At 47.7% G+C, this 219,778-nt stretch overlaps 14 protein-coding genes, 3 long non-coding RNA genes and 1 pseudogene across 21 annotated transcripts; 9 read left to right on the top strand and 9 right to left on the bottom strand.

The window, feature by feature from the left end:
* The first annotated feature begins 2,433 nt into the window (after positions 1-2,433).
* LOC1281308 (uncharacterized) lies at positions 2,434-110,912 on the top strand. 3 transcript variants are annotated; one of them, XM_061645278.1, is made up of 5 exons: positions 2,434-2,716; positions 3,712-4,169; positions 74,650-74,716; positions 101,295-101,927; positions 106,824-110,912. In XM_061645278.1, exons 4-5 carry the CDS (start codon positions 101,645-101,647, stop codon positions 108,284-108,286), a joined length of 1,746 nt encoding a protein of 581 aa, XP_061501262.1. In that variant the 5' UTR covers positions 2,434-2,716; positions 3,712-4,169; positions 74,650-74,716; positions 101,295-101,644; the 3' UTR covers positions 108,287-110,912. The 3 variants fall into 3 exon arrangements, with proteins under 3 accessions (XP_061501262.1, XP_061501263.1, XP_321253.4); XM_061645279.1 differs by having other exon boundaries at positions 2,434-2,693; XM_321253.5 differs by lacking the exons at positions 2,434-2,716; positions 3,712-4,169; positions 74,650-74,716 and adding an exon at positions 94,967-96,088.
* Positions 110,913-111,317: 405 nt separating this feature from the next.
* Positions 111,318-141,138, bottom strand: LOC1281307 (relaxin receptor 2). The gene is made up of 22 exons (XM_061645277.1): positions 139,413-141,138; positions 135,811-136,205; positions 127,056-127,331; positions 126,849-126,935; positions 126,643-126,754; positions 126,253-126,324; positions 125,524-125,589; positions 123,412-123,483; positions 123,251-123,322; positions 123,080-123,151; positions 122,831-122,971; positions 122,680-122,751; positions 122,512-122,583; positions 122,338-122,409; positions 122,150-122,266; positions 121,484-121,669; positions 120,930-121,403; positions 120,662-120,735; positions 114,438-114,550; positions 113,761-113,828; positions 112,385-112,439; positions 111,318-112,269 (listed from the first exon to the last, which is right to left on the bottom strand). The coding sequence occupies exons 2-22, from the start codon at positions 135,854-135,856 to the stop codon at positions 112,228-112,230; spliced, it is 2,361 nt and encodes a 786-aa protein (XP_061501261.1). The 5' UTR covers positions 135,857-136,205; positions 139,413-141,138; the 3' UTR covers positions 111,318-112,227.
* A 19,738-nt stretch (positions 141,139-160,876) lies between these two features.
* LOC1281304 (intraflagellar transport protein 56) lies at positions 160,877-162,945 on the top strand. Its single transcript, XM_061645284.1, has 3 exons — positions 160,877-161,034; positions 161,103-161,243; positions 161,306-162,945. The coding sequence occupies exons 1-3, from the start codon at positions 161,032-161,034 to the stop codon at positions 162,818-162,820; spliced, it is 1,659 nt and encodes a 552-aa protein (XP_061501268.1). The 5' UTR covers positions 160,877-161,031; the 3' UTR covers positions 162,821-162,945.
* Positions 162,946-164,858: 1,913 nt separating this feature from the next.
* LOC1281303 (dnaJ homolog subfamily B member 12) lies at positions 164,859-167,692 on the bottom strand. Its single transcript, XM_321247.6, has 7 exons — positions 167,367-167,692; positions 167,008-167,175; positions 166,706-166,880; positions 166,234-166,630; positions 166,034-166,149; positions 165,778-165,941; positions 164,859-165,692 (listed from the first exon to the last, which is right to left on the bottom strand). Exons 2-7 carry the CDS (start codon positions 167,132-167,134, stop codon positions 165,583-165,585), a joined length of 1,089 nt encoding a protein of 362 aa, XP_321247.5. The 5' UTR covers positions 167,135-167,175; positions 167,367-167,692; the 3' UTR covers positions 164,859-165,582.
* LOC1281301 (uncharacterized) lies at positions 167,381-177,072 on the top strand (annotated as a pseudogene).
* On the bottom strand, positions 167,832-172,112 carry LOC11175470 (uncharacterized). The gene is made up of 8 exons (XM_061645283.1): positions 171,946-172,112; positions 171,365-171,867; positions 171,208-171,308; positions 171,021-171,143; positions 170,738-170,946; positions 170,456-170,667; positions 170,205-170,358; positions 167,832-170,144 (listed from the first exon to the last, which is right to left on the bottom strand). The coding sequence occupies exons 1-8, from the start codon at positions 172,079-172,081 to the stop codon at positions 169,777-169,779; spliced, it is 1,806 nt and encodes a 601-aa protein (XP_061501267.1). The 5' UTR covers positions 172,082-172,112; the 3' UTR covers positions 167,832-169,776.
* Positions 177,073-179,010: 1,938 nt separating the features above from the next.
* Positions 179,011-181,301, top strand: LOC1281300 (ionotropic receptor 75a). Its single transcript, XM_061648090.1, has 5 exons — positions 179,011-179,652; positions 179,720-179,767; positions 180,090-180,617; positions 180,688-180,844; positions 180,922-181,301. The coding sequence occupies exons 1-5, from the start codon at positions 179,011-179,013 to the stop codon at positions 181,299-181,301; spliced, it is 1,755 nt and encodes a 584-aa protein (XP_061504074.1).
* A 1,077-nt stretch (positions 181,302-182,378) lies between these two features.
* LOC5667421 (cytosolic carboxypeptidase 6) lies at positions 182,379-188,591 on the top strand. Of its 2 annotated transcripts, XM_001689269.3 has the most exons (6): positions 182,379-182,815; positions 182,926-182,991; positions 186,459-186,952; positions 187,023-187,391; positions 187,492-187,807; positions 187,882-188,591. In XM_001689269.3, the coding sequence occupies exons 1-6, from the start codon at positions 182,755-182,757 to the stop codon at positions 188,502-188,504; spliced, it is 1,929 nt and encodes a 642-aa protein (XP_001689321.2). In that variant the 5' UTR covers positions 182,379-182,754; the 3' UTR covers positions 188,505-188,591. The 2 variants fall into 2 exon arrangements, with proteins under 2 accessions (XP_001689321.2, XP_061501266.1); XM_061645282.1 differs by lacking the exons at positions 182,379-182,815; positions 182,926-182,991 and adding an exon at positions 185,853-186,183.
* Positions 183,172-186,159, bottom strand: LOC1281299 (histone H3.3A). The gene is made up of 3 exons (XM_321242.6): positions 186,020-186,159; positions 184,314-184,595; positions 183,172-184,188 (listed from the first exon to the last, which is right to left on the bottom strand). Exons 2-3 carry the CDS (start codon positions 184,593-184,595, stop codon positions 184,060-184,062), a joined length of 411 nt encoding a protein of 136 aa, XP_321242.1. The 5' UTR covers positions 186,020-186,159; the 3' UTR covers positions 183,172-184,059.
* LOC1281297 (NADH-cytochrome b5 reductase-like) lies at positions 188,484-189,545 on the bottom strand. Its single transcript, XM_321240.6, has one exon. The coding sequence runs from the start codon at positions 189,543-189,545 to the stop codon at positions 188,514-188,516; it is 1,032 nt and encodes a 343-aa protein (XP_321240.5). The 3' UTR covers positions 188,484-188,513.
* A 159-nt stretch (positions 189,546-189,704) lies between these two features.
* Positions 189,705-190,814, bottom strand: LOC4577108 (RNA transcription, translation and transport factor protein). The gene is made up of 2 exons (XM_001238452.2): positions 190,639-190,814; positions 189,705-190,529 (listed from the first exon to the last, which is right to left on the bottom strand). The coding sequence occupies exons 1-2, from the start codon at positions 190,703-190,705 to the stop codon at positions 189,805-189,807; spliced, it is 792 nt and encodes a 263-aa protein (XP_001238453.1). The 5' UTR covers positions 190,706-190,814; the 3' UTR covers positions 189,705-189,804.
* Positions 190,815-190,971: 157 nt separating this feature from the next.
* Positions 190,972-191,517, top strand: LOC4577106 (uncharacterized). The gene is made up of 2 exons (XM_001238451.3): positions 190,972-191,314; positions 191,388-191,517. Exons 1-2 carry the CDS (start codon positions 191,158-191,160, stop codon positions 191,453-191,455), a joined length of 225 nt encoding a protein of 74 aa, XP_001238452.2. The 5' UTR covers positions 190,972-191,157; the 3' UTR covers positions 191,456-191,517.
* On the bottom strand, positions 191,457-192,882 carry LOC1281294 (RNA transcription, translation and transport factor protein). The gene is made up of 2 exons (XM_321237.6): positions 192,333-192,882; positions 191,457-192,257 (listed from the first exon to the last, which is right to left on the bottom strand). The coding sequence occupies exons 1-2, from the start codon at positions 192,391-192,393 to the stop codon at positions 191,566-191,568; spliced, it is 753 nt and encodes a 250-aa protein (XP_321237.4). The 5' UTR covers positions 192,394-192,882; the 3' UTR covers positions 191,457-191,565.
* Positions 192,883-193,234: 352 nt separating this feature from the next.
* On the top strand, positions 193,235-194,389 carry LOC1281293 (uncharacterized). The gene is made up of 2 exons (XM_321236.6): positions 193,235-194,075; positions 194,158-194,389. Exons 1-2 carry the CDS (start codon positions 193,523-193,525, stop codon positions 194,298-194,300), a joined length of 696 nt encoding a protein of 231 aa, XP_321236.5. The 5' UTR covers positions 193,235-193,522; the 3' UTR covers positions 194,301-194,389.
* Positions 194,390-194,435: 46 nt separating this feature from the next.
* LOC1281292 (TATA-binding protein-associated factor 172) lies at positions 194,436-209,770 on the bottom strand. 2 transcript variants are annotated; one of them, XM_321235.6, is made up of 6 exons: positions 208,444-209,770; positions 202,389-202,500; positions 197,018-202,288; positions 196,790-196,930; positions 195,678-195,921; positions 194,436-195,582 (listed from the first exon to the last, which is right to left on the bottom strand). In XM_321235.6, the coding sequence occupies exons 2-6, from the start codon at positions 202,397-202,399 to the stop codon at positions 195,046-195,048; spliced, it is 6,204 nt and encodes a 2,067-aa protein (XP_321235.5). In that variant the 5' UTR covers positions 202,400-202,500; positions 208,444-209,770; the 3' UTR covers positions 194,436-195,045. The 2 variants fall into 2 exon arrangements, with proteins under 2 accessions (XP_321235.5, XP_061501265.1); XM_061645281.1 differs by lacking the exon at positions 208,444-209,770 and adding an exon at positions 202,661-203,043.
* LOC11176120 (uncharacterized) lies at positions 209,770-211,405 on the top strand. The gene is made up of 2 exons (XR_009764877.1): positions 209,770-210,230; positions 210,296-211,405. It is a non-coding gene; the product is annotated as an uncharacterized LOC11176120 (long non-coding RNA).
* Positions 211,406-211,913: 508 nt separating this feature from the next.
* Positions 211,914-212,836, bottom strand: LOC133391371 (uncharacterized). The gene is made up of 2 exons (XR_009764878.1): positions 212,704-212,836; positions 211,914-212,499 (listed from the first exon to the last, which is right to left on the bottom strand). It is a non-coding gene; the product is annotated as an uncharacterized LOC133391371 (long non-coding RNA).
* A 4,880-nt stretch (positions 212,837-217,716) lies between these two features.
* On the top strand, positions 217,717-218,639 carry LOC133391604 (uncharacterized). The gene is made up of 2 exons (XR_009765096.1): positions 217,717-217,849; positions 218,054-218,639. It is a non-coding gene; the product is annotated as an uncharacterized LOC133391604 (long non-coding RNA).
* The last annotated feature ends 1,139 nt before the right edge of the window (positions 218,640-219,778 follow it).

Consider the following 219,778-nt stretch of genomic DNA (forward strand, 5'->3'; position numbering starts at 1 on the left):
TACCCGATGGAATTTGGTGCTTTTGTGGCAGCGAAATGATGTTAAACATTTTCGGTAAAACAAAAGCGTGATGAAGCTATGTTTAGAGTCTTTTTTTTCTGTAGCACCTAAACATGATTATATATTTAGCGCAACAAAAGCTGAAATTGTCCCTTTGAGTTGAGTTTTATCATTACCCTTCGGATTGCCGGTATGATGGGTTCGATTCCTTCGATCAATTGGGTTATAATTTTCCCTAAATTTTCCCAAAAATCGGAGCTTCTTCTCCTCTCCCCAATAATAGCATCCTCGCTGTTTCCAATTAAGCAAATGAAATGAACCCAATCTTCACTGTTGGCCCCTCATTTACCACTCATAAATAGAAAATGCAAATAGGCATCATTTGGCATCACCGAATCATGCAAAATAAACACACAAAAAAAACCACCGCGAAGGACGCAGCTCCATTTCATTTCAAAACCGCCAGAGACGTGCTTTATCCCAAAGAAGAGAAAAGAACGAATAATACTCCGACATTCCATTAAGTATCGAAATGGGGGAAGCCGAGGGTACTCCCCGCCCCATCAGGCTGAATGGCCTCATCAATTCTGAAAGCTGCGTTTTGCAATTTCATTCATTCCTCACAGCTCATCGAATTAATGCGTGATTTTTTGCTCCCCACCACCAGCAACCCAACCCGACATATAGCTCCCTCTTTTTTTTTGGGGTCAACCAAACCAAACACACTTTCCGATACGATTCTGCTACCGTGGACGCGCGGTCGCGATCGATCAAAAATCGGTGATAGAATGTCAAAGTTTCTGGAGCACTTTTACGGTGGCGCGTTAACTTTCGCTCATCTTGATGCAAACGGTGCTGCGCTGTCAATCAAACGGTGCCGCCGATAATACCGCTGGGGGGGGGGGGGGGGAAAGTTCAGGAGGAGAGAAGCTGAAGTTTCGTAATTCGTAAGAATGGTGCGGTTCGAAAGTTCAGCTTCGGTCGCGAGGGAGGTCGGGTGGGTTGCAGAGGAGGAATCCTTACCATGATTCGGTTTCACGCGTCCGTATTTTATTTCCATCCCTTCGATCGAAATGTTCCGCTGTCTAGCGCACCGCACCTCCTGCCCGTCACCACTGGCCCGTGTGTGCCGATATCGCCGGAGTGTCTTTCGAACGGTGGATCATTAACAGTGCGGCGTGCACGAGGCGTGAAGGCTGCAAGCTCTCACGAAGTTGCGCTTTGCTCGATCCGATATTCGTACCCACGAGGCCTATCAATTAATCTCGGTTCGTTGTCGATAGTGAGGCACTCGCCGAAAAAAAAACAAGCGAAGAAGAAACAATATTGCTGTACGCTTATATACTGCAGTGATGCTTATTGCAGTAGAGGAAATGATACTCTTGTAGTAAAAATGAAACATCACTATTCAATTTCCTCAAATCATCCAGTGTAAAAGTTTTTCCTTTTGCGCCGCATTTGTTTAGTATGTTTAAAATGATCAATCTCAACCATAAACCCACATTTTCAATCATCTTTACCTTTACCTTTACCAAAAACCATTATCTTATCTTAGATGTCGCTAAAAATACACAGTGAAACCCCGTTTACCGCATCTGTTCAAAGAGTTATGCTTTGATCGGGACCGCCGCGTTGTTGCAGCATTAACCCTTTTCTGCCTCGCCTGCTTTATGCTCACCGAGAAAGCATAACCCACCCTGCCTTCCGTGTGTTGGTGCGTATCGAGAGCCGGCGTATTTATGTGCCGATGCTGGCGGTCGGTCTCTGCACGTTCGGCTTCGGCGGTTCGGGCATGAACGCGTGTTCTCTCGCTCTCTGGCTTTGCGTGTGTTTTGTGACTCTCGCGTTCATTTTTGTTCATTTCAATCAAATCATGATTTTGATTCATTTGTACCCACTGTTTTCTGTTTTATTTTGTTGATTACTTCTTTATACTAACTATTATATCAATGGTTTATACTTTAATTTTTTAATTAACGTGTAATATCATTTATGTTGTTCTTCAGATGAAAGTAGACTATGCTTTCCTCGTTCATTTAATGGAATATTGAAATGCTTGTTTGAAGTCCGATGCTAGTGCACTATTAAGCCAATGACAATCTTAAACGGACGTAACATTTAGTTTCAACTTGAAAGGCATTTCAGATAGTTGCAATTTGCTACCTTCAAAGGATTTTTCCTGTGCAAAATAATTTACCATTTAAACAATATTAACATTAAAACGATTCAAATACGCTAACAAACGTGTTGGCCGGTGGTGCAGTCAGCGTTCGTTCACGCTTTCCAGCGTCGTGCAGCCCGAGTGCGCGTGCCTTGGCCGAACGGAACACGGTTCCGTTCATCGCGCGTTCATCGCGCTGCTCTCTCCGCGGGTCCAAAAGCGCGTGGTGCGGCCACGCCGGTGCATTCCGTTCGACTTCTTGAGCATTTCGCCAGTGCATGAAGAAATGCGCGTTCAGTCTACGTAAAACAACCGCCAGGGAAGGTTGCCGTCGGTCCGCCCGTTCGCAAGCGAAACAACGCGCTGTGTGTGTGTTTTTTTTAAAGCAGCCGCACGAGTTTCGGAACTTGGTGGCGAATGTGTTTTGAGCGTGGGGCGCTTGTCGTTCGTCGTAGCGATTGAAAGCATGCTTTGTGTGATTGTGGTTTTGCAAGCGTGAACGAGAAAAATATGCATTTTTGTGTGGTGTAAGGTGTGCTTTGAGTGTATTGCTAGGTATTGCATTTGTTTTCATGTTTTTAATAACCATTAAGAGAGTATCGCAAAAAACAACAAACAAACATATGTTGTTCTCTCACCACTTCTTCAGCACGGTTTCCAAAGTTTCCCCAAGTAAAGGAAACGATCGTGAAAGGGGAAACTCGAATCAGGGTGGCAGTTAAAAGCTTGCTTTCTTGCGCCAACGGGTGGAGATCTCGATCAACGGGCGAAGGTAGCTAGTAATTTTTGTGTGGATCCGGTTTATCCCCGCCGCCGAAGAAGCTCACCTTGGTGAAGATCTTCCGTGAAGGTGTGTTTGTGGCGATGGTTCGATTTATGCTTTGCACGGTTCCCCATACCTATCGCGCTCCCAAGCAAACGTGTGTATTGGTGAGAGTTCCACGCCGGGGCACATAACGCTGCGATGCGTACACACTGCGAAGGAAGAAGCGCTAAAATCCGTACACAAACATCATAATCACTCGTCGTCGCAAAGGGAAGGGCTGTTGGCTGATAACGATGATCGCATGTTAAACTCCCCGTTTCGTACGATGAAGTTTTGGTAAAATCTGCAACGCAAGCAACATCTCTGGCGGCTGCTGGCGCACACAGTGCAAGCGAGTGTGTAATGTGCAGTTTTGAACCGGAAACCGGATTGTAGCTGTGCTTCGTTTCGTAGGCGCATGGGGGAGTCGCGGCTTTTAGCCCGAGACAGTTCCAGTAGGGAAAACCGGTTTTTCTCGACCCAACCACTCGTTGGTTGGTTGTTGCTAATTTCCCCCTTCGCCGTCGATCGTCTCGCGGGGGGTGTTTTTCGTTGTTGCATTCCTGTGGGAGTTGATAAAGCATAAAAATTGCAAGCAAACGTGTAGCTCACCTTCCATCGAATTGCACTGATTCCACCCACCTTTCGTGCGGCAGGAGAAAGGCGTTCCATCCTGTGGCCCGAGCACCGAAAGAGTGCGCATAGTTTGGGTGTAGTTGTGTTTAATTGTTTCTCGTTTTTCCAGTTGCTGCAGTGTGCGTGGTTTCGTGAGCGTGTGAAATGCTCCTTGTTTTGCTAACCGTGCAGGACACGATCGTCCATTGTCCTGTTAGTGTGTTTCCCCCCCTTCCGTGTGTTCAGTGTGATTATGAGCTGTGTTGAAGGCTGATTATTGAATGAAACGAAGTGCTTAAAGGTGACGGGTGGCAAGTGTGAGAGTGTAAAGCGAGCAAAGCGAGCTCAGTGCCACGCCATAGTGTGCCGGGAAGCCTTGTGCCGGGTGGAAAACTGCATTTTTAGTAAACCTGATTCTGATCCGCCCGTCAACTACCGGCTGGAAGTGAACCAACCCCGTTCGAATCCGAAAGACCCTTTCCCCCCGGGGTGTGGAACGAACCCCGAACGTCACCATCGCAGCAGATCAAAAGGCGCAGTCTAACAACAGGACAGCGCTGAGAGAGAGAGAGTGCTGGACATCACAAGGTACGGAAAAGTTGATCGTCCTGCCCGTGCTGGCGTACGTATGGAGTGAACAATTATCGCATTACATTTTTAATTAACTCTACCATCCCCTCCCCCATGGTAATGGAGCATAATGGCGCACGGCGTCGAGGTTGAGTGTGTGAGGTAACCGTTTCTTTCTCGTCGGCGGGTTCTTGTTGCCTCTCAGTGCAGCGGAAGGAAAGGACCTTTGCGCTGTTGTGCTCAACAAAATGAACCGACTGCGCTTGGACAATCTTATAAACTAACACACTTGCACTCACACACAAGTAAAGCTCAGATGACTACCTAGGTTGCAGGGTTTGGGTTATTTCTCTCTCATTTCCCGGAAAATACCTGTCCCTCCCAGTGAAAGCCCCGTGAGCAAAGAAAAGATTCCAATCACTACCACTAAAAGGGGTTTTCTTAGCAGATGAAAAGCAAAAACCAGTGGCAGCAGCACTCCATGACCACCCTCAACCAGCTGGTTTGGGTAGTACACTGCACCCCCGGCATGCCGGAACGTCTATCCAGCGCAGGGAGAAAAATCTGCCACGAGGTGAATCAACAAGTGGTTCCCGGGGATTGCTCGCATCACTGTGATCGTTTGGAGCCCAAGGGCGGTAGCCTTCCTGCTAACGGTACGGTAGGGGTTGAACGGCAGACAGGGACGAATGGAATGGAATGGAATGGAATGGGAAAATCGAAGGAACAGGGGCGATTGCGGGAGAGTTTTGTTTGATGTGCTTCGCACGTTTTATCAGGTGTGAGGTGAAAGTAAAGCAGCCACTGGTGGCTGAAAGATTTGTTTGTTTTAGCGGGTTTAATTAGTATTTGAACTAAAATGTTGCAATATACGGTATAAAAATCATACTTTTTAGCACGATCTCTTTCATGAAGTGGCTTTTTCTATTTTAATTTCACTGCCATGGGGGTAATGAATATGGTATGAAAAACAGTTTCCTCTCAAGCTGTTTGCCGTATGTTGTTCTTTATGATTTTGCGTGCTGCTCTTTCTTTCCTTGCCTGTGAAAAATTATTTATTTGTTTTTTGGTAAAACATGTTTTCGATCACGGTCTCCCCCGTCCCCCGCTGTTGCACTGTCCCTTGATTCGTCCCTTTACTTCCATTCCCATCGGTCATCCTGTCCATCGCCGGCTGCTCCATCGGGGCGCACTCTTTTCGGGGAGGCACACGGTTGAATCTTCTCTGCTTTTTTCGCTCTCTTTGTACGGCGTTCTGTCGTGTTTGTGTTTCCTGCTCTGCTTTCGAACCTGCATCGAACGGCAAATTATGCTAGCACCACCATGTTTTTTTTTGTGCGTGTGTTTGTGTTCAGTTCCGCAAAGCTCAGACGAACAAATTACGCGTGAAGAAGAGCCACAGTAGTTTTGGTGCGTTAGTCGAACTTTTATTTTTGGTTCGTTCGTTTTCTGGTGCTTTTGTTTCGGCCGGGCGGGTCAGATCGTTGAACCTTTTGGGGTGAGCATGTGCTAGCGGCTCGAGCAAACGCGCACATACAAGCATAATTGCGGTCCGCGGTGTGTGTGTGTGTGTGTGTTGCATTATTCGCAGGTACGCTTTGTTCGAAGTTTTCGGTGCCCTATCCGGTTCGGTGCTTTTCGCCCTGCGAGGGGCGGAAGTGGGCAAGACGCTCGATTTTGGTCGCTCGGTGCGATAAATTAGTGGTCATGCGTTGTGGGCTGGTTGGATGGTTGAGTCCCGTAGGCCCAAAAACCGGTCCCCCACCCAGAACGATGGCACGCGGTTTCGGCTGGACAGCAAAGACCGCGGCTCCGAAACGCGTGTTGGAAGGTGTGTATTGGACGCTTTGGACAAATGGTTTTCACCTTCCAGTTAAGGGAAGTGGCCAGTGTCATTGCACTTCCATTTGGATTTAACAACTGGATGGGAAGGTAGCCGACAAGCCACTGAACATGTCACTTCCAAAAGATGCATTGGACAAGATTAACTAAACATCATCCCAAAGGTGTCAATATGTTTGGGATGTAAAATCCTATCTTCTTATAGGTTCTGGACGTGTGTACCGATGCAGGGGGAGTGTGACTTAACGCACTGCACTTAAATGTGCCGATAAGTTAATGACCCTATAAATACGGCATCCGTACCTAGATGCCAGAGATAGATCGTCTGCTTTTGACCGCTTAGACATGGCGAGCATAGTTGCTGCTCCAAAATCGCTTTGATTTGATAAAATTGAACGTAGAATGTAAACAATGAAGTGCTTTTGCCCATATTCAACTCCAAAAACTTTCCCAAAGTTCAGCCCAGGTTAGGGAATGTTCAACGAAATAGATTATTCAGCACAGTACGGGTACATCCGACCCGCCTCTGCTGCCGACGGACGGTGTTGTGTACGGGCGCTCGGACCTGGCCCCGGCAATAGATCAAACTTTGCCATCCTACCGCCACAGTCACAGTCGTTTAGCTAGTCAAAAGCTTCGACTTTTGACTTTATTGAGTGAAGTGCGCTTCACAGACACGGTGCAGCACGTTACCGAAAAGCGCTCCGAAGGTCAACCTGTCCGATAAGACAAGCGTGAACTGGACGGGAGCTGCACGTGTCGCTCGAACGTCCAGTGTCCATCTCCGCCGAGCTTAATGGTAGAACCGCTCACGAACATGCTGCGCTAGAACGGTGCAGAAGTTTGTCCGTGTTTGCCTGTTCCCGTTCCCGGCGAGGAAATAATTGTATCCGATTTGTTGTCATATTGAATATTGCATTTCTTTCCGGCGCGGGTCCGAGAGACGAGGACTATCCTCCGTCCGAAGTTTTTCACTTCCGGCCACAGTGTCGGAAGTTTTCAATCAACTTTATGGAACTTTATCCTACCCGCGCTGGCCCGTGCAGCATGGCCTGTACGCTGCCGTCCGTCTGTACGAGCATTGGCACGAGGCCCCAAATGGAGTAAAAAGCAACCAGGAAAGCTTTAAATATTTAGCCACGTCGGCTCTTGAGGGCAGAGCAGCACGTTCGGATGCCATTTTCCTTTGCCGATTTAAGAGAGAGAGAGAGAGAGAGAGGGAGAGTACTGCAGCACTGTGCGCGCGGGCTGATGTCCGTGTTTGGTTGAATAAAAGTCCGATCCGGAGGAAAAGTACACTCCAATTAAGACATCTTAAGTGAGCGCAATAAATGTTGCCCAAGAATGATGACTCCCGCGTAACGTCCGTGCAGCATCGTACTGGAATCCTGCAGCGCGAGTCAAGTGAAGTGAAGTCAAGAACCGAAGAAAAACTGAAAATGAAAAGCCATACCCGAAGATGGACGAAATGCTGCTTGGCCCCAGCGTAGCTGCCGGTTCGAGTGCTGGTTGCAGATCTGTTGTTGAATATTTCATTGTGGCGCGCTGTTGGCGAAATGGATTTTTCACTTGCTTGTTCATCGAAGTTCCCGAAGCGTTCGCCAAGCGTCGTACTGCCCCGAGCCCCTTTCCGCTCGGAAACGGGTGGTCCTTTGGTCGGGCCGTGCCAAGACGGGACAGTAAGCTTTGCAGCTGTTGTGAGTGGGAAGTGTTTGCCAGTGGACATACCTTTTCGGTTGTCGCGAGAGACTGCGTTGCTTTGTGGCTCCAAATCATTACTTCTTGTGACGGGACGCTGTGCCGTGTGGGCATCCTATGTCCCAAGATGAGCAGCCGACTCACACTGGGATGGAAAATCGACTTTACTAGTCAGCCAGTTTGTGTAACGAGAGGAAGGAGAAGTTTTTCAGAAAAATAAACTCGCCGGGTGGAAACGTTTTTGGGTGAAAAGAATTGCAAAATTGCATTTCCCGAACTCCCCTGGTGAGGCACGTTTCGTTCACCATTTTTGACGTTGCTGCGTTCCTGCCACGTGCCGGGTGTAAAAGCTACAACCTGCTGGCACGGGTTGCCATTTTTCTCTCTCTTCACTTTGGTGCTTTATTTTCTGCCTGTTCCCCAACCAATGGAAAGTTAATTTCCCCATCAAATTGAGCGGGGACTGCCGGGGTAAAAAAAACACGGCGCATCAAATACGGGTAAAGTGATGTGTAAAGTTTTTGCACTTTCCTTCGTTAAGCTTGCAGCGTATTTCGTATTTCGTGCCGCGGGAGATTCCGGGAAGCAGCTCCATCGGTGATCATGATCGTTAGGTAATGAGAATAATGACGATTTCCATCCCGGGAGAGTAGAATGGCTTCACACTGACACTGACATTCCACCATTCGCTCGATGTACGTTTTAAAGCGCAGCGAGTGGCAGTCTTTAATTTCTCTCCACCGCGGGTTAATTACTTCTGCACATTTCGCAGACCCCACGACTCGCGGTCGCGTCTAATTTGGTGCGATGTTGCAAACGAGTCGCTCGTTGATGAGTTCTTCTTGTGCCACAATCACTCTCCGCCACAGAGCAAGCACAGAACTTTGCTGCGCTGTGTCGCAAACTGTGTGACGACCCGAAATGAGATAATTTCCCGTTTGACGTGCCATCGAAACAACTTCTACCTCCCTTTTTTTTGGCGTGGCGTGAACACCGAGGGCCGAAGAAACCGCCAACCGCCGGTCGGCTATTTCGGTGTTGCAGTTTTCTTCTCGTCTCGAATTTTAAGATGATTTTGAAACCACAAAACGAAAGAATCAAACCCAAATGAGGCCACGGCGGAGCGGTTTGTGAAGAACTGCAGCGTTTGTGCGACTGCTGCACGAGTCGCCAAACCGATGGGCCGATTCTGCGTTGCCGCACCGGTGAGCATGGCGAACTTAAAAGGTCCCTCTCCTCGTTACGGGCGCATATTCTTGAGTGCCCTTTGGTGGCAACAATTAATGCTGGATGCTCTGCGGAGTTGTGGATAAGTTGCTAGAACTTGGGAAAGGTGAAGCTGTGATGGTGCTTACGTTTGTATTGAGTTGGCCGTGAAGAGACTTGCGCACAAACTTATCAACTAAACTGAAGGGGTTTGCCTCAGAACATCAGCGCATTCGAAGTATTGCTTCACTGCAAACCCAAACCGTGTATAGAGCGTTGATCACGACGCTTCAGTGTTTCAGCGCTCTTCAATTGCCGCTCGTCATTCTTAAGTGTTTGTGCTAAGAATTTTGCATAATTAAAACAGTCACCATCGTTTCTGCAAGTCTGCGAGCGAGTGAGCGAGCGTGAAATTTCAGTACCATTTGTCACGACCGAAAACGAGGGGAGGTGGGTGAAATCAAACACACTTTTATCGAGGTTTTGTTGCGGTTGATGAACTGTTCTTCTTGAGTTCGGGTAGGGTTTGAGGGTTATCTTTCCACCCCCCCCCCCCCCTCGGAACGATGTACTCGAAAGGAGCATTCGCCAGAGAGGACTTTCAACAGTCGTTAAGAGTTGCGTTTTGTCTCTAACGAAGTCAACCGGTAAACGTGGTAGCATTCGTTCCGTTTCCACCTGATTGGAGATCTCTCCAAGAGCGCGACAAACTGGAACGCTAAAACTCGCTAGTTTCACTGCGCGCGTGCTCTATCACGGCATTCGGATGGTATTTTCCCCCTGGGCGGTAGGATGTGTTATGAAGTTAGTTTGAAAAGCAAAAAAAAAAAGAACCATTTGCGTAGTGTGTGTTTATTAAAACCGTTCAGGCTTAATTAATCGATCTGTGCTGGGGGGGAGAGGGAAAACAGTGCACCGCTAATCTCCGGTAGTCACTCCAGTTTCCCGTTTATGACGGGTGCTGTTGCCGTCTTCGTACGCTCCGGTTCGCCTCGCGTACGGGCCGCGTTAGGCCGAATGCAAACACAAGCATCCGGAGGAAGGCCACAGTGTGTGTGCATTTCGCTCCATTCGCTCAATCAATCATGGCCGCAAGCATAGACACAGCCCGGGCTGTTGTGCTGGTCCACTGGTTGGAAGCGAGCGAAGTTCCGGTGTTTTCGACCGTTCCGCGAGTGGCCGGCCGGTTGTCAATTAGTGGATCGATTTCAGCAGCTTTCCAGTGAAAATTATAGGCTACTTTTATGCTGGTAGATTTTCTAGTGTTTCTGCTTGCTACGAGAGGTTTCGATGCGTGTTTGCCAGTGTTGTTTTACTGTTTGCTGGTTACTTGCAACGGGAGTCAGTTGTCAGATGTAACCGGTAGGGATGTATTTTGGACTGTTTTTTCCACAGTTCCAACACTTCACTGCCACCCGAATGACAGAACTAGACGCAGTGTGTTGACTGTACCCAAATGAAAGAAAAATATGGTTGACTGGTTTACATTCATCTCCATCAAAGCGTACAGCAGCGCTTATTTAGCTTGTCCGGTTGTCCGACATTCCTTCGGAAGCTTGAAAACATTTAACAATTTGACGGATTAGCGATTTTTCTGTTTTTTAGCTACGGTTTAGGACAAAGCATTACAACAAATTTCCTTAGCTAGCTAGCTAAGGGTAGCTTTGAACAATCGGTAGTTTTTGTATGAGGCTAATCGATTTTGTAGTTCATAATTTCGCTCAAAGTAAATTAAGCTATGCGCAACAACGTTATTAGGGGTGCATCTGACACCTTTTGAATTAAACAAAATAAAATATAGCTTGCGAATCATAGCGAAAATGTCGCTTTTTTCCATTCTGTAGATAACAAACGCTAGATAAAGTGCCCCCCCGTGTACCCAAAAACACATACACGTCGTTATCGATGTTACGCACGAAACACTGACAGTGGTTTGCTGCTTCTGGCGATGCAGTGTCCCAGTGGACAGCGACAGGAACCTTGCTGACAGGACATAATAGTACGAGCGGTGTTTGTCAATTTCCCGTCGCTTTCATGGTTGTAATGGTGTACGTGGCACGTGGTTAGCATGGTTGACCTCTTTGGCGGTTGTCACCGCTTGGAACGAGGGTACACTAGACACCGCAGACTAGCAGCGCTGGTTGGTTCGGCGTGTTTTTCATCGCCAGCCCATACCAATCCGGTTCCGGGGTGCTTTCATTTCATGGTTTAGATTACTTTTCGTGCTGCTCTTTTGTCGGGGAGCTGGGAAATGGCTGGTATTTTTCAGCCCGATACTTTACGGGATGAACGAGTAGGGAAAATGAATTGTTGTGCGCTTGGATTATTCGTTAGTGCAGTTTTATATTTAAAAAAAGAAACATTGAGGAAGGATCTTAAAAAAAGGATTACTTTTTTTTACACATTTTGGTCATTGTTTAAATATGTATACCAAACTTTGACTAGGATTAACCTGTAACATTCGCAACTAAATTACAGACGATTTGAAAAATAAAAACCTTCTCTATCACTTGAGGAATCGTTTACATGTTGCCTACTAATGATCCAATAACCGTGTGCCGTTCCAGCAATCCATTAACCCGACGCTGGAAGCTTATGTAACACGTTTGTTTTTAAGGAAGGAAGACAAGGAAGCGAGAATCAACAGCCTCTCTACCTCTTGCTTTTGGGAGTTTGAATACATTTGAAGATTAATCTGCCGGCATCGGTGGCATCGTGTTTAGTGGACACTCCATTAGCGCCGATCATATCACATCGGCATTTCGCGTGGTGCCGTTTCTTTTGGGGAAAGATCGAAGAGGAAGCGAAAAAACAAAGAGCCCACAACAAAATCAATCTTCTCACTTGCGATGCGATGGGTGTGAGATCGAAAGTTGCTTCCCGCCCGTGTCCATTGATCCAACACGGGGGTAGACACACGATCAGCGCGAAGGCTTGGTCGCGATCGCTTCGATGCACTTTACCGAACGAAAGAGAAATCCCGTTCCCGGGAATGCAAGTGAATCGATCCATTGACTGAACCATCCCAACTGTTTGGAAGAAAGCTGTCGCGCGGGGCAGGAAAGCAAAAGAAAGAAAAATGACTAAAGCGGGGTAAAAAAAAACAGTAAGATTGACACTGTAGAAGCCAAACCTTACGTTTGTCTGGCTTGTTTTGAAGCGCAGTCGCTTGTAACGTCACAACAGCAAGGCTTTCGTTTGTTGGCGTGTCTCCCATACCCTTCTACACGGGACGGGATCGGGAAGGAAATGTTCCATCCCCCCAAAACTTCCGAATGGTCGGGTGTGTGGGTGTGTTTTTGTGATCGCTGATGAAACCGGATGGCGGACAGCGACTGTTCGAAATGGTCGTGATCGCGAGAGCGCACTCGTGATTGCTCGTAAGTCATGGGAAACTGAGTGTTGGCGAGAGCCAGCCCTTCGGAGGTTCATTTCGATTCCGTAACGTGACATTCGATGTGTTTGCCGGTATGCCGGGCTCACCGGAGCGCAACATGAAGTGAAAGAACTCACACCTGAAGAGCGCGTGGATAGGGGTGGAAGCAAATGCAGCTCATACAATTTTTGTTCGCCGGGGAAAAGAATGCCGGAACGACCGTACGTAGCATGGGAAGCGCCCTTAAGAACTCATTCAGTTTTGAAGTGCTTCTTTTTTTTCATTCTTCACGGTGTAACGACACGTGCTTCTTCCCATCAAACTGGGCCCGGTGCGTTGTTCGTGTTCTGTGGAGTGGAGTTCGTTCACGTGGCCACTGCTGCTCGTTCTCGATTGCGCCCTGCTTGTTGACGGGCTCGGCACGGTGATGATGATGATGTTGTTCTCGCTTAAAACCCCTCACCAGCCATGATATATTGGCAATTTATCTTCACTTTTATGTGCTCCGTACCGGTTCATAAACTTCGCCCGGAATGGGAACCTTGTACAGCGCAAGGGGGGAGGGCAGTAAAACACAGTAAAACAACTGGTGCCAAATTCTCGGTTAAAATCGGGGCGGCCCCGGGTTAGAAAACAAAACCCCGTGTCGTTAACCGCGTGCACGCTTTTAAGGTGCTGCCAATTTTTGGGGGATGAAATATGTGCCGATTAGAAGCCGTCGTCGAACGGTCGTAGGCGCATTGTGGATCGCCAGAAGTGTACTGCTGGAACGGAGTGCGTATGCATGCGTCTTTATTAGCGGCGGCAGCTGCTACCATTGGTGCAACAACGTGAAGGAACCCCTTTGCATGTGGGCCGACCCGTTTCAGGCCCATGTTGTTGGTGCGTTGTTTGACAAGCATCGGCGCATTGGGTGGCTGCACGGGTAATGCCGGAAATGTATTCCCCGCGGATCAATTAAGCGTGTCGCGGGCAGGGTGACAAATCGGTGGGTGACGTTCACCTTTCAACAGCTGCGATACATTTATAATTTGTTTTTCTTCGAAATGAAAATTCAACATGAACACACGCTACGAAAACGGGGGTGTAGAAAACAACTCCAAATGCAACTGTTTTTTTTTGTTTTGCTTCAGATTTTGTTCAGATTCAGAAGTTCAGATTTTGAGTGCAGCTCAACGGTCGTGTGGCGAAGCATTGGTTGTACAAATTGGCGGCAATTTGAGCTCATCTGTCTGCAAAGTATTAATAATTGCCACCTTCAAGGTCTCTTGCGGCGTGCGGTGTGCGCGTCTGCAGTTTCGTACCTCCGGTGCGCGACCGTTGTGCTCTGCGCCTCGCTAATACTACATGCAGCATTGAACCACATTTCACTTTTGGTTCGTTCGTCGACTCAGCTCACAGAGTTCACCCAAAAGCAGATGAAATGGGCGCGCGAAATGAGTTTTTGGCAATTGTGCAACGGACCCGACCGCCACCGATTGAAGCGAAGGCGCACGGCATGGCCATTCGGGGGGGATTATAATTTCAATTTGCCGGTTCGACTTTTACCCACCATAGCGGAATGCGGGGCTTTTTTGCTGTTGTTACGCTGACTCACGGCTGGGAAAGAAAATGGTTAAACGATCTCAACCGAGCTAGGCGCGTTGTGCCAATTGTCTTGCCGGCTGGTAGCGAAAATCCCTGCCGTGCGGGCAAATAACGGGCGAGCAAAATTGGCCACATCATTGGGGGATTTTAAGGGTCTGTGGTAGTTTCCCAGCCGACGTGACCTCTTCAGGCCGGTTCCTCTAGACGCGGTTGACCTTTTCCGGCTGGAGGGCGGACGGTTTGCCGAATCGTGTGTGGAGTGTGTGTGTGTGTGGGATCTTCTCATCCAGACAAGCACGCATCTTGGCGGCGTCCAGTTATTAAGTACCGTAAAGCGACCGCTAATGAAGCCACCGCCAAACGTGCCCGCTAATTATGCACACGAAGTAGTTGCAACGTTTTGACAGTTTGCTGAAGGTGCATCCGACGCAGCTGCTCCGTACCAGACGGGGAGGATGTGAGTGAGTGCGTTTGGGAACAGTGCCACAGTGCACAGGCCCGCGCAGTCGCTTCCGCCATGTGAACGATTTCCCATTCGCACGCAATTAGGCACGACCCGTTGGTAATTTGCTGTCGAACGGCATGGGCCAACAGGCAGTGGTCGGCAACCGTACCCAACCAACAATCGCCCAGCAATGCTGACGTTGCATCTTTTCAATGCCAATGCGTGTGTGTGTTGCTTAGTTTTATTTTGTTTTGTGTGGCGTTTATTTATTCCGCTACCAGCCGCACACCGGTTAGGGATTGCATGATTCGGTCGATTATTATTTCATATGTTTTGTGGGCGTGTGTGTGTGTGTGCATGTTTTTATGTTTTTGCCTCGCGGAAGTTTTCCTTCGGCACTGGCGGGGACGGCGTGGTGGAGCTGACAGTTGGCAGACAGGCGCTGTTGGCGGACTGTGGCTGACATTGCCGACGCCTTTTGGGACGAATTATTTATTTTGATGTTAATGACCGTGCCTGGCTGTGATGGGAGGATAGTGTAAAGAAAAGAGAAACAAACCGTTCACGGTTACTGTTGATCGACGAAATCCGAAATTCGGTGGAAAACTAAAGTTTTTTTCGTTGAGTTGATTGCTTAAGGGCATCAGGGACGATGAATGAACGCCAGAATGCTGAAAGAAACTGTTCATGCATCAATTTGCTGCCATCGAACTCCAACAGTGATGTGGACGTCTGAAAAGTGCGTGAAGAAGACGCTTTGGATTCGCAGACACGTTTAAAGTGAGCCGGGCAGGAGCTGCTTTACGATTATTTTTACGAAACCTTGCATGTCCTAAATTGGCGCTGAACGTGGCAGTTTTTGTTTGCAGGGTTTTACGGAGAAAGGTAATGTGCTTTCATTGTGAAAGTAGTTTTCATCAGTGCATGTCAGGGTGGACTGTCAGAATTGGTTGTTTTTTTTTTAGGAGCATTTTGGAGCTCTCTGGACCTGGCAAACGGTCCTAACGGAGACGCTCGGCACGTTAACAACAGGTAGCCATCAATCGCCACTCGATTGAGCCTATTATGAAAGGTATTGCAATCAGTGTTACATGATGCTCTCAAACCGGTGTTGAATGAGCTCTGGGAAGACAATGCTGTGATCGCACCACCAACAAAAAAGCAACCATCCCCAATTCCCTTGTGCTGTCAACAATGCACCATTCCAGCCTTGACTGGTTCGCCCGTTGTTTCCCCCGGTTGAGCAACTGGGGTTTGTGCTGGAGCATTTTTGTTGCGGCTGTTTGACAAGTCGTTCGCTGCTGCTCTAAACCGATAGTAAGATTTATTAGCGAAATTTGTGCCAATTATCAACCACCAAGTTAGGTGGCAAAAGAGGCAAGGCCCGCTCGCGTGAGCCAGTTTCGGTCGCCTGAGTATTAATGCGTGTAAGGAAAGGAGTTGTCCATGTGCTGTAAAAAACAAAACTTGCCCCAGCGAAAGGTACTCGCCGTTGTATCAAATCGCGTTGGAAATGCAATGAAACGGAGAGAGAGAGAAAGAGAGAGGGAACAACATTGAATGTGAAAAGTGGTAAGAATATGGCCAAGGTAGACGAAAAGTAGAAGCACTCGGCCTGTTGTAGATACCGGTCTTCCCAACTGCTCCGCCGACCGACCAGCGCCAATGGTCTGTGGCGGGACTGTCTGTCAAAAAATCCATTTTAGAAAGGAAATTACTCTCGTTACCAGCAAACTAGATCTTTGCCCCTCCACCAAACGCACAGTGTGCCGTCCTCAACTCCAAGACTGAAGACCAAGACTCTGTTTACCTGCCGCGCTATGCTTTCGTCAGTGAACGGTTTCGGGCCGGGGTTTAGGAATTTCGGCAACGATTTGAGACTCGAGACGAGTAAACAGTCTGCTCCGTGGGCCGACCTTGCAGAGTACGGCGTGGTACGGCCGCTACGCAAGGGACGCAGAATGTTCGAATTAAAGAGGAACGATCTTAATGAAATTAGAGATGAAAAAAATGTACCATCTCACGCACACCGGAACGCGGAGATGCTTTTCGAGCGCTGTACATTTTCGAGTTTAATAGCGTGTAAAACAAATTAACTCTTCATGCCCGCGCCGGGTTGATTCGTGCCCGGCACGGCTCGGCAGTGTCCGTGAAATGCTGGCGGATCATGACGGGGTCGATGATCAAATTCGCTTTTTCTCCTCCAGCGAAGGCGCGTAGACTCGATTTCCTTCCGGAGCTAGAGGTGGAAAAAGTGTAATAATGCCCCCATTAACGCACCGGCTCGGCCTCGGTTCATTAATCATCGATTTCTTTCTCCCCTTCTCGCCGGGCTGCGTTGCGCGCGTGACGTTGGGTTCGTGGCTCTACACTGTCGCAGCTGAAGGACGTTGGCAAGGTAACGGTGAAGGTGCTCGCCTTAGCGCACAGGTCACCACAACAAACCGCGTTGCGTTGCGGCCATACCATACAGGAAGACGCGAGCGATTCGTACAATCCATTCGCCACGACCTTGATCCGGCGTGTTTCACGGATTTCCAATATGGCAGCGTGCGCTGCATGAGCATTAGTAAACAGAGCGAGCTGTCAAGTTTGACAGCTTCGGTGACTGGAGGCGGAGGGTGCAATGGGCAATGTTTACTTAGACACCACGTGGAAGCAATTGATTATCATTACGGCGCACGGCTGACATAATGAACGATCTGAATAATGTGTGTCAATGTGTGCCGAAGGGGGGGTAAGATTGCCATCGGCCGTCAAAAATCGAGTCTTTATGAGTCATAAAACGCCGCTTGAAACGTGTGGTAAAAAGGGGGGCAAGCAAATAAGTGAGCGACCGTATCTGTCCGCCCGGCTACGTCAGCCCCTTGCAGGTCTGTGCTCAATTTCGATTTCCACTTCCACTTTTTTTCGCCTCATTTACCAAAAAAAACGAAGTTTGATCTAGGCCGTTCAGATATTAGCGCTGCTATACAAATTGCGACGAAATCTAAGGTATACCGTGCTTTCAGAGCGCCATTTGCTGATTCGTAAGTATTTGTGGGTGAGCTCAACCCTGCCGGAAACGTCAATGGATTGTGTGCCAGTGGGCGATTTTATCTGGCGTGGCCGAAGGTAACGCTTGGGTAGAATTTCTGCAACGCACTCCGGCGGCATGTTGCCTTTCCTTAGGCGAGACCTTACACCTCATTGAATTGCTTCCACGCGGCGAAGAAGTTTCGGTGTGGTGTGCTTGTTGGGACCCTTTTTTGTTTGTTTGGAGCTAGGTTGTGAGAAGCAGCTGAGAATTGTGTTCTAAGCCGGATCCGAAGTTCCGGCGATGCGTTACACCACCACCACCATCACCAGCATCAGCTACAAAACTGATGTCAATGTCGGCGTGTTAGGTTCGCTGTTCCCAAAAAAAAACGACCCAAGACAAAGGGAGGAAATAGCGCGTTGAATACCAATTTAACATCAGCCTTTGCCACGGTTCCGTGAACAAGCTAGTGCGGAGATGTTACTACTATCTTACCGGTGTAGCCACCGTCCCGCGATTTGCCGATCTACTACCGGGCTCGTGGCAACCCTTCTACAGTTGCTGGTGGGCAAGCTGCTACGGGCAAGAATTTACGAGCGCATGTGGGAGCATGAGAATCTCATCGTTTTGACAACGGCAGATAGGCAGCAGTATGCCTAAAAGTAGCCGCACCGAAGTTAGCGAAGGCAAAACTACGCAGCTGTTACATGCCGGCCGGAAAAGAGAGTAAACTTCCGAACGGAAACTTCCTGCCCCTGGTCAGGTGCGTTAGAAAAATTAGAACTTCGAGTAGATTTTTGTTGCGAGATAGATCCGTAATGCTATCTCCTCCGCTTCCATTGGCGGTTTCCGGATGCGTCGATTTATCTGCCGCGATCGCAAGCCGCATCTGTGGGGAAACGCGATAAGATCCGGCAAGCCTCGCGGGAACCATTGTCTATTTGTTCGCAGCTGCGGCAGCAAGAACTGCAAATGCTTCAACAGTTCTTTCGATCTCAGTGGAGATTTGGTGAATTGCTTCTGCGGCTGTATGCAGCCGCGCGCGGTGTGATGGGTTGGATCGAAAGCGAAATCCGCTAATCCGTTGAATAATTTAAGACATTCTGAGAGCTCACTCAACCGTGCGATAAAATGCGGTGGATGACGTACTGACGAGTCTTGGCTGTTCCGCTGGCCTTCCACGGGACGGCCAATGCCTTCAGTTCCCAAGCGTGGGATGTACGTACAAGAGTGTACCGTGTGTAACAAGTGATTTTCCCATCCGCTCCCGACTACGGTGTTATGTAGCGCTGTCAGTCAGCCCACACCCCGCAATCGGCGGGGAATTTTGTGCGTGTGGTACTACCCGCGTGTATGATTCTTGTGCAGTGAAGTTTGTAGCATAATTTCTCCTAATCTCTGACCATTATCACCATCGTCGGAGGGGAGGAAACGAGTGGACCGACGGCAGTGAGAGCCACCGAACGTAAAGCTAAAGGTAATGATGATCCGACCGAATCGAGCCGGGACACCGAATCACACGGGACTTCACGTGCGGATAACTAGAAGCGAGACTTCTCCCCCCCTACTCGCTACCCAAATGTGCCAACTCAGAGCTAATTCCCGTTGCTGATTAACGGGAAACTTTGGGGCGTTGGAGTGTTTTCATTTGCACCTGTAAGAGCAACCATAGCAACACATACCGAGAACATTACATGGGAACGCTCCCACCGCCGCCCTGCTTTAGAATGGGTAGCGTCATAACAGAGCGATCCAGTCCAGAACTGAACGAACAACTGCCATGGAAGGGGGCACGTGGGAGCAGCATAGCAGCAAACCGGGACTGAAAGAGTGCTGTAAAGCTGGTGCGTGGCGTTGCCCGCTTGCACAAATATAACCCCGAGTGCTGGAATGGGTGATGATAGTGTAATGCGATTAAATGTGTGATCGTTTACTCGGAAAGCTTAGCCAGCACTGTGTCAGCAGGTGTGCCAGCACCGTGCGTCACCCATCCAGAAAGGGGGGTACATCACTCCCGGCCGGTCGTCATCTCTCACAATCGATTGGTCCGATCCATCGGTCCGCTGTCCATCGGCTGACGGGCTGAAAGTCGGCTGGCACTGAAACACTCACACTCAACGTCACCACGCATGAACTGGACGGCGCACCTTCAGCGCCAAACCGTGTTGGAGTGTTTAGTGACATTCCACTCGCCGAGGGATTGCCGAAGAATGTGTGTTACCGGTCAGGGTAGGGAAGGGATGGCTGAGCGAACGTGTCATGTTCCGACGTGCTGGGTGCAGTTCGACGCAATTTCGCATATTGTTTTGCGGTTTGTCTGTTGGCGTCCGTCTTCAGTGGTGTAATAGCCAGGAGCGGCATTAGAAAGGCAGGCAACACTATACACATATACCTGAGCTGATGCTTCTGAAACCATCAAGGAGCCGGGATCATTGTTGCGCGAGGGAAGTATAATCGCGATAGAAACTGGTAATGCTTTTAACTTTATTGAGAGGAGTACATGGGGGATATTATTATAATTATGTTCCTCAGCCTTAAACTAGACGAAGATTGTAAGCATTTCATGTAATAATTACATATACCAGAATGCTTATGGATATTCCATTTTTGGATGATCCAATTTGATGATAAAATGAAATACTTAACATCTCCCTACCATGTATGTTGAACGACCATCGATTGCTCTCACGTGACACTGCTCGGTCGTGTGAAAGCATCGCTCGGTCCAACCACACCTCCAACACGGCCGACGTGAAGAGTACACAATTTGTCTCCAAAAACGAAGCAGCAATCGACCACTGTTTGCTCATGTTTCGATTGATACGCATCGTTTGTAGCGGGCATTTGCTAACGTAAACATTGCGCGAGCTTATGCGGACGTGTACGGTATGGCCAAGCCCACAGCCGGCAATTGGGTACACTTGAAATCAACCACCGAAATTGTGCCCAGTTTTCTTTGTTTTTGTTTCGTTTCCATTCGAGTATCGTTGTGACCACGTATCGTACCTCAAAACCCATCGAAACGTGTGTTGTGGAAAAAGTGCCTTTCGATGCGGGAGGATGAAACATATCCTATATTTTAGCGTGGTTGGATGGAGACTGGTCGGGTGCGCGGTAGTTTTTTTTTTACGAAGCACCACAAACAGGGCTTGGCTTTCCAATGGTGGCATAGTGCCAAACAACTGTGTGCATTCGACAACTGTGCATAAAAACGCGGGGCATCGTTTCGGTAAGCGAGCTAACATTACAGAGGGCAACAAGTGGCAATTTTTCACTCCATGATTTGGATGGTAAAACCACACAGTGTCGTAAAAAATACTGTTTTCCTCTCCCCTGATACAGATATCACTAAGCAATGATTCTAAGCTCTTTACAGGGTGTTAGTATTGAGCGATGGTAAAATAATTGCAATCGTTACAACAATCTCTCATGGTATGTAAAAAAGCAGAATGAAGCTAAAAAGGTCTCGAAAAGAGCATAGCTTCCAATCATTTTACGATGAATTTTAAAGCGCTTTATCATAACCCCCGCGCGAGTTTACAAGCACCACCGCCGTGTGCTCGGCGGACAATCAAAGCCAGCACGTGCGTTCAACACGCAGACAGAGCGATGTCCCTGCAGCGAGTGCAACGACACTGTGTTGCGTTCTGGCGCGCGCAGAGCGACCATATTACCGCCAGCATAGAATGGTCTATGTTTGTCCCCCCTTCTTGTCACACAAAGCATAATATGACGCGATCGTACGGCAAACACGATGTCAGTGAGCGCTGTCGGTCGGATCGTTTGTAATTTTTTGTAGTTGTTGGGCCATCCCGACACCTCATCCTGCGCTCCCCCGGCCGGTCAACCGGTCGCACAAGCGAGATCGAAAGCGACGGCAAAGGGTGCGCTCGGTTGCAATCGAGTTAAACCCGGTGCCGGTGGGTTTGTTTGTTTGCATGTTTGTTTGCCTCCGCGACTGTTCTTGAAGCGTTTGCTGTGAGCAAATCAAGCTGTGGAGTCAGCGGGGTAAATGGTTAAGCATTGAAAGGGCCCCGCGCAAACGGATGCGAGCAGAGGAGCATTTGCGTGCAATTGAGTGTTGGCAGCGTCGTTTGTTGGTTTGGACGGTACATCGGTAAGAGGGTGAATGGATTTGCAAAAGGAAGGGTTGAATAAAATGCATTAGTTTTGTTTACATTAGTACATGGCAGTCGTTTGCTTTGCGTTCTTTGCTTATGTTAATCATACCCAAAGTTGAGCGAAAATCTGATTTTAGCTGTTATTGAAGATAGTCATTAGTTGTTTGTTACATTTTGTACAACTTACAGCATGAAAAACATAGTAACAGAAATAAATTCATATTACATGTTATCTTGTTCACTAACACGTTGGTTGTAGTTGTACGAACAATGCATGATTTAAAAACAATAATCATACAGCAGCAGCAATGCTATAGGCAGCAACGGCCACTCACACCATCCGCCTTAGTAATAACATAAATATGAACCACAAATGGGATGATTAAAAAAGGGCACAGCAGCAAACATCTCCCCGTTGCCACAGCTACTTCATTGCAACATAGCTAATAAACCGTTGAAAGAGCTAAGTGATCGACGGGCGGGAGGGTAGACTATCGAACCCTGATGGGGCAATGCAGTTTTCCATGTGAAGCGGCACTGCAGCTGAGCAGAGATGGTTGACAACAAGCGCAACCGACGTATCCGTATCCCCTATCAACCGACCCACAGTCGGTGGGTGTCAAGTGCTGTTTTGAAAGCATTTTTGTGTAACGAAATCATACCCGATCGCTCACACAACACAGCACGCCGTATGTATGCCTTTTTTGTTGTTGTTGTTGTCGTTGTTGGCCTTCCCTTTGCTTTCCCGTGTGTGTGTGTGTCAATCGTCGATCTTGTTGATGGGGGGGCTGCACGCCGCTGAAATGTTGGGTGCAGCATGAAACTATATGCTCAATCGATGACAGCGGCAGGGAGCATAATGGCTGGTGGGGTGTGGTGGCGCTCGAAAGCGTTACTCTAGAGCTCGGGGCTGCGATCGATCTCAGATTGAAAGAATGCACAAACGAATGACCCCGAACGGGTAGTGTGAGCTGGTCGGCATTGGTCGCCATTGGTCGCCATGATGATGGGAAGATGGGGGGGTTAATGCTTCCGAGGCCCATTACGCCACATGTGTGCGATGGATGCGATTCGCTTCGTGATGGGTGGGTGTAGTTCTGGGCGGCGAGCGGTGCCGTTATTAAAGCCACTTTGTCCGCACAAGGCCGGATGCTGCAAGGATGGCGGGACGATGCGCTTGGCAGCAGTTTTCACACTTTCATCACATTCGAATGGTTGTTGGAAGAAGGTCCATTGGAAATACGCCAATTATAGATAGAAGGCATATTTGGGCAGATTGGGGGGGCTTCGTGTTCGACGTGTAACAATTATTGTGAAGTTTATGGACGATTAAGGGTAACAACACTCAAGAAATTATGGTAAAAAGGTTATTTTGAGATACATTTTAAAACTAAAAATCAAAAAGTGTAATAATTCCGTCCGTATCGAATGAGTTAAACTCTCAAACAGCTTGACGATTGCACCCGACTTACACACACACACACTGAACTGACTCACCCGCAGCTCAGCGTCTCAAGGCCTTTCTAAAAGCAGGAAATGCGCACGGCAACAAAATGCGCACGGGAGTACAGTCGCGCACGTGTGTCGCGCACTCGCGCTCGCCTCGTTGCAGTTTCCCTTCGATCGGCGCTTTGGGGTGGGTTGTGGAACTGGTCCTTCCAACCCCGTCCAACCGAATGCACCTGAGCCAATTGCCCTGGGCGCGTTCACCACCAGTTCACCAAAAAAAAAAAAAAAACGACGCCACCACCGCCAGCAGCAACGACGGAACGGAACCGGTTTCACCGTGTCGGTAGAAGGGTTTTTTCGTGTGTATTTGTGCCTAGTTTGTTGTTTTTTTTTAACTTGCTCCCCATCAACACAGTCTGCGTGGAGTTGCTTTCTATGTGGTTGAGGTTTTGGTTCGATTTGGCTGTAAAAAAAACAAACAACAAACACACAAACACATCAGCCTCCGCGTGGCAAAGCCCTTATCGCGGCGCAGTACAAACTTCTTCGCCCTTTGGAAAAGAAACCTTTGCGACCGTGTGTGTGTGTGTCTTCCTCGGTAAGCTGTGGGCTTGTGTTGGGTACGTGTGCCACGGTGGTTGACGTGAGTCTGTACGTCCTGAGCATCTGAAAGCCGGCAACTTTCGCTGCTCTGAGCTGGTATTGCTTAGTCGACACGTGAATGCAACTGTTTTTACGCCTTTTATTTACAATAGTTTTTTTGCGGGAGATTCTTTACCATTTGGAAGCTTTAAGGTAAGTCTTTGGATACCAAATAAGCTAAGCTCTACTGGGGGTTCAGGTAGAATGTTTGCTTCTTGAAGGCAAGACATTAATTGAATTTTTCAATTACAATCAAAAGCGTCCCCGGTGAGCTTAATTTTTCCCCCGCTTGCGAGATTATTTTCCCCGAAAGAGGCGACAATGCATGTTTTTCGCGCATTTTCCTTGCTTGCTTCGGAACGACATCAATTTCCCGTGTGTGGGTGATGTCGGCTTCTTGCTCGCTTTAAAGTGCGGAAGCGTCGCAGACTAACCCCCGGACACAGCGCGAGCACAACCGGGAGCGGGAGCTCCAACAATGTGAAATAATTTTATTAGCAAATTTATGATAATTACCCAGCCCACCCAAACGGCGGCACCCCTTGGCGGAGCAAAAAACGTCGTCCGTTTGCGATGGGGGGAACGTTGCTGGTGCTGCAGAAACCGTTCGAAGGTGTTTTCCCTGGTTTCACTTTTCACCGGTTTTCTGTTGAAGTTTGCCATGGGTTCCGTGATATGTTTGTTGGTTTATATTTGTGCTGGCTTGCTTTCCTTATTCTTTTGCCATTTGCGGATGTCAAAGGAATGGAGGAGATTGGAGCAGGTTGGTTTGGGGATGGTTTCGTGCAGCAAAAATGGCGAAAACATCGCACCGTTTTATGAGGTGTCCTACGAGACTCTTTAAAGGATGTAGCGAAAGGAAAAGTGCTATGAAAACTGGAGCATTTATTTATTATGAAACACGCTTTAAACCTGCCTGAGCAAGGCTGGTGGGTAAGAATATATTAATCGAACGTTTGTCCTAGTATTTGCCTCATTTTCATCTCTAAGCAGCTTCATTGAATCGTTTTGTGGACAAAGTTCTTAATTGGCCTGTTATTAAATTAATGGAGATGTTGTTTTTCTCTCTTGGGGAAACAAAAAACTGTCCCGATACTCCTGCTCAACACGCTTAATAGGCTAGAACGATGGCAATTTTTCAGCAAAAAAACCTCATTTGTTTGGATTTTATTTAACCATGTTTGGTCGAATTCAAGCTTACGCTGCTAAAACGTAATCCTCGCAATCAGTCTTCGTTGTGAACATTTTCACGGAAAACACAGCATCCATGGAAAATCCTAAAAAAATGTTCTCGGCTTTTCCAAGTAGGAGTGTGCTTTATATTGTAGTAGAGAGTCTGAAACATAATTTTGTTTCCACAGCGAATAAAATGGGAAAATTGTCCCCCGCCGAACATGTAAAATGTATAATCCAAATTTTTAACAAATCGCCCACACAACCCCACACAATGTGAGCTCGGGAAGGGATAAAACACGTGCTTTCTTTGAATGATGGCATACTACGCTGCAGGCAAGTTAGCAAACCATGTACCGTTCTATCGTAACGGTAGCATGTTATAGAAACCGATGGCGTCGTTTTCTTTTTTTGGCGTCTACGTTCCACAGATTGCATATTTCAATAGTTGAGTTTTAATTAATCGCCTCTCCCTCTCCCGTCACTTATCTCTCACGGTTTCTGTTTCGGGTGGTGATAGCAGTAAGTTACAATGCGTTGAGTAGAAGTAGAGAAAAATCCAAACCATCGCGACGTTTCCTCCCAAGCCATCGTGCCAGCTTCAGCGGGTTGCATTGTGTCGCATTTGCCTGGGGTGGGGTGTAGTTTCAGCTACAGAAAAGTATGACGAGACCTGCGTTAATTAAAACACGCCAAAAGCACAACGTTAGCATAACACAAATTCATGTCTGCACCTCGATGCACCAAGCATTGCGGACCAACAATTAAAACTTGATTCGGGAACTGAAAGCAAAGCACAAGAAGCCGGGTTGAAAGGTTAGTTTCGAAAAGACACTCATTTTCCAACAACAAACACAAAAACAACCATAACGTAATGAGTTGCTGCGGGCTGGCTGAGCTTTTGACACTTCGGTGCGGCATGATCACCCTACCCTGCCAATCGGGCAGTGGTTCGATGGGAAACGCTTCTGGGTGGGAAAATAAACCCCACCTGCCAATGACACCGGGACACGGGCGCAAAGACAAAAGACGACCTGTGCTGTTGCTCCCTGATGGTATCACGGCGCACGTTTCCAGGTCGGTCGGTTTATGTTGGTCACTGTGGTTGACTGATTTCGACATCGACTCCGGCCCAACGTTGGTCGTCTCAATTTGGGTCATTGGGTTGACCATTTGATAATGCCGCCGACGCCTGGCGGTGAGCATCGGGATGTTTACTACAATCGGCACTTTACGCTTTAAAAGGCAATGCCGAAGAAAGCTGAAATGATGAAAAGATCATAAAATTGGACCGAAAAGAAACAAGCAAGATGGGGGTCGATTCTGTGATGAGCGGACCATTTTCCCGCTTTTGCGGCCTTTGCTGCTTACCGTAATGAGCGTGTGTGTGTGTATGTGAGCTTGACCTTAATTGAGCCCTTTTTCCGATCATACGGCCCCTTTCCGGGATGGTTTTCCACCCATCAATGGTGATCATCATTTTCGGCTGCGGAGGAAAAGTTCCCGCAACTTCTTGGGGTTCCTATCACATTTTTCGGAGATTCTCTCCCTATGAACTGCACCACACCTCAGCCGTGGACAGCGTGTAGTGTGAGAAAGTGGACTGAAAAAAAAGCATCAGCCCAAACTTTGAACCGGTAGAACCCTAATTATTGTGGCCGTGTTTTGGAACAAACCGCCTCGTCCATTTTACCCCCAGGCCCTAAGGCTTTTATGGTTCGTGCCGGTGGAAAAGATGACGGATACGGGACGCCACGGTGGACGCTAATTAGTGTGGTTAGTTCCGCTGCACCGTTCGCGGGTCGCTAATTGTAAACTAATTTGGTGCACTTTTATTCGCCTTTCTCGACGCTTTTCTCTAACGCTTCAACGTCAATTATACAACGGTAGTGTTGTGGTTAGGTCGAATTTTCTTTGTACCTGCGGGCAAGTGGAAAGATCGCAAGACGCTGGCTACGCTTTGGAGTCCAATTTATTAAGGGTCTGCGCTAAACAATTTTCCCATTCTCGGCTAATCAACCCTAGAACCGGGTTGACACAGTTTTAATTCAATTTTCAACCTCGCTCGAGCATTTGCTAGGTGTTTATTTGTTTGTACGTCTTCACTCCACTCCTCCCGTTTAAGTCGATGTTGCTAAACTTTGCGCAGCGTTTTCTCATTTTAATTTCACATTCATTCTACGCTATATTACCACTCTTACCACGCTTTCCTGCCTTCGACCCACTTGTTGGGACCGTTTCCGCTTTTATCTTAACACTTTTTCCAAAACATTTTCCATTCCGCTGCCTTGGCGTACATTTTGCGAAACGATTAAGCCGTTCACGATTGCCCAAGCAGCTATTTTCTCGCGTTAGCTTTCGATGCTCTCGGTTCGTTGTTGTTGTTTTTCTGCCACGCCACGCCTTCGCGCCTCAATTTTCCACCTCATCCATTTGCCAATCAGCCAGCCAGTTTTCACAACGTCGTTTTAAACGTATTAATGATTTTCGTTTTACCTGTTTCTTTTCCAATCTGCTTGCAGGTGAGTTCGATTTCCTCATTTCCAGTGCGACCAGGTTCCATCATCAGATGTGTCCGCCGGTATCGGTCCAAACCGTCCAGCTGGATTTCCCAAGCGAAATCCCCATTGCGCGCTGGTTGCATCGTGCGAGCTGCAAATGCCGGTGCAGCGTCTCGTTCTCGTTTGTTTCGCCGTGATTCAATGCAATAGCGGCGCCCACACCGTACCGACAACCCCTCCTGCCTCCTTTCCACCCAACCTCTTTGGGTGCTCCTTGGGTCAATCGTGAGGTCAGGAAATGAACTGTCGAACGTCGTTAGCAAAAGGTAAGGCCGTTCTGCGTGGTAGGAGGATGCGCCCGTGCGCTGGTTAAATTAGAAACTCGGAACGGTCAACCAGCTCACTGGGCCCGGCAAGCGGGCAGAAATCCTACGGCCCACACCGGTTGACCGGTTGAAGAAGATTTCCCAGGCACATCGCAACGGTGCAAAGTTGGGCATGCGGAAATCGGCTGAAATTCGTTTCGCCGCCATCGTGTCGGTCGGATTCCCGCAGACGACAAGTTGACGGACGGTTGGCTTCGAGAGCGATTTGATGCTATCCTCCCACGGGAAAGGTGTGTGTGAGAGGGAGAGAGAGAGGTGGTAGAAAAACAAACGCAGAGCAAGGTGGCAAGACTCAGAGATGCTCAGGGCATCGTCACCCGGCACCGTAAACTATCGTGACCGTTTCGCGAAAATCGAATGCCACGCTTAATGTTGCAAGGCTTTTGGCCCGTTTGTTTACCTAAACCCCTGAGAGCTGTTTGGGGTGCTGAGCTTGGAGCCTGGGGTTGGAAAATGCCAAAGGAACAGCATCACCCTCCCACATGATGCAATCATGGTGGCTTTCGGGTGAAACTTTGGCACCGTTGGTGGTGTGGGATCGCTTTGTGGGATAACTTTTTCGATCGACTTTGACGGATTGACTTTGGTGGGTTTGTTTAGGTAAAATACACCTTACTGTTGTACATTCTTCGAAAGGCAAACCCAACAATTTGCTCATATCTAATTAACTTTTATAAGAAATTTTCCAATTTGAACTCTTAAAAACCCACAATACTTAATGTAGCAGTTAATAAACGATTTGAAAGCGTTCCCTAATTGCGCCCAATGCGTTGGCACGCATAAGCGCGTCCAGCGGTTGCGCTTATTGACTTCGTTCCAGAAAGGAAGTCGTGAGAGTGCTGATAGCTGCGCAAGACCCTGCGCAGCGTTGAAGGGAAAAGCCTTGCCTCGGCACTCTCCGCCGAATCCACAATGCGTGATTTGCAACCGAACCGGAAAACGCGGTCACTCGGCTGGTCACTTTCCTTGCTTCGTTCTGCAGCGGTGCGCTTCCGGCACATTCGCCACACATCTTTCCCGGGAAAACGAGCGCCCTCGCGGGAAAATCGGGTCACTTTTTTCACCGCACATACGGCATCCACACACGGCAATGGGGTGTGTGTGCGTTGATATCAGGTGGAAAGTTTGAGCGAAGCAGTTTTGTGAAAGCGAATCGATGAACACGCTGCACGGCTATCGGTAATGGAGGATAAGCAGATGGAAAGGCGAGGATAAAGCGGTGCTATATTGGGTGGGATGGGGAACGATGTGACGGAGGGAGAAATTCGAAAATATTAAGCGCAGAGCAATAACAACGAGGCCCTTGCTATAAGTGGGTGTTGTATTTAAAGCAAAATAAATAAATACGGCAGGGCGTCCCGATGCGTGCATCCCGTGGAAAGCGTGGGATGAAATTATCACCTGCATCCCTGGTGGACCGATGGCAGGAAGTATTGATCAATTTATAGAGGAAGAGAGAGAGAGAAAGAGACGAAAAAAAGCACCGAAAGGAAAGCCCAATCCACGATCACGATTTTAAACACTCTCACACACAGAGGCAGTTGCACGTTCTGTTCGGAGGGAAAATCGATTGCCCCCTCCCCGACATCACGCCGATCTGTTGTCAAGTGTGGGTAAAGGGTAGGGTGGGGTGGAATGTCCGGTGAAAGTTTTTGTTGTTGTTGTTGCTCCCACCTGTGTGTGCATTTTTCAGCAGCAGTGGGTGGGTTTTTGGTTTGGTTTTGGTTCGATCAAGCACACTCGCTCTCTCCCTGCCTGTCACACCTTCTCTCGTGAAGGGAAAGCCACCGTCGGCTGACCGGATCGAACCGGCAGGGTGGGAAATCTCCTCTTCGGGTGCGTTTATTCGCCACACTCACACACAAACACTCCGGTGCAGGTTAAAAAGCACAAACGAAAAACAAAAACAAAAAAAACAAAATGCCTCCCAAAACACAGCACAGGTAAGCAAAACAAAATCATCAGCGAATTTAAGCGCTACGTGCTGCCGGTCAGCGATCAGCGATTTGCGAACGGGCTTTTCCCAACCGTTCTTTTCTCCCCCCACCGCAGTGAGCTTTCTTTGCCACGGGACGGAACTCTTTTATTGTTGCTGCTGCTGCTATGCAGTGAATTATGCGCCATTAAAGCGAAACACAACTAATTACCAGTGCGGGGGAGTGGAATGGCGCAAAAAATAGGGTGTATGTTTGTCTGCTGTGGCTTGCTGTGAGGGTGGTGGGACATTGGGGGATGCTGTTACGGTTGCTGCCCCCTTTCGGACCCGCTGGGGATGTTGCATTTAATGATTAATTGCATGTGCAAAATGTGAATTTCGTGTTTCAATAGCGTATTTGCTCGGGCTGCGAGAAACTGTTTGGTAAGGGAAAATCTTTATTCTTGCCCTTTTTTGTTAAATTGTTAAGCGTTTTTTCATTGTATTATTAAGGAATATCTTTGAACTGTTCTGTTAAATGGTAGGAAATTATAATAATTACCAAACGATGCATGTTTGAATTGAAAGCATATGCTTGGTTAATGGTTTTGTATGCTTTTAACCGATGTAGTGCACGCTAAACAGGCTAAAATTTACATACAATACTGTTAAACTTCTCGGGCATCCTTGTGTCTCAAATATTCAAAACAGAAACAAGCCATCATAACGCTTTCGTTAATGCTCTGCCAATGTTCATCCTCTCTGTCTTATCTATATATCTCATGCGCCAAAAAAAAGGTCTGCAACATTAAACAAGAACTCGCTAACAACGCCCGGTAATAACTGGGTTGACGGTAACTATACCCAGCAAGAACTTTGTCCAAATCCATCCTAGGAGATCCGTGAACGGGGTTGCTGATTGGTGTTGTTTTTGCACCGGTAGCTTCATCTTGATATCGTCTAGTTCGCTTCGCGAGCTTAACGCGCTGTACGGCGCTGATGGTCGATTGAGTTGTTCGGTTTCGGAAACACTTTCATTGCGATCCGCCTCACACACCGCTCCCCCGTTGCGCTGCGGTGGATAGTTTTCGCGCTTCATTCTTTAACGAGTCGCCTTTGAGATGGAAAAAACACAACGACTTATCGTTCGGACGAGAGTTTTGCAAAGTCGAACAATCAGAGCGTGCAGACCGTGTTCGACGCCATCTGCAGGTTGTAGTAAGGGTGAAGATGATCGTCTTCACAGGGAAGGCGAGCTCTTGTGGGCGGGTGAAGAAGTTCGGTGTGTTTTTCTTTCCAGCTGCAGCGAAACACATCTTCTCTCGGTTGGAGGAGCATCCACGTTTCGAAACAAGCGCCAGTTGAGGTGGAGGATAAGCAAACCATTTCACTGGGTTATTCGCTGGTTCCGTTTTTTTTTGTCGGTTGTTGTAAAGTCTTCGTCTTCAAGCTCTCGTCCGCGTGTCTTTGGCTGTAACGCGTCATCGCCCAAGCGTAAGTGTCAGCATGGCACTTTTTGTTCGCGCTCCACGTGCGGCCGGGTGCTGCGCAAGCGTTTGCATTTTATCACCGACACATGTACAACAGCGGCAGCGTATTCTTGCGTGTACGGATGGGATCAAACGCAAACAACAGATTCATAAAAAAGTAAAAAAAAAAACAAACAAACAAACCGCCACTGAAACTATGCGACGTGCAGACGATGAAACAATTTATCTACATTTCTTTCTAAGAATTGTGAACGAGCGGGTCGGAAGAACGCGCGGTGCTTTCGATTGACGCGGGCGAAAGTTTCTTGGCCCGCAGCCAAACTCGACTTTCTTGCCGTGCTCGATGTGGCTGGGTGAGAATGCACCGATGCTTCTCTGCTTCTCGGGCCGTGCTCTTACGGTGGATTAGGATGTTTGTTTGGATATCCTTTCGTTTTATGGTTGGTTTTATTCGGGCGTGGAGCAAAAATTAGCACCCATTAGCTGCATTGCGATGGGAGGGTACGCGTTCGATACTGGTGGGTTGGTGGGTGAGTGTCTTGTTGCTGTTGGGAACGATAGCCGTAAAATGGAATTCATATTGCACTACTGTTTCGAACAAGTGTAAGAGGGAGAATTAGTAGTATAGGAGAAAGTAAGAGAATAAAGTTGACACTTTGAGACGATATACTCACTGATGATTTTATGAGAGGGAATAAGTTACTAAGAACTGCAAACTGTTTATTCTTTGATTTTTTTTTAAATTTTATAACAATTATCCTGAAGGCATTAGTGTATTATATTTATATTCAGATAGATAACAGTGGAAGTTTTTTACTGTCTGCCGAATATTGTTTAAGGCATCTTGCAATTTTTTGACATCGTTACAAAAATCGTTTTTGAGCAATTGAAACAATCAAAATGTCGTGACTCATATCCAACATATTTGAAAATTACTAGATAAATGCTATGACGAAACCTTTTGGAAGCAGTAAAACCCTTGACAAGGTGCCAAAAATTCTTACGGAATCGTATACCATGTTTAAAACAAATACTAATGGGTAATTTTGGGTTTTATTCCGAGAAAGAAATAAGCTTTTCTTCTGATTAATAATTCTAGCCAAATAATATCTTTTGCTATTAAATTATTACTGAACAAAAGCTTTACTGCTTCAGGTTTTAATCTGACACAATTCTCGTCTGTGCAGCTCCTAATTTCCCCATTCTTTATCACACAACTCTAAAAATTTCCTCCAAATCATCAATAGCCTTTTGGGGGAGCAAAATCCTACCACCACAACCGGATGAACATGGAACAGCCAAATGCCCGAGCGTGATTGAAAAAGGAAATACATATAGGCTGTCACGAAATATGACCATCGTTACCACCTACCCCAACGCCAGAGATGCTCCAATGTGTTTTTTTCACTTTTGATCTTTCCTAACACCTCTTCTGTATTGTGTGTGTGTTTGTTGCCTGTACGCTGTTGCGATATTAAACACCTCGTACCCGTGCACTACACCATGCCTTCTCTGCCTTCCACCGGGCGATCCTAACCGCAAGCTGTACCGCAACATGCTCCCCGACCCACCGGACCGGACGGACACACGTTGTTACAAATGTGCGGGCGGGTTCTTGCCAAATCGCCCGCCGAACCCAAATTCGGACACGTCGGCACGATAAATTTACCCCCCTCCACCCCAAACCTCCGGGAATATGTGTGTTTTCACTGCCACAAAACGATGTTCCATCGCTTTGCGCGTTGTGCTAGGATTTTCCTTCGTCATTTCTTTATCTTTTTTTTTCTCGTTTCCCACTGCCCTGTGGCGACAATTATCGGTTATTCGATAACATTGTCGTTTTGAAGGCGTCCTCTGGCTAGTGACATTTTCGGGTTTCTTTTTTCCTCGCCACCGCGACGTTTACCTGCTCCCGCATCGCTGTGCCAGGCGCACGCTGGAGAGCAGCAAAACTGCTGACACGTACTGTGGTCATTTTTCTCGCAAATGTGCCCTCTTTTGGGAATGTCTTTGCAGATGGCAGGAGCGCACAAAAGAAAGAAAAAATATCCCGAGATCCTGAAACGATTCCGAGCACACACTTACACACACACACACACAGACACAAGTATGCAATGTGCAATGGGAAAATGGATGGTAGTACGGGCAGGAGACGGAAAAAGCTGCCAGGAAATGGCAAAAGAAATAGGAAAGAGTTACAACTTGTCGAGCTGGTTCCGCTTCCTATCAAGGCGACTTTTTTTATCGAGCGATCATTTGCATGTCGTTACGGATGTCGTGAACAACTAGCCAGTTCTTCCATGCTGGTCCTTGCGTGCGTGTGTGTGTCCTTTGCGCCCTTATCGGCTATTCTGTTGCTCCTGGTCGGTCGGAGATCATTTCGGTACCATTTTGGATTGATTCATCCGGGAGACACGGCTGCAGCAGCAATGCTATTAGAGCTGCTTTTTCTGTCCACTATTTCTCGTAGGAAAGGGTCCTACTTTTTCGGAGTTCCCTCTCTATGGAGTGCACTTATGGACGGAACTTCTTCCGACCTATCTCAACCCGCGCCCTTCAGCTTTTCCGGCAGTGCACGATAACGGGGCCGCACCAGAACGACCGAACGAGGTTCAGAGAATGGTTCTTTCCACTGCCAAGGTGCTTGGGTTACTTGGGGGGCACTGTTGCCTTTTTTATTCGTGGTCCCACTCCGGGGGTTGTTGTATCAAGCATTTCCGTTGGAGGTTTTTCGATCCAGCAAAGGTTCTGGTGGAAGCTCTTTTTTTTTTTCGTTGTTGCTATTGCTGCTACTAGTGTTCCGTGTTCGTTCGTTTGGACCGGAAGTCCAGCTGATGGGCGTTAGTAATGGGTTTGACCAACTTCTTTTTTTGTATGAACACTTTACCCCGTGCACCTCCGGGTTGGAAGGGAAAATGGTGCAGGAAGGAAGGCATAGAAAGGGACTAACGGGCTAAAGTTTTCCCGTCCATCGCCTTTTCTTTCGAACGCCAAATGAACTTCCCATCACTCGGATGTGGGTATATGTGCGTGTGTGTGTGGAAGGTGTTTTTTGTTGTTACAATATTTTTTGTGCCATTTTTTTCGTTCATTTTTTGACCACCTCCACCACGCCACATCCTCATTCTTGAATGTTCACAGCCCTGGTGTGCTAGTCCGTTCGCATGTGCATTGAAAGGAACTGGAGCTGGTCGAACCGTTTCGGCAAAATGTCCGCTACAGCGGAGTGTGCACGTGTACGCCAAGCTTCAGCGGAGTGCTAGTGGGTGGAGTCGTTCGTCGGGAAACTTTTCTTACGACTATTTCAGCTATGAATGGTTGAAAGCTGTTAAAATTTATATTTATTCATAGTGTTGTGGGGGGACCCGGGGAGCAAAAGTTTGCTTATTTTTCAGCCCCGTGTGTGTGTGTGTACCGGTCGTGCCTTTTGCTGGATCGATGATGATGGTCACTTTGGACGGGGCAGCCAGCCAGTTTGAGCTCGAGTTTGAGCCACGGCTTGTTTGTAAATCAAGCTAGAACCACACTCTCACACACAAAGGACACATTTTCCCACTGTGCAAAGTAAATTTGTTATTGTTGTTGTTGTTGTTAGGGCGCCCACGCATATTTACCGGCTCAAAAATTATTGAAAGAGACACGGAAAAAAGGCACAGCAAATAGAAAATGAAAACATTTTCCTTTCCGAACCACAACACTCCGCTGTGGCAGGCAGGCAGGCAAAGAAGAAACAGCACCATCACCACTCAGGTTTACTTTCGGAGAAGCTTTCTGCAGTGAGAGAAAACAGCACGGCCCCGCCGATCTGCGTTCGGGTGGAAAATGGCCGGAAAAGTAAAAAACTTTCACATCAAACGCACGATTCGGCGAATTCTCTTCTTGTTATTTTTTTGTTGTTGTGTGCGGGTGCCAGGGGAATATACTAAACTAGAGAAGGGGGGAGGGGGGGGGGGTTGGTAAGACACACAAAATAAATGCAAGTGTGGAAAAACAGTATCGCTTGCTGTTGCTGGTGTTGTGCTTAGAAGTTTAGTTGTGGAATGAAAATTATTTAAATACAAAGGCGCTTCGGACAACAACAACTTCGGCGGTTTCGGTTGGCTTTCTTATGAGCGTGTGTAGGAAGTTACATCGTTAGAACAACAAGCAGTCAGAGCAAAACAACATTAAATTCCTAATAACGTTTGCGCAACGGCCAAACGGTCCAAAGGTAGCGGGTAAGTTCTGCACCGGAGGGAGAACTGCTTGGAGCGAGAGTGTTGGTTTGTTGTTTAATGTTTGTTTTTACTTTTTTTTCCTCCGGCACGCTACTGACACGCGTCCGAACCGTGGTCGGGGGGAATTTAATTCAATCATAGTTGCACCACGGTCCGACGGCCACTTTTCATTTGCGATCATCACTGTCGCAGTAGGCGCTGTGGTGCCGGTGCCAAGCGATGAAAATGGCAGCAAGGACGATCGGCGAAGGGAAAGTTTTTGCAAGGAAAGTCAAATACAGAAAGGAAATGAGAGATGTTGAAAAAAAAATCGTTCAGGTAATAAAACATTACCAAAAGAACTAGGATTAGGATTAGAAGGAAACGAAGATATTGTAAATTTGAATTGCTTTTAATTCATCAAATATCCAAGCTGCTTCTCAAGCTTAAAGTAAACAAAGAGATTACTATCCATAGCACTAAATCTAAGTAAATCAGTCGCTGGAATTTCTCTTAGCATTTGTTATGAAATTTTGATCCCAAAAGAATTCGCCCGTGCAGAAAGCTGGCTACCGCTTTCACGCTGATTAATTGTACAAAGGAAGCTTTAGCGCTTAGCGACACACTGATCGAGCATCGAGCCGGCAGCCAGATTGAAATTGAAATCGATGCGGAAGGAAAAAGCAATGACCGATCCAGTCGGGCATAAATTAGTGCCAACGGTCGGATTGATGGGGCAGCATGCTTTTGTGTGATGCAATCGTCTGCCAGTGTTTGCCCCTCAAATTGCAACGGGGCAGAGGGTGTTGTTCTTCTCCGCACCGGCGGCAAGTCTGGTTCGGGTTTTATGTTGCCTTTACAGTACATTGATTTCATTGAAACTTATCGCGGGATGAAAATCAGGGCGCCCGTTTTCCGTTCGGCGTCACCCGATAGTATCTTGCTAAACAGCGGACCTTCAGCGACGGAAAGTCACAAAAATTTGTTGTGAGTAAAGATGGGCTTCGCTTTTTTTATGACTATTGTATGCCAATGAGGCAGAAGGCCCTGCCGGGGGGAAGGGAGTTTTATGTCTGCATACTACGCACTGCCGTTTGTTTTTCGTGCGCATACTTCGTCACAAAGAAAGCTTTTCCTTGCAACCCTTTTCTCCACTGTGCATGGAAAACCGCTTTACCTTTTCGAGAGAGGGTGGGGTGATGATCCTGTTCAATACAATTTGGCGTAGCTTTTCCGCCAAAGGGACCGATTGTTCAAGCGCTCCGGTCGAAGGAAATAAACAAGCGCAAGAAAAACTTACCAACAAAAAAAAGTACGACAACGAAACACAAGGATTAGCATAAACTATAATCACGGCTTTCCATTTGTGCCCACCTTCTGAGCGGAATACGAAATGAGCGGATCGGGTTGTTTCATTGACGAGGTTTTGTTTTTCCCTGTTTTATTCTAACCCTCTAAAATCTCCATCCCGGTCCGTGTTCGAATGCCGTCAGGATGGAGATTGTGCGGGATTTGTTTTGACATTTTTCAATCGATTCCTGTCGAACCGGAAGTCGAGCGTATGGCAAAGCTCACCGTTTTAAGGGTTGGCGAGGCGAACGATTCGTGTCGAGGGAATGTCGGAATTGAATTATGGGTGTAGGTAATTTTCGAATCTACTCAAAGGATTGCCCGGATTGTGTGTATGTGTGTGGGGCGGAGGTGTTGTTTGAATATCAGATTTTCATGCTTTTCATCGTGTTTTCCCTATCGCACACTCCATTTCCCGCGTTGCGCAAGCAATCATGACGCGGCGAGGCGCCAACAGCTTCCAATTCATGATGCAAATTTATCACGCTCACGGGGCTGTGCTGTTTTTTTCTCTTTCCTCTTTCCCTGGGTTCTATCTTCGGCCCGTCGTTTTCCACAGGTGCGATGTGGAGAGCGAGACAAACACAGCAAAAAAAAAAACAAATCCAACTTCCAATTTTATGCTCCGGTGGGCCTAGTTTGCATCTTCGCGTCAGCTGTGCCACCCGTCGGTGAACGTCACGATTTTAGGAGCCCGCTTTTCTTGGCTTTGATTGAAGGGCTGTTGGAGAGGAAGAATTTTCTGTTGGAGTTGTTTTTCTCCCCCCCTCCCTGGCCTGTTCATTCCCTTTCCCTACGCCTGAGATATCCACGCGATTCCGTAGGTCGAACGGACGGCGAAAAGAAAACACAGCACACGGAATAGGGAAAAATTGTTAGAAATTGTTCAATCGGAACGAACCCCGAACGAACGCCCGGGCGATATGGCTGTTGTCAGCCGGGCTGGGATGGAGTTCGGAGCCCGAAAATAGTCTGTCACAATCAGGAATCGTTGCTCATTCCTCTAGGGCGCTCAGGCAGGGAGGGCAGCAGCGATGCGATGGTTATCGTACGAGTGGCTGTTTGCTTGCCGACTCGAGTGCGCCAAATTCTTATAGTTTCTCTGCCTTGCGAAAGATCGATGTGTTTGCTTAACGTTTCAATGGAAGGAAATGCCGTGGAGGACATTAAGTAGGGGTGGCAGGGCACCGTAAACGGTAACATTTCTCTACACATAAGTTGCATAGGAGATTTGGGCCAACTCGTTTACTGCAAGCGGGAAAGACTTATAACACACATTGATTGCTTTTTTCGTTAGTTCGTTCGTTTTGTGTGTGTGTATGTATGTCCCAATACCTAACATGCATCCATGGTGGGGCCGTCCAGCAAAGGACATACTCAACAGAGAACCAACCAAGCCTTGGGAGAAGAATGCAGGCCCTGCCAGAGCAACCAACTGGAATGGTGATAGAAAAATATGCTCCCAGCTCTAATCCCAAGAGGAGTTTGTGTACTTGAAGCACTAGCTTTGCGTTTAACTTATTTTTTATCCACCACTCCTTCCCTCTCGGTACACTTCCCCATTCCTTCGAGCAAATTTATCTGGATTTTCCACCTCCTTTACAATATCGCAGGGCTGAGATATCCCGGAAGAACCGTTTAGTCGAGGCTGTCGAACAGGAAGACCTCTGCTTCCGATGAGCCTTGCCGAGGTTCCCGTTTGCCTCGGGGGAGCGTTTCTAACCTTCTAAAAAAACCCGGACCACCGTGTACCCTCCGTCATGCCGAGACATTTCTTCTGTTCAACCTTTCCTCCATACTCGAACAGCTAAAGAAGACAAACGCCTTACCCGGAACGGAAACTCACGGAAGTGGAATAATTTATACAAATTTATTGATTACGATCGGTAGTTCCCTTTGGAGCGCGTATGTGTGTGTGTATGTGTGAGCGGGTATCGGTATAGCAGCACGACAAAGCAGTTGAGGCTGGCAACCGTGGGGCGGGCACATGTGATGAGTGTGTTCCCCGAACACAAAAGCGTCTCGAACTACATTGTAAGACGGAGGTCCTCGAGCGCCCACATCAGCCTGATCGGTAGAGCTTGCACTTCTGCTGGAATTTCTTCGCTTCCCGCTCCCCAATCGGCCATTGAATGCAGGGGGGGGGGGGGGTACAGGAGCGGGAGGTCACGTTCGGTCGTGTCCTTAGAACATACCACAGTAGTGGTACCACTTCCACCCCGGGAGTGTGTAATTTGAAAAGGAACAAGTCAACGATACGGATGCGAACAACAATGGTACCCTCTGCTCGAGCACTGGGACGGTTCGATTGGGAATCGGTTCTTGATTGAACGTTACAATGTTTTCGTTGCTGTTGTGCATAATTTATGAACATGCTGTTAAATGTCAATGCGCTATCAGGTTACCGGAGGCGAAACCGGAGGCGGTGAATGGTGGTCGAAGGCGAAGGCGTACGGAGTCGTCGAAATACAAAAGCTTGTTCACATTGCTACCGGAGCGGAAGGCGCATGCGACGATGAGGGTGGTGAAACATTTCCAACAAAGCTTGATGGTTTCTAATCCTTTCGTCGAACAAAACTGGGGACCACCCGTGGGGCTCGGTAACGCAAAAGCCAAAACCCGTTTGCAGATGTATTTAATTCACTCCTACACTTGCATTTAACTGGGTACACACAAAAGCATGCCCTTCGCATTAGCGGCTCTGTGTTGGTTCATTCAGCCAAATACTGATGGTACATCGGTAGAAAGAAGCCGAACACCAGCAGTAGTCGTCGCACACGGTACAACAGCGGTGCTCCAGCGTGTTAGATAATAGTTATCTCTGATGATGCGCGTAACAAACGCAAACACGGACAGAATAGCGCCGCCGATTCCCAAACTCCCATGGTACATCTGGTACAAACGCCAAAACGACAGCGGCGCGTGAGAGAACGGAATGGCTTATCCCCTTCCCAGTTATTGTAACACAATTGTGAGAATTTACCGCCAGGTGTCGCTGGCGGGTTTTTGGTGCGGGTGAACTGTCAAAACAGTGCAGTGTGAGCGGTTACATCTGACACTTTAGGCTGCTACTTGCGGCTGCTGCTAGTGATGCAGGTTACGATTTGTTTTAATGTTACGAGTCATGTTTTCCTTCGCTACCGTTTGATGGGAGGGAGAAAAAGTGATGATGAACAATAAATGATATATCTTTAAAAACAGCGTTCAGTGTACTTGTGTAACCGATCACACCAAAACAGAGTGTAAGTCTCTCGGGACATATATTTGTCTGTGTCCGGATCGATATGGGCGATGTGGCTACCTTGATTATTTGAAGATATAGATCATTGATATACTGATTATTATCAGAGATAGATATGTTTTGAATGCTTGCAGCCCAACATTTTGACAAGGTGATGGAGTAATTTAAAATCCATGTACCCTGTTAGACATCTCGTGAGATCTCTTTCTGTGCGTGTAAGTTCTCATCACCCATATGACACGGCTAGACAGACCTGTAGCTTTCACGGCAACCTTCCGCGAGCGAATGAACCACAAGCCCAACATTGATGAATGTTAGATTGTATTTTATGGCACCACCGAAAAAGAGCATCCATAACTCATGATGTGTTCATAACGTCACTAACCAACGGTCATACACCCCTTTCCCCTTGGCTGGCAGCATTGCGGCTCGGTCGTGGAATGAGTTGTTTTCCCACTCTCCATTACTCGCTGGGGTTTTCTCACTGTTTTACGTGTAACGCGACCACAATTCCACACAGTTCCCCGTCTGGGTCTGGACGGCAGTGAGTGTCCGGGTAGTGGTGAAAGGTAAAAGTAACCGAGTCCATTTCACCACTCCAGAACATCCCGACCGGTGTAACGAACCACATTTCGGCCACGAACCGCCCGCCCGCGCCCCCATCCGGATGATGAATGGAATTACTTATTCATAAATCTTTCACTTGCCCTGACATCTCGTCAGGTGGCGGCACGCGTTCAGCGAGACGAAGCTGGATGTTGCGTGTTGCTGCAAACGCGGTCTAGCCGTTTTACGGAGTTGAGCTGGCTGTGCGCAATGTTAGATTTGTGTTTTTTTTCTTACTGCGCTTTCTTGCTGCTTATCACTTACAGAATACGTGTGAAGCTCACCAGACTTCACCTGAGTAGCGTCAGGTGCAATTTTCACCATGACGAATCATCCGGACATCGGGGAGGACGAGGGTACCGTTGAACGTGGGGCTGTACGGGATGCAGGATGCAACAGTGCATCCTCTCCTGCACAGGGTTTGCACAACGGAAAGGTGGCAAACGGTTGATGGGTTGAAATTTAATTTATTTGCACCGGTGCGAGTGCAAAAACCTTTCGGTTCTGTGGGCAAATAATAACCTGTCTGCTATTGCGTTACGGAATGCTACCCGTCGGCAGGCAGCCAGCAAGCACAGTTTGCAACACGGGCTCCGGACGGATGAGTCGGAATTGCGTAATAAAATTTCATCTACTTGAGCCGCTGTATCCCTTTGCCGGAATATCCACATGGGTGTGTATGTATGTACGTGTGTATGTATGTCTTATGATATGCTCAGCCAGATTGTACACGGCCGAGGCATTGCAATTTCATTTGTCGCTCGGAATCATATTGCCGGCACACTTTCATTTGTGATAAGCATTTTTCTGATTGCGTACAAAATCAGTGAAATATTAAATCCAGCTTCTTGACTGATTCATTACATTTATTCTGCAATGGATCCAGGCCTTTTTGCAGGGTTTTTATACTTCCCTTACCTGGAATTACCCTTAGAGACCTTTCAAAGAATGGGTAGAACAGGTACCTTTTGCTTATCGATACGATTTCATTTGCTACATCATGCACCATGAAAGGATCAAACAGGGGAAATTCCAAGTTGGCTTGAATATTATGAGCACACAAACACACGCGATCCAGACATTGCTTCAGGGGATGCACATTAATATGAAGTCCGTTGGCATCAACATACTCTATATAGAGCATAGTGTTTGCCCTGCCGTAAGCGCTTGTCTAGTCAAGTCGCCTGCATTTCATTGCGCTGCAAGACTTCAAAGGACACAGACACGTGTGACATAGGCTGTTTGGAAATTGAATACCCCGGTATCGTGCTGGGAGTTGCAAAGGCACAAAAAGTCCACACCAACGCGTTCCATACGTACTCCGCAATCTGTCTTCTGGGGTCTTCGGGGTTTGCTGAAAGTTGTCCTGCTAGCCGGTGGGTACAGTCGATGATATGAGGAGCATGTCACAGTTAGCTGCAATATTGATATGATGGATTGACAGCTAGTAGCCGGAAGCCTGTTTTGAATGCTGAATAGTTGAACCTTGTGCTGGACCATTCAATGCATTCTATGGAATGTATGTTACCTTTGATTGGGCGAAAGAAGCCATGTTTAGACAGATGAGTTTGTTGATTATTGGTTTCTTTGAATTTACGGCATCTTTAACTTGGCTGAGCTCAAGCGTCTCTTGATTGAATGATATTATATTTCACACTACAAAGAAACAAACTAATTTACTTTCCAATGTTCTAATCTTGTTTTCTGCTATTGTTCCTTGGTAAGGTAGAAAACTCGATCCTGTTGATGCTCAATATTTTGCAACCATATCACAAGCAGCTTTGGTAACATCGGAAAAGACAGGGATTCCAGGCTCTCAACCCCAAAACATATGACCTTTGTGACAGTAGGGGAAATGCTGAGAAACGATTTTCTATCGTATCCATCCTGGGTACTATTTTCGAATGAGTGTGTGTTTATGTTCTGACCATGTCAACTGACCATGTCCTCGAGCACAACGTAACGATTGAAGTGCTCGTGTATGCCACAGGTCAAAGGCGATCGGCTTTTTCCGCTTATCCATTTTCAACAAGAATAGGGAACATTAGTTCAAGTTCGATGAAGCGCATGACGTAGAAGGAACGAAAAAAAGGCCGGCAAGAACCAATCGTTTTGCGTAGTTTTTCCTCCACCAGTGCTTAAAGGTGATCGTCGGCTACTGAAGGACACGAAAGGACACGGTGCACACGGTTATCCCACATTCCGGGAAAGTTCGAGACCGTTCGAGATGACTGTCAACGAAGCAGGCACAATACTGAATAAGAATGGAAGGAAGAGGAAAAGAGAAAGAGGAAGTGTGCATAGTGCGGAGTCAAAACATCCGGCTCATCGTTCTGCGAACGGTTCTACTAGTTTTGGGCTGAGCCCGGTGAAAATTGCTTTTCAATCGTGTACCACCTGCTCGGCGTCAGTCACAGGATGGGCAGGATGAAAGTCCTGCCCGGTGAGGAGAGGAAGATGCTCTTGTTTACGAGTTTTCCATTGCAAAGCAGACGCTTTGCCTCGCGGGTCTGGGTGGGTTCGCGTACAGTCCAACTGGGCGATATTTTTTTATCAACTCGCTATCTTTGTTGTTCCGGTTGGACGAACGTGGTAGGTTGACTTTTTTTCAGAAAGTGTATCACCTGCTAGAACAAAAGTGAACCAACGAAGAAAAAAATGTGTCATTGTTCTTTCAACGTTTATGGAGAGTTTTGCTATGTTGCACTATACGAGTAAAAAGAAGAAGAAAGAAAAACATGAGCTTGCAATAAAAGAGAGTTGTTTTAGCTCTTGCATCCTTTCACTGGAATATACAGCCATGAAACACATACACAATAAATCGATCTATAAAGGGTCTCCAACACAACCCTCCTCTTCATTTGAGTGGAAAAACTTGATGGTAAACCCATACAGTACTGCTCTTATCAAAAGCTTCCTTTGAAGTTCGTTTACATTTTGTCTGCATCGCGAGCAAGGGACGAATTGACGATCGACAAAGAAATAAACTTACGCCTTTTTCTTGTACTAATGCGACGGTTTAACGATGGATGATCAAATTCCATCCCGGAAACCTATATCGTGCGGTCTTTACCTGGCTGCATTCAGCATGCTGTAGCTCCTCGAAAAAAGAAATGCAAACTGGAATAAAAGACCACCTTGATGGAAAATATGGTGTTCGTGGTAAAGAGAAAAAAACCCTTACTACTATGCGCTTCCTACCTATTTCTCTTCCTAATGGCATGATCCATTAGTATTCCACTGGATACTGCTGCACCTGCAGTGCAAATGGCAGTCTGCCAAGTTTTGCTGTCTCCTTGCTGTCGCCTTACTTCATTTTCGTGTTCTTAAAAAAAAAAAGATTATCTTCTTGCTTGGCCTTCAGCAGGAAATGGGTGTAAAAGAGGGCGGAAAATGTACGTGCTGACTAAGACCGTGCCGGAATGACCGAAACACGCGGTACAGGGAGCAAGTTTCCCACACTCTGGTATAGGTCAAGAAAAAGGGTAAATTTAATTGTAGAAAACAAAAATAGATGATGGCTTAATGGAACCAGCTCATAGGGGAGATGTATGTTGAGATGCTTTTGTTGCGTTTCTTTTGAGTCTCTACAAAACTTATGCAAAGTTATGCGCGGAAACAGAGATCCCGGTGACTCTCCCACTCTGGTCAATATGGCGAAATACTGCCAGAATTTACGCGATTTGAGCTATGCTGCAAATTGAAGTTCCATTTGCATATATCAGCTGTAGAGTCAGTGATGGATACATCGAAAGTTTTTGCAAGCACTTGCAATTAAGCTCTTAAACGTTATGTTATAATATTACTTAAAACTTGACAAAGCGTATTATGGTGGCCGCTATGTTTAGTAATCTCTCCAAGAAACTATTATCTCTCGAATAGATCCACATACACACAAGATTGTAAAAAAAATCTTTTCCAACTCTCCCGGTAGCACTTAGAAAAGCTTGAAACATCGAGGCTAAGCCGCTTATAGTTCCATATTCTCACGCCGCGCCATTTCCGCGATCTTACGACCTGACCATGCGGCGAACTTCCTGCATGCTACCATCGTCAAAAGCCAGAAGAAGCATCGGATGCACTACGTGCCTAATGGTGTCCAGTTTTTCTAATGTTCACGGCACCCTTGCACCGACCATTGTTATCGAATGTATCGATTACCATAAATGCATATGCAGCCAAAGTAAGGGCACAAAACGAGCCAAACCAAAGGATGTCTTTCTTTTCCCCGGCCCCCCCCCCCCCTGAGTATCGGGTGCAATCGAACTTCAGCTTCATTGTCGGACGATGTGCAACAATGCAACCGACCGATACAACCGGTTTTGCGATGCACAAACGTTGAATGCACAAACCCATCCGGCCGGTGAGCTAAGAGCAGTCCCGCGTACGGTTGCGAGCAGGCGGCTCTCGGTGAGCTATGAACATTGTGGTCCCGTTTTTGGCTTTTATGCAATTAAAAGGACCATCTGCGGGTTGTGCCTTGTTGTGGTTTCTTGGTTGGTGTTGGGGATTTTTGGAGTTGGGGCGTTTTATCGAGAGGATTTATTTTAAGCAAGACCTTTGTTTAATGAACTTTAAAGAGCACAGTAGTAGTGCTTAATATGTTTGAAGTTTCAACGGGGATTAATATTTCAAAAATATTTTCAAGAAACAGCATAACACGAGCTTCTCAAACAGGGAATGCCAACAACACGAAGGCAAATATCCCACAATTTTGATAATAGCAGCACAGCGGTCAGTAAAAACGAACAGAGAAAAATGATTGCATTTTCATTACTTGCAGAGGTCGCCCGGTCTTTCTCCCTGGGCAGAGTTGCATCGTAAACAGGAGCTACAAAGGATGAATTATTTTTACCGCCCGTTGTTTCACGGAAGGAATATCAATTTATGACTTCCGGCTGTACGAGGTGAACGTAAAATCGTTCCCTATTCGTCTCTGTTTCTGTGCATCGAAATGTTCCGAAACGGGGTTTAACGCCGCAAGGATACGCGGGCCGAAGGAAGCTATACAAAACGTTTTCCGTTGATTCGATTCGAGAGGGCTGGGAATTTGTACCCCAGCCAATCCGGGGAGTGGGAGTAGGGTTGAGTTAGTCCAGGTGGCATTGAAGCTTCCAGCAATTGCCCAGGACTAGCATCTCTATCTTGCAATTTCGTTCCTCTGCTCTCTTTATCCATGTACAGACACCCGAGGAGTAGTGTTTTTACTTTCGGATGAAGGTTTGTTGCTCCCCGGGAGCTGTTTTTTTTTCAAAAGGCTGGCTAGTCGGTTGGTACAATCTACTTGGATGAGTCGGTTCGTACAATTGCTTCCCTTTAGCCACAGCAATGTAAGCATTGCTGCAGCACAGAATCGAGAAGCAGCTTACCTGCGCTGTGCTCCATTTATCACCACGTTTCGTTGAGTTTTGCATCCCAGCTTGTCCCAGCTGCAGGCCACAGTTAGCAAGGTGGCTTGCAAAGTGGTAAAAAGGGAAATGTATTCTATGCTGTAAGAGCACTCCACGCTAAACGCCTGCACGGTAAGCAGAGTGAAGAAGATTCCTACTGCCAGATATCGACCGTGCCTCATAACGACGGTGCAAAGTCCCCGAGTTCCCCGTTGACTGCAGCTGCACCCCGTCGACGGTTGCCTGCCTGCTTTGTTCGCTTTGGTGTGCGATTCTTTGCAATTATTGGTAAATAGCAAATTTACACAATTAGCATGATTAATGGCTTCCTTTCGTTTTCAAACGCTCTCCGGTGCAGTCGTTCGCATCGGAATGCATTCGAGCGGCCCCTCTCGATGCATCATCATCATCATCATCATTCTTCTGTGGCCGTCCAGCGCAAGTGGAGTCCGAGGGGAGGATCGTAGAGTCGTTGCTCCCAAACGTTTATCGTCTGTTACGTTGCCCGTCTTTGCTCCGATCGGTGGCTCATGGCTTGGCAAGTCTTGCCAAAGGGGAGCTCACCGAGTGCCTCATGCCGAAGAAAGCATACCGTGCTATTGTTCTTTGTAACGTGCGCAAACACTGTGTCTGTGTGTGTATGTGTATGAGTGTGTGGGTGCAAAATGTAGAAAAGTTATGAGCTTTTCATTCATTCACGCGCAGTTGCCATCGATGGTTGACGAGCTAGTGACAAAACGTCCGCAGCATAATGATGCGATGTGCGGGCCATCACGGGCAAATGTGAGGTGTTGGCGGCAGATTCAACTCTTGTTTGGCATAATAAATGATGCGACATGATAGATGCTTCGCTGTCACTAATCGGCTGGTTTGAGTGCATGCACCAGGGAGAATATCCATGAAACTTTAATGCTTACTGGCATAGGGAATACTGTGCAATGTTCACGTCGTTCGTGTGTGTCGTCGCCGCATTGATTGATCATATTTTCCATCTAGTTTTTTCTTCTGTTCGATTCCTAATAGGAAAAATTTACAAGACTGCACTCGAATCATGCGACAATCGTTGCTACGAACAGCTTTGCTATCAAATGAGCTTTTCCTTGAAATTGGCGGCCTGTCGTGAAAAGCTTGCAGTCGTCCCTGGATCGTGCAGATTGAGCTGCCACCCAGGGAACAAGCTGTCGCATTCATTCACTTTGGCACTGTTGGCACTGGCATGGGTATATGCGCATCTTCGTTTCATCCCCGTCCTCCTCGAAGGGTGAGCTAATATCGGTGAAAAATCTGTGCAGCATATATGTATATATGCACTATATAAACCTCACACCCTTTCCAATAACACATTCTACTGCAGCCTCAAACGTCAAACGAATTGTGTGCTTACGTTAGGAACTAAATCGTTTTCGTGTGTGCAGCGTTGTGTTTTTTGTCGTCTTGTTTTATATTTTTTCCCCTACCACTGCCCGGCACTGTCATTCTGTGGCCCAAAAGTGTGTCCTCTGCCGGCGCTGTATTATGCAGGCAGGCTGCAGCAATCAGGTTTCACTTGCGACGGTACCTACATTATCCCACCGGGTGCCGTTGCAAGATCTAAATATTTATCCCTTCATCCTTTCTGCTTCATTCCCACCGTTTTGCACCGATACAGAGTGCCGGATTGCAGCAGTGTGTGTGTGTGTGTTTTTTTTTCTGTGCTCCTTTCGCTTAAAATTGTTGTTGAAGGCTTGGCTCCTGCTGCGATGCGAGTGTACATGAGCAAGTGGGGGCAGAACGATTCCTTGAGCGAAGCAAGAAAGACCACCTCACCAAATGGTTTGCGAAAGAAAAGCTTCCACAGCCCAACAACGGACCATTTTTGCACATTTTAGCCGTGGTGTGTGTGTGTGTGTGTGTGTGCCGGAGAGCATAAAATACATCAAAAAGGATATAAACAAATCTGGAGCGCATGAATAGCGATAAATAACCGAAATAGCAAGCGATATGGTGGCGGAAGTTTGTCTGGGAAGGAACCGAAAGACGCGGTAGAAATGTGCACGAGTGCAACGAAGCGTAGACTGTTTGTTTGTGAAGCATCTGCAACCATGCCCCTCCGGACACAGACATTCACATACACACACACAGTCTTGTCCTACTGCCGCTTTCGGAGCCGAATGTCTTGGGCAAATGGAAGAAATGGTTCCTTTATGGATGCAGCAGAAGACGAAGGATTGCGTTTGAAAATTCGTTTGATTTATCTTATCTTATGCAAGAGGACAAAATCTCTGCCGGGTTGTTTGATGAGATTTTGAAGCCAAAGCATCCGTCTCCCCAGAGGATAGTTGAGCGAGTCGCAGGGAGCGGAGGTTAATTTAGTTTTGAAGCAGGGCAATACGCTGGGACGAAAAACATATCTGGGCTTGATTAAATCTTAAACGAAGAACGAATCACGAACGGGGTAAGATATGTCAGAATTGCAAATAGATTGAATATTGCGTATTGCAAATGATGAGCTGATGGAGATATGTGGAAGTTGTGATTGCACTGAACTTGGAGATGCTTGTGCAAGCTTTGCCACGGCAAAGGAGTGCACTTGTGTTGCTTGTTCAAGTATTGCTACAGGACCATCCATACAAAAGAGTTTTTGAATGAATTTGTTTCCTTTCTAGATCTAGATGCGTATCGAATTGTTTTTGTTTTATAAATTTCATATAAATACTTCATATTCTTCAGTTTGTATGATGTCTTAGACATACCTCTTGGCTGGGTAGTTTGAAAGAGCATCTCATTATAAACACAATATAAAAATCCTTCCGTCATCCATCATTTGCAGTTATATCTCCAAACAGTTGTACTGAACAGTTGAAACAAATCTGAAAACGATTCGGTTAAGCATCCAGCCATCAGTAACAAATGGTTTAAAAACAATGCAAAAAAAGTGTACCATACTAAAGTAACATTCTTGGGATTGTGCAAAGGCAAAGAAATGTCGGGTTTACCATTGCGCTCTGCCCAAGCTTTCCGCACTTTCCAGCAGCTGAAAGTGTGTCGTGAGCGTCCCCGCTGCATGGATGACAATTTATAAGGCACCCGGCACAGACGATCACCTTCTACACAGGACGGCCGCAGCTACACGGGGCTTGTGCTGTGTGACAGACAGCGAAGTTTATTTATTTACTGTCATGCCGTGTGTTTGCTAGCAGGCGAACGCGAAGCTTTTAGAGCCTTTCGCTGCTTTATTTTCCGGCTTGACTCGGCTTGACTGATGCGGCTGATTGGGAGCAAGTGAACAAGTTGTAATCCGTTTCACATGTACATTATTTAATAGTTTTGCAACACATTTTCTGTTACGGTACACCGGGGAAGTCTTGACAAAAACTTTCCATCTTCAAGCTAGTAGGTCGCTTACACGACGGAAGGCGAAGGAAAAACACAATATCGCAGAATTGTATTGAATTAAATTATCAAGCAGGCTCCATTTGGAGGGCTTTTCGCTTGTTCTTCAACTATATTCGTAAGCCTTTTTCCTTTTTGTCTTGATTGCGATTGTACCATCCCTTTGTTTTCATCCGTCAAAAGCAGTCGCTTTCCATCCAATCTGCCCCGCTCGATCGCGGCGAAAAACCTTTGCGTGCTTTCATAAACAATATTTTTACAATTTCATCTGCTCTCACTTACGGCGAATCAAATTATGTCAAAAAGGGGCGGCGGCGGCCAACTGACCCGGCCCCATCCCGGCAGAACTCCTTGATTGATTGTGCCGTGCCGTGCGCTTGGCGCGGGTTGCAAAATTGCGTGTACCGTCTGTCAAGGAAGCACAACGTCTTAACACAAACAGAAACCCTTGAATGGCGGTGCCTAGATGCCTGTGACAAATTGTGTCACATTGATGACGAGTTGGAGGGATTCTGGTTGTTGTACTTTCGTGTTTTTTTTCGTGTACTTTGCCGTTTGAAGGAGAAAAAAGGACATTGACCCCTTACCGGCTCGTTGGCGGCCAGCATCCAGCAGAGCGTATATTATGCTTTCATCGAGCTAATGCACTTACGATGGATCCGGGTGTGGACTGAGGCCGTGGCCGTACCATACTGCTGACGTGACTATTTTTCACAAACACATGCACACACACACAAAGCCGTAGAAAAATATTGTTCCTTTCATAGCAGCGCTTCTCCAGACTAACTGGCTTTGTTGTTTCTTCCCATCCTATTTTCTTATCTTCTTTTCATTTCACTCGTTTGCAGGTAATTATCGTAGATGGATCTAATCGGAAGGACAACGTTTGAGGACCCACCCAACCCAACTGGAAGTCTGCAGCCAACACATACATACATACACCCAAGTATGTGAGTGAATGGGCGCTGCTTAAGTGAATGGTTTTCCCTTCCGGTATGTCACACCCGGCCGTATCCGGCCGGGGAAATCGGAAGCCATTCCGATGAGCTCATGGATACTGGCTTCCGTGGTTCACAAGCTTATTGGGAGGTTTTGTGTGAGTTCTTGTGTGTATGCTTTTTTTCCGTCCATTATATATATTTTTTTTGGTTTCTTGTCTTCACCATTCAAAGCTTTTCCTTGTTAGCGGCACGTCCCTGTCCTCGATGCTCTAGTGAATGTGAAGTGTTTGAACGACCACTCGAACCGGCGGGTACAGCGGCTTCAGCAAGGCGGACGAAAAATTGGACGCTAGTAAACGGGGAAGGCTTTCAGCCGGTTGGAACTGTGTAAACTGGGCCCGCTGGCAAAGCCCCGGACGGTTGCAGGCTGTGGGAAAATAACTCAGCTTAAAAATATGATACGCTTTCCCGCAAACGTGCCCTTGCGCAGGTTTTTTTTTTGTCCTATTTCTGGTACGGACAATTTTTTATCCTTCTCGCAATTCAACCCTAACCTTAACCCCTCGGTTCTGGACTCGGTTGAATTCGTTGACCGTACCGTCCAACCTCGGGATGGATTTGATTAGAGAAGAGCCTTACCCTCTGTTCAAAGCTCCAGAGTCTTTTCATTTCAAAACAGCAAAACAGAGAGTCGAAACAGCAAAAAAAAAAAGGGGGCCATGATGGACATAGGACACATTCCTCATAATGTCAGTCGATGATGGGGAGAGCGGTGAGCGGAAGCCAGTATAAACATGTAGTCCTCCCGGGGCAGCTCGAGCAGCTAGCCCCAGAACGGCAAGTCAATGAGTGGCAGAAGTTGAAGCATTTTTAACATCACCGTCATCACCGTACCCCGGGCACCGTTCGTCACTGGCGCATGTGGTTTATGCTTTGTGTCCGTCGCTCGCCAAGTCGGGCTTTTGTTGCTGGTCAAATTTGTTCAGCGTCCAATTTAATCACTCGTCTCGTGTCAGGATACTGGAACCACTGCGAAGGTTAGCACGGCATCGCTGCCGCGCGTTGCGAGTGGCGCACTGTTCAAAGCTAGGTGAAACATAAATATCCCGAAACCTTCTCGCAACTGTATTGACATGCTTTCATGGCTGCCTACCGCTTTAACTGCGACGTTTGGTAGGGTTGGTGCGCGAGGACCGAGTACGCTCTGCCAAGCGTCTCTGCTCGTCTTTTTGCACTGTTGAACGAGCTGGAAATTGTCACATCGCTGGACACAGAGCCGAACAAAAGACTGACGCTCATTTTAGGGGCGCACGGCTTGTTTTCCTTTTTACTGTCTCTAGTGTCCGAGAATTCGCTGCCTCAAGACGGTTGGAATGTTTCTGGGCCACTGCCCAGGATGGCGTTTCGCTTTAAGCTCGTTGGGAAGTTGATGACTGGTCGCAGTTCACAGTGATATCAAAGCGATACACCCGAGGACTTTGATGTCTATGATGATGTGTAATGATTAGGAGACAAGTGGCTTGTCCTTCTAGAGATCATTCAGGACTTCTGGAATGGACTTCTTGGAAAGAAAGATGTGTACACGAATGTTGATGCCTTCCTTTTTGGGATATGAAACAAACATAAAAATGGCCAACCGTTCCACGGAGATACAAAAAGCTAAATGCTTTAATAATGTATGCTTCCCTCTATCTGATATGGTCTAAACTGTTATCAAATTCTTTGCCTAGTTTAATTCAAATGTTTGGTGCAATTGGGTGCTCGATGTTCATCGACATTCAGGGCTTTTCAAGCAGTGAAAAATATTGCCCTAGCACAATGCTACTTTTCATCTCATGCTCCAGCGAGCCAACGATTTTCTCTCAAACTCTGTAATAAAGCGGCAACATTATGTTTGCATCAAGCATCAACAAAGGTTATCAGGAGCTAGAGTTTATTTTAGGAATTCATCAGTCCCGAGAAAGTGCTGTATTAGTTTGCACCGGTGGAAACCCGTCAAGAGTGTTCTGTTGTGTTTTTCTCACTCATTGAAGTATTCCAACTGGAAAAGGTACTTGAATAAATGGGAGAAATTTTCGTTTAACTCTAGTACAAAAAAAAGAAAGACGACATCAGTTCTCTCGCTTTGAATGAGGAGGTGCCAGCTAAACAGAGCATAATGCACGGATTATTTTATATGATTAAAATCGTTGTGGAACCACGGATAATTTTTATGGACGTGAGTAAGACGCCATTCGTGTAAAGGTGCATTCAAAATGGTTGAATGCCGGTTCCTGCCGTCGTCGTAGTTTTCTTCGTGTTCAACGCTACCGCGGTGTGGTTTGAGTGTGTCCATAATACAAGCTAATGGAAGGAATGGAAACAAATATCGTAAACCTAATGGGACCATTATCGTACCACCATACATTGTGATTATTGAATCGTTATTTTTCAGCATCACAATGATCTTTCCAGCTTTGTCCATGTTTGTGTGTGTGTGTGGAATGTCCAAACGTACGTAGGTCCGAACAAGCCAGCTCCATAGCGAGCAGGTTATGGGGCGAATGTTTTGAAATGTCAACGAGTACTTACACTTTGGAGAGGTTGTTCTGGCGCTCGAGCAGGTGCTAGCGTTGGCCCGAAGGTGTGATATTCATTTGCAGTGAAATGGTGCTCCGAGTTGTTGTTATAACAATGTCCACTTGGTGGGTCGTTCAAACGCAGCACTCCCCGACCGACGATGGAGGCGCCTGTTGTTGTACTTCTTCATGGAATTGGGAGCTGGAGTGTGTAAACTATGAAGTTTCACTACCGAGAAGCGCTGGTATCTAACCATGAACGAAATTTGGCAAAGTTCGTTCTGGTGACAACTATTTTCGTCGTTATTTACTTTCGTCAAAATTTATTAAATTGTATATGAAAAGCAAACAATTTTCGAGGAAATTTGTATTGCTTTTTAAGTGAGGTATTTTATGCGTTTTTTAGAAAACAGAACTAATAAAGTTCCGCGAACAAAATGGCACAATTTACCTAACAACCAACGGTTGCATTGCAAACCCCCGTGCACAATTGGCAAACGTTTGCGTTTTTCCCGCTGAGTTATACTGCTTCTTCAACCATCCATTCCCATTTCCAGGCGACAAACGCAATTTAGTGCTGCACCGAAAGAGCAATATTCGTCCCGAAAATTCATTTCAATTTATTGCCCCGCTTTCAATTAAACCTTTCCCCATTGCTGGGTTTCGCAATGGTGCACCCGTGTTAGTTTGTTTTTTCCTTCTCTCGCGGCAACCCAAAACGCTACTGGAGCGCCAGCTTTCTAAACATTTTGCTACAGCTCACCAGCCGCTTCACCCGTGGCTCCAGTTGACGCGTTCTCGCTTGAACTGTCGCTCACGCCCTCGCCCGGAGGCTGGTAATAAACAAAAAACAAAAGCAGGAGCAATAGCACCAATATTACCTTCTATCAGTTGGGATAAATTTGCGAACGAATGCAGACGAATGTGTCGCACGACTTGGGGGAAAAAAGGTAAAGGAGAGCAAAACAAACAAAAAACGGTTAAATTAATTCATCTGTCACGCCACGACAGCCGTCGCTCAGCACGTCCCGTGCTGGAAGCTGGAACCCTGGTGTTGGGTTGGAAAATTTGGCCCGCTTCCGCTCGGGCTGCAATTGTTTCGTTCGGTGCAGTTTCAACGGCACCCTTTGCTCGTTCTGCTTGCCGCCGGGATAATGCTTGGCTGTTCAGGGGTTTTTTTTTTCTATCGTCCAGTGCCATTTTGCATCGCTTCAATGTGTCGTCGTGTTCGTTTATAATGCACAATTCGGCAGCCAAGTGGGACTTTTTGTGGGTGTAGTAAAAAGAAACCAACTAAACATTCAATCCGTTTCTAGTCAAAATATTGTGAATAGTATCCAAAAATCTAACTTGCATGCGGATAAGGCACGGTCGTGCTGGGAGGGGCTTTGGGAGGTGAGCGTTAAGCGTTTTTCGCTTTTTCGTTCGCTACCAATTGTGTGCTAAAGTTTCCCCAATTCCAATGGTGATGGACACGAGCAGGAAATCAAATTTTCCCAGAAAAGTTGTTACCGTTTGTTTCATTAGAGCGTCGTGCTCTTTTTTTGCCTATTTTGTATGAATTCGTTGGCATGACTAACCAAAATGTGTGGCTGCTCCAACTACTGTACATGTGTGCAACGGTGGAGCAGGAAAGCATGTCATTCAATTAGTTTTAACAATCGGTGACAGGCATTTTAACAAAGTTTTAATGACGCTTTCTGCCATGGCTTGGAGCTTTTGCAGCGACCCGAAATCAATTAAACTAATACACAGAAGTAAATTGTCCATTAAAATTGCTGATCGTTTTCCACGCGAAAACACAAATCACAACAGTTTCGATTCAAATGTAACCTAGAAACGTATGGCGGAATTGAAAATTCAGTTTTCCACATCAAAGACAAGCCATTAGAATACTACAAAACAACGCACAGGTTGACACCCGGCAGCGGGTGCTTTTGTTTAGCCAACAAACACCGATCCTTCATGAATATGTAACATTGTAAAATCCAAGCGCAAGCCCATAAATCCTCCCACACGAGCATGTGAGCCTGAAAACCTCAAGCACACTGCAAGCCGCAAGTAATCACAAATTATCTAAACTCCACACACACACACACACACACACACACACACACACACACACACACACACACACACACATACACAACTCTTTTTTTGTGTGAAAAAAAAACAGGAAAAGGTAAGAAAATGCATTGAACGGTTGCTTCACTTCGTCTCGCGTTGCCGTTTTTGTGTCGGGCAAAATTTGAACCACTCGCCCACCAAAGCCATACCGCGACACCAGTTTGGTGTAACAATGTTTGCCCCTCCGCATCGTGTTGATAGCGGAGGCGAAAAAGGTGAAGGAATTTCGTACCCATGCTTCTTTACCACATCGCACAACACGGCAGGATGGCTGCTGGTACGTGGGAAAAATGCCCTGCCCTGTACACAGTGTGCAGCTTCAATCTTCAATTTAAATTTAAAATTTTATTTATGAATTTATTCATGATGAAAATTGTTTTTCATTCCGTCCAATCCGGATGTTCCTGTCGGTGCTCACTGTAGCCGGTGGTAGTGGAGTGTTATGTGTCCTAGGGTGTTGGAACGGGATGTTGTTTTTTTCGCTTATTCACTGTCTACCGTTTTGTTTTCCCTCTCCCTGAGTAATATCCCTTGCGGGTGCTTTGACACTGGGTGAGCTTTGTGTTACTAGGGAAGCTCTTTACACGATTACACTAGTCTGTAGCAGGGACGTCCCAAAAGAATTGTTTGCAAAATTGGATAATAACAACAAAAAAAGCCCCACAGAAATTCACACACTACCAGGAGAAACGAGGTAGAGCCTTCCTCCCGTGGGAAGAAATGGTGTAGGTGGAAAATAAAATTCCCTCCTTTCCTTTCGCCTTCCTTGCTCGCACACTATTTTATTTTTCCGGCTTCGAAACAAAACTGCATCGTGTGAGGTTTCCAAAAATTGACGCCACAGGGAAACATAAAAATGAACCCGATGGCATCGCCCGGAAAAATGGCCCCTCGGGCGTACAGCCGTCCAACACGGGCTGGTACCGCCACAACCCGGGCATGCAGTGGTATGGCCGTTGGAATGAAAAGTATCGCCACGACCAACACAAAAAAGCGCTCTACCCTACGAACATTGTATTGTCGGGCAAATAAATTACCACAATGGAATTGCTGCACTGTCCGTGCGGCTGCCGCCGGTTGGTGCTATTACTGGCCGTTTTTGTTTTGCATCTCGTAAGCTGCCGTGCTTCGTCCGACCGGCACGGAATCATAACGGATAACAACATCCGGTCGGGGCTGAACTTTCCGCCCGCGGTGAGCGGCAAAGCCTCTTCAAAGGGAACAAAACCATCCGCTGTAAGCTCGAGTGGTACACTTGGAGGATTGCACCACTATCTTATCCCGCTGGGTGGCTTCCCGGGCAGGTCCTTTGTTTCCAATCTGGGTGTGCAAAAGAAGCTGCTCGTGATGGGCAGTGTCGTTATTTTTTTTGTTTTAATTCTAGCGTTCGCATTTCCTTCCTGGTACGACATTTTCAGTTATCTCGCGTGAACAAAAGCTGCTGAAACGGATGCAACTTTGCAATAATCGAATCATACGCCAAGCTATACGCCGGGGAGGGCGAAAGAAGTTGGTCAGTCAATTCAGATTATGGTGAGTTTTATTTTCTTGAATACATAGATTGAGCTGTCAGCTGATAGTGTCATAGTAGAGCGTGGAGCGAAATGTAATGAGAAAATGTAACAATAGGATTTTTTATTGGGTGACATGGTAGAAAGAACATATCCAATTGGAAAGGGTCTAGCCTTAAGCATTCAAATGGATTATTATATGACGATCCTTGGAAATGGAATCAGTCGTACTTTTTTAGTGGAATTTACTCTTTGTAACTCTCGTATTCCGCACAAAAAATCAATTTTATTTAAATGGAAAAATATGTGCCCTAGAAATCGTTTCACGCAATTCCGTACCACATCAATCAAAGGTGATAAACAATCCGATAATGCGTGCATTTGTGCCCTCCCTCCAACCAATGAATTAAGCATCGGACGCTGTTGTACAATTTAGCATATTTCTGTTGGATCGTGCCGGATTTAACCGAGCATTGCACGGTGGCAGGATATCGATTGTAAATGTGTTTTGTACAGCTGTAGTACAGATTGCGCAATGTGAAAAGAAAAACCACAGATGAACACATGCAAAAATGGATGCAAAACAAGCAAATTGCATCGTCCGTTGTAATGCTCTTCGTGCTTCATTGTAACACAAGATTGGGATCAACCGATCCGTCCAACTACTGGGTATGGTGAGAACATTTCATGATTTTAATTTTATGGTTTGAATAAAAATAATTTTGTTGCAACTGCAGAACCGGATGGTAAAGAATTGTTCATAAAAAAGGAACAAATGTCTAATAGATAAGGACACTGCTGGGACTCATTCCTGTCGCGTGTGCGGCGTTATCAGTTAATAACAACAAAAATTGCCCCATTTTGATCCGACATGAAACGTATTTTAAAGTGGAATTTAACGAGCGATGGTATAAATATATTTTTGTTGATATTTAAATCCACTACTAAAGAGTATATAAGCTAAATTTTGTTTATAAAAAGTGCTTCAATTTTTTAAACAAGTTTAAGGTCGTGTAATATATATTAAAAAAAAAGATGAAAAAAAACTTGGTTAATTTAAGATGAAATGAATCACAAGCCGCAATCTTAACATGCCGCGTCCGATTTCAATTTGTCATCCGATTTCCGCTGCTGGACCACTTTTGCGCCCCCCCTAACCTTAACCGTGACCGTCATATATAATCACCGGCTTACGCCCAACACGAGCTTGGTGACAAAAGCAAGCTCCCCCGTAAGAGGAACATAATGCTGCGGCATGGTGAAGCGGAAAGATTTCCGGTTCGTTTCGGCTCGTGATGGACGGATTCGGTGGCGTGTGGATGGAATAAAACTTAAGGCTGACGGTACGGTCAGGTGAGGTTAAAAATAACCCAATCCATGGCCATGGTCGACACGATACGATCGGTTTTGTTTTCATTCAATTAAAACGGAAACTAGTGCTAGTGCTGTCTGGCCAAATAGGATGTAACAGAACGTAGCACCTCGGTGCGGTTTGTACTGTAACCATGTACATCCGTTTGGTCGAAAGCGCATTGAGTGAGGTAAATATTTCTGCATGGAATTTTTAATTAATTCTGTTCCGGTACACCTTCTGTGGGTTTTACGGCATTCGGCTACCTGGCTATCCTTTGCTAGTATATTTTTTATTTCAACGAAAATAAGCCACATGAACCTTAACATCGGTTCACCTTTCGGTGGCACTAGCAGACCGGTTGTTAAAAGACTTCCCGCAGACGGGCTTCCCTGAAACACAAGGAATGCGACCTATGCACATACTTTTTGACGAAAATGTACCGAGTGCATGAATGCATGTGTATCGTTTTGAGGTTTAAAATTCATTTGCAAAAGCATCGGAAGAGCGAATTCTCGGTATGGCCCGCTTTGCCGAAAATAAACCATTGTACAGTGTGCACCGCTGCTGAAGGATGGTTCAGAGCCGAACACGTCCTACTGCTTGCTGGTTCGTGTGCTCGTCCGCTCGTATGCAGCCGTATTTAGTCTGGAAAAATAAACGGACCAGAAATAATGGCTATGGTCACGGTGCAATCAAGCCGCTCTCGCTAGCCGGCAAGGAGGGCCGGGCTCAATGCTTGTTATCTGGTAAGGCAGAGCACAGCCACCCGCATCGGATCGTGTTACTCGCTCGTGTACGTTGATTAAAAGTCAACTAGACGGGAGACATCCTTTATGGGAAACGGGAATTGATGTTTATTTAAACGATTACTTTAGCTGAGAAAGTGGCCAGCTTCGGCAGTGGCAAGGGGTCACTCTTTTTTATCATCTCTGCTCATGCTTGGGTGTGGTGCAAGTTCAAACGAAAGCCTTAGAATGACACAGAATGCGAAGTCAAGTAAATGGAATCACTTCACAGGACCATGAAGAATGAAGCTTTATGCTATAGATCCTATTATATCCACCCTTACAACAAAAGAGATCCTAATCACCATAATGAATAGCCGTAATTGAATCCAGCCGACGGTGATTTCTTTATTCGCACCTTCATGCCTATTAGTGTACCTGTGCTGCGTGTGCACTAAATTAGATTTTCCACCCACGGCCCAAAACAAGCCCAAAAAACGGAACCCCCGGTAGGCCCCGCTACTGCCGCTGCATCATTAACCACGTGTCGATTGGCCCCCTGACTTTGAGGATTCGAGTGTTGCGGGCAAATAAGGCTAATTGTTGTTTACTGTTTACCTTTTATCCTTCCATCGCCGTGCTTCCGATTGTGCGCGGCTCCCGCGCACGCATTGTGGCGTAAATGGTGGCGAACGCTCCACCAGGTACCGAGATTTCCTTTCGCAAGACAGAGTGTGTCTATTAATCCGCCCATTAATTTGCAATTATAATGGCCTCCGCAGTTTGGGAGAGGGGAGAGGGAAGCCATTGCTGGGGACGCATCATTACAGCCAGCGCACCAAATCGAACGAGCCCCCAGTGTTTCGTAGTGTTTGCTGATGGCCACACAAACCGGCAGTGGGCAAAACCGCATACCGGTGGATAATTGAAGCCCTCGCCAGACTGACGCGTTGAGCCTGGGGCATGATTCTTAATTCTTTGTTGTTTGGATTTTGTTTTTATACGTAGGATTTTTATTTTTGGAGGAGCGCAGGGTTTGGGAAAAACAACTCCCGGAAGCCAGGTGGCACTGAAGCAAAGTAATACTTACAGTTCAAATGGAAATTGCTTGTGTTTTGTTAAACTAGTAGAAATTACTACTACTAAAACTGGAACATGTCACAATTGTATCATACATTTTAAAATTACAGCTTAATTCAAATGCCAATTGAATGCTCTTCGTTTGCATTTTCTACATAAGTAGGTTGTTTAGACAATATTTTCAATTTACAAAATTACAAAGCTGTTATATCCATGTATATATTGATATCATTCGCGACATTTTCAATAACTTCAATAATTTCAACCACTTTTCATGAATCGCAACATTCGCATATGTTTTATTAATTTGCTTTCAAATATTTGAAAACTGCCAAAAATGTGCAACCCTAGCCCGCCACATCACATAAGTGAACCTGCCTGCCAGTAATCTACCTCCAACCCGTCGGTCTAATTAGTATATTTACGACCGACTTTGTGCCATTTGGGCCAAACACACATCCAGCGGCCAGTGAGGCCAGAGCGCACCGTACGCCTAACCGCAATCAGCTCGTTAGCTGCACGGTGCCGGGCAAACAGATTGACCCTTCTCATCCAACCGAACGTTGGTCACAAATCGGGCCAAACCACGCGCGAATCCACCGGAACCAACCGTGCACGCCGGGCAACCGTAAACCGAACGCTGCCAGGAAAATTGCGCCAGGCAAAGCCGGAAACGGAGCAAAACTAATTTAAATGCTCCCTCCCCGAATCCCCAGGAGCAATGCTGCGGTTCCGTTGAAAACTACCCCCGAAAAGTCGCCCCTCAAGCAAGGCTGCTGGTACCGCCGTTAAAATGCAGAACAAATTGTATTTGCATGGTTGTTGTGTGTTTGTGTGTGTGTGTGTGTGTGTGTGTGTGTGTGTGTGTGTGTGTGTGTGTGTGTGTGTTTGAGTGTATGTGTGAGCCGGGATGGGATTAACTTGCTTGCGGTCGCATACAATTGTCATCGCGCTGGCCAACTGGGCAAGCTGTGCGTAATTAGGCATTAGTGGCACGTTATGGTCGCTAATAATAATTGGCATCTGATCCTTTGGCGTGGCTTTATTTGGACACAAGTAGTAGGGAAACTGTACTTCCAGTCACGACAAACTGCATGGCGGGTTTTGAGGGTTAGGATTACGATTGCATCTAGTTGGAATGTGGAAATGTAAATCAATTGTGTTTACCAATTGGAAACGTTCATGCCGTTTTTCGAATTCTTATAGTAGTTTCTGAACCTTTTTGTCCAAAACCCTTTGAGATACGTTTCCTTAGATAGTGGGTTTGAATTGAAATGAAAATTCAAATTTGACACATTGCACCAATTAAACTCAAATATATAATCAGATCGACAGTCAATTGAATCTCACACGTGCTAGCAGAACTCTGCTGCAAATATATTCTTAACAGCCTTCTATACACCCAAGCAATCCAACAAACCTAAAACAACAACAACAAACTCATCATTGAACTCCTCCTACCCCCGTTTCCTACACCCCGACTAACGACCCAAAATGCATTTGGTTAGTGTTCGCGCTGGGGAGATTTATTCCTTTTTATCCGATCTCAATTTTCACAATCCCTCTGAGCGTGCCGACGGTACATTCGTTTTATTTGGTACAATTTAGACCAATCCATTAGATGTGTGCAAACTACCACCGACTACATACACCAGCAAAGAGGACGATAAAAGGAAGGATTGAGCCGTAAGGTGGGAAAGAGGTTCGCCTTGGGTGAAGGGTGTGCATCCCCAACCCGGGAAAAGATTAACGTTTCTGTGGTGCTTGATAAAGACATGACACGAGAGCAGGAAATTAAACACAAGTGTGAATGGAAAGCTCCCCTCTGCTGCTGCTGCTGCTGCTGCTGCGGCCAATAAATTCAGGGAGCACACACCCACACACACCACCGCCAGTCGGCAAACGTTTCCGATTGAAACTGACGAAATAAATTCTTCCCAAAAAAAAAACGAGTGCAAAGCTTTCCGACACTTAAAAACGGATTCCATTTCCACTCCCTGTTTTATTCCAGCCCAAAATGACAGGGCGGCTTCCATGAGGTGTCGGAAGCTTTTGGCAGAGTTGAGAATGCTTATCTTAAGATCATAGTACTTTCTGGTCGCAAACTGCTCCCCCCACGAACCAGGCGGGAGCAAATTTCCCGGAATGGGTAATTAACGTACTTTCGACGAAGTTGCACCCCGGCAACCCCTGAGGAGAAGTGTACGGAAGCTTTTGTTTATTGTATCGAAAATTTTCCAAGAATTTTCACCAGTTAATCCGTGATCCAGAATGTCCTTCGTGCGGGAAACTTTTCTCCATTTCCAACCGTTTTGGAAGCAGCTCTTGTTTAGGACTTGTTGTGTAGAGGGGGGGGGATATATCGGCCCGTAGGCTCTATAGGGGTAGAAACGCGACTGCCACCGCTCCTACTGCCCCGTGCAACTTCACCTTCCAAAGTGTCTAAAAACTGTCGTTTTTACAAAGATTTCCCCAAAAAAGATGTTTAATTTTAATTAATTCCCAACTTGAAGAAATTAGCAAAATCAACTTTATCCGACGCGGGCGCAGCGAACAGCGCGAAAGTTCACCCCCCCCCCCCCCCATCCCTGGGTGATGGTGAGCAGTGCTATTGCCATTTAAACAATTTAATTTGCTAATCTCGGGTGTCGTTTTGTTTTATTTTATTCAGCGTCCGTGTACTTAGCCGCGTCCGCTTTATCGCCGGTAGAGCCGGGATTTTGCCCCACCCGGGGGAGTTGTTTCGCAAAGTTTCGGTTCGACCAGACACGATCGGGACCCACCAGTATGCCGTATGGTTTCCGTGGATGCGAGTTCTAACAAAATCCGCCCGACTCCACTGCCGCCTCCACAACGCACAATAAAACGCTAAAGTTTTGCGCCCCGAAAATGTCAAACTTTGACAATGCGTGCAGTATGTGTGTGTGTGTGCGGCGACCATAAGATGCTGTGGGAAATGCGGGACACATTGCATTGTTTCGATCGTTAAGCATCGCTCTAAACGAACGCCATTCGTTTGTGAGGAGTTGTGATTTCTTTCATCGTTAGTGGAAAAGTTTTGCCCCTCGTTTGCTTTGCACCCCTCCGCCTACCTCCCTTCCCACCGTTTCCCGTGTGGTAAGGATTTGCATAGACGCAGACTACTAATTGAGGGGTACCGAGGTTGCTGTATTCGAGAGGTTTAGATTTACGGTGCAGAAACGATCGACCAGAACACGCTGGGAAGCAAATGCATCGCGCAACCGGCGAATGCTTCTTGTCGGTGAAGTTGACCGGGGAGCCTTGCGAAAGGACACTAAGAGCAATGTTATTTATTTAAAATTTGCATACCATTTCAAATCAACCGGGGGGGATTCTGCCCACCGTCCGCCCGTTCCAGCCGTGCTTGAAGCTTCGACCCACTTTTTTAGAGCATGCAAAAGGATTGTTTCTTTCGCCAGCAAGAAGCATGCTCCTTTTGCCGAAGCTGCGCTGTGCGCGCAGGCGGAAGCAAGCAATTGTTTTCCCAGCGCTTTTTGTTTAGTTTATGGTACAGCGCGCGCGACACAACGGTGACAAATGTTTCGCGCTCTCTGTACAGGAATATTTCGTAGCTGAACCCGAACGGCAAACTAATCCGCTGGGCAAATAAAGGTGAGCAGCGGAGGGTGGGGGGGGGGCAAGAAGGGGAATGTTAAATAAACACTTAGTAGCATAAATAAATGAAGCATTTTTCCTTCCGATGCAAGCGCGCTGCTGCGTCTGCTGCAGCATGATTGGAGAGTGCATTGGAATTATTTGCGTACCGACGGTTGTTGCAGCTGGTGCAGGCGCTTTGTGGCGCTTGGTTTTGGTGCTATCATTTATTATGCAGCTTTTGCGCGGTAAAACAAACCACTTATCATAAAGGGGAATGTTGAAGGGCAATTCGCCAACGGAATAAAAGAGTTGGGTCGTCGCAAAACTTTCATCGATAGTAAAATAATTCTAACTTAAGAAAACAATATTTTTATTCCAAAGTTGGTTCATTTTGCTCTAGTCACAATAATTCTGGTTAAAAGTAGTCGCTCGTGGAATGGTTTTCATGCTCATTTTCACAAAAAATGGCTGTTTGAATTGTGTTGTGCCCAACCTGAAAGGCATTAACTGAAAGCATTCAATTTCTACTAATGTAATCTCATCTCGCAACCACAAAATATCATTCCAGCCACTGTTTCGGATTTGGCCAACCATGCCCATTCATTTATTATCGGATTACATCGCAGTAATTCTGTAAAACAACTCAAACTGCCGGAATGGCAACGACAAAAAAAAAAAAAACTCCAACATCCAAAGCACTTCTGCTTGCGCGAGACCATCATAACGCTGAAGAATTATTACACCATAATCCAGCCGCCAGCCATTCACTTCGATGCGACTGGCTCGTCGATCGCGCGCACTTACACTTTGCCGGCAACACGCCCCACCACGCCAGGGACACATTCCAGTCCATCTCGAACCAGAATTCCACCTCCAGAACTCGACTGTTGTGAGGGATTTTATTCGCATTTTTCTTACCCCTTTTTTCCACCCCGGACACTACAAAGCCAGGCCAACGACACGATTCGAACGAAGAAACAAATAGGAAGCCCGGCCCGCGAATGGAGTGTTTTTCTTGCGCCACCTCACCGCACCGGGAAGCGGCAAGTGGAAAATTAATTGATGTAATCCGTGAATTTATTGGCAATTGATAATTTCACATGTTTCATAACTTCCGCCCCATCGTCTGGTCCCATCGTCTGATAGTAGCCTGAACGCTGAAAGGTAAGCGCCTTCCAAATGCCATTCGTTCGGGTTCGTTCTGTTCGTTGGGGTTTTGTTACCGAGACGAACGACGGAGGCTTTCCATGTACGCAAGCAGTAGCAGCAGGCAAGCAACAACAACAACAACAATAAATATGGACGACAGGACAGAAGAATTTTAATTGGCGGCATTTTTCTCCTGACTACCGGACCGGATTCAGAACGAATGGAGTTTATGCTTTTTTTTGCTGTTCTTCTTCTTTTTGGCTTTCCTTTTTTGTTGCACTTTGTTTCAACAGTCTCTCTCTCTCTCTATGTTGTGTTTCATCTTTTTGCACGGTTGTAAAACACGACTCCACGACCCTGTTCAACCCTGGTTGCAGCCAGCGGCAGCGGGAGCTAAGCACAAAAGGCACAAGACGGCCGGAGCCGCCGCTACGAAACAACAGCGCCAGCCCAGAACGGAACTGTAATTTTCCGGCCCTGCGGGAAGGAAAAAAGGCTCGTTCTAGTCCGCTTTCCCGAACAAACGGGTCGGCGGTACTTGGTACCGTGTACAAAAGGAACCAAAATCGGTAACGCTGGTGTAGTGTAGTGCCATGTTTTTGTTTTGCGCTAACTCCCCCCCCACCCCCGGCGGGGCACACATTCTGTTTCACTAGACACAGGTGTGTTGTGTAGTTTGCGTTTGGTGGGAAGGATACTCCACGCTTTCAAAACCAAAGCCGATCGAAACTGAACTGAAGCGAAACAACAGCAAAGGGAGAAACAACAGCAAGGACTACAATTAGAGCATGTTTCGCTCAATTCAAATCAGTGAATGGATGAGTTGCCTGTTGTTTTTTTTTTTTCGTTGGGATATATTTTTAATTTGCTTTGTTCTTTGCTAACATAGGCACTAGCAATAGCTTTTTGGGCGTGCCTGTTTTTTTGATACATTTGTCAGGCTCAATTTTCCGCTCGAAAAAGGACCATTTTTGCAGCAGGTAAACGAGGAAAAGTTGGCGTGTTTTTGGGGGATCTTTTTTAAAGCATCGAACCAATGAACAAATGCCCCACAACACGCACATCTAACCGATGGACAGCACCCACCGCTCGTGATATTCTTCGTACAACCCAACAAAACACAAAAATGGACTCTCCGAGGGAGGTCTTTTAGGCGCAAAAAAGAAAAAAACGCGAGGCAAAAACGAAACATAAATCTTCCACTCATTTAGGCTGCCACCGACAAAACCCATTAAGTGAAACATCGGATCTCCCGCTTTCGAGGTGGATGTGGTTTTCCTTGTTCGTGTTTCCGTTTTCTTGACACACAGACACACACCCGCATTGCCCTTCTCGGTGTGCTTTGGTTTTGTGCCGACACTTCGATCCGTGTGTGTGCAGCCCTTGCCGCCACACAGCATGAAATCGCTCTTAATCCTTGACACATGAAATTCGGAATGCCGGGGTTTCCATCCGGCACCAACCGTGGCTGCCCAGAGCCAGAGGGTGGTGTGCTTTTACCTGTAAGTGGGAAACATCCCTCGATCCCTTTCCACTACCGTCCAAAAGTATCGCTTCCCATCGAAAAACAGGGCTAGAGCTTGGGAGGAGATTTTCACACGATCCTTCTCATCCTTTTCCGATTGAAGTGTGAAGGAGCTGTTCCGGGCATGATACTGCACGGTTGCGAGTGAGTAAGCTTATTTTAGACGAAGGCAAGCAAAGCTGGCCACAAGAAAAGTAACCAAGTAATTGAATTGAAATGATTCATTATTTAAATGTTGTTCGTGATAGTTTGAATTAGTAGCATTATCATTGTACGATATGAAAAGTAATTAGAATAATCTCATTCAACAATCTAGGTGTAACTACCTTAAACTACCCACAGAGCATCTCAACAATAATTCCCAGTACTTCTCAATCTCTGTCCAGCAGCAACCCGCTTGTTTTTCCTTTCCAAAAGTCACCCTTCATTCCTGCTAATACCTCAACCGGTGGCAAAACAAAACAGCGAGAACCTTTAAACGGTCCCCGAACCCCCGCAGCCACGCAGCCACCGCAAAATCTGGGCCAGCAGTGAAGTGTTTCGTTTTGTTTTTCGGAAAAACAACCCCCATTTCCATGACACACACCCACACACACGCGCATTGGTGGTGGGGATACTGTCTGGCCCGATGAATCACGGGGGGGCCGCCCCGTTTGGAAGAAGGGATCAAGCTCGGCAGCCAAAACAAAGCACCGTCGGCGACGGGTGCCACAGACACAACAGCGCCCGGAAACAAAAACTCCATTCGATGCGGTTGGATGCTAAATTGAATGTATTTAAAAGGATTTATCGTCTGAGTGTTCGCGGGTGTGTTGTAAATGTTTTTCAGTGGGTAACAGTCGCCTCCATCCAGCTTTTCCCTTCATTGCCTCGCCTCAATTGCATTAAGCTGACTCACTTTCTCGCTCTTCTCGCTTTCTCTCGCCCTTTCTTGTTCGGATACGACTTGCTCGTAAACCCTGCACTGTCGGGAAATCCTTTCACCGAACTTTTGCCTCCGTTCGTCATCATCCCAGCAACAAGCGCTTTTCCCATCGGTTTCAGTTTTTCAAAGTTTCCCGCCTGTGTTAATCCTGCCGCTCCTCGTACCCCACCAACTTTGGTTCTGCGGTATGTCCTTACATGAGCTGCGATGGAATGAAGACAGTGTAAAACCGAGGGTGAGAAACAAAAATGTCCCGATTAAGATTCTCCCCCAGCACAGTTTGGGCACAACGCGGGAGAGAGAAAAAAAAAGGAATCAAACCCATCCCAGTGAGCGCCTCTTAGCTTTCCATTCCCCGTTTCGGGAAAAATGTGAATAGCGTCCCGATGTGTGTTGTGTGGTTTGCGTTGTTCGAGGCGAGGGAGAGGAGCAATAAAGTTTTGATGCGAAATTTCTAGGGAAAACTTTTCACACACTCCCTTTTTACGATGGCGCTGTCTTGCTTTCAAGGGAGAATGTTTGCTGGTTAGCGCCATTAGCTAGCGTGCTGGATGTGTAGCTGAGAAGGAGCTTTGGACGGGCCGCGTAAACTTTCAGCGTAATGTATGAAAGTAAATACAAAACAACGTCTTGGAAATGCACCGGATGAATTAAGGCATACTTTTTCGCCGCCGGAAATTGCTCGAATAAAGATGAGGATGGTGACATTTTTTTAAGGACATTTTTTTGCTTCTTCGGAATTGTTTGGAATTTTAAGGACAGCATGCTTTCCCCCACATGTAATGCACTCGTTGTAGGCGCGAAAGTTGAGCGCTTCAAGAGCTTTCAAGCCAGGTCTCAAAAGAATAAAGACACCACAGAAAGATCATTTCCATTTTCCACGTCGGGCCGCCCGATCTTGATGAAACTTTTTTACACAATCCTAAACACAAAATTCCATCGCATGAAATGAAAATTCTTCCCCGCCTGGGCAAAATTTCTCACTAATTATCTGCTAGCGTTCACGGCACAACCAATGAACGGCAAACCAATCGCAAAACTTTTACATTGCTCCAGCCGAACTCGGGTGCGTAAAGAACGTGAAAGGAATCCTATTGTTGTTGTTCGTCCAGTGACGTGCCTGCTGTAGACATTGTGATTGGAAATGGCTGGCCCAACCATCGCCGGCTTAAAGCACAACCGGACAGGGACAGCGGGGTTGGGGTTTTCCGGTAGCAGCAACCACTGCCCGGTAGCTGGAAATGGAAATTCCATTAACACCTACGACCACAATGTACCGACCGACACACGGCACACGGTGTACATACCATTGAACCCCGGGGCGCGTAAGGATTATCAATCAAAGCTGCCCGGTCCGGCGTGTCCCCTTACGATTGCTTGCCTAATTGAGATGTCACATTCTGCGGTCGGTTTGTGTAATGGTTTTTGGGCAATTCCTGGTAATGTCATCCATTAGCTGCGGTTTTTGGTTAGACTATAGTTTAATGAAGCAAATTATTGAAAGCGTTCGAAACTGGGCTAAGGCACAAATTGGGTGCATTAATTAGCTAAAATTTAGGTGACCAAAATTAAAGCACAATCATATCCATTTCCTATCCTTTGTGGCAATGTGAACAACTGATTACGCAATATTTCACTTCACATTCGCTTTATGGTTTCAAATTTAAAGTGCAATGTGTATCCTTGCGCTCTCTCGTATCGTTAATTATTTCATCAGTAAATAATAGCCACCAGCGAACGTGGTTCATCATACACTCACGGGTGACTGTGAATGTGATGTGCACCATTCCGAGAGGTCTTCCGCTCGATCAACCTTGTTGCACAGGTAGCAAAAGCAATAAATAACTAGCACAATCTCCCACCGGCCGCTCGCTTTAAAGGTCACGTTCCTGTCATAATGAGCAGTCGCTCACACCACGGTTCAGTGTATTACTTTTTTGCCATTTGACAGCTTAAGTGACAGGAGAAGAAGACACTAGGATAAGCGATAAAAATGTGGTAGGCTTTGCCCGACTTGCTCCATTTAAATTATTACATTACTTTTGCCATGTTCAACAAGCACTCTTCTGCCCCATTTCACATTTCCCCCCTGCATCTTGGCGAGTCTTCCAAGTGGACGGGTTGTTTCCGTTTTATAATCAAGATAATTGATACCACAAAACCACCAACACATGCTGGCACGGTAGCGACGGCAGTGTTCGTGCAACCATCGGTTGCGGTGTCTTAAAGTGCCGGTAATTGGTTGCAATTAATTTGCGCACCGCAAACACACAAAAAGAAGAATGAAACTATCTCCACGCAAACGGTTAGAATAATTCAAACCCCGAAAAAGCCAGTCCGCCTGTGTTGCCCCACCGTACAATTCACGTACAGCGGTTGGTTTGCGCAACAACGACCAAACAACGCCCCTCCGAAGCAAGCGACTGTCTCCAACCACCGGGCACCAGCAGAGGCGAATATTAATGACATACAATTTGTGGTGCAATCGGTGTATCCGAAGCCAAAAACCACTTCTGACCCTTAGGAACACACGCACACACACACACCATACCTTAGAACAGCAACAGGCCCGGTGTGTTTGTCGCGTGAAAGGCTGGTGCCGTGCCCGGCGGAAGAGTGCCATTTATTTATTAGAGCGCTCCGGTCTAATTTGAACCCGCGAAGGAAACGAATCGTTGAGTGGGGCAAGTGGCAAGATTTTTGGACGCTACACGCACACTTGAAGATGACGACCGCAGACGGCGGCACTTCCTTATTGTACCCGTTCGGTTGCGTCAGGTTAACAATCACGGGACTGATCACGATGGCAAACGATGGCAACGACCGTCGGTAAGCAGATGATTGACCAGCCAGAGAAGCCCGTAACCGGGCCCCGGACAATGGAGGTTTGGTTCTGACTGGTCTCTGGCGGTACGATTCGAGGTGTTGTAGCTGGCTGGCGCAAAGCACACCCCTCGCAAGACACACACACACTGCTTGGGCGACAGCTCCATGGGGCCAGTGCGCCACCGGACCGGGTAATAAATCGGACTAATTTCAGTGTGCGGTTAAGTGAAATGATAAATCATTCGGTGTGCGAGGAAAAAGACCAACGTACACCGTGCGCGCTTCTTGTTGGTTTTTTAAAGTTGTCACACCCGCTTCGTGTCCCGGGCAGTCGGTCCACACCGTGGTCTTTGCAATGGTCATCGTCGAGACGGGTAGTTGGTCGTTCGAGCGATAATGTTTTACTTTCATTCTCCGGTCGAGCTTGCCACACTAAAACTAGTTCCAAACGAGAATAAGGGTGGAAGCTGATGGCCCAAACCTGGCTGAACAGCTGTTACTTCGTGCCGTGGCTAGGAGCTTGCTTGAAAGTTGAAAAAAACAGGCCACAATGCAACATGAAACTAGGAAAGGCAGAACCAAACTGCACAATAACAGCTGATCGAGTTGTGTAGTTTGCGGTTTAGCGTAGGTTGACAATGGTGAGTTAGTCATCGTGTGAGTTATTGGGTATGCTAGACAAAATATCGGGGATAGAGCACGTTCGAGAAATGGGTGTCTTGAAGACAACGATTGAGGTCCTCCGCCACTGCTTCTCGCTCTATTGCACAATCCCATATGGTCAGTTCGCTGAGTCACTTATACAATTGGCCATCAGCCCTTTGCCAAGCGGACCAACCAAGAAGCGGAAATAAACATCCAGTTGCCAAGCTCAATTACCGCGCGTCAATCATCAAGCGTCGGTGTCGACGGCTGAATAGCCTCCATGTGTGGGTTGTGTGCGGTAGAACTTTCTCTGTAGCACTTTCTATCGACTCGCTCCCGAGTGCGGCCTCCCGATGGCGATAGAATGAACTATGGGGACACATTTACGCGCTGACAGTTATTGATAAACCTATCTTCAACTCATCAACTGGTTTTCCCCCATCATGCCACCGCACATTGAGGCGCTCCGCGCGCGCTGTATCAATACTTATCTATCCTGCTATCTTTTGTCGGCTTCTTCTTCCGGCTGGTGTACTACCTCCCGGCATGGGCGGATGTGATTTATGATTTGATTATAGCACATGATTAGTTTCGATTTTCGATTCATCTGTCCCACTCCGCCACGGTCCGGTAAGTTGGCGAACCAGTCGGTGCTGTCAGCAGACAGATTAGTTTTGGGACTGTCACTTAATGTCACACCGTCACGCCGTTCGAAGGTGACAAGGTGGCGTTATGGCGTGACGCCGGATGGACGCGAATAAAGGCTGCTACCGCCTAGGAGCCGAGCCGAGTTCCACGAAAGCTATAAATGCTGCTAGCCAACGCCACTAACAGCGACTGACGGTGAAGTGTCTATTATGTCTGCAAGGGATGGCTTTTTTTGCCAACGGCAGCGATGTGCGTGGGCTATTGATGCTTGCAGCGAGAACAAGCTTGATAAGCTGCCCCTTGGTAGAACAATACATCCCTTCGCTGTTAGTGGGGCTGGATTCTAGGAGAGACATATTTACTCGCAGGCATCAAATTTCCTCCCCTCACCAAACAAAGCCTCGCCAAACAGGGCGACGTGAGACAGGCGGTGACAATGGCTGAAAGGTGCCTATCTTGTTTGTTCGTATCGTACCGAAAGCACCGTCCGACGTCAGACGTCAAAGGACGCCACACCGTCAGCGACTAAGCTTTCACCTCTAGCTGGGGGAGATTATGTCCTTCATAAGAAGATTTCCGATCTCAGGGACGTTTGATGGAAAGTTTGTACTTCAAAAAAAAACAGAAGCAGCGCACACAATGCTGCGCTGTGTTGGCGACCCATTCTTTGGACCTTTCCGTCTGCTCGTGCAGCTCTGGATGTCTCAGCAAAGGATGTTAGGTCGCAATGTACGAGTCCGGGAACGGCTTAGCTCAGTAATCTGAAAGCCTGCGCGTGTGTGTGTGTGTGGTCCAAGGAAATGACAATGCCAGCACGTGCCTGCAAAAAGAAAAACATATCAGTGCGTGCAAAACTAGTCTCGAAATAGTCGACGCTGCTGAACAACACGTTGTTGAAATCGTCCACAAATGCGTTACATGAGACTTCAAACTGTTCTAACTTTTATTGCTTCCGTGTGGCTTCTTGCATGCCAAACACAGCTTAATTAGGGTACTTTAAATGGTAAAAAAAACTAATACAGACATAATTTTATGCAAAATGCCTCATATTACCTTCGTTTAACGTTCTGCCCCAAAACCCCCAAACTTTGCACCCCATCCCAAAAGCTCATTACATTCCACTCACCCAAAAATCCACGGATCACCGCCGTATTGGGACGAAATTAGCTATTCACCCATGGTTGGTGGTGATAAATTTGCCATCCTTCTACCCTATTACCGGAGGAAAGACACCTTCGGAAAGGTGCTTAACGTCTGCTCTAGAGTAAAGGGAAATCTCTTGTACTCAAACGAGGTGCAAGATGAATCCAAGGATCCAAGGAAATATCATGGAGACAGGCTGCTATTTGCATAAATCTTCGCCTCTAATTACTTTTCGATTCAATGATCGTTTAAGCAAAGATATATATTGTACAAATAATGAAAAAAGGACGGTGCGACGGGAGGTGCTTCAAGTGGAAGGCTTCCACGGAAACGCAAATGAATTGAATAATATTTGCATTTATCGGCGCACAAAGCGGGATTGATAGTGAAGCGAAAACAAAAAGGGCAAAACGGATACATTGAGGAAAGGTTTCGGTCCTGATTGAAGTGAAATTCAATCAAACCTTTCAACCCGTAGAGCACACACACACATAATCTCTAATGGTGTGAAATCAAGCGTAGTGTGTTAAGCTGCCTGAAGCGCTTCGTTGCATAAAATGTACAATCTCAGGAGAAAGATAAAACAGCTAAACGAGATTTGAACGAGAAAAGGACGAACGACGTCCGGTTGAAGCGACGTACCGAAGAGACCGGGAACGGGTTTGTATGCTGTACCGTAAAAGGGTAAATAAAATCTGATTTAATGCTGGCAAACACAAATTATTCCACACAGGAGGTAAGCGGTAACGCACCAAGTTCGACCGAAGCGTAAAATGGGGGTTTATCCGGTTTAGTGTTCATACGATTTTCCGTGCGATCCGTGTTGCTTGGCGTCACCGGAACGGCTTCAGCGGCTGCTTGTCGAAGATTGTCGGTACCGCTGCCAAGCCCAACACCAACTTGCTGATTAGTGTTTATGTTTATGATCACCGAATCACCGCCAATTACTGGCAGGTGTTTGGTGAAAGTTTTGCTCATTCTACCGCCCTCCGTACCACCACACAGAGCGTAGAAAACGTTCTGAAGATTTGCGGATGAGGGCAGGATCCGCATTCTACAATGCAGCGGGAGAAAGGGCAAGTAATGAAAAACACTCACCCACTTGCCAATCGTAAATAGAATCGTTTTATCGGTTCTGTTTCGTTCACGGTTGAGTTGCTAATCGCCTGCCCGGAAGGGAAGGGAGAACATTGTCGCTCGTGATTATTATTTTATTGCACAACGGCAACATTGACGTTCATTATCGACTCGACACGGCTATGCCAGTTTTATTATCAAACATTTCGACCGTAGACAGCAAACGGTGTCAATCACGGTGGTTATAAAGTCGCACCAGCAGATAGTGCCAGGTGTCAGTGCTGTAAACTGTGGTTTCAATTACAGACAGCAGATATGTTAACCGTTTTATCGGCGTTTTCGATTTACTGCTATCTGGTGTGTGTGCGTGATTTAGTGCCCTTTAATGCTCCAATTCTCTACCGTGTTTTGCTGTCGAATGTACGTCTCTTCTGCTGTCGAGTTTCATCCCCTAAAATTTGGTTCAAAAATAAATCATTCATACAGTGCCAAGGGAAGCCGAATCGAAAATAGAAACTGCTCTACAAGTGTTAGATACAAACAAAATCTCTTTCAAAAAATGCCACACATATTCCATGACATGTTTCGTTATCTAATTCGACATTGGCACCGATCCGTGAAAAGGGCCATCCTACGCCCCCTAGCGAACGGATGGAGCATATGATTGAGGGTCCTTTGGCACGCCAACCGTTTTGCCCGCTGCTTATCATACGTGCAGTTACTGGCTTCCACCGGTCTGGACATAATTCTACCTTGTTGCTTCCGTCCATTTTCATTCCCCCAACAACAGCATAAAAAAGCCAAGGAATTCGTTTCCACTATCAATAATTCACTGCAGGGTAGGCGGATGAAAAAGGGAAAGCCTCGCCACGTTTTTTTTTCTCTTCTATACACCACCTGCAACTTTCCGTTGAAGCACAGTTGGAAAAACAAATTTCATAAAGTAAAGCGACGTCGTAATTTTCGGGTGCCGCCCTATCGGGAAATATTTCTGTACGTTCGGGTGGGTATGTGTTTTTATCCCCTCCCTACTCCCCCCCCCCCTCTCTCTCTCTCTCTCTCTCTCTCTCTCTCTCTCTCTTTGATAACGTTTAACACTCCATTTCCTGTGTGGACTGTGTGGATTCCTTCGTTCGTTCCCACTTCAGACGGCATGACATCGAAACATAACCACAGAACGATACGTGTCCCCTCCCCCAAAGCAGGATATCTTTCCGCGCTTTTCCACCCGAAAAGCATCGGGAAATTAATTACCCCGTGAAAAGTTACTCCATAACACATAATTTTGCCCACCCAACGATTAAAGGAACGGGAAATGAAGCACAGCGAAGGGTGCGGAGGCGATTTTTCGTACTGGCCATATCGGAGTGTGTTTCTACCAGCAAACACACACACACACACACGCAAACCCCTCCCTCGTTAGCAAATGTCTGTGACGTTCCGGGTAACGAACGAGAGGGATGGGGAGGAATGTTTTACTTATCTTTTCCATCATCACGCCATCATACATGTGCGGTCTTTATTTTTTCGTAATATTGTATTTTTTCCATCATTTCCCCCAACTTCTTGCTATTCCGTTATTCAAGGTAAATACTTCTGCTTTAACAGGTTTGTTTTTTGTTATGTTTTGTTTAATTTCAGTCCCCTTCAACAGCAGCCGGTATACATTCGACGAGGAAATAAAAATGTCATAAGCCGATTAAGCGTGGTAAGTGCGCCTTGATTTATGCAAAACGCAATCCACAAACCCTTATTGTAGAGCATTTATTGGGGAAACTTTTCCCGTTTGCGTTTGCCGATTCCAACTACACTGTTGAACAAAAGAACAATTATAAAGTTGCTTCTTCAGCCGGCAGCTCATAAACCAAAAAAAAAGGAAATCATTCCCACAAAGGACGATGAACCAAGTCTTATTGAAGAGGGAAATGAAATTATTTTCCTCCATAATGCCCAATAAATTACGCGTTCGTCGGTTGCACCCGTCCAACAGCGGCAAAACGTTAAACAGTCGTTCCGCTCGTAAATTGCTCTCGATTTGTCCTTTATCGACTCGGAAGCCACCGTTTTACACGTAATCCACCGGCGTCGCGCCACTGAATGATTGGTCCATTTGTATGTCCTTTCTGCACAGCCAAACGGTAGTAACAACCTGTATAGGGGTTTCTGCTACAAGTTCGCCTTCCACTCTCCCATTCACACAGAATCGATTTGCACCGACATAGCGACAAGCCAGTTGTAGTTCTTGGGAAACTCTCATGAAATTCCCCGGAAAGAAGTCATTAAAAAGCTTTAAATATTAGAGCACTCAACTCACTGGCTCTGCTCAGCGTGTGTGTGTGCGGGAGTTTCTTTTTTGTATCGGGAAAAAATACACACCATCGCACACACTCGTGACAACATTTCACCAACCTGATGTCTTCTTTTTTTTGTAAATCTCCATTCGGGTAGGCGACTCCCGGTGGCATCGTCAAGTGGAACGCTCCATTTCCACCTTTTTCCTGTTTATTTTTCACCCCCACTATCCAACACTGAAGCACGACGGTGCTTTCAGAGCTTTTCCAACTGCGGCAAAACCCGTGTCCGCCTCGCTCTTCATGTTCTGACACCGGCGAATTAAATTATTGCCTGTAAATATCGTTTTCTGTTTGCTTCCGGTGCTTACGACGGCAAGCAGGACGACCACGAACCGGGGAATCGACGATGTCTGCTGAAGAAGTCGCGCGTTTGTTTGTGCGATAAAATGCGAATCGATACGACACGAAGGTGGAAAACCGTTTAGAGACGAACAGAGGGTGAGCGTTGGATGGGACCGGCACCTCTCCAATGCCTCGGGCACGTTATACCCACGGGCGCTTCTGTTTATTTTATCACCTGTTTATTTTTTGTTGTTTTTTATTACACTGTCGTTGCGAGATCCTGGAGGATTGTGCTTTTGTATGTTTGTGTGTGTGTGTGAGTTAAACCAATGAAGCCATGAATCGAATAACATCGGGCTGGGAAAATGCGCCGGAAATGGGGCTGCGTTCACGGACTATCTTGCCCGTACGGCACGCATCGGATGCGTTAAAAGGCAACCCCTGGGCCGAGAAGTGATGATGGGTTTGCTGATCGTCCGCAACCACCTTTTACGCAAACGGTTATTGTAATGGGTCTTTGATATCCTTGCGTTAGGCGTGCCGAAGAAGGCGCTTGCTTCCTTGCTTTGGGAAAATGGAAGTAAAACATTGGCACGGAAGGGGAATGCGATAAAGCATCTGTGTGCTTGTGTGATTTAATTAACTGCGCTCGAAAGGTGGCCATTTCTTTCGATCGGTGGGGGGGAGGGGCATTGGAACATTTCTTAGGGCGTAGTTGCAGCTACAGGGCTCCTCGGTCGCATTCAGAGCGTTTATAAAGATGCTAGCTTATTGTGCTTGCTTCATCGTTTTGTTGAAGAAAATGGATTGCTATTTGGTTTTAATGTATCCTTAAATATCTTTCCAACCTCGAGAGAGAAAGCAAAACTACCCCTAACACACCGAGAAACCCTACACGGTCTCGCACCTCGGCGAGGACTATAGTGCGCAACCCCCACGGCGATAGCTAATGAATTAAATGCCATTTCCGATTGCGAACGTCAACGTTTAATGGGAGTATTTATCAGAAAGAGAATTTGGAGCGGGGGTTTAATATTTCTTGCCTGCTCCTTGAAGCGCCGGCTTCCCTCCAGTGCCTTCGTTCGCTGCTCCACTTGCGTGCGGAGCAAAATGAATTGTTCAATCGTGCGCAAATACTGCTGACTCTTACCCGTCCATCGGCACAATCGACGAAGCATCACGTACCAGCCAAGGCTCCTTAACCGTGTGTCCCACTTCATACACACACACACATAGAGGGAGTGAGGGTGAACCTACACCTTCATGCCATCTACCCCGGCTCCGGCTTCTCCCAAAAGGCGTCCTCAAAGCTCTGGTGCGCTCCGTCATCGTTTTCCTTCGGCCGTGAGATGATGATTTGCACCACTCCGTCTTTTTTTTGTTTGGCTCGTTGCCTTCGTCGTCGTCGTCGTCAGCAGCAATGCAGCTCCAGTAAAGTGCACGCTTTATATTCCTCTTCCGTAGGTGCCACGGCTGCAAAATATAAACTTGGAAGGGAAGCAAACAGACTCCCCGAAGCGGAGGAAGCAATGGGATGAAAAAAAACGGGCACGGTCAGTGGGCAAATAAAATTGTAACATTACGCCCGCGTGACAGTACACTCAAGGAATGTACTAATAATAAAATAAAAATCCCACCATTCACACACACACACACACACACCCTGTCGTTGGATTTGCCCTACTTGCTGCTGGTTCCATTTTTGGGGGTGCTATGGGTTTGCATTCAGGTTCCCCGCCCGCCAGTGCATTCCGCCGCGGCTGCTGCCTGTTGACTCATTGCAGCTTCGTTTCGGGAGGGGGGGGGGGGCTGCAAAAGGAGTTGCCACTGCATTCTTGTGCACCACTCCGGTGCGGTTCAAGACGTGCCGCACGGCCGCAATGAAGATTTAATAGCGACGTGCAGCAGCCAGTGCAAATGTGCACCGAAATGTGCATTCCCCGCGGATGCTTTTACACTTTCCCCTGTTCTTGGCAGCTGGAGAGGAGGTGGCGTTTGGCTGCGGGATAAATAAATACTCTATGGTGGGGTGGGCGAAATGGGTTAAGATGTTTGCTAAGAAGGCAAAGAGCTTCACAACACACAGCGAAAGCATTGGCCAGGCTTAATGGGAAAACTGCTACGGGATGATTAATAAATGAGCTAAACCCCAGGCCCGCTAAACCTTTTTTTATATTCAATATAAAACTCCGTTGGCAACTGTTATAAAGCGGAAGTTTTATATGCTCCTTTGTTGTTGTGGTACCTTTAATTGAAATTTATTAGTGCAGATTGTGTCATTTTTCTTAGCCTAGACTAAACAACCCACATAACATCGCGCTTGTTTTGGGTGCATAAAAGAGTAATTACTTTTAAAGCTTTCGAGGGGGATGTAAAAAAGGGAACCATAACAATGTGATGCTGTGATCAGTGGCTTTAAACATTTCACTAAGCCAAACCTGACCACGGATTACGGGTTTTATGCATGTCCGAGTTCCAGAACACCAAAATGACCTGCCCTGAGAGTTTATGCTCCAGATGGTTCTGGGCGATAAACAAAAGGCAAAGTTTATGTCACAGCACGAGCATAACGATTCCGGAAGGATGGGAGGAGAAGAATATTGCACAAAAAGACTCGATGCAATGACTGGCCAACAAGGCTGGACAACAGTGACTTGTGCTAATCACAGAGTGCGATAGAAGTAAAAAAAGCTCTTCAATCAGTTTCGAAAATTTCAAGCTCCGTGGTACTTCCTGCAATGGCAGGAGATATCACAGTTTCCAGCAGTATCAAACGCTGTGAATCATGATTAAAAGACCCAACACGACCAAGGCTTGTTGTTGTTGTTGACTTATAAAGCACTATGAAATATGCCATTGCTCTACATTCGTGCTGTGTGCTACCCGGCCGCAAGACGCATGTTCCACATTTTTCTAGCATTGAGTGCATCGCTGCGATGGACACTCATGGTGGAAGAACGCAAACGCCGGCCGGCAGGGTGCCGGAAGCGGGGAGAGCATGAAAAGCCATAAAGTACACTTTCTTTGATCAAGTGAAAAACCGGTTCCGTGCCTTGCCACAGTGGCCACATCTACGTGACATTGATATTCGGTTCACTCCTCCGTTTCCCTTTCCTCCACCCCCAAAGGGAGCGCAGAAGCTGCTCGCGCGCGTTTGCCCGCCGGCAAGGCAAGGGCGAGTTATGACGGTACTGCTACCACAAAATGCTGCGGAACCGCATTCTTGCCGACCTGATGCAGCGGCAGCCCTTCCCTTCGGGTGTGTGTGTGTGTGTGTGTTGGGGTGGGATTAATTTACGACCTACCTTATGCCGGCAGGCAGCTACCTACTACATGCTTGAGTTTGTGCTGCTGCAACCACCGCCGGTGCCGGCGTTTGTGCGCACCAAATGATAGGTTAAGTTGTGCCATACTGCCGCCATTGCAACGGCCCAAGATGCGCACTGCGTGTCTGTCTGTCTGTGTGAGTGCTGCATCCCTTCTCCAAGGGGGGGGAGGGGAGTTGTCCAACGGCTTACCAAGCTACTAGCCCCCCTTAGGTAGGTTGATGTAATCGAGTATCGACGATTGAGTCGTGCCGGAGCTGTGCTCGAGCTGTTGGGTGGGAAGCGCGAGGGAAGAAGATTACGTGTGTTGGGCGTCCCAATCGACGCGTATCACCCACAACAACAAGCGAAGGTTTTAGTGTGTCCATCTCGAGGCGGATGTAAACACTGTCTACCTGCGACAGTGACAGCTGTCATTGGAATCGTCCCGGCCGTTGCACAATGCAAATGCTGCAAGCCTCGTTTCCACGCTAATCTGACAATACTTTTGGGAGGAAAGTCTGTGTTTTTTTTTTTCTTTAGCAGCCTTCAATGACGATCCACGTGGGAAGTACTCGGCGCGGGAAGAGCTTCATTATATGTGAACGATCATTTTCTTCTTATGCAACTCGGGTAGGGGCGAAAGAGAAAGGAAGAGCTTTGCGTTGTGGACGGTTCTGCTACAGTCTGCTGAAAATATATTCCATCGCGTTTCTTCAATTTTAATAAAGCTCCCTTTTGATAGTGATCACACTCTCCAAAACACATCCAAGCTGATCGATTGCATGAAGATAGATCACTCAAAATCCGAAAATAATGCCTTCACCCTTAATGCCTGTCAACCTGAGGTATCACAAATCTAGCATTCCCACTCGTTTATCCAGTGCCGTACTCGATTTTGCATACAATAGTTGATTTCAGCAGATTTCTCAACTCTCTTTTAGCTTCAAAAGTGCTGTGTCAGTTTGCTCCAGCCGCGGGAGCGTGTGTGTTGGGCAGAGTGATGTGTTTTTAATTCATTTCCTCCGCGATTTTTTGCATCTCTTCCCATCTAACGACTTCATTTGCTTTGATAATTATCATTCTGATTGAATGATCAACGCGTCATCCGGTACCGGGGTTCGATCGCGGAAGGCCGTCATTCGGGAGATGATGCAGCGCGTCATCGCTCGCGTCGTCAGGGGGTTTTTTTTGTTGGGCTTGCACGGTGGTTTGCTTTGTTTATGGAGACGGTTCCAATCCGGACGTTTGGTTGGCTGTGCTGTAAATTAATTACCTCTGCTCGTCCGGTACAGCGAAGCCCTACGATCGTATGCCAGTCGGTTGCTGGCAGAATGATTTTATCAGAATCGCTGCGTCTAGCACTTTAGATGCCAATTATAGTTTTTAATAGCTTACGTACAAGCCATCAAACCGGCACGATTGCTCAGTGTAAGACTGTACCTTCTAAGACTGTTGCGGGTGGGGTGTTCATCTGGAATGTGTTTTTTTTTTGTTTTTCCACCGGCTATCTTCACCCTTCGTATTTCGATTCCATTACGATGTCCATCGGATAAACGACTCGTGCTTCCTGTTTCGTCAACGTCGTGATGTTCCATTGTAACGCCGTGTCGCCATAATCGTCGGACAAGACTTTGGAACACATCTCGCTCGATTCGCTAGTCTGAACTATCTATCTCCAGGCGGCGTTTAGTGGTTCCATTGTTTAAGCGATTCTCGACCAACGTGGAAACTCCTCCCCTGGTGGCGCAAATGCACCATTCATTCGATTCATTGCTCTTTTTCTCCACCTCCACCGACACCGCGCAGGCTGTGTGGCACGGTTAGTGATGATCGCACGTGGTTGAAGGTTTTTCCGCGGTCACTTGTCATGGGGGCATGGGAGAGCGAGTGCACGAGACGCAACCCGGGGTTCAAATTTTGTCTGCACACCAAAAACTTGTTTATCGACTTCGACTAAACACGGCCAGAGCGGCCTGGAGCTAGCGAGAACAGCTCGCTCATGACACGCCAACTTTTGCCCCATTATTAAGGCCACATGCTGATGACAGTCTGGACTGTGCGCCGATATGGTGCCGCAGATGTACAGCTTCCCTCGGGCCCCCGTAGGCACCAATCAGGCGAAAGTTTGCAAGTTTTGCCCCGAATCGACTATGGCCCTACGCCTAATCAGCATCCAGGTTGGGAAGTCAGCCTTGGGCCTTTCCCCTGCCAGGATGTACACGGTGGGAGTCACACAGTCACTGCTCCAACACTGACTAACCGGCTGTAGGAAACAATGAGCCGGAACAGAAGCGCATCGCTGCCGGTGGTCCACGTCAAACAAAGTCTCGCTGCCTCGCTAAGACCTCACGCTGACAGTGGCAAAAGGTTTCAGCTGCGAAGGTGACTTTAGCTGCTGCCGTTTCGTGATGATCCAGTCTAGCTCGCTGGGGATTTTGCTGCGTAGAGCGAAAGGGCCGGAACAACTGCTGACTCGTGTTTGCTGGCTCGCAGGGCAAACGTTTTCGCACTCCCGCACTGCTGTTTGGACGGTTCGCCAACTCGTTCGCTTCGATCGACCAGCCAAACAAGGTCGAATAGGTTACGTTACCATCCAGTGAGCCATAATGGAGCCATCACATTTGATTTTAGGCAAAGTACATTTCAATTTTAAACCCTGCGTCCGGTACAACCAGCGAACACATCCATCTGGCCTCCATCTGGGAGCAGAGGAGCGTCGGAGTTGGCTCGTGCCTTCACACAGCGGAAGCCATCGGATGCCGTTTTATCTCAGTGAAATTGACTCTCGCTGGATGGATTGTGTGGCAAGTCACAGGAAGTTAGCCTGTGGCTTGGTGTGCGTGTGTGTTTGTGTCCTGGAGTGGTACCTTTTTGGAGCAGCCTGTTCCACACGCGCCTCACACAGCGAACGCGACCCAGCAAGTGTTGCGGTCAATGCGGTGTGGTTTTTGGAACATTTATCATCACATCCGTTTCACGCTTCCGCTGCACGATGAAAATGGCACGTTGGGATGGTGGTGGTGATGGTGGCGATGAAACTATTGTGTAAGAGAAAAGCCTTGCTGGCGTTAGATGGCGACACGCAGCGAACCGAACCGTCAGGGAATGCTGTGTCGTTGGGGTCGCCGTGATTCTAGCCGCGGGTTGAGAAGTGATGAAGCGAATGTCAACTTTGCAATGGCGCCATAGGGCGAACAATACCTTAGAGCCCTGTATGTGTGGGTGTGTGTGTTTGCAATGCGTTACTGACATGACATCGTGTGGCCACAAGATCAGTTGTGATTTTTGCATGATGTTCATGCAAGAAGAGCAGTTAAATAATAATAAAAGCTAGGCCATTTTGCTCTTAAACATAGAAATAGACCCCTGAAATCGTCTTAGTCACGGAATATGTAATCTTCTTTCTATTTAACCTTTCGTGACATACTGCTGCTAAAGCATCCTGTAAGCAGCAGCTAGTTTATGACGCTCATCAAACACTGGCAAGCAAACAAGCGCTCTTTGCTGCTCCAGCCACAAAGCCAAATTTCAAACAAACACACTTCACTCCACCAAACACACCCATGTCCGCTTCATCCTACATGGGATTCAAATTTTCGAGACAACTCTATCCTTCCTGCCAGGCAGCATCCCATCTCTTCCCCATTTTAAAATAATAACTCGTCATTTAGCACCCATCATCATCGTTCCGTCGCCCCGACACCTTCCTTTGCACCAACCCCACAGCAAGCGTTCTTGGAGCTGCAACCAACAAAGCACCACTTCCGCCGACCCGGACACAATTTGGGATGGTAAAAGGGATCCCATCTTCAAATTCCTCACACCCACACATACATATATATAAATATATGCTCGTGTACGTTGGGGAAGGTTTTCTCCTCTCAAGAGCGATTACGGTGTAGACCTTTCTTCAAAGCGACCAAACCGTCCGACCGAGTGCTTTTCACTAGCAGCACGGGGGGATTCTTTTAGACGAAACAGGCGCAACGTCCCACACATCCTGACCTCTGTCTCTGTGTGTCTCTCTCTCTCTCTGTCTATCTCTCTCTCTCTCGGATCCAAACGCTCTTCCCAAGAAACTCTTTAGCGCCACTTGGAGCACCAGACGATCCATTTCCGACCGGTGTAGTGCGTCCGCTGGCAGCAACCAACCAAGATGCAAAGGAACGCGTTATGTACGCCCGGGTGTGTATCGTTTTTCTTCCGATATGAGCAGCCTTTTTCCGACAACTGTTCGTTCTCTTTACGTTTCTGGATGTGTGTGTGTGTGCAGTTTTCTTTCAACCTCCACACTGCCAGAGAGTATGCAGTTTCACAAGTGCATGATGCACGATGCCATAAAGGAAGGGCACAGTGGGCAATAGTCTCCGGCTGTGATGAGCCAGTGGCAGTAAATCATGTGAGCTTTTCGTGTGTGGGGAGGATATAATTTATCTTTCACACTCGACGACGGGTAAAGATGCGTTCTTTGCCAGCCATTTTTCACCGAGATATGCTGCACAATGCACAAGCAGCCGTCTGTCAGTGCCTAGGCATCAACACTGAAGGGAAGGAAGCCTTGTTTCACACGAGTGGTTGGGTAATTTTGCAAAATCAACTAAAAGCCCCGGTAAACGGTTCCGCTCTTCCGGCCCTGGGTCACACAAAACGCTCTCCTGTTTGGACAAGGCTTAAGCGAGCTTTACATTCTTGAGGACATTTGATCGTAGAGTGGGCTGTTTTTTCGGCAGCTTTTTTACGTACGTTGCTATCGTCTCAGTGGAAGTTGCTTTAAAGCAGCACATTAAAACGAGTGGGCAGAACCTCCCAGCAACGGTGTGTCTTATGAGAGCGTCTTGTTGTTGTCGGTACAGAAAAAAATCCGGCAAGATCGTTTAAAGTGAACATCTTCACAAAGCCAGCGATGTAAACCGCGGAAGTGAGCTTTAGGTGAGGCTCTTCTGTGCTAGCGATCTTGGTCCACACTTGAAGGTCAGTGGCTTTACAGTGGCTAACATTGCGTATCCATTCCACAAACACAGACACAGAGAGAGGCTCCAACGAGAAGTACGGTCTGTTGCAGAGGCACGTTAGTTACTTCAGCCTTCAACCCATCAATTATCAACACCTTTTTGCACTATCCGCTAACGGTGCTGCGCTCATCGGTTAGGCATGAGCTCATCCACTGGTTCTAGCTCGCAGCAACAGTTCTTGGACAGGATGTTTGCTTCCTCTTTGCGTTTGCTCATTCGAACCCTCCCCTCGGAAAGGTGGAAGGTAGCGTCTTCACTCGCACATCGGCGGGGTTCGTCCGATTATCGTCATCGTCTAATTAAGCCGTGTTTATGAGGCATCGCGATGGCTGACCGCCGTATTCCGTTGCGCCAGGGTACATTCCATCAGTGCGCTGCAACAGCCAACTACAAACACGATCTTGAACCTGAACTTGCCGCTTCGGTTCGCCAGCCTCCAAACAAACCTTGACCCGCACGGTTGCCCCCTAGCAGCCTGACGATCGGGTTCGATTTTAGATCTTCTCGAATCGTTCTCAGAGTGGATTGCAGGTTGTAGCTGCTGCTAACACGATGGTCTCGTTGATGTCGGCTGAAATCGTGAGTTCGCACAAATCATACACTCATCAATCTACGCCGCATGCTGTATCGGTCCAGGGATGAGTCATCGCTATTTTGTCTTCAAACATCCGACGATGACTCGCTCGCAAACTGTTCCGTTGCTCAAGCAAAGCCTTCCGAAAAAGATGGCCACATTATTAACGAACTCAGTGGTGTGCTCAGTTCCGTCAACACAAGGCTCGCTCCTGCTCCAGCTTCCCAGCCAAGGGACACACAGTCCTGCTGCATCTGAGCTCATAGGCTCAAGCGGAAGGCTGTCGCAGGCCTTCCATACAGTGCTGACTGTAACAATAGCAATTAGCACCTTTCGGGGTTTCGTCCCGCGACGTGCCCTGGCTAAAGATTGATGATCGTTGGCGGCGTTGAAGGGGGGGGGGGGGGGAGGGGTAGACGCACGTGGAATTGCGCCTTGCGATGCGATGATTAAACGGTTTGTGCTTCACGTTTGCGAAGGACTCACCAGACTGGGCCGTGGATTAAGAATCAATTTGTTGCGACGCGAACGGGCCTAATGCCCGGTAGCTGAGTTATGAAATCGTAATTTGATGGCTATCACGATATGGATGGTTTGTGTGTTGATCGGCTAATAACAAGGCTTACACGCGTGCTCTTAATTGGTGGGCCGGTTTTACCGAGAACAGGGCAATCAAATTTTGAATGATAAACGTTTATTATGTTCGGAGTCTAGGTTCCGGGAGTCTTGCGTTAATCGCTTCAACGACGCTCATTCTCGCTTGGCTCAATGTCTATAACGTTGTTTGCTTTCCTTGAACAGATGGTTACCATTTAAGAACAAGGAAACAGCATTTTTTAGTATAAAGATTCAGTTTGAAGCTGAAATACATATATTGCGGTTAATTTCTTTGATTTTGAACTCCGCTTTGAAGAAGATTAATATGATTTGCACGACATCAAAGCATGAATGTACCACGTTTGCCTATAAACTATCTCCTAACCTTACAACCAATAAACATGTCAAGCCGTCCATAAACGTGTCACTGCAACAATGTTTTCATTGATTCGCCTACAATGTGCCGCATAATGTGTGTAGTGCGGGCAACGCGTTACCCAACCGATAATGATGTTTTAATTACCGGCTCCCCAATTCTCGTGGCTTTCGGCGTTATGAATTTTGCTTCCCCGATATATTCTTCTTACGCTTTCCACCATCAGAAGCCACGTTTGAGTTTTCCTTAGCCGGGTTTGTTTTGCCGTCGTAAAGCGTTAGCATAAATGTTTACATTAACTGCCCGGGAGTGAGAAAGACGAAACACACATCGGCCACACATCAACAAAATCCAAAGGCTGCGTTTGTGAGCGTTCGTTTTACGCAGTGATGGGCGCCAGATGTTTTCCGAGCATTGATTTTATGTTCATTTTTTGCCTTGTCGCTTTCAGTTTCTTCCATTCTACAAAAGCCGTTTCTCGTTCGGTTGAAGTTCGGAAGTTACTACGCTCGTTACTTAATTTATCAACAATTTGCCATCCCGCTGCACTACCGTCGCCGTTCCGTTTTACATACCTCACGAAGAGGGCTACAAAAAGTGACAAATAATTGACATTTCAACGCTACGGTACAGCTCCTGCCAGTGCCTTCCGTAGGTGTTTTGGGAGATGAAAAATTGAACAGATTTCAGCCTCATTTTTCCAGCCCGCTGATATGATTATTGAAGTGGCAGGAAATGAGTGTGTTTCATGTGATGAATTTTTGGACCCTACAGCAAGCGAACTGGTATGAAAGTGTTAGCGAAAACAGCTTCCCAACTGTGCCGGTGCCGCTTCGTAATCAATCGAATAAATGCTCCTTTTGATACGCGAAGGAAATTCCACGCGTAAATGCACCCTCCTCCCACACGCAGCGAAACATAACCGTTCACTTCAGTTGGTACAGTAATTTTCCACCATTTTCAATTTCCTCTGCTCACGTTTCCGTCCTTGCCACTCGTCGGTGCGTGGTGTGAGCCATTCTTTTAACCCGCACCTTCATCACTTGTCATCGCTACCGATACGGAGCGCCTACAGCCGATTTCCATCAAGGGGAAACAGCGGCAAAGGATAACACTCCTCCAGATGTAGCACCAAACGCAAAGAGGAAGTGTGAAGTCGTTTTTCTTCGGTTTCTTGTAGCCCGGGTGGTTTATTATCCCAGCCTCCCAACTGATTCTCCCCAGGTCTTGCGTCTTGAGCTGGAGCTGGAATTTCTTATCGACATCTTGAAAAACTCGATTGCTGCACGATTGCTCGTTGGGAGAAAAATCGAGAGTGCGACACTCGAGAAGTTGGAAGATCATTCGACGGGGCGCACTTAAACCGGTAAGCTTTTTTTTATCGCACTTCGTTCTAAATTGTAAGAAAAATTCAGACACCGAATGTGGTTACATTTTTTGAAGCGAAATTATTGGAAAATAAAGGAATCCTAGTGTTCAGCAGTGTTTGTCCCAAGAGACTTTACTCTCTTTAAAGAGTGAGCAAAGAATACAACCTTTTCAATGCTCTCAATGTGACTTTTAGCTTAAACACCTCACTCGTTACCATCCACTCGTCCAGCTTAGTACACAGTGCTGCATACAAATTTAAGCCTTAACATCCTGTACCAAGCGAGATAGGACATGGCGCAGATTTTTTGTTTTGTGTATTCGTTACAGAAGCGGGAAAAGTTTCGTTGAGTTATGCGGCGAAGTAAATATTAAGTACCATCTGTTCCTTATCGGTGCGACTTTATCAAACAGCAGTTGAGCTTGTCATCCATCGAGTTCCATGGAGTCATCCATGGAGCAGAGGTACGGGCTGGTGAAAACTCAATAAAGCAATGCAACAACAAAAAAACACTCTCACACACCAAGCCATTTAAGTGGATTGTACTCCGGCTGTACTCAGGTTGCGAGGAAAAGGGGGCAAACACCACCATCGTCGAAAGGCGGAAGTATGATTTATTCAAACTTCTTCATGCGATCGATTCGGCCCGGCAAACACTTGGGTGGGCAAATAAAACGAGACTTCAGCACTTTCGCAAAAACCTCAAAAGGCTGCTAGTGGAAGTTGATCAGCGTGCGCCTGGCTGTGGGGTCTGCCAGGACGGACAGGATAGGCTGACACTTGCCAGGATACTGCCTGCCCACATGCTCGGTCAACCGAACCATCCGGTATGAAATCCGATCTTCATAATTGAGGAAGAAAACTATTATCATTGCACGAAACTTGCTCGACGCAAAAACTCACTTCGGCAGGCGTATTCGTACCAGTGCAAGGACATTCCAGGCGGATGTTATCGCCATTGTCTTTCTCCTCCTCAACACTGGGCTTGTCTGACTGAAGGGTGCTTGCGGAAATGGAGATAGAACAACTTTTCTTGCACAATTTTCTAATTGATCAGGTTTTACTCCCTGCCCTGCACTGATGTGTCCGCCCACATGCTCACGGTCTTAAACGATTCTGTGCACTGCCGCCCAGTTGACACTTTGATGGGGTGAATCGATTCTTGCGGTTGTTTATCCATGAGTATGCGTGTGTTTAACTACCGGACGATGCCGAACGATGCCTTGCAAATCCGTACCAGCTGGTACATACGGATCGGTAGCAGCAGCATGAAGCGATTATTTATGGATAAAGTTGTCAGAAAAGTCAGATTGTTGAGTGGATGAGATTAATGGTGGATGAGATGCTTTGCAGCTCGGCACTGCAGTGATGTCTCGCTGCACAGTGTGGAAAGCTTTACTTTTGCAATGAAAAATGTCACAAATTTTAGAACGAGGTGAGGGGGTTTCGAACTTCTCCTCGCCTATCTCGAGATAATCTTGTCGTGCCGAAATTAAATCATCTTGCTCCGAAACATTCCAACCGATTCTCGCCTCAGCGAATCACATTACGTGATTAATGCGGTCGTCGAGCAGCGCACGAATCGCACCAAGAAGCCCGTTAAGAGGTGAAGGGAAAGAAGGATAAACTTTCTAATTGATCCAAAAGCATTATCCTTTGCGGGTTCGTTAAATTAATCCCTTTCTCCATCTAATGTTTGCTCGCATTAGAAGGCGGCCATTGCACCAGCAGCAAGCCGTACTCTTCGGCTAGCCAATTTTATTGCGTGTCCTGAAGGAACAATGAAGAACGCCGGGGTCATAATTGAGTCGGGAAGGGGCGGAAAACTTATTATCCGCTTTCAAAAGGGAAGCACAACATAAAGCACAAAAGAAACAACCGTTCCACCAAGCCCAACCTCCTGGCCACCCAATTCGTCTCAGCTGCAAGAAGTTTCCGTGCTTCCGGGTTTTAAAAAGTAACGTACCCAGTGGGAGCTCCTTCTCAATGCTTCAATTGCGTCCGCTCTATTTGTTTGGCTTCGGACGGGCTGGGGATTGGTTAGAAGCTTCGACCTCGAATGCTTACTTAGCTGCATTTTGCACAAAGACCGAAACGCTTCTAATTAATTGAGTTGCTAAGAAGCTTCCCTTGCTGCTTCGCCGCGGTTACGATCGAGACTCTTTGTTGTGGGCCTTCGTCGTTCGTCGAAAGGGTGCGGCCGATCCGGGCCGGACTGCCACCGGGGCGAAAGCATTTTCGATTGAGTGGAAACTCATTTACGCGGCCGTAAGCGTCGGGTCCATAGCCCGACCGCATTGAACCCCGTCCCACCTGCCCCGGTGCTGGTGGTGGGCATCTCGATTCTCCGGAATTCTGTGTACGGTGTGTAGTCGATTTGCCGGTTTGGAGCCTCGCTTTAGTGTTGGCCCCAACGAAGATGAAGCACTTTCTTCATGCCCGTAACACGAACCCGTAACGTAATGCGCCTGATAGTTATCCGATTATGCGACTGAAGGAAGCATTGAAGCAGCCCCAGTAAACCTACACTACAGCTAGTTTTCCAGCATCTCCGTACCCCGGAAGCTGGCCAACTTTTTGGTGCGAGCACACGCCAGTATTCTTCGGCCCGGGCTTTCGCAAAGAGTGGAATGCATCATGCAAATGCTCTTATCTACAAAATACCTCGGGAGCCGGCACAGACATTCGTGCAAGGAATGAGGCTTTGCGTATCGCTCCAACTGCGGAGTCTCGGCTTCCCTCGCTTCCATACAGCGCACAAACAGTCTCACCGAGGTTGTCTGATAGAGCGAGATGTTTTATCGCATTCAGTTGCTAATGAAATTAGTTTCGTTATGACAGTGTGGCTTTGGTTTTGTGGCTCTGACTGCACACTGTACTTGCAGCTCGGGACTGGGGTAATCCGGATATGAAATGAAATCGACCGGCTTCTGCTCGTCATCCCCGAGCCTGGGCCGGAGGTTTGCTGTTTGAAGCTACTGCTGCTGCTGCTGCTCCTCGTTGCAGCTCGTTTCCAGGTAGCTCTCGTTTTGTGTCTGGGACTGTTCCTCCTTTACTGCCATCACACACGGAAGCGTGTGGCGTGAAATTCTGGACTAATTAGAAACAATATGCCAAACCTGGTCCTACCCGCCGTGCCTCCCGCAGCACGGTGCTAGTTAGTGCACGTAACGTGAGAAGTTTTCTGCTTTGCTCATATCGTACCGGATGCAGGAATATTTCAATTTCCACACCGAACACAAACCGAGGATAAATCTATTGCTGGCTTGTGCATCCTCACACACAATCCAACATCCTCCAGCTTCCGATTCGGGCCATCCGGACCAATGTTTGCTCATTTATAATGAGTTCCCTGGCTAATGTCATAGCCTTTTAATTACACACATTGCGTTGGCGTGCGAATCGACGGGATGCGTATTGTTTCAGCTGCTCCGGTCCGATTGTCCGGTCCCAGTGTCGGTTTTGCTCCGGTCGCCAAACGCCGTCACCCAATTATTTTCCCGCGTAATTATGTATTTGCAACCGGGGAGGTAGCTAGAATAAATTCCGATTTTGCCACAAACTGCATCAGCGGTTGCGCGCAGTAATTGGAAGTGAAATTTAACCTGCTACCTAGGGGCTGATTAGAGTGCGTCTCGCGTAGATCTGACAGAAATAGTTGAGAGTTTCTAATTGGCTCGTCAAGCGTCTACCTGCTGTTGCTGCAAAAGTGACCGATAATCCGCGGAACACCTAATGAGTTCATCGAGTGGTTTAATTGGAGCTCTCGGTTCAATGGGACACATCTCGTTTAGCTCACGGAATTGCGAAGGTCTGTCTTATCTGTCTTTTGTAATTCCAACATGCTGCCACTACCATCTGACATGCTTAGTTGTCAATTCATACTTTTTAATATGCCTCTTCACACATCACAGTGAAGATATCCCAAATCCGGTAGCCACCGATCGAGCGCCCAATCCAGCAGATCCTCTCCGGTGCAAGGTCACATCGAGTGGGTACTTGCGAACAATGGTTCCCAAAAAAAGCACAACCCACAAGACGTCAGTAGCTTTATTACCGTCAAATTAAGACTGAGTTGCCGTCAGTCGGTACTACCGTCGGTGGTGTCAAGTGGCTGCTTCCCCGAGGCGCTTGTGCAAAAGGCGCATCAAGTTAATGCCATCACTGGGCCACAACAAGCCACCAACTGTAATTCTGTATCATTATGAATGCGTCGTCTTATCCGCCGCGTCAGACAGTTGCAATGCAACAGGAGAGTTATCTGCAAATCACACCGGATCCTCTCGCAATTTCGCAACCCTCCACCGGCGAGAAGAACGATAAAATGTACCACCAAGGTAGCAGCACTGACGAAGTGTGTGTGTACACAACGTGGCGAAGAAAAGTGAAAGAATTTCTTTCTCCCCGGTGGCCTCTTGCCCTCCGTTTGCACGAGGCAGCTGCCACTTGTTCACAAAGCGTCAAGTGTGATAATCACGGGGCTTGCTTGAGGGTGCCGTATTTTATTCCCACAGCCACACTTGAGCACTCATCGTTACGCCTGATGAGAGTGGCTCCGAGTCTCCGTACGGAGACGGAGATACGGATATAATGAGGCACACTGGATGCGCTCCCGCGCCAAGTCCCGCGCGATATGCAATCCACGTAAGAGGTATACAATCCTCTTGGCGGTTGAACACGTGCAGCAGGACGCTACAAAGGAACCATACCCGAAAGAGGGTTTCATATCTACCGGTCGCAAGGGCAAAGCTAGGTCCCGACTGTCAGGTGAGCTGAAGTTTATAATTTTTAATTTAATCCTGTCACGACCTTTTGAAATTCTTCCAGCACAGCGGTGGAATGAGCATTCTGTTGGAGTGAAGTAATCATTTCCTCTCTAATTGCATGGAAGATGATCATTTGCATACCCTGGTGACTCTTGTGTTTTATCTAATGAGGACGACCACACACACACACACACACACTTAATGGATGTGGGGAAGACTGAAAGTGGAATGTTTGAAATGTGCCAAATTGTGGACAGATCCACTTGTTTTTGTTCCTTTCTGAAGTATTCGTTCCATACTGATTAATTTTTCTCCACGGCACGAAGAGGAACATGATGTTGACTACTAAACGGCTTGTTATTCTTGAATCGTTATCAGCAACCGTACTGTCACTCAACTCTGACAGGTGCTAAAACCATCCCTCTCCCATCATAACACTGTCTAAATCACTATCCCAGGCCACTGGTTGCTACACCGACTGTGTATAAGGCTTTATTTTGGAGGATTGGGAGTTCCGCAACAACAAACGGCAATGAAAAAGAGTCCACTCATCATGCTGAATGTTTTGAAAGAAGCACGAATACGCAATGAGAAGGCTTGTTTGTCTTGCGTCTTCAGCGAAGGAAAACAAACAGCTCATTCGCTTTGTTGTTGTGGTTGCTCTTGCAGCGAGGTTTTGAAGAGCGCCTAATAAACGAAAACATAAGCAAGATGAAGAGCGATTAAGCAAATCTTATCTTTACCGAATGATATCATGTACATTTTAAGCCCGTAACATTGCGGCCCGCATCGGGGCTCGTTCTCTGCTTTTCCGCTAACCTCCTGCCACTTGGCTGTGTTCTACACCGTACTGTGAATAATGGTACGAGAATCTGCTTAACCTTCACCGGTTGGGTCAAGTTTAGTCGCACTCGTGGATTGGGTAGCCCTTTTTTTGCCCTTTCGCGTGCCCACCTCGAGTAGGGCGAGCTGTTCGAACGCTGGGAGTAATGAGTCACGATCATAGGTAGTGCAGAGTGGAGAAGAGCCCAACGCTCACCACAGACCTGATCGTTCCTATGATTGATGATGTAAACGGAGATGATGGCCGGGAAGTGAGTAAGAATAATGGGCCTCAGTTGGCCGAGAACACGGCACGGCACACGGGTACAGCAAAAACTACATCCCCGGGGCAGCCCAAAGCACCCAGTCATGTCAGCGTGGTGTTCTTGGGATAGGCACCTCCTGCGGTGGTCACCGCATGGTCCAAACGATGGCACAACACAGTAAAAAGGCCTCAAACTCACACATACACACACATACACCGAATGGTGGAAAGAAAAAGAAAAGAAGGGAAGCGATGAGAAAGACTCACAAAGAAAAGTTTGTATCAACAGGGTATAGAGTAATGTGATTTGATGTTGAAAATATCCCTATTGTGGGTTCGCTTCTCTTTCGGAATTTACGGCAGTGTATGCGTGTGTGTGTGTGTTTGTGAGAACGAGATGTGCTGACCGGTTTCTTGTAAAACTTCCCGTAAAGAAAAGTCATCTTGAAACAGATGCCGAAAGATGATACATCGGACTGGGCCGCATTCTGGCTGTTGACCGGAGCATAAGAGTCAGGAACGCATTTTGAAACTGCAACCGACAGGCTGTGTTGCCTGTGAGCGTTTAAATTGCGCTCTCATTAGCACTGTGTTGCACATTTTGACTTTTGGCATCGAGGTGCATTGAGCTCGCCTTTATCGGTTCTTTTGTGTTTGATTGCTTTCTTTTATTTTCCTTCTTTTTTTTTATTTCTTATCAAAACAATTTTCGGAATGATCGGTATTCGTTTGGCTGCCATGCGACGCCTTCCCGCAAGGCGATAGAAAGCCAAACTTGCAAAGAAATGGAATAATTTGCATCCGATTATCTTTCGCTCCGATCACTCCCGTCCTTCGCCCGCCTTGTCTGAACCGTTCCAACCAGATCCCAATTACAACCGATATCATCCTCACCCGGGATGTGTGGGGCGTTGGAGTGGTGACGCGTTTATCGGCCGTTACATAACGCATAAACAAGCGCCTCCCCCGTCTCGGGACCGATCGCTGAAGTTCGATTATTCAACCGAAAGCTGTCGCGCTTTCGAATCGAACAACTCACCAACTAATACACACACACACACACACATTCAACTTCAGCAACATGTTTTTTCCACCCTTGTGTGTAACTATCGCTGGCCGATGCGACATCGTGGTTTTATTTGCCTAATATTTAACGCCCCTTCGATGACACTGAAATGGAAACGAAGCCACACAAAAATCTGCGGCTTAAACGGGGAAACGAACGAAAGATACGCTGATGCTAACGGCCCACTGACGACGAGCGTTTGCTGGACATTCCCGGCATCCATGGATCTGTGTCATTACGTGTTGGTTGAGTCAGTTGGTTGGCGTGATGTTAGTCATTTGCTGCTCAGTGAGATACATTTGTGGAACTAGAGGTGTGGTAACCATGCGACATCAAGACTGTGAAGATAGGAATGCAAAACTTGCTTATCTAGATTCAGGTCCGATACGCGTTTATCAACGGTTTCCATGCGCACGGGTGCGCTATGCGCAGAGGCTAATTTCGTACCGCTGGACAAAATAATGCCGATAAGGTGTTGTGATTGTGAAGCGTTTTCAAGTGCAACTACGGCACTGCGTCTAGACGTATGACTCGTGACTATTGGACCGAAATAAAACAAAACACAAGCTTCAAACTGCATCAAAACCGTTGAAGCCTACAAAAACCGATTAGTTCTTGATCGATTTGTAACGCATAGCGTAGGTCAACCCTGTAAACATCGCCAAGGTGATGAACCAGAGTACTCATCACGGTTGCGTATTTGCTGCTGCTCGCACGACCCTGGCACGAAAGACACAGCATACACAATCCACTCCACACGCTTTGCACCTGACGCGTCCGAGAGGTCGTCTCTGGGCTCCGCGTTTCCTTTTTGTGTCCGAACGCACTGCAGAGGTCGCACGCACGATCGCGTCGATCGTTCGATCGGTTCGACTAAACGCATCCCCGCGGGGTGCTGTCCGTGAGCGAAGCCCAAAATCAAAGCCGAGACCGCGGGCAGGCTAAGCCGGTTTTCTTCCGGGGACTGGCTGCAGGAGCGGACCAACCGAAGAGAGCGAGAAACTTTAAGCCACTCTCGCACCGCACTGCGCAGCGCTTATAGGTGCGGGGGTTTCGAACGTCATCGTCGACGTCATAACGCTGTAACGGGGAGGAGGTCAAAGACGAAGACCGTGTGATCTCCGTTGCCCGTTATCTCGCGCTTCTCTCGCACGATGCGTGATTTCTCCCTCTCGAATGCCTCTCGCAGTGTGTCTATGTGGAGGTCCCTTGTGCTGCAGCGTATACACGCGCCGCGCAGCAGTGCGTTGTCCCGAGCGTGTTCGAGAGATCGTCGATTCCCTTGCCGTGGCAGTTGTGTGCCGTCTGTCGGTAGGTTCTGTTCGTGCGGTTGACGCAGGGTACGGATTTGTGAACGTCGCGTTTTCTGTGCGCGCCCGACGGTGTAAGCAACAAAAAGCGAGATAGGAAAGAAGAATAAGCGAGTACCAAAACACGATTTCAGCTAGCTCTAAACGATGCGCCAATCTCACCGGGAGCACGTGAGATTTGATTTGTTAGAATAAAGCAAGAGCAGCAACACAAGATAAGCTCAGTGGATAAGTGGAAGAGTTTCTTGCGAAAATGTGCTCTTACTTACGAAGCGGGAAGCGGTGAAGAGGAGTGAAGAAGCTGCATGCACAGCAAATCAACCATTGATAACGTTCATCTTTGCTGCTAAAAGAAGAGCCGTTGAAGTGATTTGCTCGCAGCCGTGTGTGTGTGTCTGTGCGTGCGCGTGTTTGTGTGTAGCGAAACGAAGCAACGAAGAATTAGCGCGAGTGCTGGGTCTGTGTGAAGGGAAGAGACGGCAAAGGGAATGATCTTAAGCATCGTAAGATTTTCTTCACCTTTGCCTGCGTCTCAAGTGTGGCCGCGAGCAGCATAGAAACGCGAAATTCTCAAAGCAAAGTCGAGCGATGAGTGGAAAATTGCAGCATCCAGCGGCGGTTGTGTGTGTGTGTTTCTGTACGGTGAAGGAAGATCGTTCTGATCGTCTGCCCATGGGCCATGCAAGCTAAGCATCGGAGTGTGCAAGTGTCCGTGTGTTTGCATTGCCATCTACGTGTTTGTGTTTGTTTTTGTTTTTTTGCTGCTAATGATTTTTTGCACCATTTTGAATGCTCCGTGTGAATGATGCGATAAGAGTGACGGGCCAAGTGTTGGAAAGAAGAATTTTAGGATTTTTTTAAAAGAAAAATTCCAAACACATACACACGCACACGCATCGTGTTTCGTGAGAGCGGCCTGCCGAAGGTCGAGCCAAGCCGTAAAGGATACGTCTATCCCATGTCAGCAGTGAACCTGTAGGTACGTCTCATGTTGCTAGGTAGAAAAGCAAGCTTTGCCGTCAGTTTGGCTTTTGTGGCCCCCGAGGCGTAATCGATAGCCCATCATCCTTTCTACTACCCTTCGTAAGGTTTCCCTCACATCAACCCAATTGTTTCGTAACACACACACACACACATGCACCAATAGAAATGGACAAAAGGAAAGGATCTCAAGGACAATAGTGGGATGTGGCGGTGAGGCAAGAAATGATCATGGAGCGAAAGATGGAATGAAAAAAGGGATCACCAAACCCCGGTTTATGAGTCCACAACAGCCGTTTGTTAGGAGCGCTTTGTTGCTGCAATGTCTACTCAACAGGCCGATGATGTATGGTGGTTCCGTTGTTCGGCGGGTTGATTGAATTGTTGTGGTGTTTTTGTGCCCGCCACCAAGCGAAGAGTGTTCAACCTAATCGTACAAGTGGAGAGCTGATAGCGAAAGGTCACTGCGGCTGATTAACAGCGGGCAGGATCGATTACACGTTACAGCTCGTCCATGGTCGAAAAAACGCACCCTTGGAATGCAGTGGAATGCAAAAAGATTGTACCAAATGAACCACCGCACAGCCATTGGCCAGCCATTTGTTTGGGGAAACACGGTCAAGGGTTAACAACGTTGAAACGGTTTTGTATTTCGGAAACCATTTAAACGATTAAATCAGTTTCACAACAAAATTGTTGTGCCGACCGGGCGGAAGAACTGTTCATCCCTGTAATATAATTATCAGCTTAGGCTACTCTATTCCAAACTATCTACGTTTCCGGGGCGTTGGTAATCCGATAGTCCGACCGGGACCAGGCGTTATCCTTCCGGGAAGGATGTTTCATTTAAAAGTTGCTCTTTGCTGTCTCTCGGTTCAGTTCCGTTTCAATCTCTTTTTCTTTCACAATGACTCTCTCAGATTCTCTCTCTTCCTCTCAGTAACAATCAATGATTCATTATAATTGTTTCAACAAGCCGCACAAAGAGGCAGGCATGTTTCCATTAAACAGTGAAGATCACTCTTTAATGCAAATCACACTGTATGATAAATCAGCACACACACACATACACGCCAACACATCTTCCCATTTGCATGAATCATTAATATGCTTCCTCAGAGTGGCGGGTGGAGGGGAATAAAATTCGTCAAAACCCTTCAGCGTGCGGGTATAAATAATTCCTCCTCTACCCCCTCCTCACGAATGGTGATGCTATAATTATCACGTGAATGAAATTGAATTGCGAGTGATAAATATGGCACAAACACAAAAAACAGCTGAACATACGGGACTGTTCCGATTAAAGATTTTTTACACACAACCGACAACAATACTGATTTGTTCAGCCGGTAAAGCACCGACCGTGTGCCCTCAAAACATCATTTTGCGCTCGCGCTGGTACCACCGAAAAGTGGCCTCCTTCACAGCGAACTTGGGGCCGTGCACAAGGGGCCGTGGGTGGATCGTCCGAGCCGATCTTCCACCTGTGTAAACCAGCGGCTGGACTACGCGCGAAACTAGCTCCATCGCTCCAGCGTTGTATGGATGTACACCAGCATGTGTGTGTGTGTGTGAAGACGTGCCAGATCTTGTGCCGATCGGACAACTTTTTCGCCTACTTTTACGAATTAATAATTGGCTGTAAACACATCCGGACGAGAAAGCCCCGCCGACACCGGCAAAGCAAAACCAAAAAGGCAGACAAGAAGGGGGGGGTGTGACTTCTCCACCATTCCGTACTGGTCTTTACCCCTTCCGCCAGTGCCATGCTTTTCGGGTGGGTTTGCCATAAACAAATAAATAAACAACGGGCAGAGTGAAATTTGAATTCAAACATGCCCCGCACGCGCATCAACCGGACCGATGTGACGCATGTTTGTAGAGCACGCTGTGACTAAGAAGAAGTTCACGGTGCACGGTTTGCAACATTTTAGTTCAAATTGTGCAACTATTTAATCCAAATGCGTCACTATTTTATTACTTAGTGAATTTGTTTCTACAAAAAAGACTGTGTGAAGCTTCTTTTAAGCGATTTTAGAATAATTTCTACAACCAAAAAGAACATTTACTTAAATGGAATTAATTAGCAAAAGTTTTAAGCAACCTTGAGCACGGTATCGCAAAAGAATCCGTGCAAATGTTTGCCATTCTCAACCATCCACTGCCCTTTGCGCTGCTGCTATCAGAAGGGAAAGGAAATGTGTGTGTGTGTTTTCGTTCGCAAAATCCACAACGCGAGCACGAGTTCCAAGGAAATTGTAAACCCCGTACCGTACCTTCAGCGAGGCCGAACGGCATTGGAACGTGGACAGGGCGGACAGGGGGAAGCTGTAGCCAATGCATCCTCCCGTGCCATCCTCCTCAGTGCCGCAACTGCAAACGGATCCAGATGCAACCCGAACGAATGCAGCCAGGCGAGCAGGAGGGGGGGTTTTCTTTCGCTCGACTCGAATTATGCTTCCTCTTCTTTGGGCGGGTTGTGCTGTCTGTTTGCTTTTAAAATTTGTACTGCCCCACGAGCGCGTCATACACATGTGCCTGTGTCTGTGTGTGTATCTGTGTATCGGCTTACATTCGGTCTCGGGCCACCTCGGTCCGCCCCGTCGGTTATGTCAGTGAAACGAGATATGGATGCAACGCTTTCCATGGCCAAAACCCGGTTTGATAGGTAAAGCAGAAGAGCGAGATGGCCGTGTACAGAGGGAGTAGGATGCTTTGCTCTGCCGGTGCAGCAGTGTTACAGTTTGTCGTTTTTCGTCGACGTCGTGTGCTGCTTGCATATGGGACGGGCAAGCTTGTAACTTCTTCCCCCCCCCCCCCCCTTTAACTTACATGTTTCATTTGCATCCAATCCAATGGTTTGTACATAGTTGCAATTGCACATTGCCAGAGGGAAAACATACAAAAAGAAATAAATCGGTAATGATACTTGCACACACACACACACACACACACACACACACACACACACACACACACACACACACACACACACACACACACACACACACACACACACACACACACACACACAAACACAAACGGAAGAGGAAAAGTTTCAGCCACTTTCCTTCTGGACGGGCGAGCTCCTACCGAAGGCCAATGCTAATATTTATGTAATTCCGATGCACTACAAACGGCACCGATTGGCGAGATGCTGTGATTACGAAATATCGAGGATCAGATTGGGTGTGCAAGGAGGTGGGAAGGTCCAAAAGGATTCCCACTGTGTGGGTATACTAGTAAAGGAGATTAAAACCTGAGCACGGCTCAAAGCTGGGCCGTGCAAGGCCGTCTTCATTTCCCTATTTGGAGGAAGTCCGAGCCCGCGCTCCAGCAACCAGTTGAGCAATTTTTATTGGTATCGAAGCGCGCCGGTAGCTTTCAAGCTCGTCTCGATTCCCCCGAAATGTGTGAGGTAATCGACAGTTTTGCATACGGACACACTGGACTGGACTGGACACGGGTATCATTTATCACCTGCCTGGTTCCACTTTCACTTTCGAGTGAAGTGCCAAGGGAAGCAAGCACACAGTTATTATTTGGACACATTTATACCGGTCGCAAAGGAGCGTAATCCTTCAAAATCGGATGTATTAGTGCCGTGCAATTTAAGGTCCCCTATAAGCCATTGATTTATTTTAATTTGTAAGCTGGCATTAACTGCAATCAATTTGTTAACAATCAGCGTGCAATTAATCATAAGTAAGTAGGCTTATCGTTGCACGGTATCGTTCAGACTTTACACCGATCAATGGGTCCCTGTAAGTGCTAAGAAATATGTCCCAAGAAGCTTCCCCAGACCGTCCCCCAGAGTGACCTCCGGGCGAGGTGAAACCGTATGGCATTCGATGTTCAATGCGTTTCCAGCGTTACGCACTAACTCACCTGTTCCGTAAATCAATCGTTACCCTGAACTTGTCCGATTCGGACAATTTGGGGACTGCAAAGCACGTACCGCGTGTACAGCCGGACACGTTTTTCCATTACCACCTTAGGGGGTTCATTACGCATGCACCGATTGACGCCGTGCCAACGATAATATTGTATTGCCCTTCCGCCTTCAATTCCACCTATCCTCCCCCCCGAAGGCTAATTACTATCAATCGCGTCCGATCGACGTCAAACAAATGGTTCGGGTCCGTTCTTGACATTGACATCGTTACGAGCGATAACCGTCCGGGCGACATGTGGCCACCGGCACCGGTGTGATGCAACGCACTTATTCTGCCCTTCACATGGACGTTTGCGTTATGCAAATGGCTTACCGCGCGGCTACATGAGGTGAAATATACAGCGAAATGAACTATTTGACAGGTGAAATATCTGACAGGTACAGCTAAAGGGTTGGGGGAGACACAACATCCGCTTTCGAAATTCTATTAAAAATAATATATTCATAAGTAGAACATTCCCTAATTAGAAGAAATTATGAACTGTTGACTGAAAATTGACGAAGTACTCGATATTGAAGTTATTTAATGGATTTAATTACGATTTTGTGCACGTTATTTGTTTACATTGCACATCAGCTGGTTGCTGTGATGCTTTATCCGTCAGATATTTCGCCTGTCAAATAGTTCATTTCGCTGTATATTTCACCTCGTGTAGCCGCGCGGTTACGGAATGATTGCAATCAAAGTAGGCGGTTTCGGCGGTGGACCGTCGTTTCAACCCCGATCCTTGAAGCGCTGTTGTCAGCAGCACATGTCATCTAAGCCGGCCTTGGGCTCGGCACGAGATGCACTCTCCATGAAAGGACAGGTGTTTGGCGGGCGATAAGGTGGAATTTACCGTAAAGGTGACTGGCATCAAATTCGCCTTAGAAGGCGGACCTTCTGTCCCAGACCTTCTGCCCAGAAACGTCAACGCCAAATGTGAAGCGCACCCGCCAAATGGTAAGATACCGTGGCTTTGGCGTGGACGACGTGTACAGGCAGCGGGCCGCGGGAATGGGTTGCGTTTTAGTGGCCAGCAACTACCTTCACCTGTCCATCAATCGGTTTCATTTACGTGCCCGTCACATAAACGGAAGCCAAATGCTACAGCCCACCCCGCGAAACGCGTAGCGTCGCAAACACGTTGCATTTTAGTGTCTAATTATGTCCGCCGACAACGGGCCAACGGGCCGATATGGCTATTCGTCGCCAAACAATGCCGCTAGAGATTGCCTATTAACGTGCTGTGTTCATTTCTCGTTGCAGAATTCTGCCGCTATTTGTCGTCGATGTTGCTGCTAGCGAAGAGCATCAACCCGCCAACAACCGAGCCGGTGCGATGAGCCAGCTGCCGCCTTCCGATGCTTCGTTCGAGAAACAGCAGCAGCAACGACCGCAGCCTCACGTCTGAAGGATTGCTTCAACCACAACCATAAGGCCGCACACGCACATACGCCGCGGAATTCGCTGCAGTGCAGCAGCAGCATTTCCCCCTTTTGCCGATTAGGTGTATCAATTTGGCGTTCAAGCCTCCCTCCCCCCCTCTAATTGTGTGATAATCACACACACACTTATATACACCGGTCAGCCATACAGGCACGCAAGCAGGCACCAGCATGTCGCACCGAATGTCACCCAAGACGCGGGTCGTGTTCAAGTTCATCTTCGGCCTCGGCATCTGGTCGTTTCTGGTGCTGGGCTTCTTCAAGCTGAACGGCGACCCGGTGATGCCGCACCAGTTCCAGCAGTCGCCCATCAACGGCCGGCTGCTGCTGAACAAGGACAACCGATGGACCGGAAATGAGGCCACCTCGACCACCACCGACCGCTACCTGTCGCCGGCCGGGCTCGCGGGCGCAATGGCCGGCGTGGACGAGGTGCTCGTCGATAATCGTGCTGGTAAGTCGCTGCTGCTTCTACACCCTGTGTTTGTCTCTCCCTCTTTCTCTCTGCCTATCTCTCTCTTTCCCCTATCCAATCTCCGTCGCATCGTGGAATTGCATGCATGATTAGCATTCTTTAGCCACATCGGGCGAGGTAATAAAATGCGAAACCTGTCCGGCCCATTATGGCGCTGCACGGCCCGGCCGAACTGTCCACACGGTGACGAAGAGTGAGACGAATCAGAAGACGGTAGCTAGCACTCGTCAAGAACCCCTCAACCTCTTGATGTGCTGGAGTAGTCTTCTACAGTACAGCAGAGCTTCCTGTGGCAAGTGTAGCGCTTCTTCTTCCCTCCACTCCCGGGGGATGTTGTGCCCGGATGTTTGATTCGTGATCGTCGGTATGCAAATGGTCTGGCTGGGGCTTTTTTTACTGCCTTTAAAGTTTGCTTGCCGGGGAGCTCTTAGACCAATCAGCTATTCTGAGTTTTGTTGTGTTAATAATTGAGAGTTTAAACCATCTGCAGAACAGTGTTGGCTCCTCCACTGGAGGAGTGTGGAGTACACTTGCTTGAATGGCAAATCTGGGAAAACGATTAACTGCGAGGCTAATAACTTCTTGCGTTGCGTTATGGTGCTTCAGTTTTTGCTCCGAGAACACTGCACCAGGAATTTCCAGCAAAAATCAACTTTGATCACACACATGCTCTATCCACTCGCTTAGCTCGCGCTACTTCAAACCAGCGAATCGTAACGTCTGTCGTGTGTTAATTGATCAACTGATCACACATCTGTTTCCTTATTGATGCTATCACACGACGCTGTAAACGTTCGCAGAAGAGTTGCAAGTTCAAAGAACCTCACCGCACATTGGCACATTTATCCACTCGATCTGGTTGACGGTGGGATGGTGGTGTGGTTTCCGTTCTTAAAAAGCCTAACCATTGAATTCGCTGCAAAGTTTGTTTACCCTCGGTAAACATCAACTTCCCGTGACTTCAATCCAGTGTGTTATTTCTCCAGCAGTTCTGGGAAGCGTCGCGAAAAAGAGACGGCAGAAGAAGTGTCCCATCTTACCGTTTTCCTTACCGGAGGTGTGGTTGTACAGATTTCAAGCGCTTAGCAAACAATAAATAAAAAAAGGGATTTAAATCGAATCGTTCGATCCCAAAGCGTTGGTAAACTTTCTGCCACTTTTGGAACTGTATTGGAACTTGAGCCTCTGCCATAAAGAAAAGAACGTAGCCGTACTCTCACACGCGCTGTGATTGTAGCAGTTTTGTTTGCTGGTGTGAAAACAAATCCCGATCCCCTCGTGTGGGGGGTACGTGTTGCTCTCATCTCTATCTCCGCGTCTGCCTTTGAGCATCGAAATTTATTGCGTCTGTCATCTCGGAGCAATTTAACGCCTACTTCGTCTCGCGACGCGGTTGTCGCTGTGTACCCACAACACAGCAACATGGTGTAGCCGTCCTCTCTGCGCCACCTAAGCCACCGATTATCGAAGATGTCACCCAGCCGTTTTGGAGTTTTCGGGCAAACGGACCCAGCGGAACAACATCTCGACAACAGTCGTAAACTATGCCGACAAAAACATTATTTACATACACACGCTTCTTCCAATCACCGAAAACTTATGTCTTCTAGCAAGTACCAGCAACAGGACGTTCGTTCGTGTTTGGAAATCCCCCGGAGTAAAACCTAAACTCCCCACTCCGATGGATCCATCCGAGCAATATCTGAGCGTACTTAAGCTTGAAAAGTTTAACAACCGATCGATCGTAAATGTTTAATGACACTGACGAAGCCTATTTACAGTCTACGTTGGAGAATCGATGGAAAAGAAGACCAGTTTGAGCTGAGGCATGATTGCAGTTGGAAGAATTTCTCTATATTTTCTTTTTTTTATTATGATCACACAAGAACATGTTTAAAACATTTCCTGTACGTCTCCTGGATGTCTTGAGATATTGATGGCTTGACCTATTTCTGCAATGGGGACAACCGCCATCTCCTGATTTTTGTTTGGTCAGGTGTACCTTGTTTTCCATAAATACAAGATTTATAAGCTTCTTTTAATATATCCCTTGAATGGGAAGTAAGGCAATGAATACTCGCAGGAAATTTGCATACACAATTTGCATAAACAAAAACAAAACAAAAAGAACATAAATACTACCTTACATGGAACGCTTTTGGTTAAAAATGATGCGAAACCAACGGGTGGACACGATGGCTTGACCTCAACCACTGCAGCGAAGAACCTACATATTGATCTTTGCTCGTAAGATGTCTTGCGTACACCTGTGGCAGAGTAGTTTCTGAAGCGAAAGACCACACAAAACATCAGGAAACTAATCGGCAACTCGGGGATTGGGGAACTCAAAATACGAAGATAAACTACCGAACCGATCTCTCCCACGTTGGCCGGCTACATACCAAACTGTGACATTCGGCACATCGATGCCAAAGCATTGGACTCCACTACCAGTGGAATGCGTTCCTAACTTTTCCCCCCGGCTTCGACCCCCTGGAGCCCTGGAACCTTTGAATAGAGGCCATCATCTTTTGAGGCCGAAGCGATCAGGCTAGAGGATAGTGATCGTGTACCCATGGTCCATCAAACGATACGATTCGTTCCCGATTTTCGCCTATTTTTGTCCACCCGGGTCCATCACCGTCATCGTCATCGTCATCGGTGAGCTGGCCGCGCATGTGAGTGCTTTCGTCGTGTGCGTTTCGTCTATTGATTTATTGCCCGGTTTGCCTCTGTCGGAGGCAAAGGCAACGGGCGATCGCACGCTGGCCCCGGGCGGCCCGCGGCCACGAGAAGAAGCCAGGCTCGGAATGGGTTTGGGATTTAGATCAAGTAACTGTACTTTGACTGCCGAGGACCGTGAGTCTCCACCCCCTTGCTATCGATTCTGATGGCATTCTGAAGGCGTTCGGCCCCCTGGATGCCCTTGGGCATGGGAATGTTCGGCGCCTAGCTGCTATTAGGCGAGGCAGAGTCCCGGGTCTTCGATTTCGTTTTCGATTCCCGATTCCCGTACGTTGAGACGGACGTGCTTCTGCTGCCGCTGCTGACCTGTGTAAAGAGGACGGCAAAGTGTGTTGCATACGGACGGAATTGAGGCTAGAGATCGCGGTCGGGGTCGTCGTGCCTTTGTGGATACTTGAACACCTACAACACGTAGCTGAAATTCAACACGTTCCACATTCATTCAAATCACAGACACACACTCACACACACACAACTCTTGCAGATATTCATACGCAGAAACCATACCTTGACCGACGCAGTTTTTTGAAGAAGGAACAGAGCGATCTGCATCTAGATCTCGTTGGCCAATTCCAAGCGTCTTTGGTAAATAAAAAGTCCCGTTCTTCGATTTGCTCTTTATAATCTGTTCCATGTCGGTCAGCGTTCAGCGACGGTGAAGCGAATGGCTAATTAGCCGGCGACGGTTGTTTTGCGTTTCCTCAAACGTGTTGGTCGGTTGGGGATGGGCTAGCGGCAGCAGAAGTAGAACGGTTGACCGTATCGGATGCGCCATATGATCTTCGAAAGGGACAACACACACACACACATACACCAGAACGGCTAACGGTACAATGAAAAATGATAATTCCAGTGTCCGAAAAGCATCGTTATCCGGTCGTGTGCTTTTGCAAGGTTTGTTGCTTTCGCGCAAAGTGCACGGCGTTCCGCGGCGTATCATTTACACGCAGTTCAGAATTGGCTGCTGCCCAGGTGACTCGGCACATTCGAGCGAACTACGTTTTCGTACGTTCTGATGCGGCTTGACAAGCTCAATTAGGTCCTTAGCGATCAACTTTTTAGCGTCGTCGTATACTTTGCTTGCTGTTTCACCGTATCAAGCACGCTATGTTGACGTGGGTGTTATTAAAAGGGAACGTTTATTTTAAATTAAATGTACATTGTGACATTTATTTAATTTAGCTAACTGTTCATTTTGGTAGAAATGAAAGGAAATACTTGATAAGCGTATTTTATGCGCATTTCTTATTTTGTTGGAAGAGAAACCCAGAACCATTCTCTTGTTGAACAGGTGAAAGCATTCTCATTGTTTGAAAGCAACTTTCCTTGTATGAATTGTTGCATTTTCAACGTAGCTCATGTTTCAAGAAGCTGTTACGAACACGAACGTTTATTACGCGAATTAAGCTATACTTTTTCTTGCCGATCACTGATAACACCGGTGAGAATATAACAGAATTGCACTCAAATTCTTTACATGCGTTTCATGACCTCTCCCTAAATTTAAACCTAAACTTCCAACCGAGGCGGAAAATAGTTCACAAATACGCCGCTTCCCCGTGCCATCCTACGGCGTACGGACCGGCTTATCGCGTAATACGTAGATGGTCACGTTTGGTCATGGTCACGGCGTTTGAGTTTGCTTTCCGTGCGTGCGGCCTAGACGGAGGCGTTTATTTGCAAAGTTTTATTTGCTTGCATCAGCACGAACTATGTATGTACACACACTTAATCATTTGAGTTGTAAAGTACAATTAAAGTAAGGATTACGTGCATTGTTTGTTTGTAAAGGAAGGAAGTTGAAGGTGCAACTGAATATATTTTCAATCCCCAAACATGAACGAGTAGCTCAATGCCGTTTCTTGGCAATCACATCACATTGCTCAAATTCCTCACATTCTCCTTTCAACTTGACGTCACGCATCGCGGGCTACGGACAGTGTCGCGTACGTGACGGCACTCCAATCTTTACAATGTTGCATATGTTGCGCTTAATCCATGTTCTTGCGTATGTCGTCTTTCCGCGCAAAAGGCAATTAATATTCATATCGTTTGATGGTAAAATTAATTTGCTTTTCTTGACTTCTCCGTCTCTCTCTCTCTTTCTCACTCTCCTACCGTTACCAACAGTGATCGATGATGAGCAGCTGGTGCGGGACGTGGAATCACGGCTACCCTCCCTGCCGATCGCGTACTGGAGCAAGCACAAGAACGTGGTGCAGAAGAAGGCATCCTGTGCCCGCTACCCGTCCATCTTCGAGCTCGAGTTCAACAACATCTACTGGCAGACGCTGCGCAGCACGAACGGCACGTTCCAGTTGTTCGGTGCGTACTACGACATCCGGAAGCGGTCGCGCATCGGGCCGGCGGTCCGCATCCTCGGCATGATCGACCGGATCGAGCCGCGGGTCAAAACGTTCTGCCAGCTGTGGTTCGACGGCCAGAAGGAACCGTTCATCGTGAAAACGTTCGAGTACAAGTACATCTGGTTCAACAAGTGGGGCAACTACAAGCAGGGCATCTACCAGCCGTACCTGATCGCCTGCCAGATCCCGAAACCGTTCCGCGGGCTGGTGCCGGCGTCGGTTTCGCTGGTGGAGAAGCAGTGCGACACGGCGACCAACAATCTGCGCGTGCTGTACAATCGGCCGCTGGACGACGAGAAGCGCGGCTTTGCCGTGTGCGTCAAAGGGCTGGACTTTCTGTACGACGATCTGTCCGTGCGGTTGGTCGAGTGGATCGAGCTGCTCGGCATGCTCGGTGCGGACAAGGTGTTCTTCTACGAGCTGCAGGTGCATCCCAACATTTCCAAGGTGCTGCGGTACTACGAGGAGCAGGACCGGGTGCACGTCACGCCGCTGACGCTGCCGGGCGGGCAGCCCAACGTGCCCGGCTTCCAGCATCTGTTTCTGTCGAAGAAAACGACCCACAAGCGGCAGAACGAGCTGATCCCGTACAACGACTGTCTGTACAAGAACATGTACAAGTACAACTTTATCGCGCTGCTCGACATTGACGAGGTGATCATGCCCCGCCGGCCGGAGGATCGCACCTGGCACGACCTGATGGAGCGGGTCGTCGCGAAGGGCATGAAGCTGAAGAACGACACCTACCCGAGCTACAACGTGCGGAACGTGTACTTCTTCGACCGGGGCGACCAGCACGAGCACGACTGGGCGAAGGATACGCCGCGCTACATGCACATGCTGCAGCACGTGACGCGCGCCAAGAACTACACCAAGCCGAACCAGTACGTCAAGTGTTTCCACAATCCGGAGCGCGTGCTGACGCTGCACAATCACTTCCCGATCGCCTGTCTCGGCGGCACCTGCCACTCCTACCCGGTGTCGACGGATGACGCCCAGCTGCAGCACTACCGGGCCGACTGTGTGCGTACGCTCAAGAAGAGCTGCGAGGAGTTCAAGGAGAACCAGGTCCGGGATACCACGATCTGGAAGTACAAGGACGAGCTGATACAGCGCACGCGCCGCACGCTCGATGTGCTCGGGTTCTTCAAGCCGTCCACGGCGGGGGGCGGTGGCGGAGGTGGGTCGCTGTTGCGCGGTGGCAAGGACTCGCTCTACAAGCGGTGACTGTTGGCACGGGTCCGCAGTCTGTTCAGTCTCTAGTAGCAGCGCGAACTGTGAGCGGTTTTGTGGCGCATACACACCACTGTTACTAGTACTTTCCTAGTGTCACTACTATTACAATTACTACTACTACTACTTCGACTACTACCAGTACGAACGTAAGGCTTTTAGGTTAGGTAGGAACGAGATCGAGTTCGTGCGGAGAAGCAGGCGCAATTGTATAAAGTGAATACTCCATTCGAGGGAACGGTGGGTTCGTAGTGAGAGGGATAGTAACTATTGTAAGTGCTCCAGAAGAATCGTCGGGGCGTGTTCTGACAGTTCGAACCTGTTCAGAAACAAAACAGTAGCCAGAGACTGTTCGAAACGGGTTGAACCTATGAGGCCTTCCCGCTAAACCTGCCTGGCTCGGACTGTATGAGTGTATGTTTGTTGTGAGCGTTCTCGTGTGTGTGTGTGTATAACCTGTGTGATCACGTAGCTAAGTAGGTTTGTGATAGTCACACTGTCATCGTCTGTTCGATCGTCCGGGGGAATGAAAGAGCTTGTATGGATGAGTATTGCGTGGTTGCGAACTGTACAAAGTAATATCAGTATGGATGAGTGTAGCACAGTACCAGAGGACTACGAGTTAGCAAACGGACTGGAGTCTCATTCCAGGTTCCTCACCACCAGAGGGAGGGTCTCTCCTACTTCATTTCGATGCGGCTCGCTTAAAAAAACAAACCCAGATTATTCACAGTAGGCTGGTGCTAGTTGTGACAAGGAGATTTCCTTCTTACCCGTACTATGGCACCGTCGAAGCCTGCTTTGCTCTACCCAGTAGCTTCGTTAAACGCGCCCATTGCCGGTGATACGATTTGGGCAGGCGGCAGTAAAACCCTTCCACAGCATCACCCAGTTCACTGAATCGATTCACTCACCCGCACTAGAGCGCGGTGCACGTTAAAGCATACACACACAGGAGCGCACTTTCGCTCGCGCTTCGTTAACTCCTTTTGCCTCGTTGTTCTATTTATAAAGGCTACACATAAATAAATATACACATACGAAGTAAGTAAGTAAGCAAGAACAAGGTACAGGGACGCAGGGGCACGTGGTTCAGCGTGGTCCCGATCACCCGAAACGGGATGAAAGGCAATGTTGGGGATACCGGCTGCTGTCTACTACACCACGCCGGCTAGAGTAATACACGGTGTGTACGGTGTCGGTGCTGTTTTCCGGGTTTATTGGGGTGTGAATAAGCGCTACCGAACCGTTGAGATTGTTGTATAAAAAAAAACTGCATACTAGGTAATACGGTAAAAATGGGGTGAAAAAAAAACCGCCCAATAGTGGATTCGAGGCGCAAAATGTGACAATGTTACGCACGCACATATTAGCTAGGAATTTTGTTAATTAGGTACTACTATTGATGCTATTGAAAAACAAAGCAGCACACTAATGGCTCTGATCGAATACCTTTGTACATATGAAAGACTGAATTCGAGAGGTTAATCGGCACGCGGTGAAATGGGTGCGAAATCAAGGAACGGGCAAATATCCCCCTGGTTGTATGCAATCTGCAGCACATTAGGCTCCCAATACGGGGCAGTTCATTCTGATTTAGCGTGCTGTTAAATAATTGTTAAACCAGGAAAGTGGCAATGATTTCCGATAAAACAGCAAGAAAAGGAGAAGGCACATGAAAAAGAAAAAAAGACAGTTACGTATTTAAAAAAAAAAACGAATCACGTTCAAGGCACGACGCTGATGGACGCTGTAGATGGAGTTTGTTATTTATTATGTGAATGTGGGAATGTACATTCCTCCAACTTAGCTGTTTATTTCTTTCGTTTAAGTACGTGTAGCTGTCTCATTTACTACTGTCGTGGTGGTGGTGTCGTTTGCATGTGTAATAGAAGATCAAGGATTAAGCCGTTAGTCGCCCACACACCGATCCCGATCTGACATCACTAAATGGGCAGTAAATGCGGCGTAACGTGAATCTCGTCGCTTCCGTTACCAGCCAGTCAGTCAGTCAGTCCTTACCAGTCCTTTCCTTTGTTTTCTTTTATGATTTCCCCCACCATGAGCTGTGCATAGTTGGAAAGAGGGATAGGGGGAAATGCGGCAAAGGAATAATGCGAACTTTAAAAAGATTTCCTACCTAGAGAAGATTGTTAAGCATTGTTTGCGGAGTGGTACCGCCCGGGCGCACACCGGTAGACCTCCCGATTGGCGCCAGTAATGGGTGGCTTATTGTTAGTGGAAGGTGTTACTAAACACACGGTTGAAGGGCGCATCGAATGCGACATATATAGTGTGACAACGCGTTGGGAAGAGAAGAGACAGAGACAGAGCAGCAGAAACTGCCCTACGGTTCGGACTGGAGTTCGTTGCGGGTCTAAAAGTTCCTCGCACGGAAGTCTCCGGGACAGGAGTATGATGGTAGCGGGGTATACCCGGGGTGTGAGGTACGTTTGTGAAGCATATCCTTAGGCGCGAAAGCAGTCATTTACTTGTAAAAGCTAACGTAAACAGTAATCTAGGCAATTGGGACCGAATCATCACCGGAGTTGAGTGGCCGGCAAATCCACCAAGTGTATTGTGAGTGATCTGAATCAATAGAAGAAGAAGAAGAAGAAGACGCGGGGGGAACAGATGGGCCGGGCATAGAACGGAATAAATTATGAAACGAAGAAATGTGTCGAAAACTTAACCCGTTTGTTAAGTGTGTTTTTGTGTTGCATGATTATGAGAAAGATATCACCTCTTTTCCGAAAAGAAATCAAACAAACTAACAAACTTTGCCCTTGAACTTGTTTTAGTATTAACAACACCTGTTCGTTCCACTCGTTTCCGCCAGAGAGCGCTAGCGTAAAGAGTACACTAAATCGAACAAAGAACTGTCCGAAACGTATTTTACTTATGGTTCTAACGGTGTAGCAACATTTCGATCCTGAACCTTCTTTACCATTACATGTTTATGTATGTTTAGTCAATTAAAAAAAAAAAACAATCAAAACACACGAGCATTTCATGCTCGATCACATCGAGTTCCACTTCGAGCTTTACTTTACACTTTGGTGTACACAACAGTTAAACTTTTTTTTATAAAATTAACTTTTCTTTCTATTCAACTATGCTCATTTTGTTGTAGTTCATTTCATCTGTAAAACGTTCAGCACGTACAAAGTGTTGCGGAAGTGCAATTCTATCCGCGACCTTTGTTTAGCGCCATCTATCGTTAAAATGTAAGCTCCTTGGAAGCGGTTTGAGAAAATATGGAAACAGCATTCGACCCGAATGATCGACGTAACGACGTGTTTCGGTAGGCAAATAAGCTTCTCCTTGTTGGGTTGTTTTTCACCGCTCCTCCTCCTCCTCCCTCCCGCTCAGTTTCAACCATCCACCAAACCAAAGCGGCTAGTTTCTTTTATCACAGTCATTTCTAGGCTTCACTTCGCCCCCTCCCCCGCGGCTCAAAAGTCAAACGTTTCCGTGCTCGAGTTCGAGCAACGTTCCATCAGCATCAGCACCGCGGTGGCCGATCGATGCTTCCGGTGGCCACAGCTGCCGGATCCTCCCTGTCCCTGCTGCGGGCGCTCGTAGCCAGCGGGCGGTCCGGCACACACAAACCGGTTCTGGTGTTGCGGTCCATGCTGCCCATCAAACACAACCAGTGCGGCCATCTCCATCGGTATGTCGCGTTCCGCCCGATCCTGCTCGATGTTGGTGATGATCGTCGAGGGGGAGGAGGGCAACGAGGAAGGCACACGCAGCATACCGGTCCCGCAGCCCGCCGCTGACCCCGGATGGCCCTGCTTCGATGGGTGGTGCACACTGTTGGGCAGGAAGCAGTGCCGATGGTTCCGATGGTCGGAGGTATCGGACGCGTCGGAGGGCCGGTGCCGAACGCTGCGGATACTGCGCCGGTCTGGTGCACCCCCGTTCGACAACTGCTATTTAAACTCGTACACCTTCGTGTTGGATGACATGCGTTCCTGTTTGGTGGTGGTGTGTGAGTGTGTGTATGAAACAATGAGGGAGCAAAACAAATCACTTTAATCTTAATGGGTTCTTTTTTGTTATAGCGAAACTGTAAGGAACGCTACTTACCCTTCGATTCATCATACGTTTGCTTCCGTTGTGCGAAAACTGTGCCATCGAGTTCCTGGAAGGAGCGAACCGGTTCATCGGGGAGTGTGCCAAAAGGAAAGGACAAACATATTAAATGTATTAATCGAAGCGGGTATCGTGTAGCTAGGGGCTGGACGGAATTCTACGAAATTTGAGGAACAATTTAACCCACTTTGGCAGCGTTTTCAACTCAGTTGACATTGTACGTTAAGTAAAGGCTGAAAGCAAATGCTGAAACGGCAACCTTAGCAAGCGAGCTGCATACTTTCAGGCGCTTTAGTTCAGTGTGGCTGTAAAGTATGCAATCCGCACGTCATATAAAGCCGGTTTGTTTCTTTTTATGCAATGCTAACCAGCTTTCAGTCCTTTCGTGCTTGAGTGCGTTTGGATGGAATAAATTTCTCCGAAAATATAGCACCCGTGTTATTGTGGGAATAAATTCAAACTGGCCTCGGTGTAGCAGCTAGAACAGTTTCCCAGGAATATATCCCTTGAACAAGATAAATCGAAAATACACTTTCAAGAACAGGCTGGTCTCCAGTCAACCATTGTGGGAGGGACTCTCCTTCTAATGAAATACAATATGTTGCTCTATCTTTTTCCCAGAGGTAAGAACTCTTCACTGCCGAGAGTCGATCTCACCGGATATATGCCATTACGCCGCTCTGATCCATTATTACTTCCGCAGGTAGGAAATTGAAAGCGAAACACTGGTTGGTGGACATAAAAAAGGATTAAATACATCCGAACGCCGTACCCAATCTTTCCCGGCTGCTCTTGGGATAATGAACCGGCCGTGAAAAACGAACTCATTGTTCACCTGCTGGATGCAGCTGAGCGGTAAAAGGCGAAAACGGAACAACCCTTGGTATCCTTTACACCTGCAACGAAGGTAAGGATTTTTTTGCCGCTATCAAACGTTAATTATCCTTCGCCTTGAAGAAAAGGTGCTGCTTTCGCGCGCTTCCCATCCCGGGTCCGGGTACGAGTTCTGATCTTCATCCGGACCCTTGCAAATTGATGCTCACTAAATCATTTTATTCGCGTTTCGGTTACGCTCCATGCCGTGCGTTTACAATGTTTGCGTCGTCCCACCAGTCATTAAAACATCATTAGCCCGATATCCTTCCCCCGCGTGGTGGTCTTTTAAGGGGAGGGAGGGAGGGGTGGGAGGAGGAGTGGCAGAACGATACCGAGCGCTTCGCACGCTACGGAACAGGAAAGCGAAGAATTGGTCACGCGAAATTTGTAAACTAACTATGGTGAGTGAAAGCAGACGTTTCGGGAAAGCTGGCCGGATGAACTAAATAGCAGCAAAGGAAGAACATTTAAAATTCATTTAATCCTCAACTTACCGCGAGTCGATTGCTGAATCATATTCGGGATGAGCGCCACATGGTAGCGAATAGCAGAAGCGCGCTAGCTGTGAAATGAAATGGGAAAAAATATAGTAGCGCCATCTAGCGGTGATTAGTTTAAGCTTATGTATGACAGTTGTAGCACAGTTCGAACAGTTTTCTGAGCACTGTGGTATTAGTTTGGAGATTTTGTTTTTTTAATGATAAAATTGTAAACTAAATATTGAAACAGTTATTAAACGTTTTACAGGGTTTCCCGCGATTTATTTGTTGGATCCCATAAATTTTGGCGGGTTTCCATATTTTTCTTGGTGCGTTCCCACGGTTTTTTGGCCGTTTGCCAGAGTTTTTTTAATCCAATTGTATTGATATCCAATTGGAAAATACCAATAAATTATGGGAACGAACCAAAAATCGATGGGAACCCACCAAAAAATCATGGGAACTGACCAATTAATCGTGGAAAACCCTGTATAAGCAACTAAATCGAAAAATTGCCATTCTTTGCGGGATGCCGAATTAGCTGAATCACGTATCTTTCTAATTACGCATTAAACACGATATTTTTTTATCCCTGATAAAAGCTACCCTAAATAATTTTAAATGTTTAAATCTCTCAGGCAATACATTGCACAGAAATATACTAACGTTACTCCAACGGCAACAAAACTTACCTGTTGCTTAAACTGTGCCGTCGTCAATGTGTACAGTACCGGGTTGAGGGCGGAATTGATCGGTAGTACCAGCACCGCTAGCCACGCGTACAGGGACGGGGAAATTTCATACCCTAAAAAGGCAAAAAAAAGAAAGGAAACAGTATACAGGATCACGTATGGAGCGAAGCTCAGCGAACGCAAAAGCGAGCGTGACTGAACGGTTCGCTTATTTGCATTTCTTATTTGATGTATCCGCACAGCTGGTACAGCAACACATTTCCAGTAGGAGAAGGCGATACGACGCGACTGTCAATGGTGTAAAGGAAAAGTTTGCAGCTGATGGAGAAGGTTCCTAATGCAATAAATTCAATTTTACAATTCATATGGAACAGCACCTCGCGATGAATTTGCTCAACACTGCTCATCAACAATCGGTTTCGTGAACCGCAATGAATTTAATTAAACATGAATAAAACCATACCAATCCTTACCGACTATCGTGAGCATGATAAATGGTTCCGTCAGTCTTTCCCAGTGGCACCCTCAAATGTCACTCGTTTCTCACATGTTCCTGCTTTTTTCACACACACACATCCTGCTGTGATCCTTTCAACTGTCACTCAAAACTTATCGATGGAACAGAACTGCGGTCTATTACTGTGAGACCGCCCGCGCACAGCAGCCGTCAAAAACCATGGTTAAGCTTATTGCAATGCAAGACGATGCTGTCATGCAAACCTCTCCAGGGACACTGTCTACCACTGGGTGGTGGTGTGTTAAAAGCTCCGCAATAAACCTTATCCCTTCCCATGGAAACTATTCCCCCCGCTCAATGAAAGAGAGAGAGAGAGTGCGACGAGATTAAGAAGTGTGAACAAGGATAAACGCGACACACTCGCATTGGCAACCATTGCGTTGCGTTCATCATTAATCATTCGAAATGTTTCCGAGCGACTGGCCGGTGTAGATAACTGGCGCAATTTCGGTGCGTAATTGTGATGAATGCTCGCGTGCGGAGTTTGCGAAGGTTTCGGGTGCGAACAATTGTCTTCTTTATTGAGTGCTACTGTCTCACAATGTTTACTAGAATAAGGCAACTATGTGTCATAATTATGCAACCAAAGCTTTAATGTTATAGAATGCACTGTAATATCGCACGGAAATGAATTCATAAATAATACGCAAAAAACAAAACAAACAAAACCCATAAAATACCATCAAAATGTGCACGGTGAACGGAAAATTCGCATTAAAAAGGCAAAGCTCAAAAACACGTAAACTATCCGATCAAACGAGCTAATGTGTAGGTGGTCTTGTAGAGCAACTAAAAATAATAAAATATGGGTAAAAAACTCTACCCAAAAAAAGAGACCGAGACCGTGAGTTTCCACTTTGGCGAACCGCCAAAAAATATGCCACCGGATACGTGACATATCTTGTTTTGCCTAACGAGATGCTGGGCACCCCCTCCTCGCGGTAGCCATTGCCGGTTGAATGGAACAAGAAGGTTAAAATAACTTTAAAAAAAAACACATACACACTGCCCAAAACTCTCAAATAAGCATGAAAAACAACCAACAAACCGATCGGTGGTTGATGATCAAAGGGCAGAACGTGAAGACCATCCTAGAGCCAGGGCTGGGGGTATGCGGCAAGCATCAAAAAGTCAACTACACACTCGACCGGCAGACCAAGCGAGTCCCGTGGACCGGTCGAGTTTCGAGCAGCTCGGAGCAAAACCTCACATTACACGACACCAGGCGCCTCCATTCAACCTTTCCCGTACACCTTCTACGGCGGGATAGGCGGGACGGCGGATTGATCGTGCCCGTGGCTGGTGGTGTAGCAAGAACAACAACAACAAAAAATGTTCCAAAACGATGCCAAACGGGGTAAACGGGGGAAAAACCACAGAAGCCGTGGGCCTTGGGGCACAAACCCGTCGTAACACGATAATAGGAGTAATGCCATTTTATTTATGGTTCGGGGTTTCGTCGTCCCGGCTATCCATGACATGGCTTTGCGTGGCGACTGCCCGAACGGAGGACAAGTTTGATGAGCAAGTGAGAAGTGAAGAGAGGGAGTGTCTGTGAGAGAGAGAGAGAGGCTGTGAAAGGAAATGAATGTGTTAGAAAGACACGGAAGGAAGGAAGGATCTGTTCCAGCTTCCGGTTCCAGCCCATTTTCTCTCACGCTCGCTTCCTATCACTTCCAATCCCTCTCACTATCGTCCTACTTGAACAGTAACGTGCATGCAGAGGTAATGGGACCAGCTTCAGCGTTGGTGGTTATTTCCTTGTATCTTTTTTTGCTTTTGCTGCTCCACTGCTGGGAAATATTTCAAAATGCTTTATAGTAATAATGGTCTGATTTGTACTTTGCCACACGGCGAGGGGCGTGAAAGTGTAAGTGCAGCCAATGCGCTAAAGCGACCGTAAGTATGACAAAATGTTTCATCCACATTTCACAAATGGCGTTTAATATGAGAAGTGGTTTGCCAGCGTTGCGCCATGGATGGTGTGCGTGTTACAAATGGAGGTGGAAATGGGTGGAATGGAATTGGTTGGCGTCTTAATTTTATTTAGAATTTTTATAAGATATATAACAAATCAGCCGAAAAGCTCTCCGTGGGCTGAATCATAACAAGGCACCTGTAACCGACGGAATCGCAGCTGAAGTGGTAAAAAATGGAGATGCACACTAGCCAGCTGAAGGTGGATGGAAAATTCTCAGGGCCATTTGCAACTACTAACGGTCTGAACCATGGGGTTTGCCTGTCTCCTATTCAACTTGGCACTAGAAAGGGTCACCCGCGACTCGAGGGTGGAGACTACGGGAACCCTCTTCTATAAGTCAACCCAGATCCTGGCATACATCAGCTTACCAAGCGATCGAGCAGGCGACAGAGAGCCTCGGACTTCAGATAAACCAAACTAATGGTTATAACATCAGCGCCCCTACCAATAACTAATCCAAACTTACGCAGGCGTGACGTACAGATACGTGAACCCACTTTTAACACGTTAAGCGCCGTGTCATATAAATTCGCATGACGGTTGTGCTCGCCGTTCAGCTTCGCATCTGACGCTCAGTAAATCTCTTGAGAACGAAAGAGGTAGGAAAGAGAGAACGAGAACGACATGTGCTACGCCGCTTATCGCAATGAAACAAAAGAGTGATAACAATGGCACGAGAAACTGTCGCTCTCATCGCTCTCTTGCCATGCGCTACGTGCTCACTCAAAAACTGTGACGTCAGGCCGGTGGTCAAAGTGTTAAAGTCGTCCCAGAATTTACCTATCTCAAAGGTCAAAGGTCAGCAACGACAATAGCATGGTGGTAGAGTTGCGCGCAAGGTTGCTGGCTGCCAACCGGTCATTCTACAATCTGAGAAAGCAATTCACCTCAAATAACCAATCGCGACGGACGAAGCTGGGACTATATAGCACCTATATAGTACCGGTACTCACATACGCCTATGATATATGGACACTGTCCAAATCTGACGGAATCCCATGTGTGTGGAAGGACAATGATGGAGGCGATATAATGACGAGCTATACGAGATGTATGGCGATCTCACTGTCGTGCATCTAGCTCGTCAGGCTCCAGTGAGCATGGAAACGAATGATCCAGCCCGTAAAGTCAGAAGTTTGGAGAGTGGTAGGCCCATTCTGAGGTGGCATGATGGCGTGTAGGCGTTCACCCTTAAGGCCGGGATAACGGACTGACAAATGTAGACGCGAGACCGTGAGCGGTTTCGGACACTCCTGTGGTAGGCCAAGGTTACGAAACAGTTGTAGCGCCGGATAAGTAAGTAAGTAACATAACAAATATTGAGCTCAGAATAAGAGTTCCCCGAAGTACGACTCGGGTAGTTGAGAAATCTTCAGAATTTTTTATGAAACGGCTATCGGTAAGAATTAAAAAAAATCAATCAATCATAGCTAAATGACAGCTGTAAATTGTCAAAATGAACAAAAATCATGTATGCGAATTGTCGTATCTTGTTGTAGCTCGAGGGTCGCCTGTAGATTAACAATGAATGGAGACGCATGGTTATTGATGTCACACTCCACACTTGAATGAAATGGTGAAAATGCTAGCATTGCAACTCACATCGCAAACTGACTCGGTAAACCCTGTAACATATTGGGCTATGAACAGATTAAATGGAATAACACCGATTATAAACGACTGCAGAAAGCTTCTTAAACTATAATGTGTAATGGTTAAATTTAAACATTTCAACAAAAACCAACGATCTCATCAACCGAATTTCGGCTCCATTGAGCCGCGAACGAACCACGAACTAGGTCGGTCCCCAGTTCGCCTCGCTGATGCACATTTGTAGCCATTTCAAATGCATTCTGCCCTACTGCCGTGTTCCAGAAACCAAAGCTCATCCTCCAACGAACCACACCACACAGCGAGTACATGACCAACAACCATTGCGATCGAAACGTTCGCGCTACTCCGGAATGGTGTTTGCCCGCCTGTTTCCCTGCCGTTGTATCATTGTGACAGTGTGTGACCATCTTCAGCTTCAGCTGCAACTGTGTGCGACGGGATTGGTAGTGGTTTTTCCTCTGATTTCCCTCACACCAATCGCGCAACGACGAAATTCAATTAATTGTAACCTCATCAGTGAACCAGCGGTAGCGGCAAGCCACCCAGCGGAAAGGTAGAGCTTAAATGCTTTAATTATTTCGACGCAACGAATCGGAAAAGTGAACGCCCGTATAAGCCCCCGATCGATTCGATAAATCAAACTACACACAGCTAGTTCGCAGCTAAACACGGCGCCTTTCCACCGAAAAGCTTTTCTCCACCGTTTTAATGACACTGTTTGCATATGGAAACTCCAGCACTGGAGCTGGCGTTTGTGTGTTGTAACAAATCATAGCCTCGAGCAGACCACCACTGACACAAACAGGGCACGATTGTTCGTGTCCCATGTGCCGAAAAGGTTGAGTGGCTGTTTCGAAACGTACGTTCCGCCCAGCTTCTCGATGACTTTCCGCGTGGAAATAAATTGGAATACCGTTCTTACTTCGATGCACAATCCAAACGATGCAAAACCACAACACCTCACACAAACAACAGTACGAGAGCAAGAGGAAATGTTTTTCTCGTCAATCGAACAAAAAGCCATGCCCCGGTGGCACGTTGTTCTTGTCATGGTAAATAAATTGAAAAACAGTCTGCGCCCAAGCTTGTTGTTTCCCTTGGACCCTTCAATTAGCAGGCAGCGACCAGTGCTTCAGTGTGATACAGGCTGGTCCAATGTCCGTTTCGTCTGGCTTGATGAAGATTAAATTGTTTCACGCCCAGCGCCAAATTTCGAAATTGTAAAGAAAAAAAACTGTATTTCTATCCCCCACCGCCTGACTTGGCATCGTCTTGGCACCAGACAGCCGAGGCAAGCGATCGAATAAAAGAGCCACATTTCTTGTGCGGTTTTTGTTTGCATTTTTTAATGTACATTTATTCTTCCAATCTGCTTAGAGAGGAGAAATAGCAGCTTCTTTGGTGCTGTGTGTGTGTGTGTGTGTGTGTGTTTTCCGTAAAGCTGCTTTTTGCTAATGTGGGTGAGACGAAAATGAGATTTTCCATGAAAGAAATTAGCTTCAAGTTGCCTTCCAAGGGGCATGCTGCTTCGTTTAACTGTGGCTAATTCTTTCACCCACCCCTTGACACGATTCTTCCATCGGCTTATTTCCAGCGGTCAGCCGTAGGCTAATTGCTTCCGGATGAGGGTGCGCTGTAGACGCAGTGGATAAGGCAGCAGGCCTCGGGAAAGCCAAATCTTGTCGATTGGAAAATTGAATTAAATTACAGGTGCTGTAAAGTGAAGTTGACCCGATTTAGGGCGAACGGCGAAATTAGCAACACCGAGACGAAAATGGTAGCTTTCGGTTTAACTGGTTTTTTAGAACTTAAAGCTACATTCTTAGCGCAACTAGTTGATTCATTAATCACCCTTTTCCAAGCACTCGCTATTGGGGCTTTTCGTTACAAAAGAGCTTCAAAATAGCGACTAGATACATTCTTTGATTACATCAACTCCAATTATCGTATGCATAAAGCAGCTCTCCCTTTACGGCATCCCGGTTACACTATCAACATATGCAAAGTGATCTGCCCATGCTGGAGATGTTATCCTTTCCCCCTAGAAACCAACAAATAACATTCACCCTCCCCACGGTACACCGAAGCAGCGTCCGGCTGTGAGTCACTTACCTGCTAGCGCAACTAATTTCACTACAATCACCGGCATCCAGCAGACACAATCCGTTGCAACGATGATGGCGAACCTGTAGGACGGGGTAATAAAAGAGAACCAAGCAGTGAAGAGTGTATTGGTTAGAAAGAGAGAGAGAGCAAAACTCCACAGGACGATGCTTTGCATACTCCGAACGAGTGCTGCGTTGCGGAGTATCGCTAACACTGTCCACAGGTGATGTCTCTGTCCACCGACTGTGGAGGTGCAGGGGCTCGTACCACCTACCTTCTCGCGACCACCTTCTCCCGGCAGTTCAGCGTGTTGCGCGTTTCGTTCCGGGAGACGCGAATGGCTTGCAGCATCCGCAGGTACGAGATGCCGATGAACAGCAGCGACACCGTGTTCACCAGGATGAACAGCCCGGCCGAATACTCCCAGCCCATCGCGTACGGGTCGTGTATGTGCACCGACAGGCACACCCCGTTGCTGCCGTAAAAGTGTGGCCCAAAGTACTCGGTCGCGGACAGTGGGGCGATGGCGGCGGCCGTCGCCACGCCCCACAGCACGGCCAGCCGCAGGATGACGCGCGTTTTGCTGCTGGACCGTTGGTAGAGCGGTCGCGTCACCGACACCAGCCGGTCCCAGGTGACGAGCGTCAGCAGCAGCGTGGACGACTGGCAGCTGAGCGTGCTGAGAAAGCCACTAAACGCACAGATCGAGCTCATGCGCCACTCTTCGTCATGGGTAAGATATTCACCTCTGGGGAGAAAAAACCATGCAAAAAACCACCGTTAGCCACTGTAATTGTGCAACAAAGTTTGGTGCTTACAGGGACCTACCTGAAGATAATGTCAGCGGTTGCTATGATGCCGAGGTACACGCCCATCAGCAGATCGCTGGCCGCTAGATGGCGCAGGTAGAGCGAATGTTCCGCGTGCGCTTGGCTGCTGCGCGACCCGACCACATAGCGCCCGAACAGGACTAGCAGATTGCCCACGATACCAATGGCCGCCATTATCCACACACTGTGGAGCGCGCGCGGGTGGTGGAGCAAAAATAAAACAAGCAAAAAGCAAAACAAAAAAAAAAAAAATGCACGTGATGCACCGTGCAGTCGAAAATGAGAGATGCGCAAATAATGGAAAGAACGATATTAATATCTCGTTAAGAAAGCCATCGGAGCTCGCATTCGCGAACACATCACGCTTCGGGGTACGTGTCGGCGCACGAAAATGTACTGAACCGTGCCCCCCAATCAACTAGGCAACCTTAGCGCGAGAAGATAATTAAAATTTTAATTAAAGAACGTTCCACGTCTGAAAGCAATTTTCGTCCCACTCTATCCCCCAAATCTATGAGTAATTCGTATAAGATTCTAATAAGTACATTGCCAACAGCTTCTCTAGCCGCGCTTCTTCATTCACAAGCTTAACGCCAATTGGAAAACACTCATCGGTGTCGCGATGTGTCGCGACCGAACAGAGCTTTCGTACGGCCGTTCGTACCTTGCACGCAGCACGGGATTATCGAGCAGATGCCGGTTGCTGCTGATGCCGTCACCTTTTGGCTCGCAGACACGCACGTGCAGGGCCGCCTTGCAGTGATGGAACTCGGTGAAATGGCTGCCAAAAAGGGGATTAGAAATGAGGGATAGGCATTTTAGCAGCACACGTCCCGTTCACGCCATACGTACATGTGGTGCAGGTTGGTAAGGTTATCCAGCACGCGCCGATCGATCCGGTCAAATTTGTTCCCCTGCAGGTTGCTGTGGTTTGCGCAAAAAAGGAGGCGACAATGTGACAGCAGTGTGGCAATGATAATGGAAACCTATTTCCGCTCTCTCTCCCCTTCTATCAACCATACTTACAGTGTTGCCAGCTTGGCTATGCCGCTAAATGCATCCAGCTCGAAATGGGTTATTTTGTTGCTATTTAAAAATCTGTTCACAGGGAGCAGAGAAGGAAGCAAAGAGAACGATTGGTTAGCAAAAGTGTTGATGCCGTTTCCGGGTGCGCACAGTGGAACTATTACGTACAATCCTACTAAATTCGTTAAGTTGCCGAACGTGTCGTTTCGGATCACTGTTAGCAGGTTCTCCGACAGGTAGCTGAAACGAGCGGTAGGAAAACTTTGTATCCTTTGCGGTACGGTACGTGGGCGCGCCCGCGCCCAACCCAAATGCTTACAGATGCTCCAGCGACGGCAGATCCAGCGCACACACCTCGATCGTTTCGATTTGGTTCCGCGCGAGCGAGAGTGTTTGCAGCGTTACCAGCGCCGGTATCATGCCCGGGACGAGCTTCCGCAGTCGGTTGTTGTTTAAGTAGCTGCAGTGACACACACACACACACCCACACAAACGCATACAGCGAATGTGAAAGCACAAACTTTAGCATCTTAACTATTCGCAGCGATTAGAAGTGGGGCTTACGTACAGTATGCGAAGATTCGTCAGCGGCGCCAGCACATCCTCGGTGAGTGCATCGATCTGGTTGTCTTTCAAGTCACTGCGATGCGGGGGGGAAACGAGGTGGAAATAAATCAACAGTGACAGATCGCACCGGTGGCTCCTCATCCATCATGGTTTGTTTGGGGTGTATACTTACAGCTCCTCGAGAAACTCCAGATTGACAAAGTTCGTCCTTCCCAGCCGGTTAATTCGGTTGCCGCTCAGTACACTTCAGGAGGGGAGTAAACAAAACAGTACCTCATCCATCATTGGAACGAATGGTTGTTGGGTTTTTTGAAATTTATAGAAATCACTTACAGTATACGCAGCACCGTCCCGGGTGGGAAAAAATCGTCCGGCAGCGTCGTCAGCCCGTTCTGGTCCAAATGTCTTCGAAGAGGGAAGGAAGTATTTACAAAGAAAGCTCATTTCGTATTGTAATTTTTAGATCTTTCTTAAAAATGTGCATTTTTGTAAACGATTGCACACATTTAGGCGTTAAATACATTTTTAAAACACCTCAAGGTATGCAATGCATTTATACATTAGTGTTACCCGTATAGTCAAATCAAAAAACGCCTAAATCTATTCAATCTGCGATATAACTGACTCCCATTTACAGTTTGGTTTGATTATGCGCTCTTGAAGTTATTCTTAAAATTATGTATGCAATTGCAAGAAGACACATTGAGGAAATTACGTATGATGTCGTATGAAAAAACGCCAAAATCTATGCAATCTACGATTCAATTGGTAACTACTAACTAGTGATGTGCTCTCTAGACCGCACTCACGACTACGTTCCGACTCCGACAAAATGAGAACCAGTAGTTCCGCCCGGAATCAGATTCGTTGGAAGTCGTACGGAGTCGTTCGGAGTCATCCGGAGTCGACCGGAGTCGTCTGGCTACAGTTGACTGCGACCGGCTCCGATTCCAGTTGACTCCAGACGATTCAGACACTGGAGGACTCTGGACGACTCCTGTCAACTCCGAATCCAAAGGACTCCAGGCGATTTCGGACGACTCCGAATAATTTTGGGTGGACCTACCTTCCGGAGTTGGTTCAGAAATTATCGGAATCGAATTGGAGTCGACTCCGGATTTTTACCAACATTACCCATCGTTACTACTAACTGCCGTTATGTATCTTACACGTTAGCTATTGTATTCAATGACTCACAACGCAATATTCAAAAGACCAAAAACGACCTAAGCTGTGACGGTGCTTCCGCATTCCTCAGTACTGAGCGAACCACAAATTGCCACTGGAGAACATGTGTGCGGTTGCATCAGCTAACCAAACGTCCGGAGTAAGTGCAGCTGAAGTTACCTTTCCCCATTTACCGGCAATAAAAATTGCACCAACAAACTGCAACAAACCCCACTTTTCCATTCCACCCGTGGCCGTCTTAAAACATCCTATCGAGAAACAAATAACCGCACCGGCTGGAGTGGGTTGCAATCGAATCAACGGGCAGTAACGATCACTACGACCCCATTGCAAACAGTACCTTTGCAACGAGTAAGCTGGTGAAGAAATATGGCACCAACACCCCCCGCCTTAGCCTTAGACCATCTGCATCACTGGCAGAGGGGCTGGTTTGGCTGGACAATAAAGTAGCACAATTTATTAGACACTTGCCACTTCGACCGTGCGCAAGTCGGCTTTTTATTGTGCTGTTCAATAAGACACCCCAACTAATGGTGTGGAGCATTTGTGGTGAGCGAACGCGCGAAGGTAAAGATCGAGCGTATTAGCGCGCCGTAATGAGTGAAGCCAACGGTAATGGCAACAAACGGCAGCAGCGATAAACAGTACTAGACAGCCTGAAGACTTCCTTCTTCCTTTCCTTATGTTTGCAAGGGAGCAAGGGAAACACGGAAACTATTACTAGCGCTTTAGGCGCTTAGTTTCTTCGTTTCCTTTTCCCCGAAAAACACATGTAAATGAAATGAACATACTGTCAGAAGTTCCAACCATTCCTACGAACGGTTCGAACGGTCGTTATCTTGCGCACTGCAGATAATTCGCTTAAGCTCTTGTGTGTTTTTTGGGTTTCGTAAGCTCTTTATTCTGGGTTTGACGGACACATCCAGACAAATCAACCAACTCCACACTCTCAGACGGACATTATCAGCATTTCTTGCTGCCAGTAACGCTACCCAGGACTCCGGAGAACTTCACGCGCTCTACTTAGCCTCCCACTAGCAGCTAATGGAACCGCGTTCTCTATCCTGGCGGCATTTCATCCCGCCCGTACATACATACGAGCGTTCTATTTGTAGGCAGCAATCCTATCAATTAACCCCACCCCAACAAAACGTTCATAAACTCAGCGTGGCGGAGCCTTACACTTGACGACGACTCTGGGGCAAACTCTGCTCAACGTGTATGCACATTCGAGGCCCCCTGCACACCCATACTTACAGTGCGTCGATGCTGCCGGCCAGCTTGACCGGTTCGATACGCTCGATCGAGCAGTGCCGCAGGACTCTGTATCCGGTGTTGATGGGATGGGACATAGAAAAGGAAGCAAACAGACATCAGAAGTAAGTCAAACAGTGGAAACAATCAAGCACACTTAACGGGAAAAAGTAATTTATCTGACGGAAGCGGCGGAAGCACACTCTGGGTTTGGTGCAGATTTAATTAAGCCCTTTCTCGTGCTGCTAACGATAATGAACGTGGAAAAGTGGATAGGGTGAATGGGGCTGGATACGTTCTATTTGTGTCCCCAGTGTCTCTCTGGGAAGCAACAAACAAACCAAAGAAGAAACAGAACGCTTAGCGACACGTCCAAGCGACAATAATTGTACGTGATGTAATTTTTAACGTAATTGTTAGCCGTCCGGGATGAGCTGCAGAGCTGCGGCATAAGGGTCGAAATGCATCCATGTGTGCATTTCCGGCTTCACTGATAATGTGGAAAGCAATGGATGAAATTGATTTCGGATTGACGGGCTTTTGCGGTGCCATTTCCCATATTTCCGCCACTCTCCCACACACGCGCGCTGGGTCAGTGCTTCAATTTGATTCCGACACAAGCTGGACACAAGCGGAGCAATGTTACTACGGTTGACGCATGACACATATTGGGACGGGGAATGGGGAAGCAGGAATGTGCCGTGGCACGTAGCCCACCCGGGCCATACTTACAATGTGCTGAGCTTCGGGAAGCGCTGGAACACATTCATATTCAGCTCGATAAACACATTCCCAGTGAGATCGCTGCAACGACAAACACGAGAAAAGCATGAAACGAAGTGTGGAGTGGTGATTTGTCATTTCTTTTTTGTTGCCAATCACAATGCATTCCTAACCCCCGTGCTAGCAAATGCACTCGGTGGCGCACGAGCTAGGACTATTACACCCGTACGTGGACCCGTGATCTAGCCACCGCGTGCTGTCAGTTCTTGCTGCTGCCCACACTCAGCGGAGCTCGAATGATGATATTATCACATTCGAATACAACCACAAAAAAACTGATTGCAGCAGAGCTTTGATTCACGACCCCACGCTCCCGCTGTACAGTCAACACCCACTTACAGCAGCGTGACGTTCTCCGAGGTCAGTACCGATGGCAGCCCGGTAAGGCCCTTGTACTCGCACAGCACGTCCGTTCCGCGACATTTGCACGTGTTGTTGGCGTCGTTCCAGTCTACACCCCGGAGGGCCCAAAAAGGTGTTGAAGGATTAGTGTGTGTGTGTTTTTTTCCTTCCTGCTTGCAACAACGCTCCACTGGGCTACTTACTGCACGGTGTGTAAGGCAGCTGATCGTTGATGGCAGCCGGTCGCTTGCGGAAGTAATGGTCATAATAATTCCGTCCCACGTCGTCATCTGATCGTGTTTTGTGGCGAAAGAAGGGGAGGAAACAAAAAAAAGCAAACAAATCAAAATTGGGCTGATTGTAAACAGGCGGTGGTTTTCTCGGTGGCTGGCGGGTCGAAGATTCCTTACCACACTCCAGCTCGTCCGAGCCGTCGTCACAGTCGGGAAATCCGTTGCAGTTTTTGCTCTGCTCGATGCACTGGAGCGTGTTGTTGCACCGGAAAAATCCATCCTCGCAGCGGAACGTCACCGTGCCGGGTTCCGCCGGTTCCGCCCCGTCCACGGTTACGGTGTTCCGGTTGAACGAGCCGCCCAGCTGCTGCTGCTGCTCGAGAATTCTTTCGTATTCCGTCTCGGGCAGCACCAGTGCCCGGCGCAACGTGCCGGATGCTTGCGCCGGTGTGGCTTGAAGAGTGGGAAACAAAATTCAATCAGTACAAAACCCATGGCACGGCTGTCACGCGACGCGATGGATGTATATTTATGCGATTCTCGTTATGTATTGGCCACGGCGAGCCGCGGATGCTGCGACTACGCTCCCGAGTAAGCTCATTCAGCACGAGCTCGAGGAATGCGCGCTCTGTTTTCTTTTCTGTTCTTCAAAAGAATGACATTTTGTCGCGCTGTGTTGGGTGTGTCGCTATAGTAGATGAAGTTACAATGAAGAAAAAAAAGCGAAAAGTGCAGAAACAAAACTATGTTTCTTAGTAACAATGGAGGAAAATCAATACGACTGAGACAATTTGTACGACATCTGTACGACAAACGAAGCAAACTTGAACGGTGAATTCATTGCCCGAAAACATCGTTCTTAGAAGAAGTCTAAAAAAATATAAATAATCGAAAAGTTATTCTGCTCAATTTTCCCGAATGTTTACACCTTGAGTGATTTGTACCAATTGTTACTACAACGTCAATCAAAATAGTTATTTCCATTCGCGTCCTTCACATTACTATACCGCTTTATAGCGACTGCAGACACTTGAAGCACCTGCAGAACACACCTGCCTTGTTCTGATATAATAAAAAAGCATATTTTTTTACGACTCACGCACCGTCCCGCTGTACAATGTTATCAAAATATGATCCTTGGTTGCCACACACTTGGTGTGTGTGTTTCATACCCAAATTCAGGTCAACAGCTGGTGCACGGATTTGCGAACGAACGTACGCTGCACTTGATATCCTCGCAGCAGACAGCAAAAATGAAACACGAAAAAACGAACCCGAAACACCGCGATGCTTGCCAAAGACACACACACACACACTGGTTTGATAAAGCCAAACCGATCCAAACAGTACGATCCATCAGTAAACTTTACGAGCACGAGTATGGTAAATCGAAAATCGAATCGAAGCGAGTAAAAAATGGAAGAGAAGAACAGCACCAAAGAACAGCACGCAAACAGCCGGAAAAGTCACATGACTGGTTTTGGCAGTTAAGCTGCGTTCCAAGTCGGAATGTTTGTTTAGCCCCACACACGGAGGGGATATAAAATATTATGTTCCAGTTGGGGTAAAGCTAAACGAAGCAAGATGTTTGTTTTTTTCTTTGCAAAACTTGTCGTTTCTTGCCGTAAGCCCTTAGAGCCCCTTAAGGTTCAATCAAATCATCCCAAAGAGTCAATTAGTTAAATCTACTGCTGCTTTTTTTGTTGTTGTTGGTAGATGATGCTCATTTCTTAATCAACTTAAACACTCTCTTCCACTGCTTAATCTAATCAACGATCCAAACGAACCGTAACGCTGCTTTCTAAACACTCGTTTGCGTGTTTGTAATCCATCGCTTTTGGTGGCTGTGCCGAGCAGAACCAGAGGGGCGCCACCCCCCTAAACTACTTAACCCAGAGACACACTCATCCTGGTTGACCCACTTTACCTCACTGATGACAACAAAGCACCCAACGACACTTAATGACATCCGAGGCCCGTGTTTCGAACGCATCCCTTTAAAATCTCATTTATTCACATGCGCTACATTAGCTTCCAGGCTTCACAATCGCTGTGTCGGAATGCTGTTTATTTCTCAGGAGAATTGACACCAGAAGGAGCAACGTGAGATTAACTTTTTAGCCTCACGGAGTGGCCTTCCTCAACTCAAAACAGAGGCAACATACGTTGCATTGCTCGGGAGTGCTTTTAATCATGACCCATGCGTATTACTGGGCGGTCACCGCGGCCCTACACAACACATTCCAATGAAGGAAAGTCACCTCGAAAACAGAAAGACCCATCCGCCTGGCTATGGGTGCAACACTGCATTCCGGTACAGCCTTTACCCGGGCCAAAGTTCCGTACCTAGATAATCAAACTCCTGTGACCCACCAACGTGGAAACACTGGGGCTGACCTATCTAATGGACGAAAGAAGTTCGTCGCTGACTGCACGACGGAAGGAAAACTACGTGCCACGTCCATGCTGGAAACGAAACGGAAGCGAAAACTATGCACCGCCCTGTGCTTATTAGGCAGCCCTGCCAACATCTTATCGGTGGGTCATCCATTTGCGGTCAAGGTTTGGGTTTGGGGTGTCCCTGTCGTCCGGCCGTGCCGTGCACCAAAAGCTCCAGGGCTCTGTTTTATTGCGCTCCGGGAAAGTTGCATCGTCGTCTGCGTCTCCATCGGCTCCGCCCGAAAGGCGACAAAGTGACAACCACAATCAGTTTCTGCTTAACGTCCGGCATCCGGCTGCTGTGGAGTCTGCCGCACAGTGAAAACGTCTAATGTGAGTGATAAATCAGAATATCCATTTTATACATGAGCATTTGCTTCCGATCGTCCACAAAGCACAAAGCGGAATAATACACCAGTACTAGCGAATTGGCTAATACTCCTACGTTGAAAAATTGCTTCCGGGCAGTGCGTTTTATTTTTCATAATACTTTGACCCCCCCCCCCCCCCCCCCCGTACAATACAATACACCCAACAATTGACTCCTGAACTGGGAAAAACCCGCCCGAATTTACCACTTCCGTAGTGGATTTCATCTACCGATTTGGGAGTTGTTCTTTTTTCTGTGCGGGCAAGCTGCAAGGCACAAAACAACAATTAACGACTAAAAGTCTCGCACACTATCTTGGGGAAAATTTACGACCCCACGCACACCACACACGCTCCTATGCTTTGCTTTGCTTGCCGGGGTCTAGCTTTTGCGTGCTTTAATTGCTGTTTTGCTGGACGCTGACCTACGGCGCTGGATCCACCCCCGAGGGCCGGGCACGATAAACGAAGAAAAGGGCTCGAATTTGGCTCCCCGTTCGGTGCGGTCAGCGTAATTATGCTCGTAAAAACGCAACCTGGGACCAATTTCCGACTTCTTGGGAGGTGGGGGCAAAGTGTGACAAACTGGTACACACGGTCGGTGTACGGTATTATGGTTGTTTGTTTGCGGTTTGTGATATTGTAGCGTGGGCAGCAGCCTCCCTCCCGCCTGCTCCGTGTGATGTACGAGCGTGGCAGATAATGGGCTAATTTATTGTTATGATCTTTCTTTAGAGGACAGTTTTGCATTTTTGTTTGAAAGATAACTGGGAAAGCCGGAAGCTGTACTGTTACTTCTAATAAGCTGGTTTTATGTATTTAGATTGGTTGCAATTAATTACCATGTTATGTTTTATGAACTACGTGAAGTTACCTTACGGATAGTGGCTTTATTAACAATAATATATAATAAATCTAATCTGAGCTGATAAATGGGGAAGGCAACCTGTTTAAAAAGCTTTTAATTAACCCTCAGCAACGGTCTAACATGGAATCTTGGCTCCTTATTTACAAATCGTTTGCACGCTCCACTCCCTTTGGCACACTATCTCCAGGTACTATCAACCCACACCGAGCTTAAAAACAAGTAAGCGCCCATCCCCATCCAACAACCCATCCAATAAACTTCATCCTTTAAATACCGTTTCCAGCGCACCTGCGAAAAAGGCGCACCGTCGTTTGGTATTAAAAATCATAAATATGCAAGCCACCCATATTTCCGATCGGCCACACAGCACCGCCTGTCAGCCACCGGTACGAAGATAATTGAAATATAAAGGCTACCGCGTGCACACAAATAAAAAGGGCAGTAAAAGGCCCCACAACCGGCCCTCCCACCACGGACAATCCAAAGGAACGTGTGCGGCAAACGGTAATGCTTAATAATGCATCCATTACCAGTCGGCCCGGCTACCCGTTCAAGGGGCTCCGGGCGCTCCAGGCTAAGGAAAGTTATCGCTGGCACGAACGAAAACCCGGCCCGCACCGAACACTACCCCAACAGGTCGTTACAGTGACCGTGGTCATGGTCACGGGCGTAACTTGAACTCCGTGCCACCGTCGAGCGAGCTGTCCACGTCCACGTGTCGTCCAAAAACCGGCCTGAAAACGATGCTCGCCGCCGCTGTGCGTCACACGCGTACCCGTAATGGTGATGAACGCGTTCATTCCCGGATCCCGGTGTTTACCTTCCTTCGGGTTACCCCGATGTGTTCAACAAGTTTCAAGTGCGTCGGCCTGCTGATGCTATTCTCCGCGTTTGACGCGTGTTTCAGATTACGCACCAAGCGAACGGAGATCCGCGGGAAACGGAATCGCAAAGATGGAATATATTACTTACACTTCTTTTACATCCTCATCACTGTAGCTGGTGGTGGTAAACAATGCTTGGCGACCGACGGCTGCAGGGATTATCATCTCATCCGCCATTGCGTCTGAATATGCAAAATGAGACACCGCCGACCGCACGGCACAAACACACCGCTTCACCGCGTACTGTCTGTACTGTAGTGGTAATTTGCAAGTCTCGGCTGATCAGGATTAGGTCAGATCATGCTGGCCGCTTAACTTTCTCGTTGACAAGGCGGTACCCGTGTTGATGGGTGGGATAATGAGCAGGCGCTCAAGAGACGCGCAACACCCATTCTGCCTTCTGAGTTTCTTCCAGCAATGATAAAGTGTTAGTTGAATCTGTTTCGCAATGCTTTGCTTCGTTTTAACCGTTTTTTTTAAATGACTAAAACTTGTATAAATCTTACGACAAACACAGTATGCATTATGCGCCTCATTCCAGTAAAGCTCTTTCTAAAGCTTACACCATTTCCTTTCCAAGTACAGTATTTCCCTCTTTTCATATCATTATCATCACCGGAAATGCAAATAGCAACCAACTGTCGTAATGATTGGCAATCAAGATAATTGGAGTGTTGCTTTTTTTTGACAACGACGTTGCCACCCAACCTGCTTCAACCACCACCTCCTTTCGCCACGGAACAATCATTATGGGGTTTATCAAACAGCGCTCAAAATACGCAACAGCACGCAGTACCTCTGTGTGGATGAAAACAAAACCCATCCATTACTGCAACCTGTTGTGGCAACCTGTTGGTGTGACCTGAATTTCCCTGACAAAGAAACGCACCACCATTCCGGCATTGGCGATAAGATCAAACCGATCCGTTTCAATCCACCCGTCGTCGGCCACCCTGCTGTTGAAGGCTGATAATTTGGCGAGGTTTACCCTTGTGGCGAGGTTTCCTCACTACACGGTTTTCCTTTCCGACCATTTATCCGAACGACCTCCAGGGAACGGGGGAGGGGAGGTAGGTCATGCAAATGGGTCGTATTTTAACCCCCATCGCACTATCATCGATTCGGAGGGGGGGTGAATCCCCACCCAACGCCGGATAAGCCAATAAATGATAATCCCACCGTTCGATTACGTGGATAAATATTTACATCCATTAGTCGGAAGGCCGTCCCTCTCTCTCCCAACAAAAAAGAAAACCATCAAAGGGGGTTCCGCATCCATTTCTTTCGCCCTTCCCATTTGGCGCTGCCCCCCCCGAAATGGGGGAAATGAATGATAAATTGCTGTGCAAATGACGGTCGAAGGAAAACTCCCTTTTTTTTTTCTTCTTCTTCTTCTTCTTGTACCAGACGGGCACAACCAAAGGTCGGCCAATGAAGAGTAAAAAAGCAGGGGGGATGCAATCCATCGTCGCTCTTTTGCCAGGTGTAAAACGGATTTCCAACTCAGAAAACGGAAGATCTCACTGGATTCTATCGTGTTGGAATTTCGAGGCCACGTGATTGGCTCCGATCGGTGGCGCGTTGTATATATCGTTGTGAAGGAAACCGCGTGCGGATCCACCGAACTGTTTATTATTTCGGTGCGGTATTTCGTTCCGGTTATCTCACCCCCACCCCCCCGCGTCATGATCATGCCAACGTTTCATCATTGAACAAATACTCAAACGATAAATTTGGCGTGGTTAGGGGGGCACCACCAGCCGCTTATCTGCACCACGCCATGCTGCGCCACTTGGCAACGGGAAAAACCCTTTCCATTTGCGCGGGTATTTTATGTCTCCACGGAAATGGCTCACGATGTGTGTTTTCTTTGATTTTTTCGAGCTCGTGTTGGCTTAGTAATCAGACGTTGTTGTGTATTTTCTGCTGAAAATCTTGAGAAGTTCTTAAGGTGGAATGAGATCAAAACAGACAATTTGGAGAGTAAAATATTACAATCACAATATTCTACAAAAGACGCATTGATTGGTTTGAACGATAATTGATAGGAAAGGTAAATATTGCGTCGTTTAAAGTTCTAAACAAAAATCGGGAATACTTTCTTGATGTTTGCATTGATATTCTTTCGCTAATTAATCAAAATCAACAAAAGTGGTTAATTATTTAGTCATCAGCATTCCCAAGAGTATAAATATAACCCTTTTTAATTGTTTGAAAAGGTTCACTGCAAACGTAATGTCTGTTTTTAGCTTTTTACGCTACACCCTAGCGTAATTCTTCAACCGTTGTGCTATTTGTTTTCCATACAATGATTTCCGAGAAGGAAATTCCCTTTTTTGTTCGTAGGTAAACCTTTCTCATTATGCCATTTCCGTCTGTCATTTTAGCAAGTGGTGCCTACACCGCCACTCCACCACACTTTCCACATTCACTCGTGCAATAATCATACGATCGGTGCGCTATTACATACCCTGCCAAGTAGGTGAGCCCAAACCAGGTACCGCAAAAAAACCCTTGTCACGTAGCATGGCAGACGATTGCAATGAAAGTGACAGTGCAATCAAACCACCGATGGGACGGCAAGGGTAGAATTAACTCCACAAATTCCAAATCCATATCCAAGAAAGAAAGAAAAATGTGGTTCAAATTTGTATGATCCAGTCCCATCGCTGAACACGTGACGTTCCGTGCAGATGAATAATTGAGGACGATGAAGCAAACAAGTTCTGCCAGCAGAACTTGTTGATCTGGGCTAAACATGGGCAGGAGAAGTCGTCGTGAGAAATGTTGGAAAATAATTATACAGGGCTTGTGTGTTGTTTCTCCTCCTTCTTTTGGTAAAACAAAATTATACATTCGGCTCGGTATCGCCGTTGAGCCACCCACATCCGTCAATCATCTACAGCTAAAAGCTTACACTTTCTGTGTAGCTCTCTCTCTCTCTCTCTCTCTCACACACACATACACACACACCCGTACCGGAGTAACGGAACGCAAATTATGTTTGCTTGCTGCAAACACCGTCCTGTTAACGACAATGGAACCGGCAGCAGCAGCAGCTAACTCTGCGTTGGTGAAGAAATAAATCGATCTTCACAGCCAGCCAGGGGGAGTGCATGGAACATGAAATTCAAGGCCTACGCTCGTTTTTTTTTCACACCCCTACGGCTGGGTGAAGCTGCTACCCCTGCTTCCCGTCCTGTCCAGTGCAGCTGCGACATGATTGAATGTCAAACAAAGGTATCGTTCGTCGTTTTAATGGAATATGACGCGATGCTGTCTGACGCTGACCAAACGCTGTTTGGCTTCTGCTTTTGTGTGTGTGTGTGTGGATGTGTTTGTATGTGCGTTGAACCAAATGGAGTTCATGTTCGGGAATAAATTGCATAGCCGGTAATGACCTCATCGTATCATCCGTTACACTGCCTCACGGCCAGCAGGTTCATGGTCAGGATGGGTTAAAATTATTACGCTCCATAGTCGTGAAGAATAAATAGCAGCGTGTGTAATGACATTCGTACTTTTGGAACAGTTTCCCACAAACCCAATCATTTCTATATAAAACATTCAGCGTGCACTATGCCACCATTATCAGTCTCCAAATAGTTCAATGTACTGTAATACTTCAACGAGAATGAAACAGTTTCTCTAAAAATGAAAAAAAAAGAAAAGTTTCTCTATTACTCTCCCTCAGCAAAAGACTTTACCAGTACTATCATTGGAAGGCAATTTAAAACAAAGCACAGAAAGCCGTAATAACTCCACCGGCCGTACTTGGCTGCAGTTGCAAAACAATGCCACAGATTTTGCCTTTTCCCCGCGAAAGCATTATTCAACCTCCGCGCACTACTTCCTTCGCTTCACGCTTCACACTGGCCGAACCTTTGGCCATTGTTTTAACCTAACCGAACTACCCGAACAGATCCATATCAGTGCAAACAGTTTCCCTCGATTTTCAAAAAGCCTCATAAAGCTGCATCTGTTTATGAGCGTCTTGCCTTCCGTAGGCGCGTTGGCGCGACCCGCAAACCGCGCGTACGCCGGAAATGAATTGCCACCGATATATACCGTCGCTTTTCGAACCCCAATTTCCCCAGTACCGTACAGTTGGAGACGGTGAAGAGAGAGAGAGAGAGAGAGAGAGAGTTAGAGAGAGAGAGCGAGAGAGAGAGAGAGAGAGAGAGAGAAAGGGCAGGATTTGCCTTTAACGGCGGGTAAGCTTGTGTTTTACTTCCACCGACTTATTGAGCTTACGCGCAGTGTAGCGCCGGGCGCCTACACTCAAAGCCTCAAAGCGGGCGAATGATCAATATTTTCCACAGATTGAATCTTTTGTTTCCTGCAACTGGATGTGGTAGAACGGGCAACTTACCAAAGTTGACTGCAGAAAGGAACAAAAGTCCCACCAGTAGCTTCATGGCAGGAGTTACGATTATAACCAGCAAACGCGCTGACTTACGCTGAGCCCCGTCTGTTTCACTAAGAACTCCGCACGAAGAACACACGCGCCTCTAAACACTTAATTGCGTTACTGCTGGCCGGGCGGAGCGAAGCGTGAAAGGATTAATTTTCTTTTTTCCGATCACTGACCGACCTTCCGGTAGGGCGTCAACGGGATTAGTCGTCCGGTCCACTTTCACACCAATTCGCTTTCCCTTCCCCCGGTGAGCTTAATCCTTCGCAGTGAGGCACAAAACAGTGACGTAGAGCGCTGTCCTTGGAAGTTCGTTGTTTAGCGTGAACACAAACACGGTCGTATCGAGTCCGCTGCAAAGAGATAGAGGGAGAGAAAGAAAGAAGAGACATAAAATTGAATGAGTTTTGAACCATTAGAGAAGCAGGGCAGCTTTTCAGCACTGATTTGATGCGCGCCACCTCAATGAGGTGGAAGAAAAGGCACCATTTTACTGCCACCAGCCGGAAACCGAGGGAGCCTCCATTCCCCATAAACAGTAATGAATGAATGAATGAATCAGCGCAACAAAACAACGTGGAATAAACGCGGACTGGAAGTGGAAAACGATTTCTTGTTTCTTGAGCGGCAGCCAAAACTCTTTCGCCCATCTCTGGAAAGGGGGAAAATGCATTTGCGCTTACTTTGATTGCTTTTCCGTCCGCCCGGATTGGTTTAGCGGTAGGGACAATGAGTCGTGTTGTTGCCTTGCTGATGGGGACCGCGCGATTCGGGTAAATGTTTTTGGTGATCGCGTCTCTTATCAGTGTTTCGTTATCGGTTGGCATAATCGTTTTTTTGTATCTGAAAAATCGATTTTTGCATTCACCAAAATACGCTTTTCGCTTCGGTGGGAGCGAGTACTTTTCCACCATTTAAACATAAAGATGCAAGATATGCTCCCGTTGTAGTCGACTACCCAACAGCATCAACCGCAACACAGCGCAGTGAACTTTTGTGTACGTTATCGTACCATCGCTTCGTAGTTCCAACAATAGGGGGAAGGTTAAATCATACGCTCTTCAAATTTTTCCCCATCCACATCCTGCCCCATCCTGTGTGTTTGTGCGTTTAACCACCATCATCAACAAAACTCCACCAAAGTAAGATTGGCTTTCTTTACGATTATTAGTGCAGTTTAGTAACCTCTTGCTTTCGTACATGTGCCCCGGGAACTTATGCTGTAACAAGCGTGTTTACAGTGCTCGCGCAAACCCCTTGCCCGTACATACCCTTTCCCGCGCGTGAGATATCGCCGAGCGGCAAACCACACACACACACACAAGAACGCAACTTGTTCGCTCAACAACCATTGAACTTCTTATCTAAACACATTGCTTTCACTGTGTCCGATGACGCTGACGAAGCGATGCGCGTAGTGGTGCGTTACGATCGTATAAATATTTATCATGCTCGTCTAGACGGCCGCGTACTAGCCCGGACTAGCTACCTCCAGCGCCCAAGGAGGTGAAACATACATCGCTCGAATCACCGGCACACACACACTCCTCGCTCTCATTTTTCAAACCGCTAAAATCACATTTTTCATCCAATTAGTTTTCAGCGCGTTCTTATTGGTAACGGTCGGGCGGCAAAGGAAAACAAATAGCCACCGCCGGGCCAATCGGGTGGATTAATTTGATAACGTTCGCCCGCTTTTGGTTCGCTGTGTATCGCTAACACATTACACTGGCGCGTCATTTGCGATCCGCTGAAACGGTGCGGTTGTAACCAGGCATTATGTGCAAATGTACGATCACGAATTACACCGGTACAACTGGAAGAGTCGCACCACCTCCCACCTTTAGCTCCCCAATCACCCAGATCAGTGCTGGGGAAAGGAATGTGCACTTGCGAGCGATTTTGGCAGGTGTTCAATTTTTCGCGTAGCAAAATCGAATAATCGTAATCGGTTGTTTATTGGATAGTATGCGGCACGCGGGGGCTGTGTTGGGCGTATATTATTGAATATACGGCTGAAATTATGGATCGTTGTACTTGCTTAACGATGTGGCAGATGTTTCGACAGGGGTCACTGTTAAGGTGCCGATAGGAGGCGTGCAAGCAAGTTGGTAAGTATTGTTGCAGAACTGTTAATTCAAACAAACTCTTGAATGAGCTGTAAATCAATCGTAATCGAGTGATAAAGAAAGCATTAATAAAAAATCTCACTTACGCTTACAGATAGATTGAATCTGAACCAAATTCGGATTGGAAAGTTATCTGGTTCAAATGTGAATTGGATGCGTAAACATAATCCATTGAAATTAATTACAGCTCTGGTGATTTCAATTCCAATTAGAAGCAAAGCTATATGAACAGTATGTTAACGTTTATAAATTGCATGAGCTTTATAATATTCTAGGATCATTTCATATTGGTAAAGACCTCTTCAAACTGAAATTCAACTGATTAAACATGGCTACACAACTATTTTAGTCACCTTTAACGCTAATTTAAAATTCAATCAATTCATTTCCTTCAATGCCAAGTGCATTGAATGAATATAACGTTAATAAACTACACAAAAAGTACAGTTTATTAAGCTTTTCCACGAAAAGTTTATTTCCCTTCCAACTCGAAGCAACAGTCAAGTGCAGACGAATATACGAATGCAATTGCAATCGGGAAAAAGTGGACTGTGGATTGTAAATCAATTGCCGCTATAATCTTCTCAACAAAACTTCTCAAAGCAGGAAAACCTTTCCGGTGCACAGCCCCACCAAACGGTCCCGTTCTAGAACCATCTCTATCGCACTAGGTTCGTGAGTTTGAAAGGTTCAAGTGTGGGGAAGAAATTTGCAAAGATTCATAACCGCGAGAGCTCTCTCACCAGCCCTCCTTTCCACTGGTCATCCGACGAAGTGATGCTTTACAGCTGGTGTGAAATAAGTTTGCCAGTGACTTGTGGGTTTTCTTATTCTTTTTTTTTTGGTTGATTTGGTTTGCTTTTGTCTGCCTCTTAAAAGCCACGAAAAGACACAAGAAGTCAGCTAGCAACAGCAAGTCCAGCATCGGCACGAGTCGCTTTTACTGCATTCATCGCTGAACATCGAGACCGTTCCCATGGGGATGGGTAGTAAATTCATTGGAAAAGCTTTACATAACCGCAACCGTTGTTGGAAGTTTTCAGCCCAACTTCCACAACCGCACAGCGTGGAGGCTTCCTGGCAGCCCCGGGGTCACCGTACAGGCAGTGTTGTTTAGTTACGGCTTTAAGCTCCAGAACACATCGCCCCGGTGTCTCGTGCGGTAAGGAAACATTGACCGAAAGTGCCACTAACAGGTGTTTACTGATAAGTTAAATGTCTCAGAGCACCGCATGATGGAGGACGTTTGTTTGTTTTTTTTTGCTTTACATGGCAGTTTTGCTATCACTTTGCGTCGGTCCCGAACATGATCGAGTTGCCGTTATCTAACAGCCAGGTGGGTCCAGGTTGAAACATTTTAACGGTGATAAAAGGTATCTGTAGTACACACAATCGAAGTGTATGAAGCAAACTAGAGACCATTTTACCTACCTTTTTCTCGTAAGGTTGGCGACGTTTGTTTTACGCTTAGCGCCAAACAGTCAACAGCAGGTGCAGCTCGATGCAACCGAGACCGATTAGCTCATAAATTTACAAACAATCGGATTAGAATGGCACACTCTGGGTAATTAATTTATGACCCACTCGGCATGGGTGCAGCAATCGCTTAATATTTGACTCCAAAACGGGGATGAAGCTTCAAACTAGTGCTTTAAGCATCGGATCGTTTCTTTTGTATATATTTTTTGTGTTTTCATCACACAAAATCGATTCCGTTGGTGGATTTAATTTAATGGAATGGAAGAGCTTTCGCTACAGTGCACACAGTGCGTGTTGTTATTTTACAACGAGACAACGAGTCATAAATCTATGCAAATGCTTTATCCTCCTGTCTGCCACACCCGGATTTGATGCTCTCAATTTTTGTTCAATCAGCATCAACAATAAACACACACACACGCAGCTTATCGATCGTACTCAATATGCTTTTATTACACACTACAATTCGTTTTACGATTACAAACAATTCACACTCCATTTTGTACATTAAAACACGCTTTGCACACATACACATACACACGCACTTTACAAAAAAGGCTGCTGTATCACATTATAGCTCCTCGCAGGATGTAACACGCATTACCACGGGCACGGTAACGATCAACTTCAATACCGCACGCTCACCAGTTGCACCCATGCCAGACAGTAAAATGGCAATTTCACAGCACCAATTTTGACCATCTTTTATGCGTGCGCCGTTAAATTATGCTCACGAGTTATTGCTCCTGCATGTAGCGATAAATTCACACCAGGACCCCCCCCCACACACACACACATCCACTGATCACACTGAACAATAATCGCATATACACACACAGGTCGTATCGATACGAGATGCAGGATGGTATAAAATGGTAGGATGAGCCGTGAGGAGAATGGTCGCCGAAAAACTCTCGACAGCGAAAGTTTGCGGTTAGTGGGATGAAATTGACATTAAGATTTGCGGCTTGCACGGTTACCACGCGGCACTGCGTGGACGGTTGTGGTAGGACAAAAGGAGAAAACACACGCACACACACACACACACGAGAGAGAAATGGCGAAGAAGGTTAGAGAGACGGAGAAACATTGGAACCGCTCTAGGGACTACATAGGTTTTAAAATCTTACGATCGTCTGTAGGTTAGGATAAAAAATACAGCACACTCATATTTACACGCAACACGGCACTCTTTGCACAAAACTTTTGACAAGCACAGGTCGCGTTTTGGGCATTGGTAGAGGTGTTAAAACTTGTAGCAGAATATTTACAGGCCATTGGTACTACCAGTGAGGGCGAGCGAGGTAAAAACTACGACTACATTCACTACAGAAAACACGATGTTGAAGTTGGAAAATAGTGCCAGAAAATGGCATGTATAAAACACACGCACACACACTAGCGAAGGACACGCAGCGAGTGAAGTAACGACAAATGTGCAGCGATGCACTTTCTACACTGCCATCCGGATCGGTGGTGTTGCACTGGTTTGTGACTGTTGCAACCGCTCGTAACCCTCCCGAACGTATCCATGGAAACGGTGAGTCACGCTTCCTGTGTAGTGTACGGGTAGTGTGTACAGCAAGCAAGGAAACTGCGCCACGGCCCAGTAGATGAGGGCGAAAAGCCGTCAATGCTAAACCACGGTCACGAACGCACTGAAACGATGGCTGTGCCGCTAGAAGACGCCAAGGTTGGACCGGCTGGTTGGTTTGGCGCTCGTGTTTTTGGTCACCGTGAGTTGAGTGCGTGCCGGCAGCACCAGCAGCAACAGCATCAGCACTCATGTCGTGGGTGAGTTTCGTGAGTTCCTTTCCAATGCGTGCGAGTGAGCATAATCGAGTGGGGAGTGGTTTTGCTTCCAAGTGAGTGCAGGAATGTTTACAAATAATTGCTTCATTTTGGCCAATTGGATTTAGTTTAGTAGAAATTAAAGATTGAATCTTTACAAAAATTAACATTTAATATTACTAAGAATGAGAAATTCTAAAAATATTCACACGTGTCCTCTCTTGCATCAAAACATAAGGAATTCCAAAAAGTGATAATGATGGTGGCCATTTGCTTAATCATTAAAACCATAAAGTTCAAAGCTTTTTGTAGACTTTATTCTTTACACAAAATTCTGCTATGATGGTGTACTAAAAGCAAATAACATTGTAAGCTATACAGTATAACACAAATTCAATGTTAACAATTTTGAAGATTAGTCAAACCAATCACAAACCTCACTATGTACGCACCTTGGACATGTTTTTCACATATTTTTTAATTTACTTTCAACATACCATATCTTATCAATATGTTTAATTATTTTTACCCAAAAATCTATCATTTTTTAGATTACATTAGATTTTTGATCAATCGTGAGGACCACCTCAGCTTTACCCAAAATTAGCTAAATTTTTTGTGTTTGGAAAGCAGTCTTTTTTACGCTCAACAACGAAATCAATTTCCTATGCTTTCCGCCGCTCATATATCAAAAAGTAACTGTAGATTTTAAAACAACAACACGATAAAGAGGAGGCTCATATTAGCAAATGATCATTGCGGCCAGAATCATTTACCACACACCTCGCAAATGAGAGCCCATTAAAATAACACACAATAATTAAGCCGCTTAGCAAAAAGACCTCACCTCCTGCACTTACACTCTACTGAGCCGTACCTTCGCCATAATCAACCAGCGCTGAATTATGGCGTAAAGTATTAACCATAATTTTCGCTACTAATCTGCGCACTAAAATCAGCACCGTGTACGATTAGTTTTGCGGAACCAAGCTGTGGAAAGGTTTTCCCCCCAATGACACCCCCAGGTGAGATGGCCCCCGCTTAATGCACTCGACATAAACCAGACGATGATGCCCGTGATAATGATGATGACGGTAGTAATAAATTTCGCTCCGGCAGTAAAAGACTTCTGCTGGGAGATAAATTTTCTTCTCCCCTCCCCTCCTCGCACCCTCAGTTTGGCCAACTTTCAGCACCCGGTTCGTGGCTGGTACTGCCTAATCCTGCCGACTTTTAACAGGTGGTAGTCGGTCGGGTGTTAAGCGGTCGAAATCTGTGCGCCTACCGGGATTGGAACTTTCAGATGGAAATCAAATCGGGTACGTTTAGGTGCATTTGTTTGCATCACCCGTCAACTGGGTCATGGCAAAAATCAAGCACGTGTGCCTGCTGCCCCCTCCGGAATGCATCCAGCCGAGCGGGGTATCATTTGGCATGGCAGCCTCCGCCAGCGCCATCGCATCGTGATTAATGGCTACGAACAAACGGACCGTGTGCCTTCCGGGACTCATCTAATTTGTCGCATTTAATCATGGAAATGAAGAGAAAAAAAAACCACCTCACTCCCTTCGTCAAACCTCGATGTGGGGGCTCCCCCAAATGCCAGCTGCTCAATGGGACACTGGCTGTGCCGTTTGCGCTGATAATGAAACCATTTTCCAGCGATGGCACGAGCCATCCGGTGGACGCCGTTCTCCCAGCGGTATTTAAATAAACGATTATAAACGATAATCGACGAGCGAGGCGAGCCGTTTTTTGCCGACCCTTTAACCGTTTTGTCATCCAATTGGAACATCATTTGATGGTAGCGTTTTTGTTTTTTGTTTGGGGCAGAGTGGATTTTGTGTCGCTTGCGTGGATTTAATTAATAAGCTGTGCTGATTACTCGCATCACGCCAATGGTCGTGGTGCGGTGACAAATGGTTGCGGTGAACGAGCTCTAGCGTAACAAATACGGTTCGGCACTTAAACGATGGGTTGCATTGGTTTGTGCCGCGCGGAATAAAGGCAGAGTTGTTTAGTGTCCCGATTAGTGCGTTACAAAATGGCTTTTTAATATTTTGAATTGTTTTTGCTGCAGCATCCATGAGGGCGATAGGTTGTTTAGAGTAAAGGCAAAATTTGTTTAGAGAGCTTGAAGAAGCGCCCGCAGTTTCTCATCAAAGTGCGCCCAAAAGTATGCAATTTGCTGCACAAAATAGCTTCAATTTTAATTTTCCAAGTTAAACCACCACTTTCAAAACAGCTGGCCACAATTGCACTTTGTATTTATTAAATGACTGCAGAAACTTTTATCGTACTTTTCTCCTGTTCAATTACTACGATGAAAGTGGTTCTCTCTGTTTGCGACAAAGTTCCGTATCGGGCAGATTTCCCCTGTTTTTTCCTACACCAGTGCCATTACACTCCATACATATGCATGAACCGGAAGCTTCACATACTGCCCCAATAAGCAGCCCGACACTGGTGTACTGTCTTACTAAGAGGCAGATTGGTGACTTTTGGCACCAACTACTAAGCTAGAACACGCTTCATATGGTAACACCGTCTCGCAATATACCGGCAGGGATATTCGCACCGTTGTGGAGAGTGGGGCAAACCGTACGCCCACTTCTAATCTATTTCCACTTACGCTTCTCCGCGGGTTTTACGAGCGACTAGCGTTGAGCGGGTGGAGCGATATGAAATATGGTCGCATATAAAAACGAACTGCTTCCCAAAAAAAAACCAACCTTCCCACCCGTACCGCACCAAACACGAACAAAAACGGCTTGTCTCGCCGCGGTGCAAATGGTTCGGGCCGTCGGTCCCGGTGGCGCCAGCGACAGCACATGGTACTTGGCCCGTGCACTTGGCGGAAGAAAATACAGGAAGTAACACGCACATTGACAGCGAAATCAATCGAACCAATGTTCGCTTGCTGCTTACGTTTTTGGCGTAACCAGTCAAACACGTTACGCACGAAAATCGATGTGCCGTACGTGCCGGCTTTAACATGCCGGCAAGCAGGGCAAACGGGGAGTCACTTTAAACTTGATCTACTACCTCCGCATTTTGCACCATTGCATACGAATCGCACCAAGCATCGTTTGTTTCTTCCGATACATAAAAATCTAACCGACCTGCCGGTGTCGGTGGCATCAGCAGCAACAAAAGCGGTCGTCGGCTTATGGCGTCCAGCGTCTGCAGATCTCCTGACGATCCAGACAGAATATTTATACGCTACAGCTACAGCTCGCTAGCTAGCACATTCAAAGGAGCAAAAAAAAGGGATACAATGATTTCGTTGCTTTCGTTTCGGGTTTTTTTCCTTGCTTTCCTTCGCTTCACTGGTGCGATCCGGAAAACAAAGTGCTTCATTCTAGCTGCCAGTGACCGTAAGCAGCTCGAGCCGGTATTATATCGTAATTTAAAGCTGTACGACTAGCACACCGCCCAGCCTGCATGTGGTCCGGAAGTGTAAGTAAAGCTACAGACGACTAGCTGCTTGGCTGCTGGCTGCACGAAAGGGTGTGGTTTATTTTGGTTTACGATCGTCTGAGTGAGGATGCTGCCACTGCTTGCCACGCACCCCCTCGGAAGAAAGAGGTCCTCGCGTTGGCAAAAAATAGGGAGAGAGCTTTTTTTTTAAAAGCTCACAGGAAGATTAACCATGTGGTAGCAGATGTGGCAAGTACGACAATCACGTCAGAGGCGGAAGATGTTCCTGGAAAATGTGGTGAAATTAGTACTTATTGGGAGACGGGAGTACCACGGCAACAAGCAACGACAAACCATAGATTGTACCTTTTTCGTAGAATTTATGAATGAAATTGTGTATAAAGCAGCATCGCAAGTCAACGTTCTTCTTGTTTCGAGGGTCAGCTTAATCAGCGTAGCGTAGAAAATCATGGGTTTTTTTTCAGAAACCAACTCCTTCCGTGTACGGTTTTAATAACTATGCCGAGCTTTTGATGTCAAAAAAAAACAAAATGCTTCCAATTATAAAGCTTACAAGATGTTTCCAGTTACAAGATGATGCCATTTAATGAGCAAACATTTTTATCCCATCCTTAACTAGAAAAGTACTTTTCCTTAAAAAAAAAGACAAACTGACGGTCAACCGTCCATCGCTGCTGTTCATTTCTGTTGAAAGAATTTCAATTAAAATTTTGCAAAAGCCTCCTTGTACTGATTTTTTAAACTATTTTTGTACGAAAACAAAAATGACCAAAACTGTAAGTAACCACCGAGCTTCGGCAAAACTTTCTGCCCCAGACGTCATCTCGTAAAGCTTACCGTAATGAACCTTTTACCGGTACCGGTAAATGGCCGAACGGAGCAGTTTGAAACCATGTTGGCACCCCGTTTGCCTGCTCCAGCTTAATGGTAAGGTAAGTCAATGGAATGAGTGCACTCTCTCTCTCTCTCTATCTCCCTATTTGGCTTCTCCATGCTTGTCCCGAATTGCAGCAAAAATGTGATCGTTTTCGTCGTAAAAATTTAAATCCTCAAGCGCTACATCCGCTGCTAGCAAGCGTAAAAATCACTTACCCTCAATGTCCCTTTTAAAGCCAATTTCTCCATTAGCTGACACGGTGCAGTGAATGAGCTTTAAAATGCAGAGCATGGTGCCAGTGTGTCAGGTTTTTTTTTGGCTTTTTTCAGTATATTTGCCCATTCCAGCGGGTGGAACAAAAACTCATCCCTCCGATCTGTTAGCGATAGTGAGACCGTAGTACCCACGATGCGCGATGGGAAGGAAAATGCAAACGAAGCGTAAAATTGATTCTTTTACATTCATTCCACTGGCGGGGGAGGTACGGGTGCATACATCCAAGTGGTGGCCTGCCGGCTAGTGTATGCTCCACGCCGTCATTCTTTAGAGCAGCATCATTTCTTTTCGCTGCTGCCATGAAACCCATTCAATAATTGAGTTTAAAAACCGATTTTCATAGCTTTATCGTAATGGATTGAGCGGTGCTGTGGATTCGCCTAGAATACTGGGCACACTCTGTACATGTGTTTAATCAACAATGACAGCAAAGTGTAGCAATCGCTTTCAACGCGCCTGTAATGCCGCAGTAATACAATTATCTTCGCCCCCGGTTTTGCTGATCGCACAACCCGTCCGTGATTTATTATAACATCACACCCACCGCGCGTAGTAAAATTATTACATCTGTCACGCGGAGGAGTTCCGAGGCTGGATGTCCTTTTCGCACGACGTCCTTCTGCATCCTTTGCCCTATCTCGCGTGCACCCCGGGGACGGAAGGGACGAAACTTAATTTGATTTTAATTCCAGATTGCAATTGCAAGTCACATATCCCTTGCCTAGTCGGTCCCTTTTATGGCTTTGGTAGGGCTCTTCCCATAGAAATTTCGCCTGCTTGTGCTTGTGCATGTATGTGTTTGTGTATGTATGAATGAGAGAGACAGAAAAGCCCATTTTCAGCTATGACGATCGGATCCAGCCGGCCCTACGGTCAATAATCTGTCAAGCAGTACGGATCCGTTTAATTACATTATCACTGGCGGGCACCAGCGTAACGCACGCCGCTTGTGTTCTGTTCGTGCTTCCCCGTAAGCTTCCCTTTCCGCTCGGACATTAAGGGGTTGTAAAGGCGTTCCGCAGCACGACTGTTACCTGACTGGCACCGATAACGAACAGTCAACTTTTGCAAACTGTCCGATAATTGACATCTGGCTCGAAAGGGCCTCGGACCGGAGCCGTTCCACAAGCGAATCTGGTAGCTGTAGTGTTTCGATGTGCCGAAACGTGAGAGCGTAAATTTGTGGGTGCAGAATGGTACATTAAATGTGTGTCAATGTTACCATGTTTGGCTTAGGGGAAATGGAACAAACCAAACGTTTTGACAATCTAAAAGAAAGGCATTATGAGATGGAGCTTGTAGTTCAGTTCTATGTTTGGAGACACTCTACGAAACTGTTAAACACCCAACATACAATATTACTCATATCGATTAACTGCATATTGCAATGGTTTGAGTTGAGCGTTCCTTTTCTATTTTACATTTTAATTGCATTTCTGAGCAGATATGCGCAAGCTTTTCGAAACAATGCACCACAGCTTGTAGCTCAGGAACAGGCACAGGAAGACATCATCGCTGTCATCTTTCCGCTCCGAGACGAAATGCCAAACGCTCCGGTTCGCCTAATGCTGGGACAAAATTTATCATTCATTCCATTTCATCCACTCAGAATATTCCCATTCGAAACTTTGCCCAGGCAACGGCAAACCGTCGAGCAAAACTTTATCCCTAATGCCCGCTCCAGCATCATGGTGTATGTCGTGTGCCGTGAAGCAAACCAGCCGCCTGGAACTGGAATCTAATCCTTTTGCCCTTGATTCTATTTTGCACGCTGAGAAGAAACAAGACAAGAACATCCTGACAGCTACTGAAGCCTTCTGAAACAGTTTTGCAAAATATGCCCATGCACGGTCGTTTGTTTATGAGCAAACTTTTTTTGATTTTGTGACAGGCGCAAGAATTTCATCACGACGTTTGAGGCGACAGCCGAGAGCCGGGGTTTTTATTTTTCCGCGACATAACTTTTCCAACCCTTGGCCACCCTGGTACGCTCTAGAGTTTGCTGGTTGCAAACTGTTCAATGAAGTGGTAAAACTATCCCCATTCTTAGACGCTCCCGGCTTGGCCCGGTTGGAGATGTCTATTCAATTTGAAACGCAGTCTGAAACGATGGATTTTCCAACTGTTTGCTTCGCGTCCGGCATCCGGTAAGCTTGATACACATTGAAGCGATATGCACGTGCGATACAAACGTTCCGGGCTGGTTTCGTGGGACGATTGCCAATAGACGCGCGTAATTGTGGGCGAGAAACAGCAATCGAAACGGACAGCTACTTGTGCAGTTGTTCGTGGTCCGAGCGCTTCGGGTGTGTTTGGAAGATATAGCTTGGCATGTTCCACCCGCTCTGCTGACCGTACACAATCTGTAACCAGGTTCGGTGGGAGCGCCTTGCCAACGGTAGCTACATTTAGAAACACAAGTGAAGTGAGGGAAACGGAACCGTTCCAAGAATGCGGTGCAGTGCTGACGTATTTGTTTAAAGCTGCTGGAACACGGACGAATTAGCGGAACAAAGTTGTAATACCATACCGCTCTGCTTTATAGGAGACATTGTACAACAGCAAAATAGGCGATATAAATGTTAAATATTTCTAAATTTAGCCCTTTTCTACTTGCTATAGATCTCTTGTTGATTCTATCCTTAGCTACCCCACCGACTGCTACACCTGGCGTTCATCGTCGTTCTCAAGTGGTTTCCCTTGAATGCTTCACCTTTACCGGGACACACCTAGACGATTGACTCCTCAGGCAAGTACTTGCAGCTTTGCTTTCTTCATGAATATTGGTATAATCCAAACATTCAACCAAAACTGCTCATATTCCCGCTGGCATGTTTTACCACGCTCTACAAAATAATAAACAATCCACGGTAAATCTTCTCCTCTCACGTGCTGGAGCGTACAGGTCGAATGAAGTGAGTCTCACTCACACGATCGTCATCCAAACTTCAAACCTCATCAGCACTGTCTCGACAAATGGGAGAGAAGAAGACGAAAGATGATTCACTCGGGCGTGAACGGAACCACTTCTTTAGGGGCTTACCCCGGGTGGAGGTCGTACTGGTGGTCATTTTATGTAAATATATCGTTCACTACTGGACCATCATCACTCTGCCCGCACTGTGACCGCGCGTCCGTTAATGTCGGAACCATGTCGTGCCTTTAATCAATCACTGGGGGAGAGCATTCCTGGTTCGCATTACACCGAGCAAGCGAGCGACAGCACGCTGTAATCAACATTACAACGCGTTTGTGCAATTTTAAATTAATGTGACGCAAATAGGAATAATTACAGTGAATTTTGCGCTTCCTTTTGTGGCATGCAATTCGGGACCAAAAAATGTACGATAAATGGGTACCATTTTTCATGGCACAAATAAACATGACTGAAGCCTGTCCTTGAAATGTGGCGGTTACTAGCAAAATCCACCGCAAAGATCAACTTTATTTCAGCAACATTGACAAGAATAGCACAAACTTGGCAAACAAAACTTCTCTCTGCCACTCATCATCTACTCTATCATCGTAGCCATCAGCGTTGGAGGTATCGCAATCAAAGTTATCACCGCCATTAGGAGTCGTAATGCTTGCGCATCATTCATCAATTTACGTGGAATTTTTCTACACTTCCAGGTAATTCGTGGCAGAAGGTATTCAGCCACAACAGAACAAATCGTTCACAATCTTAGCAAGATGAGGCCCAGGACCGACGTAAAGAAGCAGAAAGTTTCGTTGTTTGCTTAAGACGTAATACATTCAACCATCCAAACGGTCGCGTTGATCCTCAACACCAGCTACTACTTTATGTTGCACTTTAAAGCATTGTCCTTTGACCTGTGTTCACCGTGTTGGAGCTCAATTTCGAAAAGAATTTCGAATGCCTTAATAATAGTCAACAAGTTGCGTCACGCCGCTGGCGGTGAAGCGTTTCGTTGAATTTCTCGCTTCAGAAGCAATTGCAGAATACAGTTACTGTTTATGGTTTAATGTTTACTGATTCAACAAAACAACTACACACTCATTAACGCTCGTTTTCATGTTTGATCAACCCGCCAAAGTCCCATAAACAGGCTCAATCCATCACAGAACGCAGCATCATTGCGCTTCATTAAAGGAAACAATAATTTCATCTTATTATCATCGCCCCACTTAGCTTTGTAAACGGGAAAGCGTTCCGGAAACGCGGCAAAAACCATCTTTAACCCCGAACCCCCCGTACATTAAACTCCAATTTCTCGATGAATCAGCAGCACATTCTGGCCAAAGCAGCGAGAAACGGCTCGCATAAAGCAAACCCGTGCGCCTAAGCCAGCGTGTAATAAATATCGGCCTAATGAGATATAGCTGCGCACAGTATAATTCATCTGTGATTCCACACAAGAATGTAGCTGTAAATCATGAGCCACCGGGCGTCTCCATGGAAAGCTTGCCGCTTCCCGAAACCTTGCCGGAGACGTTCATTGGTTCATCAGATTAATCTGTCGGTTAGCGCCTTTTGACTGCTCCATATGCACACTGGGCACACAGGATGGTCCATCGAGTTGGGCAAGCAAACGGGTCCGTCCAAAGCGCTTTATCGCACGCAATTCTCCCGGGAGAGCAATTTTCTTCACTAATATGCGTTTGTTTTGATGAAAACTCTTAACGATAAAGCTAACGAGCCAGTTATGATTCGGAGCCTTCGATTGGTTTCATTGGGTCACAGGAATTGCGTTATTTTCTTATCTTGAAGGACTGGGAATTGGTATGGTCACGGAAGGTCCAATGGGAAAGAAACTTACTAAGAATATTAAGGAGTTGGATCGTTACGGTGTCCCTTAGTTATAATGGTTAGCCTACGAGAATTTTCAAACCACTACAATGTGGACAATACAACCCACTGCATGCCAAAACTATGCTCTCTGGTCATGAGTGACTTTTGAACAGAGTCAGCAGTTTACAGGATTCTCATTGAATTTTAAGTGGTAAAAAATGCTATCCCTTGAGGCAATCGCCAAGACTCAATTCAAAGGTGAACTAGCGTAACGGAGATAATGGAACTTTTAATTGAATTTCACCGTGTCCGGCTTAACGTGTCCTCAGTGTGTGTAATTTCTTTTTCTTTCGTATCGATTGACTTTCCAGTCCAATAATCCTATCTGAATCCTTCACGTCACGAATTCCCTTATATCTAAAGCAATCCACAAAGTGAACAATCATTGTAGACTCTGGAGCATTGCTTAGCCACTTGTAACTTACTCAGGAAGATAGGTATACAAAATAAATCACATCTTATGAAGCTTAATTATGTAAACCATTTTCGGAGATGTTTAATGTACAATCATTTCGATGTGGTTATTTGAAATGTTCAGATGCTTTAATAGCTTCATACTGCCCATGTTGCTCTCTGCTCTGCGAACGTTTCAGAAAGCTCTTCCGGAAGAGCATCTACATTGTACGAAAAACTAATAACCAAACCTTACGCAATCACACATTCAGGGTGAAACAATAATTCACCACCAGTTCCACCACAATGTACCCCGCCAGGCATCTTGACGGTGTGTTTGTGCAGCAGTTTTGATTTGTTCCAGTCGATGGTCCTACTTTATATGCTACATCATACACCCGTCGAGTGGCAATGAAATGGCAATTGCAATCGCTGCTCGGTGCTTCTGTGCATTTTCCTCATGTGCACGTCGCGCCCGGAGCAAAGGATTTCAACGACCCGAACGAACTTTTATTGACTCCCATGGAATCCCGTCCGATTCCATTACACACTGTTGACCTTATAAGCGTACCTTACCATTACCATTGCCAGGAGCTGGGAGGAGCTTCAAAGCGGCAAGGAAGAACCGAATGGGTCCGATTGGAAACTGTTGAACTAGAAATTCAATAGGTGGCAAAAGAAAATGTGAATGATTGATTAGTAGTTGATTAGTAGCATAAGCACTTCGAACACTATTTATTGAAAGCTACAATTATGCATGAGGAAATGAAATGGGAAAATTAGTTGCTTTCAGACCTATGTCGATTTAGGAAAAGCATTACTGTTTACGCATGAGAATTGAAACATGAACCTCAACGGCCTAATAGCAAAAGAGAAACATTTTCTTTCCACCTTATCTCGGAGACTATCGCGCTATTGCCTGAGACTCTTCCGGCAAGGTCAGCACAACGACCCCAACCACACTGTGTGCTGCAACAGCAAAACCAGTCATGTCTAAGCAAACGGATCCGCAGAAACCGCACTGGTTATGAGATCTCGTTTACACTACCCCATAACAATGTCCTTCAACGAGTGCGATGGCAAGAAAGCTACAAAAGACTTCTTCCTTCCGATGCCATTACATAAATCAACAGTCGTGCCTGCATCGACGAAGCACGCTGCACCGGCACAGGGAGACTTCATTGTTAAGTATTATTACAAAAACCGTCCAAACCAAACTACACAGCAGCCCTGGAACGGACGAAAATGGTCCGTGCTGGTAGAGCGGCGTACATCACATCACGGCGTATTATACAATCATGCAATTTGCCAGCACTTCAAATGATGCCAATGATTAATTTCTCACCATCAAGTGAAACTTCAGGGCAAGGGGGTCAAGTGAAGGGGGTCACTGGAATATTTCATTCGGGCATTTCATTCAATTTTAATTGATCTTGTCTCACCCTTGAATTAATTACATTCAAATTAACTTAACTGACCATAACCGTGGAGGATTCTTTTGTGAATGGGGATTGGTTTTTGCTCTTATTCAGTGATTCATTATATAAATAATATAAAAATATTGCTTCGTGTCATAACGATGACGGAAAATGAAAAGGTTGCAAAAAACGATTCAAAAATAGGCACAAAATATAACAGAATTCAATAGTTCATGCACATAAATGTATCTCATGCACGCCTTCCGGCGCTGCTGCTTTGTAATGCAAATGCGTTGTCAAAGCCCTCGGTACTGTAGGATAAATCTTACGGCCCCATACGCCTCTCAATCTCAATGCGGAGCCGAAGTGAATGTGTTTGTGTATAGTGTGAGTAAATCATTATTCCAATTCGACGCCAGTTAAACCGACCTTACTGAAACCCTAAAGAAAACCTTTTAAAGCCTGTTACCATGGAGGTAGACCGAGATCAAGTTGCGGCTGGATGAAATTTCTTTGTGGCGGAGTAAATATTTTACCAATACCAACAATCAAACCAATTTCAAACATCAATCATGCAACCCCGAACCACAATAAACAAATGCGTGGAAACTAAAGCGAAGGTGCGCTATTTACTCTAAGGTCTAGTGTTTATTTCACATTTAACGGTTAAACTATCCCTCTCGTTTTTATGAGATGTTTATCGGATTTCGGAAAACCGTTAAACATGGTCGATAGCAACGCGTAATCGGCAACTAATTTGTTGCCCGCCGATTGCTACGGTTATGTAAGTGTGCTTTTTTAAACTGTATTTATGTATTTATTTATTGTAAGCCTTTTAAGCACGACCGAAAGGGAACGAACAGCTGTGTTGTCGTCATCGCAGAGTTAGTCGCTGCTCCCACTCTGAGTGTTTCAGAGCAGCGCGTGCTCTCTCTATCTGATTGAGTGCCTGGAAAATGAGTGCCACAAGGGTATGCCGCTCACATACGCGTGGCCCTCTCACATTTTCCCGCGTTTTGCAACAGCCACAACGTTCAAAAACAACACCTGACTCATCAAAAAACAGGCGAAAACGCACATGTTTATGAATGCACAAAGTTCGGACAAATGTACTACACGGCACGTCACGGTCTTAAAATGGCTTGTACAAATTCCTCCTTGACTTACGTTTAGCGTAGAAAATCACAAATATTTCACACGAATTGTCTGCTGATGAATGAAACCGTCTATCAACTGGTTTCGAGCGTTACTTTAGGAAATGTTTTGCACACAAGCAACGATGGTTAGCGGCACACGTGAACGAACGCACGCGTCCATTACGTCAAAGGCCGGTGTGCGCTGTATGGTGGCAAAGTTTAAAAACGATAACAGATCATAAATTGCAAACGTTGGCCATAATTTTGCACCTCCCCGCCCCTGTGTTATTGCGCGTTGTCGCCCGACGAACGGTTGAACGTGGCCGTAAAGCGTTCGCAAAGTTTCATAGTCACTCATCACACTCTTTGCCAGTTTTTGACCTCGTTCGAATGCGGAGATGTGTTCTTTGCTTACTTTTGCATGTAAAAAAATGGAAGCCACCACTTACGATAGTGTTGTTTACCCACACGCACAAAGTTCATTCTCTTGCTTTGCCTTTGCCTTTCCTAACTAGAAACCTACTTTCTGCATCCAATCGAATCATTCGATGAAACATGAACCCTTTGAACCTTCATAAGAAATCATTGCTTTCCATCAGCGTGCAGGAATCATTGAAAATTTCCCTGCCAGCAGTGTTTCACTCTCGCAGCACTCTTTCGTCCTGTTTTAAAATTTGGGTTTAAAAAGCTTCAGTTTTTGAGACCAATGGGAACCAATGAACTTGCCTTTTGCTCGTGTACCGCACATACAAAAAAAATCATATTTCACAACACACATTTATGGGGGCTTTCTGTTGGTGGTGTTGAAAAATGTGTTCAAAACTTTTACCCTTCCGTCCTACTCAACCGATTGCCCAATTGCGGAAATGCAAAGTTCAGCCTGTTGACCTGCTCTTGCAAGTTGTCGAAAACGGTCACCAGCACTCAAAAGCGTAAAAGTTTTATCGTTTAAGGTTGCCATACATACACGGTAGCTTAATGGTTGGGTGGACAACGTTGCTGGAAAGCATTACATGTTGCTAATTCATCTCTTGTGGCAGTGCATTTCGACGGAAGGGTAAGCGATGGTCCCCGGAAATGTATTTTCCGGTGCAAAAGAGGTATCAAGTGTGAAAATAATGCTCTGGGTGCAATTGGTGTAAAATAACTAGAGTTTGGTTTTAGTTACGCTCACAATTCCATACTTTAAATAAGGATTTTGTTGTATTGTTTTAGCGAATACATTGTAGCTACTTGTACAATATTTGAACTACTTGAACAAAACTACAGAATATAAGGGAATAAATATAGCAAACATTTCTCCCAAAACTAAACATCACAAACAAATAAAATAATATTATTTCCCTAAAATCACTCTATCCATTCCACACAGCTTTTTTTACAATTGATTTCAACCCCCCACAAATAATCCGCCGTAACAGCAGCCGTTTTCCATCAATCTCCGCTGGAACACGCTGGTGATGCGTTGACCTGGATTATGCGTCCCTCGCACAAAACCCGTTTTCTATTTGCATTCTCGTTCCGCGCATGAAAAATACGATTCGCATCAAAACCGGTCACCTGCAGCTGGCAGATGGGCCGGAAAACATGCAAAACGGATACACAAAATACTTCTGGACAGACACCGAAACAAAGCAGAAGCAAAAAAACAACGTATCCCGTCACGGTGACTAATTGATGCTGTGGAAAGGGGGCATGTGCATGTGCGAAAGTAAACATTTAATTTGCAACGTTTCGATAGGCAGTTGGCGCAGGGTTTGAGGGATAAAAAGTGAGATAGCCAGGCAATGGCACACACAATCAAAACTAAAACTCAACATGGCAATATGCGTTCCTCAGCTTATGGCAATGGCGTCGTATTTACATCACCTATTAGCAGCGGCAAGCGGCTTGACGCGTCGTGCACTAAACCCCCCTCTTAGTCGGCTTGCTTGTTCTCCCATCTCTTTGTTCTCTGTTTGTGGCTCACATTAGGGCCACCCAAAACATGAACTCCAGTTAAGCTCCCGTGTTAGTGCCGACGACACAAAACCCGAACCCGAAAACGGTACCTATCTAGCAGCTGGCTCCGGAAGTGTTCGGTTGAATTACACTCACTATCATGTATGCTGCCGGGCACCGAGAACACCGATGTAATGGGGGGGGGAGGGGAGGTTTGCTTCAAAGTTTCCAAAATAGTTCCTTTCCCTCCGTCTATCCCTGCTTTTTTTGTGTGCTGTGTCCTTTGTTTCCTGAGGGCTGGCCATGCTGTGGGCGACAGTCACTCTATCTGTGTGAGGAGACTGAAAGCCGAGCTTGTTTCATAGGCGACATGCCGATGAATCTCGAGCATGGTTGCCGGATCAATGTGAATCAACAGTGTTTGTGTGTGTGTGTGTGTGTGTGTGTGTGTGTGTGTGTGTGTGTGTGTGTGTGTGCGGCCCCCTTGGATGGTCCAACATTTTCTTTCAACCCGTACAAATTTTGTTGCCGAATGGTGCGAGACGTTCGGTGCCAAATTAAGGTAGAATCGTTCATGAGCGTACAGCACGCACCTAAACTAATCCCCCACAAAACCCCTTTTCCGCAGGAAATTCGCACTAGAAGCCAACGTTCCACGGGAGAACAATTGGTTCCTGCTGGCCGGTCACCGGACATGAGCGTGTGAAAATGATTCCACCGGATGCATTTCACCGACCGGAGCTGCAACCATCGGCCAGTTTCGATGAAGGCAAAAATCAAGCTCAACCCTTGCCGACCCAACATGCTGTTTCCACCTGTTCCGGTAGCCTTTATCACCTTCCTCCCTCTGGCACATAATGACCACGGTGGGTTGCCCTGCTGCAAACAACGTTTAATGATTATAGCCCCATCGTTTAAAGCTGGTCGCACGAAATGAACAGGGGATTGAGTAGTTTATAATGCACATATCGTAAAGTCATGACTTTGTTTTTCCGTGCTACCTATTATCAGAACGTGGGCACTGTAGCGTGGACAATATTTGGTGAAATAGTCTCTCCATCCACCGGGGAAAAAATCGGGTGATGGCTTTCATGCTGGCATGTTAATCCTGCTTCTATAATCCCTAACAAGTTGCTGTTGTACCGGATTTTGGGGGGCATTAAAAAGCACGGCTGTCAGCTTGGGGTAAATTTGATTCAATTGACAAAACGATTTATTTTTCTATGCGTTTTTTTTTTTTCGTTCAACAGTCACGTACTTGGAATCGTTTAAAAACAATACGAGAGTATTATGAACATCGTCACGCAGGAAATTAATCAATCCGAACGTGGTAACTGTTTGAGTTGAGTTTCTTCCAATTACGTTCATTAAATTGCCATTAATTATATATCAATTATTATTTTTGATTATTATAATTGATAAATTGTATTGAATTCACGCCTAGATTTTCAAAGAACAACTGTCGGGCGTGGACCGGGACTGGTTCACGATTCATTCCTAGATTGGGTTTAAATTGGGGTGTAATTTCAGGACCGAGATAAGTTCAAGGACAAATCCAAGAATTGTGTAATGTACGATATCAGTGCCAGGAGCGATAGGTCAGCATAAGTTCCAGAATCAATATGGTTTGTAGAATTTTTTCCAGGATCGGTATGCGTTCAAGATTAGCCCCAGAGTAGCTTTGGGTACAGGTTATCTGTCCCACTGGTAGGAGATTTGAATCAGTTCAACAATCGACAAAGGTCCAAAACCAGTATTAGGGTCGGTATGAGTTCTGTATAAGTTCCAGGAACGGTGTAGGTCCAGGACCAGCTTTAGGTTAGTTATTAAATTAGTATCTCTTACAGAACCGATAAGGGTGCAGGAATAATTTCAATACCGGTATGGATACATGGCCAGTTCCAGGGCCGGTATGGGTATAGGTCCATGAAACAAAGATTCATGAATCTTCAACGACTAATGAATCTTCAACGATTCATGAATCTCAAAACATACCTGAATATCAAACAAATAATATTTTCCTATTATCGTACCACGCAGTCGGATAGCCAGTCCTAACTAGTATTAAGTGAATCTGATTCAGATTCATGAATCTTAATTGATGATTCAATGAAACTGAATCACAGTTGAAAAGATTCATGAATCTAAAAGATTCGTGAATCTCAAAAGATTCAAGAATAACATAGGATTGATGAATCTCTTATGATTCTTGAATCTTAACTGATTCATGAATATTGAAAGTTTTCTGAAAAATGAAAGAATCTTGAAAGAATCATGAATATTAATATTCAGATTCAAAATTCTGCTCGTGATACGAATGAATCTTCATGAAAAATGAATCACAACGCTAGTTCAGGATCAAATCAAGAACCGGTATGGTTTGGAGATGAGTTCTAGGAATGGTAGGAAACCAGGATCAATTCAAGAACTAATATGGGTTCAGGATCAAATGTATGACTGGTATAGGTTTGGGAACAGCTACGCGATCGGTTATTACCCTGGATTTAATGTATATTCCCATTTTTTGCGTTTCCCCTTAAATTCACTAGTAATAACAAAAGCCACCGTTAAGGCCGGGCTACATTGACCGTACTCGCAGGTGTAATTTTGATTTTCACTAGCGCATCTGGCGGCAGCTGGTGGAAGCTTTTTTTCATCTTCAAGGGAATGGTCGTGCCGGATCTCAAAATTAAGTAGTTTTTCCATCGGTTTTTGATGCAAAAACGGCTTAAATACTTGCACAACATATTCATCTATCAATTACAAAGCTTTTCCAGTCCAGTTAAGGTAAAAAACATGGAAAAATAACATATTTTCTGAAGCGGCTCCAAATTGTTTGGAAAAATGCTTCGGTCAGCCGCCGCCAGATGCGCTAGTGAAAATCAAAATTACACCAGAGAGTACGATCAATGTAGCCCGGCCTTAAGGCCGGGCTACATTGATCGTACTCGCACGCGTAATTTTGATTTTCACTAGCGCATCTGGCGGCGGCTGACCGAAGCATTTTTCCAAACAATTTGGAGCCGCTCCAGAAAATACGTTAATTTTCCATGATTTTTACTTAAATCGGAGGAGAAAAGTTTTGTAAAACGTAGATACACATGTCTTGCACGCATTGCATCCATTTTTGCAATGGAAAACGATGGAAAAACAACTTAAATTTAATATCCGGCACGACCATTCCCTCGACGACCAAAAAAAGCTTCCACCAGCCGCCGCCAGATGCGCTAGTGAAAATCGAAATTACACTTGGGAGTACGATCAATGTAGCCCGGCCTTTAATTTTTATATTCACTAGCGCATCTGGTGGCGGCTAGTGGAAGCTTTTTTTGGTCGTCGGGGGAATGGTCGTGCCGGATCTCAAATTTAAGTTGTTTTTTCACCGTTTTTTGATAAGAAAACGGCTGAAATACTTGCACAACATATTCATCTATCAATTACAAAGCTTTTCCAGTCCAGTTAAGGTAAAAAACATGGAAAAATAACAAATTTTCTGGAGCGGCTCCAAATTGTTTGGCAAAATGCTTCGTTCAGCCGCCGCCAGGTGCGCTAGTGAAAATCAAAATTACACTACGGAGTACGATCAATGTAGCCCGGCCTTTAAATGTTAAGGCCGGGCTACATTGATCGTACTCTCTGGTGTAATTTTAATTTTCACTAGCGCACCTGGCGGCGGCTGACCGAAGCATTTTTCCAAACAATTTGGAGCCGCTTTAGAAAATATGTAATTTTTCCATGTTTTTAACCTAATTTGGACAAGAAAAGTTTTGTAAAGGCCGGGCTACATTGATCGTACTCGCAAGCGTAATTTTGATTTTCACTAGCGCATCTGGCGGCGGCTGACCGAAGCATTTTGCCAAACAATTTGGAGCCGCTTCAGAAAATACGTTAATTTTCCATGTTTTTTACTTAAATCGGAGGAGAAAAGTTTTGTAAAACGTAGATACACATGTCTTGCACGCATTGCATCCATTTTTGCAATGGAAAACGATGGAAAAACTACTTAATTTTGAGATCCAGCAGGTCCATTCCCTCGATGACAAAAAAAAGCTTCGACCAGTCGCCGCCAGATGCGCTAGTGAAAATCAAAATTACGCTTGCGAGTACGATCAATGTAGCCCGGCCTTAAAAAGTAGATGCACATGTCCTATAAGCATTGCATCCATTTTCATGGCAAAAAACGATGGAAAAACAACTTAAATTTGAGATCCGGCACGACCATTCCCTCGACGACCATAAAAAGCTTCCACCAGCCGCCGCCAGATGCGCTAGTGAAAATCGAAATTAAGGCCGGGCTACATTGATCGTACTCGCAAGCGTAATTTTGATTTTCACTAGCGCATCTGGCGGCGGCTGACCGAAGCATTTTGCCAAACAATTTGGGGATGCTCCAGAAAATACGTTATTTTTTCATGTTTTTCACTTTAACTGGACTGGGAAAGCTTTGTAATTGATACATAAATATGTTGTGCAAGTATTTCAGCCGTTTTCGCATCGAAAAACGGTGAAAAAACTAATTAATTTTGAGATCCGGCACGACCATTCCCCCGACGACCAAAAAAAGCTTCCACCAGCCGCCACTAGATGCGCTAGTGAAAATCGAAATTAAAGGCCGGGCTACATTGATCGTACTCGCAAGCGTAATTTTGATTTTCACTAGCGCATCTGGCGGCGGCTGGTGGAAGCTTTTTTTTGTCATCGAGGGAATGGACCTGCCGGATCTCAAAATTTAGTAGTTTTTCCATCGTTTTCCATTGCAAAAATGGATGCAATGCGTGCAAGACATGTGGTTCTACGTTTTACAAAACTTTTCTCCTCTGATTTAAGTAAAAAACATGGAAAATTAACGTATTTTCTGGAGCGGCTCCAAATTGTTTGGCAAAATGCTTCGGTCAGCCGCCGCCAGATGCGCTAGTGAAAATCAAAATTACGCGTGCGAGTACGATCAATGTAGCCCGGCCTTAAGGCCGGGCTACATTGATCGTACTCCGTAGTGTAATTTCGATATTCACTAGCGCATCTGGCGACGGCTGGTGGAAGCTTTTTTTGGTCTCCAAGGGAATGGTCGTGCCGGATCTCAAATTTAAGTTGTTTTGTCACCGTTTTTTGATGCGAAAATGGCTGAAATACTTGCACAACATATTCATCTATCAATTCCAAAGCTTTTCCATTCCAGCTAAGGTAAAAAACATGGAAAAATAACATATTTTCTGAAGCGGCTCCAAATTGTTTGGAAAAATGCTTCGGTCAGCCGCCGCCAGTTGCGCTAGTAAAAATCAAAATTACACCAAAGAGTACGATCAATGTAGCCCGGCCTTTACACTTGCGAGTACGGCCAATGTAGCCCGGCCTTTAAATGTCAACCTTCACACCAAGCACGCTTGCGCCAGCATTCGGATCCGTAACCATGGTAACTTACCAATAAACCAAACAAACCAGTTCGTCTGCTCCTGGTCATTACGGTAACGTATACCATAACGCAAACATGGTAAGAACCAAAATGCTCTCAAATATTTCATTCCCTTGAATAGCATCTCAAAATCCGTACCCTTTCAGATACTTTCCCGCACAAAGTCCGAGTCGGCCAAGGGTAACCGCAATTCTGCCGGCTCCGGAACCGTGCGCACCGTCACCATCCCTTCGTTCGAGGAGTTCCTGCTGAAGCGAGACTACATCGGTGCGAAAACTGTCCTGCAGGTACGAAAAGCTCGAGGTTAAAATTGACTTCGTCTAGCTAAACCCCGTTCCCTCTCTTGTAGTGCTCCAAAGATTACGATGAAGTGCCGGAGCAGCTGAAGCACATGTGGACGGGATTTTGTGACTTTCACGTCGGCGAGTACAAGCGAGCGCTGCAGCTGTACGAGAAGATCTACGCAGCGGACGGGTCGCTCAAGGACGTTGCGCTCAACATCTGCGTGTGCATGTTCTATCTCGGCATGTACGACGAGGCCCAGAAGCTGGTGGAAGAGCTGCCGCAAAGTCCGCTCAAGATACGGTTACTCTTCCACCTGGCGCACAAGCTAAGCGACGAGGACCGGCTGATGGAGCTGCACGGTTCGCTGCGGGACGTGGTGGAAGACCAGCTCAGCCTAGCCGGGATGCACTACCTGCGCTCGCACTACCAGGAAGCGATCGACATCTACAAGCGCGTCCTGCTCGACAACAAGGATCTGCTCGCGCTGAACGTGTACGTCGCGATCTGCTACTACAAGCTGGACTACTACGACATCTCCCAGGAGGTGCTCGATCTCTACCTGAACCAGTTCCCCGACAGCACGATCGCGATCAACCTGAAGGCGTGCAATCGCTTCCGGCTGTTCAATGGTCGCGCGGCCGAGCAGGAGATAAAGCATCTCGTCGAGAGCGGCACGTTCGGGGCGGACCTGATCCGCCACAATCTGGTCGTGTTTCGCAACGGGGAAGGGGCGCTGCAGGTCCTGCCGCAGCTGATCGACATCGTGCCGGAGGCGCGCCTCAACCTGGCCATCCACCATCTGCGGCGGGGCGAAATCCAGGAAGCGCACCATCTGATGAAGGAGGTGCAGCCGACCGTACCGCAGGAGTACATCCTGAAGGGTGTGGTGCACGCGGCGCTCGGCCAGGAGACGGGCTCGAAGGAGCACCTGAAGAATGCGCAACAGTGTCTGCATCTGGTCGGCGGTTCGGCGTCCGAGTGCGATACGATCCCGGGCCGGCAGAGCATGGCGTCCGCCTTCTTCCTGTACGGCCAGTTCGAGGAGGTGCTCGTCTACCTCAACTCGATCCGCAGCTACTTCGTGAACGACGACACGTTCAACTACAACTACGCCCAGGCGAAGGCGGCCACCGGGTACTACAAGGAGGCGGAGGAGCTGCTGCTGCAGATCCACGACATTACGATCAAAACGGACAGCACGTTCTCGATGGTGCTGGCCAAGTGTCACATCCATGCCGGCCATGCGGACCAGGCGTGGAACATCTTCCTGACGAAGGACTCCACGCCGGACGCGTTCGCGCTGCTGCAGCTGATTGCGAACGATAGCTACCGGGTGGGCGAGTTTTGGATAGCGGCCAAAGCGTTCGACACGCTGGAAAAGCTGGACCCCAATCCGGAGTACTGGGAGGGCAAGCGGGGCGCGTGTGCGGGCGCAGTGCAGGCCATTCTGGCGAAGCGTGGCAGTGGCGCACCGCCGGGCGGCGTGTCGGAGATTATTTCGCTGCTGCGGGACTCCACCAATGCGCAGGCGGAGGGGATGCTGCGCGTTGTTCGACGGTTCGCCAGCAGCATCAAGTAGGAAGGGGCGTTTTTTCGTGTTGATTTTACCTTGATATTGGGAGAGCAGCATGCAAATAAAATAATGTTTTCTTTGGTTTAACACACACCATTGCTGTGGAGTCGATCGATTTATATGCAAATAAAATGGCACACTGAACCGGAAGGTGTATATTGTGTGTGCATTTAACTCCCATTCAACAAACCACCGTGTAGCTGTAGCTCTTCCGACTCGAATATGGATTTTAAACTCATCTTTTATCGCTTCGTTCGGTCGAAAACGCGTAAAGCATTACAGCACGTTTTTAACGACCGCTCGGGGCTCAATGAACTGGCTCAAACCTAGCACAGCCGTTGCAGCAACCATTTTTCACCCGGCAGGGATGCAATCGATGCGACCATCCATTCAAAAAAGCCCGTGTCCGTTTGGCCATGCTCAAATTTTATCACATTTTTCGCGGTCGATTTATTGTCAAGCGTATCTACCATCTCCCAAGCGGGTCTGACCACTATGAGCGAAAGGGATTTGTTGCTTCTTATCGTGGTACTTTGCATTTGACGCAACTACAAAAAAAGAAGGAAAAAATTAGCATTTGTTGCGCAAAATTAATTAAAACTTTTACCTAATTAGGTTCGGTTGTAAGGCAAGAGAATATTTTACGATCCCGCTTTCAGGGAAGTTGTGGGCAAAGAATTTATCTGCGACATTTTATCATTTCTACAAACAGTTTTCGGAAAACTCTCCCCTACTTACCTTTTTTTTATGCACTGCTTTGCTGATTCTAAAGCGATACTGCATTAAATTTATTGCTTTTGTCCAGTTTGTGCCATAATTTGTTTAATTACCTGAACTTGAAAACAATTTACTCGATCGCGTTTGTTAATGTCACGACGAAATGAGACGATACCTTAAATGGTGGTGACATTTACTTCCGGCACCGGTTTGCCAGTTGCTTCACAATTCCGCACAAAACGAAAGGAACACTTTTCTCTATACACACACACACACACACACACACACACACGCACACACACACACATTGGCAGGAAGGAAGCCAAAGCTCACCGAATTTGTAAAGAACCAGTACCAGAAAGCTCTTTAACCAAACGGACGAACAAAAAAGGCAGGAGAAAAAACACTCCCACGACAAAACCCATCTGCCACCGCTAGACGATGAATGGAGAGTAAACTTTTGCCCCACACAACCATATCGGCCAAAGGAAAGGGGAGGTGGACAGAGCATAAAGGAGCTAAGTAAGATGCAACCGGTACGGTACGGTGCATCGAGCTGTGCATAACAAAGAAAGCAAATAAACGACCACCGAAACGACCTGGTGATCAGTGTGAATTGGGAGGCGAACTTTTCGAAAAGCGAACCGGCACGTGGTCGCTGCATGGCATGATTTTGTGAAGGTTTACGAGGCGGAAGAAAACATGCTCGAGAGGAGCACATCGGTGCAGGCCAACTTGTAGATGTAATTTACGGTGTAATGTTTAGCAAAATTCAATACAAACTGGTGGAAACACTCGGGTAAAGGGTACACCAATTTCTTGCACTGAAGCAATAACTGTTCGAATTGTTTCATATAAATCATGCATTTCACAGGTGTTGTGCAGCAATGCAGCAAACTGGCAAAAGCGTAAGTATTTAAAGTATATAAATAAAAAACACTCAGCACTACATTTGGCCACTGCTCGCTGTCATTGGAATTGCTTGACAAACACAATCGCAGACACATTCCATTAAGCAGATCGCGTAACCTAAACCGTTCTCGTTTTTCTTCTAATAGTCTTCCACAGCCCTTCAGAAGGTTAACAAGAAATTAGGACGGCGCCAAACGGTTATAGACACATTTGCTTGCTTTCTTCCACGCCCCGGTCAGGACAATTAGTCCGTTTGGTTAATTACGGTACAAATTGTGCTTTACGACAATCCCGCAAGGGGCAATAGGGGGATGTGTTTCACAGCAGTGGATGGTCGTTTTTCCTCTTCTCTTTCTCTTTTGCGTTTGCCAAAATCAATAAGGTAAAACGACAAATAAACGTAAGATATGTAGGATTGGTTTTTTTGTTTTGTATTTATTTCAAAGAAGGAAGGTTTTGGTTTTTGCATAAATTAGACCGCACCCGTGCATTCGTAAGACGGGGCTGGTATGCGGCGGTTTTTGCTGATAGTTTACGCCCTTTTACGCGTGAAGTATTTCTATGTCTTTGCCACCGTGCGACCGGCTTGTGTTGTTAAAGAGTACCCTTCGTTTTTTTTTTTTTTTTGAGAATTGCTTCTGAATTTCCTACTACAAAAATGAAAACAACAAATTTGCCTATCACTCACCATTTTCATCCTAAAAGCCCCACTTGCGCCACGCGCCTTTCTACAATGAATTATCTAAGCTGCCGGTTGTAGCCGGCATTATCGTCGTGATGAAGAAATGCCGTACCTAAAAACTGGGACGAGGAGAGGAGTCTTTAAGCACAATCTAAGCACGGTCAGGCACGTGCGTGCGTGTGTGTGTGTGTCTGTGTATGTCTTTCGTGCTGAACCAATGCAATCATCGATAAAAAAGGGGGAGAGGGGAGAAACATAGAACAAACTACTGCGTCACTGTAGAAAAACGCCGCCACTGCACGAACACACACACACACGCACCGACGCTCTTCCCACGTGCTGCAGAATTAGAAAAAGGGATGGTGGTCCGCCCGTATGCACACACACACACACGTACATTGCACACGTACATTGCTCAGCTGTCGTGGTCGAAAAACCACGATTTGGCTGCATTTGACTAGTTGTGTAAACTTTGTAATTTATCACAAGACGGTGTGTTGATGCTTTGCGCCTTATGGTAAAGCTCTCGGTCGCCAAAGTTCCGTGCCTTCATTAGCATCGTGTCTTCTGCGATGTGGGAAGCGTACAGGAAGAAAAAGGCATACGTTAATTAACAAACGGAACATTCCAAAACGTGGAAAAAGGCTCTTACTGTAGTTCCGCTCTCGGTAGCAGGAATGCTTTAGATTGTTCAAATATTCCTCCTCCACCGATGCTTCCAGCCGGCCGACCGACCCCTGGTACTCGGAGTGAAAGTTATCCTTCACGTAGTACGGTATCTTCAGCTGGTTCGTTTTGCGTGCGACGGAGAATTTTCTGCACGAGTTCGAAGAAGCAAGAGGAAAAAAACAGGGGTAAACGGACTGCACATGACAAATTTATCAGTTCGAAAGAGTGCCGCTACTTACTGGCTCGGCGTAAGGCTGTAGATGGGATCCGAAATGAAGAACGACGACATCATCGACAATGCGATAAGCAGTATGATTGGCAGCAGGTTAATAAAGGCGGCAATCCCTGACTGGGGCTGAAAAGAGGGAGCAAAACCAGAACCGCAATGAAAAGCGAGCACTTTCCAACGTGTACTTGTGGACAGCCCGCACCGCCGTACCTCCCTGTACTGCTGCTGTTCCGCCCGGTGAAACCGTCTCTGGCGCGTGTACACGTGCTGGGTGTTAATTTCGGCCCCGAAGAACATGTTGAACAGCTCCTCCGCCGTAAATTCCGTCTCGAACCCACGCGAGTACGCGTAGTCGTGGTGGTAGCGCGCTTTGCGCGCCGTCGCCGGCTGATGGTGCTCCTCCGAGCCGTACAGATCGTACGAGCGTCGCTTCTCCGCGTCGGTCAGGATGGCGACCGCATTGCCGATCGCTTTAAATGCTTCCACCGCGCCGGGCGCATGGTTTTTGTCCGGGTGGAGCTGCAGCGCCAGCTTCTTGTACGCTTTCTTGATGTCCGAATCGGTCGCATCCTTCGCTACGCCCAGCACCTCGTAGTAATCTTTGCACCTGCACCAAAGGGGACACACAAAAAAGGGGAACGATCAGCGTGTGCTCTCTTACATGCTCGCCGGTACCACCTACTTCTTAATCCGCTTCACCGCCTCCAGCTGTTCCGGTGTGTATTCCGCCTCGTTGCCACTTTCCGCCTTCGGTGCTGCTCCCTTGGCCGTGGTCCGCTGCCGCACGCCGTCGTCCGACGTGTTGCCGGAGGTGGCACTTTCCGCGTACGCTCCACATTTGATTTTATTTAGCAGCTCTGCAAGAGTACAAATCGGATCAGCACTGCCCCTCCAACGTGTCTGTCTGTGTTTGAGTGTGTGGGTGGGTGGGTAGGTACGGGTCAGGGTTGAACCATGCACGCAAAACCAAAACCCAATACTCACCTTCGGCCCGTTCCGTCCGATGCAGAGTAATCGATTTGTTTAGTAGTTTTTCCGCTTTCTCGATTTTCCCCTCGGCCAGGTACTTCACCGCTCGCTCCACACAGTCCTCGGCTGCTTCCTTGTTCATGGTTTATTTTTATCCACAATCCGGGTGCTATCCCGAACCACCTTTAATTGGGTGATTGGGAGGGGGTGAAGAGGGAAAGAAAAAAGCGCACACACACACCACCACAGTCTGGTTAGTAAAGAATGGCCCTGTCAGCACACGCACTACGCAGCACGCACGGTTCTAATACGCCAACAAATCGGTGGCCCCGAGCACCGACCAACGGGGACCAACCTCGGGGTTTGCTACTTACCCCGCACAGAAAAGATGCCCTGTTACGACGACACGACGGCTGCAGACGGGGAACGGCGAAGGAGGTGTCTACGCAACGAAGCGGCAATACACACGACGGCGACGGCGGTGGCGGAGAAAAAAGGTGGAAATCAGCTCAAATCTAATCGACACAGTTCACAAACCGTGTCATTATCTTGCCACTGTTGTCTTTTTCTTGTTCTTCTTTTTTGGCAGGCAAATTCGTGGGCCTTCCACCGTGTATCCTAGTTGCTGCTGATAATCCATGGATTGCACTACCTTTCTCGTTTGCTCCTATAGGGTTCGGTCGGCTGTGTTTATGTCGTGGCGTCACTGTCTCGCACTGTTCGTTGTTGTTGAAAACGTCAATCGACGTGTTTAGAGCGGCTGGTTGAGTACTCTCCCATTGCGAATGGACACACGCGCGCAAAGATAAACAGCGCCAAAGGGTGCATTTACATTTCGTCTTAAATCTCAACAATTGTACATTTGCTGTAAATGGAAAGCAAAGCGATTCGCTCGAAATAGTTGCGGAATCAACAAGAAACTTGTGTTTTAATCGAACATAATCTTTTGTTATCTTTCATATGCTTCGTTCAGTGTGAAGTGTTCCTGCTTGAAGAATACAAACGCTCCTTGGTAAAAGCCAGAGAACAGCCGCTATGATCGCCATGGTCACTATCCGCTTATGATTGTCTATTATTATGGAAATTAAAATTTTACAACACTAATTTTCTATCCATCTCACTATAAGCACGAAGGGCAAATGCCATTTTCTATAACGATCCCCTTGTTGCAACACGTACTCCACAGCGCACATATCCCATGCGCCGGCACCCGAAACACAGCAGAAAATGATGTCAATGCTCACCCGACGCGGCAACGAAAGGCTAAAGCACCTTAGGGCACCCCCATATGCACAGCCTACACACGTTTCGATACACGCATTACTTCCGGAGGCATCGCGACAGTTCCGTGCTGTCCCGGTCGGTGCAACACGGGAGTGCCCGCTATCGATCAAACACGGACGGACGGACGGACCGGTTCGGTGCCGGTCGCAATGAATGAAGTTGCTCGAACACCCCCTGGCTGATAGTGACCTGAAGCACCCCTTTTCGATGGCGTGCCTGATTTCGGGGCCAGCTTCTGGCACACTTCCCCTTTTTTTTCGAGGTTTTGTGGCCTGTCTTGCGCCTGACGACTGAGCGTGCAACTTCCCCCCGCCCAGAAAAGGCCATTTGTCATACCCGTGTTGCCGGCATCATCAGACGCAAACACACACAAAACGGCATGCCCAAAACTTTGACTCCACGGGGGCTGGGTGGAACTTTTTTATCACCGATTTCGTTCGTCCGATGCGAGCTAAGCCAGCAGACGGGTGTAGCTAACGCCATCAGTACCGTGATACCACTGATCGGATGTTGGTGGGCCGTATTAGAAGTTGGGCTGAATTATTTATGCAAAATTAGAATCTTCAAATAGAATCTTAAGGTTCAAGCAAACAGCAGGACGGCAAGGATATTACCTTTCGTTGATTCTCTTCCAAGCTTTCTGTGCAACCCCGTTAAAGGCCATTCTCTCGTACAGTTTGTAGTATCCCAGTACACTAACCTTAGCGCGAAAGTGAAACACCTAGCAACGTGTACAAATCCTGCGAGTGCTCCGTGCTCAAAGCTCATAAATCATACAATTTTCTTCAAATTATCAGTTAAGCTACCAAGTGCGGGCAATTCGCGGCTTCAGATAATCTCGTGAAGCCGGTCTACTACCCCGGGAGTGCTTTCCTAGTGTCAACTTCCGTTGCGAGCAAGTGTGTGACATTCGACAGTAGTGCGGTGGTGGAACGTGGCATTGATTTATGGAATGATGAGTAACGATTGACGGAAAACGATGTAAACGTCTGTTCCGTGTTACAACTGCGGTCAAATTGGTGTATCCGGCACCCCTGGGAACGCGACTAACAAAACGCAAAAAATCACTATGGTGTCGGTCGTTGTTCCCGCTTCCTGTTCTAACCGTGCCCGGTGTATCGATTGCGTGTAAATCGGCATCGTAAGCTTTTGCGCACAAAAAGAGAAACCCACAAGCCAGCAAGCACTGCCACAGCATGGGTGACTTCGGATCAGGTGAGTAGCGCTTTGGCCACCTTTTTATGACGTCTGCACGCGGTGTGCTTTTACAGCTTTCATCGACTAAACGGAGGTGGGGTGAAGCGTGAGCCATCGTGTCGTATTGCCTTTTTTTAGCCTTTCCTGGATTACACACGCCAGGCAAGATTTTTTGTTTGGTTTTGTCTGTCTACTATTAAAAACGGTCTGCTACCTTTTTCTGTGTGCATGTTAAGTAGCACAAACTGTGCAGCCATTTTTGCCAGCCGAAGAATGATTGATGTTTGCTATGAAGAGCAGGTGTTAAAGTTTCCGGTTTATGCCGCGGCTCGGCACGACTCTGTGTCGCCTTGGCCAAACCCGGCTGTGAGTGAGCTCCAGCAGCAGCACGGCGATACTTCCGACAATCGCGCCCAGCAACAGCACCATCACCGAGGACACCTGATCTAGGTTAACCTCCGGCATTTTAACCTCATTTTCGGCACACCTTGGCTTGTCGGCGTAGCAACGGCTCCGCTCGTACTGCATCACACCGTTTCCGGCGATTCGGTGCACCGTGACGCGAAACAGCTCCCGCAACGGATTATCCTTCGCCAGGGCCAGATGGGTGGATTTTTTGCTGATCAGTACCACTTCCTGTAGTGCGCACCGCTGCTCGTCCGTGAAATGGGCTAGAGAGGGAGAAAAGTCGGTTCACGAGATAATCGACACGTTTTAAAGCTTCTACTCACTCTGCATCATTTGATAAGCATGGTGTGCATCGCACAAAAACGCAACCCTTCCGCGAAGAATGAGTTCAAGTCCTTCCGCCATGTCGTAGTACAGAGTGTCCGCCTGTGTGAGTTGCTTTTGTACCAGCGCTAGCAAATGCTCATCATCCGTGGCCTACTAGATCAGAGAAGGAAAGAGGAGCAGAACACACTTCAATGAGTTGAAATGTGTGGCGCCATCTAGTAGCAAGCGATGCTCCCGAGTACGCTACATTTAAATATTCCACGTTTTTTGGCACGTTTTCCAGCGCTACGGCAAATCCATTTTCTACTAGCTGGTGAAGCGTGTGGATGGTTTTCGGTGGTACGACCAGCAGAAAGCTTACAATGTACGTCAGATAAAATTGATAAACCAGCATGCTAAAGAGTATCATGGCGAAGACCGTGATTCTGCTTGCGTACGAGTGGAACGTTTCGATGAAGCCTGCAAGACATTCGCTCAAATGTGTTTTAAAAAAACGAAGCATTTCTTCTATGCCACTTTCTTAACAAACCTTGTTGGCACAGTATTCCCAACACTAACACCAAAATACCATTTTCTCTATCCTGACCCTCCAGCCGATCGAGGTGTAGTATGCAGCACATTAGTAGTAGAAACGCAAGAAATAGCGCAGTGATTCCCAGCCACGAGAGAACAGTAAAGGGGCGCAAAAACAAATTTCTCGTCCAGTCCACATTAGGATGCAGGAAAAGAAGAATTGTCCTGTGCAAATAAGAGATAGGGAGACATTTTAATATAGCTTGAATGTTAATTCAACCCTTCACAGTGAAACATACTGGGTATCGTGAACAGCAGCAGTATAGTGGAGTTTGGAGATGTCTTGCTGTTTAATTTCGACAGGGTTGATAATTAAGTCAAACGGTTGTTGGTTCCCTTCGTTAACAGGATTCTCAGTGATGCTGTAGGAAAGGTTAGTTTAGGTTTAATACTCGCATTCACTTTTTTCCGCTATAAGTTGAATACCTTAAGTTGTGCATCGTAGACAATACATTCCACAGGCGCAATCCATAAGCTCGACCACTCTGCAGCTCACCAGTCACCGTGCTAGCACCTATTGCTGTTGCCTAAAAAGCGGAGTTAGTACATTCTAACTAATTCTAGCACTTGTCCAAACACTTACCTTCGCTATTCCAGTCAGTTGCATTCCGAGCAAATTTTGTCGCCTCTCGTACACGCTCCGCTTATCCCACATCGTCAAACCGGCTGACGTACTCCAGGCTCCGATCTGAAGAAAGCTTAACTCCCACCGAGTACCCACACGATGTCCACACACGTCAAGAATTGCAAAGTTTGTGTCATTATTGCTAGTCCTCATAGGCAGCGTGAGAAGCACCATAGAGGACGCGGTAATATTGAGCTTCTCCAAAAACATCCTACTCTGCTGCAGTGTCCCCAAACCGCCCAACAACCACCTAAATCGTGCACCATTAAAGAAGCCCCTTACGGATAGCGCCTTCAGTACACCTGCCAGCCCGTCACAGTTTAAATCGGCCATCAAACCAACGCCAACATGCAGCGACTGAAGTGAGGCCTCGAATTTCGACCCGCTGAAGCTGGCCACATTCAGGAAGGACATACTTGCTGGGTGATTTTTCATCGCACTGTGCAGCTGGTGGATGAGCACTGAAATTGCACAAAACACGAAGAGAAAGTTTTCGATTGTATCGCCAGTCGCAACTTTCCGTTCCGTTCCTCACGAACCATCCTGCTGGTGGAAGCAGTGGAAAACGTACACCACCTTCAGCTGTTGCCATTTCATTAAATCGAACAACACAAGTTCTTTTTGTGCCGCGCTTGTAAGCGCAAGGCAAGTGAAGGAAAGGAGCAAGCACCTCATGTCTCAAAGCTTCTTTAACAACTGATCGTATTGCACAGAGTGAGCACAGAGTAGTGCTATCTAAAAGTGCAATCAACAGCAAACTATTCTCCATGCAAGTATGGCACACAATTATCCTGTCCACCCAAGGATAATTAGACTAATCGAGACAAAAGCGAATGGTTGAAGGTTGCGTACGCTCTCTTGCAAATTGTGTTCGTATTCTCCGTTTCTACCTTTGTGCAAAATAATTCGTGTTTGTTTTCTGGTGCTTTCAACGGCCTCTTTCGTCATTGTCATTGACAACAATCATCATTGTTCACGTTTCGATTGATGTACAGTACAATAGAATGATGACTTTTTGTCTGGTAACTGGTCGCTGGTGAAACTTCCGGACACAGTGTGGTATATTACATTTCGGCCTTCTCCACCCTCTGAACCATTTTCCAGGGAACGAAGAACCCAGTAGCGATCAGGCTCGCCTTTGTCCGACAGGGTAGGCATGCCTTCCACTGTGACACGTCTCACGGAAACGCAGACGTGCTGGGTACGGGGTAACAGTAGCAATTGTGTAGAGCACCAACAAAACGCAATTCTATCCTTCCCCTTCGTGCTATTTCTAGAAACGTTTACCGAGAGACAAATTTACGAGCTGCATAATGTCATGCGCAACCCGCACCGCGTCTCCCACCTTGATCAAGGGATGCCCGCTGAAGGACCTGTTCAAGTTGCAGCTACAGATCATGCGAGAAACCGGCATATGTACCGGGGAGCAGAATTTTACCGATAGGGTTTGTCTGAATGGATTGAATCTTGTTACGTGGAGACGGGGTTTGGAAGTAGAAAGTTAAAATGAAATTAAATAGTATTACTTTGTATGTCACCTTTACTGGTTTAATTTCTTGGTTTCCGGTCTCGTGGTACAGTCGTCAAATCGTACGACTTAACAACATGCCCTTCATGGGTTCAAGTCCCAAATGGACCGTCCCGCCATACGTAGGACTGACTATCCTCCTATGGGTGGTATTCCATAAGTCACTGAAAGCTATGCCCACAAGTGGTACAGGCAGGCCTTTACCAACAACAGGCGAAAGAACTCCGTTGGAGCCAATGCCTTTCCAAACTATTCGAACAAACAACTTCACCGACAACGGTTGTTGAGCCAAAGAAGAAAAAGAATTTATTGGTATCTTTTAGCGAGAGATAGGTACACGTAGATCATGATTATATTTGAACTCATGAGCACCATGTTTTCAAACAACTTGTGCCGGGAATTTCGTCGAATGTCGGGTTCTTTGATAGAGATCAATTCCAGGACATGTATGAGATTAGGATCAGTTCCACAAGCGGTGTGGGATCAGCTCTAGGGCTAATATGATTTCGTAATCAGTTCCCTTCAGGATTAATTCTCAGAGGTGTATGGGTGCGGTATCAGTTAGAATACCGGTATGAGATCAGGATAAATTCCATCTGTATGGATTTATTATCTTTTCGATTCTGTTCATCCGTTCCACAACCAATTCTCAGACCTGTATGGGGTTGATATTAGTTCCTGGAGCGGTATGGGTTGTGTAAAAGTTTCAGAGTATGAAATGGGTTTAGGATCAGTTCTAGGATCTGTATGAGTTCTGAATCAGTTTTTGATGACATACCCTTTGGAATTAAGAGTCACCAGGGAATTGGCTTAAAAAAACCTTGAGTGACATACACGCACGCTGGAGTTACTTCTTCTTCTTCTTCTTCTTTGGCTCAACAACCGATGTCGGTCAAGGCCTGCCTGTACCCACTTGTGGGCTTGGTTTTCAGTGACTAATTGATTCCCCCCATAGCAGGATAGTCAGTCCTACGTATGGCGGCGCGGTCTATTTGGGGATTGAACCCATGACGGGCATGTTGTTAAGTCGTACGAGTTGACGACTGTACTATGAGACCGGCTCGCTGGAGTTACTACATAGTATATATTCAAAATTTATTTGCGTAGCTCCGTAACCAGGCAAAATATCCAAAATGAAAAATATGCAAAAAGGCTAATAAATTCACCATATGAGCAGCGTTCTTTTGTAGCCATATGTAAAGTAATTATTACATAACGCTGATAATATCTAAACATTTTCGTTGGAATTAAGTTGATTTAGTATGGTCAGTTAAGTGTTTTAATAGCATATTAGCTCGTTATTACGTAATTTTATTAAATACCCTACTCATCTATAATACCAAGGACACTGCGTGCTATGTACCTCTCACAGTCTTGTAAGATATAAATTGACTTTCATTATCTACATTATCCACTTTAAGTTGGCCTAGAAAAAAGGGCCTAAGTTATAATACTCGTATTATGGTACCATCGTCAAGGATAACCATAGTCCCTGGAAGATAATTATCGCATTATTATGCCTATCGTCGTTTGAACCAAATCAAACAAGCGTTTCATATCCTAAAAATAACCATTTTCTATATTTTCTGTACCAGTAATTGAATTCCTCTTAAGTGAGGTTTATACCCCTTTAATGTGAGTTATTATTGCAATTTGTTAGGTCTTACGCTCACCATACCAAATCACAAGTGTTACCTCTCCTCTGACATGATAATTGTATCAGCAAAGAATTCATCACAGCGAATATTTAAAGTGCTTCAGTCCGAACGTGTGTCTCAGTGACGCTTCAACATGAAGGTGGTTGTTTGTGCCCTGTTCCTGCTAGGACTTTTAACTCCAACTCGATGTTCCTCACGAACTCAACTGATCAAAGAGTTTCTGGAGCAGCGTTCCATTACCAGCTTGCTGTTACTCCACTGTGTCCAGGAGCTGGTTGATCAGGATGTGATCCGCATCGCCTCAGCCCTTCGCCAGTCATTCCATGGCAGCGTGTACTACCTCGACGTGACCGGCGCCCACTTTCGACGGCACTTTCAATGGCACATGTTTTACGAGCGCTACAAAACGGCCATCACTCTCAACCTGGAGTGCTCCGGAATGGAGTCGGTGTTGAGTCACCTGTCCGATAATGCCTACTTCAATGATACCTTTCATTGGCTTATGTTTGGTGGACGCAACTTTGAGCAGGTGACCTGTTTGCTGTCGGCTCAGAACATTAACTACGATGCCTCCATCATGCTTGTGTTCGATCGTGGCGATCGTGCAGATGTTCCCAGGATTTTCGAAGTGTATGATGTACGGGGGACCGTTAAGCGCCGTGGGGGCCGGGTTAGTTTCGATCTGTTGGGAACAGTTTCTTCGTTGAACCAGCTGCCCAAAAGACGGGCTCGCAGCCAGGACCTGGAGGGCATTGAGCTGTGGACAGCGCTGACGGTACTATGGAGTCCTCTTCGATGGAATTGGGTTGGAGGATCTAACTGCTGTTTGTTCCTTTTTTGTAGACCATTTCCAAACACCAGCCACGACCATTAATCGAGTATCTCAACACTGTAAAGAGACAGACATCGTACACCGCAACCATACACAGCTATCAGCTGGTGAAGTTGCTTGAGATGAAGCTGAATTTCAAGTAGCTCACTTCACTTCCTAGAGTTGGAAGAATACATTGTCCTAATAGAATTATCTGTTCATGGTCCATCTCTCTCAAACAGGCTCATAGTGATATTAACCGAAGATTGGCGGTTTGATCTGATCGGCAAAAACTCGTCACGAGGTGTAGTGGGCCAGATACAAACCAAACAGGTCGATTTTGCGACCACTCCCTTCGCAATCACGCCGGAGCGTATCGCGATCTTCGAATACACCATCGAAATAGCGCACGGAACGTACGAGTCTTACGGGGCACTACACTGTGCACTGTTATCTCCATCTCTCACTCTCTCTGTCTTTCCCGCAGCTTCTACACCGTGTTCCGGCATCCGAAAAGTTTGAACAATAGCAACATCTTCATGCTTCCGTTCACAAATATTGTTTGGCTTGCTATTAGCCTGATCTTTGGCGCGGTAGCACTACTGATCGCGCTGCTGATCGTCTGCATTCACCGGACAGGTCGCAGTAGATCAACTCTCGACTGGCTGGTGGAACAGTCGCTGCTCGGTACGCTGGGGATGGTGTGCCAGCAGGGCATCCACCATCGCATCATTAGGTGGAGCTCGAACCGAGTGCTGGTACTGGTCGCGATGTGCTCCTCGATGATCCTGTTCCAGTTTTACTGCTCCTTCATCGTGGGCTATCAGCTGATCACACCGCCAAAGACGATCAACACGCTGGAGAAGCTGGTGGACAGCGAGATACAGATGACGGTCGAGAATCTGAGCTACCAGCATGACTTTTTTCGCGTAACGCCTTGAGGGAGCGGGAGTGTGAAGGGTTGTTATTGTTTATACGACTGTTTGCCTACCTTTTTTTGCAGCGTACCAACAATCCGACCGCCTTGAAGCTGTACGAAACGAAGATTCTGCCCAACAGGTATGGAGGATTCGTGAACCTTTCGTTCGGTATGCAGCTGGTCCGGCAGGGCGGGTATGCGTTTCACTGTGAAACTTCGTACGGCAATGCACTCATCATAGGTGCGTGTCCGGACCTTAGGAGATCCGTCCACCTACAGAGCTTGACTTACCTTATACGGCCCAAAACGCCTTTACAGAAACGTTCACCGAGCGGGAAATCTGTGAGCTGCAGCAGGTCCAGCTCTATCCCCAGCGTCCCGTCCATCTGCCCTTGATCAAGGGCAGCCCGTTGCGGGAACTGTTCAAGGTGAACCTGCAGCTGATCAAGGAAAGCGGCCTGCTGGCGTACCATCACGCTCGATACTACACGCCCCGGCCCAAGTGCAACAAACAGAGCAGTACGCACACCGAGCAGATCCATCTGGCGGATGTGAGGTTCGCGTTTGTACTGCTGGCCGCTGGTATGGCCGCCAGCGCAGCATTACTCGGGTCGGAGCTTGTATTCTTGCACCTACGTACCTGGTGGCACGAGCAGCAGATACGAGCCATTCCGGCGGGGTTCCGTTGGCTTAATTAAACAGGCACAATGACGATGTGCGAAGAGGGTCGACTTCCAGGTACCCCTTCGATATGGGATGTTTGGCTCAACATGCAACTATCCACCCATCTCAAAACGGAAAGAAACTGGCATACATTCCAGCACCATATTTAACAAACTCCTGCGGGTAATCACAACACTATGAACTCGTCAGCACATGTGTTATCCTTAGAAACTACCGCACCACACTTTATCAAAACCACTTAATCGTTGACTACCCCGAACAAGCCCGTTGGAACACGTTGCATGTTAAACGCAAATACACGTGAACTAGTCTTCAAAGCTGCCGCTTATTTCGCACTTTTCCCCGGAGAAAAAAAGGTAAAACTTTCTCAAAATTTATTTCCTACAACACTTGCTGTACTTAGCCCGGCTGCAACGACGGATCGGTGGTAACTGCCACATTCTACCTTTACTGTTTGATGGTAATCGTGCCGAGGGATTGGTTTCGTTTATCGTCACACGGTGTAAAGGCTGGAACGTTTGGAAAACGTTACATCCGTTGCCACGCGGGAAATGTTGCACGAAGGACGACGTACCTTGGAGGAGCTTCACTAACTTGACGCGTCGAGGCTTGGTTGTGTGCATCTGGGCGGTCGCCGCTCGGGCCCCTTCCCAGGAAGGTTCATGCATTTCCACCGTTGCTACTGTACTAGAAATGTGTGATCAGATCCGGATCCGCTCGGATGGCCCGGGTCTATAAAATGAGCGAGTGAAACATGGATCAGTTTTTGAAAGATCCGGTTCACCGCTTTGCTGAGGGAATTTGAGGCAAATAATCGAATGACCAAGTGAGCAAGAATCATTTTTCCCTCTTTCTAATTGCCCAATCAACTTGAATCAACATCAGCCCAACACCATCGACACGTTCCTCAGGACGGCCCCTGCCAAGCCGAGAACGTTTGATGCTACTACTCGGAGCTACTCCAAACCCAGGACAACAGGACCTACAGGTTCTTTACACGGTATCGGGTATCTTGGTTCGGTATCTTTTGGATACCGGTATGAGATCAGGATAAATTCCAGCATCTGTATGGATTTAGGATCTTTTCGATTCTGTTCATCCGTTCCAAAACCAATTCTCAGACCTGTATGAGGTTCATATTAGGTCCTGGAGCGGTATGGTTTGTTTAAAAGTTTCAGAGTATGAAATGAGTTTGAGATCAGTTCCAGGACCTGTTCTAAATCAGTTTCTGTTGATATACTCTTTAGAATTAAAAGCCTCGAAGAAATTGCCTTTAAAAAACCTTGAGTGACACGCACGCTGGAATTATTATGCATCATGATGCGTAGCTCTGTAACCGGGTCAAATAAACGAATTCTATGAAAAGCATGCAAAAAGTATTACAAATTCAACATATTAGCAGTGTTCTGTTATATCCATGTGTAAAGTAAATATTACATAAGGTTAGTTATGCATTAGCATTTTCGTTGGAATTAAGTTCATTTTAACTATTTTAATAGCATATAAGCTCATTTCTACGTAATTCAATTAAATACCCTACTCATCTATAATACCAAGGACACCGCGTGCTATTTACCTCGCACAGTCTTGTAAGATATAAATTGACCTTCATTATCTACATTATCCACTTTAAGTTGACATATAAAAAAGGGCCTCAGTTACAATACGCGAATTGTGGTACCATCGTCAAGGATAACCATAGTCCCTGGAAGATAATTATCGCATTATTATGCCCATCGTCGTTTGAACCAAATTAAACAAGCGTTTCATATCCTAAAAATAACCTTTTGATACAATGTTGCTATCAGTAATTGAATTCCTCTTAAGTGGGGATTATTCCTCTTTAATGTGAATTATTATTGCAATTTGTTAGTTCTTGCGCTCACCATACCAAAGCACATGTGTTACCTCTCCTCTGACATGATAATTGTATCAGCAAAGGATTCATCACAGCGAATATTTAAAGTGCTTCAGTCCGAACGTGTGTCTCAGTGACGCTTCAACATGAAGGTGGTTGTGTGTGCCCTGTTCCTGCTAGGACTTTTAACTCCAACTCGATGTTCGTCCCGAACTCAACTGATCGAAGAGTTTCTGGAGAAGCGTTCCATTACCAGCCTGATGTTACTCCACTGTGTCCAGGAGCCGGTTGATCAGGATGTGATCCGCATCGCATCAGCCCTTCGCCAGTCATTCCATGGCAGCGTGTACTACCTCGACGTGACCGGCGCCCACTTTCGACGGCATTTCCAATGGCACATGTTTTATGAGCGCTACAAAACGGCCATCACTCTCAACCTGGAGTGCTCCGGAATGGAGTCGGTGTTGAGTCACCTGTCCGATAATGCCTACTTCAATGATACCTTTCATTGGCTTATGTTTGGTGGACGCAACTTTGAGCAGGTGACCTGTTTGCTGTCGGCTCAGAACATTAACTACGATGCCTCCATCATGCTAGTGTTCGATCGTGGCGATCGTGCAGATGTTCCCAGGATTTTCGAAGTGTATGATGTACGGGGGACCGTTAAGCGCCGTGGGGGTCGAGTTAGTTTCGAGCTGTTGGGAACAGTTTCTTCGTTGAACCAGCTGCCCAAAAGTCGGGCTCGCAGCCACGACCTGGAGGGCATTGAGCTGTGGACAGCGCTAGCGGTGAGATGGAGTGTTCTTGGTTGGAAATTGTTTGGAGGATCTAAATGCTGCTTCCTCCTCTTTGTAGACCATTGACAAACTACAGTCGCAATCATTCATCGAGTACCTCAACCCTGTAAAGAGACAGACATCGTACACCGCAACCATACACAGCTATCAGCTGGTGAAGTTGCTTGAGATGAAGCTGAATTTCAAGTAGCTCACCTCACTTCCTGAAAGGCATACATTTGTCCTAATAGAAATATTTGTTCATGGTCCATCTCTCTCCAACAGGCTCATAGTGATATTAACCGAAGATTGGCGATTTGATCTGATCGGCAAAAACTCATCACGAGGTGTAGTGGGCCAGCTACAATCCAAACAGGTCGATTTTGTGACCACTCCCTTTGGACTCACGACGGAGCGTATTGCAATCTTCGAAACAACCATCGAAATAGCGCACGGAACGTACGAGTCTTATGGGGACACTACACTGCACACTGTTATCTCCATCTCTCACTCTCTCTTTCTGTCTTTCCCGCAGCTTCTACACCGTGTTCCGGCATCCGAAAAGTTTGAACAATAGCAACATCTTCATGCTTCCGTTCACGAATATTGTTTGGCTTGCTATTAGCCTGATCTTTGGCGCGGTAGCACTACTGATCGCGCTGCTGATCGTCTGCATTCACCGGACAGGTCGCAGTAGATCAACTCTCGACTGGCTGGTGGAACAGTCGCTGCTCGGTACGCTGGGGATGGTGTGCCAGCAGGGCATCCACCATCGCATCATTTGGTGGAGCTCGAACCAAGTGCTGGTACTGGTCGCGATGTGCTCCTCGATGATCCTGTTCCAGTTTTACTGCTCCTTCATCGTGGGCTATCAGCTGATCACACCGCCAAAGACGATCAACACGCTGCAGAAGCTGGTGGACAGCGAGATAAAGATGACGGTCGAGAATCTGAGCTACCACCGTGACTTTTTTCTCGTAACGCTGAGGGGAGCGAGAGTGTGAAGGGTTGTTTTCTTATACGACTGTTTGCCTGCCTTTTTTGCAGCGTACCAACAATCCGGCCGCTTTGAAGCTGTACGAAACGAAGGTTCTGCCCAACAGGTATGGAGGATTCGTGAACCTGTCGTTCGGTATGCAGCTGGTCCGGCAGGGCGGGTATGCGTTTCACTGTGAAACTTCGTACGGCAATGCACTCATCATAGGTGCGTGTCCGGACCTTAGGGGATCCGTCCACCTACAGAGCTTGACTAACCTTATACGGCCCAAAACGCCTTTACAGAAACGTTCACCGAACGGGAAATCTGTGATCTGCAGCAGGTCCAGCTCTATCCCCAGCGTCCCGTCCATCTGCCCCTGATCAAGGGCAGCCCGTTGCGGGAGCTGTTCAAGATTAACCTGCAGCTGATCAAGGAAAGCGGCCTGCTGGCGTACCATCACGCGCGATACTATACGCCCCGGCCCAAGTGCAACAAACAGAGCAGTACGCACACCGAGCAGATCCATCTGGCGGATGTGAGGTTCGCGTTTGTACTGCTGGCCGCTGGTATGGCCGCCAGCGCAGCATTACTCGCATCGGAGCTTTTGTTCTTGCGCCTTCGTACCTGGTGGCACGAGCGGCAGATACGAGCCATTCCGGCGGGGTTCCGTTGGCTTAATTAAACAGGCACAATGACGATGGGCGTAGAGGGGCGGCTTCCAGGTGCCCCTTCGATATGGGATGTTTGGCTCAACATGCAACTATCCACCCATCTCAAAACGGAAAGAAACTGGCATACATTCCAGCACCATATTTAACAAACTCCTGCGGGTAATCACAACACTATGAACTCGTCAGCACATGTGTTATCCTTAGAAACTACCGCACACAGCACTACTTCTTTATCAAAACCACTTAATCGTTGACTACCCCGAACAAGCCCGTTGGGCTACAAACAACACGTTGCATGTTAAACGCAAATACACGAGAACTAGTCTTCAACGCTGCCGTTTATTTCGCTACTTCCTCCGAGAAAAAGAAGGTGAAACTTTCTCAAAATTGATTTCCAACCAACACTTGCTCTACTCAGCCCGGCTGCAGCGACGGATCGGTGGTAACTGCCACATTCTACCTTTACTGTTTGATGGTAATCGTGCCGAGGCATCGGTTCGTTTATCAGCCACACGGTGTAAAGGTGCCGTTTGAAAACCGTTGCATCCGTTGCCACGCGGGAAATTTTGCACGAAGGACGACGTACCTTGGTGGAGCCTCATTAGCTTTGACGCGTCGAGGCTTGGTTGTGTGCATCTGGGCGGTCGCCGCTCGGGCCCCCCCAGAAAGGTTCATGCATTTCCACCGTTACTGCCCGTTCACACCGTGACATCACGCACCCTCGCTCTCTTTCTCCTCTTCGATAGGCGCAATAGAATATTGCACATTATGTTTGATAGACAGGCGAACGCAAACGAGGGGATTCCCGTAACCCATAACGTCCCCAAGTGGGCCTGGTTCACCACACCCAAGCCCACCCAAGTGTGGTTCCAAGCATAGAAACTCGCACGAGACCACGTGGCCAATGTACGCAGCCATTACCACCCCAATGATGGTGGTAATGGTGGTGTGTGCATGCATTATGGGCCTGCCACACTTCACACACACTGAGTGTGGCTGAGTCGCGTTTTGCACCCAACGTATGAGCTCCATCTCCCTGTAATGGCCCCATAAAGGAGGAGTGCGTATGTGCGGGTGTGTGTGTGTGCTGTGCGGCACACCTTTTGCACCAACATCTCCATCATTCCCATCTGTGGGGCTCCACACGGGTTAGAAGAGAAGGTCCTGCCTTCTTCAACTTCACCAAGAAAAATGGGGGCTTTGGCCGTTGGGGGTGGGGGTGTGCGGCTTTGAGATACCCCCGGGCTCGGCAAGACACATACACACACACGGTCGGTCGTCTTTGGTGTGATTTCGATCTGTTGGAGGGCTTCAGTAAGTTGCACCCATTCGATCCCGACGGACCTCCGGTGCAAACATTGGAGAGTGAAGGATCGTCGTCTCGCGAACAGGGGAATAGTTGTTTTTATCGACGTTGTTTTTGGGTGGCTCCACGGACAGGCACACCAGCCCACCCCTCCCAGCATGAATCCGGATGCGTGTGATCCGCTCGCCCATACGAGCATGTATCAGCGGGCGGAAGAAGGTGTTTGCCACTGCGCTAAAATCGAAAAGTTCTAAATGTAGTGTTTTCCCTTCGCTGGCAAACGCTCTAATACGTTTTGTGTTTGTGGTCTGTTTTTCATCCTTTTTCAGACAGTGACGACAGCGACGGTGAGGGAGGACTTGGAAATGTGAGCCGTGTAATCGTTCGACCTCCAGGTAAGTGGTGCAATGCTGTAGTAGTAGTAGTGGTAGCAGCAGCACTCACTCGAAGGAAACGCTTTGCACTCAGGCTGCAGTGAATTACTAATTACTATAACACCTTCATCTCTTTGCACCATCATTTTTCGGATTGGAATTAGCTGACCGTACTTCGGAGAAAAGAAAGTGCCACCGAAATTAACCATCTAGAAAATGTATTTTTCCATTAAGATTTTATTACGAATTACTGTGAAAATAGGGGGGCCTCAATTATATACGGTTGACGAACTGCTAATAATTGTGTGTTATAATTAAGCCATCGATTGCCGGTACTATTTACTGGACACGCATGGTTACGGTTAATTTGCTTCGGAAACGCATCTCGCCATCCCAGGCAACGACAAATCAAAAGCTTGCTTGCTCTGTCAGGTTTAGTGGTCTGTTGGACACAGCAAGAAAGGATGACTGTGCTCCCAGGGATGAAATACCGGGGTTTCCGAGAATGTAGAGTAAAAGTGTTTGTGTTGTAAGATGAAGAGAAATGCAGAATATGTCTAGATAATTGTTGTATTCTTTTTTTTTTTTGCTGTTTGCATTAATATTATCGATAATCGTATGTTATTGTAATTTGCAACATCGAACGTTGACCTATTTATTTTTCCAAATACTTATGAATGTACGGTTCAATCAATCCAATCAATCAATTGGCGACAGACGGAGCCTGTGCGCCACATATACGTGCAATCGCATCACCTACCCATCGCAACTCTTTCGTTTGCTGCCCATTTCAAGCTGATTTGGGAGATCGAATCATGTTGGAAAATATGCAGCGCCAAATCGATCTAACGATCGTTTTTCGTTTTGCTGATTTCATTTTTTTTCATGTTTTATTTTTCAATGTTATGTGTTTTTATCAAAGTTCTGGTTCATCAAAGTTTGTGTTCAATGTTTATCAAAGTTCTGCTTTGCTCTCCTCCTTCTCCCTCTCCTCCATCGCGCATTGTACGCATATGGTAGTTGCATCATTTTGTTTAAAATTATAATATAGTGTTTTAAGAAAATTTTATTACTAATCCAATATGCTTCTTAAGCACGTTCGCCGCGGATGCGGCGTGCCAGCTGAATGTCCTTCGGCATAATGGTGACACGCTTGGCGTGGATCGCGCACAAGTTGGTGTCCTCGAACAGACCGACCAAGTAAGCTTCGCTGGCCTCCTGCGGGTGGTGTGTGTTGTTGTTGGTTGGGAAAAATGAGTATTAAAGAAAGGTATTACACTACGGAGGGAAGAGTTCCCCCCCCCCCCCCCCCCCCCCCGGCTGGCAAAAGAAACGTTTCCTACCTGAAGGGCGCCGATGGCGGCCGACTGGAAGCGCAGATCGGTCTTGAAATCTTGCGCAATCTCACGCACCAGCCGCTGGAACGGCAGCTTGCGGATCAGCAGCTCCGTCGACTTCTGGTACCGACGGATTTCACGCAGCGCGACCGTACCGGGACGGTAGCGATGCGGCTTCTTCACGCCACCGGTGGACGGGGCGCTCTTACGGGCGGCCTTGGTGGCCAGCTGCTTGCGCGGAGCCTTTCCTCCGGTCGACTTACGGGCGGTCTGCTTGGTACGTGCCATCTACACCGTATTATTTACCGGGGGGATTCGATGAAAAGGAAAAAAGAAAAGTTTCATTAGAACAAAACACCAAAATGCAGTAGTAGAAACGGTGTGGTGGTGGATACAACCTAATCGCTCTCCTTTTCTCTCTCAAACACGCGCTGAAATTCTCTCTCCCTCTCTCGCTTGGCATGAAAAAGAAGGTGGAAAACCGGTTTCTGCTTCTTCGAAAGTCAGCCAGCCGCTGCTTGTGAAACGGGGCGACATGCGCACTGACGCTCCCCGCCAAAAAGCTCGAGAAAATCAATAACCCAAGCCAACCAAACACATACTTTTCCTCCTTAAACCACAAGCGGTGGAATTAATTCCAGCCCTATTCTTGCACGGTGAAGAAAACCCCTAAATCCAAGATGTCGGCTGCCCTTTATCCCAGCAGGCCATAACATTCAATCAAAACAAAAACATAATTCCAATAAAACGCGGTGGTGTGCAGAAATTAACAATAGAAAATGGGAAAATGTCCTAAATGATATTAACACGCAAAAGTGCAAAAATCGATGTTTTCAATTCGCTTTTAATCTGATAAACTAAACAAAACAAACATAAAAATTTAATAATGTTGTTTCAAAAAAAATATCAAAACAATGCGAAAAGATAGCAAATTTATTAAACAATCATTCTTTGACAATCAAATTCTGCACGTTGCGTGTGTTGTTTAAATTTCATTTCATCAAACTTCACACGCACACACACACACTCGAACATTCTCTCAAAACAACGATTGCGCACAATACCTTGAACCGTTTTTTTCCGTCAAGCAAATGCAGTTAAAATGACGCAAAATTCAATCACACGAAACACAACATAATTTTGTGCTTCAAATTGTGAGAAAAAACTCAACTCCACTTGGTGGGTTGGGGGGGAGTTCGACAAAGCAGTCCACAGTTGAAACGCATCAGCACCAGCGCCTCCTCAACCCCCTCCCCCTACACAAACTACTTCCAGCTTAGTATCGCTGCTCACACAACAAAATGGCGTCGCTGGCGGTGGAACATCGCGCGCGCGATCGAGGCACATTCAAAAATTGCTGCCCAACATCATGTTCATTCATCGCCCCACCGTGTCAATGTTCAAGCGCGCGAGCCTTCACAACACATTGCGAAGCATATTACCAGCACACACACACACACACCTCGCTAGTGTCCCTTCTGCAGTCACATACACACACACACACACACACCAATGAAAGGGTGAACAATTGCCAATAGAGTTTTCACTTTTCGCTTCACTCGGGGACACACGAAGCGCGTTCTTTTCTTCCCGGGAATAACGCGCCTTTGGTTGACCCTTGTGGAGCGCTAGCGCTACCGCTCGGAGGGGGCAAGCGGACGGGCCCACCACTACCCATCGAGAGTGAGTGGGATGGGGGGAACACTGCTTACCTCTCTCTTGCTCTAGCTGCTTTGTTTAACGCACAACAATCGTAGTTCACACGGGCAAAAGTAGCTTCCGCTCGTCAAGAAGATCCAAGAAGTAATGACGTCTCTGTGTGTGGTGTGGCTTTTCCCGACCTGCAAGTGCGCACACCAACACACCAACGTGCGGGGTGGGTAGATGGTGCTGTTTCGCTTGCGCGCACGCGGCACTGCCGGCGAGTGGGAGCGCTATCGTGCTCGCTCGCACTCTCCCGCGCTAAAACACGCATGCGTTTAGTAGGTGCTGCTGTGTTCTCAGCCCGTGTGTCTTTGCTTAGTTTTCGGCGTGTTTTTGAAATTCAAAAAAAAAAACAGGAAAATGTTAAAATTTCTATTTCAAACGATGTAAAATATAATGCAACTTCCCTCCTTTTGCCCTCTTTTTCTCTCTTCGCCCCCAAACCAGGACACAGTGGCAAAGCGAAACGGGGCCACCTGTGCTTCGATGCGGCGTTCGAAACGGGCAACCTCGGGCGGGTCGACCTAGTAGGCGAGTTCGAGTACGATCTGTTCCTTCGGCCGGACACGTGCAATCCGCGGTACCGCTTCTGGTTCAACTTCACCGTGGACAACGTGAAGCAGGACCAGCGCGTCATCTTCAACATCGTCAACATGAACAAGAGCCGCAACCTGTTCAAGGACGGCATGACGCCGCTGGTAAAGTCGACCAGCCGGCCCAAGTGGCAGCGGCTGCCCCGGTGTGAGGTATTCTACTACAAGTCGCCCGTGCACCAGAACCACTACGTGCTGAGCTTCGCGTTCGGGTTCGACAAGGAGGACGAGGTGTACCAGTTCGCGCTTACCTTTCCCTACTCCTACTCCAAGATGCAGGCGTACCTGAACGCGGTCGAGCTGAAGTTTCCGGAAGCGTTCGAGCGGTCCTCGCTCGGCATGAGCATCGTAAGTGTGGTTTGGGACTTTGTTTGGGGAACATTTCTACTTAAACAGGGCGTTCGTGTGTTGTTTCTAGCAAAATCGCAAACTCGAGCTGATCACGTTCGACGACGTGAAGAAACCGGACAAGATGGACCCGAAGAACGTGATCCACATGGTCGTCATACTGGCGCGCATACATCCGGGCGAGTCGCCCGCCTCGTACGTGGTGCAGGGGCTGATCGAGTTTCTGGCCGCCGCCAACCAGCCCATCTCGAAGGCGCTGCGCGAGCACGTGGTGTTCAAGATCGTGCCGATGCTCAACCCGGACGGCGTGTTCCTCGGCAACAACCGGTGCAACGTGATCGGGCACGATCTGAACCGCTCGTGGAACCGGCTGTCCCAGTACACGCACCCAACCCTATCGGCTGTGATGAAGATGTTGAAGGAGTACGACAATTCCAGTGTAAGTCCGATGGGGGGGGGGGGGGGGGGGGGGGAGGTTAGGACGAGGGGGTCGGGCAGACCAGTGGGTTTAATATTGTCGCGTTTCCCCTTTCGGGCAGTGCTATCAGGTGGACTTTGTGATCGATCTGCACGCCCACTCCAGCCTGACCGGGACGTTCATCTACGGCAGCACGTACGACAACGTGTACCGGTACGAGCGGCATCTCGTCTTCCCGAAGCTGTTTGCGACCAAGTGCGAGGACTTCTGCCAGGAGCACATGATGTTCAACGCGGACGACCGGAAGTCGGGCACGGCGCGGCGCTACTTTGTCGAGGCGCTCAGCGACAACGTCAACACGTACACGCTGGAGGTGTCGATGTGCGGCTACTTCCTGAACGGGACCAACATTCTCACCCAGTACACGGAGGATGGGTGTAGGTGTCGCGAGCAACACACTTTTTTCTTTTACTGACGCGCTGATAATCCATTCCGTCTTTTCTGCTTTCAGACATGCGAATCGGAAGAAACCTCGCCCGCACGTTTCTGGAGTATTACCGGTTTACCAACATTCTGCCCATCCCGCCCGTCGACGAGCTGCGGCCGCGCAAGGGCCGTCCACGGACGCACCGCCCGCGGGCACGGTCGAAAACGCGCAGCGAGGTGCGGGTGCGCCCCAAGACGACCCGCGCGTACGCACCGATCAGCTACACGGACCTGTCCATCTGCTACGACAGTGCCACCTCGGAGGATGGGTCGCCGGTGCGGTACATGTACGGCCATCCGGGGCACGGCGGCGGTGGTGGTGGACTGCGGATGCGGCCCCACATCCACCAGGACCAGTTTTCGCTGTCCAACATACAGGCGGCCCGGTTCAGCAATCTCGACTTTTCCAGCGACTTTCGGCTGAAGGTGGGCAGCAGGGGCAAGGGCCAGGCGGGGTCGACCGCGGCAGAATCGAAGATGCCACCGATCGAGATGCTGAGCGTGCCGCCGAAACCGCACCTCACGATCATCGACTTTAACCAGCTGACGCGCGGCGGCCTGGAGGAGGCCACGGCCGGCAAGACGCTCGAGCGGGAGAAGGAAAAGATCCGCCGGCACACGGTCAAATCGTCCTCGCGCAAGGCCTAGACCTCGGTGCTAAAACGTGTAGCAATTTTCTATTTCCAACTTCTCCACGGTAGACTTAATAAAGCTAGTGAACGATTCGGTACCGCAGAGTAGCACCAGCAGCGAAGGTTTGCCATCGGCTAGGGGTCGCTGGAGCAATCGTTCGATTTCCGCCGCTGCTAGCCGCCGGTCGTGGATGGGTTCGTTGTAGCGCAGGCGGGCGGCGAGACAATTGCATCGCTCCACCCCGGCCGCAGCACACGCGCAGGTACGCCGGGACAGGTAGATGGCGTACGCGAAGTTCCAGTAGCCGGCCAGTGAGCGCAGTTCGTCCCGGAGCAGCACACCGGCAAGGTTGCGAAAGCATGCGCAAAGCGTCAGCCGGGTCTCGTCCCCTTCGTCGTCGAGAATCGATCGCAGTGTGCTGTACACCGGCGCTATGGCAACGCCCTGCACGAAAGCGACCACATGGCGGTACCGATTGCGCGTCCACAGGAAATCTCCATACACACCCTTCCACTCGGTGCGCGATCCGGCCGACAGCGTTACGAGGTGGTTCGTCATTTGACCGCCCGGTTCCAGCTTTATCAGCACATCGAATGTGCCGTGCTCCTGGTCGAACGCAATCGGTGTGTAGGGCCGGCTGAGGTACAGGTCGTCTTCACTTTTGTCGTGCTTTTCAAGCGTTTTTTGTTTTGCATGCTCCTCTCCTCCGGGCTGGACGGGATTCGCTTCCCACCAACGTAGCAAGGGGTTATCTTCCGCACTCCTGTCCGGTTTCCGGTCGGGCTGGTGGAGGGCGGATCGAAGCGCTCGCAGCATTAGATGACATCCGGGAGGTACGATCAGCTGCTCGCGCTCGTCACCGATGGCCGGAACGTAGCAAAAGCGAAACCGGAACACATTGTCCGCTGCCGGGGTAACGCACTCGCACCGGAATTGTTTGTACGTTCGATCGAACACGTTGACCACATCGGGTGGGAGCGTGTGTTTGGATGGTTTCACGTCCAGCACACAGTTGGTACAGCCGGAGCCACAGCAGGTCGGATCTTCTTGGCTCATTTCGCACTGTCGGTCCGAAAGGATTGCAAAAAACTTTGTTCCATTTGACAGAAGACGGCTCTGTTTACACGAAAACACACACACTTCAACAATGTGTGTGCTGACGCAACTCGACCACTCTACCAACACCCAAGGAGCTGGAAACGAACAACCTTTCCATTAAATAGAAACAATGATTGACCGGAGTTTTATTAATTAATAACATAGTTTAAGTATGTACGCAGTTGTACGTATCACAAGTATTGCTTCCCGCTGCCCACTACACGCCCACCTTCCCCAGCGCCGAGTCCGTCTTCGGATCGGCGGTCACGTTCTGCACCGCCACGATCGTCTCGTTTATCGTCGTCTGCAGCGAGCGCATGTTCCGTATCTGCAGCAACCGCAGTATCTGGGCGGCCTTTTCCACCTCCCGTTCGGTGGGCGCGGGCGTCGGCGGTTTGCCAGCCGGCGTTCCATTACTGCCGACGGCGGCGGCCCCAACCCCAACGTACGGTTGCCCGGTGATGAGCGGCTCCTTCAGCGCTTCCCGGTTCAGACAGTCGTGAATGACGCGGCCGGCCGCCCGCAGCGACACCAGATGGTCCGGATGGTAGGCTATGCCGAGCCGGTCGGCCAGTTTGCGCGCACCCTCCTCGAACTGGGCGTTGGTGAAGTCGAGACTGTCGAACGGGTTGGTCGACTTCACCTCCGGCGCGGTCGCTTTCTTCTGCTCGGCCTCCGCCTTGCGCGCCCCGCTCAGCGGCCGGTACGTGTCCACGTTGTCCGAGTACTCGAGCCGGACGGCGTGCAGCAGCAGCCAGGTCAGCTGCTCCTGGCGCGTGGCCAGCTCGTACGGCAGACCGACATCGGTCTTGTACTTGTCGTACGCCGCGTCCCACACGTCAACCGAGCCGAGCTGCTTCAGCTGCTCCCGGTTTTCGATCGTGTAGTGGCGTATCTTCTGGTCCTCCAGCCATGAGATCAGCGAGCGAAATTCCTTCGGATCTGCAAAGAAGCAATGGAAGGAAGTTTTCCGGAGGAACGGAGCGGTTAACGGGCATATCGATGTGTGTGTGTGTGGGGTTGTGGAGGCCAAGCAACGCGTTTCACCTACCATCGATATTGACGGGCTGGGTGCCGGTGTACTGCAGGGCAGCTAGATACCGTTCAAACATTTTCATTCGCCACGAACAATTGCGAAACAAATAAAACACCGTTGAAGGGAGTTGCTGAGTGTGTCTTTCTTCGCCGCGGGCCTTGTTTTGTATTGTCTGCGATACGTCAAATGGGTGAATGACAGTTGGGGGTTGCGTTTAGAAGAGGGAGTTCAAGGGCGCACCTTCTTGCCAAGATGAATAGAGAAGAACAATGCCACAGTTGAAAAAGCAAAACAAGAGAAAATTGATCAAAATCAAATCGAATAATCGTTTTTTGATGTGCCAATTCGATAATTGTTTCTAAAAAACGAGTTGGCTTATGATGAGGACAATTTATCATCCTAAAAAGAAACAATAGCGAAGCGGCACTTGACAGAACGTGACTTGTGGCTCGGTGACAACACGAAGGAAAACAAACTCCTGCAGAGCAACATCTTCTAAAACCGGCCGACGACCATCTCGCAGAAGAACTAAAAATGACCGATTCCGTTGTTTCCAACCGACACAAGGACTGTTTACCCTGTCGCCTAGTTAGCGGGTTCGGTGTAATCGGCATGGGCGTCTACATAGCAGTGCAGGCACAGAAAAGAACGAAACCTCTTGGCCGCTTCACAATGCTGGGCATTGCCGCCGGTACGTATACTGAACGCTAACGCGTACGCTTTCCAGCAACGATTATAATAAACGAACTTTTCTTTCCTTTCAGTCGCCGGCAGTATAGGCATTGCACGCCTAGCCGATGTGTACCCTTTTGGCGAAAGAGTGCAAAAATAGCTTTTTCAGTTTAAGTTGAGTTGAGTTTAGTATTAAAATAAAGGATCCTCCTTCCACCCCGAGCCCCGTTGTGTCACAATAAAAAAAAAATAGAGGAAATTGCCTACCACTTACTTCATCCCCACCTTCCCCAGCTTCGTGTCGGTGCGCGGATCGGCCGTCACATTCTGCACCGCCACGATCGTTTCGTTGATCGTTGTCTGCAGCGTGCGAATGTTTTGAATCTGCAGCAGGCGCATTATCCTTGCGCACTGCTCCAGCTCCTCGTCGGCTTCTAGGCCCATCCCGCTGCCCTGCTCGATCGGGAACGGCTGCCCGGTGATGGGACGCTCCTTCAGCGCTTCCCTGTTGTACGCACCGCTGATAACTTTGGCGGCCGCACGCAGCGACACGAGATGATCCGGATGGTAGGCGATTCCCAGCCGCTCGGCCAGCTTCCACGAGCCCTCCTCAAAGTCCGCGCTGGTAAAGTCAAAGCTGTCGAACGGGTTCGCCGACTGTACCTCCGGGACGGTCGTTTTCTGCGACTCTTGCTGCAGCTTGCGCGCACCGGTCAGCGCGCGGTACTGGTCCGCGTTGTCCGTGTACTCGAGCCGGATCGCGTACAGCAGCAGCCACGTTACCTGCTCCTGCTTCGACTTCAGGTGCTCCGGCACCTTGATGTCTTTCTTGTACTTTTCGTACGCCCGGTTCCACTCGTCCGGTGCGTTTACCTTCCGCAGCGGTTCCCGCTCTTCGATCGGCAGGAAGCGAATCTTCTGATCCTCCAGCCACATCATGAAGCAGCGGAAATCCTTCGGATCTGTGGGCATGTGATGGTTGTGAGAAGGGGAATGAATGTGAAAATGTCCAGGGCGAGGACTGTGGACCATCTTACCATCGATATTTAGCTGTCCTACGCGAGGATACTGAAGGGCTGTGAGATAACGTTCGAACATATCACTGGGGAGCAATTGATGTTTATCCTTTTTTCTTTTTCCTGATGGTATGGTGGAGATTGGCGTCCTTGCTTGTTTTGACAGTTCACCTTTTGTAAACAACTTTTTGTGAGCCAAGGTTTGTATATGCAAAGATTTCTGCGCAAGATAACTACATTTTCAAATTCAAATTTCATTCACAATTCTAAATGCAAAGCGCGGCATCATTTCAGTGAAATGATTTACTGAACATGATTCAAAATTAAAAGTAAAATATATGCTCTTTTGAAAGATAAGTTATGTCTAAATACGCGTCACTAACTAAATGACCGTTTATTTTGTATTTGACCGTTGCAAAAATGGTTCATTTCTAGGAACTAGCCCTAATCCTGCTTCGTTTTACTGTTTTATGGACTACGTTTCTTCTCGATGTTTTCTGCAGATTATCACAAACACTCTTAGGCAAAAAAAATATGAATGAATTCACTGGTCTTCCCCTCGGATCGAGTGGATGCATCATCCACGGCCCCTATCGCTCTCAAGTATATGGAGCAATTCTCTCTGTCCTCTGGCTAAACACCACCTCCTAACAATAAAAACTAAAAATCATCCTCACGCGGTGCAGCACCGTTGGCCAAACGGTTCCTTTCGTTTTGCAAGGGCAGCGCGCCAACGTGCACAGTTTCCGCAATACTGATAACGATGATGTGCAAACATCACGGGTAATAAACCCAATTTTCGGGCCTTATTAACATCACGCCATTGCCCCGTATTTCCCACTTAATCTGCAAAGCAAATTCCGGTTATCATCAAGCAACGAATTTCGTGAATTCACACTTTCTTCCTTCCGGCCCTAGGCTCGCAGTGTCTCGGAGTAATGCAAGGGAGGCAGTAGAGCACACACAGTCTCCAATCTGAGGCTCAATTCTGAAGTGCTGTTTAGTTGTGAACAACCATCGCCATAAAATCGATCGTTATCTCTCCAGACGCACATATTAAGCTAGCCGAGTTTGCCTTTCTCCTACAGTTGCAAAGATAACACGCTTGCAAGGCGCGCTTTAAAAACGTGTCACAGCGCGCGAATTCCTCTCAGTCAAACATTGAACACTTGCCGAGACATTGTGTACACAAAACAAACAAAAAACACATCATGGCAGACCGATTAACGGTTTCGGCTGCACTACTCTGGATCAGCTGTGCGCTTCTTGCCAGCGTCCATGGGCACGGTATGGCGCTGGACCCGATCGCACGAGGATCGCGGTGGCGCTGCAACCCATCCGCCCTGCCCAACTACACCGACAACGAGCTGTTCTGCGGTGGCTTCCAGGTGCAGTGGGGCACGCACAACGGCAAGTGCGGCGTGTGCGGGGACAACTACGGGGATGCACGGCCCCGTCTGCACGAGCTGGGCGGACCGTTCGGCCCGGGTGACATCGTGCGGCAGTACGTGCGGGGAAGCGTGATTGAGGCGCGCATTCGGCTGACGGCAAACCACCGTGGCTACTTTTACTTCGATCTGTGCAATTTGGATGTTGGTGGGGCAGAGGATGAGGCGTGCTTCAGCCAGTACCCGCTGTCGTTGGCTGATGGCAGCAGGAACTGGGTTCTGCCCTCCACGGCGGTGGGCGAGTATCGGATCAATCTGAAGCTGCCCGATTCGCTCACCTGCAGCCATTGCATCTTCCGCTGGACGTATGTCGCGGGTAAGTGTGCTTTTCCAGCAGCCATGTGCACGGAGACACAGAAATAATCGCGGTGTGTTTGTGTTGTGCTTATCACTTGCAGGTAACAACTGGGGCTACTGTGAGGATGGAAGTGGCCGGCTTGGCTGCGGACCGCAGGAAACGTTCAAGACGTGCTCGGACGTGCGGATAGTCGCTTCGAACGATATCAATCCCAGCTTTGCATACTGCACGAAAGCGGTTTAAAACGGGATCTAACGCGAGCTTAAACTCTGTATAGCAATTGTAAACAAGTATAAACGAATAAAGGAACGTAGCTGATAGTTTCACTGTGATATTATCGATTGCTCTTTTAGCTGAATTTTGAGGAAAAGGAAGTGATTTTAGCTCACGAAACTCACTCTTTATATATTCTAGGCATTTAAATACATACTTTCCAGTTCTTCCCATTGCGCGGGGAAACTTACAAATGTACGACATGTAGTGGCAACTAGTGTGTGTGTTTGTGTTGTTGTATGTTTTAGCATTAGGTAAAGGACAGGGGACAGATTGTACATTGTACGCTACAAAAATAAGAGTTGCTTCTTTTCACGAGACTAAAGAAAAGGCTTATAAAAGGATGGAATTCAAAAACACTAAATAGAAGAGGAAAAAATTGAATAGAAAGATAGCAAATTATCGATAGTGGAAACAAAAACGGTTTAAAGACGAAACGTACCTCGCAAGACACATAGAAACGTAACGTAATAGATGAAAATGAGATAAGAAGCACTCGACTCTCGGATTTTTCTCTACTTACAGTATGTTATTCTTCACCAGCTAAACAGCTCTTACCGCTCTCTATATCTCTCTTTCTCTCTCTCTCTCGCTAATGACTACATTATCGCCTGCTTTGCTATGACCAGATACACACATTCCATCATCCTAGGAGGCGCGGGGGACTCAATCTCGGCGCCTGTCCGTTTCTAGACTTGGTATTCCAATGCAACGGTTACGGTTGGCGGTTTTTCTTCAGCCCCTCGAGAAACTGGGACAGATCGTACTCCTCGTGGTACTGGCTGTCGTCCCACAGCTCCGGCAGGTTCTCTAGCACGGTCTTGATGGCCGCACCGCCGTTGCTACCGTTCGCTTCGAGCTGGGCCGCGGCATTGCTGGCGGCGGCCGCCGACCGTAACGAGCCGCGCCGATCGGAGACGGCTGTGGTAGCACCACCACCACCAGCACGCTGTTGCTTACCGCTGTCATCCGCCAGCGTGAACAGATCGAGCAGCTGGTCCGTGCCCATCGTGTCCATCGAGGCGTTCTCGTCGCTCACCACCGTGTTGGCGGTCAGCAGTTTGAACTTTTGCAGGCCCATGATTTTCTCCTCAAGCGATTTGCGCGTTATCAGCCGGTACACGTTCACGACCTTCTTCTGGCCGATGCGGTGCGCCCGGTCCATCGCCTGCAGGTCCTTCATCGGGTTCCAGTCGTGCTCGACGAAGATGACCGTATCGGCCCCGGTTAGATTTAACCCCAGCCCGCCGACCTTTGGACCAAGAGAGAGAGAGAGAGAGATTGATTGGTTAGTGGGGCTCGAGAGCTCGGTGCTTGTAACGCTGTCGCGGTTTGTGCGGCGCTTACCTGTGTCGTTAGGAGCAGCACATCGATGCTAGGATCGCCGTTGAACTTGGTGACGATGTGGTGCCGCGTGCTGGGCGGTACACTGCCATCCAGCCGCAGATACGATACGGCCGGCAGATGCTTCTTCAGGAGATCGTTTTCGACGATGTCGAGCATCGCCTTCAGCTGGCAAAAGATCAGCGCACGGTGCTGGTTCACCGACACATCCTCGTTGGTGCCGATGCCGCAGTCGAGCAGTAGTTGCCTGTTGGTTGAGAGAGAGGGAGGGAGGGAGGGAGAGAGAGAGAGAGAGAGAGATAGAGGAAGAGAGAGAGAGAGAGAGAGAGAGAGAGAGAGAGAGAGAGAGAGAGAGAGAAACGAAGATTCAGGGTGAGCAAAAAGGTACAAAAAGGAGGACTACTTCTAGTGGTGGGAGCACGGAATCAATCCTACCCGATTCGGATTTCGTGTTCGGAAACAATTCCGGAGTCGATTCCGATTCCGGAGCTGATTACCGAGCCGATTCTGATTCCGGAGCTGATATCGATTTTTGAGCCGATTCCGGAATCGGAATTGGTTTCGGAATCAGAATCGGCTGGGAAGCAAAATCGACCTGGAAATCGCAATTGGCTCTGGTAACGGAATCAGAATTGACTCAAGAATTGAAATTAGCTCCTGAATGAGAATCAGTTCTTGAATTGAAATAAGAAGTTTCAGAAGCGTAATCAGCCCGGGAATCTCCATGAGAATGGATCGTTTACAAGTAAATTTGGATTCTTTGCGACTATGAATACGTACGTATTCGTATTGGACCCAAACGTCTATTCTTATAAGGATGCCGAAACCGATTTCGATATCGAAGCCAGTTCTGATTCCGGACCCGATTCCTATTCTGGAGCTGATACTGGTTACGGGGCCGGTTCCGATTCCGAATTCGATTCCGATTCCGAACTCGATTCCACAGTCGATTCCGATTACGGAACCTGAATTGGTTCCAGATCCCGAGCCGATTTAGGTTCCGATTCCGAAGCCGATTCCGCAGCTTATTTCGAACCTAGTATCCGGAATCGATTCCAGCAAAGTTTGGAGCAAGCCGGAGCGACGAAAACTTCATTATTCCCATTACTACTTACTTCAAAACCGGAAGCTTTGCTGAATGCTCTATGTCGTCCATGGACGATCCGTTGCGCGTAAATTCGCCCACAATCATCTGATACTCCGGATGGGACGGCGACAGTACCAGCTTTGGATGGTTGCACACATTTTGCAGATATCTGTAACGATAGAGAACCCAGTACCGAGTGAGTATCACCAATGGCGGGAAAATAAAAAAAAATAGATTCCTTCCTTCCCACACCCACCTGAGTGCCTGGAACACGTGCGTCTTCTTGTTGGCCGGCCCGGCCATCTGCCCGTCGATGTTCTCCAGGCACTCCCGTATGTCGGACGAGTGCAGATGCATCCGGCTAAAGTCCTCGTACAGCCGCTCCTGCAGCGGGCTCAGCTCGCACAGCAGGTCCTGCGTGATCTTGGGCGGCAGATCGGTCAGCACGTCCTCCTTGACGCGGCGCAACAGGAACGGCAGCACCTGCCGGTGCAGCGCTTCCATCGCGAGCGCTCCCGCCTCCTGCTCCTTGGGGGAGCTTTTCGGATCCCGGCTGGCCAGGATCGGGCGGCTGAACCGCGTACTGAACTGCTTCTCCGTGCCGAGAAAGCCGGGCATCAGGAAGTCGAACAGCGACCACAGCTCGAGCACGTTGTTCTGGATCGGCGTGCCGGAGAGAATGAGCCGATGGTTGGCCACCAGCTGCTTGATCGCTTTCGAGCTTTTCGTCCGCCCGTTCTTGATGATGTGACCCTCGTCCAGTATGCAGTAGTTCCAGTTGACCGAGCTGAAGAACTCGATATCCTTGCGCACGATGTCGTACGACGCGACGATCAGGTTGTAGGTGCCGAGCTTCTGGCGCAGCTGCTCCCGGTTGCCCGGCAGCCCGACATAGTGCAGCGGCCGGAGGAACCGGCTCGGCAGGAACTTCTCCACCTCGTACACCCAGTGGCCGGTGAGGGTCGGCGGGCAGATGACGATGCTCGGCAGCTGGGCGCAGCCGCGATCGAGGCTGCGCTGGTGATGGTCGGCCGCCAGTATGCAGATCGCTTGCAGCGTCTTCCCGAGCCCCATATCGTCGCACAGGATGCCGTGCAGCTTGTAGCGGTTGAGGAACCAGAGCCAGTTCACGCCCGACTGCTGATAGCTGCGCAGCTCCGCATTGATCTTGACCGGCAGCTCAACGTCCGGTATCGTTTTGGGCGAGAACAGATACTCCAGGAAGCGGCGGTCCTTCATCTTGCGCTGGCGCAGATCGTCGGACAGGTGGCGCCCGCTGGCCCCGCCGTCCCCGGACGTCCCGAGGCCGTCCAGCGGCATCAGCTGGATGAGCGTCGCGAAGCAGTGCGTCGACACGAGCCGCACCGACTGGTCCGGGTCGCTCATGCGCCCGAGCAGCGGCACCACCAGCAGCACCACGTACGGCACTATCTCGAACTGCAGCCGGTTGACGATGCAGGTGATCGCTTCCGCGGCGCCCTGCCGCTTGATCACGCTCTCGATGCAGGACAGCAGCGGCACCACCTCGTTGATGACCATCGTCATCACGCTGGCCGCGTCGACCGCGGCCAGCGTCGCCAGGCACCGGCCCACCATGTGCCGGACGCCCTTGAGCGGGTGGCGCAGCAGCAGGCACAGCTTGGGCAGCAGCTCGAACAGCTCCCGGTGCAGGGCGGCGTGCAGGTACGGTGCGGCCACCTCCAGCAGCTGCAGCGCGGTCATGAAATCGTTCGTCTCGTCCTGCGCGATCACGTCCTGCGCGAGCCGCTCGACGTACGGCTCGTCGACGCGCGACTGCAGCTTGTCCAGCAGCAGCTGCCACAGGATGGGCAGCTTTGCGGGCAGCTGCGCCCCGAACTGCGCACAGATCGTGGTGATGGCGGCCGTCGCACCGAGCCGCTGCGTCCGTGCGTGCTTCCGCTGCATTTCCTCGCTTTCCGACGGTCCGCCCAGCAGCTCGTCCAGCGCTGCATTCGTCGTGGCCGTGGCGGCGCTGCTAGAGGACGCCGCCGCCGCCGACGAGGACGACGAGGCGGAAAGGTCCAGCGCGGCTGCAACGGTACTGCTAGCGGCGGGTCTGCCCGGTCCGCGCGAGGAGCTTCCGCCACCACTCGTGCCACTGTTGGACGACGTACCACCACCACCACCACCGCCGCTCTCCTTGCAGCGCTGATGCTGCTTCGCCAGCGTCAGTATGCCGTGGTACGGGTTCGAGTCGTCCGTGTTGGCCGGATCGAAGTGCTGCAGCTCCTGGTCCGGGCAGAGGACGCGCGGCGTAAACTCGGCGTCGCTTTTCAGCAGCGTGCACAGGTTCGTCACGATCTTGCTGTTCGGGCAGGGCGTGCGGACGGTGACCTGGTCGAGCAGATCGCTCAGATACTTCGCGGACAGGCGCTGCAGCAGCTCGCACTCCTCGCGCTTGATCGACTCCATCAGCGGCTTCACCACGGGATTCAACCGGTCGGGCAGGCAGCGCAGGCTGACGACCGCCCCGGACACGGACGACTGCGTGCTGACGTGCAGCGTCGTCTGCTCGAGCGCGGTGGCCGAATGCGACCCGAGCAGGCTGCGCCGGCGCTCCTCCAGCAGCTCCGCGACCTTCGCCTTCAGATTGTACCGGGTGCGCATCTCGTCGGCCGACCAGCCGCCCACGGCGGTCGCTATCTGGTAGATCTGGTCCAGCGTCAGCACCTTCAGCTGCTCGTACTCGGCCAGCTGCACCCGGTGCTGCTTGAGCGTGGCCAGATAGTCGCGGCACTCCTGCAGTAGGCGCGTGAACAGTATGCCCACCTCGTCGTAGTACACGTACTCGGTCAGGCAGGCGCGCAGGCGCTCCTGCAGCACCGACGGCCCCGGCTGGATGGTGCCGTCGAACGAGCACCAGTACGCAATGACCAGGCTGCTGATCAGGCGCTGCAGCGCCGACCGGGACTGCAGGTAGCCAACCAGCACCTTGGTGTAGCAATCGATCGGGCTCTCCGTCTCGGGGGTGTAGGTGACGCCCGGTGCCGGCAGCACCAGGTACCGCGACAGCAGCCCAATCATGCGCGCTGCCTTGCAGCGCGCCCGCACCACGTTCTTCTCCCGCACGTCGAGCGGCACGGTTTCGGCGCCGCCGAGGAACAGCTTCTGGTGCAGCGCTCCGGAGGAGGACGAGAGATGGCCAGCACCGCACGCTGCCGTCCCACCACCCGTGTCGAACGAATCGAACTGACGCGGTCGGCGCTCGCGGTTCGGCCCGCCGCCCGGCTGGTTCGGCTTGGCGTAGATCAGCGAGCCCGGATCGAACGCCAGCCGGACCGGCTGCATCGCGAGACACAGCCAGCTGGACACGTACGGGCAGGAGGCGTGCAGCAGGGCGGACAGCTCCGCGTTCACCACCAGATTGTTCCACACGTCCTCCGCGAGCGCCTGGATGTCCTCCACGTGCTCGACCAGCACGCGCTGGAAGATGTGCCGGAGCGCTTCCTGCAGCAGCGGCGGCGGCCAATCCTTCACGCCGAAGTTCAGCCCGAGCCGGGACTCTTCCGTGTCCGGCACGGTCAGTACGGCGACTCCGCTGTCGGTCGGTTCCGATTTGCCGTTCGAGGGCGGGGTCGGGGTCGCCGGGGTCGCCGGACTACCACCATTCGTGCCCCGTCCCTCCTCCTCCTGTTTCTCCTCCTGCTCCTCGGTGCAGATGGCGGTGGTAAGCGTTTTCAGCGTCTGCAGCGTCGAGCGCCGGACAGAGGAGCTGCAGTGGCTGAGGAAGGGCCACAGCCGGGGCACCAGCATGGACATCGGCTCCATCTGGATCCAGCTCGAGGCGGACGGCAGGCTCAGGATGGAGGCGAGCAGCCCCATGAAGCTGTTGCAGGCGGACGCCAGCTCGTCCTGATCGAGCAGCAGATCCCACAGCAGCTTCACGATGTGCGACACCTGCGCCCGGCTCAGCAGCTTCGGCAGCCAGGTCGCGATCGGGATGAGGGTGGAGGCGGCGACCGCCCCGACATCGTCCACCGCGTCGAACAGCCCCGTCAGCACGTCGTTGATGATCACCGGCAGAAACGTTTGGATCAGGTCCTCGCGCACCACCAGCATATACTTGATGCCGAGCAGGCCGCCGTGCCGCACCTCCCACTCCTTCTGCTTCACGAACGTCAGCAGGATGGCGACGGTTTGGTGGACCTTGGCCAGGGGCAGCTGGCGCAGCACCGTCCCCAGCACCTGGGCGCACGTTTCGCGCACCGGCGCCACCACCTGGTCCGACACGAAGTCGCCGAAGCGGTCGAGGGCGAGCACGCACAGCAGCCGGAGCGTGGCGTCCTCCAGCCACAGCTGATGCTGCCGCTCCATCTCCGCCCGCGTCATGTACACGCTCTTGCCGCCGCCGTCCGCGTGCGACTTCAGCAGCTCGCGCAGTGCCGTCGCCGAGCCGTGGCGCGTCTCCCACCGCGGGCTGAACAGGTCGAGGAACAGCTTCGAGCAGAACGAGTCGAGCGGCCAGTCGACGGCATCGACCCAGGCGCCGGTCAGATCGGGCACGGCCTCGCCGGTCCACGTGCCGGCCGCCGGCACGCTGTTTGCCGCGCCCCCGGGCGTACCGGGCTCGACGCCCTTTTCCGTCTTGATGCGCTTGCGGTCCGGTTCGAGCGGCTCGTTCGCCCCGATCGTCGCCGTGCCCGGCGCGGTCGCACCGTTCGAACCGTTCCCCGCAGCAGTTCCACCACCCACCGTCGTTGTGCCCCCGCCCCCAGCTCCTATTACCGCAGCGATCGGGTTCTGGAACGCTTGCTGCTGCTGGCGGGCCTTCCGGCGGGCGCGATTCTTCTCCCGGCAGCTCAGCCCCTCGACCGAATCGGCCCGGCTCAGCTTCAGTATCTCCTGCACCGGCACCAGCCGCTCCCCGGTCGCACCGGTCTGGTGGTGATCTCGGTTGCTTCCTCCACCACCACCACCCCCATTGTTACGCACATCGTCCAGCGTGACCAGCTCCTCCAGGTTGAGGCCGCTGCTCAGGCCCAGCTTTTCATTTAGCAGCGCTCGCTGCCGGGCCAACTTTTCCCGCAGATCGACCACCTCGCCCTCGTCCAGCGGATCAAACTCGGACCCTTCCGAGCCCATCAGCCGGGCGCCCTTGAACAGGACCGCATTCAGGTCGAAACTATCGAACGACAACCGGTGGTGCTGGTGACCGTTCCGGCTGCCGCTCGCGTGCGCGCTGCTGGACGAGTCGCACGATTTGTCCTCTTCCTCGTCGTCGGCCGCCGCCGCCGCCGCCGCCGCCTCCTCTTTGGTTTCCATCTTCAGCAGGTTGGGCAGCGGTTTCGGCTCCCACTGTGGCACATTTTCCAGTATCGCCTGCACGGCCTGGGACGCGGCGATGCGCGTGTCCCAGCTGTTGCTGTGCAGGTAGGTGAGCAGCCGGCTGAGCAGGTTGTGCAGCTCGTGCGGGTGGAGCTTCTGCACCTCGCCGATCTGCTTGGCCGCCGCCTTGCGCGTCACCGCGGCCGAGCCCGACTCGAGCAGTATAAACAGCCGATCTAATCTGCAAATCAAATGAGTGGGGGAGGAAAGCAAGTTAGTGGCTATCGATTCTAATAAGAGCGTTTGGAGAGAGAGAGAGAGAGAAACGCGATCAAACTTACCTCGAAGTCATTTTTTAAATATATGTTTTCTAGCGTTTGTTAGCTGGCGAGGAGTCGTCTCATCAATTGTTCTCCTTCACTGCAAACGTACTAATCAAATACAGAGTGTAACCTGCAAAAAAAAAGAAAGAATAAACATAAAATTATCGGTTTTTTATGTGACGTTTTCCCATTGAAATAAAATCGATTTGAACGAAGAAAGAAAAAACGGAAAACTTTATCTCTTAACCACTGTACTTTGGCTTTGAGCTTCTGCAAAAACAACCTCGAACCTTGGAGGGTGTACGGTCGTTCCAATGGCGCGGGTTCCACCGGGAAAAAGCGTCCAAACAACTCCAAGTGCAGATGCACACTGGCGAGCAGAAAATCTATCCCCAACCACCACCACCAGCACACACACACACACACACGCTCATCGTTGTATGGCACATCTCACACGTATGGGAGTGAAATAACAAAACAATAAAAAAATGCCCCATAATTTAACCATTTCCAGTGGCGACGAGAACACACACAGAACTCCAAACCTTGCTGTGCGTGAGTGTATGTGTGCTGAAAAGCGCAAGTGCAGTCTGGCTGGCGTCTGGCGTTCTCGCTACTGCTGCTGCTGCTACTACTGTCCCGGAATGTTCTTCCCTGCCAACGAGAACGAGGCACGCCAGACCAGCCTCGGATTGGAGCTCGGATTCTAACACGGATCTTTGCCAAGGGAGTTCCAACGCGCACGAATGTGTGTGTGTGAGAAAGTGAGTGAGAGAGAGAGAGAGAGAGAGAGAGAGAGAGAGAGAGAGAGAGAGAGAGAGAGAGAGAGAGAGAGAACAGATGACTACATACCGAAACGAAAGCGCAATCCTCGGGATCTTCAAGATGCCGTCGCGCTTAATAGTGTGTTCTAACCCTGCTCCGGGTTCAGAACACTTCAGAGCTTACTATGCTTACACGAGGAGACGAAACTGGGGAGGGAGGGGGAGGGGGGAGAATAAAACATTTATTCTGCGCAGAACGCGAACGTGCCCCACCTCCTCTGGCCCTGCACAGGAAGAAGCGGCGCTGGCTGCCGACCATGCATGGTTACCATGGTGCACTACGACCAACAAGCCACGACGACAGCAATAGTGACAAACATATATCACACACTATCGCGAGGCACCGATCCATTGACCTCGGGCGAGCTGGTGTGTGCGTGTGTGTGGGGACAAGAGCATAACGTATATGGGAGGATCGAAATGATGGATCTGTTGTGTGGTAAGGCACGTTTGTGTTTTTTTATTGCTTTTTAACCTATTTTCCAGGCAAACAAAACAAGTGCAATAAAACGCTGAGAAAACTTCCTTCCACCAGCCACGAGATGGTGTTTTGCTGCCGAAACCAATGGAACGTGCTTATAAATCAATTAACTCCCCCCCCCCCCAATCCAGAGAGAAGGGGATGGGGGTGTGTGGTCTGAGATTATCTCGGACACGTCATCATCATCGTTTCTTCCTCCGCTCGCTTCAACAATTTGATCAATTTACCCCGTTTCCCAGTCCGATACCCTTCTTCTGCAGTTTTTCGCTTTCGTGCAGTCATCGCAAAGGCGAGCGAGCGAGAGAGAGAGAGATAATTTAATAAAAATCGATTCAATTAGCGTTGATTTGGTGAAGGAGAGACAAGTTCAGCACTCCCCGGGTTGACGGAAGAGAAAGACGGAGGAAAGATGTGACACACCGCAAAACTTCCACATTAATCTCTTATTCAAAATGCAAAATAATCTTGGCACCGGAGGTCACAACACTGATCTTCGGCCCGCGGTTTGGAGGCGGGGTAGTACGGGCTATCATCTCGGAAAAACCCGCTCGTTGCAAAACAATATAAAATAACAGTATCATAGACAATATAGAATCCACACCGATTTTGTTCATTATTTAAATTTTTTGCCATTGTTATACAGACAGAGAGAGAGAGAGAGAGGGAAAGAGAGGCAACTAATCACTTCCGGCCACATGTGCGTTGGCTCGTGACGCGCCCATCCCCTCTGCGACGACAACAACCGGAAGTGCTCCACATCTGAGGTCCACCGGGGCGGGAGGGAGCGGCACCACCACAGAGCGGTGTCGGTGATACCATTACAGCAGTGGTCTCCAACGTGTGGTCCGTGGTGGTAGCAGCAGTGGTCCGCGAAAAAATTGATTTAAAAAAAAAACTTGTAATGTATGCCCTCAATAGATGTGGGCCCCGCGACAAATGTATTTTGAAAGCCAAGTGGTCCACGATCCTTAAACAGCTGGTTGGAGAGCACTGCATTAGAGAGATGCAACAAAGAGAGATGCCCTCACCGTTTCTTGCCACAGTGTGCGCGGACAAGGAGGATATATCATGCTCGAAAGGGGTGTTTTGGGGAAGCGGATTGAAACCATTCCGTATCACATATGCTATCATTGCCAGAACGGCCATTCTCGGTGCTACTGTGATGCATGGATGGATGATGGCTTCCTTTTTCTGGCCCGCAAAAGCTCCATAACGATCGAAATACATAGAAACCGGGTAGAAATGAGAAGGATTCTGCGGCAGCACTGAACATTTATCTCATTATATGCATTTGTGGAGGCAACACATTGGAAGTGACACCGGTGTCCGGGGATGATGACTGGCCCCCAATTAAAGGGTGAAGAATTGCAATCGTTCTCAGTGGAGGCTGGGTAAAGATCCCATAAAAAATCCGGAGTCGACTCCGATCTGAATCCGAACATTTCGAAACCGATTCCGCCCATTATCATTATCATAATCCGGAGTCGTTTGGAATCGTCATGGAGCCGTACGGAATTAACGGGAGTCGGAGTCATCCGGAGTTGTCCTAAGTCACCAGGAGTCGGAGTCATCCGTAGTTGTTCTGAGTCGGAGTCATCCGGAGTTGTCCTGAGTCGGAGTCACTCGGAGTTGTCCAGAGTCGGAGTTATCTGGAGTCGCTAGGAGCCGGAGTCATCTGTAGTTAGCCAGAGTAGGAGTCATCCGGAGTTGTTGTCGTGGGTTCCACATCACTAGTCGAGACACTGTTAAGAGCACATCCACGACTCCGATGCGACTCCGCCTCAGATAGAATCGAAACCACTATTTCCGTTCGGAGTTGGCGGGAGTTGGTTTTAGCCGTTCAGAGTCGTGTTTTGAGGAGTCAGCTGTAGTCGGCCGGAATCATTGAGAGTCGTCCGAAGTCAGCCGGAGTCGTTCGGAGTTGGTTGGAATTTTAGAAATGCGAGAACTAAGCGAAAGAGGAAAAAACACCAGGAAATGAAATGTCTGACCACAAATACAATGTACCGGCCGTCTCCAGCTGATTCCGGGCGATTCCGACACCGGTTGACCCCCAATCAAGGATATTTCAAACAGCTCCCAACGATTCCGAACGGCTCCCCGGGTAATCCGGGAACGGACCTACCTTCCGCAGTCGGATTGGAGTTGACTCCGGATTTTTGCCAACTTTCACCCATCACTAGTTACCATCAATCTCCTTGTGCCCAGTTTTATTATCTCATGAACGTTTTATAGTACGATTATTTTGATTATTTTAGCAATCTCATGCTGTCTACACTCCCAACAATCGCAGTACTACGTTGCAGATAGAGCTTCCATACAGCCACGAGCGAATTATAAGGCTTAGGCCCCCGAGACAAATCGGACGAGCAAAGAGACCGGCTGAATAAATAAATCGTTACCATTGATTAGACTCTCCCTGCTGCGGGTTCACGAGGGCGGGGAAGGAGATGGAGGCAATTGTTTCAATCCGGTACGGGTAGAGAATGATCATACTTCACATGCTTCCCAATCTGATCCAGACAGATCGTAGGTACGCACAGCATCAGCATCAGCGTAGAATGTAATCTATTGCTGGCCATACAAAAACGGCACAGCTTCGTTGGTGTTGATCGTTCTGTTACGCAAAAAACGGCGATAGAATCATCCGGCAGCAACGACAGCCGGCACACAAACGGCGTTCGCAACCAATATGATGATGATGATGGTGGGCAATTCGCGTGCATCAACACCAGATCTCGTTTGTAAAAGGCCAGTGGCTCGGACAGTACAGATGATCAGACAGTGAGAGAGGCAAACAGAGAAAGAGAGAGAGAGAGAGAGAGTATGTTTCTAACCCCATTCTGCAATAGATCCACCATCCCAGCACAATAGTGTGTTTGTTTGTTTATTGTTGTTGTGTCGCAACTGGTCAATGCGCTCCTGCTGCTGATGATGTATCCGGTGGCGTAATAAAGCTTTGGAGCAGGGACAGGGAAGCAGTGAGGGTGAAACAACATAGGGAAGGAATTTCCGTCGACAATCTGCACCCATCCATCGCGCAACACACCAGAGAAAATCGTTGCGAAAGACACCAAAACGGGGTTCGATTTGGTGCTGGAATGCGTTAATAGGAGTTGTTTTGAGTTAATAAAAAAAAGCATGCATTTAGAACAATTTCATACATGCGATGTGTGTGTGTGCAATTAATAAATCCAGAACGCGAATCATTAATGCGATTTTAATAGTTTTTTCCACTCCAGTTGTCGTAAATGCGTTCTAAAAATATTTACCAATTACCTTCTAGCGAACCGTTTAAAATGTTGTTAGGGTGCCATGGAAATGGTTTTTAAAACAACTTCTTCTACAACTGGAAAAGGGTGGTGGCGCTTAACTGTTTTTGCAGCAAAAGGAGCACAATTGAAAATAGGTTGGTTCTAAACAGCGCGGCACACGCGAAATCGGCACCGAGCTCTAACCCTCCCCCCATGACAGACGGCCGCGTTCTTAGCCGCCTTTGATTGCGCACACCAACACAGCGACACGCATACACAGAGACAGACATGCACGGAGAGCACATGTTGCGATTGTAGCAGCAAGCGAAACGACTGCCAACGAGCGGTGTGGAAGCTGGGGGTTGGAGTGCATGTTGGGGTCAGGTTTTTACAATCGAGGGAGGCTTTGCCACAGCAGACCGTTTGCCGCTGGTGAGTGAGTGTTGGTGAGGCCGAAGCCACCGAGCAGCAGCACCACCGACCTTCCCCTTATTGACCCAATCGGGACCGTTGTGCTCTCTCACTCACTCTCTCTCTCTCGAAGCGAAAACAATAGAACATTTGCAAACGAAACAAGCAAAAATATACATGCTATGGTGGAACACTAACACTTCAGCAACAGTAATCCGATGCCCTACACACACACAATACACATTCAAAAAAGGGGGTCGTCGTTGGGCAGGCAAAAAATAGCGCTGCGCGCGTTTAATCGATAGTTTTGCCTCCAGTTGCCCCACACAATTACATCCTTCCTTCAAACCCTCCATTCTACCGTTCGAACAGAATTACCCTTTTCTTTGAAATCGTCCCTTTCATCCGCATTACTACGGCATAGTAATTGAAACCATCGCCCGGGCCTTGGTCGGTCGGTTATTCCCGGTGTGTGGCAGTGTATTGCGCGCGCGACCCTTCTTCGCTCTCCCCTTGGAACATCTCTCGCTCACTGGTTCTAATTATAGCTAGCCGTCATCTTGCCGGCGGCCTATCGGGCACCACAACCCACAAGAGACAATGCTCGATGGGCGGAGGGGGACGGGGGAAGTACGAGCATTGGAAGTACAAAACAAACAAATGATTTTCGGGCGATTTTGAGGAGCAGGCGATGGACAAACCGATACGGTGGAAAGAAGGACATCGCAGCTACAAACACACACACAAACACACAAACACACATGAAACAATGCCCGAAAGGCAAGCAATTTTCCTTTCCCTCGCCGCAGCAGTAGGCTACGAATCCCCCATGGCGGTGGCGCGGTTTTAGAACCCTTTTTGATTGTACACGCGTACACAACTATACGTGTACTCTCTATGTACATGTGTGTGTGTGCGCGTGTTTCCGTTCTAGCTGTCTCGCTCATACATTATTTTCACACTTCATCATCGAACGGGTGTGGGCACACAATCAAAAACGGTTTACTGCACGAGTATGAAGTGCTGGGCGAGGGGGAGGGGAAGAGAGGCTGCCACATACGCACCCAACAAAAGAAAGGAACACTGGGGAAAAACAGGCTTACCTTTCGCTTTCTGGCGCAGCATTCTACGTCCACCCCAAAAAGCCACAGAGCGGAGGGGGGTTTTAATGAGGAAAGCAAGTCTTTTTCTCTCTCTTTTGCACCTCTTCTTCTTTCACAAATTTTCCCACCGTACAAACACTCCGCTCACACACCCATACAGGCACTATGCGTTCTAATTCTAACCGAAGCGCGCTGTGGTGGTGGTGGTGCTGCTGCGGCTGCACTTTTCACGGTACGTGCCGATTTTCCACCACACACCAATACACCGCATCGTGCGGCACTGCGGCACCAACAACAACAACAACAGCACCGCAGCCAGCTATTCCAAAACCACACACAAACGCGCGCGCACACACACACACACACAGGTTTGTTTTCCCTGCTCAATGCGCACTTGATCCGATTTTCACGCACACTAATCACGCACTCGCTGAACACGGTTGTCCCAGGTGCAAGCTCACACACACGCACACGCACACAGGTAAGCGTAAGATGAGAAAAAACACACAACGTAGCGCGTGTGTCTTCTTGGTGGCAGTTTCGCTTGCCCTCGCACCACCGAAAGGGAATGATTTTCTCGCGATGGTGTCGCACGGTGATGAAAATTAGCTGTCGCACACATTGGCCGTGTGTATGGTTGTGGTTAGAATTATTTGCTGGGTGCAACACGGCGGCAGTGTCGTCAGCTGCCTCCTCCCATTGGCTCCATTATCGGTTCTCGAGTGCCGAAAAAAGGGGGCAAATTCACTAGTACCGCTCCCCTTCTACACCTAGCCCGCGACACCGTTGGTGGTGGTGGTGGTTCCACCTAACACGGTTACCAGCTGCTACTTCGCCGCTCTCTTTCCTTCGTTCACACACATGCGCTCACTGCAGATGGTGATCGTTGGTGCGCACACTCTTTCTCTTTCACTCCGGCACGCACACAGCGCGAGAACAAGTCCTCACCTCCGCTCAGCCGTCATCGTCCGGTGGACGGCAGAGATAGTGGCGGGATGAGAGCGATACTGCTGACCGCGGATCCGGTGGCCACGGTGGCAGCGACGACGACGACGGCGACAAGGGCACCACGACGGCAGCACCCCGGGCGGACGGGGCAGTAGCGGCGGACGGCTGCTGCAGCTGCTTGACCGGAACAACACCAACACCACACCACCAGCGAGGGAACACTTTCACGACCGATTCACGAGCCCGGGGGCCAATTGAATTTTCAGAGAATTTGTGCATTGTTCGGAGATCAAATTTATACTGTTCGCCATTCCACAACGTCAACTGACTTTTCTTGCGTTTCGCTTGATGGTGTGCGTGCGATCCCGCGTACGGCTGTCGGGTCGGTACCGGTTGTGCCATCGCGCTGCCGTCTGACAGTGGGAAAACAAATGGCGGTGCGATTTGAAAGGTGTGTTGTGTCGTTGAAAAAGAGAACAATGTGATGTGTTTCGAATTGGAGAACGGTCGATTTTTAAGTTGTACGAGAAGGTTGTGAAACGCTAGATGTTTCTTTTTTTTCTATTGTTTTTGATGCTAAAATTTGGATATGTTTACATCGCTCAATTGCTATGCCATCACCTCTTGTACATGTGTGTCCAAGCAAGCCAAGGTTAAAGTCCAGATGGGCACTCGTCCGGGTTAGTACCGAACTTGACCCACAGGGGGCGCTGTGGTGCAACATTTCATCTGAGATTGCTCGATTATTTTTCATGCAGCTGAGCGGCTGTCAGATCGTTGCTGCCACAAATTGTAAATAAGTGTTTGTTTCACACATCTTCATACTCCTGCTCCTCTTGGTAAGAAATACAACTTTCCTAAACTAGTCGTGATAAATGTTGTTTAATGGTTTGTGGTTTCGCAGACACACATGGCTACTGCATCGCGTCACCCACCACCGTCGTGGGGAATGGATAATTTTCACGCAAACTGGCGGTATGGTGTATAATGGAACGGGCAAAGATTACGCTACCTGCATCCTGCTTGGCGCGATGGCCAATAACGATATTGATGATGTTCGGCGCCGGTACCGTCATGCGTAACGAGTTCTGTTCCACGCGCCGGTAGAGTGTCCACGAGAGATTTCGTCGATCAGGCCTGCCCGAAGTTAACTTATTTTGTCTGCAACTTTACACCCAGTACATCATCAACCAGTACGAGAATCCGATGCCGATTTCGGTGCAATCCTGGATCCGCATCGACGGATCGGGTAACATCGACACCGCTGGACGCAGAGCGATGACTAACCCGCAATCCCGTACCGGAAACTGGAACCTGCAGGCCGTCGTAGGCAGTGCTGGTACTGGTTTTCGCACTTGGACTGTCCGTTTGTTGGCGTTCACAACGACCTGAATCATCGTGCTCAATCAACTGTGGCCTGAAGAAGCCAATGACGTCAATGCGGCCCCAAGTCCATCGCTTTACGCATGTACCCCCCCTCCCCCCCTCCCCGGTGCTGGAGGAAAAAATCGCAAAGTGCGGGAAAAGGTTACTACGGCCGTACTATCGGATGAAACTCGTGCCGAACACCGCGAAGGCGACAAGAAGGAAGCGAAGGAAGGTGCCAAGACGGCCTCAAAGGGTAAAACGCTGCGTTCGGTAGCAAGCATAACACGGCCAAGGTGGAGGTGCAAGCTTTATACATCGCAACACAGGGTCAAGGAGGAATTGAAGACGGATAATTCGACTAACTCTGGAACGGCTTTTCGCGCACCAGCTATTGCTACCGAGAACGACCGGCACCAGATAAGGTAGCAGGCAGGACAGTGAACAAAACGTCCAGAGAACCGGAAGTGCTGTAACGTTCGAGTGTGAGAAACAAGATGCATAAAACCTGTACCTTGAACCCATTGATGCGGCGTGCTTTTCTTGCGTTTGATTTGTGATTGTACAATACAATTTGTACTACAATGTTTCAATTCGTTTTAAATATTAAAAACAAGCTGTGTGCTCTCTCTGAATGTCTCATTAATAACGGGTCAATGTTTCATTTTTATCTTGGATCCTTGGTATTTTGTTTCACAAGTTTCTATTCATCGGAAGTGCGTTATTATGACGTTAACGGTAATCTGTAATAGCTGCTGAATGGTGCTAATGTGGTGAAACGATGGCGCCTTTTCACGGACAGATAACCAGCAGTGGGCAGAATACGAGCCAGCAACGATCATCACCGAGACGATGCGCTTACTTTGCGTGGTTCGTGGGTTGGACAGTGAGTGTCGCGTCTTGAGGCACCGTTGTTGGCGGCGATCAGAAGCAGCACACTCGCGGCAGCTGTGAAGGATGTCTTCAGCAGGACACACACTTTGCAGATGACATGCTCGTCGCGCTTTACTAATATTCATCTCGTTGCGCAAATGGTGTTAGGTGAAACGCTGTGCGATGCTGTGATGCTGCGTCGTTTATCGATTATGATAATGATAATGTTTCCTTGCGCTACGTTGTTCAACGGATGTTGTTTTTTTTTTTGTATCGTTTAGTCATTGTCGTTAGTTATGTCCCTGTAATGTTATCGATCGTAGCGGGGCCGTCCAAGACCGTTTTGCGGGAGGTTAGTTTTAGGGGTACATTCTGAATGCTTATGAAATGAAAGTCGTAGAGGAGTTTTACAGCAAGCGTAACATCCTATCCTAACAGCCCGAACGAATCTGGTCTGCCTTGATCGGATATGGTTTTATTTATACTCAAAAAAAAGTTATTAATTCCGTACATTTGGTTGTGGTTTGTGTTTTTGTTCTGCTTAAAGCCAATTGTTTAGCTTCTGCTTGGTGTTGGACCAAACTCGGGTTTTGCTACTGTAGGCCGTTCTATTTTCCGCGGTGTGTTTCTATGTGTTTTGGTTTACAATGTGTGCGGTATAGTGTGAGGTGTTTTTGTGTGGAGTGTCACAAAACTGTCTCTTTTTGGTGTTGTGGGTTCTAACGCATATGGTGTTCCTGCCTTCGGCTCCCGGTGTGGCTATCTTTGCTTACGCTGGCTATTGGTGATAAGGGGGCTATGCGTTGTGAGTTCACCTACTTTTGCATAAGTGTGTCTCAATCGTCTCATCTGCGAAATGTACAAAAGATGCTAGGGATAAAGGGATAAGTGGATGGTACATGCAACGAACGGCATAATTGCATGCAACCCAACCATGTAAAGAGAAAGACACGGAAATTTCTTCGCGTGAAAGTACGGTTCGATTCACTCTCGAGAGTTGCACCCAAAAATGGTCGCATGCAAGAATGCCCTTAAGGGTCACCGAGACTTAACAGTCATCATCACACAACTTACCTGGTGCACCATCGTCTTATTTGCACGGCAGCCTCCTTGCGGGCGATTCACATGAGATATCTGCTTTGCTGGAAGAATAGTAAAGTACTTTGCATTCAAATTAGTAAGTTTTCATTGGTTCGATTTTGGTTTTTTTTTTTTTTTTTTTTTTTTTTTTTAATCAGGGAGGAAACCATGCATAGGGACCCGCATCCAGTTGGACGGCTGCACAGCAGGGACCACCCCCCGGGTACTGTCGGATGCCTTCCGACTAAAACCTCCCCGAGCCTTCACCATTTTTTTGTGCAGAAAAATGGTATAGACGAATCAGCAGATATCGTCTCGGCGCCGCGCTGTGACGTCGTGGTTAGAGACGTCTGGCGTATGAGCCTTACGACTTTGTACCAAATAGTGTAAGGGCTAATGAGACCCTTACACTACCGAGCACAAGTCCGCTTCTCCTGACACTGTATTTATTGACGGATGCACCCTATTAGATCCTCCCAACCTTTGCCAAGTTACATGAAAATCAGTGACTACTTTGCTCGCGTTGCCGTCAGCGCATTAAGGCTTTGGCCTGCTGCAGATGGTATGTGCAGGACTGCTCACGGTAGCCCAAAGGAAATCAAAGTAGTCTACTGATTCAAATGCAACTGGGCAACGGCAGCAAGAGTTTCATTAAGGGGAAAAGGACGAAAGCAAAGCTGGTAAAAAGGGAAGCAACAGCGCTTCAAGCAAAAGTAAGTGCTGCACAGAGTGCAGCAAATACGTTGTCCTTATGCTTCCGGCGAAAAGCATACTCCGTCAGGTAAAAATTTAAGCGGGTAGACCTATTGGTACCCTTTTTCTTAAGGAAGTGCTTAAGCCACCTCCATAAATTTTCCACCGTTTGCGTGTGGACAGTGTCATCATCTGGATTTATGAAATGCGTAGTGTGGTTCACGGTGGCATGCAAATATCCCACTTGGTCCAGTTGATTGTAACCGCGCCAACAGTCGGTTAAAATCCTGGTCCCCGCAGCAACGTTGGACCGTATAAGGTTGCCCAATATTGGTGCGGTCCTCTTGGCTACGCGACAGAGGAATATATCTTTCGTCTCGCGGCAAATACCTCCAACCAACCATTCTTCGTTGGAGGGATTAATTCTGCCGCGATTGTATTTCCTCTTGACCAGCTTTGTTTCGTCTATCTCGACAGTTTTACCGGGACCACCAATCATCGATCCGGTGTACTGATCGAGATACATCAACTCGGAGCGGATTTTACGGTAAAACGACATCACAGTTTTACGGTTTACATCCGCTTCGATTGCGGCTCTGTCGACACCTATCTCCATGCTCCAAAAATATATGAGCATCATTATCTTCTGTAGGGAAAGTTTCGACCCAGCGAAAAACGATCCATTTCGCACACTTAACGAGGCGTTTCGACAGAGCCGCTTCCCACATACCCATCTACATCCGTCAATACATACCCCTACCCGAAGATTCGTCCGGAGGATCATCGGGTCACCGCATCGCCGGCATTCCTGGCTCGGTTTCAGCAGCTTCCACCGCAGTAGCCACTCCACAGCATCCAGCGGATCCTCTAGATCCTGCATGATGTTTATAAGTCGAATATGCTCCCTGCAAATATATTAATAAAATGTGTGTGTGTGAACAATAGCGTATGCGTAATGAAATTTTTGTTATTATTGGTTAAGTCAGCTAAGTTAGTTGATGTGTTAAACATTATGGTTGCATGTCTTTTTGTTTTTATTTCATGTTAGTGTTTTGTTAGCGGAATATAAAAATATGCCAGGCTCATACTCGAAGTGATTCCTTTCGCATGGCATGCCAGCATCTCAAACATTGACTTCATGGCCGTGTGGGGGCGGCCTCTTCGGATGCTTACCTTATTTTTTAGATGGTTAATTAATTAATATTTTTCATGCGTAACGCCTTTGTTACTTTGTTAGCGTATGGTAGTAGGATTGGGAAAAATAAAAACCAATGATACTTACATGCTGTTTCCAAGGTAATGTAAAAAATTTGCACAATTGTCGCAGATACGCATAGAGCGGTGATAAAACGCTTTTGGCGGTATATTTGTTATGATCGATTAGCTCTTGACATTCATGTGGGGTTATGTACACACACACGCACATGAGATCGGTGTGTTTTTGTTATTTTAGTTTGTTCGATTGTACGATTGTTCTTAAATTGGGGCTATCGTGCGCGAGACAAACATTCATTTTCTCGTTTTCGATTCATGCTCAGGTATTCCATGCCTCGATTGCTGGTGCAATAGATCGCAACACAATCGAACAGCAAGCACAACACATTTCCACGATCTTCATAAGCATACCGAACACGCACAAACAAGTGCAGCCACTTTTCATCTGTGGTGTGCGTTTCTGCAATTTTGGCATTTTATCGCATCGGAAAATAATGTGGCGCATTCGTCTTAACATGCAGCACCGGTAGCGCAATATCAATGCAACTAATTCTAAGCATTAACATTCGCGGCCAAATGCAACGGCTGAACCCAATTCCCAACGGCTATCCAAACCTCTCAAATCGAGCAATATTTGAATTCAAACTACTCGAATCGAGCTGTTCAGCTTGAGGTTAAATTCAAATATTGCTCGATTTGAGAGGTTTGGATAGCCGTTGGGAATTGGGTTCAGCCGTTGCATTTGGCCGCGAATGTTAATGCTTAGAATTAGTTGCATTGATATTGCGCTACCGGTGCTGCATGTTAAGACGAATGCGCCACATTATTTTCCGATGCGATAAAATGCCAAAATTGCAGAAACGCACACCACAGATGAAAAGTGGCTGCACTTGTTTGTGCGTGTTCGGTATGCTTATGAAGATCGTGGAAATGTGTTGTGCTTGCTGTTCGATTGTGTTGCGATCTATTGCACCAGCAATCGAGGCATGGAATACCTGAGCATGAATCGAAAACGAGAAAATGAATGTTTGTCTCGCGCACGATAGCCCCAATTTAAGAACAATCGTACAATCGAACAAACTAAAATAACAAAAACACACCGATCTCATGTGCGTGTGTGTGTACATAACCCCACATGAATGTCAAGAGCTAATCGATCATAACAAATATACCGCCAAAAGCGTTTTATCACCGCTCTATGCGTATCTGCGACAATTGTGCAAATTTTTTACATTACCTTGGAAACAGCATGTAAGTATCATTGGTTTTTATTTTTCCCAATCCTACTACCATACGCTAACAAAGTAACAAAGGCGTTACGCATGAAAAATATTAATTAATTAACCATCTAAAAAATAAGGTAAGCATCCGAAGAGGCCGCCCCCACACGGCCATGAAGTCAATGTTTGAGATGCTGGCATGCCATGCGAAAGGAATCACTTCGAGTATGAGCCTGGCATATTTTTATATTCCGCTAACAAAACACTAACATGAAATAAAAACAAAAAGACATGCAACCATAATGTTTAACACATCAACTAACTTAGCTGACTTAACCAATAATAACAAAAATTTCATTACGCATACGCTATTGTTCACACACACACATTTTATTAATATATTTGCAGGGAGCATATTCGACTTATAAACATCATGCAGGATCTAGAGGATCCGCTGGATGCTGTGGAGTGGCTACTGCGGTGGAAGCTGCTGAAACCGAGCCAGGAATGCCGGCGATGCGGTGACCCGATGATCCTCCGGACGAATCTTCGGGTAGGGGTATGTATTGACGGATGTAGATGGGTATGTGGGAAGCGGCTCTGTCGAAACGCCTCGTTAAGTGTGCGAAATGGATCGTTTTTCGCTGGGTCGAAACTTTCCCTACAGAAGATAATGATGCTCATATATTTTTGGAGCATGGAGATAGGTGTCGACAGAGCCGCAATCGAAGCGGATGTAAACCGTAAAACTGTGATGTCGTTTTACCGTAAAATCCGCTCCGAGTTGATGTATCTCGATCAGTACACCGGATCGATGATTGGTGGTCCCGGTAAAACTGTCGAGATAGACGAAACAAAGCTGGTCAAGAGGAAATACAATCGCGGCAGAATTAATCCCTCCAACGAAGAATGGTTGGTTGGAGGTATTTGCCGCGAGACGAAAGATATATTCCTCTGTCGCGTAGCCAAGAGGACCGCACCAATATTGGGCAACCTTATACGGTCCAACGTTGCTGCGGGGACCAGGATTTTAACCGACTGTTGGCGCGGTTACAATCAACTGGACCAAGTGGGATATTTGCATGCCACCGTGAACCACACTACGCATTTCATAAATCCAGATGATGACACTGTCCACACGCAAACGGTGGAAAATTTATGGAGGTGGCTTAAGCACTTCCTTAAGAAAAAGGGTACCAATAGGTCTACCCGCTTAAATTTTTACCTGACGGAGTATGCTTTTCGCCGGAAGCATAAGGACAACGTATTTGCTGCACTCTGTGCAGCACTTACTTTTGCTTGAAGCGCTGTTGCTTCCCTTTTTACCAGCTTTGCTTTCGTCCTTTTCCCCTTAATGAAACTCTTGCTGCCGTTGCCCAGTTGCATTTGAATCAGTAGACTACTTTGATTTCCTTTGGGCTACCGTGAGCAGTCCTGCACATACCATCTGCAGCAGGCCAAAGCCTTAATGCGCTGACGGCAACGCGAGCAAAGTAGTCACTGATTTTCATGTAACTTGGCAAAGGTTGGGAGGATCTAATAGGGTGCATCCGTCAATAAATACAGTGTCAGGAGAAGCGGACTTGTGCTCGGTAGTGTAAGGGTCTCATTAGCCCTTACACTATTTGGTACAAAGTCGTAAGGCTCATACGCCAGACGTCTCTAACCACGACGTCACAGCGCGGCGCCGAGACGATATCTGCTGATTCGTCTATACCATTTTTCTGCACAAAAAAATGGTGAAGGCTCGGGGAGGTTTTAGTCGGAAGGCATCCGACAGTACCCGGGGGGTGGTCCCTGCTGTGCAGCCGTCCAACTGGATGCGGGTCCCTATGCATGGTTTCCTCCCTGATTAAAAAAAAAAAAAAAAAAAAAAAAAAAAACCAAAATCGAACCAATGAAAACTTACTAATTTGAATGCAAAGTACTTTACTATTCTTCCAGCAAAGCAGATATCTCATGTGAATCGCCCGCAAGGAGGCTGCCGTGCAAATAAGACGATGGTGCACCAGGTAAGTTGTGTGATGATGACTGTTAAGTCTCGGTGACCCTTAAGGGCATTCTTGCATGCGACCATTTTTGGGTGCAACTCTCGAGAGTGAATCGAACCGTACTTTCACGCGAAGAAATTTCCGTGTCTTTCTCTTTACATGGTTGGGTTGCATGCAATTATGCCGTTCGTTGCATGTACCATCCACTTATCCCTTTATCCCTAGCATCTTTTGTACATTTCGCAGATGAGACGATTGAGACACACTTATGCAAAAGTAGGTGAACTCACAACGCATAGCCCCCTTATCACCAATAGCCAGCGTAAGCAAAGATAGCCACACCGGGAGCCGAAGGCAGGAACACCATATGCGTTAGAACCCACAACACCAAAAAGAGACAGTTTTGTGACACTCCACACAAAAACACCTCACACTATACCGCACACATTGTAAACCAAAACACATAGAAACACACCGCGGAAAATAGAACGGCCTACAGTAGCAAAACCCGAGTTTGGTCCAACACCAAGCAGAAGCTAAACAATTGGCTTTAAGCAGAACAAAAACACAAACCACAACCAAATGTACGGAATTAATAACTTTTTTTTGAGTATAAATAAAACCATATCCGATCAAGGCAGACCAGATTCGTTCGGGCTGTTAGGATAGGATGTTACGCTTGCTGTAAAACTCCTCTACGACTTTCATTTCATAAGCATTCAGAATGTACCCCTAAAACTAACCTCCCGCAAAACGGTCTTGGACGGCCCCGCTACGATCGATAACATTACAGGGACATAACTAACGACAATGACTAAACGATACAAAAAAAAAAACAACATCCGTTGAACAACGTAGCGCAAGGAAACATTATCATTATCATAATCGATAAACGACGCAGCATCACAGCATCGCACAGCGTTTCACCTAACACCATTTGCGCAACGAGATGAATATTAGTAAAGCGCGACGAGCATGTCATCTGCAAAGTGTGTGTCCTGCTGAAGACATCCTTCACAGCTGCCGCGAGTGTGCTGCTTCTGATCGCCGCCAACAACGGTGCCTCAAGACGCGACACTCACTGTCCAACCCACGAACCACGCAAAGTAAGCGCATCGTCTCGGTGATGATCGTTGCTGGCTCGTATTCTGCCCACTGCTGGTTATCTGTCCGTGAAAAGGCGCCATCGTTTCACCACATTAGCACCATTCAGCAGCTATTACAGATTACCGTTAACGTCATAATAACGCACTTCCGATGAATAGAAACTTGTGAAACAAAATACCAAGGATCCAAGATAAAAATGAAACATTGACCCGTTATTAATGAGACATTCAGAGAGAGCACACAGCTTGTTTTTAATATTTAAAACGAATTGAAACATTGTAGTACAAATTGTATTGTACAATCACAAATCAAACGCAAGAAAAGCACGCCGCATCAATGGGTTCAAGGTACAGGTTTTATGCATCTTGTTTCTCACACTCGAACGTTACAGCACTTCCGGTTCTCTGGACGTTTTGTTCACTGTCCTGCCTGCTACCTTATCTGGTGCCGGTCGTTCTCGGTAGCAATAGCTGGTGCGCGAAAAGCCGTTCCAGAGTTAGTCGAATTATCCGTCTTCAATTCCTCCTTGACCGGTGTTGCGATGTATAAAGCTTGCACCTCCACCTTGGCCGTGTTATGCTTGCTACCGAACGCAGCGTTTTACCCTTTGAGGCCGTCTTGGCACCTTCCTTCGCTTCCTTCTTGTCGCCTTCGCGGTGTTCGGCACGAGTTTCATCCGATAGTACGGCCGTAGTAACCTTTTCCCGCACTTTGCGATTTTTTCCTCCAGCACCGGGGAGGGGGGGAGGGGGGGTACATGCGTAAAGCGATGGACTTGGGGCCGCATTGACGTCATTGGCTTCTTCAGGCCACAGTTGATTGAGCACGATGATTCAGGTCGTT

Source organism: Anopheles gambiae, chromosome 2 (assembly GCF_943734735.2).
Source record: "Anopheles gambiae chromosome 2, idAnoGambNW_F1_1, whole genome shotgun sequence".
Lineage (NCBI taxonomy): Eukaryota > Metazoa > Arthropoda > Insecta > Diptera > Culicidae > Anopheles > Anopheles gambiae.

Bases quoted from the DNA above. Each gene is read 5' to 3' on its own strand.
- LOC1281308 (XM_061645278.1), top strand. From the start codon at position 101,645: ATGTCGCACCGAATGTCACCCAAGACGCGGGTCGTGTTCAAGTTCATC. The intron at 101,928-106,823 runs GTAAGTCGCTGC...CGTTACCAACAG, and splicing joins GCTCGTCGATAATCGTGCTG to TGATCGATGATGAGCAGCTG.
- LOC1281307 (XM_061645277.1), bottom strand. From the start codon at position 135,856: ATGAAGCTACTGGTGGGACTTTTGTTCCTTTCTGCAGTCAACTTTG. The intron at 127,332-135,810 runs GTAAGTTGCCCG...CCACTCTTCAAG, and splicing joins CCTTTCTGCAGTCAACTTTG to CCACACCGGCGCAAGCATCC. The intron at 112,270-112,384 runs GTAAGTAGCGTT...ACCACCAAACAG, and splicing joins AACGTATGATGAATCGAAGG to GAACGCATGTCATCCAACAC.
- LOC1281304 (XM_061645284.1), top strand. The intron at 161,244-161,305 runs GTACGAAAAGCT...CCTCTCTTGTAG, and splicing joins GTGCGAAAACTGTCCTGCAG to TGCTCCAAAGATTACGATGA.
- LOC1281303 (XM_321247.6), bottom strand. From the start codon at position 167,134: ATGAACAAGGAAGCAGCCGAGGACTGTGTGGAGCGAGCGGTGAAGTAC. The intron at 166,631-166,705 runs GTAGGTGGTACC...CCTTTGGTGCAG, and splicing joins GCGGTGAAGCGGATTAAGAA to GTGCAAAGATTACTACGAGG. The intron at 165,942-166,033 runs GTAAGTAGCGGC...GAACTCGTGCAG, and splicing joins TACAGCCTTACGCCGAGCCA to AAAATTCTCCGTCGCACGCA.
- LOC11175470 (XM_061645283.1), bottom strand. From the start codon at position 172,081: ATGAGGTGCTTGCTCCTTTCCTTCACTTGCCTTGCGCTTACAAGCGCG. The intron at 171,868-171,945 runs GTTCGTGAGGAA...GTGCAATTTCAG, and splicing joins CTGCTTCCACCAGCAGGATG to TGCTCATCCACCAGCTGCAC. The intron at 171,144-171,207 runs GTATTCAACTTA...CCTTTCCTACAG, and splicing joins TCTACGATGCACAACTTAAG to CATCACTGAGAATCCTGTTA.
- LOC1281300 (XM_061648090.1), top strand. From the start codon at position 179,011: ATGAAGGTGGTTGTGTGTGCCCTGTTCCTGCTAGGACTTTTAACTCCA. The intron at 179,653-179,719 runs GTGAGATGGAGT...TCCTCTTTGTAG, and splicing joins AGCTGTGGACAGCGCTAGCG to ACCATTGACAAACTACAGTC. The intron at 180,618-180,687 runs GTAACGCTGAGG...CCTTTTTTGCAG, and splicing joins ACCACCGTGACTTTTTTCTC to CGTACCAACAATCCGGCCGC.
- LOC5667421 (XM_001689269.3), top strand. From the start codon at position 182,755: ATGAATCCGGATGCGTGTGATCCGCTCGCCCATACGAGCATGTATCAG. The intron at 186,953-187,022 runs GTAAGTGTGGTT...TGTTGTTTCTAG, and splicing joins CCTCGCTCGGCATGAGCATC to CAAAATCGCAAACTCGAGCT. The intron at 187,392-187,491 runs GTAAGTCCGATG...CCTTTCGGGCAG, and splicing joins AGGAGTACGACAATTCCAGT to TGCTATCAGGTGGACTTTGT.
- LOC1281299 (XM_321242.6), bottom strand. From the start codon at position 184,595: ATGGCACGTACCAAGCAGACCGCCCGTAAGTCGACCGGAGGAAAGGCT. The intron at 184,189-184,313 runs GTAGGAAACGTT...CACCACCCGCAG, and splicing joins CCGCCATCGGCGCCCTTCAG to GAGGCCAGCGAAGCTTACTT.
- LOC1281297 (XM_321240.6), bottom strand. From the start codon at position 189,545: ATGAGCCAAGAAGATCCGACCTGCTGTGGCTCCGGCTGTACCAACTGT.
- LOC4577108 (XM_001238452.2), bottom strand. From the start codon at position 190,705: ATGAAAATGTTTGAACGGTATCTAGCTGCCCTGCAGTACACCGGCACC. The intron at 190,530-190,638 runs GTAGGTGAAACG...GCTTCTTTGCAG, and splicing joins CCAGCCCGTCAATATCGATG to ATCCGAAGGAATTTCGCTCG.
- LOC4577106 (XM_001238451.3), top strand. From the start codon at position 191,158: ATGACCGATTCCGTTGTTTCCAACCGACACAAGGACTGTTTACCCTGT. The intron at 191,315-191,387 runs GTACGTATACTG...CTTTCCTTTCAG, and splicing joins AATGCTGGGCATTGCCGCCG to TCGCCGGCAGTATAGGCATT.
- LOC1281294 (XM_321237.6), bottom strand. From the start codon at position 192,393: ATGTTCGAACGTTATCTCACAGCCCTTCAGTATCCTCGCGTAGGACAG. The intron at 192,258-192,332 runs GTAAGATGGTCC...ACATGCCCACAG, and splicing joins AGGACAGCTAAATATCGATG to ATCCGAAGGATTTCCGCTGC.
- LOC1281293 (XM_321236.6), top strand. From the start codon at position 193,523: ATGGCAGACCGATTAACGGTTTCGGCTGCACTACTCTGGATCAGCTGT. The intron at 194,076-194,157 runs GTAAGTGTGCTT...TATCACTTGCAG, and splicing joins CCGCTGGACGTATGTCGCGG to GTAACAACTGGGGCTACTGT.
- LOC1281292 (XM_321235.6), bottom strand. The intron at 195,922-196,789 runs GTAAGTAGTAAT...CTCAACCAACAG, and splicing joins GCAAAGCTTCCGGTTTTGAA to GCAACTACTGCTCGACTGCG. The intron at 195,583-195,677 runs GTAAGCGCCGCA...CTTGGTCCAAAG, and splicing joins TGCTGCTCCTAACGACACAG to GTCGGCGGGCTGGGGTTAAA.